Source organism: Haliotis rubra, unplaced genomic scaffold, assembly GCF_003918875.1.
Source record: "Haliotis rubra isolate DU_JTF1 unplaced genomic scaffold, ASM391887v1 Scf724, whole genome shotgun sequence".
Lineage (NCBI taxonomy): Eukaryota > Metazoa > Mollusca > Gastropoda > Lepetellida > Haliotidae > Haliotis > Haliotis rubra.
Genome location: NW_025767440.1, coordinates 260,490 through 548,847, shown reverse-complemented (window position 1 = coordinate 548,847; position 288,358 = coordinate 260,490). Strand labels below are relative to the sequence as shown.

General features: G+C 40.4%; 4 protein-coding genes and 3 long non-coding RNA genes across 10 annotated transcripts; 4 read left to right on the top strand and 3 right to left on the bottom strand.

Moving 5' to 3' along the window:
* Positions 1-51,713: 51,713 nt before the first annotated feature.
* On the bottom strand, positions 51,714-52,778 carry LOC124259494. Of its 2 annotated transcripts, none has more exons than XR_006893853.1 (2): positions 52,673-52,778; positions 51,714-52,592 (listed from the first exon to the last, which is right to left on the bottom strand). It is a non-coding gene; the product is annotated as an uncharacterized LOC124259494 (long non-coding RNA). The 2 variants fall into 2 exon arrangements; XR_006893852.1 differs by having other exon boundaries at positions 51,714-52,552.
* Positions 52,779-55,002: 2,224 nt separating this feature from the next.
* LOC124259493 (talin rod domain-containing protein 1-like) lies at positions 55,003-75,241 on the bottom strand. The gene is made up of 2 exons (XM_046693624.1): positions 73,832-75,241; positions 55,003-55,581 (listed from the first exon to the last, which is right to left on the bottom strand). Exons 1-2 carry the CDS (start codon positions 74,730-74,732, stop codon positions 55,358-55,360), a joined length of 1,125 nt encoding a protein of 374 aa, XP_046549580.1. The 5' UTR covers positions 74,733-75,241; the 3' UTR covers positions 55,003-55,357.
* Positions 75,242-81,222: 5,981 nt separating this feature from the next.
* Positions 81,223-122,377, top strand: LOC124259486 (GA-binding protein subunit beta-1-like). Its single transcript, XM_046693617.1, is given in 13 exon segments — positions 81,223-81,324; positions 88,217-88,392; positions 90,959-91,156; positions 93,049-93,147; positions 94,393-94,428; positions 94,430-94,468; positions 96,433-96,586; positions 101,877-101,963; positions 109,645-109,764; positions 111,226-111,347; positions 114,017-114,152; positions 118,597-118,739; positions 120,431-122,377. Coding segments are annotated over 12 exon segments (1,413 nt in total). The 5' UTR covers positions 81,223-81,324; positions 88,217-88,284; the 3' UTR covers positions 120,602-122,377.
* A 7,400-nt stretch (positions 122,378-129,777) lies between these two features.
* Positions 129,778-130,131, top strand: LOC124259491. Its single transcript, XR_006893851.1, has 2 exons — positions 129,778-129,867; positions 130,091-130,131. It is a non-coding gene; the product is annotated as an uncharacterized LOC124259491 (long non-coding RNA).
* A 3,478-nt stretch (positions 130,132-133,609) lies between these two features.
* On the bottom strand, positions 133,610-158,572 carry LOC124259487. 2 transcript variants are annotated; one of them, XM_046693618.1, is made up of 8 exons: positions 158,340-158,572; positions 148,280-148,452; positions 146,178-146,340; positions 142,409-142,497; positions 139,417-139,651; positions 137,879-138,154; positions 135,948-136,043; positions 133,610-134,186 (listed from the first exon to the last, which is right to left on the bottom strand). In XM_046693618.1, exons 1-8 carry the CDS (start codon positions 158,446-158,448, stop codon positions 134,035-134,037), a joined length of 1,293 nt encoding a protein of 430 aa, XP_046549574.1. In that variant the 5' UTR covers positions 158,449-158,572; the 3' UTR covers positions 133,610-134,034. The 2 variants fall into 2 exon arrangements, with proteins under 2 accessions (XP_046549574.1, XP_046549575.1); XM_046693619.1 differs by lacking the exon at positions 158,340-158,572 and adding an exon at positions 157,888-158,211.
* On the top strand, positions 136,050-136,655 carry LOC124259490. Its single transcript, XR_006893850.1, has 2 exons — positions 136,050-136,314; positions 136,510-136,655. It is a non-coding gene; the product is annotated as an uncharacterized LOC124259490 (long non-coding RNA).
* Positions 158,573-163,591: 5,019 nt separating the features above from the next.
* Positions 163,592-179,728, top strand: LOC124259489. Of its 2 annotated transcripts, XM_046693620.1 has the most exons (10): positions 163,592-163,782; positions 164,997-165,053; positions 165,300-165,402; positions 167,916-168,079; positions 170,815-170,926; positions 171,635-171,753; positions 175,321-175,359; positions 177,927-178,035; positions 178,504-178,622; positions 179,511-179,728. In XM_046693620.1, the coding sequence occupies exons 1-10, from the start codon at positions 163,746-163,748 to the stop codon at positions 179,588-179,590; spliced, it is 939 nt and encodes a 312-aa protein (XP_046549576.1). In that variant the 5' UTR covers positions 163,592-163,745; the 3' UTR covers positions 179,591-179,728. The 2 variants fall into 2 exon arrangements, with proteins under 2 accessions (XP_046549576.1, XP_046549577.1); XM_046693621.1 differs by lacking the exon at positions 164,997-165,053 and having other exon boundaries at positions 163,594-163,782.
* The last annotated feature ends 108,630 nt before the right edge of the window (positions 179,729-288,358 follow it).

Here is a 288,358-nt window from a genome sequence, read left to right as displayed (position 1 = left end):
TGACCCAGATATACACTGGTATTGCATCGTACTTCCTTCCCATCCCCCCGGAGCGCCGACTTTACCTGTGGGAGGACCTCGAGAAAGACCCTTTTATTGAACACGCCTTGAGCTCTATCAGCTGCGAGCTGTACCACAAATACGGTATGTTGTTAGCCCCGGTGACGGCGGCGATTATCACGGCAAAGCATTGCCAATTTAAGGAGGGGAAAAATAATAATAATAGTATAGATGGATGCTGCACAGGAGGAAACCCAAATCCCCAGGAAGAGACCCCAACAACAGTAACCAGGCTGTCGGTAAAAAAGGTGGTGTCACCAACATAAAAAGTATCACAGTGAACCTGACTTTTGACTCTTGTTGGTTGTAGGCGTAACTGCTGCCGTGGCTATCTCATGGTTATATACACGACACAGGGATCCCCCGGAGAAACCCCCGCAATTAGAGGTCAACCCACATATCATGTTATAAAATATATATTTTTATATCATATACATAATGTCTGAGGGGAAAACGTTCGTCAACGACGCATACCACACCACCATGGTCGCCAGTTCAGCCGTAGGGTACACACCTCGGTTGACCAAAATGGTGCTTAAAACAACCGACTATCAAGCTTACAGATTTCAACCTGCAGGATATGGGTATGCCTCATAATGAACCTTGGTATGGCGATGGCCACAAAGGACATCCTAGTAAAACAAGGGGATACTACCTGAAAATAATATGAAGTAAATATAGGATGGCTACGATTGCCATGATGGTTGGTGGGGCGTTAGTAAATGCCCTGGCATTTTCCGGGAGTAATTTCCTCTTCTTGAAACTACAAGAGTCACACGCTGAGATTCAGGCAGAGCGTAAGAGGCATGACCGACCTCGCTATTGAGAAATTACAAGCGGTACAATCCGATTACGCTAAAATACGTCTCCAGAGGATCGATTACATTAACGAACAACTCAGGCGGCGTGAGAGCCATGCCGTTAAAACATTCCATGATGTCGACGACGCAGCCAGAGAACACTACATACTAACAGGTAAACAACTGGAACCACTACATAAGCCCACACTCGCTCAGTACTACACACACCATCCAAGGAGCAAATGGACCGTGAACTGGTCTTCATCGCGCTGGGTATAGCAGTGACTGCGTTGGTTGCCAAACAATTAGACTAAATACTCATATAAGTATGCTAAAGATGAGACCTGCTCCGTACATATGCAAATACATACTTATGGGGAAGAAAGAAGCCTGTGGTAGGAGATGCAGGACTGAGGGGTACTGTTGTTTCCACATACGGGAAGCCCTAACTACACGTGTTCTGTGTGTGTGGTATAGGGTTAAAGGGCACTACTGCCTATGCAAAGCTCATGGAGCAAACGTAGTCAGACATCATCTCATCTACGAGAATAAAAAGGCTTACATAAAAGAACGTAGGCGACTTCTCAGGATAAATGCCCAATTAGAGACTGTGAACACTTAGGTATAACTATGTTTGTGGAAACTGAGCCCAGGGAAAGTTGTCTGAGAAGCTGGCAGATGTATGTTGGGGAAAGTATAGATATCAGTAGTCTCAAACCCATGATTGTTAGCGAACTATATGAGGGGTGCCTGTTTACAATCATGGTGAAAGTAGGGTTTGATGTGCCGTGGGCTGGGCGAACTTGGAATTACTTTGATGGGGGCGAGTAGATGGGCATGGGGAGATAGATATACTAGTTGACAACTCGTTGCAAGTAATACAAAACACCCTACTATGCTGCATATGTTCCGGGTGGGTCGAGGGAATAATCGATAAGGTGTATCTAGATATTTACTAAAACACCTGACTATATTTTTTATCAAGGTTGGAGGAGTTACCTCCCTTGCTGGCGGCCCAATTAGAGATTGATATACCTAGGTGTGTACGCAACTATGACTACTGTTAGTGAACTCAAGCAGATCGCGAGCCAGAGGGGTGTGATTGGTTACTCTAGGATGAGGAAATCAGCCTTGTTGCGGCTACTAGGCCTGCAAGTCCCTCCTACCGTAAAACAATTAAAAGTCCAAGCAAAACAGCTTGGGTTCACAGGTTATTCCCAATCTGGGGAGAGCTGGGTTAGTCACATTTGTTATCACATGACCCCGTAGCAAAACCTCCCACTGTAAAACAATTCAAAGCCGAGGTACGCAATTTGGGTTTAGGTGGTTATTCCCTGTGTATGAGGAAAGCACAGCTTGTAGAACTATTATGGCAGAATAGAGCTATTGACCTACAGTTCATGCGCACTGAGGCGCGCTGTAGGCAACTATTTGAGAGGCTGGTGCATGCATGTTGATAGGAACATAGATATCGCCGATATCAAGCCTCTAATCGCTGATAAAAGTCAATCAGGAACTAAACGATTTGGGAAGTATAAAGTTTCAAATCACAGTGAAAATGTCGCTCTATAAGCAGGCGGGGAATGGGGTCGCTGAGTACATTCAGCCTTACTTCCGAGGTAGGCAAGAGGTCGTCACACTCATACAGAGACCATAGACGCATCAATCGATACCAGTTTTCTGCAGATACGAGAATACCTAGAACGCTACACACACTTGGGGTCTGGGTGGGCTGTAGATAAAATCGATAGTGTCTATCTAGACATAGCTAACTACGTGCCGTTCAGAGGTGGATCATACCTAGACTTGCCCCCTACTTTAAGAAAAAACAGGCCATGGTCAACGTCAAGAATAGAGGAGACGATTGCCTGAGGTTAGCTATCAGGTCAGCCTTGTTTCCAGCTGACACTAATTCGAACAGGCCTTGTAGTTATCCCCAAGACGATGGGCTCAACTGGGATGGTATAGATGACCCCACCCCCATATCTCAGATCACTAAAATAGAAAAACAGAATAATATAGCTATAAACGTCTTTGGGCATGAAGGTAACACAACAATAGTGCACAGGGTCAGTCTAGTGTTGGGTCGCCGCGTTATCAATATATTCATGATCCAGCGAGGTGACAAGTACCACTACGCGCTGATAAAACACTTTAGCAGGCTGTTATATGACCAATCGGCAAACAGAGAAAAGAGCCACTTCTGCGAACGTTGCCTACTCTGGCTTCACACGAGCCGATTCATTAGAATCCCACCGGGAGGATTGCCAAGGTGTGGGGCAGACGGCCATACGAGTCGACATGCCTAAGGAAGGTGACAATATCCTAAAATTCGGCAACCACAAGAACCAAATGTCTGTGCCTTATGTCATATAATACGCCTACTTTGAAGCCTTGGTCAAACCTGTTGATATTGGGGGTACCCCAACCACGCAGAAAATACAGGAGCATGAGGCTTGTGGGTTTGGATACATTGTCTTCGATGTGATGGGGAAACGAAAGCTCCCATAGTGTATAGGGTCCCGACGCGGCTGAAAAGTTTCTAAAGTGTTTGCAGGAGGAAGAAAAAAATTATTAGGAATGCACTGTATACAGTCGCCCCATGCGTATGACCAAAGCCGACCAGCCAGCTCACGCCTGTAGCACTAATTGTCACGTGTGTGACTCACAACTTAATGGTGATTCGGTGAGAGATCACTGTCACGTCACCGAAAGTATAGAGGCGCCGCCACAGCGCTGCGTAACCTCAAGCTTAGAATCACCCCTAAGACAATAAACATCCCCGTGGTCTTTCACAACTTGAGAGGGTACGACTCTCACTTAATCTGACGACGGCAACCTGACGTGCATCCCCAACAACATGGAGAGATACATGTCCTTCAGCTTGAATGGCCTGAGGTTCATCGACTCGGTTCAGTTCCTCCTGTCGTCACTCGACAGTCTGGTCAAGGCCAACGATACCTTCCCTATTACCGATCGATACACAGACGCCGAGACTAGATGATGAGGAAGGGTGTGTACCCTATGAGAACATGGATGGTTGGGCCAAGTTCGCCGAGACCAGACTACCCCCCATCAGAGAATTTTACAGCAATCTGACCGACTCGGCAATATCCCAAGACGATTACTCACACGCTATTAACGTATGGAATAAACTGGGCTGTAAGAATCTGGGTGACTATCACGACCTGTACTTGAGGACAGATGTACTGCTGTTAGCCGACGTGTTTGAGACGTTTAGGCGGACGTGTTTCAAGCAGTATAAACTCGACCCCGCATGGTATTACACCAGCCCAGGTCTGTCGTGGGATGCCTTGCTGAAAAAGACCGGAGTTAAGTTGGAATTGCTCACAGATTACGACATGCACCGATTCATTGAGAAAGGCTTGCGAGGTGGGATTTCCATGGCAACCAAACAATACGCGAAAGCAAATAATCAATACGTGAAGGGCTACGACCCAAGCAAGCCAACCAATCATATTCTCTACCTCGATGCCAACAACCTGTACGGCTGGGCCATGAGCCAGTATCTACCCACAGGGGGATTCGAATGGGAATCGGACGAGGTCGATGTTATGAGCATCGCACCAGATTCGAACAAAGGTTATATCCTCGAGGTTGACTTGGAATACCCCAAGGCATTACACACATCACACAACAGCTACCCCCTGACCCCATGAAGAAAAGCCACATAAAATTCAACCGCCTTTTACGTGGGGATGAGCATCCTCGATTAATCCAAACACCTGATGTACGACTTTTACTACAAGGAGCTAAAGAAACAGTACGACGACAGGTGTGAAGTGCTGTACACTGACACGGATTCCCTGCTGATGGAGATTCGAACCGAGGATGTGTACGAGGACATGAAGAAACGCCTCGATTTGTACGACACCAGCGACTACCCCAAGGACCATGCCATACACAGCACGGTAAATAAAAAGGCCCTAGGTAAGATGAAGGACGAGTGTGCTGGCACGCCCATAGCCCATGGCACGCCCATGGCAAGAGTACATAGGTTTAAGGCCTAAGATGTACTTCATCCTGAAGGCCGACAATGGTGAGATCCGGAAGGCGAAAGGTGTTAAGAAGTACGTGGTGAAACAACACATCAAACACGCCAGATTCAAGGAAGCCATGTTCAAGACCCGTACCTTTAGACATAAAATGAACACACTTAGAAGTGATGGGCATAGGATATACGGACTGACTATAAACAAGACGTCCCTGTCGCCGATGGACACTAAGCGTTGGATAGCTATTGATGGGATAAACACGTACGCGTACGGGCATGAGAAAATTGAACCAAGTCACGGAACCAGAGAAAGTTTGAGGCTATTTACTACAGCCCGCGTGGGTACTGGAAAGGAGCTAGCGCTGTAGATAAGCTGGCTAAAATGGCGCGAGTACCCCCGGAGGAGGCCAAAGCGTGGCTTGAAAAACAAGCCCTGTGGCAGATCTATTTACCGGCACCACGCTACGTGCCTAGAAGGAAGTTTGGTATTAACATACCCAATAGCGTTCACCAGGCCGACCTCCTATTCCTACCCCACGACAAGAGGTACAAGTATGCCTTAACCGTAGTGGACGTAGCCAGTCGCTACAAGGAAGCCGAACCCTTGACCGCGAAAGATTCGGCCCAGGTAGCCGGCGGATTCGAACGCATATACAAACGCAGTCCGCTGACGTGGCCAACAGAGCTGCAAGTTGACCCCAGGCAGGAATTCATGGGTGTCGTGTCACACCTGTTAGACAAACACGATACAAAGGTCTGGCGTGGCACGGCAGGAGCCCATCGCAGCCAAGCCATAGTTGAGAGATTCAATAGAACTTTGGCTGAGCGCTTATTGGGGCATCAGTATGCGAGGGAGATGGCCAACCCGGGAAAACGATTGACTGAATGGGTAGTGCGGCTACCTAAGGTGGTGTCTGCCATAAACCATGAAATCACCCGGCTCACCGGTAAGAAGCCGGCAGACGCTATCAAACTAAAATCAATAGTGGCAGAGTCGGCTGCGCCATTGCGTGGGAAAGAGAAACAGATACCAGATAGGGCCCTAGTGAGGTATCTATACCAGCCGGGGGAACACGAGGGTGATAGCAGTAAGCGAGCCACTGACCCAGTATGGTCAGTCAAAACTTACAACATAGATAAAGTGGACATGAAAGCCGACGAGCCGAACTTGTACTACTTGAGAGATGGGCCAGGGAGAGGGTTTGTTAGAGAAGAATTATTGATCGTACCGTATGGCACAATATTACCTCCTGCCAACGTGGCATAGTGTCACGTGTGGCCGGGAAGTTAACAAAATAATCCCAGTGTCACACTGAACTGTTTCCTCGAGGTCAACACAACATATCACATGATCAGGAAAGTGCTACTTCACTATCTCACGATAGACCCGTTAAACCGAGATTATTCAGCTAAGTCCCCGGTAGCTCAATCAGTTGAGTGGTGCGGCCCATTATGTATAGTTTGCGCGAGATATACATGTGGGTTCGTATCCCGCCGTTGCCTCAGGAGATTCCTTGCAACTTTGTGTGATGTGAGGTGTTCCGGTAAGGAATCAAGACCATATCAGTTGGGTCGCTGAAAAGGACTTAGCTGAGTGGGGCACTCTCATGGCGAGAGAAAGGTAGCCGACGCAATTCCCCTTGGGAGAAGCGCAACATCATCTTTCGATTTCACCCTTGGGGAATTGTGGCTGCCGGGGAATTTTACTACTTTTAGAACCTTTTATCTTTCTATAGGTATATTCGAGGTCATGGCGGCAATGTAGTGCCACATGGAGCTATCCCAGGATAGACCAGTTAAACCGACATACTTCAGCTAAGTCCCAGGTAGCTCAGTTGGTTCAGTGGCGTGGCTGTGAGGTATACATGTGGAGTTCGTATCCCACTGGCGTCTCAAACATTTTTATATAGTAGGGGTAATGTGGCGAGATCTAGGTTCTGCAAAGCCTTATTTGGGAAATAAGGCTTTGCAGAGGCTTTTGTTGAAAGTGATTTCGTACCCCATTGTATATACTACTGGTGGTTGTCTGTATATAGTCGAGTCTGGACCAGACATTCCAGCATAAGCAGTCAATTGGGATACGATGACATTTGTAAACCAACTCAGCGAAATTGAGCACCCGATACCGTTAGACGTCTCTTACAACAATAACGGGTTGCTAACCCAGATGTGACCCGGATCTTCATCGGTTTGAGCCAAATGTAATCGTACTGGCAACACGAATGGTATGGAAGGAAAGACATTGGTTGCATGTGTGGCATTTTGTTCTGAGTGGCTGTAGATTGACTTTGTCCTGTTCCAGCTACATTACAACCGGTACACATTGTACTCATACAAAATCACATGAGAGTCTTTTTACTGTGCTTCGATGTTCTAAGTTTATTGATTTTAATAATGATATACTTTGTTCTCGTCACGATATGGCTGAAATATTGCCGATGTGGCGTTAAATATTAACTCACTCACTCACTCACTCACTCTTCGTCACGACGACCTATTGTCTCTTCAAGCGGAAAGTATGCTCAAGACTTGTATCCAAAGGGTTCTTAATTTATATCCAGCCCTTTACCAGGCAGGTAGTTGCGTTACCTGTCAGTTATCCCACACCTGGGAGGGCGTTTCTTTACCGGAACTACGGTATACCCTCCTACTTCGGTCCTGACGATAAGGGATGTGCGAGAGGTACCGTGTCAATACCTGAGGGCCCTTTGACCTTTACCGTAGTTCCTCCAGCAACCACAAGACGATGATCTTCGTTCCACAGTTTTATTAACACTGCGTTGCTGGTCCAACCCACTCTGTTTGTCACATAATTAGAAGACTTCAACTGGGAAGCTTCAGTCTCAAAATGCTGGTGCTTTGAGTTTGTTTCTTAGTACGAAAGTTAGTGACAATCAGATGAGAGCTGATGTGCCCTAGACCCCAGGCTTGGGGTTCCTAGGAGCACACACCTGTTCTCGGCTTCAGGTCTCGCACCACTCTCTCGTCTCTGAGCTTTGCTCCAGCTTAAACCTGGGTTCCTACGTCACAGCCAAGACCCTTTTATTTTTTTTTCTATTGGTCAATAACCCATAACCTGACTATCTATTACTCTCCCCAGCTCTATTTCGTACCCCCAATACCATATTTGTAAGACTGTGAGGTGGATTTCAGGAATCTCAGAGTCTCTCTCCCTAGCCATATATGACTCGTAGAGTATCAAGAACTGGTAGCAGGGTCCCTGGACACGCCGCTCCATCTTGATAGTGTAGCAGTTTTTCCCCTACCTAAGCTTATGAGTCACCTCGCCTTGCCCCATCAGCTCTAACGACCTACTTTCATGTTTATTACCTCCGCTACTAACTTCCTACCTTACAACGTTATTAATCACTTCAAATCTTAAATATATTATTAAATCCTCTCATAATTTGTATCTTATCACCTCTTAATCACCTGTTATTAATAATGTCAATTGTATATCTATTATTGCAGCAAGTACCATAATCTTATGCCTATAATACTTGTTCTCAAGACTAATCAAAGGCAATGCTCTCTCCTCAAGGAGATTGTTATAACCCAAGCAGCCACCATTCAAAACCTATCAGCATAAATTGGGTTACAACAATCCGAGCTTCATCAATCAAGATTATTTCGTAACAAGGCCTTAGGCCCACGTACAATACAGTGATTGAGTGTGTTCAAGTTTATAGTCACATCGGCAGTATTTCAGCCATATCGTGACTTAACACAGTTATAAATTCATGACAAAGGCACAATGTTTAAAACCTGTCGACGAAGGACAGTAAAACCAACTAGTATATCACAGTAATAGGAAATAAATCTAGCGTATATCTCTAAAATAGGATTTCAGATTAGGACAATACAATATATAATAAGGCTGAGGATCGCCAACAACTGAAGGTACACCACACTAGGGACCATAGGGACTTACAGTACTTTGGCTACCTGCATGGACCCTAGATGGATCCTTTCAGCCACACGTACAATACAAATAAACATGTGTAATTTTAAGATAGTGGCAATTGTCAATCAGATTCATATGTATATAGAACGCAATGACACTGCTTCCTTAATGTAAGAAGAACAATTAGTTAGTGTTGAAAACTTGGTACTGGATAATGTGTTCAGACAGTATTGTTGATCTATGTAATTTGGTAATGCTTTAAAATACTTACAGCGCAAATCATGATAAACTTCACATTCAAATAGGAAAATGAAATTAATTTTCTACAAAATTATCATTACAAATATTAAGTCTTTGGTGCCTCGGAACTCCATCAAAGCTACCAGTATTGTTATATATTGGAAGTGTACTGATTCGTAACATTGATATTGGACGCCTCGCATCTTTAGATTTCAATAAGGTTAAATGTGGTTCAATGCAAAATACATTTTGATACTGGAATAGACATCAAGCAATGGACATTTGTGCATTTCTGAAAATATGAATTGCTTTGACAATCACCAACTCTTACATGAAAATGTTTCGTTGCCAACTCCTTGAGCTTCTCACACTAACCCCAATCCATAATTGGACAAAGTATTTCGGACAAAATATACCCATGTTTTCCTACCAACTTTGTCTAAATTGTGCAACATAATATAGCACTGTTTTATATTTCTATAATTACATTTAATGGTTTAGTAACCAGGTGGAACCCTGTAGTTAAATACATTTAATGGTTTAGTAACCATTAACTTTCAGATATAAAATATTTTATGTAAAATGTCACAATAGTTTTACTTGTTGTATTGATATATGGACACACCATGCTGGCAGTGGCAGCCCTTCATGTAATTTCCTAATTACAGATACATTTATGGCACGGTCGTGTTTGACCAACCCCAAATGGCAGAATAAAGCGATTGAACACCAGCCCAGAGGTCGTGTTATAAAACCCTGCGACACTTTGGTAAGCGTAAAAGTTTGAACCAATACTTCATAACACGTAATAAACTATCAACATAAATATAATTTCTACCACATTCCGCCAAAACAGTTAGAGAGCATTTATATCGCACATACTTACAAAACCTGATGTGAAACTGTTCAATAACATGCCATTTCCGCAAACCTCTTGTTTCTGAAGTGTACAAAATTATCGGCTTTTATCTAAACGTCAAAGATTTTGAACAAAATATTTTAAGTCTACCAAAATCCGTATCTGAGCACAAGGCGTTATTCTCTTTATTTACAAAATTCTGAACCGATTTAGACCTTGAAAGTCTATTTGAAAACAATAAACCAGAATAATTATAATATGTAGAAACGTTTAACTTATGATCACCAAAGTACCATGATTCATAGCGCCTTAATTTACCATCATTTCTAAAGAATAGCACCTCTGTTTTCTCAAAATTTACAGACGACCCCATTTTTCACAAAACTGTAGTTTCAGCCACCGTGGCTTCAACACGGCTGAGCGGTCTAGGCGTCTGACTTTGTGTGCTGGTGATTAGGTGCCTGACTCTGAGGGTGTGGGTTCGAATTCCGGATGGGAAAAAGTACTAGAATCTCTACTTTACAAAGAAAGTGTAATCCCAAATATTACATATGTTACATTTGACCACTTTCTAAATGGCATTGTGTATTTCACAGTATGGTGGATAGGTTAATCCAGAGTTCACAGTTATCATATTTCCGGAGCAGAATGACTCACAGGCACATATGGATGATGTAATGGATTACGTGGAGAAAACTGACACCTTCCAAAGCGTTATCGGAGAACGAAAAACCGTGTCCACATATGTCATCGTACCCAGCTAAACAAATCATATGACATTCAGGTAACCTGTAACGCAGATGAAAAGAGTACCAGGCAAGGAAAAAGGAAAAGGAAATGAATTGATAGGTTCAGAGGAGTAGTGAGTGGAAACCGGGTAGATAGATTCTCTTGATTGGCGGGATAGACAAACGGTGTACTGAAAGTGCAATTAGGGACTTTCTTTAGGATAAAGGTGTCTGGGTTACACATCTCTGCTTTGATTTAACCCTAGCAAGAGATCAGCGTGGTAACAGTTGAATGTCGACTCTCTCGATAAGGTTCAGGATCCAAACTTCTGGCCAGACAATACTATTGTGAAGAAATGGATTCCATTGAGTCAGTACCAAAAGAAAATGCCAGAAGATAGATGGATGTACGAAGCCTAATGACATGGACTTGTAGAGGATCACGTCCTCAGCTGCATATCTCACTGACTGTCTGCAGACATTCTCGGTTGATATATGTGCTCTTACAGAACATCAGTGGCATCAACGCAACGCATTTCTACGGTCGCATTTACCACCTGACTATTCTTTCCTTGTAAAATGTTTTGGTGATCATGATGGTCTTCCTGAAAATAACTTCCCAGCACGAGGAGTTGCTTTAATACCGTCACAACGCGTGGCACAATACGCACACAACAGATTGATTTAGATTATGACTCTGTAATATGTGCAGAGATACATATACCAATTAGTCGACCATTGGTGATATTGTCGGTGTATTTACCAGCAATAACGCAACCCTTATATAACTTTATGTGGGCTGTTGACGTTCTAGAGACTTTGATGCGATCCTTCTGTGAAGAATATACAGATATTGTAAAGGGTGACTTCAACACCAAAGTAACAGGACCTAGATGTGACTTCCAGCCAGATTCCAGACGTAGACGACTTCTTCACCTGTTGTCATCCTTCAACATGGTATCCATAGTAACAAAGAGGGAGTGCGAAGGACCAACTGGGCCTTTTGTTCATATGATGGGGACCTAAGACACTCATTGATCACGTGTTAGTATCACAGAATGACCTAATGAACGTTACTCATGCCTGAGTACTTGATGATGATGGATGCAATGTCTCGGATCATCACCCTATTGTATGCGAATTTGCATTAGATACTGCGTTTCCACAGCATATTGACAACGGAGCGAATCACAGAGTTGCGTGAGAGAAAGCTCGTGACCGTGATATCATCCGTGATTATACATTTGCTGTATATCCTGTGGCCGTTGCCGGTAGTAGATGTTAATTGTGGTGAAGAGGGACTAAACTTATACTATGAGACAATTGTCGCCTGTTTGATCAATGCTGCTACTGATACACTTCCTCTGAAACGGTTACAGAAACATATAAAGCCCTATTGGAGAGATTGCGTAAAAGTCTCCCATGGGGACATGACAAGAGGGACGTCCCAGAGGCATGCAACACATATCTTTCAAGGAGTACAAGATGAAGAAAGGCAAATTTAGGAGACACATGAGACAGGCTGCTAATAATGTGATATCTCACTGGATGAGTGACTTTGAGAAATCATCTGAACTGAATCAAAACGCTTTCTGGCATCTGGTGAACCGAATGTTGAATGGGTCCGGTGACATGGTGATCACACCGATTCAAGTAGAAGGGGTCACATTAGCAACCCTGATGATGTGCTTGAAAAGTAGGCTTCTCACTTTGAAACGGTCTTCCAGTCATCAGATAAGCCTCATTTTGATGAAAGTTTTAAAAGCAGTATCGAAAATCAGGTTACTGAAAATGTGCAACGCCGACACATCTGATCCCTGTCATATCACATTTCATGAAGTTGAGACAGTGCGCAAGAAGCTGAAAAATGGAAAATCTGGTGGAATTGATGGATTAGTATGTAACCATCTTAAGTGGTGTATATATTACCTTTGCAACATGTTCTGTACTCTACGAACTTGGAGGATAAACAAAGAATATATATTGTACCCATTATTTAAATTACACGAGAGTCTTCGACACGACTATCAATCCTTTAAACCGTGTTTGCCATATCGCTAATGTGTTGTAAAACTGTGCTGAGGGTAGGTTTTTCGACAGACTGACATTATCATTTATCATTAATTCCTCAAGATAGTATTAAATAAGTCACAATAACATGAATGATGGCCATGGATGGCGAGAGTTTCAATGGCATGTTGCTTAATGGCACACTTACTGTTTCATGCTATCTCACACTGCTTGAACCATACCATTTTAGTGCCAGCCAGTTCTTACTATGTGGCAAATCCCTAAATGAAGCCAGAAGTTCCGATTTTCATCAGGTTTAGGTTCTGAATCTCCCAACTCACTTAACGCCCTTTTAATTCAAATAGAGTTCTCTGTTTCTATAAAGATTGATTATATTCACAGACTAAGCATTTGTCTAAATGCTGAATACTAATGTAAAATTTCGATAGCTAAGGCCTCAACATATTTCAATTTTTTTATTACATATTTATGGTGATATGTCGTTAATTAAGAGTGGAAATGCGTCCAACACCTCCAAAAGGTACTCACTGGTGAATCACAAAAAGGTCAGTGCTTCACCCCAAAAGTTACTCTATGGTAAATCAGTGAGTACGAAAGTTAAAGTTTAATGTCACTTTGGCAATATTTCAGCCCTACCGTGACTAAATCAAGTTATAGATTAATAATAATTTGAGAAGGTAATTTATAAATTTAAAAAAATCTGTCAACGAAGGGCAGTAAAACAACTAGAACTAAATCTAAAACAATTTAACTACAGAGGACAGCACAATATAAAAGTCGGCAATAGATTGCCATCAGCTGAAGGTAGACCCCCATACTAGGGACCATGGAATGGTAAATCAGAGTATTTTAGTGATGTTACAGAAAGAAACGTTCAGTAGCTTCTACTGATTTATTTATCATTGAAGACAGTCACCGCGACCTTGTTCAAAATAAACAAACAGGTATATTAACCCAAAATTACCTTTTCCGATCTAAAATGTGAAAATGACTTCCCAATACAGAAGGAGATTGGGCGTTGATCCGTGGATGTTCCGTTGCCTTTACAAGTAGTCGCAACGATTGCTTAAAAACGTTTGCATTTGCTTTATTGGCGCCACTATCTTCAGTAACTGAATCACCGTTTTTCAAACAGCCTGTCTGCAATGAATAAAAATGGATTATATTCGAGAAGGAGTTACAAACTATATCATACCGCTGTACTGTTAGTAGTAGTACTCCATCGTTTACTCCTTTGAATTTTGTATCATTGTTGGGATACAAAAGGCCAATCCCATTACAGTAAACACTGAAAAGAGTATCATGTGCATTCGATGACAAGTGTTCGTCCTTTTCAGTCCGCCTTTGGGAATTGTCCAGACAGAGTAATCTTCTGACTGTTTTTCTCCATCACTGCACGTCTTCTTGACAACACAAACTATGCACACAAGGGACACAGCAGACAATACGAGGTGCACACTGATGAACATACCAAATAATGGCATTGAGATCGAGTTAGAGGGGATACTATCAAAGATGTGGCTCAGTAAGACGGAGAGGAGAAACAAGCAGTGATGTAGCCAAGCCCATCTTTTCCCCACTTTCAGCCGGCAACAGGAACACCAAGGGGTTGAGACAGGACGCAACCAAGGAGGGCAAGACGATGCTGATCAAGTAGTACTCCCGTCTGCAGGCAAATATACAATGCTGTTTGGACAACATTATTTCGTCTGTAAAATCGATGAATGTCACCAGAAATTGAAAGCACTTCCCGATGCCCGTTCACCATCACCCACGGGTTTGCATTAACGTTAATGTCAACGGTCTCCATCTGGTATGCATCATATACCCATGACTCGACCATTATGAAGCATGTTTGATCATCAAAGGAAACCTTTTCATATCAACTGGGCACCTGCGTTTCACCAAAAAAGTCAGGATTCCAAAAAAGACAGTTCCATTAGAAGCAATCCTACAAGCTGATCTGCCCTCAGAAGATGACGAGTCGTTCTTAGGGCGTTTGTCATGGCCAGGTCTGGTGTCCAGATTGATCCAGCTGGTGCAAATGTCTCATCTATTCCAGAAACATTGGTATATTGCAGGACAAACCAGCATCAACCCATTTCACACCCATGTGCAAGTCAGACATTAACATTTGTCTCTCATCCAGACCAATGATAATGTTGAGATGAACATCTACTGTCACGTTGACAACTTCCTTTGAATTTCCAGGGATGACATTCTCACTGTAGTTTTGGAAAATATGTTGCTGCAGAGCCTGTTCCGCGACATCTCCTTTCACAGAGGCGAGCAAACAAAAGGCACTTAGTATGAACAACATCTTCTTCTGGAAGACGAGATGCTGTTGAATGTGTCTTTTCTTGTGATGTGAGGCCGAACTGAGATGTGTGGTAATACATCGCCACCATATCATCATTCTATGTTTGTTCAGGTGACACGATCAGAGTAAGTGCACACATGAGTTAAATACAGACTTAAAGCTATCTGGTGAAAGTTCGTGCAGAGTCATCAAATGTTACACCATTCACTCAGAAAAATAGAACATTCTAGTGAACTGTAAACATTATCATTAGTGCAACATACACATTTTGAGCATAACCTAAAAGTTGAAAACACAGGAAAACTATTAAAAGGAGTTTGTGATATTGATTATCTTGAGCCAGCAGTATTTGTGGTATTGGCCGTTTTAGAGTGAATGACCTTTGCAAGATATAAAACAGACCTGAAAGCATTATATAATCGACCATACCTTTCACGTAGTCAAGTGACGTCGATACACATGCTTTCAGTGGAGAGCTTCGCAATAAATCCAGTCCTCTTTGAAGTAGGAGGCTTTCAATTAATCTCAAGGAGAAACGAACACGAGCCAGAACTATGTTATGGTAGTTAAACTAAGAGACGTATTTCAAAACCGAATGTACAATAGTAATGGACAGATCAACACTGAAACCTTCCCCTATACACCTTCAACACAAAGTTTGTAAAATTAAGGTTTTGGTCCCCACAGAATCATTAAATGACATAGCATTTAACTGTGACATGTGACAACAGCTTGATTACAGTTGTATGGCGGTTGGGCATTCGAGGGAACGAGATTTAACCTTACACTTCATCGATTGTTAGTGGCAAACAATTGAAATTGTCTAAAATATTTATATATTTTAGGCCCTCAAACCTCGAAATTTAAATCACCCTCGAAAGCTCTGGGGTCTCAAACCTCGAAATTTTAGTACCTTGAAAATTTCCCGGTATACGGTATTCCTCCAGTGTCACGTTATGTTTCAACCCACAGTAAAACCTTCGCACACAGAGGCTGATTAGACGTTTTATTGGGTATATTAGCATCTTGCTTGTTTTTCTAATCGATGGAAAACGCTTGCATACCTCCAATTGCTCTGTTGACAGGACCTGGTTATATGAATACCAGTTTGTATAGCAGAGCTGCTCATTCTACAAACAGTCCTGTGGACTGCACGCCAATCTGAGAAACACCATGTATTATTTTTTGCTGACGACTGGACAGTTAATCTAATGGCTTCCACTGAAAATACGCTTCCATTATTTAGGTTGCGATGCACCCAGTCCCTTCATGTATATAAAATGGGTGTGTTTGTAGAGGACTTTAGACATATATCATTCTAACATGACACCATAAAAGCTATCGGGTTCTGACATATGACACATGTTATATTTGGGATGACACTTTCTTTAGTATAGTACAGATTCTAGAACCTTTGTTTGGTTGGGTCCCATGCGGGATTTGAACCCACACCCTCAGAGTCAGGTACCTAATCGCCAGAACATAAAGTCCGGATGGGGCCCAACCCAACAAAAGTAATACAATCTGTACTTTTAGTAAGAAAGTCCATATTCGTGGAATCCTTCACACCATGCAGTGTCATTGTTCCAAACCTTATTCATAGCCTAAAACTGTATCGTTCAACAGACATATTTCCAGAGCAATGACTGCAAATAATAATCATCACTGCAGAACGTGGTCACCATGTGTGAATTAGAATTAATACTGTTCGACAAAAACACAATTCCTGTATTTGCAAACGCCTAAAACAAAATAATTTCATTTTTTCCAGACGCCGTTAATCTGTGGTTTGTTCCCGTCCTCTGATACATCTGGATTGATTCGGCTCAGCTTCAGAATAACTACAGTTGAGGCGATTGATAGACCTGACCAAATAAGCTGTCCTCCAATGAAAATCCCAAATATGGGCATGGTAAGGTAATTCGCTGGGATGCTACCAAAGATGTGACTCAGCATGACGTAGTAGAACAGCAACAGAGTCATGGCCAATCCCACCTTCTCCCCACTCTCAGCTGGCAACAGGAACACAAAGGGGTTCAAACATGATGTTACAACAGAAGGTAGGATGAAGCTGACCAATTAATACCCTCTACTTCGGCGGATATTGAGAGTGATATCAATATCTTGCTGACCACCAAAGCGTATCACGAGGTTACTTTCTACGGATTTAAGTTCTCATTGTCCATTTTGTTCTACTGGAGGTCTAACATCAACTTTCGACTCAACTATTTGTACATGGTTACTTTCGAATACCCATATCGCAAAGTGAATAGGACATGTTTTACTGTCAAATGGGTATCTTGCTGTATCTATTGGGCACTGGATATTTCCAGAAAAGTCAGGAAGCCATGTCACCGTCCCATTTGATTTAGTGTTAGTAAAAGTAATTCTCAGGAATCTGTTTGTACTTAACACAGACGGCAAGGCGATTTTGGGAATCCATATTTGTGTATCTGGAACAAAAAGTCCACGATAGAGCTTCATCCGCCCACTTAACAATAAAATACATCGCTATTGACAGCATATGATTCTTCTCATCCAAACCAAGAAGGAGGACAACCTCACGTTCACAGATACATTTACAGGTTCGCCTCTTCCTCCAGGCAGGACGTGTTTGTTATAGGTGTTGAAAATATGCTGGTGTAATGATGCTTCCATGCTGCTTCCTTCAACACAGGCGAGACAACAGTAAAGTCCAATGATGACAGACACCATGTTGAAGTGTGTTGATCGACAGTGCCAGGAACAAATGTGAACAGAATAACGGCTGCTTAACACCAACCTTGAGGGGCATTAAACAATTTGTAATTTATGTGTAGATCTGGTAGAAACCAACCGTTTTAATATATATTCATTGATTTCCCACCACCACCATGTGATGATGTAGTGTCGCGCAAGAACAAATTAGGTGATGGGTAAAGTACATATAGCGTATTCGAATCGTGACCGTTTCCCATTATTTGGCGTGAGGAAAATCGCTGATTGCTTCTGATAACATCAGCAGTTTTCTAAATGTGGTATTTAATAGTTGTTAATCCTAATGGATGTCAGTCCAGTCAACATGTATTGCCACTTAGCTTACTTGCGGTTTTGGTTACATATTTATTCCTATCATAGCAGTGTAGTCCATTATTGAAATAAACAGACTATGATTGGGACTGTCGCATGATAGCGTACCCATGCTTTCACAGTATTATAAGAGAGTTGCGTTAAATGCCACTTTGAACAGTCTGTAGTGACATCACTTATGTATGTTTTCTCAAATCACATTGTCATTGATGTTATTTGGAAGTCCTGATATGACCATTCAACAGAATGAATACGTTTTTTATAGGTGTGCAAACTTTTTATTCATCAATCAAAACGTTTTGTGTGATCACATGAGTTGTATCCCTTCCTCTACTTAACTTTCCTATCTTTCCTAATATGTATATAATTGAAAATGTATGTTTGTAAATATTAGGAGCGGGTATTTTGCTTGGATTACTTGTCCCCAACCCTTTCACATTTGTGAATAAAATATGTTTAAATCAAATATGTTTTCTCATAGTCCGGGGTATGGTGCTGACAAAATCCAGGCACATACGGCGGGTACTAGATTCGATGTTGCTTTAATGACATGCCAACGAGACCATGCATGCTGTCCGACGGACCTGTATTCCTGTACTATTGATCACATCAGTGTCTATTCTGTTTGCCCTCGTGCTTTCGTAGCTATCAAAATAGTTCTGGTCTGAGAGGCCATACAATAGATATGCAAACTGTGTGATTTTCATTTGCCCAATACCTGATGTCATTTTCAGTGGTCCATTCATGTGAGTGGAGTGTGTTCAGTTTTACACCGCTTGTAGCAATATTCAAGCATTATGATGGCGGGGACACCAGAACTTGGCTTCATACATTGTACCCATGTTGAGTATCGAACCTGGGTCTTCGTTGTGACCAATAGGCTACATCACTGTCCCAGTCAACTCAGGTATTTTTCTAAGCTAATTTGTCCTTACTGACCAGTATGTTCTGCTTTGGCGGATCATCAAACCCAGTTATATCTTTTCATTGACGATTTGCGGTTCCATTGTCATCTTGCTTACTTAACGCCGCACTTAGCAATATTCCAGCTATATGTCTGTCTGTAAATACTCGAGTCCATACCATTGGTCAAAAGCATAAGAATCAATCTACCCAACTGGATAAGATGACGTGTCAACCAAGTCAGCGAGCCTGACCACGTGTATTTACGGGTTACCCAACGTTTAGGTACGGGGTGATCAAATTGATAAGGTACGTGTATTTACGGATTATTCAACGTTTGGGTAAGGTGTGATCAAGTTTGTAAGGTACGTGTATTTACGGATTATTCAACGTTTGGGTATGGTGTGATCAAGTTGATAAGGTACGTGTATTTACGGATTATTCAACGTTTGGGTAAGGTGTGATCAAGTTGATAAGGTACGTGTATTTACAGATTATCCAACGTTTGGGTATGGAGCGACTGTTGATAAGGTACGTGTATTGATGGTTATAAAACGTTTGGGTATGGGGCGATCAAGTTGATAAGGTACGTGTGTTTACGGATTATCCAACGTTTGGGTACGGGGTGATCACGTTGATAAGGTACGTGTGTTTACGGATTATCCAACCCATCGGTACGGGGTGATCAAGTTGATAAGGTACGTGTATTTACGGATTATCCAACGTTTGGGTACGGGGTGATCAAGTTGATAAGGTACGTGTGTTTTACGGATTATCCAACATTTGGGTACGGGGTGATCAAGTTGATAAGGTACGTGTATTTACAGGTTATCCAACGTTTGGGTATGGGGTCATCAAGTTGATTATGACGTGTATTTACGGATTTCCGGTATGAGTGTGCAACAAAAGTCAGGATAGAGATCTCGGTGGGTACGGATTGTCAAGTTCCATGCAATTCAGTGTATTGTATTTTTTTTACAGTAGTTCTCTGTATATAATTTTTGAGTTTTTTTCTTAATAACCAGTTAAACTGTAAACTCATAGCTACATTGCTATGCCTTCACTTATTTTGTTGGAAATGACTGGCCCGAGAAATCTGAATCTAAATCAATGACAAAAGCGAAAAAACATTTTGGTTTCTAAAATGTTAATTTCAAGTAGAACCGTGCGGAACGAGCCATTTTAACAACTAGATTTTAAAGGTATTTTGTTGTACATTTTCCAATTTAACAAGGGTTGAACTGGAAACTAAAATATTTGTAAACTGCACTGGTATAAACTGGAAGTTTGTCAAGCAATTTCTGTTTCTTTTAAAAGTATTTAAGTTAATTATAAAGATAAATAGTTGAAAGCATGTGATACCAGAAGTTACTGCAGAGATTAGCCGCATTGATTTATAAATATAACTTACTAAAACGTTGACAGCAACATATCAACCCTCTGCTTAAATGAGTGAGTTTAGTTTTACGCCGTTTTTAGCAATAATCCAGCAATATCACGGCGGTGGACACGAGAAATGGCCTTCACACATTGCACCAATGTGGGGAATCGAACCAGGGTCTTCATCGTGAAGAGCCAACGTTTTCAACACCAAGGTACCCCACTGCCCCCTTTCTAATATGGGTCCTTTTAGAATTCTCCATTTTGTAAAATATGATTGTTTCAAAGATTGGTTATTGTGTTCAAAATGTCGTTAAAATGTAACATCGTTCAAACTTCACTTTGAGGGCAAGGGGTAAGTGTTCGCGAAATGTCCATTGGTGTTCATGGGTAGGAGAATGGAAACGACATTCACTTGCATTCCACTCAAAGATATCTATAAGTGAGAGTGAGTGAGTTAACGTGAATTCAGTGGTATGAACAGAATACATTTACATCATGTTTAACAAGTGATTGGAAGGTTTTGCCGTTTTACCCATTCATTGTACCTATGTTGGGGGAATCGAACTCGGATCTTCTGCGTGACAAGCAGATGCTTTAACCACTAGACTACCTCGCCGCTCCTTCTATGAATTAAAGTTGAAACAAAACCCTTTCCACATCCATAAAGAAATCTCGGCTAATGCAAGTCGGTTGTACAGTTGTGACAACATCCATAAAACTATGAATCGCAGGTCTCCTATGAGACGATTTCTTGACAATTAGGAAAAGGTTCATTAATAATAATATCTTCACCTGCATCATAAACTGTTTGTATGGTCGGTGTACATTTTACTTGATGGCTCCGGCACCGCATGAAGGGCCACCTCCTCGTGGTGGGTGCTGGGTCACGCTAAGCGCCCTTCAACCCCGTTTGTGGACCCGGGGGTATCTTTGGTCCACCAATCCGTTTGCCGTGGGTTGCGCCCCTGTGTCGGTGGAGGACGGGAGGCTGGTGGTTGAGGGCACTGGTTCCAGGAACAGTGTTCCTTTGCCCAACACACCACTTCGCCCCTGACTTCACCTAGACGGGTGGTTGAATGGGCCCGGTTCAACCAATCGGCTGGTCATGCCAAGCCCTGTGCATGGTAAATATTTTGCACAAATTTTGATGTATTCCAAATTATACTGTATAGTCTTGGCGATAAATGTTTGTTGAAAACATAATTAGTGAATTGTTACTTTGCCTAGAGTCCTATGCCAGAAGGCGGTGGCTCATGGGCCAATCCGGTAGGATTTATCTTTCAAGATTTTTCCTGCTTGAGTATACCCTCCTAGTATCCTTGGTGTCGTCTGTTGGAGATCCACAGACATGAGACATCGTCCTTGTTGACACTCCACGGTGGGTGGGGAGCTAGGAGGGTGAATCGTATATATTTCAACCATGGCACCCCCACTTAAAAAACGTACACACGAATCTGACGATTCGTCGTCTTCAGAAGATGAAGTCAAAACAACTGTCACCAATCCTGATAATTGGCCTCGATTCCTGGTAATGTGTGCACCTGATGGTGGCCCTCTCAAAAGTTAAATCCTTTGCCGTATCAAAGGGCATAGAGGGTTTGGCTGGAGAAGTGAAAGAAATTAAAAAGTTGCGATCTGGTTCCTTGCTGATTGAATGCAGGAAAGAAATCCAATCTAAGATTCTTCAAAAAACCACAGTATTAGCTAATGTTCCTGTGGAGGTGTCCCCTCACAGGACATTAAATCATAGCAAAGGCATCGTCCGTGATATTGGACGTTGCCTTTCAGACATGAGTGAACATGACATTGTCACAGAACTACATTCTCAAGGCGTTACTCATGTCAAACGCTTCACTGCTAAAAGGAACAATGAACTATTCCAAACAAATACCTATCTCTTCACATTTTGTTTTTGCCGGTGCACCCACAATCACTAAAAGCAGAGTTATTGCAGGTTAAAGGTTGATACTTTTATCCCCAATCCATTAAGATGTTATTCTTGCCAGAAATATGGTCACGGCTCCAAGTCTTGCAACAATCCAGCAGCATGCCAACGATGTGCTGGAGCATGCGAAGACAGTAGCCTCTGTGACAAAACACCCGTTTGTGTCAACTGTTCTGGTTGCCATCCCTCTTCTTCAAAGGAATGTCCTTCCTGGAAGTTACAGTCAAAAATATCGCGAGTGAAACATGAGCGAAACGTGTCATTTTCGAAACAAAACAGCTTGTTCTGTCAGAAGAACAATCAGGTCCGACTTATGCTACCACTGTTTCTGCTTCGGTTCAGGCCTCTAAATCCAAACATGTTTCATGCTTCTGGTAGGTTGTCAAACGGACTATACCTGGGCTAGAACATCGGCTCTACCTTGCTCTCTGCTGAAACTCAAGCCAGAGACCTGCAAAGGTGTCTTCCAGTGCACAAACCATATCTTCCTGAAACATTCAGTCAGGCAAGTTCATCTACTGAGAAAAGATACATCTACATCTCAGAAACAACCATCTAAATCATCAGACACAAATGTGAAAGCAACTGCGAAAAGTAAATCCAAAGCCAAACTATATGAAACAAAGGAATCAGAAATTACCAGAGCCCCGAAGGGGTCAAATAACCAGGTCCAACTTTTTAACAAGTTTGGATCTCTTGAGGACATGGATGTGTCCGACCATACCCATGGTAGGGACATTATTATAGCTTGTCACCCTCAAGGAAGGTGAGAATTAGATCTCCCTGTCCATCCGCCACAGAAATAATGTCTTCACCCATAATACAATGGAACTGTAGAGGACTCCGGAATAATTTAAACGATTTACAGTTATTAAACCAAGATTTTAAACCGTCAGCGTTCTGCATCCAAGAAACCTACCTGAAAGAGACAGATAACTTTGACTTACGTCAGTTCAATGCATATCACAGTTTTTTTCTCTCCTCCAGGTGATAGAGCTTCAGGTGGATCATCAATCCTGGTGAGGAACAATATTATCCATAGCTTAGTTCCACTCACAACCAATCTCCCCAGGCCGTTGCAGTGCGACTTACATTGCACGTTGCATTCACTTTGTGCTCTTTATACCTTCCACCTTCATCAACTGTTCAACTAACCGATCTGCAAAGCTCTTTATGATCAACTACTCCTAACCTTGTATAATCATGGGTGATTTAAATGGCCACAACCCACTCTGGGGTGGCACTAATACGAACACCAAAGGTAAATTACTGGAGGATTTTATTTCAAACAACGATTTATGCATTTATAATGATGGTTCAAATACGTATCTTCATCCTGGCACAGGAACATATACAGCTCTTGATTTGTCAGTTACTGACTCCAACCTAGTGTGTGAATTTGAATGGTCAGTCCACGACGACCTTTGTTGAGTTGATCATTTCCCAACATTGCTAAAAACCTGTGAATCCATCTGATGTTCCTCCATCATCAAGATGGAATTTTAAAAAGGCTAACTGGCCTTTATATGAAACTCTCTGTCGTGACAAACTTAAGCCTGAACTTTTAATGATATTCCTGATGCCATAAAATGTTTTCAGATGAACTAAATAATATAGCTGACGAGTGTATTCCAAGTCCTCTACAATTCCTCATGTACGAAAACCATGGTTTACCAATGATTACAAACAGGCTAGGAAGGCCCGGAAGAAAGCCGAGCACTATTTCCGTCGCCATCCTATGGTTCTGAATTTGGACAAATATAAAATTTTAAACGCCAAAGCACGACGTACTTTCAAGCAAAGTAAACGCCTATATCTTGGCGAAATTATATATCAAAATTAATTCTCGCACACCTATATCCAAAGGTGTGGAATATGATCAGAAGATCAAGGGTAAAAGGCTCTAAGTCTAGCATTCACCATCTCAAAGATGGGAACGAATTACTTACTAATAAATCTGATATTGCTAATAAACTTGGTGAGACGTTGGCTAAGCATTCTTCCTCATCTAATTATGTACCTGAATTCCAAAATATCAAAAACAGCAAGAAAGACATCTCTTAATTTCAATTCAGATAATGGGAAGACTACAATGAAACCTTTTCGATACATGAGGCTACATAATGCTCTTGATCAGGCTCATGATACTGCTTCAGGGGCTGATAACATACATTATCAACTCCTGAAGCACTTACCTGAACCATGTTTAGAGACGCTCTTACACATTTTGATGACATTTGGACATCTGGAAATTTTCCTTCGTCATGGCGGGATGCTATTATTGTACCCATACCTAAACCTGGACGTGATCATACTGATCCCTCTAATTATAGACCAATTTCTCTGACTAGCTGCGTTTGCAAGACCATGGAACGCATGATCAACAATCGACTTGTTTGGTACTTGGAAACCAATAACCTTATAACTAATATACAATGTGGTTTCCGCAAAACCGTAGTACCATCGATCATTTAGTGCGTTTAGAATCTTTTGTAAAAAATGCCATAATTAATAAACAACATGCAGTGTCGATTTTTTTTGATTTAGAAAAAGCATACGACACGACATGGAAACATGGGATTTTAAGAGATTTACACGATTTTGGATTGAGAGGACGTTTGCCTCAATTTATATCCAAGTTTTTAGCTGACAGGCAATTTCAAGTCCGAGTGGGTTCTACCCTGTCTGACCATTATAATCAGGATCAGGGTGTCCCTCAAGGCAGTATTTTGTCTGTCACACTTTTTAGCATCAAGATTAACAGTTTATCCAAGGTTTTAAATGATTCAATAGATGGATCACTTTTTGTGGATGATTTTAATATTTCTTGTCGTGGTAAGAATATGCATACTATTGAACGGCAACTGCAGCTGTGTTTAAATAAAATACATAAATGGTGTCTTGAAAACGGCTTTAAATTTTCCAAGTCCAAAACTAATTGTCTACACTTTTGTAGAAAATATAAGCCGCATAAAGACCTGAACTATCTCTAAATGGCACTCCTATCAAAGTTGTGAAGGAGGCCAAGTTCTTGGGTATTATTTTTGACTCACACTTAACGTTTCTACCACATATTAAAGCACTTAAAACTAAATGCCTGAAGGCACTTGACCTGTTGAAAGTCGTTTCCAATTCTAAGTGGGGAGGGGATCAAGCTACCCTCCTACATCTATATCGATCACTGGTACGTTCCAAACTTGATTATGGTTCCATCGTTTATGGTGGAGCCTGCAAAAGCAACCTAAAACTATTAGATTCTGTCCACCACCAAGGTCTGAGACTTTGTCTTGGCTCTTTTAGAACTTCACCTGTTGACAGCCTCTACGTAGAGGCAGATGAGCCATCTCTTGCACAACGCCGTATCAAATTATCATTACAATATATTACCAAACTGTTCTCAAACAAATCTAACCCAGCATATAACTGTATCTTCAATCCCCTCTATGAGGATTTATACACCAAGAAACCTTCTCTTGTTCCGCCTCTTGGGCTCAGAATTAAACCTTTCATTTCTGCTGCTGGCATTGAGCTGGACAATATATCTCCTTCCCGTCTTCTTTCTTCTCCTCCCTGGCAGTTGGTGAGGCCAGAAGTTGACTTAACATTAACCACATTTAAAAAATCAGAAACTAATGATCTACAGTATAAACAAGAATTTAGTCAATTACGAAATAAATATACTACCTATAAATCCTTATATACAGATGGATCCAAGGATGGTGGCGCGGTTGCTTGTGCCACTGTCATTGGGTCCAAAACAATATCTTCCAGACTACCCAATGACAGTTCAATTTTTCACAGCAGAAGCAAAACGCAATACTAACAGCTCTTAAATATATTAATAAACACCGTAAATATAAACAATATATCATCTTTTCAGATTCTCTTTCGTGTCTTCAGGCTATTAAAAATCTTTCTTGCAAACATCCACTTTTTATTAGAAATTATTGAATTGTACAATGAACTTGCTACTGGCCAATGCGACATCGTCTTTTGTTGGTTACCCAGCCACGTTGGCATTTCTGGGAACACGATGGCTGATATTGCTGCTAAGGCAGCACTCAACAAATCTGTGACACCACTTCTGATCCCATACTCTGATTACAAAGCTGCTATAAGATCTTATATCCGTGATCTGATGCAAAGAAGTGGGACACCCAAGTAGGTATCAATAAATTACATGCAATAAAACCCTATATCGGTTACACTTACTTGGGTTGTCAGTCCAGATTTGAAGAGGTCATTATGCGACGATGTCGTATTGGCCACACTAGATATACTCATGAGAGTACCTATTAAAAGGTGAGGATCCTCCGTTTTGTATCCCTTTGTGATGAAGAATCACAGTCAAGCATGTCCTGCTTGACTGTGTTGAATATTCCATCACAAGGGATATTTATTTCAACGTGAAAACTATGAAGGATCTTTTTTAGTCATATAAGTTCTCATTTAATTATTGCCTTTTTAAAAAATTAGACTTGCTAACTGGATTTGTAGATAGATATATATTTTATTATTGGTAGTTTAAATTGGTATCTTACCCTCACCAAACTCAAAAGTCTGAAACAAATCCCTTGGTGTTCCAACAGGAATACAACCAGTTACGTTCTAAGTATAACACTCACAGATCCATTTTCACAGACGGATCCAAGGACGATGGCCAAGTTGCCAGCGCTACAGTCATTGGAGCCAAGACTGTCTCCTCTAGGATCCCCGACAACAGTGGCACCCATGAAGGCCACCTCCTCGTGGTGGGTGCTGGGTCACGCTAAGCGCCTTTCAACCCCCGTTGTGGACCCGGGGGCATATTTTGGTCCACCAACCCGTTTGCCGTGGGTTGCGCCCTGTGTCGGTGGAGGACGGGAGGCTGGTGGTTGAGGGCACTGGGAGCCTGGAACCGTGTTCCTCTTGCCCAACACACCACTTCGCCCCTTACTTCACCTAGACGGGTGGTAGAACTGGCCCGGTTCTATCAATCGGCTGGTCACGCCAAGCCCTGTGCATGGTGATTATTTTATGCACATTTTTGTTACTGGGTCTTGGACATTTCGATTTTCTATGTACGAATTACTCATATATTACAATGCCTAGAGTCCTATGCCAGAAGGCGGTGGCTCATGGGCCAATCTGGCATTTTTGACCTCCGGGTTCTGTTTGTCTTCAGGGATCTGTCTAGGGCAGAACCAGCCTGACTTATACCCTGTTTGGCAAAATCAGCTATCTGTGTCCATTTTGCTGGAGTATAGCATTCCTGTAGCCTTGGTGTTTGTAGTTGGCTTCCACTACATCACTGTCCTTGTTGACACTCGATGGCGGGTGAGGAGCAGGGATGTTGAATAATCTTTCTTACATTATGGCTACCTTACAATTGACTGGTTCTCGCTCCAAAACGAAAAGACGGCATATTGATCCAGATGTTTCACTATCTTCCGATGAGGAGTCTCATCCACATACTGATTCTTGGCCACGATTTCTGGTTGTAGAAGGAGCTGATGGTGGTCCACTAAAATCAATCCTTTTGTAGTTTCCAAATCCATTGAAGGAATATGTGGCACAGTGAAAAATGTCACTCGTCTCCGCTCTGGTTCCCTGCTTGTGGAATGTTCAAGGAGACAACAGTCTGAAAATCTCCTGAAAGCACATCAGTTTGCGAACACGGAGATTGTTGTGTCCGTGCATAAAACTTTGAATTCGTGTAGAGGCATTGTCCGAGATCGCGCGAAGTGCCTTTCAGACATGTCCGAAGAGGAAATTGCTGTAGAAATGACATCTCAAGGTGTAACGTCAGTTAAACGTTTTACCAGGAAGGATGGTGACAAGATTCTTAACACCAATACTTACCTGTTTACGTTTGGCCTATCAAAATCCCCCTTCATCTATCAAGGCTGGATATTTCAACATCGGTGTGGATGTTTACATTCCTCATCCACTCCGTTGTTTTAATTGTCAACGTTTTGGACATGGAGCGAAGTCTTGTCGCAACACGCAAGTTTGCTCCCGCTGTAGTAAACAACATGATAGCACGGACTGCACTGATGTAATCAAATGTGCAAACTGCAGTGGTAATCACATGTCCTCTTCTAAATCGTGTCCTTCTTTTCTTACGCAAACAAAAATTCTGAAAGTAAAATATACCAATGATATTTCTTTCACAGACGCAAAGAAATTAGTGGCACATACATCGGACAATCCTTCTTCTTTACAGACATATTCTACTGTAGTCTCCTCTTCTCCTCCTCCGCCTCTTAAAGTTGACAGTTGTTGTCAGACAGCCATAAGCTGGGTATCAACCCATCAGAAAACATTGTTTCAAATCAATGCTAAAGACACTGACACTTCCATTTCATCAGCTTCGCAAACTGAAACTGCACCAGAAATAGCAACTACTTCTGGACCAGTCACTGACCCTGACTGTCTTCCTGAACTGAAAATGAACAGAAAAATGAGTGCAAAAAGAAAGAAAACAGCGGAAACAGGAGGCACGGTCTCTTAAACATATTGAGGCATCTTCCCCCCATACTGACCCCTGTGCAGGTTCATAATACCTTTGAACCTCTCGATATGGAAGTCACTCCATCGCAGACATTGCAGCGTAGAGAACATTCCCCACACTCTCGATCACCAGTTAAGCCTCCATGAGTGGCCATGACCATATAATACAATGGAATTGTAGAGGACTTCGGAACAACTTTAATGATCTCCAAATTTTAATACAAGATTTCAAACCATCAGCAATTTGTTTGCAGGAAACGTTTCTCAAAGCCAGTGGTAAATTTGACTTAAGGCAGTATGCTTCATACCATTGCTTTTCACCCCAGGAAATAAGGCTACCGGAGGATCTTCTGTTATGGTGAGGCAGGGTATTCTTCATAGCCCTGTTCCTCTTAATACGCCTCTTCAGGCCGTTGCAGTGCGCATAACGTTAAGTGTAGCTTTTACATTATGTTCTTTGTATATTCCACCAACATCTTCACTTCAACAGTCCGATCTTCAGGCACTTTATGACCAGCTCCCAAAGCCATGTGTCATCATGGGAGATTTGAATGGCCATAACCCACTTTGGGGTAGTAACGACATAAATTCAAAGGAAAATTACTTGAGGAGTTTTTCTTAAATAATGATTTATGCATTTTCAATGATGGATCTACCACTTATTTACACCCTGCAACTGGTACTTATTCCTGTCTGGACCTATCAGTTGTAACTTCTAATTTACTAAGCGAATTTGAGTGGTCTGTGCATGACGACCTCTCAGGTAGTGATCATTTTCCTACCGTTTTGAAATCTGTGACACCATCTGATGTCCCTCCGTCAACAAGATGGAATTTCACTAAAGCTGACTGGGCTCACTATCAAACTCTTTGTTCTAAACATCTAACACCTGATGTTTTGTTGATGCTCCTGACTCTATACAACACTTCTCCGATGAGCTGCACAAAATTGCTGATGAATGCATTCCGAAGTCCTCTCCAAATCCTCACATACGTAAGCCATGGTTTACTGTTGATTGCAAACAGGCTAGGAAGGCACGGAAGAAGGCTGAACAATATTTCCGTCGCCATCCAATGGTCCATAACTTCAATAAATATAAAGTATTAAATGCTAAAGCCCGGCGTACCTTTAAACAAAATAAACGCCAGTCTTGGCAAGGTATGTTTCAAAGATAAATTCCCGTACGCCGATGTCAAAGGTGTGGAACATGATCCACAAAATTAAAGGTAAGGGTACCAAATCAAGCATACATCATCTCAAAACTGGAGATCAGTTGTTAACAGATACATCTGATATCGCAAACAAACTGGGTGAAACACTTCAAAACATTCTTCCTCGTCTAACTATGTTCCTCAATTTCAAAAATACCAGCAACGGCAGGAAAAGAACAAAATCAATTTTCATTCGGATAATGGGGAAGATTATAATGAAATCTTTTCTATTCATGAGCTTCATACTGCTCTTGACCAAGCGCATGATACTGCAACAGGAGCTGATAACATTCATTATCAGCTCCTGAAACACTTACCGGAATCCTGTTTAGAGACACTACTGAATATTTTTGATGACATTTGGACATCTCGCAACTTTCCTTCCTCCTGGCGTGATGCCATTGTTGTACCCATACCTAAACCTGGACGTGATCATACCGATCCCTCTAATTATAGGCCCATTTCTTTGACTAGCTGCGTTTGCAAAACCATGGAACGCATGGTCAATAACAGATTAACGTGGTACTTAGAATCAAATAATTTAATCACAAATATTCAATGTGGTTTTCGTAAAATCGCAGTACCATTGACCATTTAGTTCGATTGGAGTCATTCGTAAAGAATGCCATTATTCACAAGCAACATGCGGTGTCAGTATTTTTCGATTTAGAAAAGCTATGACACAACATGGAAGCACGGCATTTTAAAAGATTTACATGATTTTTGGTTTACGAGGCCGTTTGCCTCAGTTTATATCCGAGTTTTTAACTGACAGGCAATTTCAAGTCCGCGTGGGTTCTACCCTGTCTGACCATTATGAGCAGGATCAGGGTGTCCCACAAGGTAGTATTTTGTCTGTCACATTGTTTAGTGTTAAGATCAACAGTTTATCAAAGGTCTTAAGTGATTCAATCGATGGGTCACTTTTGTGGATGATTTTAATATTTCTTGTCGTGGTAAAAATATGCATACTATTGAACGGCAACTGCAGTTGTGTTTAAACAAAATAGATAAATGGTGTCTTGAAAACGGCTTTAAATTTTCTAAATCCAAAACTAATTGTATCCATTTTTGTAGAAAATATAAACCACATAAAGACCCTGAACTGTCTCTAAATGGCTCTCCCATCAAAGTCGTTAAGGAAGCCAAGTTCTTGGGTTTAATTTTTGACTCGCATCTAACTTTTCTTCCCCATATCAAGTCCCTCAAAACTAAATGCTTGAAGGCACTTGACTTGTTGAAAGTCGTTTCCAATTCTAAGTGGGGAGGGGATCAAGCTACCCTCCTACAATTATATCGATCATTGGTACGTTCCAAACTTGATTATGGCTCCATCGTGTATGGTGGAGCCTGCAACAGTAATCTAAAACTTTTAGATTCTGTCCACCACCAAGGTCTAAGACTATGTCTTGGTTCCTTTAGAACTTCACCTGTTGACAGCCTCTACGTCGAGGCTGATGAGCCATCTCTTACACAACGCCGTATAAAATTAACTTTACAGTATATTACAAAACTTTATTCCAATGAGTCAAACCCTGCATATAAATGTGTCTTTAATCCCTATATGAAGATCTGTATAACAAAAAGCCTTCTCTTGTACCGCCTCTTGGTATAAGAGTGAAACCTTTCCTTTCTGCTGCTGGCATTGAGCTAGAACATATTGCTCCTTCCCGTCTTCTTTCTTCTCCTCCTTGGCAGTTGGTTAACCCACAGGTTGACCTAACTCTGACAAAGTTTAAAAAATCAGAAACTAATGAATTACAATATAAACAAGAGTATAATCAATTAAAAAGTACATATAATACATATAAATCCTTATTTACAGATGGGTCCAAGGACGGTGGCGCAGTGGCATCTGCCACTGTCGTTGGATCCAGAACAATCTCTTCTAGATTACCAGATAACAGCTCTATATATTTACAGCAGAAGCAAACGCCATCTTAACAGCACTCGAATATATTCAAAGGCATCCTAAACATAAACAATATATAATCTTTTCTGACTCTCTATCTTGCCTTCAGGCTATTAAAAATCTATCTTGCAAACATCCACTTTTAATTGACATAATTGAATTGTATAATGATCTTGCTACTGGCCAATGCGACATCGTCTTTTGTTGGTTACCCAGCCACGTTGGCATTTCTGGCAACACAATGGCCGATCTAGCTGCCAAGGCAGCACTCAACAAATCTGTGACACCACTTCTGATCCCATACTCGGATTATAAAGCCAGCATTAGAACATACATCCGCGATCTGATGCAAAAAGAAGTGGGATGCCCAAGTAGGTATCAATAAATTACATGCAATCAAACCAACTATCGGTTACACCTACTTGGGTTGTCAGTCCAGATTTGAAGAGGTCATCATACGACGATGTCGTATTGGCCACACAAGATATACTCATGAGTACCTATTGAAAGGTGAGGATCCTCCGTTTTGTATCCCTTGTGATGAACGAATCACGGTCAAGCATGTCCTGCTTGACTGTGTTGAATATTCCATCACAAGGGATATCTATTTCAATGTCAAAACTTTGAAGGATCTTTTTTATAATGTTAATTATCATTTAATAGTTGAATTTTTAAAAGAATTAGATTTGCTTACTGATCTGTAAATAGTTAAATATTTTATTGTTGGTAGTTTAGATTAATAACTGAGATTGTTAGTGGCTGTGCCCTCAAAGGGGGGTTGAAGTACTGTAAAATTATTGTCCTCCTGAGAGGGTACGTAAGTCCCAAAGCATTCAAAGTAAATTTAAATCTACTGTTATTTTAATCGTAGAATATATGTTCTTTTAATTTGTGGCTTGAATATCTAAAATTGCTAATAGCTGAGGGATGGTGTAAATCCAGCTAGGGTCCATGCAGGAAGCAAAAGTACTGTAAGTCCCCATGGTCCCTAGTATGGTGATCTACCTTCAGTTGTTAGCAATCTATAGCCCGGTTTTATATTGTATTGTCAACTATAGTTAAACTGTTTTAGATATAATTACTAGTTTTTAAATTATTCTTTGTGATAATCTAGTTATTTTACTGTCCTTCGTAGGCAGGCTTTTATAATTTACTATTATTACTTACTATGTGTACCAATTAATTGTTCTCGTCACGATATGGCTGAAATATTGCCGATGTGACGATAAATTTTAACTCACTCACTCACTCACTCTTTCCCGTCTGTCACTACTGCCATGAGGGAATCGGTTATTTGCACCAGGGGAGTCATAGCCTTGATTAGCAAACCTTGCAGGTGTTGTGATTTTAAGTCCTTGGACTTGGTGTGGGCCTTTGCTTGATGCGTAATTTCCTCATTGATACGGGGAACAGTCAAACCTTCACAGTTTTCTGGCCGCTTGTATCGATCCATAACTGTTTTGATTTTTGCCATGGTTGGCTGTTTTGACACACCGTCATTCACTGTTTGGGCGAGGTCGGTCCGAATTTTTTCAGAGGTGTCTTCGTCATTACCGAAGAAATCCCTCAAGTCGCAGACAAGTTCATTGATGGCACTTATGTCATCCTCGTTGTTAGTGTCATTGTCAAACTTTTCCTGGTGACAACTATTGAGCAAGGAGTCAAACAAGTCGCTCTCATCGGCAGAAATATCACTCAGATCTTCCGTGTCCGCCATTGTTTGTTTACTTCCTGTGGAAGTTCTCAGCTGTTTCCGTGACTGGTTGGGAACTCCGAGCGGTGTCGAAGGCGAGTTGCTAAAGTTAGCAAATGCCGAGCCGAGTTGCCTCATCGTGTCAGTCTGAGACTTAATGAGGTCACGCATCATTGCTTCTAGCTGACCTTTGGTCATCCCGCTCGCCTCGCCTCCCGCCATTGATACGTCACTAGTTGACGATTTCTCACAATTTCCAACTGACACTTTGGAAAAGTTAGTAACAGTTTCGGGATGGTGACGATTCCGAGTGGGACTTGGGTCATCTGCAATGTCTTTTTTAATTAGGTTGTCCGCTAGGTCAAAGATGCTCTGCCTCTGTGAGGTGCTGGCTCTGTCAAGTTCTTGCACAGTATCTGACTCCTGTGGGGTAGCCATTGTGCTCACCACGACCCGTGGCCGTTTAGGTGATAACGATGAAGTCGAATTCCTTCTTCTTGAAGTGACAATTCCTCGAACCAACTAGCACAATGGATTCTCGGCAATATACAACGGCGATCAACACCATGAAAATCCAAAGTTCTTCTTAATCACTGTAAAATTCCAAAAAATTAGTAAGCTCGATTCTTCAAGTCAAATTCCAAAACTTAGCAAAAGCGCACTGATACTTACGCGCATGCGCACATCTCATGGGACTCCGAGGTACGGAATAGGGAAGTGGAATTATTGTCCTCCTGAGAAGATGTAAGTCCCAAAACATTTCAAGTCAGTTTAAGTTTACCAGGTTTTTAATTGTAGTATATTTGTTCATTTAAATTTTGGCTAAACTTGTCCTACAATCGCCAACTGCTGAGGGGATGGTGTAAATCCAACTAGGATCCATGCAGGTAGCGAAAGTAATGTAAGTCCCCATGGTTTCTAGTATGGTGATCTACCTTCAGTTGTTGGCGATCTATAGCCCAATTTTATATTGTGTTGTCTAAAATGTTTTAGACTCTATTACTAGTTTTATCTGTATATGTGATACTCTAGTTGTTTTACTGTCCTTCGTCGGCAGGTTTTGTAATATACATATATTTCATTTCAATATCAAATTTTCTCGTCACGATATGGCTGAAATATTGCCGATGTGACGTTAAATATTAACTCACTCACTCACTAATTGTAGTATTTTTGTGTTTTTAATGTATGGCTAAATCTCAGCATCAAACGCCAATGGCTGAAGGGATGGTGTAAATCCAGCTAGGGTCCATGCAGGTAGCAAAAGTAATGTAAGTCCCCATGGGCCTTAGTATGGTGATCTACCTTCAGTTGTTGGCGATCTATAGCCCGTATTTTATATTGTGTTGTCTTCTTTAATTGGAATATTTTAACTTTGCGCTAGTTTTATATTTATAACTGTGATTCTCTAGTCTTTTTACTGTCCATCGTCGACAGGTTTTAATCTTCAAAATGTTTCTACTTTTTATTGTATGGCTTGTTTTCGTCACGATATGGCTGCAATATTGCCGATGTGACGTTAAATATTAACTCTCTCACTCACTCACTTGATGCCAGCCATATCGCACAACTTCTTGATAACTTTTGATTCAAAGTCCCGTCCTTGATCCGACAGTATGTGTTGAGGGTAACCATAGTGACAGATGAGGTTTTCCCATAAAGCTTTGGCTACAGTGGTAGCTTTCTGATCCTTTGTTGGAATTGCCATTGCGTACTTTGTGAAGTGATTCGTGATCACCAATACGGTTTGCAAGCCACCTTTGTCTGGTTCGATGGACAGGTAGTCAATGCAGACCAGTTCAAGCGGGACAAATGGTAAGATGGCTTCCAGTGGTGCAGTTTCTTTCCTGGCTTTCCTCCTGATGCATCTTTCACAGTTTGAACAATAAGCTTGGATGGAGGTGGCCATGAAAGGCCAGAAGAATCTCTGGCGGGCAAGGGATAAAGTGCTGTTGCTGCAGGGATGTCCAACTTGATCATGAACTCCATGAATTGCCTCCTCGCGATATTGTTTGGGGATGACCAGCTGTTGTCGTTTTATACCCTTGGCATCAGTGACCATTTTGTAGAGGGTGTCATCTTTAATTACAAGCTTCTCCAGTTCTCGCAGGTAGACATGCATGTCGGGATGGCTTTTGGATGTCTCTGCTTTGCATGGTCCTTCCTTTGACTTGATTACTGACAAGATTTGGGAAATCTCCGGATCCAAGCCCTGCGCTGTTTTCAAATCCACTGATGACTCAGCTCTATCAAGGACTGTAGGTGGCTTCACCAAACTGTCAGGAACTGCTTTCTTGGAACAGGAAAGAGCTTCCACCAGAACAGGTTCTTCCGTGTTGGACATGACAGCGTTTTGAGAGCATGCCATGCACTTCTTTTCTTGCCTGCTTATTTCTTTGAGATTCCCTTGCTGCCTACCCTCTGAACTGCTGTGAATGCCATGACATTGAAGAATAGCCCGGATTGAGCATGAGGAACACTCCACCACTCCAGATTCTGGAGCATCGAGGGGTGTGCTCCGAGCAATTAGCCAGTCTATTCTTTCAGTGTCCTGTTTAAACTCTAGATCTTCTTCTTGAGCTTCCTATGGCAAGCGGCTTAAAGCATCTGCATCAGTCATCTGCAATCCTTGTCGATACCCATGGTCCCTAGTAAGGTGATGTACCTTCGGTTGTTGGCGATCTATAGCCCATTTTTATATTGTGTTTCCCCTGTGGTTAAAATGTTTTAGACTCTATTACTAGTTTTACATGTATATCTGTGATATTCTAGTTGTTTTACTGCCCTTCGTCGGCAGGTTTTTATAATATACATATGTTTCATTTCAAAATCAAATATGTTCTCGTCACGATATGGCTGAAATATTGCCGATGTGACGTTTAATTATAACTCACTCACTCACTCACTCCTATGGCAAGCGGCTTAAAGCATCTGCATCAGTCATCTGCAATCCTTGTCGATACCCATGGTCCCTAGTATGGTGATCTACCTTCGGTTGTTGGCGATCTATGGCCTATTTTTATATTGTGTTGTCCCCTATGGTTGAAATGTTTTAGATTTAATTGCTAGTTTTAAATTCGAATCTGTGATACTCCAGTTATTTTACTGTCCTTCGTTGACAGGTTTTTACAGTTTACCATTACTTACTATGTATAAAATTAATTGTTCTCGTCACGATATGGCTGAAATATTGCCGATGTGACGGTAAATATTAACTCACTCACTCACTCCTGGTCGATACTTGATGTTAAAGTTGTAGGGCTTCTAACCATCGGTATCCCATGGCATCAACTTTCGCTGACTTCAGGACATATATAAGGGGATTGTTGTCTGTTACGACTGTAACCATACAGGTAGTCATGGAATTGTCAGTAACAGCCCACTTCAATGCTAGAAATTCGCGCTTGTGTGCTGGATAATTTGCCTCACTTTCAGGCTACCACCTTGTTGTTGGTAAAGGACAGCTCCTAATCCAGTGCAACTGGCGTCAGTGTGGAGTTCAAAAGGTGCAGACAGGTCAGCATAGCCTAACACAGGAGGAGTGGTTAGTTTCTCCTTGATCTTCTCAAAAGCTGTTTGGCATTCCTCTGTCCACTTATCCCCAAAAGGCGTCGTCAGGGTGAGATTGTTCCTCCCAGGAGTTCTTCCGAGTTTTAGTATGGTCTTCCTTGGAATGTAGCCGGCTGTCAGTGCATTTAATGGTTTGCAGAGATGACTAAATCCTTCCACAAAGCGACGGTAGTACCCTGCAAACCCAAGGAAGCTTTTCAGTTCACTAATGTTGGCTGGGACAGACCATTCCTTTACAACGTTAATTTTGTTAGGGTCTGGTGATATTCCTTCTTTGGAACACACATGGCCAAGGTGGGTCACCGTTGTTTGGAAGTCCAGCTTGAGGCCAAAGGGCACCCGTGAAGAGCCACCTCCTCGTGGTGGGTGCTGGGTAACGCTAAGCGCTCTTCAATCCCCCGTTGTGGACCCGGGGGTATATTTGGTCCACCAACCCGTTTGCCGTGGGTTGCGCCCCTGTGTCGGTGGAGGACGGGAGTCTGGTGGTTGAGGGCACTGGTTGCAGGAACAGTGTTCCTTTGCCCAACACACCACTTCGCCCCTTACTTCACCTAGACGGGTGGTTGAATGGGCCCGGTTCAACCAATCGGCTGGTCATGCCAAGCTCTGTGTATTATTGTTTTACACAAAATACTTCAACTTTTTAACATGTTTTGACAAACGTCTTGGCCAAATAATCTATCACTTGCATTTCAAGTGTATCTTTACTAATTTTGTAATTTGCCTACAGTCATATACCCAGAAGGCGGTGGCTCATGGGCCAATCTGGCAGGACATATCTTTTCAAGATGTTCTCCTGCTTGAGTATACCCTCCTGCCGTCTGTTAGAGGCCCACAGACATAAGGCATCGTCCTTGTTGACACTCCATGGTGGGTGGGGAGCTAGGAGGGTGAATTATATTTCATACAAACATGGCACCCCAACTCAAAAAAAGATCGTATGAATCTGATGATTCAGTATCGTCTGAGGATGAGACTCATCCAATTGTGGTTAATCCTGATAATTGGTCTCGCTTTTTAGTCATGTCTTCACCGAATGATGGTCCACTGAAATTGGCCCTTTGCCATTGCAAAAGGCATAGAAGGTCTGGCCGGCGACGTGAAAGAAATTAAAAAGCTGCGTTCTGGCTGTCTACTGATTGAATGCAAAAAGCAGATTCAGTCACAAATCCTACTGTTAACAAAGTCATTAGCGAATGTTGCCGTGACGGTTTCACCTCACAGGACCCTCACGTTGGCAATCTATACAATGACTAGATATTACAGTCAAGTAATATATTCACTATAAGTATTAAGAAGATCGTGCGCTTCGTAATAAGTTTCAAAATGCATAAAAATATGACAATAAACTAATTAGGATTATAAAACAAAATATAAAGACGTACACTGACTTCGTTATTTTTCAGTCCTAACATTTTTACCACGGGCACATGGTTAAACGTCAAATGTTTTCATTTCTTAACATCATAATGAAGATGGAAATATTATCATGCTGTTAATCACTGGATTGCCTGGTCCAGACTCGATTATTTACAGACGACCGCCATATAGCTGGAATACTGCTGACTGCGGCGTAAAACTAAACTCACTCACTCCCAACTGCGTGGATCGATGCTGATACTGCTAATCACTGGATTGCCTGGCCCAGACTCGATTATATACAGACCGCCGCGATATAGCTTGAATACTGCTGACAATAGACAAACCAACCAACCAATCAACCTATCATTTCCGATAGAATAAACTCAAATAATACTGTAGATACAAAGCCGGCTTGAAAAATAAACACTGCTACGAGTTGTCGAAATTTTGAAAAAACAGTAAATGTCTTCATTGAATGTGTGTGGGAACAACATACTGTCTGGTTGTATCTTAACGCATAAGTACATATTACATCAAATGGATTATATGTGTTTATGATCAACATTATAATGACTTGACATAAATGGCACACGCATAGAAACGAGGGGGCATGCTTCCGCTATGCTTTACAAAATGTAATTGTAACTCACTCACTCACTTGGAGAAAATTCACTGCTGATAAGGACACTTTAATTTCGTGAGGTTTCGTTCACAATGAACTAGACTATTCCAATGCAAAGATGCGGATGTGTTGTAGTAGTATCACAAATTACATGAAATATTGAAATCATTGCAATTTATTGCCATGACATTTTCCGTTTTTATATAATAATGTAACGAATATTCATGTTTTTAAAATAAAACTCATTTGGATTTTGTATTGAACAGTTGTGTTGATGAGTCATGTCAGACTACGGCTCGATTGTTTATGGTGGAGCCTGCAAAAGCAATTTTGAAAAATTAGACTCTGTCCACCACCAAGGGCTGAGGCTCAGCCTGGGAGCTTTTAGGACCTCTCCGGTAGACAGTCTATATGCGGAGGCTAACGAACCTTCCCTTGAACAACGCCGCATTAAACTTTCACTGCAGTATATCACTAAATTACGTTCAAATGAGTCCAATCCAGCATACATTTGTGTTTTCAACCCGCTCTATGAAAACCTGTTTCCTAATCTACCAAGCCTGGTTCCACCACTTGGAATCAGAATACAACCACACATATCAGCAGCTAAAATTGATCTCAATATCATAGCACTTTACCGGCTTCTTTCTTCACCACCCTGGCAGATGGTGAAACCACAGGTCGATCTTACCCTCACTAAACTCAAAAAGTCTGAAACAAATCCCTTGGTGTTCCAGCAGGATACAACCAGTTACATTCCAAGTATGACACCCATAGATCCATTTTCACAGACGGGTCCAAGGATGATGGCCAAGTTGCCAGTGCTACAGTCATTGGATCCAAGACTGTCTGCACTAGAATTCCCGACAATAGTTCCATTGACTCTCTTTAAACAAGTAAATCTGACATTGCAAACCATTCCTCATGCTCAAAGTACAACCTGAGGTACCAAACCCAACAAGAAAAGAAACCAGTCAATTTCAACTCATTCTCTTCCCACAGATGTTACTTGTCATATCTTCCTACGAACCTTTGTTCTTATAACGGCCCTTTCATGGTGCGAGTGTTCAGGATCCGTGATTGGTTACAATCAGATTTAGTTGTGCAATCAGCAATGTTGTTTCAAAGTGAGCCTGCTGACAACGGGATGAGTGAGTGAGTTAAGTTTTCGCCGTACTCAGCAATATTTCAGCTATATGGCGGCTGTCTGTAAATAATCGAATCTGGACCAGACAATCCAGTGATCAACAGCATGAGCATCGACCTGCGCAACTGGGAACCCTTAGACATGTGTCAAACAAGCCAGCGAGCCTGACAACCCGATCCCGTTAGTCGCCTCTTACGACAAGCATGGGTTACTCAAGGTTCATTCTAGCCCAGACTGGTTCAGCGGGATGAGTTGAGTAGAGTTGGGCTTTACGTCACATCGGCATTATTCCAGCCATATAGTGACGAGAACAAGTCTGCATTAATATACATTGTAAGTACAAAGTGGTTTCGTTCCAAAGACATACATTCATTACATTATCATTTTAGAACAGAGAATGTCATAGCACTAAATTGAAAAGCAGGTAAATTCGTTAGTGACATCACACAGTTACAATTTATGATATAGATCAACTTCCCTCAGGTAGTTCAGTATCAGATGAGCGCTCACGCTGGAGAACAGATCTTTCAGATTGGTTGCGTGATAATGTGAGTCCCTTGCAGATGTAAAGTCCACACAGTCAAGCAGAATATGCTTGACGGTGAAAGCCTCATCGCAGGAGAGACATATGGGGGGTCCATCCCCATCCGTTTTCAGCAGATAGTCATGTGTAAATCGACTGTGGCCAATACGACATCATCGTAAAATTACTTCACCACGTCTTGACTGGCAACCCAAGTAGGTATAACCGATTGTTGGCTTCAATTCATGGAGTTTGTTTCTTCCTACTTGAGTGTCCCACCTTTTTTGCATCAAGTCCCGAGTATAGCTTCTGATAGTGGGTTTGAAATCACTGTACGGGATTAGCAGTGGAGATAGGGGCTTTTCAAGAGCTGCTTTTGCTGCATCGGCCTTAGTGTTACCTGCTATGCCGACGTGACCCGGCAACCGGCAGAGGATGATGTCATAATGGCCAGTAGAAAGGTCGTTGTACAGTTCTAATATGTCCAGGATGATTGGGTGACTTGAAGTCACGTTTAGAAGTGCTTGAAGGCAGGATAATGAATCTGTAAAAACGATGAAGTTTTTGGAATGATTTTGCTGTTGAATGTAGGTCAAAGCTGAGAAGATAGCTTTGGCTTCAGCGGTGAAAATGGAACTGTTGTCGGGGATCCTAGAGGAGACAGTCTTGGCTCCAATGACTGTAGCGCTGGCAACTTGGCCATCGTCCTTGGATCCGTCTGTGAAAATGGATCTGTGAGTGTTATACTTCGAACGTAACTGGTTGTATTCCTGTTGGAACACCAAGGGATCTGTTTCAGACTTTTTGAGTTTGGTGAGGGTAAGATCCACCTGTGGTTTCACCATTTGCCATGGTGGTGAGGACAGAAGTCGGTATGGTGCAATGATGTTGAGATCAATTTTAGCTGCAGATATGTGTGGTTTGATCCTGATTCCAAGTGGTGGAACCAGGCTTGGCAGTTTAGGAAATAAGTTTTCATAGAGCGGGTTGAAAACACAAATGTATGCTGGATTGGACTCATTTGAACGTAATTTAGTGATACACTGCAGTGAGAGTTTAATGCGGCGTTGTTCGAGGGAAGGTTCATTGGCCTCCGCATATAGACTGTCTACCGGAGAGGTCCTAAAAGCTCCCAGGCAGAGCCTCAGCCCTTGGCGGTGGATAGAGTCTAATTTTTCTAAATTGCTTTTGCAGGCTCCACCGTAGACAAAGGAGCCATAATCTAGTTTACTGCGAACTAATGATCTGTACAAATGAAGGAGGGTGGTCTGATCCCTTCCCCACTCTGTATTTGAAACTACTTTTAGCAAGTCTAGAGCCTTCAAGCACTTTGTTTTCAAATATTTTATGTGTGGTAAGAATGTCAGGTGGCGGTCGAATATGAGTCCAAGGAATTTGGCCTCTTCTACTACCTTGATGGGAGTAACACCTAAAGTTAGGTCTGGATCCTTGTGTGGTTTGTATTTACGACAAAAGTGAATACAATTTGTTTTGGATTTTGAAAACCAATGAAATTCAATAACCGCAAGCATAAGGTGCACACTATTTTTTCTTCAGGTGAGTTAAACTAAAAATCCTGTGACCTAAACTGTACATAAGGTGAGCTAAACTGTAGATCAGGTGAGCTTAACTGAACATCAGGTGAGCTAAACTTAGATTAGGTGAGCTAAACTGTAGATCAGGTGAGCTAAACTGTAGATCAGGTGAGCTAAACCTTAAATCAGGTGAGCTAAACTGTAGATCAGGTGAGCTAAACCTTCAATCAGGTGAGCTAAACTGTAGATCAGTTGAACATAAAAGTGACATATTTTCTGCTGTATTAAAGTTGCTTTATCATGCACTGAGAGCAGGGACAGATCACAAGCAGGCAAAAAATGATCATACAACAAGATAAGTCTAAATAGTTTTAAACAAATCAAGAACACCACATGTATACATCATATATATTGCTGTCAATACATATATGGAAACATATTTTGACATTTTTTTAACTTAAGGTGTATCAGTACATCCACACCATACACAAATACATAACATTAATGAATTCATAAATACACCTTGGGATACACAATGCATAAAGGCACAAATAGAAAACAAGGAAAGTTGGTTTCACAGTCAGCTCTCACCTTGGGTGGATTGAAAAGTAAAAGGTTTGATGACATTTGAACAGTGAGTGAGTGAGTGAGTGAGTTTGTTTTACATCGCACTCAGCAATATTCCAGCTATTTGGTGGGGTTCTATAAATAGAGTCTGGACCAGACAATCCAGAGATGAGCATCGATCTACACTTTTGGGATAAGATGACATGTGTCAACCAAGTCAGGGAGTCTGACCACCCAATCCTGTTAGCTGCCTCTTACCACAAGCATGGGTTACTGAAGATCAATTCTAACCCGAATCTTCCCGGGTGACATCTGAATTGGATTTCAGCTGAATATCAGCATGATGGGGAAAATCTGGGTCAGGTGATATTTTAGTGCTTTTCCAACATGTAACATTTTGGTGAAAAACCAACATGTGTATGTTTCTGCTTTGCTCAAGGCTGGAGCAGACAATCCACTGATGAACAGCATGAGTATCGATCTATGCAACTGGGATACGATGACTGTCAACCAAGTCAACGAGCCTGACCACCCAGGCCTCTTACGACAAGCATGGGTAGCTGACGACCAAGTCTAACTCGGATGTTCTTCAGTGAGTGAGCGAGCTTAGTTTTAACCATTTTTAGCAATATTCCAGCAATATCATGGTGGAAGACACCAGAAATAGGCTTCACACATTACCCATGAGGAGAATCAAACCTGGGCCTTTGGCGTGACAAGTGAACACTTCAACCACTTGGCTACTCCACCGTCTTTAGTGATCAATAGCATGAGTGAGTGAGTGAGCATAGGTTTACGCCACACTTAGCAATATTCCAGCAACATAACGGCGAAGGACACCAGAAATGAGCTTCACACATTGCACCCATGTGGGGAATCGAACCCGGGTCTTCGGCGTGACGTGCAAAGGCTTGAACCACTTGGCTACGCCACCGTCCCTAGTGATCAATAGCATGAGCATAGACTTACGGGATACAATGACATGCTAACTAAGTTGTCAAGTGTAAGTTTCTCTCAAACGTGGTGAATCAGTCATCCATATAAATACCAAAGGTTTGGACACACTGAAGGGACAGACAATCGCAGCCTCTTCGACATACAGCAGCAACCAAGACAATTAAGATCCGGGTTAGAATTGATCTTAGTAACCCATGTTTGTCGTAAGAGGTGACTAACGGGATCGGATGGTCAGGCTCGCTGACTTGGTCGACACATCATCGTATCCCAATAGCATAGATCGATGCTCATGCTGTTGATCACTGGATTGTCTGGTCAAGACTCAAATATTTACAGACAGACACCATATAGCTGGAATATTGCTGAGTGTGGCTAAAAACTAAACTCACTTACTCACTCTTAGACCACAGTGCCACACGTGTACTACCATTCATGACAGAGTCTTCTTGACAAGGACTTGCTGTTTTAGATGCCTTCCAGATCAGTTTTAAATCCAGGCAAGTGTAGTTCACTACACCTTAGGGGTGGTCAGGTAGTCTAATGGTTAAAGCGTCCGCTCATCTTGCGAAAGACCCAGGTTCGATTCCCCACATGGGTACAATGGTTGAAGACAATTTCTGTTGTTCCTTGCTGAAATATTGCTGGAATATTGCTAAAAGTAGCGTAGAAGCATACGCATGCACTCATGTCACCTTAGCATTGAGCTTGCTCGGACAGGCTCGACTGACTGAGTTTGGTTTTATGCCGCTTTTAGCAATATTCCAGCAACATCACGGCGGGGGACACCAGAAATGGGCTTCACACATAGTACCCATGTGGGGATTCGAACTCGGGTCTTCGAAGTTACGAACCAACGCTTTTACCACTAGGCTACCCCACCGCCCCGGACATGCTGGAGATGACGTGGCACACAAATGTCCTCTCATCCAGCCTTGTTGGTGAGAGCTGACTGTATATCACACATGGTAAAAGGGATTTGGCACTTTGTATGAACAGACTAGAACAGTAACATGGCAAAGAAACAAGGCAAACAAACAAAGGCTCAAAATAGGCTTGAAATACAGAAGACAAAAGCAGCCACACAAGTTCAGCATTGCTAATATATTACTCAACATTTGTCAGGGAGTACTTCTTGATGATCAATTTTGATCCTAAGCAAATGTTGAGTGGTATATGTGGGCATGAATAGTGATTCGAAAAGTGGAGAGGACTCAATTGACTGAGTGAATTGTTTGAAACTGTATCCTACAAAACCAGACCAGTGGTCCATGTTGTGAGCATCAACTGTCACTGGGTCAAGAGTCATTATCATCACAACACTGGTCTCTACTTTTGAGAAAAGTGATTTTCCTTCTAACCCAGGCTGGTGATGCCGATACCATTATAGCGAACAGGATCCGTTTCCATGGTAACCAGACATCATCTTTGAAAGCAGATCCTGCAGAACAATTCTATCATCAGCAGGTGTAAAGTAAGGATTAGATACAATATGGAATAAATTTTTATGGATAACAACTTCTTTATTTCGTGAGTGCGTGATACGATTCGATACAGATTCTTGTACCGTTGTCAAACAAGAGTCATCACTCTTGCTTGACAACGGTACAAGAATCTGTATCGAAAAGTCGCACTCACGAAATAAAGAAGTTGTTATCCATAAAAACTTGTTCCATATTGTACGTCTCAACTTCTAAAATGCCACTCAAACAAGGATTAGATATTATGGATGAAAAATGTTTTTCATTAGGAATGACAACTTGAGAAGATGAGGTCTTCACCACACATTCCATTCATTCAGAACAAATGATCCCTGATATTTATGTCTGGGTTCTATGACACACCTTAACTCTAGTCACCAAACATGACCACCTGATCCATGGCCTTAACAACAGCTTAAGATCGTAACTCCAATACTTTAACATAGACTTACGACAATCGTAGCGGTAAGATGATCGTAACTCCCATACTTTAACATAGACTTACGACAGTCGTAGCGCTAAGATGATCGTAACTCCCATACTTTAACATAGACTTACGACAGACGTAGCGCTAAGATGATCATAACTCCCATACTTTAACATAGACTTATGACAATCGTAGCGCTAGGATAGCGCTAGGATGATCATAACTCCCATACTTTAACATAGACTTACGACAATCGTAGCGCTAAAGTGATCGGAACTCCCATACCTTAACATAGACTCATGATAGTCGTAGTGCTACGATCGCTTTGAAGAACGAGGCCCTGGAAGGTTGGTTGGTTTGTTGTTGAATACAACTTGAAACATAACAATAATCATTCTGTTGCAACACCTACTTGTGTAAGTGTCTGCTTTGTTATATTTGTTGCTTAATGCTCCACTCAGCAATATTCCAGCTATGTGGACGCGGTCTGTAAATAATCAAGTCTGGAACAGACAATCCAGTGATCAACAACATGAGCATCAACCTATGCAAATAGGATACAATGACATGTGCGAACAAAGTCAGCAAGTCCAACCACCTGATCCCGTTAGTCGCCTCTTACAACAAGCATGGGTTGCTTCTAACTCCGATCTTCACCATTCTTCAACCTGGAAGAGGGCAGTGGGGTGACTTAGTGGTCAAAGCATTCACTTGCCATTCACTCCGAAGACCTGGGTCCCGTTCCTCAAAACAATCGTAGCGCTACGATGATCGTAACTCCCATACTTTAACATAGACTTACGACTGTCATAGCGCTACAATCGCTTTGAGGAACGGGGCCCTGGGTCTGGTATTGCACAAAGGTACAATGTGTGAAACCCACTTCTGGTCCCCCCATCCCCCCGATGTTGCTGCAATATTGCTTGAAGCAGTGTAAAACCAAACTCAGTCATTCACACATTCAGTCAACTTGAACAGGGAATGAGGTAAGGTAGCCCGCCCTATCATGCAGGGGACACGACAACAGACACTTCTCGACTAAACAAAACTCAAATGACTCAAACATCAACTCTGGTAACATGCTATATATGGGATTACAGTTTCTCAGTAAAGTACATCCTCGATAATCTCCAGGGTATAAGTTACGATAACTCTCCACTATACCCTGGATGCATCCACGGCTTGGGGCTATGCTTTTATTATCTCCCTTGGCTGGCTTTTTATCCAGTCAGGTGCCTACGCTGGGAAGTTGAGCGTACCAATCACAACTCACTTTCGCTTCTTAAATTATCTAACCGTTTAAACTTGGGAACACAATTGATGCAGAGGTACTCTGAAAGAAGTAGAAGGAATTCTGTCATATATTTTTTTAAAGTTTCAGATCTGTCAATTTGTCTTTATTATTTCCCAAAAAATCTGAGTGGCACTGCGAACAAACCTTCGCGACTGCGACCGCTATCCTTGATGACACTGGCAAGCTTGGTTGTAACGGCGGCTTAGCTGATTGGCTACTGTGAGAATGCCGAGCCAGCCAAGGGACGTAATAAAATCCTCGCCCCAAGCCGTCGATGCATCCATGGTATAGTGGAGAGTGATCATAACGTATACCGTGGAGATTATCGAGGATGAGTAAAGTACAGATCCTAAAACTTTTTTGGGGGTTGAGTCAATTCAGGATTTTAAAGCACACCCTCAGAGTCAGGCACGTAATCACCACCACACAAAGTCAACCGCCTAACCTCAGCCACCATGGCTTCCACGGATGGGACTCTACCCAACAAAGTTCTATAATCTGTACTTCACTAAGAAACTGTAATCCCAAATATAACATGTTACATCTGACCACTTACTAAATGGCATTGTCTATTCATAAACTCTGGTATGTTTGATAAGGAGATAACACGTTTTACGATTTACAAGTTCTACAGAGTATTCATCGCCTCAAAATTTCACTTGGAAATAAAAGCATTCTAACACTGTAAAAATAATCAGCCACACATGTCATCAACCTAAAGAACTATAACATCAAGTTTCCATGATTACATAACTAGCCTGGTTAAAAAATATGAAAATCAAATCATAATTTTTTCTGATAGATTTTGATCACATTTTGCTGACTTGAAAAGAATAATGGATGTTATTTCTGAAAGTTTGGATTGAGAGAAAAAAGAAACTTATCATAAACATTCCTGAGCATTGGAAAGCATGAAAGATTCCCTGGCCTCGAATCTCCATTTACAACATTTCGCTCCCGCACTGCACGATACACTCGCTCGCAGTCACTAAACAGTGCACACAAAATATGTCTTGATTATTATTAAGGGAGTCTGGAGGCTTTCGTAAGTTTATTGCTTTGATGAACCTCTCCAAACATTTGAGAACTAATACTGAGAATATGTTTAACATAATATACATGTGACACTTCAAGGCTACACATGCCCATGTGTTCCAGAAAATATTGTGGGGTCATATTAATAAATTACAAAACAAACAACCCAACTTTGGGGACTTTGGCATTTTATACTTTTTTGGAATAATGTCACATTTTGTGAAACATTACCCTGAAAACACATTTACATATTTCTTTCATTTTCAGTTCAGTGCGCCCAGGTATAGTTCAAAGTAAATGTTCAGGCACTGTACGTGATACTTTGGTAAATTGCCCCTGCAAGACCAAATGTACATGCTATCTTCCTGATAACTTCCTGATGTTTTGGTGTGGCATTGAATAAATATACATTTTTCCTGACAAATGATTAACATTATACAACAGGAAATCTTTGATAGCATCGGTGATCAAGATAAAGATTCACCTGCCAAAACAATAAAGACACAACATGTAGGAAAGAGAACAGGTTAAAATGTAAATAGATCCATATTGTTAGAAATACAAGGATTACAAACATATCTAGTTCTCATTCTTGAGATGTTCTTTATATAGTCTTGAAGAAAACCTTTCATGAAAGTATTTGGTCACTTTACTCAAAAACTACATGTACAATCGTTTTCTAATTTGGCATGACGCATTATAATTGTTCTACCATTGTGAATTTATAATTTCATGAATTATGATTTAATAATCAAACAGTTGTTTAACAAACAATCAATAAAATATTGACACAGTTCACTATTTGCTACGAAGGAGGAGTGCAGAGAGAGGAACTGCCAGGTCAGCGAAAAGGCCCAGCACAGGTAAATGAATCAATGGCACAGCTGGCTGTTCCTCTCTCTGCACTCCTCCCTCATAACAAATAGTGAACTGTGTAATGAAATCATGAAATTAATTATAGAACAATTACAATGCATCATGCCAAATAAGAAAACGATTGTACTTGTAGTTTTTAAGTAAAGTGAACAAACACGGTCACAAAAAGTTTTCTGCCAGACTTAACCATAAAACACAAACACAGTTAAGGACATCCTGTTTATCAGGATTGTTTGTGAACCAAACTAAGTCAGACAACAATTCCGAATACTCGATTTCAGTGATTTGACTGTTCTTGTGATACAAACATCAGTAGGGTTCCCTATAAGGCAAGGGAGGTAATAATGCATCAAAGGGAGATAACTCAAGCTTGATTTAAAGGGAAGTGATCAGTGTGACAAAAGGCAGCTGTCCAGCTCAACTGATATGAAGACTAAAAACAAAAGCATAGTGTCTATATATTATTCAATTATTGATAAGGATAACTTCATCTTCCCATGATACACAAAACAAATCCTTATGCCAAGCGTGTATCTGTATAAAATGACATAGTTCTCCGTTTGAAAAGTTGTGTAGTATATCAAACTAAAATATCATTACATTGGAAAACTGATGATGATGCTTAAACACAAATCTGAAGTAGAATTAGCGAAAGAGATTCCAGACAGTACACAGTATCCTCTATGATTTTCTTTTTTAAACTAAATTCTCCAGACGAGCAAGCAATAACAGGTCTTACTTCTCTCACTGAAAGGCATATGGCTTGGAACTCTTTGTAAGGAGATGATGAAATTGCTACATTTGGGATTACACTTTCTCAGTAAAGTACAGATAGTTGTACCTTTGTTGGGTTGAGTCCCATCTGGGACCCACACCCTGAGAGTCAGGCACCCAATTGCCAGCACACAAAGTCAGCCGTCTAGCCCACTCAGCCACCACAGCTGCCACTAAAATGGATGTCAGACAACTGGTGGTCTAGACCAGACTTTGAGTCCCCCTCTGATAACAGGGCTCCAGATAATTATTTGACTCTGGTTTATTTCATTCCTCAAACATAAAAGTGAGGAGTAAAATACCAAATGGAAATAAAAGTAGGAGTATTTCAGAGGTTGCATGGTTTTATTACTTCTCCTTGCTAAATAAAACAGTTTTCCTTTTGGTTAGTCATTGTTACTGCAGATGACAGGAAATAAATGACAATGTGTGTTGAGCTGATCTACAGCTGTATTAGTATGGATAAGGACCGGAAACGCTGTGATAGCGCTGTTTAACAAACTCGGACTCGTATTCTGAGAAAGTTATACATATCTATCTCTCATTGATTTGACTTTTTATGTATATATCTGAATTATCCATGCGTAATTTATGAGGATACGCATCTTATCTGGAGCCCTGTGATAAGTGTAAACATTGTGGAAACTTGTTTGTATGTTTGTGATAGTACCGCTGTTTAAGGGCTAGCTTTAAACAAATTGTGAACCGAACATGGATAAGAAATATTAATGGAGACCAAACGGAAAAACTCGACAATGTTCGCTTCAATACAGACAACCAACACTATTCGAGATCTTAAGAATCGGATGTGTAGGACTGAAACAATATTTCACAGGTTTGGTTCACGCATGTAAACAAAATCTGACTCGTATTCTGAGAAAGTTATACGTATCTATCACTCATTGATTTGACTTTTTATGCATATACATGTATCTGAATTATCCATGCGTAATTTACAAGGATACGCATCTTATCTGGAGCCCTGTGATAAGTGTAAACATTGTGGAAACTTGTTTGTATGTCAGCTGTCAGCTTTGTGAACTTGACACAATAAATATAAAGTCTCCTAATTTGTGTGATATATTTTCTTGGCGTCTGTCTGTGGAATACTGACATAGATGTGCAAAAAGCAAATGTTTACCATCTATTAAAGGTCTCAAACTCTAACACCCATCAATATAACTGCACATACTACAACAAATGTCTATACAGAGGAATAACCATCACTGACTAGATACAGGAAACCAAAACAACGCAAAAAACGGAGAAGCTTGACTTAGGCAATGTAATGCATGTTGATATTTCACTAGATACTCTGATCATCACGAACGGAGACATTGCAGAGCTGTCAATGTCAAAGCTAAGAAACTAGGGCTGGCTAAAAAATATTGATTATCGGAAATATCATTGATTGGGAAAATTATTAATAATTATCAATGTGAAAATTGTATCAACAATAATATGATAATAAACTATTGTGGTATAAATTTTCTCACAGAGGCTTCAGGTTTATCCATAGTATATCTCATCTTGATATCTACATGTGTCTATAAAAGTTTAAGCCAAGTAGCTCTAAATTTCAATAAGTATTGGCTTATTTAATTAGACAAAGGAGGATGAGATTCCATTTATCACCCAAAATTGTTGTCCCTTTCACAGTTTTAAATTGAAATAACCCCTGGCTATCTGGTAAAAAGTACAACTACTGGTCAGGGTAGAGAAAGAATGACTGACTGAGTTTGGTTTTACGCCGCTTTTAGCAATATTCCAGCAACATCATGGCGGGGGACACCAGAAATGGGCTTCACACAATGTACCCATGTGGGGATTCGAACCCGTGTCTTCGGCGTGACGAGCCAACGCTTTAACCACTAGACTACCCCACCGCCCCAGTCATGGTAGAGATTGAAGTGATAATACTCTGCAAGACAGTGAGATGGTTTTTCACTGCATCTCCAAAGAGAACTTGCTTGCAGTTTGACAAAATATCTCACCCATGCCTTAAATCCTGTGTACAACAATTTTAGACGATAAACTACATTCCCCCAACCCCCATTAATACACGAGTTCAATATGAGGTGTAGTGGATATAATTAATCAACAAATCAGGTACAGAAACCTCCCAGATTCAAATACTTATTTCAAATCCTCAATATCATGGCAATGAATTGTACAATTTAGCATTCTGAAGACTTCTCATTGTTAGCTAAATAGGCTCCTATATTGAAAATACATCTTGTGTTCAGTCTTGACTGATCGGGGAACAATTTTTGAGTATATTTATCGGTATCACAGCGAGGTAACAGCTCTAAGTATATAGTAACTTAGCTGTCAATAGACATACCTGCCTCAGTAACAACGTCCCTGTCTCTGGATCAGCACAACTGCCTCAGCAACAACACACAACATCAGCAACAGCACCTGCCTTTGCAACAGTATACCTGCCTCAGAAAAGAAAATTCCTGCCTCTGCAACGACATCCCTGCCTTCAACATCCCTGCCAACTATGTACCTGTTGTAACAACACTACTGCCTCAGGTAAAACACACCTGCCTTACCAAACTTCAAACAGAAACAACATACCTGCCTTAGCAACAACATACCTGCCTTAGCAACAACACACCTCCCTTAGCAACAATGTACCTGTGTCAGCAACAACATACCTGCCTTAGCAACAACTTACCTGTGTCAGCAACAACATACCTGCTTTAGCAACAACATACCTGCCTTAGCAACAACGTATCTGTGTCAGCAACATACCTGCCTTAGCAACAACGTACCTGTGTCAGCAACAACATACCTGCCTTAGCAACAACATACCTGTGTCAGCAACAAGATACCTGTGTCAGCAACAACATACCTGTGTCAGCAACAAGATACCTGTGTCAGCAACAACATACCTGCCTTAGCAACAACATACCTGTGTCAGCAACAAGATACCTGTGTCAGCAACAACAAGCCTGCCTTAGCAACAACATACCTGCACAACAACTAACAGCATGAGAGACTAGTTTTCAAGCATACATTGGTTGCAAAGATGTCAATATTTCAGCTCTATCGTTACAACCTTAACATGGACAGAGCAATATAAATATATTTGCCCTGGAGCAACAATGGATTAACCTGAGGGAAGGAGGCCGGCGGTAACTTCATGAAGATAAGATTGTTAATTTGTAGCAGAAAAATACAACATTGTGATGAAAGAGAAAGAGATGCAAAGAGAAGTAACGCTGATTGTTAACCTGGCGGAGAGACCAACTCTTGGTTCTGTTTTATGGGATTGAAGCAAGATGTTGTGAAATGTTGTATCAAGATAAGCATCCTGTAATAGACCAATCTGAATGAGAGTTTACAAACCAGACTCAATGTTTCGTTATTGACAATATGGCACCTAGTCCCACATAATACAAACTTGAAAATTCAGGACACACAAAAATATGCACTAAAAAATCTTTCGAGGGGAAGCATGGCTTAAAACTGGCAGCCCCGTTTCTTTTTTCCACATCTGAATGTTTGATTTGTCATTTAATCAGGGATTTACATGGACTCCTGCATTTGAGAGTCCCTAGGACTGATACCCTTAATTATCATGGTTCCTGGACAACAAAATGTGGGTCCCAGACACTTAAATATTATTATTAATACTGTTATTGTATTGTGCATCATGATCGTCACATTATTACAGTAATTAAATTGCAAATAATACCATAACCCAGCTAGTAGCAAACTCAGTGATAACTTATTGTCACTTGATTGGAATTTTAACAAAAAAGTATTTGGACTTTGTCTGAGTCCCTGTGGACACGCTAATAAATTTTGTTGCGTCCATTGTCCATTATTATGCGTGTATGACGCAGGAATTCGCGTCCTGTAAATCCCTGATTTAACGTTTCCAAAAATCAAGGACAGGTAATCTGAAATTGTGAGAAGCCTGGGAATGAATCCATAGGGTAAGTGTAGTTTCACAAGAGCCAAATAAAAGCAGTTAACTTGTTCAGGTTTTTTGCCCCAATAATATGTTCACTGGACATGATCAATGAAAATGTGCTGTTGAAAATAAATATACTTTATGAGAAAATAATGTGCATTTCAAGCTGAAACAAAGCTTTCATATTTCTATTACATTTGTTTTATCCAAAGCGTTTTAAGTTTCTCTATTCAAGCATGGCTTAAACCTCTGATCAGCCAAGGTGAGAATAAACTAAACAGAATTGCAGATCAGGCAAGAAAAATAGCCAGTACTCCCTTTAGGGCTGGCTATTGTTACATAGAGATTGATAATCTTTAACTACATATTGATCCATTATCGTTACATATCAGAGGTATAACTTTGCACAAAAATGCCAAAAATGTGAATATCATTTCACATCACTAGTGAGTGATGACATTTTTTCATGGATGATTAACAAAACAGCGTCCTTAACATAATTTAGAAGCACACCATGAATAAAATCTTACATGTGTATATTGTGTGATAAATTTTCTGTTTTCTGTCACAAAAGTGAATGTACGATATTATCAATAACACAATTTTCACACTGATAATCATAAAAAATGTTTCCTATGGACGATTTTTTTTCTGATTATCAATAATTTGAGCCAGCCCTAGGTCCCTTACAAACACTGGAGGAAGTTCACCAGGACAGGGTCCTCTCAGACGTTTCTAAAATAGCATCAGTGTTAAATGTTGTTTCTGACTGGCTGAGCGCTCTTCTATCATTTTCAGTGTACCCTGCTTACAAGCGAGTAACTATTTCTATGTACGCCGCTGGGAATGCCGAACTCATTTGGTACTTCGTAGTAGTAATTCTTTATCTCGAATAACATTTGAAACACGTATGGTGTACGGAAATTACCGATGTTTTGCGAATGCAAATCGATGGAAGGGAGATAACTCTAAATTTGTTTATCTTGTCGTCTTGTACTTCACACTATGATCCAATACCCATGCTTCAAAGAGTTAAAAAATTACCATTGAGGTGTTTGGTAAGATAAATTTGTTGTTCACTGGTCTCTCGGGGCCCATGGGTTGATGTACCCTTCGGGCTCAGAACATAAAGAAACATCGAGGGTACATCAGCCCATGTCCCCCTCGAGACCAGTGAACAACTTATAATATGTCCTTTGAAGACCTGGCCACGGTTATTGGGTGTCAATATTCACGACCAACCGTCCCGTTCTTATTTATCTGGTGCATCTTTTCACAAAGAAAAACCTAAAGATTTTAAAACAGTGACAGAAAAAAAGTATTCTCCTCCACAAGAAAAATTTATGGAACCCTCCTCCCCATCATGACTGATATTTAGCGATGACCCTAGGGTTCATTCCATTCTTAATCTTGCCTAGAATGACTGCAAGAGGTTCATGTATCTCATCTTTGATTAGATGGGACATCTTTGTTCAGTTACCAAATAACTCCTTCCCCCTTTGTTGTGGGACATTTTGTTGAACAAATTCATTGCTGACATTACAAATTCTCAATTAAAATCAAATATCAGAAGAACTCATAACATAGATTAAATGACTATTGTAGTTGTACAACTTTGAGATTATTGACTGACTTGGGTATCAACATCATGTTGTCATTGTCTTTGACTTAGAAGAAGAATGATTTCAACAAGTGATCTATCTAGAAGTCGTCGATGACACGGTTGATGACGTCGTGTCCGAGGAGGCATCGTCGATACTGTAGCTCATGATGATGTCCTGAAGCTGTGACGACGCCCGGTCCATCGACTCGGTACACAGAGCTATTCTCTCCCGGTGACGAGCATTCATCACATCGTAGGCCAGGTCCCGGACAGAACGACAGGTTTGGACGTTGGCGGACACGATGCTCATACAGGCACCTGGAACAGACGAGTACAGAAGATGAGTGGTCTGACACAGAAATATTACCTCTGGCAAACCCTGACATAAGAATTTTGAATTTTGTTTTATTTCATTGTTTTTATTGTCAGAAAGTCACCTCCTGGCTCCAGGAAAAGGTTGACTCACATTTGGACAGTATGAAGTCTTACTGGTAGAAATTCTGACATTTCTCAGGGGTTCAAAAATCCCATCGCCCGACGCCCGGGACAAGTCAGTTTTCATTTCAGGCAATCAAATAATGGTATCTTAATTGTCTGTGGGCTACTAGATAATTTCTGCTTATGGTTTCAAACTGCAAATAAACTTTGATTTAATTTCATATCGGCTCAAAATGTAGCTTTTAAATTTCGCAATGATAATAAAGTAGAGTTATCTTTCTTTGCTATTTATCACTTTTCAATAAATAGTCCAGTAAACATTAACATCAAATACAATGTTGATTTCTTCTTTCATAATTACATCATCATAATTATATATGTCATAAAATCAGGGCAAGTGGATAATTAGTCAGGACAAGTTACTTTCTTAGAGTCACTTGCCCTGTGGCAAGTGGCTTTTTAAAAACAAATTGAACCCCTGTTTCTAAAAAAAACCTCATTCACTCTCACATTCATACTAATACTGTTTTGAGTTTAAAATAATTTGCTAACTTTTCACTGTGTCTGCTTTTCACTTATACTCTGGCTGAATTCAGTGAAGAGTGGATGACAGAATGCAAACTTTGTGTAAACTTTATTGAGTTTATTTCTGCTTAAGAAACTAATTGTCTCAATAGAATACCTCTGTTCACCAACTTTCTTAAAACCATCAATGTGTGGTTTTACCCCCTGAGATACACAAAGAATATAGCCATTGATATTAAGAGGTCAAAAACAGTACCAGATGACAGTATTTGAGTCACACCCAAATATAAAAAGTTCAGCAGAGAACTTGAGATTGAATATTTGGTCACATTTCTGTGTCAACCATCCATGGAAGTTATTCCAAACTATGTCTACAAATGGACAGTGCCAAAACAAGTAAATTAAAGTTCATAATACCAATCACTATACAAAAACACATTTAATACAGACATGGAACTCAAAATCATACAATCCTTGCCTGTCAAGTCTGAAAGGAACTAGTTTTCCCTGACCAAAGGCAATTTTCCCTGACTTTTTCCAAAGGTAACAAAATTGATCTTGAAAAATAATTTCTTCCCTGACTTTTCCCTGACCTGTGGCATCACCTGTATAAATCACCTGTATAAAGAAGTTGTTCATCTTTTAAGTTTGGCCTTCTATCTCCAACTTTCTAAAAATGCCATTCAAAGAAGTCCCATCCATTAACACCTTTTGGTATGTGGCTTGAGTACTGAACCACGGATCTTCCTCCTTCCGAGCCGCCGTGATATTGTTGTAATATTGCTAAAAGCGGCGTAAAACTAAATTCACTCACTCCTCTCTCCGATAGGAAGATGCTCTTCATAGTCGGCCACAGAGGTGGTCAAGCAATTTTGTTTGTTTGTCTCATATGGAAATATTCAACCAATAAATTATCACAGAAAAATAATCAAATAACTAACAACATCCTTCTTATGTTTATTTCTTTAATATGCCAACGGCCAACATGACAAATACATCATACATACTTTCAAAAGCACATTGCCAACATTTGCCTCCCCCCTCCCAACCCAACCCACTTGCAAAGACCTTTCATGACAGAAGATAGCACTTAAAAGGAAACAACATTCATGGATAATTCAGATTATAGTTTTGCTTTACCTGAAATATATGATAAACAAATTTGGCTAAGTTGAAGGTTAATACTTCAACTTTGGTTTGAAAAAGACTTATAAACTTCATCATGTTTGGAGACTTGTATACGTCCAGAGGTAGGTAGCGACGTCTAAATGTCAAGTACTTAGGACAAACCATGATAACATGATATTCATCCTCTATGTCATTTTTGCAAAAAGGACATAATTGGTTTTCTAAAGCTAGTTTTGGTAGACCCCATCTTCCTTTCTCAATCATAAGTGAATGAGAAGATAATCGCAGTCGTGTCAAGGCTACCCTATAGTTTATAATATCAATTTGAGATAAATACTTTTATGATTAGAGATTGATTTATGTTTTTACAAATGGCTTATTACACACACAAACACATGACTCTCTATTTATGTTCACTTAGATAATACTTGTATTTGTATTGGATGTAATATGTATTAGTGGTGTTCCGATTAATTGAAATAATCGAAGATTGGTCGCAGTGACCAAACGACCAAGCAATCGATCACATTTTCTCCCAGTGTTTCCGCTGCCTTCATTATTTATCGGACACTGTGTCTGGTGACCTAAAATTTTACCGGTCATGAATGAAATTTGCCGGTCATATCCTATTACCATACTGTAAGTACTCATTTTAAAGTTATTTTTAGCCTGGGTATTTCCGAAACATAAGTTTTTGTGACCATGAAAGCACAGCCAAGACTGTCATTTAGCTTACCCATGATGATTTTATTTTAATCCATGATTATTTACCGGACACGGTGTCCTGCTGGCTTTCAATTTAACGGTCCCCAACAAATTTTACCGCCGATTTTCAGGTATATACCGGAGAACGGAAACACTGTCTCCTAATCGAACATAAACGATTATTGAACTACTTTTTTAGTCTTTGAAATACTTGACAATGGAACATCTCTTAGAAGTTGTCAGGTCCTGAAAACGTGTTTAATTCTTAGAAGACTCAGTTCACTAACTGAAAAGCCATGACTGAATATTTCTTGAAGACTCCAGAAAGTTTATGTTCATGATATATAAGTCATCACTTTAAAGTAGCAAGTTGCAATCATGTTATACATATCTGCAATAACAACCTGGATAGGAAAATCTGAAAAATGACGCTAACCAATTTTTTTCGATGATTGTTCGTTGGTAATGAAGCAATCATCAATTGTGAGATTTCAACCAATTCCCAACACTTATATGTATAAATTATTCCAGAACTCCAGATAAGCTTTTGGCCATGTGGGTATGATACCCATACTTTTGAAACTGAGTGGGTAATTCCAATTTCAAGTGGGTATCATACTTTTTGATACCCACTATATTTTTAAAATCCGGGTATTCATATCAAATAACCTTTGTCCGCCCATACTGTTGTCGAGTTTAGATTTGTCTTTTCTGCCTGACACAAACTACAACATAACCTCATAATGGGGAGCGGTGGGTGCGCTGGCTACTGATCCAGCGAGCTTGAGGTGCCGGGATCGAGCCCACCTGTGATCGGGTGTAAAAAACCTTGGAGTGCACTTTGTGTGCAGACTCTTTCAGTGTTGTCACAACCTCTAGTGTACAGTACACAACCCTGTGCACTTAAAAGAGCCCATGAATCCGTTGGTATATGACCAGATGGTGGCCACATGAATACATGCAAACACCTAGTTGCAGTGAACTTGGACAAAGTACTGTGACTATGTGTCCCAGTCCACCCAGCTGTGAATGGGTACCTCGTTAGGATGAGAAAGCCACAATAACTCTTTACGCCTAGTGGCAGCAAGAGTTGAATGCTCCCCAGGGAGTTGAGATTGATAATACGATGTGACGTTGAAATTGACATCCAATGATCGAGGGAAAAAATATCAGCGCCTTGAGCATGCACTAGTTGTGTGGATATGTGCGCTATATAAATATCCTATATAATAAAAAAAATTAACCATTTTCTTTTCCATGTAGCATGTTTTTCACTTCAACGCCATGAATAGCTAATGTAGCTAGTTCATTTAAGATATCACCGGCAATTGATTCTGATTGTGAAACACGGTACTTGCCTATTATATAATAGTCAACATCGATGACATCACATCCTTCATTTCATTTTGTGTTATTTGTTGTATCGGACCGGTGTTCACTAAAGCTGTAAAGCTTGTTCACCGATCCCAATTCATTTCATGAATAGAAATATGTTCTAACAACAATCAAGCCTTGGTTAAGTGGTTGACATCATGGTCGTCGATCTACAAAATAGGGATACGATCACACGTGTCAACCAATCAGCTAGCTTTACCACCAGATGAAGTAATCGACTCTTATGACAAGCATCAGTTACTCAACATTCAGTATGAGTGAGTGAGTGAGTGAGTGAGTGAGTGAGTGAGTGAGTGAGTGAGTGAGTGAGTGAGTGAGTGAGTGAGTGAGTGAGTGAGTGAGTGAGTGAGTGAGTGAGTGAGTGAGTGAGTGAGTGAGTGAGTGAGTGAGTGAGTGAGTGAGTGAGTGAGTTTGGTTTTTTCGCTGCTTTATGCAATTTTCCAGCAATATCACGGCAGGGGACACCAGAAATGGGTTTCACACATTGTACCCATGTGGGGACTCGAACTGGGCAATCGGCGTGAAAAGCAAACTGTTTAACCACTAGGCTGCCCCACCACCCCTTTGAGATTCAGATCTTCACAGCGAGACATGGACAACACTGACGAACAATTCTAAGCTGAGGAAGAGAGTTCTTCTGGATGTCAACTTCTTTATGATGCGTTGACATCCGTAAAAACTCTCTTCCTTATGGGGCGGTGGGGTAGCCTAGTGGTTGAAGCGTTGGCTCGTCACGCCGAAGACCCGGGTTCGATTCCCCACATGGGCACATTGTGTTAAGCCCATTTCTGGTGTCCCCCGCCGTGATATTGCTGGAATATTGCTAAAAGCGGCGTAAAACTAAACTCAGTCAGTCAGTCTCTTCCTTATGTGTATCGCGCCATTTAAGGACCTAATTCTAAGCTGGACCTTCAGATGTGAGTTTTCTTCATGGCAATAATTACTAGTTATACAGTTATATCTGTGATATTCTAGTTGTTTTACTGTCCTTCGTTGACAGGATTTTATACTCTATCTTTAATTATTGTTAATATATATGTTCTTTTAGTCACGATATGGCTGAAATATTGCCAAAGTGACTTTAAATTTAACTCACTCACTCTCTTCATGGCAAATTTAAAATCAGTTTCAGAAATAAAAGTGAGGAATTTTTTACTTATGTGTGTAGTGGTTGCTATTACCGAACAGTGTTTACAAATCTGCAGTTCACACATACTTGACATATCTCCCACTCCACAAACAGATTAGGGGCTAATCAAATCACCATCCTGCCCCTACCAAGCATTTCTAAGTGTTGACAGCTTCAAGGTACACCACTGTGGTGTAAGTAATGTACACTGTCTTATCAACAGTCTGGCTGAGCAGCGCCCTCTGTGTCAGGGTCAAGGGTCAATGCCCTTCTCATAGACACTCCAACACCTCAATGCTTATCAAGCAGTCATGCTTAAAACTGGACCATTTCTTTGAAACCATTTTTGATAACTTTATTCTTCTATACAAATCGTAGCTTAATAAGCCTTGTTAACTCAAAATAGATGTGGAAAAAGCAAAACTGAAAGGTATGAGTTTACACTTCAAACCTGATCAACCTTCAGTAAGAAGGTTTTAGAGGTGCCATAGCTGGGATCAAAAAGCAAAATTTCACAGCTTGATCAAAGATATAATAAAAACCTACTGACTGACTGACTGAGTTTTGGTTTTACGCCGCTTTTAGCAATATTCCAGCAACATCACGGCAGGGGACACCAGAAATGGGCTTCACACATTGTACCCATGTGGGGATTCGAACCCGGGTCCTTGGCGTGACGAGCCAACACTTTAACCACTAGACTACCCCACCGCCCCTAATAAAAACCTACAAAATGTATTCTTCATACTACACTCTTCTGTACATAACACTTTACAAGGATATATTAAGAAACGGTTGAGTAACTGGCACAAATGCAATTTCAATATGGTCGCTATGGGGGCCATGATTAAACAGAATCTGAATTGTGAGCCGGTTCTACAAATGCTTGTAATCCTTCATAAATAGTTTCAGCTTCAAATTTTTTGTTTCATAGATCAGTACAGAAGTAGAAAATAGCTGGCATCTTGCTCAGTATCAGCTTAATTGACGATGTTATTGATAAAACTAGACCAGTGCAAAGGCTGATAGTCCACAGAAGTAAACATAAACATTCCCGCATTGAAATTTTAATTCATGTTAATAGGTCCATATGACTACAGTGTTGGCCATAGGAAAAAAGCTTTGTGTTCCAAACACAGAGCCCTTGGAATTTTGCGTGCACATGCACCACAGAGCCACGGAGCGCTTGCGCGACGCCGATACAACTAAATTTGCGGCTATATAACCACCGGTATACGTCCTCAATTCGTCAAGCACAGTACAGTTATCCCCTAAATATAATGCTTCACTTTTGGTATTGGTTATTTAGAACATCATTAAAACAAAATTATTCCGGCTCTAACGAGACCAACTCACTTCAAAAAAATTCAGGACATAATTAGTAACAGTCATCACCCTTGAAGTTCCCTAGAATTGGTCTTCAGGTACAGATAAGCTGCGTATCTGCGTAAATTACGCAAACATTTATGTGAAAACTCAATTCTTACCAAGCCTGTTGCGTACAAGTACTCTTGATTTTTTGTAAATACTCAATATATTTTATCTTACATGCGTACACACAAAAATGTCAAATCTTTGTTTGCGTACAGGTGCATAGATAAAATAACTGAGGTACATTGAGAGGTTCTATTTCAACACATGAACTAGGCAACTTGCAGTCTTTCTTATAGTTTCTCATATTACAGATCCAATATAAATAACATTTAAGCATCATTATATTTTTACAGTTAATGGAAAATGACGAAATACCCAATTGAGTTTGAATGAGGTGGGTACAATTTATTTGATTACTCAAAGGAAAATTAGGATACCCAATTGAGATGAGCACAAGCGAGTACATAACTCAATGACCCAAAATGTTATCTGTAGCTCTGATTGGTCTTCAGTAAACCCATGCTTGTCCTGGTTAGACTCACGGAACTGGTTGACACATGTCATCGTATCCCAATTTTGTAGACAAACATATTTAAAACTGACACTGATTAATCAATCCGTGAAGATCCGGGTTAGAATTGATCTTCAGCAACCCATGCCTGTCGTAAGAGACGACTAACGGGATCGGGTGGTCAGGCTCTCCAACTTGGTTGACACATGGCATTGTATCCCAATTATGTAGATCGATGCTCATGCTGTTGATCACTGTCTGGTTGAGAATCGATTATTTACAGATCGCCACCATATAGCTGAAATATTGCTGAGTGTGGCAAAAGCAAACAAGAAAAAATTAATATATACTATTTCACTATCATCAGAGAGAAATTCAACAAAATATATCTAAGTTCAAATGTCTCTTTACATACAAAAAACTATAAAATACAAAAAACAAAATATGAGATGCACACTTTTAGAGTCTATAAAAGACATATGTAAGCTAAATGAGTTTTGTGCAGTGGTTTTTGAGGAGAAGTGGATAAAGTACACCCCCTGTTGTATGGGACAAACAGGATGAATACAACCAAATTCAACTAAGTTCAAACATCTGTAGAAGTGACAAAATTAAGAAATTGGATGAACAAGGTATGAGATGCACACCTTTAGAGTCCAAACGAAACACACGTAGAAGCTCAATCAATTCTGTTGAGCAGCTTTTGTGGAGAAGTGGATAGACTTCATCCCCTATAACACTATATTCAGAGAGAAATTCAACAAAATTTATGTAAGTTCAAATGTCTCTAAACTTACAAAAAAAACAATAAAATACAAAAACAAAATATGAGATGCACACCATTAGAGTCCCAAGAAAGCCCATGTATAAGTTAATTGAAATCCACAGAGTGTTTTTCGTGGTGAAGTGGATAAAGTACATTCCCTGTTTTGTACGGACGGATGGATGGACGTACTGACACGGAGGGTAACCCTATATGCCCAAACAATAACCTCCTAAGGTAACAGTCATCACTGTTGCTGTTGTCACTCACTGTTCCAACTTAGTTCCTCCTCATTCTCACAAGCTGAAGGGGCCGGTGGCGTAGCCTAGTGTTTCAAGCATTCGCTCGTCACGCCGAGGACCCGGGTTCGACTCCCCACATGGGTAACATTTTGCTGGAATACCGTTAAAGCGACGTAAAACTCAATTCACTCACTCACACAAGCTGAAGTGTTCATGAACAGCAAAATCTGAACATGCATTGAGTGCAAGTTGGCATAAATATAAGATCGCATTTTGCAGCACATTGCAAACATGAAAAGCTAAATTGAGCACTGTTATACAATGTAAAAATACCTCTGAAACTAATTCTTTTAATAAAATTTCAATTTTGAACAAGCATTTCTCACCAAGGTCACCAAGTTTAAACTGTTAGATAACTCCCTGGCTTTGCATTCAGACATTTCCTGTAAACTTTTTTCTGACCTGCAGTTCCCACCCGACAATCACAAACCCAAACAATACAACCCTCAAAGCTTTCCTTACCACACCTAAAGGTGTTATCAACACACAGAGTGTGCATTAAGTATAATCATATCTCCATAATCGTTAGATCTAGGTCACAGTGAAGAGTAGCGAGCGACCACACCCTTGTCCTTGACTGCGTTGTTGATCAGTATCTGACAACTGCTTCCCCTTGACTGGGAGAGGTTGCTAATGTCAACATTGCACAAATCAATCCCCACACTTGGAAAGTAAAGAGTCCCTAGTTGCTTGAGATTAGCTACTGCAGTATTTGAATTTGATGTCCCCATAAATTAAATATTTTTTATGGTTACTAGAGCTGTAAAGTATTATACAGTTGTACAGTAATACAGTGTGCAGTGTATTCTTTCAATTTTGGCTGTAATAGGACACACGACAAACTTTAACAGTTTAAAAATTGATAAATCAGTGGTTGGTTGGTTTGTTGTTTAATGCTGCACTCAACAATATCTAAGCTATATGGCGGCGGTCTGTAAATAATCGAGTCTGGACCAGACAATCCAGTGATCAACAGCATGCCGGGATACGATGCCGTGTGTCAACCAAGTCGGAGACCATGACCACCCGATCCCGTTAGTCGTTTCGTACGACAGGTATGGGTTGCTGAAGATCAGTTCTAACACGGACATTCACTAGTTGATTAATCAGTGTCTTTTCTAAATATGTTTGTCTATCGTTTAATGCCACACTCTTCAGTATTCCAGCTATCTATGACAGCTTTCTCTAAATAACGTGGTCTGGACCAAACGATCCAGTGACTAACATGACCAGACTCAAACACACCATGCTTTAATGAAAGGCTTAGGATCAAATGCGGATAATAACCGAGAAATGTTCAACTGAACACATGACATAGTTGTATACACTTTTCTTCAATTTCATAATTTACAGAGTTTTGCTTGGTTACTATCAATAAAAATTGTGTTGACCAAAAAAACATGTTTAACTGCAGCAGCTGATTCACTAACAATCAGTTTTATTTTTAAATTAACATTAAAATCAATATTTAAGAAGCTTCAAACCACCAAAAGCACAACCAATAAATTTGTGACAATTTGTTTTGTTGAGGAAAATTAAGAATTACTGAAGTGAGAAGACTGACTGAGTTTAGTTTTACGCCGCTTTTAGCAATATTCCAGCAACATCACGGCGGGGGACACCAGGAATGGGCTTAACACATTGTGCCCATGTGGGGAATCGAACCCGGGTCTTCGCCGTGACGAGCCAACGCTTTAACCACTAGGCTACCCCACTGCCCTGAAGTGAGAAGAAAGCAGTTTCTTCAACAATCATTGCTTGTTCCTTTAGTATTATTCATGAGTATACAAATACAGTTGCCATCGATAAAATCTGAATTTTCCAAACTAGACAGAGAGCCTGTTCCTTGAGTATTTTCTATGAGCATACAAATATAGTTGCTATCAATGATATAAAGTTGTACAAACTTGAAAACAGACACTTTCTTCAACAATAAGTGTTTGTCCCTTCAGTATTTTCCTTCAGTATACAAATAGTTGCCATCAACGAAATACGAGTTGTCCAAACTCGAAAGAAAGCATTTTCTTCAACAATCATTGCTCGTTCCTTTAGTATTATTCATGAGTATATAAATACAGTTGCCATCGATAAAATCTGAATTTTCCAAACTAGACAGAGAGCCTGTTCCTTGAGGATTTTCTATGAGCATACAAATATAGTTGCTATCAATGATATAACGTTGTACAAACTTGAAAACAGACACTTTCTTCAACAATAAGTGTTTGTCCCTTCAGTATTTTCCTTCAGTATACAAATAGTTGCCATCAACGAAATACGAGTTGTCCAAACTCGAAAGAAAGTAGTTTCCTCAACAATCATTGCCTGTTCCTTTAGTATTATCCTTGAGTATATAAATACAGTTGCATTCAATTACATACAAGTTGTACAAACTCGAAAGAAAGTAGTTTCTTCAACAATAAGTGTCTGTCCCTTTAGTATTATCCTTGAGTATATAAATACAATTGCATTCAATTGCATTCAATTACATACAAGTTGTACAAACTTGAAAGAAAGCAGTTTCTTCAACAATAAGTGCCTGGGTGCCGTTTCACGAAAGCCTCTCAGTGCTACATACAAGTTGTACAAACTTCCATCGCCACCACGTCCTAAACCACGTCCTAAACCACGTCGTTAAGTAAAGCTCTTAATTTTTTGTATCGTTCCACAAAGACCTCCCAACTTTACACCACATCATACACAACCTCCTAGCATACGGTAGGTAAGGGGCACTTGTAACTAGCTTAAGACATCATAAGTCAGCGTTTAATATGGCGACACTACTGAGAATACAGTTGCCATCGATGATATCTGAGTTGTTCAAACTTGCCTGTTCCTTTATTATTTTCCATGTGTATACCAACAGAATTGACATCAATGAGGTTCCAGTTTAACAAGAATAACTGTACAACATGTCTCCATCTGTTACAATTTACCGTTAGGTAACAGCTGCACATGACCTCTGAATCACCAGATTTAATACCTCGCTTGTCAGCTGACAATGTATCTACTTGCCTAATATCAAGGCAGCGAAACCTTCAACACCACCTACATTACAACCACCGGTGCATCCTTAGAAATTTGTTTTTTCAAAATTTGGCCAGTGAACAGGTGTTAACCTCTTTCCATATTTAAAAAAAACCCAATTCAAATCACAAAATACAGAATTTCACTCCACTCATTATAAACACATAGAAAATTGTCTTTTGATGATTTGGCCAAGAGACTAATGCAAATTTAGTTTCATAATAGAAAAAAATATATGCAAAAACAACACAGCATTTCACTTGTCCTTCGAGTTGTTGACAAAAAATGTTCAAAATGTTTATAGCTTTATTCAGATCTAATTTGAGGCAAAATTAAATCACTGAGATCTTATTCAGATTTTCCTTCCACATATGCATCTAGTCAAAGAGTATTTTACCATCATAGATGTTCACTTGACCAAATCACAATTCAGTAGTCAGGGCTCGATTTAAAGAAATAAAACCTACTTGCACCCGGTGCAACCTTAGGTAGAAACCTTGTTGCATCAGACAAAAACAGGTTGCACCAGCTGCTCAATATAAAATCTTGTATAAAATATGATGCTTGAGTTTTGGTAATGATAGTTTAGAACATTATAGCAAAAGAAATCTGGGACGGATAAGATTAGTTATCTTACTTCCTAAAATGTCATGAACAGTAAGTCCTTCAGTCACTGCTCATACAGTCATCAGAGCCACTCTTCCAAGTCAGTTCCTCATTCTGTTTTCCAGCTGCAGTCTCAAAAATTGACTTGCACCTGGTGCAAGTTAGACTAATAACTAGGTTGCACTTTGTAATATTGGGTTGTAATATTGCAAGTAACAAAGCACTAAATCGAGCCCTTGGTAGTCTTGGGCCAGCAGACCAGCATGAATTTCAAAGGCAGATGAGTGAGTGAGTGAGTTTGGTTTTACGCCTCTTTTAGCAATATTCCAGCAACATCACGGCGGGGAACACCAGAAATGGGCTTCACACAATGTACCCATGTGGGGATTCGAACCCGGTTCTTCGGCGTGATGAGCCAACGCTTTAACCACTAGGCTACCCCACCACCCCAAAGGCAGATGAGGATGAGCCAGTGTTTCATTCAGTGATAGAAACATGCCGGGATATAGCTAGGGTTTATCTGGAGACAGAATCTAGCATGAGTTGAGATTGGGAGGTGTGTTGTAAGCTGTTACACAGCTTAGTCAGCAGTATCATGATGATCTATAAATATTTAAATGTCTACCAGACAAACACAGGGATTCACATAGGATTCCAGACGAAGTGCCCTTGACAAGAATAGTGGGGCAAAATCATGACTATCTTAAAATTTGAGCACATTTATGTTCATATTTTCAAAAATTCTGACGAATTGTGAATGTCTCAGTCAGAGGGACACACAATATCATTCACTGTACCCACAACACATCCATGACTTGCTAAGTGACTGATAATGTTTCTTTCAGAGCAGTTACGTGCATCATTTCATCCATCACATGATCGATGATTCATTCCAGGCTCTCAAGAAATTATCAAAATGTACAGTTCTCTACACTGTTACTTCACAGGACCCTCATATTGTGTTTAGTTTAGTGATTTTAGTTTTCAGCCGCTTTCAGCAATATTGCAGCAATATCATGGCTGGGGAAATGGGCTTCACACATTGTACCCATGTGGGGAACAGAACCCGGGTCTTCGTCATGACAACCAGTGAACGCTTTAACTGCTAGGCTACTCCATCTCCCCATATTGTTCGTAAGAACCGTTAAACTAAGGCCTGGAAAAAATATTGTGGTTCCAATTACCCGACCGACTCTTGAATTCTGGTGCCGACCCTATTTTTTTAAACGGTATAAATAAAATAAGCGTTCAGTTACCATTGTTTTTTCCTGGGACCGACGGACATCAGTCATCCTGACAGAGCAAGTCGACATGATGGTGGCAAGCTTGATTAAATAAACAATTACACATTGATAAATGTGTCATAAGTTTGTATTTTACTTCTAAAAAAAAATGTAAAAATATTCCTACCTAACCTAAATTTTAAAGAACTGTAATAAGAACCACATGTTTCACATTTGGCCTAATAATTGTGGGTCATGAGGACCCTTGTGTTTGTTAGTTGAGGTAAAACCCTGGTTTCAGTGATATGTTTACCATCATTTGCTGCAGATTTGGCACCAAACATCAGCCCTTTGGGAGGTCAAGACATATTTGAGAAACATGTTAGCATGAGAAACATGTAATCCAAGACTAGGTACCAGTGCCTGTATCGGTTCAAGTTTTAACCAATCCATGCTTGTCGCAAAAGGTGACTAACGGGATCAGGTGGTCAGGCTCGTTCACTTGGTTGATAAATGTCATTGTATCCCAGTTGTGAAAATCGATGCTCATGATGTTGATCACTGGATTGTCTGATTCAGGCTCAATTACATATAGACTGCAGCCATATAGCTGGAATATTAGACCCTGTGAACAGGAGTGGAAATAACTTTAAAATTGCTAGTGTACTCCGGACAGAATTGATTTTTTAAAATAAACAACATAATTAACATTGGGAAGTCAGCTAGACACCGGTACAGTGTGATATACAAATTTGCTTGCCCAACAGAAAAAAACACTGGACTCGGACATCGGGCAATGGGTTATTTCCACCCCTGGTGAAGATCAGGGACAGAATTGATCTTCAACAGCTTGTGCTATTCATTCAAGGTTACTGTAATTGGGTTCAAGTGCAGCTGCTAAAACTTGGTTGCCACATGTCATCGCATCCAATTTGCGTAGATCAATGCTCATGTTGATCACTGGATTGTCTGGTCTAGACTGTGAACATATATATAGAATAGTGCTAGTGTGGTGTTAAGCAACAACCAAAACCCAGGGCTCGATTTAATTTTCTGTTACTTGCACTGGTGCAACCCAATACTACAAAGTGCAACCTAGTTATTAGCCTAAGTCAATTTTTGAGTGGGTAAACTTCTGAACAAATCATCTAAATAATTCAATAGCATATTTCTTAAATTACATACAGCAATAAAAGCAGTGCAACTAGGTTTTTATCTTAGGTTGCACCTGGTGCAAGCAGGTTAACATCTCTTTAATCGGGCCCAGAAAACAAAATCCTGTCTTAACAATGAACATGAATCTTCATTACCACTTGCTGCTTGACGGGGAGGTGGGGTAGCCCAGTGGTTAAACAGGGTTGCCACAGATGACGAAAGTTCAAATTCCCTGACTTTTCCCTGACCAATTTGATTTTTCACTGATCAAAATTAAAAGAAAACAAATAAAATTTCAGCCTCCAACCTCCCTATCCATTCAACCCATTTTATCTAAGGCAAAGTGAAATCTGAGGTGAGGTGAGTTGAAATTGGGTTTAATGTCGTGCTTGAGAATATTTCGCTCATATGACGACGTGCATGCATGTGTATGTGCGGCTGTTTGTACTAGCCCAGACTGAAGCTGGTTTTATAGTGCTAGCCCACTGAGATACCATACTGCAGCGAAGCATGAATACCCCACCAGGGCTACAGATAAGAGGCGTACAGGCGTAATGTACGCCTCAAAATCAATTAAGTACAACACAATATAAGATTTCAAGCGTATCGTGTACGCACATAAATACCTTCGTACGTCTAACATTTAATTTCCGTGCGTATCAAATGGAAATCTATTTCGGATAAATACTTGTTAAGTTTCTTTTGCAAAACACGATTTGACACATAAGGAAACCCTGACAGTAGGAATCCCTTGCGTTGCCATGCAACGATATGCGTCACTATTTTTCGATTGGCTAAAAACTACACTGTTCCTATTTATATCCAGTCGGACCTGACATTTCGCGCATCACACAGTCGCTCAGTTATTTCTCACGCGTCTTCAAATACAAATACATGGTTGGAAATAGTGATCGATGAATCGTCCAGACAAACCACATCAACTCGCTCACACAAAAACATGTCAGTACTCCTTCAAAATTCTCAGTACACCTCCACTTGCAATATGATGTGTAAGTACACTCACTACCCCCGAAAGTTATCTGGAGCCCTGCCCCACTCAGAACCGACCAGTCCTTGTTGTACCCATTAATGCCGGGCGCCAGGCAGGGACCAACAAGTACCATATTTTAACGTCTTATTGAATGACGCGGTCGCGAATCAAACCCGCGACCTTCCGCACTCCTGGCAGACGCTCTAACCACTGCACCACGGAGGCGGTCAGTGAAATCTGAAGACAAAGTAGTCAGATGTAATCAAACAAATACAGAGATCCATCTAACATCAAGATGAAGTATATGACACAGAAGTATTACCTCTGGCAAACTTGGACTTGCTCCCTGTCACAAGATTGAGGATCACCTTTAGGAAAATGGTGACTCATCTGGACAGTATGAAATCTTACTGGTAGAAATTCTGACATTTTCTAAAAAAAAATACAACTCATTCACCCTCACATTCATACTAATACCGTTGTGAGCTTAACATAAACTGCTAGCTTTTACTGTCTGCTTTTCACTTATGCTCTGGCTGTACTAATTGAAAAGTGGTTAATAGAATGTCCACTTTGTGTAAAATTTATTGAGTTTATTTCTGCTTAAGAAACTAATTTTCTCAATAGAATACCTCTGTTCACACACTTTTTTAAAACCATCAATGTGTGGTTTTACCCCCTGACATACACAAAGAATACAGCCATTGGTAGTAAGAGGTCAAAAACAGTATCTGTGTCACACCCAAATATTAAAAGTTCAGCAGAGAGCTTGAGATTGAATATTTGGTCACATTTCTGTGTCAACCATCCATGGAAGTTATTCCAAAATATGTCTACAAATGGAGTCTGCCAAAACAAGTAAATTAAAGTTCTTAGTACCAATCTCTATACAAAAACACATTTAATACAGACATGGAACTCAAAATCATACAATCCTTGCCTCTGTCAAGTCTGAAAGGAACTAGTATTCCCTGACCAAAGGCAATTTTGAAAACTTATCTAAGTCTAAAACATGATCTCCCTGAGAAGATCTGGGCCAAAACTGGTCTTAGCAAACCATGATTTCTCCTCTCCCCAGACCCTCCAAATAAAGATCATGTTTAAAAAATATTAGGGGTGTCGCGATGCATCGATACATTTTTACTGACGATACGATACGCGATACATGCTTGTGTGTATCGATTCCTATTTTAAAACTTTATCGATTCAAATTTTTATGCTATATCCATCTCCTTCAAAGTCTTGATAGTAAAATTATACGAGACCGCTCCGATAAATAGATGTAGCTACCTTTACTTAAAAAATAGGTTGGAAACTAACAGCTTTTGTGATTGGCTAGACTATTTTGATGGACCAATCAGCAAGCGTGTACGTTGCCGGTAAGGTAATGCTATGAAAAGGCGCGAAAATTATGTATCGCGATACGTATCGTATCGTGACCTTAAAATCGTGATACGTATCGTATCGTGAGATTGGTGTATCGTGACACCCCTAAAAAATATGGTCTTCAAGACAACATATCTCTCCCAGTAAAGATCAGGCTTAAATGGTCTTCTGTAGACAATGCTTCTTCAAGTTCTTGTAAGAGGCGACAAACACAATCAAGTGTCAGACGGACATATACGATGCATTTCGTATCCCGATGCTCATATTGCCAAACACTGGATAATTTTGCACACTCACATCACAGTGTAATATTGCTGAGTGCAGCGTTCAACAACAGACATACATTGCAAGGTTTGAGTATGTGTGAAGTGGCCTTGAAATCGGCAACCTGGGCATGTTAGCTTGAGAATTTGGGATGTTTTAGTCGCAGTGCAGTGATTTCCAAAAGTACAAGCCAGTGAATTTAGTTTTAAGCCACTTTTAGCAATATTCCAACAATATCACCAGGGGAACACCAGAAATCGACTTCGCACATTGCACCCATGTGGGGAATCGAACCCGGGGCTTCGCCGTGACGAGCAAACGCTTTACCACTAGGCTACCCCACCGTCCCAGATGAAAGATGAACTGGCAGTCTGACACTGCAGATCATATGCTCATACTTTACATTGGCACCTGTGAAGATCCTGGTTATAATTGATCTTCAACAACCCACACTTGTCGTAAGGTGCCACTAAGGGATTTGGTGGTCACGCTCACTGATTTAGTGGTCACGCTCACTGATTGGGTGGTCATGCTCGCTTATTGGGTGGTCACACTCGATGATTGGGTGGTCACACTCACTGATTGGGTGGTCACACTCACTGATTGGGTGGTCACGCTCGCTAATTTGGTGGTCACGCTCGCTAATTTGGTGGTCACACTCGATGATTGGGTGGTCACGCTCGCTAATTTGGCGGTCACGCTCACTAAATTGGGTGGACACACGTCATCAATTCCCAATATCGAAGAATGATGCTAATGATGTCAAGCACTGGATTATCTGGTCCAGACTTCATTATTTACAGACCACTGCCATATAACCAAAATCTTGCCGAATGCTGCCTGACACAACAAACTTTACCTTGGTCTCATCATTACTGGCTGAATCAATGCTCACATCAAACTTTAAATAAGCTGTGGCTTAGCTCAGCGGTTGAAGTGTTCGCTCGTCACGCCGAAGACCCGTGTTCAATTCCCCACATGGGTACAATATGTGAAGCCCATTTCTCGATTCCCCGCTGCTCTATTCCTGGAATAATGCTAAAAGTGACATAAAACTAAACTCACTCACTCATTAAATATTAACTCACTCACTCATTAAACAGGGCTACAGATAAGAGGCCCGTAATGTACGCCTCAAAATCAATTAAGTACAACACAATATAACATTTCAAGCGTATCGTGTACGCACATAAATACCTTTGTACGTCTAACATTTAATTTCCGTGCGTATCGTTCAAATGGAAATCTATTTTGGATAAATACCTGTTGACAAGAGTTTCTTTGCAAAACACGATTTGACACATAAGGAAACCCCGACAGTAGGAACCCCTTGCGTTGCCATGCAACGATATGCGTCACTATTTTTCGATTGGCTATAAACTACACTGTTCCTATTTATATCCAGTCGGACCTGACATTTCGCGCATCACACAGTCGCTCAGTTATTTCTCACGCATCTTCAAATACAAATACATGGTTGGAAATAGTGATCGATGAATCGTCCCGACAAACCACATCACCAACTCGCTCACACAAAAACATGTCAGTACTCCTTCAAACTTCTCAGTACATCTCCACTTGCAATATGATGTGTAAGTACACTCACTCCCCCAAAAGTTATCTGGAGCCCTGACTAAATATTAACTCACCTAAAATCGACTTCTGGCTTTCCTTGGCATCCGCAGTGAGGTGTGCAGGTTTCCCGATAAACCCATCTTCGGTAGTGAAAGTCACAAGGGCATTACTGGCAGTCATTACTGGATCACAGAACGCAACAATTCGACCAAGATGACGAGGATTGGGATGAGACTTAAAACACTTGATACTAGCAATCAGACAACTTGTACTTGAGGTCACACTTTTCACACATAGTTTAAACTGTTCTTGATCACTCGAGTCAGACGCATTTTCACCAGCTGTACGACAAACATCCGTCATGATTGATAAAGCTTGGGATATATTTGAGCATATATCGACTAGAAACTGTGAATGAAGGTCGTGAAGCCTGGATCTTTTGAGTCGAGTGCAGCTTATTTTGATGTCTAGATTTGCTCGACAGATTTTATACCTGTCAATAATCCCTGCTTGAGATGGCGAACAATCGGGGAAGTCGATTGCTGTGAGGTAGGCAAGGTGGCTGCAACACTCGACAAGTCTTACAACAAAATCACACATGTCTTGAATGCAGGTGCTTATATCATGCCAATGTACTGACGTCACACTGGTCACTTGAGAAGCAACATCTTTCATCAGGTTACTCAACCGCCGTAAAATATCCAGGATTTCATCACGGCACCGAGAGTAGGATTTCGTAAAAGGTGAAAGATCTTCACTTGAAACTGGCCGTGCGTCGCATGATATTAGCAAGAGTTCTGCAATGGATTGCATCCTTGAGTGACACCGGTCGCACGTCATGGCGACTCCTCTAGCGTTGTCCGAGGGCATCACCATTGGATGCTGATAATGCGATACACTCGCGTTATCTACCTCAAACACTCGTCCTCCACCAATATCTACCAGTAAATTACTGCATAGTGTCCACATTTCCATATGCGATATCCATCATGCAAAAATTAACCTTCCATTTGTCAAATATATTTTACTAAAGAGTATTCCGTGATCGTCTGCACGATTTGAATGTCGATACGTTTCCATCATTGCAACTCGAGGTACTATTATCCCTTTCCCGCCTGAAGCAAATTTGAAATAATAACTGCAGTGAAACATTGTTTGTGGCGGAGCGTTATCCTATGCAGCCGACGTGACAAATATCAAACATTTTGGCGTTCATCGTCAACACATCCCTCAACTGTCAAACCTTCCTCCGTTACTGTTCCCTGAAAGCACGTGTTGTATGCAAATGATCAAAACAATGACGCAGCGGTCCGGCTACCATAGCTGTGCCCCTTGTTTCAGCTATTTCGTCAACTTGCAAATAATTTACGCTCGTAATAACAGCTCCACCCAGCTGTTTAACACATACTCTTGTCCTGGCAAACAAATTCAGCTACTTCCCCGGGCTTGTATTTAGACTTTGGGTGTGGTCCACACATGGAAGAGTGCACTTCCGAACGCAATGTTCTCCTAACAACATACAACATGTCTCTTTGTAGATAATGGGTGTCTGTCGGACTTTTGACCTACAAACGAATTTGTTGATAGGTCATGGTCATATTGTATTCTGTCTAATGGTGAAAAGTTTTCAAGTGTGTAAAATAAACATTGGACATCTTCTCAGATAGATATGAAAGTTTGGGTAGAATGTAAGTGAGTAAGTGAGTTTGGTTTTACGCCGCACTCAGCAATATTCCAGCTACATGGCGGCGGTCTGTAATCGAGTCTGGACCAGACAATCCAGTGATCAACAGCATGAGCATAGATCTACGCAACTGGGATACGATGACATGTGTCAACCAAGTGAGCGACCCTGACCACCCGGTCCCGTTAGTCGCCTGTTACAACAAGCATGGGTTACTGAAGTGTATGAAATAAGGCCCGTCCGACCGCCCGAGACGGTCTAGATTTCCGGCGAACGGTCTGCATTTACAGCTAGCCAGCCCGATGGTCTGGTAAACATTTTAGATGTTCCATACATCTGAGTACATTTACCATATTTGGTCTGGTTAAATCCATTTTCGGCTGGTAACATTTTGAAGTTACCAGCCCTGATGTCTGGTTGGATGTTTGGCTTATTTCATACACTGGTTACTGAAGATCAATTCTAACCCTGATCTTCACGGGTATAGAGTAGAATGTCACGATCAAAACTAATGCATACAATATATGGTCTGTCCGTCCGTCGTCTCTCCGTCTGTACTACGTTTAAGTAGATTTTATGGTGCTAGACAACTGAAATACCATGCCTCTGTTAAATATGAATACCGCACCCAAAACTGTATTTTACAGACTCCAAGCCGACTCCAGACTTCGATCTATCAATCAATCTTTATTGACTTCAAAACCACCTACGGTGGTACAAGAGCAAAACACAAAACAGATATATTACACATAATACATGCGTCATAGTGACTGTTTCTTAACATGGTTTGTAAAATATTTATGAATCTAGACAAGCATTTCAGTTCTTTTGTATGGTATTGTATTTGTATTTTGGTGTCAATATTTTACAAAGGTTATATACATTTGGGTATTGATTATACAGTCTTGGAATATACAATAATCTGGTTCGGAGAAGAGCTTCACATCTACAGATGTAATGAAACACATGCATCTCCCATTACATTTTGGTCGCATAGTTTACATAAACGATCTTCCCTCGCAATGCCCTGTCACCGGCCAGTGTCTATGGGTAAGTTATGGTTTGAAGTGCGTGCGGAATCTTAGAATAGGGATAGAGACATATTTACGTAATAGTAAGTGTTGTTCAAATTGTATTGATTTTTTAAAATGTTTATAAAGAATGCCCTTAGAGCTAGATTCAATGTTTTCTCTACACTTTTGGTAGGACTTGTCATTTTCATCCCCTTATGGTCGAGCCCCAGGCAGGTAAACGACAAATAACATCTTCGTCTTTCTGTATAACCCGGCCAGTGATCGACTCACCAATATGATTAACCTTTTGCTCTTCGGGACCGCCTCAGTGGTGTAGTGGTTAGAGTGTCCGCCCGGAGAGCGGAAGGTCGCGGGTTCCATCCCCGACCGCGTCATACCAAAAGACGTTAAAATATGGTACTTGTTGGTCCCTGTCTGGCGCTCGGCATTAATTGGTACAACAAGGACTGGTCGGCTCGGAGTCAGTATAATGTGTCTGAGTGGAGTATTCATGCTTCACTGCGGCATGGTATCTCAGTGGGCTAGCACTATAAAACCAGCTTCAGTCTGGGCTAGTACAAGCAGCCGCACATACACACGCATGCATGCACGTCGTCATATGAGCGAAATATTCTCAAGTACGACGTTAAACCCAATTTCACATCACGTGACCTCTTCGCGGGCAGTGGCTCTATACATCCAGTGGGGGCTGGGTCCGATTCCCAACATAGGTACAATGTGTGAAGCCCACCTATGGTGTCGCCCGCCATGATGTTGATGGAATGTTCTAAAGGCGTCCAGTAAGCCAAGTGGCGGGATATTTAGGAGATAAACCTACCGTGCTTTCAAGCTAGAGGACGGTAATGAAGAATTGATCCCGCTAAATGTGTCCTTGTAACCGAAAGCGAAACCTGTTTCATAAATTTCATAAATTAACCTAATGAATGAGTGTGTTGAGTTTCACGATGCTTTGAATACACTGAGTAAATTGAATTGAGTTGAGTTGAGTTGGGTTTTGCGTCGCATCGGCATTATTCCAGCCATATAGTGACGAGAACAAGGTTTGCATTAATAAACATTGTAAGTACATACTCGGAATGAGTTTTATTTCAAAAACATATATTCATTACGTTGTCATTTAAAAGCAGAAAAAGTCATAGCACCAAATTTAAAGGTAGGCAATTTGTTAGTCACATTTCACAGTACAATTTATGATAGTCACATTTCACAGTTACAATTTATGATACAGATTAACTTCCCTCAGGTAGTTCACTATCAGATGGGCGCTCACGCGGGAGAACAGATCTTTTAGGTTTGTTGCATCATAATGTGAGTCCCTTGCAGACGACAAGTTCACGCATTCAAGCAGAATATGCTTGATGGTGAAAACCTCATCGCAAGAGACACACATTGGGGGTGCACCCCCATCCGTTTTCAGCAGATAGTCATGAGTAAACCGACTGTGGCCAATACGACATCGTCGTAAAATTACCTCATCACGTCTTGACTGACAACCCAAGTAGGTATAACCAATTGTTGGTTTCAATTCATAGTTTATTTCTTCCTACTTGGGTGTCCCATCTTTTTTGTATGAGGTCCCGAGTATAGCTTTTGATAGTGGGTTTGAAATCACTGTACGGGATCAGCAGTGGAGATAGGGGCTTGTCAAGAGCTGCTTTTGCTGCAGCATCGGCTTTTGTGTTACCTTCTATGCCGACGTGACCCGGCAACCAGCAGAGGACGATGTCACATTTGCCAGTAGAGAGGTCGTTGTAAAGTTCCAAAATTTCCAGTAGGAGATAATATACTGAGGGAAACAAATAAGGGAACACCACTTCATGGCAGTGTTCCTTTATTTATTCTCAGGTTTTCTCCCACAACGACTGACTGACTGAGTATGGTTTTACGCCGTTTTAGCAATATTCCAGCAATATCACCAGAAATGGGCTTCATAAATTGTACCCATGTAGAGAATCGTACTCGGACCTTCGGCGTGATGAGTGAACACTTTTACCACTAGCCTACCCCACCACCACCCCTCTCCCACAACGCTATTCAAAGCTGGTGATGAAAACTGAAAAATATTAAAGGAACACTTGAATGTCCTGTGTTCCTTTATTTGTTTCTCTCAGTATATAGGATAAACGGCCGTCTTACCAGTACACCTATGCCGATCCTCGTCAGAGTCTTAAGCGCGAGTGAGTGAGTGAGTTTAGTTGTACGCCACACTCAGCAATATTCCAGCTATATGGTGGCGGCCTGAAAATAATCTAGTCTGGACCAGACAGTCCAGTGATCAACAGCATGAGCATCGATCTACGCAATCTGGATACGATGACATGTGTCAACCAAGTCAGCGAGTCTGACCACCTGATCCCGTAAGTCGCCTCTTACGACAAGCATGAGTTACTGAAGATCATTTCTAAGCCGGCTCTTCACGGGTCCCACGCACCAGTGCACCTATGAAGATCCTGTTCAGAATTGATCTTCAGCAACCTATGCTATTTGTAAGAGGGGACCAACAGGACTAGTTGGTCAGGCTAACCTCCAGGACGTCTCGCTCCGTATCGAGATAATTGTTACTTTGACTTCCCACAGTGGAGCCCGTCTCAAAGAAATGTACTGATGTTTGACTTCCTTTTTTTTTAGAAATTGGACATTTTCGTAACTTAAACATTCTTGCATTTTCCCTTTGGTAGTATTCCTTTCAGATGTTCGGTTTCTCCAAACAGGACAGTGGATGCTTTTCACGTGGGTACAATGTGTGAAGCCCATTTCTAGTGACCCCCAACAGTCACATTGCTGGAATAATCAATATAGGGCGCAAAACCATGCTCACTCGCTTGGTTTCTCCAAATAGGACCAATGGGTACTTCTCAAACCTTAACCAAAGAAAAGCCTTATAATATAATATAATATTTCTGAGTAATAACTAGTCCTGCGCATTATAACCGGTTTACCGGTATTTGCCGGTTCAGACATGAAAACGATACGTATTGCGATACGCTGATCGAAAACCGGTATTTTGACTTGCATTCGGAAAACTTCCTAACACTCGGAGATGTTTGGATATGTCCTTGTTTCATTTGTGCCAAATATTATTGACATTTTTATTTTAAAATGATTAAAAGTTGTTATTAAAATTAATCAAGCCTAGTGATTTTGTGGTGTTTTTGCTCTATAAATCAAGAAGTAACTCGATTATAAGTAGTTTCTGTTTAAAAATACTTCATGCAATATATTGCAATACATATCGCAATACATGATTTCGCATCGCAATATATCGCAATATGGAAATTCTCTGCGATACCCACCCCTAGTAATAACAAAGGCCCACTGGTAACGCGATATATAAGCCAAATACTAAAAAAATATTTAGCTATCCCCCACCCGCTTTTAAAGGGGCCCACTGATAGAGCGACTCGTGTTTCACGCCAACAATTGTATTACGTGGTCTAGCTGCCAGTGCATGGGCAGCACGTGCTCCCTTGACCGTGACGGACACAAGGTTTGGCCAGTTGTCACCTTGGCAGAATTGGTGAGTGAGTTTAGTTTTACGCCGCACTCAGCAATATTCAGGCTATATGGCGGCGGTCTGTAAATAATCGGGTCTGGACCAGACAATCCAGTGATCAATAGCATGAGCATCTAAGGAATTCGGATACGATGATGTGTAAACCAAGCGAGACTTACCACCCGATCCCGTTAGTCGCCTCTCACGACAAGCATGAGTTACTGACGTTCAATTCTAACCCGGATCTTCGCGGGTACCTTAGCAGATATCCCCTGTAGTTCTAGTCTGAATGTAATATAACAGCCAAGCAGTGTAATCTTTTCTGATGCGTCTTTGGTATGATGACTGATCCAAATTTGATCCTAGTTTTGTGTTTTTTACCTGAATATTTAATCATGCACAATGTGTCTATTGACCTATTATATTAAAACCACACATTTCATTTATTCGAATACGTATACTAAATCAACCCAACTTTGCCATTGCTAAACAAATCTTTAAAAAATACTTAGGTAAATAGGAAAATACAGTTATTAACTTAAGTACACAGCAAATGCTATATTTCTTATGCAACAATGATTTTTTATCCGTTCATATCCTCAAAACAGCGTCGACCCCTAAGTTTTTTTAGGCAATTAAAATTGCATGCAATACAGCGGTTCCTACTCCCTTGCTTAACTTGTGTTTGGTGATATTAACCTACACCTGTTTATTTGTCATCGTTAACTTGATGGGCAGTTAATGAATTTAAATCCGTGAGAAATAGAATTATGTTTATTTTGTATAACCGGCATAATTTATAATTTATAATAATTTGTAACAGATGATCTTACAAATTCAGTTACAAACAGTCAGAGTTTGGAAAAAGGCGGTAGCAATTGAAACCAGTATATAATTAAGACAGTTCCACCACGTAAAGGAAAATATTCAGTCAATGAAAGATGACATATATTTCCATTTCAGGTATGTTAACAACACAAGGTTGGTTGTAGCGAATATAGTTTCACGCACTCAAAGTTGGTCAAGCTAATCAAAGCGCGCGCTGGGTCACATTCGGTCACAAAAAAATGAGAGAAGAAATATAGTGCCTAACATCCAAGGCATGTAATATAAAATAAATGCCTTAATGTATTTGAACAAGACATATAAAATGTATTTCTGGTTTACAATTTCCAGTGCGTTCACCGAGTTGTACATACTGACACTGCTGCTACGCGGACTAATTCACTATTTACGTCAGCAGCTTCCGGTTGTACGCATCAAGCAAGCTACTTCCGGCAAAATAGCCGTGGAAGAAAATTGCGAAGATTTAAGAGTTGCCCCTCGTTTCTGTTTCGGTAAAATATACATTTAAAGGTAGGATATACGTTGGTCTTATATGTCTGGACTTTTGTCTGTGTGACTGTAGCGGAAGTGAAGTAGATGAACGTCCTTTTCCGTTCTGTCCACATGCAACTTCCGCTCATCTGATTAAAAATGGCGGATGTTGTTTCTCGTGTACATTTTGCACGCTCATTTCATATTCTTCTCGTAAAGATCTATCTTGGAATATACTTTTTCCTGCAGCCAAATATCACTTGAACAATAAACGCTCATGCGAGGTTTGTACTGGCGTCCTCGGCGCCATCTCAGATATCGGAATACCGGATAATTTGTTTAGATTTAATTAAAAACTGACGCGATTCCCTGATTGCGCGCCATACCAGGATGGTGTCTTTTCTTTCCGGGATCAGTTCAGAGTGATATCATGACATATTGCGCCTTCTATTTTGTCATATTGTTTTCAAACGGTAGGCTGTTATATATTCATATTGACATGTCGGTTGTCGTTCGCTGACAAATTTTATAAAGTAGGGAGAGGCAAGTTTTTATTGAGAACTATCCCAATATTCCTTTCTTTTGAGGTTGATTTCATGCGGTCATGGAAAACACAAAATTAACAATAATGATCTGGGGCATCAACCTGTTCACCCCGAACAATGACATGTGTTAACGTCCTCATTTAACACAAAAGCATGCATTTTTACCTGTTACCAAAAGGGTCAGCAGGAAGTAACCTCACTCCATAGTATAGCAGCTGACAACCAAATTTCCGTGAACCACTTTAATCACAAATAGTAAAAAACTTACTGACCATATGCATAAACTTACTCTGTTGAAAAACGTCAGCAGAATTTATTAAGATAAAAAGATATTTACCACCATCAGCCCATGAAGGTGAATCTGAAAGAGAATGAATAAGTTTATTGGAAGCTTAAAATATTTTAACTTTTCTTTTTACTTGTCATTCTTCATCATTTAGTTAAGAATATGAATTCCTATTTGTCTGGATCACTGTTATTAAAGTTGCAAAATAAACAGTTTATCAATCAAAATTTCGTCATTATATTAAAGCGTCTTCTATTGGAAATTAGAATGAGGCTAACTAGTTATTTTTATTTGATGATATTTATTTGCATTGAAATATTCAAATATTCTTCAAATAATGTGCTAGGTCATATGTATAATCATTTATATGACTTAAGGCATTACCATAGATCCTTAGAATTTAATCTATTGAAATAGAATGATAATCCCGATTGTTGTGGTAGTACATCACATTATACATAATGTAATATCTTCTGCAAACAATTAGGGAGTGGTTAGGTAGCCTAGTGTTTAAACCCGCTTTTGCTCATTTGCCAAGGACCCGGGTTCGACTCCCCACATGGGTACAAATCCCCGTTATATCATATATGAGAGCTGTCTGTAAATAATTGAGTCTGGACCAGGCAATTCAGTGATTGACATCATGAACTTTGTCCAGGAGAAAATATGGCAATATATGAATGGTGGGATTATAACCAGGTAGGACAGTTGGAGCCCCTTTGGCTTCAAAGAAAACAAGTCATTACTTTGTTGATCATTTTTTATTTCTCAGTTACACAGCACATGTGTCCTCCTCTGTGGTGTGGTGGTTAGAGCATCCGCCCAGAGAGCGGAAGGCCGCGGGGTCGATTCCCGGCCACTTCATACCCAAAGACGATAAAATATGGTACTTGTTGGTACTGCCTGGCGCTCGGCATTAATGGGTATAACAAGGCTCGGAGTCAGTATAATGTGTCTGCGTGGGGTATTCATGTTTAACTGCGGCATGGTATCTCAGTGGGCTAGGACTATAAAACCAGCTTAAGTCTGGGCTGGTAAGAGCAGCCACACATACTATGATACACATGCATGCACTTCATCATATGAGCGAAATAATCTTAACTACGACGTTAAACCCAATTTCACTTCACGTACATAGTACATAAACACTCAAACATATATATATGCTAAATATATTTTGCTCTAATGAATGCACACATCATTCAAATGAAACTTTGCTCCACAATGGTTTAAAGAAATCTTTAACTGATGTCTGCCAGGGCTCGATTTAGTGCTTTTTTACTTGCACTGGTGCAACCCAATATTACAAAATATAACCTAGCTATGAGTCTATCTTGCACAAGGTGCAAGTGAATTGTTGAGAAATAAATCAACAATAAATCTAACATATGCATAAATATGCCAGCCCATTTTTCTTCTAAACTTTGAATAGCTATGGCAATGAAACATTGCTATTCATAAACACGTCTCGGCTATGACAGCTCTTGTAAACAGGGATCAGCTGTGTCTCAGTGTTGCTATGGTTTCATGGGCACTACATCACTGATTAAGGTTTATGTACACCAAAACATTTTAACACACTACGTTGCAACTGGAATTTGGCTGGTGCAACTAGGTCTTTATCTTAGGTTGCACCTGGTGCAAGCAGGTTAACATCTCTTAAATCGAGCCCTGTCTGATTACAATGACATTGACCTTGCAGGGCGTGCATAATTTCAGAATTTGTGGAGAGATTATTCATATCCAGCCTGCAGGGCTTCCCAGTACCTAAGGACTCCAATCATGTAATACTTAGCTTTTTCAAGAGAAGGTACTTGTGGTGGCATTATAACCAGGGTGCACTGTGTGATCAGGGAAGAATATTGGTTCAAAACTATTTCCCTTTTTGTCAGAAAGTGTGGTTCCAATGAGAGAGAAATTAAGGATCAGGTGGTTTGTTCATCATTCTTTCTAATAATAATAATAATAAGAGTACTTTTATAGCGCCTCATCCACATCACCCAGGGACATGCTCTAAGCGCATAACATATATACAGGTTCTATGCACAGGAAAGTTGACGTCATAGATATTTCTTTCTGGTAACATTTGGATGCTACTATTGTGTTTTTCGGGGTCTTAGAAGCGGAAATGTGGATGCCTATTTTGTGGTCATAATTGGGAGTTGCAGATAAGCCAAAGTAGAGTTACTTCCCTTTGTTTGCTATGTAAAATGTTTTTATTTGTGTTTCTTAATCGTGTAGACTTAATCCAAGAGCTCGCCTTAAGTGTAATAGGACATGCACTGAAAATTATGTTAAATGTTACATGTTGGTTTCTCAGAAATCAAGATTTATCTTATGAAATAATTCTGAAGTCTACAATGTCTGTACACTTAAATATAAGTTGTAGTGTTTTTGTGTGTTACGCTGAAGGCCTGGGTTCGATTCCCCACATGGGTATTATGTGTGAAGCCCATTTCTGGTGCCCCCCGCTATGATATTGCTGGAATATTGCTAAAAGCGGCGTAAAACCATACTCACTCACTGTAGTGTTTTTGTTGTAAAAGGACCCGTGAAGATCCGGGGTAGAATAGGTCTTCAGCAACCCATGTGCTTGCCATAAAAGGCGACTATGCTTGTCGTAAGAGGCGACTAACGGGATCAGGTGTTCAGTTTCGTTGACTTGGTTGACACATGTCATCGGTTCCCAATTGCGCAGATCGATGCTCATGCTGTTGATCTCTGGATTGTCTGGTCAGGACTCGATTATTTACAGACCGCCGCCATATAGCTGGGATATTGCTGAGTGCGGCGTAAAACTAAACTCACTCACTCACTCATTGTTGTAAAAGTCTCCTTGTATAAGTGGAGGTAGTTTTATCGTGATGTGTCGGTCACAAGAAGTGACCACATGGATTGGGTAGTGAGCCTGGCTGTCTAGGTTGAGTGCATGTCGTCTTAATTCGATGACAAGGATCATAGTTCACAACATACATTGTAATGATTGTATTGAATACTGGATTGTCTGGTCCAGACGTGTTTACTTGTTTACATCATACAGGTGAGACTTGTTTACATCATACAGGTGAGGTGAGGTGAAATTGGGTTTAACGTCGTGCTTGAGAATATTTCGCTCATATGACGACGTGCATGCGTGTGTATGTGTATGTGCGGCTGCTTGTACTAGCCCAGACTTAAGCTGGTTTTACAGTGCTAGCCCACTGAGATACCATGCCGCAGTGAAGCATGAATACCCCACTCAGATGCATTACACTGACTCCGAGGCGGCTAGTCCTTGTTGTACCCATTAATGCCGAACGCCAGGCAGGGACCAACAAGTACCATATTTTAACGTTTTTTGGTATGATGCGGCGGGGGAACGAACCCGTGACCTTCCGCTCTCCGGGCAGACGCTCTAACCACTACACCACAGAGGCGGTCACATCATACAGGAACATTTAGATTCCAGCTGTACTAATTACTAGTATTACACTAACACATGCTAGGGTATGTGAAGACCCGGGTTAGAATTGGTCTTAAAGATCACATATACTTTATGGGGGTACAAATACATAAATCACTAATTGGCATCGTTATATCATTATAACTGAAACCCCGTCATCAAAACTACTCATTTCGATCTTTAATTAACTTAAATCGACCTTTTTGACAACAGTGCACAATTCTCACCCACAAGCGAAATTTCAACCAATCAGAGGGGCGCGTCTCTGTGACGTAATGTTAGGAATAGATATGAGGGCCCATGTAGAATTCATGTACATTTCAGGGGGTAAATTATCTTGTTTACAGGCTTGTCTAAACCTGAAATCGTGACAATTGTGAAAAATGAAAGCTATATGTTCTCACAATCTACTGTCGTTTAATTTTGTCACCTGCTTTGCCTAGCTTTTGAGTTACAACTTGTTTTCATAGACAATTCTGTCAAAATTGCTACGACAAATGAATAAAAACAAAATGCAAACATTAAAATTAAAACAGATTAAAGTTATAGGAACAATGTCAGGCTATTGCCTTGTTCAAGGAATGTATCCATCAATATCCACCAAAACGAGTGATATGCCATTGATGTGTCTTTTAACAGTGTAATATGTGAAAAAGTGATATATCATTTCAGGTTTGTCACATTGGTGTATAGTCTCAGTGGTCACTCAAGATAACACACCTGGCAACTAATTGCATAATGTCCGCCATTCTTTAAAAAAACCTAATTCAGTTAGCCAATAATGAGCAATCAATCTATGTATTGGCGGTTAATCCTTTGAAAGAAGGACTTTTTTACACAGACACTATACGACAGAGTGTATTCAGTATAGATTAGTAAATCTACATACATAAACACTACCTTTTGACAAATCCGGTGTGCAAGATAAAAGTAATTAATCAATCAGTGTGTTATCGGTTAATCCTTTGATCGATGTTTATAATGTTGGGTATTTACTCCAGACACAAGATATGCCAAATGGGAATCTAAGTGGTGTTACCACTAATTATACCTGTTATAAATCATTAACTGACCATCAAGTGAATGATGACAAATAACGTGTAGGTTTTTACCACCTAACACGGGTTACAAAGGGCATCATTCCCCTAGCCCCGAGTCCCCTGTTGTTACAAGCCACTAATTAGTACCTCTAGCCCCTCGCCGGGCGGTGGGGTAGCCAAGTGGTTAAAGCGTTCGCTCGTCACGCCCAAGGCCCGGGTTCGATTCCCCACATGGGTACAATTTGTGAAGCCCATTTCTGGTGTCCCCCGCCATGATGTTGCTGGAATATTGCTAAAAACGGCGTAAAACCATACTCAGTCAGTCAGTCAGTCTAGCCCTTCGCCTGGCTGTTCTGTTAGCTGTACTCACTCCCCTGTAACTGGATTAACTGGTTCATTAAGGAGGAGGAGGAGGAGGTTGTTATTTTAACTATGTCGGGGGTGAGGTGTTAGTCATGTGTAGGTGACTACCAGTACTTACGGAGACAATAGAGAATGCAATATGTATGTATGACATGTGGCAATCAAGTTTTAGCAGCTGCACTTGAACCCAATTACATACCTCTAATGAATAGCACAAGCCGTTGAAGATCAATTCTGTCCCTGATTTTCACAGGGTCTAATATTCCAGCTATGTGGCTGCAGTCTATAAGTAATTGAGCCTTAATCAGACAAACCAGTGATCAACATCATGAGCATCGATCTTCACAACTGGGATACAATGACAATTATCAACCAAGTGAGCGAGCCTGACCACCTGACCCCGTTAGTAACCTTTTGCGACAAGCATGGATTTGGTAAAACTTGAACCGAATTCCTGTAATTGGAATAATTTTAAATCCAACATTTTAGTAGACTACACCATTTCTTTACTCTTCATTTTTCAGAGACGTCTGAAATTAGAAAAATGAGGGTCCTCTGATTTTAGGCCCCAAGTGTGCAGCATATCTGACAAAAACATCCCAAAGTGGATTGAAACATTTCCTATTTCATGCTGTTAAGTCGAAGCTAATGGAAGCTACACCAATCTGCATGGTTTGGAGGCTTTAATGCTTTGTTAATATTATTACATTTAATGCAGTTTTGAAATTCGATGTTCAAATGCCTCTGTTTAGGAAAATAAGACCGTTACTGACCGACTGACTGAGTTTGGTTTCAACCACTTTTAGCAATATTCCAGCAACATCACGGCGGAGGACACCAGATATGGGCTTCACTCATTGTACCCATGTGGGGATTCGAACCCGGGTCTTCGGCGTGACGAGCCAACGCTTTAACCACTAGGCTACCCCACTGCCCCAATAAGACTGTTAAAAACAAATCTGAATCCTATACAAGAAACTATGTCTTCTATGGGTCCAGGACAAATGAAGCAGAACTATTCTTGTATTCTTGACAGTGTTCAAGAAACCAAGCTCTTATAGTTTTAGGTTTGAATGACGTTTACTGACTAACTGAACAATGAATTGAAATAACATAATTGTGATGTTTTGAAAAGATATGGGCACTCCTATTTTCACAAAGGCATTTCTAAATTATCTGTCTGGTACCTTATGACACTCTCCGAAAAAACTGCATTTCTATCCTGCTCAATTATTTGTCTGTTTTCTGTTTGCAGTCAGCACCGTGGCTACCAAAATTGTAAGCGAAGTCCCTGTCCAGATTATAAGTTCAAGGTCAGGTGGCATGTCGCTCGTTGACCTCGGAAAGAAACTACTGGAGGCAGCCAAGCGTGGAGACACAGATGCTGTCCGGGCGTTGATGTCCAATGGTGCACCCTTCACAACAGACTGGGTGAGTCACAGGTCTATATCCACCCTCTAGTACACCCTTCACAACAGACGAGGTGAGTCACAGATCCACCCTCTAGTACACCCTTCACAACAGACTGGGTGAGTCACAGATCCATCTCCACCCTCTAGTACACCCTTCACCACAGACTGGGTGAGTCACAGACCCATCTCCACGCTCTAGTACACCCTTCACAACAGACTGGGTGAGTCACAGATCCATCTCCACGCTCTAGTACACCCTTCACAACAGACTGGGTGAGTCACAGACCCATATCCACCCTCTAGTACACCCTTCACAACAGACTGGGTGAGTCACAGATCCATATCCACCCACTAGTACACCCTTCACAACAGACTGGGTGAGTCACAGATCCATATCCACCCTCTAGTACACCCTTCACAACAGGCTGGGTGTGTCACAGATCCATATCCACCCACTAGTACACCCTTCACAACAGACTGGGTGTGTCACAGATCCACCCTCTAGTGCACCCTTCACAACAGACTGGGTGAGTCACAGATCCACCCTCTAGTACACCCTTCACAACAGACTGGGTGAGTCACAGATCCATATCCACCCTCTAGTACACCCTTCACAACATGCTGGGTGAGTCACAGATCCACCCTCTAGTACACCCTTCACAACAGACTGGGTGTGTCACAGGTCTATATCCACCCTCTAGTACACCCTTCACAACAGACTGGGTGAGTCACAGATCCATATCCACCCTCTAGTACACCCTTCACAACAGACTGGGTGAGTCACAGATCCATATCCACCCTCTAGTACACCCATCACAACAGACTGGGTGAGTCACAGATCCATCCTCTAGTACACCCTTCACAACAGACTGGGTGAGTCACAGATCCATCCTCTAGTACACCCTTCACAACAGACTGGGTGAGTCACAGATCCATCCTCTAGTACACCCATCACAACAGACTGGGTGAGTCACAGATCCATCCTCTAGTACACCCTTCACAACAGACTGGGTGAGTCACAGATCCATATCCACCCACTAGTACACCCTTCACAACAGACTGGGTGAGTCACAGATCCATATCCACCCTCTAGTACACCCTTCACAACAGACTGGGTGAGTCACAGATCCATATCCACCCTCTAGTACACCCTTCACAACAGACTGGGTGAGTCACAGATCCATATCCACCCACTAGTACACCCTTCACAATATGTAGTGGTAAGAGCGTCCGCCCGGAAAGCGGAAGGTCGCGGGTTCGATCCCCGACCGCGTCATACCAAAAGACGTTAAAATATGGTACTTGTTGGTCCCTGCCTGGCGCTCGGCATTAATGGGTACAACAAGGACTGGTCGGCTCGAAGTCCGTATAATGTGTCTGAGTGGGGTATTCATGTGGGCTAGCGCTATAAAATCAGATTCAGTCTGGGCTAGTACAAGCAGCCGCACATACACATACACATACACACTGCATGCACGTCGTCATATGAGCGAAATATTGAGCACGACTTTAAACCCAAAATTCACCTCACCCTTCACAACAGACGGGGTGAGTCACAGATCCATATCCAGACTGTAAAATACCCTTCACAAACATCAGTAACAATCCTTTAGGTGAGGTGAGGTGAAATTGGGTTTTACGTCGTGCTTGAGAATATTTCGCTCATATGACGACGTGCATGCGTGTGTATGTGTATGTGCGGCTGCTTGTACTAGCCCAGACTGAAGCTGATTTTATAGTGCTAGCCCACTGAGATACCATGCCGCAGTAGAGCATGAATACCCCACTCAGACACATTATACTGACTCCGAGCCGACCAGTCCTTGTTGTACCCATTAATGCAGAGCGCCAGGCAGGGACCAACAAGTACCATATTTTAACGTCTTTTGGTATGACATGGTCGGGGATCGAACCCGCGACCTTCCGCTCTCCGATGCTCTAACCACTACACCACGGAGGCGGTAACAATCCTTTAGACGACCTTGACACAACATGTGGCAACATTCAGAAAGAAGCATGTCCTCTTTTGCAAACCTACCTTCCAGGCATTTTTGTACTGAAATTTATAGGCTCCTACCCTGAGAAAACTTTGCCACCCATTTTTGACACATCGTGCAGTGTACATGGCCTGAATAATCAAGTAGTGGTTGCAGGGTTTTACATGACACGTGATTCCTGCGTATTTGACGCAACGATTCTGTAAACGACTCTCAAAATATTATCATACCACTCAAGCTTGACCCAGGTTTTTATGAGTGACCCTCACAACTCAGTTCAATAAAATCGATTTGATAAGCAAAAAATGATATTGTCAGATTGTTCCAGAGAACTCAGTGGAGACAGTAATCCTGGCTGTTTGAATTGAACAATGCTGTAGTTTCATTTGGTGGTGTGACATACACAGTTACATACTGAGAATGATTAACACAAAGAAATATTAAACTTTTCATGACTCCCAAATATTGAAAATGACTCCCAAAAATAAATATTGTGAGTCACCATGACTCCCATTTTTAAAAGTATGTGTAAAACCCTGGGTTGGGTGTGATATCTATGTTAATCTTTGCTCTTTTGAACCACTTCAGCTGGGAACATCCCCGCTTCACTTTGCCGCCCAATTTGGCCACCAGCAGACGGCGGAAGTGCTGCTCAGGGCAGGGATCAGCCGTGATGCTCGCACCAAAGTGGACCGCACGCCCCTCCACGTTGCCGCTCAGGAGGGCCATGTGGAGATAGTGGAGCTTCTCCTGGACAACTCAGCTGACATTGATGCTAAAGACATGGTGAGTGGAAACTAGTAAGGCTGTAACGATTCACTCGCATATTCGCTGAATCGAACCGTAGCCCTTCATGAATTCAATTCGTTATTCGTGGTCACCAGAACCCGAATATTTGCGATTTTTTTAAGGGAGCATGTTTTACTTGAACCTGTATGTCCTTTTCCAAAGGGAGATATGCAAGAATGGAACATATACTAGTATTGCAGTAGTGCAAGTCATGTTAGTTTGCCAAGACTGCACATGGTACTGTCGATTATAACTATGACATACCAAATTTGAGTGCCATGAGATCACTGGTTATTGCTGTGACAAATCAAAACTGTCAACATGGGCGTTCTATAAAGTGTATCAATGACTTAACTACAATATTGTATTCGTGAATAATTATTCGTATTCGCTACCCAAAATTCATGATACGTACCATATTCGCCAGATAGTGTATTCGTTGCAGCCCTAGAAACTAGTGGTGGGAACTGGTTTCAATCTCATAATTGATGATTGGTTCATTACAACCGATCAATCATCGAAAATAATTGGTTAGCGTCATTTATCAAATTTTCCTGCTTATGTTTGTTAATGCACAAAAGGTAAAGAAAAAAACATGTAGTTCTTTCATTTTCTTTGCAAATTGCACAAAATGCATTTGCAAATTTCACATCTTTAAAGGATGACTAGTGTGTTAGGAACATGAAGTTCATGGAGTCTTTAAAATAAATTCAATCATGAATTGGAAGAGCTTGTAGTGCTAATGAAATCTAACAGACAAAACCAACCTTGTGAAAAATATTGTTATTGCAAACAAGTGTTCCAAAATTGATTGTGTTAGATTATGAGAAAACATGATCGATTGCTTGGTCGTTTTGTCATTGCGACCAATCTTCGATTATTTCAATTAATCGGACCACCACTAGTGGAAACTGTAACCTACATCAGCACAGACTTCAGAAGTGTTTATGTTAGCATGCTACTGCTCACGGTATGTTGTCATGGCGCAGGGTGGTGGAGTAGCCGAGTGGTTAAAGCGTTAAAGACCCAGGTTCGATTCTTCACATGGGTACAATGTGTCACGCCCATTTCTGGTGTCCCCCGCCGTAATATTGCTGGAATATTGCTAAAAGCGGCGTAAAACTAAACTCACTTACTACATACAACTAGTTGCAGCCGTGTTGTAATACGTAGGACCTGTCCTAATTCCCACAAGTAGCATGCTCTCGACCAATTAAAGCACTTAGATCTGTGTCCATCTTTCATTCTGTTGAATTCAGGTCGGAGACACTGGACAGTGTTTCTCCTGATGATCCAGTTGCGGACCCACAACAATTTAGGCTTTCTTTAAATCTTGCTTATGATTGACGTTTGCGATGGGTGTCTTCTTCACTTGATTAGTCCATGTCGCCAAGTCATGGATGAGAATCTCAGTAGATAAGAGTTGTTTGCAATTTAAAAACTACTAAAAAATTAAAGTCTTTGTTGTTACACCCGTCAGAATGAGTTATGATGGGCGAATTTGGAAAGACGCATCTTTCTATTTTCAATTTGGAATAGTTTTAATGTCTCATTTCTTGAAATCTGCAGTAAATGCACCACTGTAAAACTAAGTGGAAAAATTATCATGTTATTAATGTCACATGCACAAAGGAATAATTCCAGCTGTATGTTGTCATTTGGGAATGTTCACTGAGCAGATGTAGATAAATCCTTAGTTTCACAAATGAAGCCCTTAATTCCGAAATTGAAAAGGGCATATTTGATCTTGGTGAGAAGATGTCAAACTTTCTATATTAGGTGGTTATTATCGAAGCTGAAGGATGACCTAAGTTATTATTTCCGTTCAAAGCGGCATTGAAGCAAAATGTAGAGTGCTGAAGGTGACTACTTTTTGTCTGTTATTGAAGCTGAAGATGACACCACTACATTGGGCCACAGAAAAAGGACACATTCCAGTCGTTGAGATTCTCCTGAAACACTCTGCGGACACCAACTTTGAAAACAAGGTGAGATAACTCTATTGTGGTGGTGCGTGGTCCTGTGCTCAAAGCTCAGGTCACAAATCAGTGAAGTTAAGCAGCGTCGAGCTCGGAGAGTCCTTGGATGGGTGACCGTGTTTGGCAGCTTGACTCCTGAGAGTTTCTAGGACTTGAGTCCTGCCCCACAACGAAGCACATGTGACACATGTGGTCTCACCTTAGGCAAGTGAGTTTGTTCAAAATGGTCTCTGTTCACCCGGCAGGAAAATGGGTACCCGATGGAAAAAGTCATATGACTATAACCTTCTAGTGCCTAACAGGCAGCTTGGGTTATCCGGGGTAATAATGTGCTGTGCCTTGATTGTTAGCGCTATGAGCATACCTAGTGTGGAGTTTGGCGCTATATAAATGGACACATTATTATTATTATTATTATTGTTATTGTTATTATTGTTATTATTAACTGTAGCGTCCTTTGAGCACCAGCTGTGACCTTGATGAGTAAATTCGCATTCCCAAAACGTTTGGTTTGTCTGTCTACGTAGGGGTGTATTTTGTTGTTACAGCTACACGCCACAATAATCCTGCTATATGATGGAAATCTGTAGATAATCGAACTTCAACAGGACAATCCAGTGATTAACATAATGAGCATCGATGTACACAGTTTGGATGTGATAATATGTATCAACCTAGTCAGCAGGTCTTAGCACTTGAACCAACGTAATTACCTCTTATGATTAGCACAATCGATTGTTAATTTTCCTTTGTTGTACCGTTAGTATAGGACTAGTGTTGTACTGTCAGTATAGGATGAGTGATTTTTTATGAAATCATTTCAATTATATTTAAGTTGGTTTTGATTAGGTATGACATAAGGCAATACATACCAGCTTAGTAAACTTACTCAACGACATAATACTTAGGTGAGTAAAATGACTGAAATACGCACATATCTGAAAGCAGTGGGTAACGGAAAATGAAATACCCACTCAATATTCATAATACCCACTCCCAAAAAATACAGTGGGTACAGTACCCACATGAGCTAAATCTTACCTGGAGCTCTGGCATTTATTGAGTATTTACAAAAATTCAAGCATACTTGTATGCAACAGACTTAATAGGAATTGAGTTTTCACATTAATATTTGCGTATTTTACGCAGATACGCAGATTATCTGTACCTCTGTCTATTCATGAGCAGCTGTATCATGTCCTCTCTATAAAAACATGGAAGCCTCGTCTCACTCGTGTCTGTCTTTGATTACAGTTTGACCGGACACCGCTGGACATTGCCATCGCCAACGGGGAGAACTGATATAGCACAACTTTTACAACTAGCACAGGTAGGAAGGAAGGAATGGCTCACATGGGGACTGTTGTCTGAGGAACAGACTAGCTCTGCAGTACTTTTCAAACTGAGATTCTGGAGTCCGGGGAGAAAGTTATTGTCTATTTATAATATTCAGACTTTGCATTCATACAAAGGAAATATGGATGTAAACTTCTATAACATGAGGAACACATTTCATTTCTTTAAATAGAGCTCAATATAGCCTTCAACAGCACAAAAAGGCTAAAATGATTAAATTTTTAATTTGTTTGAGTGGCATTCTAGAAGTTGGTCGCATAGAGATGACAAAACTTTATAGATGATCAACTTCTTGATTTTCACAATGGCAACGTTTTGGCATAGCTTTTTATACCGTTTTCAAGCATACCGTTTTCATATAAAATAATTAAAGGCCCTTTTTGGGGGAAAATGCCCTAAAAAGGCCCTACATTTAGCAAAACGTGTCGAGTTATGATTTTACAGGAAACTAATACATAATATGAATACCTTGCAATGATATTTGAAGTTAATTAATCTCCATCGCGAATCAAAACTTCCCCAGTGCAGCGATGTTGTTAAGAGTTATTTCCCTCTGATTGTCGGTCCCTGATTTGACCAGTCTTGTAGTGGTTATTATGATTGTGCTAATATTTGTATAGCACCAATTAGCGGTGCACCGATCGATCAAATAATCGGTTTATTGATCATTTGAAAATGAAATTTCAATTATCGATTTTAGAAAATTCCAATCGATAACACTGTATACTATCTTCAAGAATAACATAAACGATTGGTGTGTATGTGCAAGATTTGTAAATACCTCCTGGTAGGCTCGCCATCGCAGCCGTAATACAGGAAGTCAAGTCTATTTATAGCTTGCCAGGGGAGCAGTCTTTGTCTTCTTGTGCAGGTAGTGGCTTGCAGTGTAATAACAGCTTTAGCGTGGATGCATAAATTATTTAGACCAATGTTTAATTATTTATTAATTATTTAATTTGAATATGCAAGCATTGATGAAGGTTTCGTAAATATAGTATGTTATGAAAACGTGGCTTTAAAAACAACAGATACTCCTGGCAAATATAACGCATGATCGAAAAAAGTGGTTTGATTGGCTGGGCAGACTGTCACCAAATGCCTGCTTTCCCGCACATATGTTCGCTTCGAGAAAACATTTTGTATTTGCGAAAGGATTAATTCTTGTCGAATTCACGAACAAGGTTGGAAATGGATAGCTTTATTGATACTTGTCACATCTACTCTTAGATCTATACCCGTTCTATTCAGATTTCTGATCGAAGTCTACATGTAGATCTTGAGTTCAACTCTCTCAATTTTCACACACACAAATAATTGACGTACGTGTCGTTTAACTGTATTACAGTCTGTAAATAGTGTGATCTAAATTCTTATTTGTTGTCAAATACTCCCAAGATTTTCAGTATCCTTTCGTCAAAGTGTTTAATCCATTTCTAAGAAGAAAGGGTTACGATCTCATGTCATATGACAGATCTTAATTACAAGCGATCTTGTAGCAGTTGTCTCATTCAGCTGATCTTGTCTTCATAAATCCGTATTTGTAGCACCAATATCCAGCTCAGCTGCTCAAAGGCGCTTTGTTTTTCCCTTGATCATTGGATGTCAATCTCAAACGGCACATTGTATTATCAATTTCAACTCCCTGGGGTTCTATTAGCCACATGGGCACAATGTGTGAACAGGGATTGGGATACAGAACTTTGATAATGGGCCATTTTCAGGATTATTAGCCATTTTCTGAATTTAAAATGGGCCACTGCCCTTGTATCAATAGTAAACTTCAAAATTTTAATGGGCCATTTTTTATTCTAATGTGCAAAATGGCCCATGGCGCCTGCCTTTCCCAATCCCTGTGTGAAGCCCGTTTCTGGTGTCAACTCTGTGATGTTGCTGCAATATTGCTAAAAGCAGCGTAAAACCATGCTCATTTCTTTCCAGCACACGGAGATCACCTGTACGGAGGGGGAGACGGTGACGGTGGAGACGACGTCGGACATGATCAGCAACGTTCTCGGCGCGGGAGACAGGGACGGTGGGGCGGTGTTGCCTGTTGCTATTGTTCCTAACACTGCATCCACCTCCAAATCCAAAAGTGAGAAATTGGTGCCTTACGTAATGTGTAGAGCAAGGAGCTAGGGTTATCTCCCTTACTTAGCCGGCACGAAATGCATTTCACATTGAACACTGTTCTATGTTTGTCAGTCAATTACTTAATACCTACAAAAGAGGAGTATTGTGAAATATGCAGAATATTTTGACATTTATTATAATTGCTTGCCTAAAAATATCGGACAAATCTGAAAAAAACAGTAGTATCAGAGCCCAATGTGGCCTCATCTGTTTCCTTAGAGATATTTTTACTTGATAATGTAGGTGCCTGATACAGGAACTCTGCTACAGAGAATAATACTTATTTGAGACCTGTGATGATCCGGGTTAATAATACTTATTTGAGACCTGTGATGATCTGGGTTAGAATATTGATCTCCAGCAACCCATGCTTGCCCTAACGAGATCAGGTGGTCAGACTCACTGACTTGGTTGACACATGTCATTGTATCCCAATTCCGTAGATCGAGGCTCTGGATGTTTATCACTGGATTATCTGGTCCAGACTTGAATATTTACAGTCCACCGCTATGTAAATGGAATATTGCTGAGTGTGGCTTTAAACTACAAACAAACTTAATCGACCTTTATCATGTTTTACTTTTGTGAGCTTATGATAAAATAAATCTCTTAGGGGTACACATTAATGCAAAGTAATAACAGAGATAGAAATGCATAAGGACATCAGACAGATGAAGGTGCGCCTTTGGGAAAGTGTGCCAGGGCTGGAAATAACCCATTGCCCGACGTTCGAGTCCAGTGTTTTTTTCTGTCGGGCAAGCAAATTTGTATATCACACTGTACCGGTGTCCAGTTGACTTTCCAATGTTAATTATGTTGTTTATTTAAAAAATCAACAAGAAAACGGATGGTATAGTGGAAAATTTATCAGGGCAAGTGATTTTACATGTGCCACTGTACCGGAGTACACTAGCAATTTTAAAGTTATTTCCACCCCTGTGTGCCCATACCATCTTATGATCCAGTTAAAATCATAACATCACAACAATTACAATTCCCAAGAGCAATCAAATGTTCATCGCTTTCCACATGTGTTTCGAGTCTTGCCAGCGCCATTTTAATATATACCAGGGCTCGATTTAAAGAAATGAAACCTACTTGCACCGAGTGCAACCTTAGGTAGAAACCTTGTTGCATCAGACAAAAACAGGTTGCACCTGCTGCTCAATATAAAATCTTGTATAAAATATGATGCTTGAGTTTTGGTGATGATAGTTTAGAACATTATAACAAAAGAAATCTGGGACTGATAAGATTAGTTATCTTACTTCCTAAAATGTCCTGAACAGTAAGTCCTTCAGTCACTGCTCATACAATCATCAGAGTTATTCTTCCAAGTCAGTTCCTCATCATTCTGTTTCCAGCTTAAGTCGCAAAACTTGACTTGCACCTGGTGCAAGTTAGACTAATAACTAGGTTGCACTTTGTAATATTGGGTTGCACCAGTGCAAGTAACACAGCACTAAATCGAGCCCTGTATACAGTTCCATGGCACACAAATTCAGCACTATCTCGATCACACAGTAGAACTGTCACAGAAGCAGTCAAGTGTAAAATACCCAACACATAGGACCAAGGGAGGGAAATATCTTGAATACACACAGAAAAATGTATATGCCCAAATTAAATTATATGTTAGTGACAAATCATACCTTCCAACATGAAGATAGGAGACATGTTGGAAGACATGTGAAATGTGATGTTGTTGGGCATATTGCTTTATTAAACACAATGCTGGAATTTGAATTTGTTTTGCACTTTTAAAAAAATGCATCATTTAAAAAATTTTTTTACTAAATTAAAAATTGAATTTTGAACACTTTTATTGCACTAGCACCTGAGATAAAATTAAGGGTTGTTTGTTTGCACATGTTTTTAAACACTTTGGGCGTTTTTGAGGTTTTTGCACTCAAATTAAAGAAAACTTAATGTTTGTCTTAATTGTAAGCGTGATAAAATCATATACTGTCAGTCATAAGTTTCCCGCTAATTTGTTGGGTGGAATCCATTCAAGAATTCGAAACTATCGATTTTTAGGAAGGTCCATCTTTGTGATATGTGTCATCAGAATGTTTGAAGTATATGGACGATGTCAATCTTAATTTGATCAGTGTTCATCAGTCATATATTCATGTGACAGTGTTATTTCTCATTATGATAAAGGGGCGGTGGGTTAGCCTTGTTGTTAGAGTGTTCACTCATCCCACCAAAGACCGAGGTTTGATTCCCCACATGGTTACATGGTGTTTCCGTTATCCTGTATATACCAGACTTTGACCGGTACAATATCCGGTAATTTCAAAGGCTGTCGGTCATCATGTCCGGCAGATTTTAAAATCAAGTTTCTAATTACCTCTGTCAGAATTTTTTATATTTCTCCTCGAAATTGATTACGTTTTCACAATGACTTTGAGGTGTTGTCAAATAAAAAATAGCAGTTTTGGAAAACCCCAGGCTAAAAATAGCAGCATTGACATTGCCATACCCTCTACATTTCTGATTGGTAGTTAGGGTGCAAGCACTATCCTACCCAGAGTTCCATGCGGCAAGCCAGCATAGTATCTCTGCCACAGGCCAGAAAAATGTGACGATTCGTCACATCTTGCACCGTCCATTCAATATAATTTACATATTTCTCAACTCTTTTATTTTTGACGAGTCTACACAACTAATTAAACATCTTTGATAGAATGGTTTAGTTTCATTGAGAAAATATCCTAAAACATGTAACTCTATTTCGATTTGCGTAGCGATCCTTTGTTTACATAGGTTGTACGGCTCCATGTGCTGTCATCGAAGCCGACGGAGAGCAAACGATGCAGCCAGTTTGATATCTAAATATGTACTGTCATAAACGTTACTGTCGCAGTTGTGGAAGAATATATATGTAACAATGTAACACATTATGAAGAGCGCGCCGAAGAGCTTTCGTGAGTCCAGTCTCTTCTTATTATGAATATGCGCATTTGATTACAAGCAAGAGAAATGTCCGGTCACGTGATATGCAAATTAGCCTGTGGCAGTGATGTTATGTTATGTCATCGCTGTGCCGGAGTGTAGGGTGCAAGGTGACACTGTACAATGTCTGAAGCTCATTTCTGGTGTCCCCCATCATGATAGACCGCCTCCGTGGTGTAGTGGTTAGAGCGTCCGCCCGGAGAGCGGAAGGTCGCGGGTTCAATCCCCGACCGCGTCATACCAAAAGACGTTAAAATATGGTACTTGTTGGTCCCTGCCTGGCGCCCGGCATTAATGGGTACAACAAGGACTGGTCGGCTCGGAGTCGGTATAATGTGTCTGAGTGGGGTATTCCTGCTTCACTGCGCCATGGTATCTCAGTGGGCTAGCTCTATGAAACCAGCTTAAGTCTGGGCTAGTACAAGCAGCCGCACATACACATACACATGCATGCACGTCATCATATGAGCGAAATATTCTCAAGCACGACATAAAACCCAATTTCACCTCACCTCACCCATCATGATGATGCTGTTAAGTACATGATTGTCCAGGCGGTTGGGTAGCCAAGTGATCAGAGTCTTGGCCCGGCATGCCGAAAAAAACCTAGGATCGATACATGGGTACAATTTGTCAGTCCCATTTTTGATGTCTCCAGTCTTGATATTGCTGAAATATTGCTGAAGGCTGAGTAAAACCTAACTAACTCACTCATTCAGTGCCTAAATGGGGATTGCTTGGCCACAATGGCTGTTGGGTCATGGTCATGTTGTACTTGGAATACACATCAGATAGACCAACACCAGTCTCTGATCCGACTCATTGCCTGACAGTGCACCCTGTTGATGTGGATTGAATATTTTCTTGGTGTAAAGTAAAGTCCAATCACTCTTTCTCCTTGGTACTTGGGAGTATGAGTGAGCAGGGCTCCAGATAAAGGCCGTATCGGTGTATGTACGGCTAAAAGATATGCACGATACGATAGGAAATAATTTAGGAAACGTAGCAGATTCGCACCACAGCAATAGTGTACGGTCTTAGAATCATTTACAGACGTATTTATCTGAAAAAAGTATTTTTTTTATTGTTTATTGATCTGTGTTCACAAGAGTAGCAATGTTGTGGTGCATATATATGAAACGAAACACAAGATTACTGATATGCCGTTAAAGTCCGCCTGATGTTGAAAAATTATCTGGAGCCCTGGTGAGTGATTCAGTTTTATGCAGCTTTAAGCAGTATTCCAGCAATATCATGGTGGGGGACACCAGAAAAGGGTTTCACTCATTTCACACCCAAGTGGGGAATTGAACCCAGGCCTTCGGCGTGATGAGTGAACACTTTAACCACTAGGCTACCCCACCGCCCATACCTTTAGTATGATAATTCAGAGGTTTCTGATGATAAAATATTGACGGTATTGTAATGTTTGAAATTGTATGACTGTATGAAAATGTATGACAGTTTGATCCTTCAGTTTGTAGGCTTTGGTATGGAGTGTGAAATGATGACGAATCAAACACTGTATGACATACTGACATTTATTGAAATTTACTACATTGTTTATTAGAAGAAAAGTGTGATGATTGTAGTGAGTTTGTTCAAAATTGTACTCTGTTCACCCAGCAGAAAATGGGTACCCGATGGGATAAGTCATGTGGCTATAACCTTCAAGCGCGCCTCACAGGCAGCTTGGGTTATCCGGGGTAATAATGAACCGTGACATGACTTTGTGATGCGCCGTTTAACAGCTTCGAGTTGGATACCAAGCGCCATAGAAATCTGTTAGTCCTGTTATGTATATAAATGTGTCAAAATAGTCTCAATGCATTGACATGATTCCCAGGATAGGGTTCCTAGTGAGGTCCCCAGCAACTTATGGTGGTTGTATTACGTGACCAAATAAGATGGGTGGTCAGGCTCGGTCACTTGCTTGATGCTGTTTTCTCGGGATTCCGACGACAGTGTCAATCGGTGGATTTTTTGGTCCAGATTGGTTTCTTTACAGGCTACCATCACTAAGCTGAAATATTGCGGAGAGTTGAGTTAAATTAAAACAGACAAAGTTAGACTGGAATGGAAATACTTGTCAACAACATAGGGTCAGTACAATTGTGTTCATGAGATGCCCTTGAACAGGATGTGTGTATGACTGTCAGTTGGAAGTGCAACGTGCTTTGTATTCTACTTATTGTTACACGTTGTAATTCTCTATGGCTGTTGTGTTTGATATTGTGGATGGTGCCTCAATACAGGTATTCAGCAATGTTTTTATGTGTTGTTGTATCTAGGAGATGGGGAAATCTCGGACCAAAGCAGTACTTCCGTCCTGGCCACCCTGGCTGCCCTTGCTGAGGCCACGGCTCCCATCAACACGCAAAGTAAGCCTAGCAGAACACTCTAGTTCTTACCCAGTACCCCTTGCTTGTCTCCCCGAGGGTAACCAGGCAGAACAGGCCCCCAGTACCCCTTGCTTGTCTCCCCAAGGGTAAGCAGGCAGAATCGGCCCCCAGTACCCCTTGCTTGTCTCCCCAAGGGTAAGCAGGCAGAATCGGTCCCCAGTACCCCTTGCTTGTCTCCCCGAGGGTAACCAGGCAGAATAGGTCCCCAGTACCACTTGCTTGTCTCCCCGAGCGTAACCAGGCAGAATAGGTCCCCAGTACCACTTGCTTGTCTCCCCAAGGGTAACCAGGCAGAATAGGTCCCCAATACCCCTTGCTTGTCTCCCTGAGGGTAAGCAGGCAGAATAGGTCCCCAATACCCCTTGCTAGTCTCTCCGAGGGTAACCAGGCAGAATAGGTCCCCAGTACCCCTTGCTAGTCTCTCCGAGGGTAACCAGGCAGAATAGGTCCCCAGTACCCCTTGCTTGTCTCTCCGAGGGTAACCAGGCAGAATAGGTCCCCAGTACCCCTTGCTTGTCTCCCTGAGGATAACCAGACAGAATAGGCCCCCAGTACCCCTTGCTTGTCTCCCTGAGGATAACCAGACAGAATAGGCCCCCAGTACCCCTTGCTTGTCTCCCCAAGGGTAACCAGGCAGAATAGGTCCCCAGTACCACTTGCTTGTCTCCCCGAGCGTAACCAGGCAGAATAGGTCCCCAGTACCACTTGCTTGTCTCCCCAAGGGTAACCAGGCAGAATAGGTCCCCAGTATCCCTTGCTTGTCTCCCTGAGGGTAAGCAGGCAGAATAGGTCCCCAGTACCCCTTGCTTGTCTCCCTGAGGGTAAGCAGACAGAATAGGTCCCCAGTACCCCTTGCTTGTCTCCCTGAGGGTAAGCAGGCAGAATAGGTCCCAAGTATCCCTTGCTTGTCTCCCTGAGGGTAAGCAGACAGAATAGGTCCCCAGTACCCCTTGCTAGTCTCTCCGAGGGTTACCGGACAGAATAGGTCCCCAGTGCCCCTTGCTTGTCGCCCAAGGGTAACTAGACAGAATAGGTCCCCAGTACCTCTTGCTTGTCTCCCCGAGGGTATCCAGACAGAATAGGTCCCCAGTACCCCTTGCTTGTCTCCCCAAGGGTAACTAGACAGAATAGGTCCCTAGTATCCCTTGCTTGTCTCCCTGAGGGTAACCAGACTGAATAGGTCCCCAGTACCCCTTGCTTGTCTCCCCAAGGGTAACCAGGCAGAATAGGTCCCCAGTACCCCTTGCTTGTCTCCCTGAGGGTAACTAGACAGAATAGGTCCCCAGTACCCCTTGCTAGTCTCCCTCCGTTTGACTAAGCAGGCAGAATAGGTCCCCAGTACCCCTTGTAAGCAGGCAGAATAGGTCCCCAGTACCCCTTGCTTGTCTCCCCAAGGGTAACCAGGCAGAATAGGTCCCCAGTACCACTTGCTTGTCTCCCTGAGGGTAACTAGACAGAATAGGTCCCCAATACCCCTTGCTTGTCTCCCTGAGGATAACCAGACAGAATAGGTCCCCAATACCCCTTGCTTGTCTCCCCAAGGGTAACCAGGCAGAATAGGTCCCCAGTACCACTTGCTTGTCTCCCCGAGCGTAACCAGGCAGAATAGGTCCCCAGTACCACTTGCTTGTCTCCCCAAGGGTAACCAGGCAGAATAGGTCCCCAATACCCCTTGCTTGTCTCCCTGAGGGTAAGCAGACAGAATAGGTCCCCAGTACCCCTTCCTTGTCTCCCTGAGGGTAAGCAGGCAGAATAGGTCCCCAGTATCCCTTGCTTGTCTCCCTGAGGGTAAGCAGACAGAATAGGTCCCCAGTACCCCTTGCTAGTCTCTCCGAGGGTTACCGGACAGAATAGGTCCCCAGTGCCCCTTGCTTGTCTCCCCAAGGGTAACTAGACAGAATAGGTCCCCAGTACCTCTTGCTTGTCTCCCCGAGGGTATCCAGACAGAATGGGTCCCCAGTACCCCTTGCTTGTCTCCCCAAGGGTAACTAGACAGAATAGGTCCCCAGTATCCCTTGCTTGTCTCCCTGAGGGTAACCAGACAGAATAGGTCCCCAGTACCTCTTGCTTGTCTCCCCAAGGGTAACCAGGCAGAATAGGTCCCCAGTACCCCTTGCTTGTCTCCCCTGAGGGTAACTAGACAGAATAGGTCCCCAGTATCCCTTGCTTGTCTCCCTGAGGGTAACTAGACAGAATAGGTCCCCAGTATCCCTTGCTTGTCTCCCCGAGGGTAACCAGCTAGATTAGGTCCCCAGTACCACTTGCTTGTCTCCCCGAGGGTAACAGCTAGATTAGGTCCCCAGTACCCCTTGCTTGTCTCCCCGAGGGTAACCAGACAGAATAGGTCCCCAATACCCCTTGCTTGTCTCCCCGAGGGTAACCATGCAAAATAGGCCCTCAGTACCCCTTGCTTGTCTCCCTGAGGGTAACCAGACAGATTAGGTCCCCAGTACCCCTTGCTTGTCTCCCCAAGGGTAACCAGACAGAATAGGCCCTCAGTACCCCTTGCTTGTCTCCCTGAGGGTAACCAGACAGATTAGGTCCCCAATACCCCTTGCTTGTCTCCCCAAGGGTAACCAGACAGAATAGGTCCCCAGTATCCCTTGCTTGTCTCCCCGAGGGTAACTAGACAGAATAGGTCCCCAGTACCCCTTACTTGTCTCCCCAAGGGTAACCAGGCAGAATAGGTCCCCAATACCCCTTGCTTGTCTCCCTGAGGGTAAGCAGGCAGAATAGGTCCCCAGTACCCCTTGCTTGTCTCCCTGAGGGTAAGCAGACAGAATAGGTCCCCAGTACCCCTTGCTTGTCTCCCTGAGGGTAAGCAGGCAGAATAGGTCCCCAGTATCCCTTGCTTGTCTCCCTGAGGGTAAGCAGACAGAATAGGTCCCCAGTACCCCTTGCTAGTCTCTCCCCTGTTACCAGGACAGAATAGGTCCCCAGTGCCCTTGCTTGTCTCCCCAAGGGTAACTACACAGAATAGGTCCCCAGTACCTCTTGCTTGTCTCCCCGAGGGTATCCAGACAGAATAGGTCCCCAGTACCCCTTGCTTGTCTCCCCAAGGGTAACTAGACAGAATAGGTCCCCAGTATCCCTTGCTTGTCTCCCTGAGGGTAACCAGACTGAATAGGTCCCCAGTACCTCTTGCTTGTCTCCCCGAGGGTTACCAGGCAGAATAGGTCCCCAGTACCCCTTGCTTGTCTCCCCAAGGGTAACCAGGCAGAATAGGTCCCCAGTACCCCTTGCTTGTCTCCCTGAGGGTAACTAGACAGAATAGGTCCCCAGTACCCCTTGCTAGTCTCTCCGAGGGTAACCAGGCAGAATAGGTCCCCAGTACCCCTTGCTTGTCTCCCCAAGGGTAACCAGGCAGAATAGGTCCCCAGTACCCCTTGCTTGTCTCCCTGAGGGTAACTAGACAGAATAGGTCCCCAGTACCCCTTGCTAGTCTCTCCTAGGGTAACCAGGCAGAATAGGTCCCCAGTAGCCCTTGCTTGTCTCTCCGAGGTTAACCAGGCAGAATAGGTCCCCAATACCCCTTGCTTGTCTCCCTGAGGATAACCAGACAGAATAGGTCCCCAGTACCACTTGCTTGTCTCCCCAAGGGTAACCAGGCAGAATAGGTCCCCAATACCCCTTGCTTGTCTCCCTGAGGGTAAGCAGGCAGAATAGGTCCCCAGTACCCCTTGCTTGTCTCCCTGAGGGTAAGCAGACAGAATAGGTCCCCAGTACCCCTTGCTTGTCTCCCCAAGGGTAACTAGACAGAATAGGTCCCCAGTACCTCTTGCTTGTCTCCCCAAGGGTATCCAGACAGAATAGGTCCCCAGTATCCCTTGCTTGTCTCCCTGAGGGTAACTAGACAGAATAGGTCCCCAGTACCCCTTGCTTGTCTCCCCAAGGGTAACTAGACAGAATAGGTCCCCAGTACCCCTTGCTTGTCTCCCTGAGGGTAACCAGACAGAATAGGTCCCCAGTACCTCTTGCTTGTCTCCCCAAGGGTAACCAGGCAGAATAGGTCCCCAGTACCACTTGCTTGTCTCCCCAAGGGTAACCAGACAGAATAGGTCCCCAGTACCTCTTGCTTGTCTCCCCAAGGGTAACCAGGCAGAATAGGTCCCCAGTACCACTTGCTTGTCTCCCCAAGGGTAACTAGACAGAATAGGTCCCCAGTACCCCTTGCTTGTCTCCCTGAGGGTAACTAGACAAGAATAGGTCCCCAGTATCCCTTGCTTGTCTCCCTGAGGGTAACTAGACAGAATAGGTCCCCAGTATCCCTTGCTTGTCTCCCTGAGGATAACCAGACAGAATTGGTCCCCAATACCCCTTGCTTGTCTCCCCGAGGGTAACCAGATAGATTAGGTCCCCAGTACCACTTGCTTGTCTCCCCGAGGGTAACCAGCTAGATTAGGTCCCCAGTACCCCTTGCTTGTCTCCCCGAGGGTAACCAGACAGAATAGGTCCCCAGTACCCCTTGCTTGTCTCCCCGAGGGTAACCAGACAGAATAGGTCCCCAGTATCCCTTGCTTGTCTCCCTGAGGATAACCAGACAGAATAGGTCCCCAATACCCCTTGCTTGTCTCCCCAAGGGTAACCAGCTAGATTAGGTCCCCAGTACCACTTGCTTGTCTCCCCAAGGGTAACCAGGCAGAATAGGTCCCCAGTACCCCTTGCTTGTCTCCCCAAGGGTAACCAGACAGAATAGGCCCTCAGTACCCCTTGCTAGTCTCTCCGAGGGTTACCGGACAGAATAGGTCCCCAGTGCCCCTTGCTTGTCTCCCTGAGGGTAACCAGACAGAATAGGTCCCCAGTACCCCTTGCTTGTCTCCCTGAGGATAACTAGACAGAATAGGTCCCCAGTACCCCTTGCTTGTCTCCCCAAGGATAACTAGACAGAATAGGTCCCCAGTGCCCCTTGCTTGTCTCCCCAAGGGTAACCAGACAGAATAGGTCCCCAGTACCCCTTGCTTGTCTCCCTGAGGGTAACCAGACAGAATAGGTCCCCAGTATCCCTTGCTTGTCTCCCCAAGGGTAACCAGACAGAATAGGTCCCCAGTACCCCTTACTTGTCTCCCCGAGGGTTACCAGGCAGAATAGGTCCCGAGTACCCCTTGCTTGTCTCCCCAAGGGTTACCAGGCAGAATAGGTCCCCAATACCCCTTGCTTGTCTCCCTGAGGGTAACCAGACAGATTAGGTCCCCAGTACCCCTTGCTTGTCTCCCTGAGGGTAACCAGACAGATTAGGTCCCCAATACCCCTTGCTTGTCTCCCCAAGGGTAACCAGACAGAATAGGCCCCCAGTACCCCTTGCTTGTCTCCCCGAGGGTAACCAGCAGATTAGGTCCCTTGCACACTTAGGTAGCAAGGCAGAATAAATGCCCAGGTAAACAAACTACTGATGTTGTTTGACTTCCTTATATTCACATGTTACCCAGCAGTTACACTACCCATAATCAGCAAATCCTTGATTGAGTGGTGCCAGACAGCAGCTGTCTCGGGTTCGAGTTTTGTCCCTTGATAATGCCAGGATTCTCTGTGGGGACAGGTTGGGGTTGAGTAGTAAGGGAAAACCTAAATGTAATAAGCAGATGTTACCAACTGACTGAAGCAGGTTTGTACAATATAAACCAGAGACATCACAAAGAAATCAAGGCATTGTCAGGGCTTCAAAAATCCCATCGCCCAACGCCCGGGACAAGTCAGTTTTCTTTTCGGGCAATCAAATAATGGTATCTTACTTGTCCGTGGGCTACTAGATAATTTCCAATTATGGTTTCAAACTGCAAATAAACTTGGATTTAATTTCATATCTGCTCCAAGTGTAGCTATTAAATTTCGCAATGATAATAAGTAGAGTTATCTTTCTTTGCTATTTATCACTTTTCAATAAATAGTCCAGTAAACTTCAACATCAAATACCATGTCGAGTTATTCTTTCATAATTAAATCATCATGATTATTTCATAAAATCAGGGCCAGTGGATAATTAGTCAGGACAAGTTACTTTCTTAAAGTCACTTGTCCTGTGGCAAGTGACTTTAAAAAAAATAATTGAACCCCTGATTGTGGACATAGTATGTATGTTGAAAAAATTGTTTGATCAATGCGATCAGACCCTGATGGAACAAGTAAAACAATAATGACAAACCAACTCATCACTGACAATTGTCACTCTTGTAGCCATGTCAACACATGAACTTACTAGTAAATGAGTATAATCTCATAATTGATGATTGGTTCATAACCACCGATCAATCATCAAAAATAATTGGTTAGCATCATTTATGAAATTTGTTAATGCACAAAAATCCCGGAAAAAACCCCGTTATTTGGGGGGTTTTTTTGGCAAAATTTCACATCTTTAAAGGATGACTAGTATGTTAGGAACATAAATTTCTTGGTGTCTTTAAGATTAATTCAATCATGACTTGGAACGAGCTTGTAGTGCTAATGAAATGTAACAGACAAAACCAACCTTGTGAAAAATATTGTTGATGGAAACAAGTGTTCCAGAATTGTTGGTGTTCGATTATGAGAAAACATGATCGATTGCTTGGTCGTTTAGTCACTGCGACCAATCTTCTATTATTTCAATTAATCGGACCACCACTAGAACTTACCAGAGATTGCGTAACTATAACAACAGTTAGTATATTTCTGTAATGATTTCCGAGAGTAATCACTTGCTCTAGCCACTGAGAACTCATGCCTTTGCTGGGGCGGTGGGGTAGCCTAGTGGTTAAAGCGTTCGCTCGTCTCGCCGAACACCCAGGTTCGATTCCACACATGGGTACAATATGTGATGCCCATTTCTGGTGTCCCCTGCTGGGATATTGCTGGAATATTGCTAGAGATGTTCTTGAAGCATGTTTTTTGATCTGTGAAATTCATGAAGCTCCAGTAAGTTACAAAATCAGTGTCTGGTGGAATGGAATGTGAATTGATTGCCTTTTCTTAATCTGTTGAGTATGTGACTTGTCTGTCTTTAGAAATCTGCAAATAGTGAAAAGCCATGACTGACTGACTGAGTTTGGTTTTACGCCGCTTTTAGCAATATTCCAGCAACATCACGGCGGGGGACACCAGAAATGGGCTTCACACATTGTGCCCATGTGGGGATTCGAACCCGGGTCTTCGGCGTGATGAGCCAATGCTTTAACCACTAGGCTACCCGACCGCCTCGAAAAGCCATGAGGGGTGGGGGGTAGCCTAATGGTTAAAATGTCCGCTCGACACGCTGAAGACCTGGGTTCAATTCCCAACATGGGTAGAATATGTGAAGCCCATTTCGGGTGTCCCTCACCGTTATATTGCTGGAATATTGCTAAAAGCAGCATGGAACTAAACTCACTCACTCACTCATGCTTAGTTTCTGTTACTCTGCGGAATTGTGTCCCCTTATCATGCCAGGATCCATAACTCAAATACAGTATGCCAGTACCATACCTTTACTTACATGTATCAACAATGTGATCAAAAGTTCTAAGATCCAAAAGCTGAAATGAATTTATAAAGACCCCTGTAAGATTCTCAGAACCCTTATGTTCAATTCATCAACAGAAAATATTTTTTCTTTGGCTTGTTACCTTTCTCATTGCAAACATTTTCCTTTAAAATGTATGTTTAAGAAGTGAACACCAGTGTAATGATTTGAACCGTTGTGTTCCAGATGTCAGCTCATCGGAGGCGATGAACTGGTTGGAGAGTCAAGGCATCACAATGATCTCAACAGCAGACGGAGGCATCATCACTTCCGCAGTGGAGAGCGGCCAGACCATCTCGCTCACAGGTAGGGCCGGTGGGGTAGCCTAGTGGATGACCAGGCTTCAATTCCCCAATGTGTGAAGCCCATTTCTGGTGTCTCCCACGGTTATATTGCTGGAATATTGGTAAAAGCGGCATGAAACTCACTCACTCACAGGTGGGTAAGGGGTTGTGGGGTAGCCTATAGTCTGTTTGCAGTGAAACCGTACCGATGAATTTCACTTTCAACAAAAATGTAAATCAAATAAAGTGAAATTAATTTTGCGAATCCTCATAATTGTATCTTGCCATTTGAACATTTAAAACTCAGAATTTTATTCAACTTAGGATAAAAGTTGTTTAACAAATGATCATAGTTTCAAATCACTATTACTGGTTTGTATTACAAGGGGGTAAGCGCAGTAGTTGGAACAGAGAAACAAAATGCACGTGCAGTACGTGATGAGCGTTAACTTAGACCAACCCTACTTGTTCTCGGTGTTTCATTTAATGTGCATACCCCCTTGTAACAAACAAATAATAGCGATTTGAAACTATGATCATTTGTTAAATAACTTTTATCCTAAGTCAGGGTTATACATGACGCGTGATTCCTGCATATTTGACCTAGTTTTGTACACTTCCGGCACAACAACTCGGTCTTTGGCGATTTAATAAAACCCATCAAATGCATCCCCACGGAAAGCACATGTATATGCCTCCCACATACATCGGAGATATGGACAAAAGCTTTTGATACTTGTGAGACCTTTAAAATACGATATATTCATTGAAATGTGCGTAATTGTCCGGTTTTCGATCATGTCACCGTATTTCTGTGATGAACCTTTATGTATTATATAGTAGGGGGTGTTGATACTAAACCGGGGCCTAGTTTATCGATTTTCTGACCCGCAGTGGGGGCCTGCGTGGGCGCCTGCGTATTTGACGCAACAATTTTGTTAAAGACCCTCAAAATACTATCCTATGAGTCAAGCTTGATGCACGTTTTATGAGTAACCCTCATAATTCAGTTCAGTAAAATTCTTTTGATAAGCAAACAATGATAGTTTACCTGAGGCCTTCATTAATTTAGATATATCTTTTAGTTCATGTTAATAACTGTATGCTACAGTGAGTAAATCACAAGCATGGCTATTTGTTCAGTTTACTGGATTTTGTTGTGACTGAATTGAACAGTGAAATAAACTATTTATTAACTACCGGTAACATTTAAATGACAATGCAACATAATCTTTGCAAAACTCTTGCTTTTTGATACACACAAATAAATATTACACTACAATTTTCATGACTCCCAAATATTGAAAATAAATACTGTGAGTCACCATGACTCTCTTTTTTCAATGTCTGTGTAAAACCCTGCTAAGTTGAATGAAATTCTCAGATTTAAATGTGTCTCAAGATGGGGAGGTGGAGAGTGCTATAGAGAATGTGGTCTACTTCATGTCCTGATTGTAGCACTATGTTTGTGTTGGTGTTTCAGAGGCTGGCAAGATAGCACTGAATCTGATCAGGCAGCAGGGCCTAGCTCAGACAGTGTCTCAAGATGGGGAGGTGGAGAGTGCTATAGAGAATGTGGTGGGCGCTGAGGAGGAGGAAGAACAGGTGGGTACAAGGGGAGGAAGAACCGGTGTGTACAATGAATGTGTATAAAGGGAGGAGGGAGAACAGGTATGTATATGGGGAGGAAGGGAGGAAGAAGAACAGGTGTGTATAAGGGGAGGGTAGGGAGGAGGAAGAACAGGTGTGTAGGAAGAAGAACAGGTGTGTTCATAGGAGGAACAGGTGTGTACAATGAAGGGTAGGAGGAGAACGGGTGTGTAAAGAAGAACAGGTGTGTACAATGAAGGGTAGGGAGAAGGAAGGAAGAACAGGTGTGTACAATGGTGGGGAGGGAGGAAGAATGGGTGTGGGACAAGGGGAAGAAGGGAGGAGGAAGAACAGGTGTGTTCAAGGGTAGGAGGAGGGAAGGCAGTAGGGAAGGAGGAAGAACAGGTGTGTGTACAAGGGGAAGGGTAGGGAAGGAGGAAGAACGGGTGTGTACAAGGGGAAGAAGGGAGGAGGAAGAACAGGTGTGTACAATGAAGGGTAGGGAGGAGGAAGACCGGTGTGTACAAGGGGAAGAAGGGAGGAGGAAGAACAGGTGTGTACAATGAAGGAGGGAGGAGGAAGAACAGGTGTACAATGAAGGGTAGGGAGGAGGAAGAACAGACAAGGGAAGGAGGAGGAAGAACAGGTGTGTACAATGAAGGAGGGAGGAGGAAGAACAGGTGTGTGGAAAGAAGGAGGGAAGAAGGGGAGGAGGAAGAACAGGGAAAGTACAAGGGGAGGAGGAGGAAGAACAGGTGTGTACAAGGGGAAGAAGGGCAGGAGGAGGAGAACAGGTGTGTACAAGGAGGAAGGAGGAGAACAGGTGTGTACAAGGGAAGGAGGAAGGAGGAGGAAGAACAGGTGTGTACAAGGGAAGGAAGGGAGGAGGAAGAACAGGTGTGTACAAGGGGAAGAAGGGAGGAGGAAGAACAGGTGTGTACAAGGGAAGAAGGGAGGAGGAAGAACAGGTGTGTACAAGAAGAAGGGTGGAGGAAGAACAAATGGTAGGAGGAAGGAGGAGGAAGAACAGGTGTGTACAATGAAGGCAGGGGAGGAGGAAGAACAAAGGGGAGGAAGGAGGAGGAAGAACATGTGTACAAGGGGAAGAAGGGAGGAGGAAGAACAGGTGTGTACAATGGAGGGTAGGGAGAAGGAAGAGCAGGTGTGTATAAGGGTAGGAAGGGAGGAGGAAGAACAAGTGTGTACAAGGGGAGGAAGGGAGGAGGAAGAACAGGTGTGTACAATAAAGGGCAGGGAGGAGGAAAACAAGTGTGTACAATGAAGGGCAGTGAGGAGGAAGAACAGGTGTGTATAATGAAGTGCAGGGAGGAGGAAGAACAGGTGTGTACAAGGGGAAGAAGGGTAAGTGTGTGTACAGTGAAGGGCAAGGGACTGAGGGGAACCGCCAGTGACAACACAGGAATAAGAGGAAGGGGAACAGGTGGTTACAGCTCCGACCATGGGATGAAGAACATTATTGCCAGAAATTATTGAGAATTTTAGGAATATGTTTAATCGGATTTCTAGTCTAAACAACCTTGACCAGCTATCAAGTAGTTGGAGTCATTCAAGAGAGACAACTCCGTAAATCCTTTTTCATTAGTTTGTGAAGAGTTATCCCCCTTTGTTTAGCTAGCAGACGACATTTTCAGTGATCCTCGGTATGGATGATTTAGAGAAGAGGACGTTGATTTTAGAGTATTATAACAAGGACATCAGATCAGCTAAGTGATTTCAAGTAGAACAAGCATCCCTTTGTCCACTGTTTATCGTGTTTTGAAAAATATTGCAAATGGATATGGCATTGAGCACCAGGGAGGCGCAGGTAGGCCCAGAAAATGGACTGTCGGTGACAGGAGGCGGCTTGGTATTCTTGTTTCTAAAAACTAACGAAGGAGTTTAGAAAACTTAAGGCTGGAAAGGATTGATAGAGGAATTGTGGCTGTCTGTAAGGAGACAATTAGAACTGAGCTGCATGCAATGGGTTGGCAGAAAAGTCGAGGAATTCCATCATCGATCATGAAACCTGAATAAAAAGAGCGAAGGTTGAACTGGTGCTTACAGCATAGAAATTTTAACTGGGACAATGTGATTTTCTCAAATGAAAGTTCTGTGTGGCTATTTCCTAATACACTGAAATTCTGGACCAAACAAACTGAAAAACCTTTGTATCAGCGCCCAAAGTACAGTCCGAAATTTAACGTGTGGGGTGGCATATCTGTTAGGGGCAACGCCCGTCTGTGTATTTGAAGGGAATAAGTGAGCGGTACACAGATATTCTCGAGGGACATTTACTTCCATCTGCTCACGTGTTCAATGGAAATGTTTGGATTTTCCAGCAGGACAATGACCCAAAACATCGTTCAAAGCATTCACAGGCCTGGTTTCGGACACAAAATATGACATTATTAGATTGGCCAAGCTATAGCCCTGACCTAAATCCAACAGAAAATGTTTGAGGACTTACGAAGGAAAGTGTCAATAAGAAAAATCTGACAAATATTGCTGAAATGCAAGAAGAGGTGGTCCGATTATGGGACAATCTTAAATTCTCAATAATTTCTGGTTGTTCTGTATATATGTACCAACCACGTTGGAGGAGATGGGATCACTTTTCATACCTAATTCTTCAGCTACCATGTCTGCGCATTGAGAATGGAACATCTTGTTTGTTCCACTTTCAGAAAGTCATAACAATAGTGGCCAACCAGGGAGAGTCAGAGATCCCCAACAACAACGGCGGCACGGTGCTGGTGGCCGTCAACCCCGACGGCACAACCACAGAGATCCCCATGGAGGCGCAGATGGTGGAGGAGTCAGGTAAATCTGCAGTAATGTCAAGTCCTAAATAACTATAGTCCGTTTGGCTCAAAAGCGGACCGATGAATTGCAATCTAACTCTAAAACTAATAAACATAAAATACTCAATGAAACGCTGATCATAATCAAAACATCATACCCACTCTGTGAGGTTTTTTCAGAATTTTTGTCCTAAAAATAATAAAGTTGTTTAACAAACTATCATTAAAATATTGAAACAGTTCACTGTTTGTTACGAGGAAGGAGTGCAGAGAAAGGGACAGCCAGGTGTTCGAGAAGCCGTTCACAGACAAAGTTATTTATTCATTAACCTGTGCTGTGCCGTCTCCATCCGTTCTCGAACACCTGGCTGTCCCTTTCTCTGCACTCCTCCCTCGTAACAAATAGTGAACTGTGTCAATATTTTAATGACAGTTTGTTAAACAACTTTTTTATTTTTAGGACATAAATTCTGCAAAAGCTTCACAGAGTGGGTCTGACGTTTTGATTATGATCAGTGTTTCATTGAGTATTTTATGTTTATTAGTTTTAGAGTTAGATTGCAATTCATCGTTCCGCTTTTGAGCCAAACGGACTATAACTTTTGTGACAGAAACAAGGTATAATTTTCTCACACAATATTCAAATTTAGGACCCTATTCTGCTTCTTTTTCTGGTCCTATTTGAATATTTACCGTCAGAATGTACACAGAGTTTGTTTGCTTGTTGCTAATCAGTCACAATCAGCAATATTCCAGATATATAACAGTAGTCTGTAAATAATCCAGTGTGAACCAGATCATCCAGTGAGTGAGTATGGTTTTGCATGGCTTTTAGCAATATTCCAGCAATATCACAGCAGGGGACACCAGAAATGGGCTTCACACATTGTACCCATGTGGGGAATTGAACCCAGGTCTTTGGGAGTGAGTGAGTGAGTATGGTTTTACGCCGCTTTTTAGCAATATTCCAGCAATATCACAGCGGGGGACACCAGAAATGGGCTTCACACATTGTACCCATGTGGGGAATTGAACCCAAGTCTTTGGGAGTGAGTGAGTATGGATTTACGCTGCTTTTTAGCAATATTCCAGCAATATCACGGGGGGGGACACCAGAAATGGGCTTCACACATTGTACCCATGTGGGGAATCGAAACCGGGTCTTCGGCGTGACGAGCGAACGCTTTAACCACTAGGCTACCCCACCGCCCCTCCAGATCTTTGGCCTGGCCAGAGACCTCCTTATCCACTAGGCTACCCCACTGTCCCCAGATAATACAGTGAGTGACATCATGAGCATCGGTCTACGCGGGGCGGTGGGTAGCCTAGTGGTTAAAGCGTTGGCTCATCACACCGAAGACCCGGGTTCGAATCCCCGGATGGGTACAATGTGTGAATCCCAGTTCTGGTGTCCCCTGCTGTGATGTTGCTGGAATATTGCTAAAAGCGGCGTAAAACCAAACTCAGTCAGTCAGTCTATGCAATTGGGATACGATGACATGTGTCAACCAAGTCAGCGAGCCTGGCCACCCAAACTCGTTAGTCGCGTCTAACGACAAGCATGGGTTCCTGAATCCCAATTCTAACAGGCATCTTCACGGGTATAAGGACTTGCAATTATGATGTTAAATACACAGGTGTCCAGCATGATGTAGACAGTGCTCTTTCCAATTCATACAGGTTGCATACGTTTATATAATGCGAAAGGATCAGCAAACTCCTCTCACTCAAAAAAACGTTTGTTTTTTTTAAATATTTTTATTCATTTTTGTTTAGGTACAAAATCAGGACATCAAATAACAACAAAACATAAAACCATGCATTTGTATAAAGACTCACACAACATATTACATCCCTTTGTGTGACACACACAGTTATCAACGTCCTTGTGTTGATCATCAGGAACTTCGTTAACTTGCGCTTATATTATTTACCTCTGTCTGACTGTGTTTATATCACAAAAACTACAAACTAGGTTGAAATAATATCAATTAGAGACTTCATATTTGTGCACGTTGGGTCGGGATGGGAGATTGACCCTGGGTCATCTACATGATGAGCGAACGCTTTAACCACTTGGCTACCTAACCACCCATTAAATACTATTAGAATCTCTGACCTGATTTATACTAGCCACATAAAGAAACTGTGCATTGTCAAAATATTATCCCAGTTGATAAGTACGATGACAATGTCAAAGGTACAGATAAACTGAAATGCAGGGATCATGAGACCATAACAAGTCGGGAGAATTTCAATTGAAAAGTCAATCACAATGACGTCACGAGTCCACAAGCGGGACAGGGGTCAAACGACCATGTCACAAGCTCAATAACGGGTATGTCCACCATCGGCATTGAGAACAGCAGTGCATCGATGACGCATAGAGCCTATCAAACGTGCAAGGAAGGCTTGTGGGATGTTACGCCAGATTCTCTCCAGTTCTGTTGCAAGGTCAAGGACTTTATCTGGCGGATGAGGAAGAGGGCGTAGACGTCGATCCATCTCGTCCCAAACATGCTCTATCGGGGAGAGATCCGGTGAATTTGCAGGCCAAGGCAGTAAGTCAACGTTGTGGTGTTGCAAGAAATCCATAGCAACCCTTGCCGTATGAGGCCGGGCATTGTCCTGTTGGAATGTTAACCCAGGGCCATGACGTTGCAGAAAAGGACTGACTGAGTATTCCAGCAACATCACGGCGGGGGACACCAGAAATGGGCTTCACACAATGTACCCATGTGGGGATTCGAACCCGGGTCATCGGCGTGACGAGCCAACGCTTTAACCACTAGGCTACCCCACCCCCCCTGCAGAAAAGGAATTGCCACAGGTCGAAGAATCTGATCCCTGTAGCCCACACCAGTTAAGTTGCCCTGAACAATCACCAAAGGAGTTCTTTGGCGTGCTGTTATTCCACCCCAAATCATCACGGAACCACCACCAAAGCGATTCCTCTCCAAGACACAGGCCTGTGCATAACGTTCTCCCACGCGTCTATAGGCATGTTGACGTCCATCACTATGGGAAATGTTAAACCTTGACTCATCTGTAAAAACAACATTTCTCCACCAAAACAAGGGTCTGCGGACATTATTTCGGCACCACATTCGGCGAGCTTGTCGATGACTTTGTGTCAGGATAGGCCGTATGGCGGGATGTCGTGGTCTGATCCCATGATAACGTAAACGTTGTCGAACTGTGTTGAGGTGGATACGGCGAAGTCCTGTGATGGTTCGGGCAGTCATCACTGCAGTCTGAAACCTGTGGCGAAGATGGGTCACCCTTATCCATCTGTTCTGTCTTGGCGTTGTTCCACGTGGACGTCCAGAACGTGGCCGATCGATGACGTCATTTGTGTTCTGGAAGCGTCTCACCAGTACAGAAATGGTGTTCCGGTGGCAGTGGAAATGTGCAGCCACTTGTCGTTGAGACATTTCCCCACAGACCACCCCAATGGCCTCATGATGTTGTGCAGATGTGAGCCTTGGCATGCTATGCGTTTCAATAGCCGTTTAATTTTTTGAACGATCGCAAGGGCAGGGGTTGAGCTTTCCAAAGTGACAGTATTGTGTGGCATTCATTTGCTCTGTTTCTCTTTCCCGGAATGCACGTGCAACAACGTATTGCACATCTCAAGGACGAACCGAACCCACTGACGTCACGGAACGTGGCACGTGCATGCATGTTGGATACATGTCACTAATCTCTGAGTCTAAATCCTTATGTGTCTACACAGGTTTGATAAATTTAGATTATACATTTTTGTATGCACAGTTTCTTCATGTGCCTAGTATATATCAGGATACATTTCAGTTAAATGACCCCTGACTGCTTTAAGGCCAATAAATATTGTGCAATACTCCATAATGTATGTGTCCATGCGTTGTCTCGTCAAGCTGAAAAACTGGGTTTGATTCCCCACAGGACATCTTCTAGCTATGGGGCAGTGGGGTAGCCTAGTGGTTAAAGCATTCGCTCATCACGCTGAAGGCCTGGGTTCGATTCCCCATTTGACCCGTGAAGGTCCCGGGTTAGAATTGGTCTCCAGTAACCCATGCTTGTCGTAAAAGGCGACTATGCTTGTCGTAAGAGGCGACTAACGGGATCGGGTGGTCAGGCTCGCTGACTTGGTTGACACGTCATCGGTTCCCAATTGAGCAGATCGATGCTCATGCTGTTGATCACTGGATTGTCTAGTCCAGACTCGATTATTTACAGACCGCCGCCGTATAGCTGGAATATTGCTGAGTGCGGCGTAAAACTAAACTCACTCACTCACTCACTCGATTCCCCATTTGGGGTACAATGTGTGAAGACCATTTCTGGTGGGCCCCGCTGTGATGTTGCTGGAATATTGAGAAGAGCAGCGTAAAACAAAGCTCATTATGTGCCCATGCTTTGTACTGCTTCGACATGGGTTATAGTGATGTCTGCAGACAGTTACCTCCCTTGTTTCCTTTCAGTTGAGGAGACAGAAATAACAGAGCCGCTGCTGAAGAAAATCAAAACTGAAGATGGTCAAGGGGAGGTAATCCTGGAGGAGGTAGCTCTGGCAGAAGCAGATGGTCTACACACGGAGGAAACACCATTAGTTATGGCTGAGGATGTAAGAATGAGTATAGTACAGGGCTCCAGATAACTTTTGGGGGTGCGAGTTTACTTACACATCATATTACTGAGAATTTTGAAGGAGTACGGACATGTTTTTGTGTGAGCGAGTTGGTAATGTGGTTTGTCTGGACGATTCATCGATCACTATTTCCAACCATGTATTTGTATTTGAAGACACGTGAGAAATAACTGAGCGACTGTGTGATGCTCGAAATGTCAGGTCCGACTGGATATAAATATGAACAGTGTAGTTTTTAGCCAATCGAAAAATCGTGACGCATATCGTTGCATGACAACGCAAGTGATTCCTACTGTCGGGGTTTCCTCATGTGTCAAATCGTGTTTTGCAAAAGAAACTTGACGAGTATTTATCCGAAATAGATTTCCATTTGCACGATACGCACAGAAATTAAATGTTAGACGTACAAAGGTATTTATGTGCGTACATGATAAGCTTGAAATCTTATATTATGTCGTACTTAATTGATTTTGAGGCGTAAATTACGCCTGTACGCCCCATATCTGTAGCCCTGTAGTAATATAATTAGTTCAAGAACCCGCGAAAGCTTCATTTTATTAGATGATCAGAGTTTACTGAGGGTTCAACTCCGCTCTTAATGGAGAGTTTGTCAGATCTCCACACACATATGTATTGGAATAAGATCTGACTTTGACTGGATTGTTTATTTCCATGGTTACCTACTTTGTCTGTTTAATTGGCTATTTGAGAGGTTTATGAGTAATAAGAAAGGCAGGAATCTTGGTGGATGACAACTTCTTTATTATAGTGTGATGCTTTGTTTCGCTATCGATTCCAAATATACATATCTGATAAGATTATATTGGATAAGAAAATTTAGCAATGATAGCTGGCACGCTCTGTTGTTTTCAATTCAGTGTAGGCCATTATAATCCCACAGAGTGACACAGGTTCCCTTGGGTATGATTTGACAATTTAGGGGCTGGTGTTTGTGGCAATTCTAAGGATCTTTATGTTAGATAGTTCACATGAAGATCTGCCAGATAAACTTTCTAATGAACAATCAGCAAGACTTCCAAATTGTATGCCTAGTGGTTAAAGTGTTGGCTCGTCACGCCGTAGACCCGGGTTCAAATCCCCACATGGTTACAACGTGTGAAGCCCGTTTCTGGTGTCCCCCGCCGTCTTGTTGCTGGAATATTGCTAAAAGCGGTGTAAAAACCAAACTCACTCAGTCAGTCCAAATTGTATGCACTTGCGTGTGTCCGATTTGCACCCATCAAAGGAATATTTGTGTTCTGTGAGTGTGGGTTTTCTTTTCATAAAATTGAAATAAAGAATCAAGGTTGTAAGGAAATGAATTTTGATCATTTCAACTGACTGACTGAGTTTGGTTTTACGCCTCTTTTAGCAATATTCCAGCAACATCACGACAGGGGGGACACCAGAAATGGGCTTCACACATTGTACCCATGTGGGGATTCGAACCCGGGTCTTCGGCGTGACGAGCCAACGCTTTAACCACTAGGCTACCCCACCGCCCCTGATCATTTCAAAAGAATATCAGTATCCCCTGTATAGATTTGGCAATCAGACTTTACTCAGGGTTCGCCTGACATGATTGATTTGGTTGTCAGATGTTCACACAAAGAGGTATCATGTCAGAGTAAAATCAGATTTTGATGACATTGTTGCTATGGTTACAGGCTGATGAGAACGATCCCGGCCAGGACAGGCTCCGGAAGCAGCTGGAGGAAGTTCAGAAACAGGCCGATGAATACAAGCGCCAACTGCAGCAGAAACAGGAGGAGGCTGAGGGATACAAGAAGAAGCTCAATGAAATTGTCAAAACACCCGAGAAATCCTCAGGGGAATGAACATCGAAGAATTCCTCACCCATCATTGTTTCATCCTCTTTGAGGCTTTACCTGGTGTTACCTAGCAACCAGCATCCTCGGTCAAAACATTCTCCTTATTGCTCCTCTCAAGCATTTCATGTGTCGTCCACAGAAATTTGGCTGTGGAATCCAGTGATTAAAATTTTGCATGGACACAAGGGTTTAGGGCTGGGAGTCCATTTTACCTACCGGGTACCCAGCCCATGTTACCCCATCCTTCCAGGTACCAGCTGTAGTTCTCAAGGGTTGGGTACAGAACGTCCAGTGAGGAATTGTTTTGCTGGATTCATGGCAAGAGGTAGTTGGATGTATATATAAACAATTTGATCATTGATACACTGAATCTGACAGAAGCCTTATGTTTAGCTGAGCGTATAGAAGTCAGAAAGAATGTGTGTGTACTCAATAAGAAATAGGAACATTATTGACTTTCAGAGTCCCCATGTTATCCAGCCTAGAGGTTTCTTGCCAACAGACTTACTAACACCGAAATACTTGTGGGGTCAGAGTTCAAACACTACAGAAGCAGATCTCAAGGAATCCCTTTGTGTATGACACAGAGCTAGATTTACGTTGTTGCAGGGTTAGATAAGACCACACAACTGCTTCTTTGCCTCCCAAATTTAGTTATTGTGCTTAAACCATTTGTCCTGAAATAAGCTGTGGACTGGATGAATTTAACTTGTAGAAAATGTCAGAGTATCATTTAACTAATCGTAACTTCAGCACTCAAGATGGCTTTCAGGAACAGGAGCCATTTAATTTATGGTGTCTGTCTCTTCAAATGGTGGCATGTCGGGAGTAATTGAACTTTACTGGGCAACCAAACAGTAAGGATCATAAAGAGCTACCTATCCAAAGAGTTACCTATCCCTAAGGATCATAAAGAGTTACCTATCCCAAAGGATCATAAAGAGTTACCTATCCCAAAGGATCATAAAGAGTTACCTATCCCAAAGGATCATAAAGAACTACCTATCCCTAAGGATCATAAAGAGTTACCTATCCCTAAGGATCATAAAGGGCTACCTATCCCTAAGGATCATAAAGGGCTACCTATCCCTAAGGATCATAAAGAGTTACCTATCCCTAAGGATCATAAAGAGTTACCTATCCCTAAGGATCATAAAAAGTTACCTATCCCTAAGGATCATAAAGGGCTACCTAGCATTAATGATCATAAAGGAATCCCTAAGGCTGAGGAAATGTGAAGTGATGACAGAAGAAGGTATCTAGACTTATGGTCATGAACAGTGCTTTTACAGATAAAAGGCAAAGGAAAGTGTTTGGGGTAACCTAACCTAACACAACTAACCCTTGGGATTGGAGAAGCTGTTGTGATCAGTGGAAAGACTGAGACAACAACCAATGTAATCTGCATCCAGTAAACTGCAAACCTGCCAATCATTAAACTTTGATTACTAAGTTGCATCCATCATCTCCAGCAAATTATGTGGCATTAAGACATTTTTTCACCATTTTCATGGGATATCATGTATCTTGTTAAACATGTTTCAATATTTAACTCACTTTGTACATGAATCTGGTTTTATTCTCTGTACATCATGTCGACCTATTTATGCAATCTGTTTGAGTAAAGCCTCCAAGATGTTGTAACCATGACAACCGTCTCCAAGAGGGTGTTGTCATGGAAACATTTCATATTATCATCCTGTAATGGTTCATTGTTGAACCTGCACCCTGGTGTATATAGTTTTGTATAGGACATGGTAAAATAAATTTTACTATTTTCAAGTCTTGGTTTTGTTGTAACAAACAACAGTAACTTGTTATTGCTTAAATCTTTGTCTCACTTATACATCACTTCATGGTCAGTCTCCTCCTTACATATCTGAACTCATAACTCAGTATGTTCCAGCCTGTGAACTGCGCTTCACCTACAACAGGGCTCGATTTAAAAAAATATAACCTACTTGCACCCGGTGCAACCTTAGGTAGAAACCTTGTTGCATCAGACAAAAACAGGTTGCACCTGCTGCTCAATATAAAATCTTGTATAAAATATGATGCTTGAGTTTTGGTGATGATAGTTTAGAACATTATAACAAAAGAAATCTGGGACTGATAACATTAGTTATCTTACGTCCTAAAATGTCCTGAACAGTAAGTCCTTCAGTCACTGCTCATACAGTCATCAGAGTCACTCTTCCAAGTCAGTTCCTCATCATTCTGTTTTCCAGCTTAAGTCGCAAACTTGACTTGCACCTGGTGCAAGTTAGACTAATAACTAGGTTGCACTTTGTAATATTGGGTTGCACCAGTTAACAAAGCACTAAATCGAGCCCTGCTACAAGCTTAAGACCTTCGGTCACAGATCCTTCTCACACACTTCTGCGGTCTTGTGGAACTCTTTACCCTTTGACCTGAAGCTAGCACCAACTCCTGACTCCTTCGAAAGTTATCTCAAAACGCACCTTTTCATTCAGTTCTATGACTCATAAACAGCTCACTCTTACTGTACATATTGTTTTACAAGCGTGGTTGCAAACTATTATTATTAAATCTAGGATTTTGTTGGTTGTTTAGTGTCACACTCAGCCATGTTCCAGCAATATGGCGGCAGTCTGTAAACATTGGGATCAACAGCATGCGCATTGAATCCACGCAGTCGGGATACGATGACGTGTCAACCAAGTCTGCGAATCTTACTACCCGATCCCATTAGTCACAAGCAGATCTTCTAACCCAGATCTTCACGGGTCTTACATCTATATGATAATAGTAAGTGCGTTTAAAATGCACTAAACTCCATTCACTATGTGAATGCTCATTAAGCTAACAAAGTCCACTGGTATTATTACCCCGGATAACCCAAGCTGCCTGTGAGGTGCTAGAAGGTTAGGGCACATGACTTATTCCACCGGGTACCCATTTCCTGCTGGGTGAACAAATGTAACTTTGAACAAACTCACTTGCCTAAGGTGGGATCACATGTGCTTTGTTGTGGGGCAGGACTAAAGTCCTTTAAACTCTCAGGAGTCAAGCTGCCAAACACGGTTACACAACCATCATTTAATGCAGCTCATACTATCTCGATCACGTGTGATGTCTGATGAAATGGGTGTAACAGCTTCAGAACATTTCGCTCTTATGATGACGTGCATGCGTTAAATACCCCACTCAGACACATTAAACTGACTCCGAGCCGACCAGTCCTTGTTGTACCCATTAATGCCGAGGGCCAGGCAGGGACCAACAAGTACCATATTATAACATCTTTTGATATGACGCGGCTGGGGATCGAACCACGTCCTTCCACTGTCTGGGCAGACGCTCTAACCACTACACCATGGAGGTGGTTTAATAGAACTGAAGAATTAGACACAAAATGTCTCTAATGTGTCATGCATCCACACAATCTTTATACACTACACTTCAGTTATAGTTTGCTTGTTGTATAACGCCACACTCAGTGATATTCCAGCTATATGCCGGCGGTCTGTACAAAATCTACTCTGGACCAGACAATCCAGTGATCAACAGCATGGGCACCGACTTACTCAATTGGGATATGATGACATTTGTCAACCAACTCAGCGAGTCTTACCACCCAATCCCGATAAACAATGGTTGCTGAAGACCAATTCTAACACGAGCCTTTCACTGGTATCAGTTTTAGTAAGCTCAACGGTACGACTAAATTTAAGTTCATTATAATATACGGGTAATGCTGTTTTTCAGAGCATTATCATTTGCAGAAGCCGTAGGACCTCAGTTAACTGGACCGTGGGCTTCTGCAAGTGATAATGCCCTGCAAAACAGCGTTACCGCTATTGTAGCTAAAATGGATGGAATTTGTGTAAAAAAAAGACAAAACAGTATCATTAATTTAATTGTAAGTTTACTTCAAATGACTCGCAACGGACTGTTGACCAACACTGTTAGGTCATGGAACAAGATTTATGACGTCATTATGGATCGTGACATCACTAGCTGTGATATCATTTGACAACAGAACTGATAATGGTCCCTCGTTAAGAAATCAGCAGGCCATTATAATTTCTAAAAACTAGAGGGTTTCATGATAATTCATCCATTTTAGCTATAATCAAAGTTAACCTAGAATATAAAGCAAGTGGCTGAGACAAAGAAAGTCCGTGTAATGCATCCATCACTTCGTCAGAAGCTATTGTTAGTCAAAAACATTTACTGTACAAGTTAAGAATTGATGTTAAGCTAACGACACTAGTTTTTGTTGTAAGGCTTTATTTCTATAAAGGATACATGAGTGGTTTAATATAAAAAAGGAACAAGACAGATGCATGTTGATCAAACAAAACTCAAAAGTCTTCAACCAAGGATACCCAGGGTGCCTTAATATCGAACAGAAAAAACAGTAATATTAGTACACCAACATATCTGTTAAATAGTTCACAATATCAGGAGGGAAATCATGCCACCATGTTAGATGATTTGACCATTATGGCACTGTGTCTTAATACAGACTTCAGATTCAAACTCGGACCATATTTCAACCAAGCGGACACCGGTACCACCTGGCCAAGACTGCTAAAATCACCCTGGGTATCAAGGTATGAATATATGATGTGACTGGTGACAACTCGAAACTACAATAAAAAACAGAAACACTCTCTAAATAATATGCATAGATGAAACTTCAAAGAAAATATCTCTGGATGTATACATATGGAGAACTGTTTATACATGTAGTAAGCGATCTGTACACAACCTCATAAAGACATGTTCATTAACACACCTGTGTCGCATAATACCTGTGTCACAAAACACCTGTGTCGCACACCAAGCCAGATCAAAGCATTACAAATGACCAAGCACCTTTGATTGAGAATTAACATCTAACAATCCGGAGAAAGAAGCTGCAGTTCAAATTAATACAATTCTACTTTAAATAGGCATTTTAAAAATATGTTACATAAATGTGAATCTTTACAATATACATTTAATTTGGCTTATTAAGCAGAGTAACCAATACCAATCTCAGAACATAGCTACCACCTTAAATAAATCACCACAGATTGTCAAAGATGGTCTGCTAAAATAATAATAATAATAATAAAAATAAATGGATATTTCTTATGCGCCATAGTCCATCCAGACCATGCTCAAAGCGCGCTACATATAAAAAGAGTCACTAGAGTTCAAGAGGAAGATATGACAATTCGTCAAAATGACCATGAGAATATTTCGCAGTTATAGGTTGTAGACTTGGCAATACTCAATCGAAATGGAAAAGGATTAGAATTTCCCAGTGGTTCTCCAATTACTCTCTCACATTTCTAGCCAACCAGTGGAATACAAAAAATGCATATCTGAAAATTAAAAAATATATATAAATCTACAAACATCTGTTCTGAACAATTTCACAATTTTTATTCAAATTATAAAAATATTTAAGAGAAAATTGTGTAGGTGGAATCAAACCCGGGTCTTTGGCGTGACGAATGAACGCTTTAACCTCTAGGCAACCCAACTGCCCCTTTGTTCAAAGACTAAAAATTCATAGGTGGATGACCATTGTCACGGAACTGTCGGTCTGTTAAATGTTTACTGGTATCGATCCTTCAGACCAGCGTTTTTGTCAAACCATGATAAACTTTGAGATTGAATATTGTTTTGTGCCACAGTTAACAATATTCCAGCTATTGCAGAGTGAGTGAGTGAGTTTGGTTTTACGCCGATTTTAGCAATATTCCAGCAACATCACGGCGGGGGACACCAGAAATGGGCTTCACATATTGTAAGGAATCGAACCCAGGTCTTCCACATGAGCGAACGCCTTAACCACTAGGCTACCCTTCTGCCCCCACTGTCAATCTAATACTGTTTCTTTAAGTACTTCAAATGTAATTTGTTTTGAGTTGTAAACCTTGTCTGTTTGAATATATAAACTGTTAACTGTATAACACTTCTTATTAATTATTGGATAACACTGAATTGGGTGTACAGATTTCAATTTGAAAGTACCATGAGAAAAAACCATTTGGATATCATTTGAGAGTGATACAAGAAAGGTTTGGATTGACTGACTTTGGTTTTTACGCCGCTTTTAGCAATATTCCAGCAACATCACGGCGGGGGACACCAGAAATGGGCTTTGCACATTGTACCCATGTAGGGATTCGAACCAGGGTCTTGGGCATGACGAGCCAACGCTTTAACCACTAGGCTACCCCTAGCCCGAACAGTTTGGATACACAATGCCATTAAGAAAGTGGTCAAATGTAGCATCTGTTATATTTGGGAAATATATACTAAGAAAGTGTAATCCCAAATATAACATACGTTAAGAAAAGTTTGGTTTGTCTCAGTATTTTGTAGAATATAAATCCTGACTGGAAATGTCTCAATTTAAAGAAAAAGTATGTTGTTTTATTCCAGATCATTCAGTAGTTTGCATCATTGCTTAGGGATTCTAAGTGATAACATGGATTTGTTGGAGGTTTCAGCAGAAAATCAAACCCAGGTCTTCAGCATAACAAGGAGACCCTTCAGCCACCCAGGTCTTCAGCATAACAAGGAGACCCTTCAGCCACTTGGCTACCGCGGTGCACTGTGATTAGTTGTGGAGTAAGCAGTACAGTTTGTAAATATCAAAGATGATAACTGCAAAACTTTTCAGTTTAAAAGAAGCAGGTGGTGACATGTTTCAGTTCAGATCTCAAAATATAAATTCTATAACACAAAGTGAGTGGACAGCAATATAAAAGAAACCTGCTGGACAACAATTAATAAAAAACAAAAGCAACCTGCAGCAAAAAGACGACAGTATAAAGAACATGTTTACACATAAGAAAAACATGATACGGAGGTATACTGATGCAAATCATGGTGTCAAGGTCACAGTGTCAATACACTGAAGAGAATTGCAATCCACGTGACAATAAAACAATTATTTTTCTTACACTTAAAAATTAAACGATTTTTAAAAATTTATAGAATTTAAAGATCATCTCCACCCATCCCAAAAATTATTTCTATCATCTTCCATCACGTTTTAAAAATTTTCTATTTTCAATTTTTTAAATTACAAAATTATTATTCCAATTTGTAATTATGAAAACATTTACATCTTACTTAAGTGGCATTTAGAAGCTAGTATGATGAAGATGAACACGTTTTTAAGGATAGACCGCTTCTTTATGGTAACCATGGTAACCATGGTAACAGATGCTGTGTTTCGGTGTAGATCCTAACATCATTTGCTTGATAACGGTGTTAGGATGTACACCGGAACGTCGCATCTATTGCAGTACAGAAGTTATCTATTAATAAAAAAGTATTCCTCTTTAAACATTTACAGTTTAGTCCTTGTCAGAAAGAGAAAAACACATTATAAAAGACTTTCAGTGGTGATGTTTTTCAAGTTACCTGCTACAGGAGCAGCTAGGCTAATTTGCTCGTCTGAATATTCAACAAATATTGGACATGATGATGCTCCATCGCTTCATGTTGAGAGCAGTGAAGTGATATTGTCAGCATACAGTATTGATGTGACAGGCCAGCGAAACAGACCAATGCGAAACATGTCAAGAGTATGTACAAGAAAACAGATAATATACCACAATATATAGGGGACGTATTCACAAACAATCCTAACATCATAAGCACTTCTCAACAATCTCACATCACAGTCGTATAGTCCTATACGATACCTCTCTGCATGAATATCAGACAAACCTGGAGAAGGACATCTGAGCTCAGAAAACCCCTGCACAGAAATTCTCGACACTTTTCAGGATGTCAGAGCTCAGACAGACCCTTCACAGGACATTTGATCAGACTTTGGACAATTTAAATGAAAGAGTTATAATAACTTCACTTCAGCACCTTAATTAAACAATTCTCACCTATAAAAGAAAAGAGATTACAAATATATTTTCAATGATATTCAATTTTGGGTGCAGAAGCACGGCCCCTCAGAAACAACAGCATTTATACAATATCCACAACACAATTATGTGGCCTTTTTTATTTCCATTCAGAACTTTCCATTAATGATATGACTGAAATTTGATCTTCTGCTCTGAAACCTTGATACGAAAACCCGTGAATGAAAGAAAAATATAGGAAACCTTATGCTTGGAAGGGGTAAAAATAACTTTAAAATTGCTAGTGTACTCAGGTACAGTGGCACATGTAAAATCACTTGTCCTGATAATTTTTCCACTAAACTGTCTGTTTTCGTGTTCATTTTTCAAATAAACAACATAATTAACATTGCAATATCAACTGGACACCCGTACAGTGTGATATACAAGTTTCCTTGCCCGACAGAAAAAAACACTGGACACGGGCGTCGGGCAATGGGTTATTTCCACCCCTGGCTCGGGCTTGTGAATCTTCATGAAGAGTGGTACCAGTGGTTCTGAATAATATGAGATTGCTCAGATTGCTCATTGCCAACAGGTCAGTTTACCATTACCTGATATCTTCGGACATTGTCGTCCATTAACCAGCATGCTACACCTACTTGCTTCAGCTACCGTTACAACTAATTCTTCACCGACACAGCATTAACATTTTTGCTGACAACTGCCAACCTTCCATCATTTAGAGGAAATAAATTATATTATGCAAAGAAATCAATTTGTTTGTTATTGTATACCCGAAAACAGTCTGCACTTTTTGCAATTAAAAGTCAGTCTATGAAAATTGCATTAAACTGAAATCAAACCAGACATTAGTCACAAGCTGTATGTGCAATGCTTTCTCTAACATACCAAACAAATCAACAACAGGGCCAATATATTATATAAACAACATTGATAATACATTATAAACAATTCATTGCAGAAACATATACTGGTAAATTGTTGATAGGAATATCATAAGTTCTTGAAATGCATTTAGAAGTTAACAAACGTGAATACATGACACGTTTTTATAGATAACTTCTTTTATTCTTTACATAATCTGATGAAGTGCAAGAAATAGCTCTGAAACAAATCTCTGAAGTGCATTCAGAAGTGGAATGCATAAGAAAGGCAAGATTTATGGATGTCAACCTATTTATTGTGAATAACACGACACTTGCTCGTGATCACCTGATGAAGGAGCAAGGATACACTCCGAAACATTGTGCTATTCACAATAAAGAAGTTGACATTTATAAATGTTGATTTTCTTAGCTCTCAAACGTCATGTTTAGAATACACAGTGTTATCCATAAAAACTTGTCATGTATTCAGGAATATCTCAGTTCCTGATACAGATTATTTCTGTGTTAGCGTAGACAGTGTAAAGTGTGTTAGCGTAGACAGTGTAAAGTGTGTTAGCGTAGACAGTGTAAAGTGTAAAGTGTGTTAGCGTAGACAGTGTAAAGTGTGTTAGCGTAGACAGTGTAAAGTGTGTTAGCGTAGACAGTGTAAAGTGTGTTAGCGTAGACAGTGTAAAGTGTGTTAGCGTAGACAGTGTAAAGTGTGTTAGCGTAGACAGTGTAAAGTGTGTTAGCGTAGACAGTGTAAGGTGTCTCAGCATAGGCAACAGCTGAGCATCTATAGATCACACGGATTCAGATCTGTGGCAGGGTTTCAACAGTAGATTTATCTGCAGTAGATTAGGCTGCCTGTCTATACTGTTCACACTTTGCTAAGGATCAAATCATGGATTCAACAGAAAACTATGATGTGGGGTCAAATTTGGTTTAAATATCTAAGCTTATTTTTAAGCATGGATCCCAGGTTTCATCTTGTGGATCCCATACCTGTTCTTGACAGGTGTTGTGTACTTGTCAAAGACTCGTTCCTTGATATGCAAAATGGTTGATTGGTGCCAGGAAAACCATTTTTATGGTTACTCATGTATCAGGTGCATAAGGTTACATTCAAGTGACTGTTTGCCTAAAGACCACCATAAAGCTGGAATATTGCTGAGTGCGGCATAAAACTAAACTCACCCCGAAGAGGGGCGACCATATTATAATTAATCCAGTTTTAAATACATACAGTTTCAAATGATGAATCTACGTTTGAGTAAAGTTGTGATTTTTTTTATCCTTAGCAAAGTGTGAGTAGTATATATATATAGAAATGAAATTAATATAGATTTCGGAAATGTCACTTTGAACAAAAATGACAAAAATGTCTGAAAGAGAATATATTTCTCATCACCGTGAGTGATGCCATGTTTTTGCAAGACTATTAACAAAACAGCATCCTGACCATAAATTAGAAGCAGACCACTATTAAAGCCCTAAATTTGTGTATTGTGTGAGAATATTACATTATCGATAACATAATTTTCATATCTATAATAATTAATAATCTTTCCTATCGACGATATTTCCGATTATCAATCATTTTAGTCAGCCCCAGCAGTAGATCTGAGATTGACTATCAATATAAAAGGGACCTGTGAATTTCGTTAGCAAGAGGATATTTCTTCAGACACTGCTTCAAGACAAACAATTCTGTCCTCAGAAAAGAGGCTGTTTTTTCAGTTTTTCACTGTTGTTTCAGGAACTCAGCATAACAAGAATCTTATTTTCATAAAACCTGAAGAAAAGTTACATTTTCAACTTTTTCTGGAAGAAGTGAATTTCTTTGAAGTATCCCAGGTTTTGCTCACACTACATGATACACAATGGTTCAGCAGATCATAGAAAACTGGCACAAAGATTTGTGTAGACTATTTGCCAACTTTGGACAAAATATATATAAGGTAAAGTGATTATGAAGATAAGATAAATACATTGGCACTGATAAATAAAACCAACAGGTTGAGCAGACAATAGAAAACTGGCAAAGAGATTTGTGTTGAGTATGTGCCAACTTTGGACAAAATATATGCTGCTTTTACCAGCAATTTGACAGCGGGGTACACCAGAAATGGGCTTCACACATTGTACCCATGTGGGGAATCGAACCCTTGGCTTCGGTGTGACGAGCGAACGCTTTAACCACTAGGCTACCCCACCATTCCAAATAACTCTATGACATGCACATGTAAATACAGATGTCATGAAAACTTCCAGTAACAGTATCTGGCAATAAGATTACTTAAAGATTTGGGTGCTTAAAATAACAAATATGATTCTAACATCAAAATGGCTCCATCTATGTCAGCCATCATAGAGATATCATTGATATAGCCACTCAAGTGAGTGAGTGAGTTTAGTTTTACACGGCACCCAGTAATTTTCCAGCTATATGGCGCCTAGCAAACACTATATTACACAAAGTGGATCAGAATGAATACGGTATATGTACAATAGTTTTGCTGTTTCACAGCAGATTTTTCAGTTGAAAGGATCAATAGATCTCCTAAATCTTCCATTCAGACTTTTCTGAAATTACCTGCTTCAAATGCTCAAACTACAGCAGAATCATTGCCCGAAACCTGCTTCAGGAATTAATTACAATCAAATCATTGCCAGAAATTTGAAGCCTGTATTTTTTTAAGCCTTTATGGAGCAAATATCTGACAAATTTTATTTTTTCAGTACAATCACTGCAATACGAAACTTTAAAAAACTGGTCTGGGTGTTCAGCGGTATTTGACAAACCCCTGGAACATCAAAGCAAGTCCAGGAACATCTAGGAACATCCAGGAACACCATGGAATAAATCCCTGTATTTGAGGACACAGGGTGGTACAGAGCAGTAAGGCACTCGATTACATCGGCCAATTCATGGTGAATAGAGACTGTCTACTGATTCCATGAGAAGAGATTCACTTTGGCAGCCTATTGTGTTATGGAATTGCAACAATTTGTTGTCTGCAGAATGCCATCAATTTATGCAATGTTTGTTTTGGAATAGTCTGTGAACAGACATTTTAACTTGCCAATACTGACATATACCCGATGTTATCACGGAATACATTATGTCAATATTGATATGTATTTCGTCAACATGTAGGGGTGAAACGACACAGTGAGGTCAAGATACACGAGTGAGTGAGTGGGTGAGTTTAGTTTTACGCCACTTTTAGCAATATTCCAGCAATATCAATGCGGGGGACACCAGAAATGGTCTTCACATATTGTACCCATGTGGGGATTCGAACCCGGGTCTTTGGCATGTCGAGCAATGTTTAACCACTAGGCTACCCCACTGGCTCTCAAGATACAAGAAGTATTATTATATATAGATCACGATTAAGCAGAGGCCCAGATAAGCTGCGTATCCGGATAAAACACGCATAGAATTACGTATTGAAAAATAATTGTTGCGTACCAATTACGCATTTAAAATGTTAGATACGCAAAAAGTTTAAAACAAATGCGTATGGAATATATTTATAAAAATCGCTTGCATAATGGAAAAGACATCAATTGCTATCAAGTTGTACTGTTAGCATAGGACAAGTGTTATACTGTCAGTATAGGATGAGTGATTTTTTATGAAATCATTTCCATTATATTTAAGTTGGTTTTGATTAGGTATGACATAAGGCAGAACATACCTGCTTAGTAAACTTACCCAATGACTAATACTTAGGTGAGTAAAGTGACTGAAATACACACATATTTGAAACCAGTGGGTAACGGAAAATGAAATACCCACTCAACATTCATAATGCCCACTCCAAAAAAATACAGTGGGTACAGTACCCACATGAGCTAAATCTTATCTGGAGCTCTGCGATAAGCATGGCAATTTGCATATTTATGTCAAATAAACTTGAAACATCTTGACTAGATATATGGTAGTAGGTTTAGAAGGCAAGACCGGCTGTAGGGTGTGCAGCAGCTATTTTTAGAGCTTGTAGCACTACTTACATTACATGTTAAATATGTGACTGACAAAACCGCTAGCGTGTCAATAAATGAGTCCTTGAATGGGTGACCGTGTTGGGCAACTTGACTCCTAAGAATTTCTAGGACTTCAGTCCTGCCCCACTACGAAGCACATGTGATACATGTGGTCTCACCTTAAGCAAGTGAGTTTGTTCAAAATTGCCTCTGTTCACCCAGCAGAAAATGGGTACCCGGTGGGATCATCCATGTGACTATAACCTTCTAGTGCCTAACAGGCAGCTTGGGTTATCCGGGGTAATAATGTGCTGTGCTATTCATTGTTAGCGCTTTGAGCATACTTGGTGTGGAGTTTGGTGCTATAGAAATTGACATATTATTGTCAATATAGAAAAAAGGTATCGTGCATCGTTTCACCCCTATCGAAGTATGTCAACAATGAAACATAGCTGGGTTTAACACTAACAAATTGCAAATGTCCAAATTCAATGATGTCATTGTTAACCACAGACACCATGCTGATTCCAACATTGACATTTAACTTACATAAAATATAACGTGATTCCTGTCAATGTCGGCATTTTGTCAATATCAAACTGAACATGTAGTTGAGGTTGATATTAACTTAATGTCACCAGTGACACTGACATTAACAGAGACACCTGGAGTCGTGATTAATCTCAGATCTGTTTCCGTTGCTGCCGACGCCATGTTACATGATGACATCGGTGTCATCATTAGATAGGAGAATCTCGCGGTCCTGGTAGGGTCGTCGGACACGTTTGACGAGAAAGAAGATGACCAGACAGATGAGGCAGAGGACCACAATGCCGCTGACGACGGAGGCTGCGATGATGGCTGTGCCTGCAATAAAAAGCTGAACACTGACCAGGAACATGGAACAGGAACATGGAACAGGAACATTGTACATGAGGTGAGGTGAGGTGAAATTGGGTTTAACGTCGTGCTTGAGAATATTTCGCTCATATGACGACGTGCATGCGTGTGTATGTGTATGTGCGGCTGCTTGTACTAGCCCAGACTGAAGCTGGTTTTATAGTGCTAGCCCACTGAGATACCATGCTGCAGTGAAGCATGAATACCCCACTCAGACACATTATACTGACTCCCGAGCCGACCAGTCTTTGTTGTACCCATTAATGCCGAGCGCCAGGCAGGGACCAACAAGTACCATATTTTAACGTCTTTTGGTTTGACGCGGTCGGGGATCGAACCCGCTACCTTCCGCTCTCCAGGCGGACGCTCTAACCACTACACCACGGAGGCGGTACATTGTACATGAACATGGGGCAGGAACATGGAACAGGAACATTGTACACGAACACGGGACATGGTTAAGAACATTAGACATGAACATGGAACAGGAACATTGGACATGAACATGGAACAGGAACAGGAACATGGAACAGGAACATGGGACAGGAACATTGGACATGAACATGGGACAGGAACATTGGACATGAACATGGAACAGGAACATTGAACATAACGTTGAACAGGAACATGGGATAGGAACTTCACAACATGTGATGCGAATTTCACAACATTGGACAGGAACCTAACAACATGGGATGCAAACTTCACAACATTGGACAATGGTATGTTATTTCTGTAGTTTTAAGGTCAACTTGGGTAAAATGGCGTTAACCATTATTGCTGCAGAACAATCTCGTTTCCGAGTCAAAAATGTCGAGTGGTCCTCCCTACTGTTGGGTGAGTGAGTGAGGTAATATTTAACGTCACATCAGCAATATCTCAGCCACATTGTAACAAAAACAATTTATACAATAAAGATGAAAACATTTTGAAAAGTTAAACCTGTCAACGATGGACAGTAAAAATCCTAGAGTATCACAGATATGAATATAAAACTAGCATGTAAAACTAAAACATTTTAATTGAAGAAGACAATACAGTATATAACATGGGGTACGGACTGCCAGCAACTGAAGGTAGATCACCATACTAGGAACCATGGGGACTGACGTTACTTTTGCTACCTGCATGGACCCTAGTTGGATTTACACCATCCCTTCAGCCATGGCCGATTGTAGACATATTTTGCAATAACTCACAAAAATACTATGCTTAAAAATGGGTAAATTTTATATTTACTTTTAATATTTCAGGACTTACGTACCCTCACAGGAGGACAATAATTTTACAATACTTCAACCCACAATTTCAGTTTATGCTTGGGGTGAGGTGAGGTGAAATTGGGTTTAACGTCGTGCTTGAGAATATTTTGCTCATATGACGACATGCATGCATGTGTATGTGTATGTGCGGCTGCTTGTACTAGCCCAGACTTAAGCTGGTTTTATAGTGCTAGCCTACTGAGATACCATGCCGCAGTGAAGCATGAATACCCCACTCAGACACATTATACTGACTCCGAGCCGACCAGTCCTTGTTGTACCCATTTATGCCGAGCGCCAGGCAGGAACCAACCAGTACCATATTTTAACGTCTTTTGGTATGCCGCGGTCGGGGATCAAACCCGCGACCGTCCACTCTCCGGTCGGACGCTCTAACCACTACACCACGGAGGCGGTCTTGTGCTTGAGAGTTCACAAGATGCCAGTATAGTTAATCTCTACTCACTGTTGCTTGCTGAGGGTGGGGCAGTCTGTGGTTGCTGCTTGCTGGGAAGAGTGACCACCTGGGGTCTCTGGGTGACCGGGGGACTGACCGTTGAGACTGGAACACCAAGTGTGGGATGAGTGAGTTGAATCATGAAATATCAATAGCACAGAAAAATCAAATTAATATGACATCAATATTTCATATTGATATCACATCAATATATCAGTATTTAAAAAAAAAAAATTAATCTGAAGTACTTACATGAGCACATTATGTGGGATACATACAAATACTGTTCCTGTAATACGTGATAATATGATATATACTTATGTTGTACACATCTCATATGATATATACTTATGTTGTACACATCTCATATGATACCGTATATGACCGTCTATAAGCCGATCCCATGTATAAGCCGACCCCGAAACTTGACCCTCAAAATCAGTGTCAAAATCATATCTCTCATGGATAGGCCGACCCCCCGCGATGGGTCGCGGCCAACAGAGACCAAAGTACCCGGTAAATATGTTCCATCAACGACGAGACACCATTACGAGAATATTACATAATAAAGATTATCGGTGTTTGTACACATCTCATATGATATATACTTATGTTGTACACATCTCATATGATATATACTTACGTTGTACACATCTCATATGATATATACTTATGTTGTACACATCCATGTGTTAATACTTATGTTGTACAAAACATTAAAATCAAATCAATATGACACCAATATTTCATACTGATATCATATCAATATATCAGTAATATCGTACCAATATCACAGCAATTTGTCAGAAAGTTCATATTTGTAACAACACAATATGGCAACAATGTATTACAAACCCATTTAATATTATGATAGCAATACTGGGAGATTAGTTTTATGCCACTTTAGCAATATCCAGCAATATTACATCGGGGAACAACAAACATGGACTTCACACATTGTACCCACGTTGGGGAATCGAACACGAGTCTTCGGCATGACAAGTGAACACTTTAACCACTAGGCTATCCCACGGCCCCTATAGCAATACAGAAGTGCAATACACGGCAAATTTGATATTTCACTTCGATTCAGTGTACGAAATACCCACTGGCCCACTAGCACATGGCTAGTGAAAATCCAATCGGGCAATCCGCAACACCAGTGAATTTCCACGGGCTCATTTTGTAAATACATCTCACTCTTCGACTTTTAAGATACATATAATTACACTTTTTGACTGGCTAGCAAGATTGGGGAATCGAACCTGGGTCTTCAGTGTGATGAGCGAACGCTTTAACCACTAGGCTACCCCACCGCCCCTGAACCTAGAAGATGTTATAGTAGGAGATTACTAAACGTTTTCAACCAACAAGTTGTATCATAACTGACAAACACATGTACAGTAATCTGTTCCTACACACACAAATTCTGGATTTTCTATACATATTTCATCATTTCTCATTGTAGTGGCATTGCTACATAATATAACGGTATGAGTGGGTGAGTGAGTGACGTCACTCGGCTTACTGCTTTCTACACACGCTTAGTGTCACCCTCCACTAAAATGTCTGACTGACTGAGTTTAGTTTTACGCCGCTTTTAGCAATATTCCAGCAATTTCACAGCGGGGGACACCAGAAAAGGGCTTCACACATTATGCCCATCTGGGGAATCGAACCCGGGTCTTCGGCGTGATGCACCAACACTTTAACCAGTAGACTACCCCACAGCCCCCCACTAAAATGTAGGACGGTGGGGTAGCCTAGTGGTTAAAGCGTTCCTTCGTCACGATGTGTTCGATTCCCCACATGGATACAATGTGTGAAGCCCATTTCTGGTGTCCCCAGCCGTGATATTACTGGAATATTGCTAAAAGCGGCGTGAAAAACATATTGTTGCACACCCTGTAACGGCACTGGTAATAAGTAAAACAACTCACCTTTGGGACGTCCTGCGTAGCAGACTTCATAGAACATGGAGAAAGCATAGCCGACTTTGCAGTGGCACCTCCCCCGAATACAGGCCTCATTAGGGCCACACTGGGTGGAGGAGGAACATCTTATGCCGATACGGTTCCTAGACACGCATCTCTTCTGCTGGACGTCGTAAAGGAAGTTGGAACGACAGACACATTTTTTTGTTAGGAGGTCACACGCTTCTTCGGCACTGCAGATAAACGTGTCTTCGTAACAGGGGTGGTTGTAGGTGAGTGATGCTGGAAGATAGGACAGGAACTGTTAAAGATTGCACAGGGAAGAGGAATGAGTACACAGTGTCACTTAGAAAGTGCTCAAATGAAACATATGTTATGTTTGGGATTGTACTTTCTTAGTTAAGTACAGATTCTCGTATTTTTGTTGGGTCGACTCCCATCCGGGATTCAAACCCACACCCTCAGCATATAGAGTCAGCCACCTAACCCGCTCAGCCACTGCACATTCATTTTGGTGGCAGCAGCGGTAGCTGAGCAGGTTAGGCAGCTGACTTTATATGCTGAAGGTGTGGGTTCGAATCCCGGATGGGACTCAACCCAATAAAAGTACTAGAGAATCTTTACTTTACTAAGAAAGCGTAATCCCAAATTTAACATATGTTACAGCGAACAGGAACTTCTGAACATTGCACAGGAAATATGAACATTGCACAGGGACAGAAACTTCCGAACATGGCACAGGAAATATGGACTTTGCACAGGGACGGAAACTTCTGAACATGGCACAGGAAATATGGACTTTGCACAGGGACGGAAACTTCTGAACATGGCACAGGATATACCAACATCGCACAGGGACGTCTACATCTGCACCTGTGACAGGGCTTAAGAACACTGCACGGGGAATATAAAAGTTGTACTGGAACACACAGATGTCAACCCTGAATCAACTGAAAGCGGAGTCATGCCTTGCCAAAAGCAATTCCCGAGCCCTGAAGGTGCAAGTTGGGGGGTGAGCGTGAGAGGGGGTTCGGGTTCCTTTTGATGGTGAGGGTGTGGGGGCCTCCCCCATGAAAATCTTTAGATTTAGCCGGGAAATATGCAATTTCTGGGCATACTTAACCAGATAATACTTAACTCAAATGAACATATTTAAATTGCTATTTACTAAAATTCTTTCAAACATTCTAAATTTATCAGAGAGTGGATTTTGTATTTGAACATCAGAGTAGCTCCTCCAAAATCGGAGTGGTTGGCAAGCGTCATGAAGTTGGTTTGTTGCTGAAGGCTGTACTCAGCAATATTCCAGCTATATGGCGGGGACCTGCACAAAATTGGGAACTGATGACATGTGTCAACCAAGTCAGCGAGTCTGACCCCCCGATACCGTTAGTCGCCTCTTACGACAAGCATGGGTTACTGAAGATCAATTCTAACCCGGATGTTCAGTGGTTAAAAAAATCAAACTCAACGAAAGATATATTCAATTACCCACCAAAGCAGAGATTACTAGAAAAATTGACCATCACCACAAAAAAACATACCTTTCTTGCTGCTGTGTGGGGTGTATGGAGTTGAGGACACTCCTGGGGGATTGGTTGGAGCGATCCATCTCGGGGGGTGGCAGCTTCCCATTGGCAGTGTGGTGGGAGGGGCCGGGGTGGAACCATTCATGCAGGGGGGCACTGGGATACTCTCCATGGGGACAATCTCCTTCTGCAGTGATGGTGGCCACATGATGGTGTTCATGAACGACGTTATCCTGAATTTAGCTGTGATCTAAAACATGCAACGGCCATGATGGATGTCAATGTGTTGTCTCAGATCGGGTGATTGTCAACACTAATGATTGGTTGGTTTGTTCGTTAACATCACACTCAGCAATATTCCAGCTATATGGCGGCGGTCTGTAAATAATCCAGACTGGACCGGACAATCCAGTGTTCAACAGCATGAGAATCAATGCACGCAATTGGGATACGATGATGTGTTACGTAGATCACCACCCGATCCTGTTAGTCGCCTCTTACGACAAGCATGGGTTACCGGTTACTAAAGACCAATTCTAACCCAGATATTCATGGGTTCAACACTAATGAGAAGAGTCTCGTTGCAGAGTTAGGGATGTGTTAGGGAGTGGAGTTGTCTTTTCACAGTGCAATTTGGTTGGGTGGCTATTTTCACCATTGTGAGCGTGGTGGGGCAGCCTAATGGTTAAAGCCTTAGCTCGTCACGCCGAAGACCCAGGTTCAATTCCCCACATGGGTAAAATGTTTGAAGCCATTTCTGGTCATGATATTCCTGGAATATTGCTAACAGTGGCGTAAAACTAAACTCACTCACTACTGAGTGGCTGATAGACTGGTTTGGTTCAACACTACACTTAACAGTATCTCAGTCAAATCATGGAGAGCTGCTTGATTAAGGAGGAAAACCAAAGCAGGGCTTGATTTAAGAGGTTAACCGACTTGCACCAGGTGCAACCTAAGATAAAAACCTAGTTGCATCAGCCAAATTCCAGTTGCAACGTAGTGTATTCAAACAGAGGTTTCGGTGCACACAAACATATTTCCGTGATGTTGTACTCATGAAACCATAGCAACACAGAGACACAGCTGGTTTCAGTTTACTGGAACTGTCATAGCCAAGAGGTGTCTATAAATAGCAATGTTTTGGTGCCATTGCTATTCAAAGTTTAGAAGAAATATGAGCTGACATATTTATGCTTATGATGTTAGATTTATTGCGGATTTATTTCTCGAAACTTGACTTGCACCTGGTGCAAGTTAGACTAACAACTAGGCAGCACTTTGTAATATTGGTGAGTGAGTGTGAGAGTGAGAGAGTGAGTTAGTGAGTGAGTGAGTGAGTGAGTGAGTGAGTGAGTGAGTGAGTGAGTGAGTGAGTGAGAGTGAGTGAGTGAGTGAGAGTGGTTTTGCACGGCTAGCATTCTAGCAATATCACAGCAGGGGACACCAGAAATGGGGTTCACACATTGTACCCGTGTGGGGAATTCAACACTGGTCTTCAGCGCGACGAGCTGCAGTTTTAACCACTAGGCTACCCCAACACCCCATTTTCGATGTGAAAATAGTGCCGTCATTTATTGTAAATAAACTGTTGTAGTAATAGTGATACAGTTGTAATTTACTCACACAATACACAAAGTTAGGACTTTATTCTTTGGCAACTTCTAAATATATATATTCAGGACACCATTAGGTTTAAGGGTAAGGTTTAGGGTTAGGGTAAGCGTTAGGGTTAGGGTCACATGACACTAAACAATATGGCTGATAGGTATCCGGTATTCTGTAGGTGTACCCGGAGGGGGCACCAGAAAGGGGTATCACACATGTGGGGAATAGAACCCGGGTCTTCAGCATGACAAGTGGATGACTTAACCATTAGGCTACCCCACTACCCCTGTAAAGATTGTATCACATAGTTACCTACATTTGTGTCCATACTGTGTATTTGGGCTTAATGATGCACGCTGTGTTACGTACCGACATGTGGATGTGTCCATACTGTGTATTTGGGCTTAATGATGCACACTGTGTTACGTACCGACATGTGGATGTATCAATACTGTGTGTTTGGGCTTAATGATGCACGCTGTGTTACGTACCGACATGTGGATGTGTCCATACTGTGTGTTTGGGCTAAATGATGCACACTGTGTTACGTACCAACATGTGGATGTGTCCATACTGTGTGTTTGGGCTTAATGATGCACGCTGTGTTACGTAGCGACATGTGGATGTGTCCATACTGTGTGTTTGGGCTTAATGATGCACGCTGTGTTACGTAGCGACATGTGGATGTGTCCATACTGTGTGTTTGGGCTAAATGATGCCCACTGTGTTACGTACCGACATGTGGATGTGTCCATACTGTGTGTTTGGGCTTAATGATGCACACTGTTACGTACCGACATGTGGATGTGTCCATACTGTGTGTTTGGGCTAAATGATGCCCACTGTTACGTACCGACATGTGGATGTGTCCATACTGTGTGTTTGGGCTAAATGATGCCCACTGTGTTACGTACCGACATGTGGATCTGTCCATACTGTGTGTTTGGGCTTAATGATGCACACTGTTACGTAGCGACATGTGGATGTCTCCATACTGTGTGTTTGGGCTAAATGATGCCCACTGTGTTACGTACCGACATGTGGATGTGTCCATACTGTGTGTTTGGGCTTAATGATGCACGCTGTTACGTACCGACATGTGGATGTGTCCATACTGTGTGTTTGGGCTTAATGATGCACACTGTTACGTACACCCGACATGTGGATGTGTCCATACTGTGTGTTTGGGCTTAATGATGCACACTGTGTTACGTACCGACATGTGGATGTGTCCATACTGTGTGTTTGGGCTTAATGATGCACACTGTGTTACGTACCGACATGTGGATGTGTCCATACTGTGTGTTTGGGCTTAATGATGCACACTGTCTTACGTACCGACATGTGGATGTGTCCATACTGTGTGTTTGGGCTTAATGATGCACACTGTGTTACGTACCGACATGTGGATGTTGGAAGCGTTCCTCAACATGTAGAAGTACAGGAACACGTCCACGGTTCCAAGACTCTTCAGGTGGAACGACAACCCTGGAACACAATATTTACAACAGCATTTAAAACTCCCAAAATTCAAAGCCAGACAGCCGGACTGGTAACTTTAAAAAATTACCAGCCCGGATACAAACTTGCCTGTCCGGATTTCAACAATGAAAAAAACAACAGGTTTCTGAATACTTGACTGTTTGTAGGCATCGCGATGAACAACATAGCACTAACAGGCAATGCACCGAGTTTAGGTATACTGAAAATACATGTGTTGTGATTGGTTATTGTAACATGAACTGTCCAATCGTAAACAGTTTAGCATAATTATCATAATACCTTAAACACCTCAAACTGACGACCAGAGAACCTGTCTGATGTTATGAAATATTCCCGTTAGGGGTAAAAACATCTACCAGACCACCGGACAGGCTACTTTTGAAATTTGACCGTCCGAGATGAAAATAGACCGTTCCGGAGGGTTGGGCAGGCGGGAATTTTTAATCACATCTAAAATTCCATTCACACATTTACAGTCATGTTTGCAAGAATATTTACTATCAGATGTATACTCATGTTTGAAGTCATGGTGGGAGTCTGCATGAGAATATTAGGAGAAAATCATAAGATTTCAGATTTTATAAAATATTTATGCCCTATAAGTAGGTCATTGGAAATGACCTTGACATTAAGTCCAACCTCTTGTAGGTCACATGAAATGACTTAACATTAAATCTCAGCTCTGGTAGGTCACATGACATGACCTTGTCATTAAATCCAGCTCTGGTAGGTCACATCACATGACCTTGACATTAAATCTCAGCTCTGGTAGGTTACATGACATGACCTTGACATTAAATCCAGCTCTGGTAGGTCACATGACATGACCTTGTCATTAAATCCAGCTCTGGTAGGTCACATCACCAGACCTTGACATTAAATCTCAGCTCTGGTAGGTCACATGACATGACCTTGTCATTAAATCCAGCTCTGGTAGGTCACATGACATGACCTTGACATTAAATCCAGCTCTGGTAGGTCACATGAAATGACCTTGTCATTAAATCCAGCTCTGGTAGGTCACATCACAAGACCTTGACATTAAATCACAGCTCTGGTAGGTCACATGACATGACCTTGACATTAAATCCAGCTCTGGTAGGTCACATGACAAGACCTTGACATTAAATCTCAGCTCTGGTAAGTCACATCACAAGACCTTGTCATTAAATCTCAGCTCTGGTAGGTCACATCACAAGACCTTGACATTAAATCTCATCTCTGGTAGGTGACATGAAATGACTTGACTCTAATACAATGTGTTGTCTCACCAGGCATCTTGATCTGAGTGTTGACATGAAATGACTTGACTCTCATACAATGTGTTGTCTCACCAGGCATCTTGATCTGAGTGTTGACATGAAATGACTTGACTCTAATACAATGTGTTGTCTCACCAGGCATCTTGATCTGTGTGTTGACATGAAATGACTTGACTCTAATACAATGTGTTGTCTCACCAGGCATCTTGATCTGTGTGTTGACATGAAATGACTTGACTCTAATACAATGTGTTGTCTCACCAGGCATCTTGATCTGTGTGTTGACATGAAATGACTTGACTCTAATACAATGTGTTGTCTCACCAGGCATCTTGATCTGTGTGTTGACATGAAATGACTTGACTCTAATACAATGTGTTGTCTCACCAGGCATCTTGATCTGTGTGTTGACATGAAATGACTTGACTCTAATACAATGTGTTGTCTCACCAGGCATCTTGATCTGTGTGTTGACATGAAATGACTTGACTCTAATACAGTGTGTTGTCTCACCAGGCATCTTGATCTGTGTGTTGACATGAAATGACTTGACTCTAATACAATGTGTTGTCTCACCAGGCATCTTGATCTGTGTGTTGACATGAAATGACTTGACTCTAATACAATGTGTTGTCTCACCAGGCATCTTGATCTGTGTGTTGACATGAAATGACTTGACTCTAATACAATGTGTTGTCTCACCAGGCATCTTGATCTGTGTGTTGACATGAAATGACTTGACTCTAATACAATGTGTTGTCTCACCAGGCATCTTGATCTGTGTGTTGACATGAAATGACTTGACTCTAATACAGTGTGTTGTCTCACCAGGCATCTTGATCTGTGTGTTGACATGAAATGACTTGACTCTAATACAATGTGTTGTCTCACCAGGCATCTTGATCTGTGTGTTGACATGAAATGACTTGACTCTAATACAATGTGTTGTCTCACCAGGCATCTTGATCTGTGTGTTGACATGAAATGACTTGACTCTAATACAATGTGTTGTCTCACCAGGCATCTTGATCTGTGTGTTGACATGAAATGACTTGACTCTAATACAATGTGTTGTCTCACCAGGCATCTTGATCTGTGTGTTGACATGAAATGACTTGACTCTAATACAATGTGTTGTCTCACCAGGCATCTTGATCTGTGTGTTGACATGAAATGACTTGACTCTAATACAATGTGTTGTCTCACCAGGCATCTTGATCTGTGTGTTGACATGAAATGACTTGACTCTAATACAATGTGTTGTCTCACCAGGCATCTTGATCTGTGTGTTGACATGAAATGACTTGACTCTAATACAATGTGTTGTCTCACCAGGCATCTTGATCTGTGTGTTGACATGAAATGACTTGACTCTAATACAGTGTGTTGTCTCACCAGGCATCTTGATCTGTGTGTTGACATGAAATGACTTGACTCTAATACAATGTGTTGTCTCACCAGGCATCTTGATCTGTGTGTTGACATGAAATGACTTGACTCTAATACAATGTGTTGTCTCACCAGGCATCTTGATCTGTGTGTTGACATGAAATGACTTGACTCTAATACAATGTGTTGTCTCACCAGGCATCTTGATCTGTGTGTTGACATGAAATGACTTGACTCTAATACAATGTGTTGTCTCACCAGGCATCTTGATCTGTGTGTTGACATGAAATGACTTGACTCTAATACAATGTGTTGTCTCACCAGGCATCTTGATCTGTGTGTTGACATGAAATGACTTGACTCTAATACAATGTGTTGTCTCACCAGGCATCTTGATCTGTGTGTTGACATGAAATGACTTGACTCTAATACAATGTGTTGTCTCACCAGGCATCTTGATCTGTGTGTTGACATGAAATGACTTGACTCTAATACAATGTGTTGTCTCACCAGGCATCTTGATCTGTGTGTTGACATGAAATGACTTGACTCTAATACAATGTGTTGTCTCACCAGGCATCTTGATCTGAGTGTTGACATGAAATGACTTGACTCTAATACAATGTGTTGTCTCACCAGGCATCTTGATCTGTGTGTTGACATGAAATGACTTGACTCTAATACAATGTGTTGTCTCACCAGGCATCTTGATCTGTGTGTTGACATGAAATGACTTGACTCTAATACAATGTGTTGTCTCACCAGGCATCTTGATCTGTGTGTTGACATGAAATGACTTGACTCTAATACAATGTGTTGTCTCACCAGGCATCTTGATCTGTGTGTTGACATGAAATGACTTGACTCTAATACAATGTGTTGTCTCACCAGGCATCTTGATCTGTGTGTTGACATGAAATGACTTGACTCTAATACAATGTGTTGTCTCACCAGGCATCTTGATCTGTGTGTTGACATGAAATGACTTGACTCTAATACAATGTGTTGTCTCACCAGGCATCTTGATCTGAGTGTTGTGAGAAATCCTCTTGTTGTAGCTCATGTTCTTGTTGGGCACCACCAGGTAGATGTCCATGGAGACGGGGTTGTCGCAGTGGTTCAGCCTCATCCCGAAGCAGTAGTCAACCTCGATGTCTGCAGAGTCCGGCATGAACGACTACAACACACACATCCAGGACTATAATAGACATAGCAACATCCACTATAGATACTTCAGTGAGTGCAACAGACATGTCAATATCTACTACAGACACTTAGAATAGAGTCATAGTGACTTACAGTGTTGAGGTAACCTACAGTGTCATGGTAACTTAGAGCGTTGCTGTAACCTACAGTGTCATGGTAACCTACAGTGTCATGGTAACCTACAGTGTCATGGTAATCTACACTGCCATGGTAACTTAGAGAGTTGCTGTAACCTACAGTGTCATGGTAACCTACACTGTCATGGTAACTTACAGTGTTGTAGCAACCTACAGTGTCATGGTAACTTACAGTGTTGTAGCATCCTACAGTCTCTTGGTAACTTACAGCGTTGTAGTAACCCACAGTGTCATGGTAACTTACAGTGATGGTGTAACCTACAGTGTTATGGTAACTTACAGCATTGTAGTAACCTACAGTGTCATGGTAACTTAGTGTTGTAGTAACCTACAGTGTTGTACTAACCTACATTGTCATGGTAACCTACAGTGTCATGGTAACTTACAGCTTTGTTGCAACCTACAGTGTCATGGCAACTTACAGTGTTCAGGTAACTTACAGTGTCATGGTAACTTACAGTGTCATGGTAACTTACAGTGTTCAGGTAACTTACAATGTCATGGTAACTTACAGTGTTCAGGTAACTTACAATGTCATGGTAACTTATAGTGCTGAAGCAGCCTAGTGGCACGTTAACTTACATTGTCGTGGTAACTTACAGTGTTGTGGTTGCTTACAATGTCATGGTAACCTACAGTGTCGTGGTAACCTAGTGGCACAGTAACTTACAGTGTCATGGTAACTTACAATGTCATGGTAACCTACAGTGTCGTGGTAACCTAGTGGCACAGTAACTTACAGTGTCATGGTAACTTACAATGTCATGGTAACCTACAGTGTTGTGGTAACCTAGTGGCACAGTAACTTACAGTGTCATGGTAACTTGTTCGTCATAGTAACTTACACTGTACTTGTATTGCCCAGAGGATGTGTGTCATGGTAACTAACACTGTCATGGTAATTTGTCATCCTTACAGTGTCATAGTAACCTACAGAGTTGTGGCAACTTACAGTGTTGTGGTAACCTTCATAGTTGTGGCAACTTACAGTGTCGTAGTAACGTACAGAGTTGTGGCAACTTACAGTGTCGTAGTAACCTACAGAGTTGTGGCAACTTCAGTGTCGTAGTAACCTACAGAGTTGTGGCAACTTACAGTGTCGTAGTAACCTACAGGTTGTGGCAACTTACAGTGTCGTAGTAACCTACAGAGTTGTGGCAACTTCAGTGTCATAGTAACCTACAGAGTTGTGGCAACTTACAGTGTCGTAGTAACCTACAGAGTTGTGGCAACTTACAGTGTTGTAGTAACCTACAGAGTTGTGGCAACTTACAGTGTCGTAGTAACGTACAGAGTTGTGGCAACTTACAGTGTCGTAGTAACCTACAGAGTTGTGGCAACTTCAGTGTCGTAGTAACCTACAGAGTTGTGGCAACTTACAGTGTCGTAGTAACCTACAGGTTGTGGCAACTTACAGTGTCGTAGTAACCTACAGAGTTGTGGCAACTTCAGTGTCATAGTAACCTACAGAGTTGTGGCAACTTACAGTGTCGTAGTAACCTACAGAGTTGTGGCAACTTACAGTGTTGTAGTAACCTACAGAGTTGTGGCAACTTACAGTGTCGTAGTAACGTACAGAGTTGTGGCAACTTACAGTGTCGTAGTAACCTACAGAGTTGTGGCAACTTCAGTGTCGTAGTAACCTACAGAGTTGTGGCAACTTACAGTGTCGTAGTAACCTACAGAGTTGTGGCAACTTACAGTGTCGTAGTAACCTACAGAGTTGTGGCAACTTACAGTGTCGTAGTAACCTACAGAGTTGTGGCAACTTACAGTATACTTGTATGTCCCAGAGCATCGCAGACTGGTGCAAGGGTGTGTGTCGTTGGCGAAGCAAGTCATCTGTTTCCGGGGCTCGTTGGACAGCTGTTGCGCCATCTTCTTCCACAGCTGACATGTCGGATGCTGTTCTCCCACACAGCCAGCCACCAACACCACCAGCACCACTGCAACATGGGACACGGGCTACAGAATCACCTAATACCTTCAGGACATTAGAGAGTTCATGCGAATACTGGGGTAGTCTAGGGTTAAAGTGTTCGCTCGCCAGGCCAAAGATCCACGTTCAATTACCCACATGGGTACAATGTGTGAAGCCTATTTCTGCTGGCCGTGATTTTGCTGGAATATTGCTAAAAGCAGCATAAAACTAAACTCACTCACTCAGGTGAATGATTGAGTGAGTGAGTTAATATTTAGTGTCAATATTTCAGCAATATCATGACTAAAAACAAGTTATTTCATAATAAATCATGGCTAATACAAACACCTGTCGGCGAAAAACAGTAAAAATAGCTAGACTATCACAGATACAATTGTAAAACTAGTATGAAAATCTAGAATATGTGTATCTTAACTATGAAAAATACTATATAAAGAATGGACTCTAGATCACCAACAACTGAAGGTAGATCACCATGCTAGGGACCACGGGGACTTACAGTTAATGCTGGAGCGATTAATCATAGGATCGGTTAATCGTTCGATCTAAGTCAAAGTAAACGATTGTCGATTACAAATAAACTGCAGATCGATAAGCGGAAATAATCATTATTTGGATGCACATACATTAAAACGTTTTGTTCTACCTTGTCATGTCTTTTTTAACTGAACAATCTGATCGTCATTGCTTGTTTACTTCTAAAACGGAAGCTGTGTACTACACAAGTGCGCATGCCTTCCCAGTCAGCCAATGGCATTGCTAGATATATTTAGATTGGGGTGTCCAATTTCGTCATTGAAATATTACGGGTTGTAAAGTGGTTTATAAAAATTAAGTAACTTGCTAGCGTTAACAATTGACACGTGCTGACAACCCAGAAGTTAGTTCGCTAACATAGGTATTTGACTATGAAATGACCATCCAAACGATTATAATCGATCGATTATCGATCTGACACTAGCCATTATCTATCCGACAAAATGTAACGATAACCAGCTCTACTTACAGTACATTAGATTTCTGCATGGACCCTAGCTGGATTTACATCATCCCTTCAGCGATTGGCTTGAATGCTTGATAGCATTACAAAGATACATATCAAAATATCTGTTACAGTACACAGGGGCAGATACAGCTTTTTGAGAAAGGAGGTGCACAGTCCATTTTCACCCGTTTTCACGAGAGTTTCAATGGTCATTTAATAAACTTTCAGGACAAAAGGGAGGCTGCGATTGTTTGGCCGCTTCAAGCATGCATCATGCATGGAGCAATGTGCATGACAAATGGACTATTATTATTATTACTATTATTATTATATTTCAAGGGTGGAAATAACTTTAAAATTGCTAGCGTACTCCGGTACAGTGGCACATGTAAAATCACTTGCCCTGATAATTTTTCCACTATACTGGCCGTTTTCTTGTTGATTTTTTAAATAAACATAATTAACATTGGAAAGTCAACTGGACACCGTTACAGTGTGATATACAAATTTCTTTGCCCAACAGAAAAAACCACTGGACTCGGACGTCGGGCAATGGGTTATTTCCACCCCTGTATTTACATTTCATAAGCACAACGAGTTCGTTCCAAGCCATTATTGGATGTATCTTAAAGACTCCAGGTAGTTTATGTTCCTAACATACTACTACTACTATTACTAGTCCTCCTGTAAAGATGTGATATTTGTAAAGTATTTTGTGCAATTTTCAAAATATCCCCCAAAACGACATAATGTTTCTTTATTTTGTTTGCATTAACAAACATAAAAAGAAAATTTAAAAAAAATGACGCTTAGCAATTATTTTCGATGATTGATCAGTTTTCATGAACCAAACATCAATTATGAGAGTAAAAACAATTCCCAACTCTAATATCTGCACGTTTTAGCCATAAATATGGTGATAATACTGATATGCTCTTTAGCTGGAACACTGAGGTAAAGGTAAAACCCTAGTGTCAGGGCTACAGATAAGGGGCATACAGGCGTAATGTACGCCTCAAAATCAATAAAGTACGACATAATATAACATTTCAAGCGTATCGTGTACGCACATAAATATCTTTGTACGTCTAACATTTAGTTTCCGTGCGCATCGTGCAAATGGAAATCTATTTCGGATAAATACTTGTCAAGTTTCTTTTGCGAACACGATTTGACACATAAGGAAACCCCGACAGTAGGAATCACTTGCGTTGCCATGCAACGATATGCGTCACTATTTTTCGATTGGCTAAAAACTACACTGTTCCTTTTTTACATCCAGTCGGACCTGACATTTCGCGCATCACGCAGTCGCTCAGTTATTTCTCACGCGTCTTCAAATACAAATACATGGTTGGAAATAGTGATCGATGAATCGTCCAGACAAACCACATCACCAACTCACTCACACAAAAACATGTCAGTACTCCTTCAAAATTCTCAGTACACCTTCACTTGCAATATGATGTGTAAGTACACTCGCACCCCCAAAAGTTATCTGGAGCCCTGAGTGTTGCCATATTGTCTGTTTGCTTGACGTGACACTCATGTACGATATATGAGCTGACTTTGTACCTAAACCTTCGGACCAGGAACTAGATCAGGGCTGCAGATGTAAATTACACATGAATAATTCAAAATTACTCAAAAAAGTCAAATCAGTGAGTGATAAATATGTATAACTTTCTCAGAAAATGAGTCTGATTTTTGTTTCCATGTCCTTAACATCCGATCCTAAGACCTCGAATAGTGTTGGTGGTCTGTATAGAAGCGTTTTTCCAAATGATCTCCGTCAATATTTCTAATCCATGTTCGGGGCACAATTTGTTTAAAAGCTCGCCCTTAAAGTTGTAAACAGCATTTATATCATGTTTCCCTCCCGTATTAGTAATACAGCTTTAGGGCTACTGTAGATTACGTGATGGCCCTAAACCAGCATAGGAAAACATTTAATGCACAATAACTCAACTTGCATTGTCATTTATGTCCTGTCTGCAGTAAAAATGACTAACCATAAGAAACTTGTTGAGTTTTTTAAAGGAAACCCGTTTCAATCGGCAAGGAGAAGTAATAAAACCATGCAACCTGTGAAATACTCCTACTTTTATTTCCATTTGGTATTTTACTCGTTTTATTTTTGAGGAGTGAAATAAACCAGAGTCAAATAATTATCTGGAGCCCTGTTATCAGAAGGGTACTCAAAGTCTGGTCTAGACCACCAGTTGTCTGACATCCATTTTAGTGGCAGGAGCGGTGGCTGAGTGGGCTAGACGGCTGACTTTGTGTGCTGGCAATTGGGTGCCTGACTCTCAGGGTGTGGGTCCCAGATGGGACTCAACCCAACAAAGGTACAACTATCTGTACTTTACTGAGAAAGCGTTATCCCAAATGTAACATGTGTTTTAAAGGTTTCATGCAGGTTTGCAATTTCACCGTCAAAATAATTATCTAGAGCCCAGCTAGATAGAGAGCCATAAACTGACTGAGTGCTGCAGGGGTGGAAATAACTTTAAAATTGCTAGTGTACTCCGGTACAGAGGCACATGTAAAATCACTTGCCCTGTTATTTTTTCCACTATACCGTCCGTTTTCTTGTTGATTTTTTAAATAAACAACATAATTAATATTGGAAAGTCAACTGGACACCGGTACAGTGTGATATACAAATTTGCTTGCCCGACAGAAAAAAACACTGGACTGGTGCGTCATGGAATGGGTTATTTCCATCCCTGTGCTGTCATATTGTTGGTTGATTTATCATCCCACTCAACAATATTCCATCCACTGGGTAGTGACTGTTTGTTTGTTCCCTAATTGTCCCACTTGGCAACATTCCAACTATACGACTGCTATGAGAGTTGTCACATTTGACAAGGAGTTGTTAGAGGCCAGCGTGAGACCCAGGAACCGTCGACGACGATACAGGATACAATCAAACACACCAACACAATGACTCAATGAGTCCAAACAAGTAGCTCAAGTGGCACTTAACCTCCCGGAAGTAAACCTAAACATGAGGGGTGAAAGGGTACGCTCTTACCACAGTATGGTAGGTACTGCGGTACAAAGTCTTCGGTTCCGTTCGGTTCGGTTCGGTATATGATCATAATGCTGAATATTTAGAACTGGAGTGAGTGAGTGAGTTTAGTTTTACGCCGCACTCAGCAATATTCCAGCTATATGGCAGCGGTCTGTAAATAATCGAGTCTGGACCAGACAATCCAGTGATCAACAGCATGAGCATTGATCTGCGCAATTGGGAACCGATGACATGTGTCAACCAAGTCAGCGAGCCTGACCACCCGATCGCGTTAGTCGCCTCTTACGACAAGCATAGTCGCCTTTTGTGGCAAGCGTGGGTTGCTGAAGACCAATTCTACCCCGGATCTTCACGGGCTTTATTTAGAACTACAGAAATGCAGAGATTTTGACAAAATGATACCATTTCTAGACATTTTAGAAAAGGTTTTAATAAGTTAATAAAATGATGGTACGACCACCGAAAATACCGAATTTTTGGATTGCATTATGTATACCGAACCGAAGGAGAAAATACTGCGGTTCTACTAATACAGGGGTGGAAATAACTATTATTATTACTATCATTATTATTATATTTCAAGGGTGGAAATAACTTTAAAATTGCTAGCGTACTCCGGTACAGTGGCACATGTAAAATCACTTGCCCTGATAATTTTTCCACTATACCGGCTGTTTTCTTGTTGATTTTTTAAATAAACAACATAATTAACATTGGAAAGTCAACTGGACACTGGTACAGTGTGATATACAAATTTCCTTGCCCGACACAAAAACCACTGGACTCGGACGTCGAGCAATGGGTTATTTCCACCCCTGTAATACTGCAGTATACCGTTTCACCCCTACTAAACAAACTATTATCTAAAAATGAAATCAAAAGCCTATCAAAGCAACAACTCTTCCTAGAGTGGCAAAGTAAATACCAAAATTCAATTCTAAATAAAACTCAAACCTTCAAACTAAAGCATTAGGTGCATTTCTTATCAAACCCGGCATTCGAGGTCACATATAATCCCACAAAACCAACTGGTACTAACATAAAAAAGACATACAAAAACAAAAACAAAACAAACAAATACCATTCCATAGTGCCCCCTGCAACTTCTGGCAAATTTCAAAATTCAAACAAATTTAATCATGCAATCAATATTCCCTTCAGGTTGCCATATGTTTGGGTCAAATCACCCCTCGTTCGATGAAACACTAAATCAGTAAATGGCCTGGAAATAAGCATTATGTCGGAAAGCACATGTGAAATCTCCAAATCATCATCATCATCATCAGAAATGAGTCCAGTCTAGTGAGTGAGTGAGTGAGTTCAGTTTTACGCTGCTTTTAACCCTATTCCAGCTATATCACGGCGGGGGACACCAGAAATGGGCTTCACACATTGTACCCATGTGGGGAATCGAACCCTGGTCTTTGGCGTGCCGAGCGAACGCTTTAACCACTAGGCTACCCCACCGCCCCAGTTCAGTCTAGTAACAGTGACAGCAGGAAAGGAGGGGGAACCAGTGAATCAGTTTTACATCCCAGTATTTCAGCAACATGACTAAAAATACACAGTTACCATGGTAACCAAGGCTATGAACAAGTGGTGCATTGTGTTTTACTCTCAGGAGTCTCAAACAATGGGTCAGTGAATCATGAGAGTTATTTTGAGACACCATTGTATGACACAACACTGTTGCATACCGTGATAAGAACAGAACAATACTACGATTCTGCATGTGGCTCTTGCAAACTATTGGATGTATTTTTATATTACATTTTAGAAATATGAACATTCTTGCATAGCAGTGAGTGAGTAAGTTTAGTTTTACGCTGCTTTTAGCAGGGTATGAAACTCCCCAAAATTTCAGCCAGACCACAGGGCTGGTTAGATGTAAAACTTGCCAGCCGTGACCAAAACTTACTTGTCCACAAAAAATACTAACATACCTGTCAAAATTTTAACCTGACCGTCGGGCAGGTGAATTTGACTGACTGACTGAGTTTGGTTTTACGCCGCTTTTAGCAATATTCCAGCAATATCACGGTGGGGGACACCAGAAATGGGCTTCGCTCATTGTACCCATGTGGGGATTCGAACCTGTGTCTTCGGCGCGACGAGCCAACGCTTTAACCACTAGGTTACCCCACCGCCCCAGGTGAATTTGAGAATCTGGCAGTCCGTGTTGAAAATAACCCGTCCCAGGCGGTCGGGCAGGCAGGTATTTCAAATGCTGCTATTAGCAATGTTCCAGCAATATCAGCAGAGACACCAGAAATGAGCTTCATACAGTGTACCCTAGTCTGTCTCACAGTCCCTGAACCACATTAATTTCCCTACTGCCAAGCCCTCTCTGCAGTGCTAAAGCCCTAAATAAAGCAAGTCTAGATTTCCTCAGCTGTGGGTTGCTGAAGACCTATTCTACCCCGGATCTTCACGGGTCTTGTACCCAGGTGAGAAATGGAACTCTGGTCTTTGGTGTGATGAGGGGCTGCACTAACCACTATACTACCCCCACCCCACCACCTTGCAGGGCTCGATTTAAAGAAATGAAACTTACTTGCACCTTGTGCAACCTTAGGTAGAAACCTTGTTGCATCAGATAAAAACATGTTGCACTTGCTGCTCAATATAAAATCTTGTATAAAATATGATGCTTGAGTTTTGGTAATGATAGTTTAGTACATTATAACAAAAAAGAAATCTGGGACTGATAAGATTAGTTATCTTACTTCCTAAAATGTCATGAACAGTAAGTCCTTCAGTCACTGCTCATACAGTCATCAGAGTCACTCTTCCAAGTCAGTTCCTCATCATTCTGTTTTCCAGCTGAAGTCGCAAGAATTGACCTGCACCTGGTGCAAGTTACACTAATAACTAGGTTGCACTTTGTAGTACTGGGTTGCACCAGTGCAAGTAACAAAGCACTAAATCCTGCCCTGGCATTGGTCGGAAGGCTGGCTAAGGCGCCAGGCTAGTGATCCAGCGAGATTCAGCTGTCAGACTCGAGCCCACCCGTGACTGGGTGTAAAAACCTTGAAGTCAACTTTGTGTGCAGACCCTTTCAGTGTTGTCACAACCCCTAGTGTACAGTACACATCCGTGTGCACTTAAAAGAATCCACGACTCCGTTGGTATATGACCAAATGGTGGCCACATGAATACGTGCAAACACCTAGTTGTGGGTACAGCAACAACGTGCAGTAAACTTGGACAAAGTACAGCGACTATGTGTCCCAGTCCACCCAGATGTAAATGGGTACCTCGTACGGATGGGAAAGCCGCAATAACCGACAGACAGACAATACTTTATTACCTTAAAAGAAATTCATTTCCTAGTGTCAGCATGAGTTGTATGATCCCCAGGGAGTTGAGATTGATAATATGATGTGGCGTTGAGATTAACAATAACATCCAATGATCGGGGGAAAATACCAGCGTCTTAAGCATGTACTAGTTGTGTGGATATGTGCACTATATAAATTAGGACTGCAATGAATACACTATGTGGCGAATATGATACGTATCATGAATATTGGGTAACAAATACGAATAATTATTCACGAATACAATATTGTAGTTAAGTGATTGATGCACAATATGGAACAACCATGTTGACAGTGTTAAATTGTCATAGCAATAACCAGTTATCTCATGACACTCAAATTTGGTATGTTATAGTTTATAGTGGACAGTACCATGTGTGACCTTGGCAAACTAACATGACTTGCGCTACTGCAAGGCTAGTACATATTCCATAACTGCATATCTCACTTTGAAAAAAGAACAAAAGGGTTCAAGTAAAACACACTCCCTTAAAATTTTTTAAATATTCGTTAATATTCGGTTCTGGTGACCACGGTTCGATTCACCGAATATGTGAGTGAATCGTAACAGCCTTAATATAATATCCTATAACAATTACAGAATGAATGTCATGGCAATCAACCCAAATAGACAGCAAACTGCAGAGCTACAGATAACGTTTTGGGTCATTGAGTTATGTACTCGCTTGTGGTCATCTCAATTGGGTATCCTAATTTTCCTTGTAGTAACCAAATAAATTGTACCCACCTCACTCAAACACAATTGGGTATTTTGTCATTTTCCATTAATTGTTAAAATATAATAAAGTTTAAATGTTAGTGTTTGTTATATATATTTGATCTGTAATATGAGAAACGATAAGAGAGACTGCAAGTTGCCAAGTTCATGTCCTGAAATAGAACCTCTTAATATACCTCAGTTATTTTATCTATCCACCGGTACGCAAGCTAAGATTTGACACTTTTGTGTGTACGCGTGTAACATCACATCTATTGAGTATTTACAAAATTTCAAGCGTACTTGTACGCAATAGACTTAATAGGAATTGAGTTTTCGCATAAATATTTGCGTAATTTACGCAGATACGCAGCTTATCTGTACCTCTGAACTGACCTCATATATGCACAATGAACACTTATTACAATCCGCACTGAATCTGGCTAGTTTCCAACATGATTAGCCTGAGCACAACAGTGTTAATAGGCTACTTCGTTAATAGGCTATTTATTATCCTATTTCTGATGATGTGAAGATGTGTGATCGATGGGGAACTATGTCTTTTTTATGTGAGCCACAGATTATCCCCAGGTTTAACCGAAACTAAAACTTAACTCACTCACTCACAAAAGCAACAGTGAGTTTACCTGCAACATGGACACCAATTAAGATGTGGGTTTAGAAATGATCTTCAGCAACTCATGCTCGATGTATAAGAGGCATCTGACTGACTGACTGGCTGAATTTGGTTTTACGCCGTTTTTTAGCAATATTCCAGCAATATCACGGCGGGGGACACCAGAAATGGGCTTCACAAGTTGTACCCATGTGGGGAATCGAACCCGGGCCTTCGGCGTGAGGAACGAACGCTTTAACCACTAGGCTACCCCACCGCCCCGCATCTGAATGGAACTGTGTAGTCACAGTAGAGATGGTTCACAATTCATCATATCCCAATGCTCATTATATTGATCACTGGATTATATTTTCAAAACTTGATTATTATACATAATTATCAGGTAAGATTTTTCCGGCATTAACCCCCATATTTGTATAATCATTCTATGCCTAACAATACAGGCCTAAGGTTTTCATAGAAAAAAATAACCCTAAACCTAACCCTAAAACCAATCTCAACCCTAAACCTTAATCCTAACCCTTCGAAATAATCTTAATAAATAGAATACATTTCAAGCAGGGGTTACGGGGAAACTCTTACCAATAATCACATACCTTGAATATTGCTTAATTAATACAACTTTAAACAACAAACTTGTGGTGCTTCCATTAAAAATAGTCAAGTACCTTGATTTAAAATATTTCTCAAAACGCACTTATCTACAAACCCTAAACATACAGACACTCCCAACACAAACCTGGGTGTAAAACTCCTTTCCACATAATGCTGGCTCGAGTCTCCCTGCAGCGGTCACTTTGAGATGAACAGCTGTATGATAAGTCGAATGCTTCTGGTTGTAGTTTGTAATCTGCGCACTTACATAACTGGTCTTAGATCACAGTAAAACTTGTTCTTCTAAACACCTCGCCTCCCTTCTTAAACACGATTCTATCTGATCATTCGATACTCAAGTAACAATAGCGGACTTTGAGTCGGGATCTGATTAATTCATGTGAAACTTTCAACATTTGGCGTATTCAGATGAGATAATGCTGATCACATCCGTCATCGCTTCCCGTGTTCTGTCAGAAACGAAAACCGTATTTACCAAGCTAAAAATGAAAATTTAGAACAAACACAACAGCAGTTCAGTAACCATTGAGGGAATTTGACATGTTTACAGACAAGAGATCTCAGATTTTGTCCTACCTGACTGCAGGAGTCTTTTTGTTGACATTCTTATTTCCTCAATCGCCATTTTCCTTTGTTTACATGGACCGCAGAAAACAGTGAACTTTAAGCTAATTAAAATAGGCATACAAAATAACTAATGATTCTGTTATTTGTCGCATCCTTGATATATGGTAATCTATGAAAGGTACACTTATTAATTGATACGCGTGAAAAATATGTTCGGTGATCGAGATCCGCACTCTCCTACCCAGAGTTCCATAGCCAGCATGTTATGTAAGTCATCGCTGTGCCGGAGTGTGCGAGATCTGGCGAGTTACGTCCCCTGGGTTTTGCTGCGGCTGCATGTTTTCGCGGGAAATTTTATCTTTCTTCTTTCGTGACCCACTCGTGTTATTCCGGGACAAGCCGAATACCGAGGTTACGGAAAGGGGCGAGTGGTGACGAATGATCTTTCTTGTCAACTAACATGTTTACGAGATACAAAATGTTTATTTTATATTTTTATAAAACTGTTAGCTAATACTATATTCAAAATGTTTTATAGGCGTAATTTATACACGAACAAGTGTGTCATACGATTTATACGAAACGAGTGGGAAATTTTGCACGAGCTTCGTATAAGCAGAGACCATATAATATATTATTATATGGTCTCTGGTATAAGTTAGTCATGTGGCACATTTGCAAGTGTAATACTTTCTTTATTGTCCATTTTATTCATGTGCATTTGTGCAGTAAAACACGGTTAGCGAGTGTGACTGCCCAGTTCATTGACGTCACGTTCAATTGTTTAATGACGTCACATACGACAAACAGTAACAATGGTTGCTAGGCAATAGTAATATGTGCACATATGACATTTATGACAGTGGTTATGTTTCACCATATGGATAATAAATTTTATTACTTTACATTTTGTTTTAGTATGTTTTAAATGTATCATCTCTATATCCTATTAAATTGTATTCTTGCATTATATATATATATACACGTGTTTAAATTTTACGATGTTTTATATATTTACGCTCCATCTTAAACTGTCTCTATATATTTAAATATAACATTTTATATTGCATACCAGCAATAATTATCTTTTTTATAATGTACTTTTAATATACTTTTATAGTTTAGTGTCTCGTAAGACAATTCATGGCTGGATGTCAGTATTTTCTTTACCCATGAATGTTTACCAATAATATCTATGTTTATTTCTTATGTAACTGACCTGTCACACTTAATAAAATATTTCTGTCTGTCTGTTTATCCCCGGGGAGACATGTGTTACCTATCTTGTTCTTTTGCAATTTTTACACACCAAGACACTACCGTAAGAAAAAAATGGCAACATTTAACAGTAACTTATTGTTGCTTGATTGACAACGTTCGCATTATAATAATTAATAATTAGAATATTTATAATGCGCCTTTCCAGGCTTTATATCCTGCTCAAAGCGCACAATCTGATTATTATTACTCTGTATAACCAAAGCTGCCTGTGAGGCGCTAGAATGTTAAAAATCATACACACGTCTTATTCCACCGGGTACCCATTCCCTGCTGGGTGAACAGAGGCAATTTTGAACAAACTCACTTGCGTAAGGTGAGACCACATGTATCACATGTGCTTCGTTGTGGGGCAGGACTGAAGTCCTAGAAACTCTCAGGAGTCAAGCTGCCAACACATTCGCCCACCCAAGGGGGTCCATTTTGTTGACATAAACTAGAACTGTTGTCATTGATTTTGTACATGGCATGCAGAGGGGTCTCTCCCGCTCGCCAGTAACGAAAATGCCAGAAGTGTTTCCCAATGTGAACTTTGGCTTCAATGGTCGACAACTCAAAGTTGTCATGAAGGTAATTCTATATATCTCATCTTTCAGATATGTTTTGTTGTGGTAATTAAAATGCATCTATTATTGCAAATTTAACCAATGAATGCGTGTTTGCTGGTTCGATGCAAGCAGCACTATTTTGTTTGCGTGGTATTATATATTCATTTCTATATTCATATGCCATGTTCGAGTCTGGTCTAAACAAAGCAATGGTTGAAAAGAGGAGCACAAACCATGACTCCAAATCAGTCGTTGTCGATCGCGTCTAACATATATGTCGCGGGTCCTGGCCGCTGATAAATCGGACGAAATCACTTGGTAAAACTCACTGCACAGTCCTAGCACATGAGACATGACAAGTGTATATGATATATGATCATCAAATGTCAAATCGTGGCCTACCTATCGCTGAAACTGTAGCGGTAGCAATGTCGGTGCATGAGTGTGACGTTGACGTGACGGTGACGGTATGGACGATGATGACCTGGCTGACGGAGCGTCGATCGACCCGATGGCGGCGAAGACATCGATGACAAGGGATGATGTGACGTCAGCACTGTTGTCGTCGTGTCTCAACCCTCAGTCCCTGTTCGGGCGCCATTTTGTCGCAGGTCCTGGCCGCTGATAAATCGGACTGAGGCGTAGTTGATTAAAATCTGTTTATTCTGTAAAATACATATATGGACATCAATATAATATGATGTATGGCCGAGGGGTGTGTCAACTCACCTCGGCCGTGGCGTGACATGAAGTGGCAAATATGAAGATTGCACGAATTTTACCATTTATAAGATGGTCTTTACAGCATTTTATGTAATATTGCACTTTGAATATTATGAGCAAATTAAAGGAAGCAGACATCACTCACACTTACTTACGTGCTGGTGCCAGTGTTTTAATTAGTAATTTCGTGCAACGCGATGCCTTATAACAGAAATATAATAGATATTATAAATACTATGATATCGCGCACCTTTATGATAATACGTTTAGAGGATGGCAAAGAAAGTAGACAGAAAAGGTACATACCTGTAAAATACATATATGGACATCAATAGAATATGATGTATGGCCGAGGGGTGTATCAACTCACCTCGACCGTGGCGTGACATGAAGTGGCAAATATGAAGATGCCGTACGAGGGAGGAGTGCAGAGAAAGGGACAGCCGGGTCGGCACTTGTGCACGTGCTTCTCTAACACCTGGCTGTCCCTTTCTCTGCACTCCTCTCCTCGTAACAAATAGTGAACTGTGTCAATATTTTAATGATAGTTTGTTAAACAACTTTTTTAATTTTAGGACATAAATTCTGCAAACAAATCACAGAGTAGTTGGTCTGATATTTTAATTATGATCAGCGTTTCATTGAGTTTTATAAGTTTATTAGTTGTTTAGTTAGATTGCAATTCATCGGTCCGCTTTTGAGCCAAACGCACTATACATGGAGCCGAGAAAATCTACTGAGACTGTGCCAGATTTCAATCCTTCGCTTCGTTAATATTAGGGTAGTCCGTAAATATTCGTCAGTCTCTATGCGCTCTTTAAAAAAACCAACCCGCGAAGGTCCGGGTTAGAATTGGTCTTCAGCAACCCATGCTTGTCGTAAAAGGCGACTATCGGGATAGGGTGGTCAGGCTCGCTGACTTGGCTGACACATGTCATCGTACCCCAATTGCGTAGGTCAATGCTCATGCTATTGACCACTGGATTGTCTGGTCCAGACTCGATGGTTTACAGACCGTCGTTTACGCACGCGCGCGCGCACACACGCACACACACACGAAAATATGAACGGTCCTTTATGTGCTCCTCGTTTCTCATGGCACTGGAATGTTTACACACTAAATATCATAGTCATCAAAAAACATACTTTCTGATTTACTGACCAATTTGGAACGTTGTGTTAGTGAGATTTAACATATACTCATGCCAATAATGGTTGTCCCCGCCCCCCTCCCACACACACCTCACATCCCCACCCCACACGTCCTCTCCAATTAAACAAATTGAAGGGGGTGACAACCATTATTGGCATGAGTATATAAACATACTTATCGTGATAAAATATAGAATTGTTTTTAGGTTTTTTGAGGTAAGGTGAGGTGACGTTAGGTGAAATTGGGTTTAACGTCGTGCTTGAGAATATTTCGCTCATATGACGACGTGCATGCGTGTGTATGTATATGTGCGGCTGCTTGTACTAGCCCAGACGTAAGCTGGTTTTATAGTGCTAGCCCACTGAGATACCATGCCGCAGTGAAGCATGAATACCCCACTCAGACACATTATACTGACTCCGAGGCGACCAGTCCTTGTTGTACCCATTAATGCCGAGCGCCAGGCAGGAACCAACAAGTACCATATTTTAACGTCTTTTGGTATGTCGCGGTCGGGGATCAAACCCGCGACCTTCCGCTCTCCGGGCGGACGCTCTAACCACTACACCACGGAGGCGGTCCTAGGTTTTTGAGACGCTAAAGACTTAGTTTCAAGTGAATAGTTCCAGTTCTGATGTGCACAATCCTTTATATGTTGAATAGCTAAAATAATATATAAGATGTATAGTTCAGTACGACCAACATTCTGACTTCTCCATGCGAATCTATACATGTGCGGCCCAAAATATCTTGTTTATCTGACTCATATGTTATAAAGGTTGACATGTTCAGCCGTGTCTGAAACCAATACTTTTACCTACGGGTGATGCTCATGCTGTTGATCACTAGATTGTCTGGTCTGGACTCGATTATTTACAGACCGCCGCCATATAGTTGGAATATTGCGGAGTGCGGCGTAAAGCTAAACTCACTCAGGAAACAAAGAAGTTATCCATAACGTCTGTCTATATTGTACTTCCCAACTTCTCAAATGAATGCGTATGGTTTTACGCCGCTTTTAGCAATATTCCGGCAATATCACGGCTAGGGACACCAGAAATGGGCTTCACACATTGTGCCCATGTGGGGAATCGAACCCGGGTCTTCGGCATGACAAGCGAACGTCTTAACCACCAGGCTACCCACTTTGCGTAGAATGAAGGCAGAGCGTTAGTCTTCTTTGCAATAATTTCTTCAACTTTAAAAACACCTTTGACAGTTTTCCTAAAACCTTCTATTGTTAACATATTTTGTTTGATGCTTGTGAAAATGAAATAGAATTGTTGCAAGATGGAAAAAGAGGAAATTAACACTACAAGGGAAAATATCTTGTTGAATGGAAATAAACTTGGATTTTGAGTTGATGATTTAATTCGGCGTGACGAATGGACGCTTGTAACCACGAAGCCCATTTCTGGTGTTCCAGTAATATAGCTGGAATATTGCTAAAAGTGGCGTAAAACCATACTCACTCACTCAAAGGATAGTACAAGTACGCACACGCAAACGCACAATTATTTGACTTTACTCAACACCGGAACGTTCAATACGGCACACGTGTCACGCCAATCAAGCTGTCAAGCTCGGTGAGACGTATGCAATGTACATAGCACGCACTGTCCGTGATTCACGTGCTGAGGCGAGGCGTTGACGAGTCGGCTGCACATCTTCACCAGACGACATTCTAATAATTCTGGATACCGACATAACAAGATGCCAAAGCACCTGTTCGTTTTTGTTGTATTTTCAGGTAAGATTTGACCGCTTAATTTATGCAGAATGTCTGGCGCATTATTTTAAAGCTTCTCTTGATAATCCATGTCTTAATTCTTACTCCGTCAATGGACAGACGAGAAGTGTTGAATGTTTACATGCCGTCATTTCTCGATCATACTGGGACACCAGAATAGAATTCGTTCACCAGCTCCCATTTTGGCCATAAGAGGCGATATTGTGGATCGGTTGTCAGGCCTCGGCGAATTTGTTGATTGTATGGATTGTTGTTAAAAATTGGACACTGGATTGTCCGATACAGACTAGATTACAACAATAACAACAGATCTGTGGAGGTTAGTGTTGGGAATTGGTTAAAATCTCATAATTGATGATTGGTTCATTACAACCGATCAATCATCGAGTATGTGTTATATACTGTTATGTACTGAATCGTGAAACAACAACTAACAACAATTCCATTTATTTAAAATATTGGTTAGTTGGTATGTTGTATAACGCTGCACTCAGTAATATTCCAGCTATATGGCGGCGGTTTGTAAATAACCGAGTCTGGACCAGACAATCCAGTGACCAACATCTTGAACATCGATCTACGCAATTGGGGTACGATGACATGTGTCCAGGGGTGGAAATAACCCATTGCCTGACGTCCCAGTCCAGTGTATTTTTCTGTCAGGCAAGCAAATTCGAATATCACACTGTACCGGTGTCCAGTTGACTTTCCAATGTTAATTATGTTGTTTATTTAAAAAATCAACAAGAAAATCGGTCAGTATAGTGGACAAATTATCAGAGCAAGTGATTTTACATGTGCCACTGTACCAGAGTACACTAGCAATTTTGAAGTTATTTCCACCCCTGGTGTCAACCAAGTCAGCGAGTCTGACCACCCGATCCCGTTAGTCGCCTGTTACGACAAGCATGGGTTACTGAAGGCCAATTCTAATACTCTCCCTCCCAGGCTCTCTCTCTCGCTCTCTCTCACACTCACACTCACACACACTCACTCACACTCACACACACACACACACGCACACACAAACTCACTCTCACACACACTCTCTCACACACTCACACTCACACACACACACGATATAATATGTGATGATTAGGGCTGTAATTGTCAGTTGCAATTGAAAATCGTCCACCCTGATAGATTGTTTCGGCCTCCAACCCAAACTTCGAATCTCGTATACCATCAAATATTTCTCACTCTCACTATTTCAGTCTCCTTGGCATACCAACGCCACATGTCAGAAATCACTCTCCAAAAGCATGACAGAAGTAAGAGCATACTTTCCTAGGTCAAACGAGTGCATGGTTTGAAATAAAATGAATGAAAAACCCCTACAAACAATGTTGATATTTGATGTACACAACTATTTTTTGAACTGTTGAATCCGAACACTCCAATCCAAAACCAAATCCCAGGGCTGAGTGCCCAGTACCCTCAAATAGACGCCCGAATCCCGCATACCAAATGGGTGAGGCTACTAACTTGCTCTTCTCATTCCGAATGTTTCCTTACAGTTTTGATTAACGTGACACGGGGTGAATGCCCGATGTTGACGCCATGTTCACAAACACACGCAGTGGCTCTTTCTTCGTTGACCTCAGGACCACCTGACTGCAGGTACGTCAAGTCAGATCTCACTCCAGGTACGTCATGTCAGGTCTCTCCTGAAACGAGGTACGTCATGTCTGGTCTCTCCCTACCACAGATACGTCATGCCATATCCTTCCCTACCACAGGTACGTCATGTCGGGTCTCTCCCTACCACAGGTACGTCATGCCAAATCCTTCCTTACCACAGGTACGTCATGTCAGATCTCTCCCGGTCACAAGAACGTCATGTCAGGTCTCTCCCGACCACAGGTACGTCATGTCAGGTCTCTCCCGACCACAGGTATGTCATGCCAGATCTCTTCCTACCACAGGTGTGTCATTTTAGGTCTCTCCCGACCACAGGTCCGTCATGTCAGATCTCTCCCGGCCACAGGTACATCATGTCAGGTCTCTCCCGACCACAGGTACGTCATGTCAGATTATCTGTAGACCACAGGTACATCCTGTCAGATCTGTCCCGACCACAGGTACGTCAAGTCAGATATCTCCCGACAACAGGTACGTCATGTCAGGTCTCTCCCGACCACAGGTACGTCCAGTCACGTCTCTTTCGACCTTAGGTACATCATGTCAGATCTCTCCCGGTCACAGGTACGTCATCTCAGATCTCTACCGACCACAGGTACGTCATGTCAGGTCTCTCCCGACCACAGGTACGTCATGTCAGGTCTCTCCCGACCACAGGTACGTCAAGTCAGGTCTCTCCCGGTCACAGGTACGTCATGTCAGGTCTCTCCCGACCACAGGTACGTCAAGTCAGGTCTCTCCCGGTCACAGGTACGTCATGTCAGGTCTCTCCCGACCACAGGTACGTCAAGTCAGGTCTCTCTCGGTCACATGTACGTCAGGTTAGGTCTCCCATGACCACAGCTACATCGTGTCAGATCTCTCCCGATCACAGGAACGTCATGTCAGGTCTCTCCCGACCACAGGTACGTCATGTCAGGTCTCTCCCGACAACAGGTACGTCAAGTCAGATATCTCCCGACCACAGGTACGTCATGTCAGGTCTCTCCCGACCACAGGTACGTCAAGTCACGTCTCTTCCGACCACAGGTACATCATGTCAGATCTCTCCCGGTCACAGGTACGTCATCTCAGATCTCTCCCGACCACAGGTACGTCAAGTCAGGTCTCTCTCGGTCACATGTACGTCAGGTTAGGTCTCCCATGACCACAGCTACATCGTGTCAGATCTCTCCCGATCACAGGAACGTCATGTCAGGTCTCTCCCGACCACAGGTACGTCATGTCAGATATCTGTAGACCACAGGTACATCCTGTCAGATCCCTGGTCACAGGTAAGTCCTGTCAGATCTCTCCCGGTCACAGGTACGTCATGTCAGGTCTCTCGCGACCACAGGTACGTCATGTCAGATCTCTCCCGACCACAGGTACGTCATATCAGGTCTCTCCCTACCACAGGTACGTCAAATCAGGTCTCTCCCGACGACAGGTACGTCATGTCAGGTCTCTCCCGGTCAGAGCTACGTCATGTCAGGTCTCTCCCGGTCAGAGCTACGTCATGTCAGGTCTCTCCCGGTCAGAGCTACGTCATGTCAGGTCTCTCCCGGTCAGAGGTATGCAATGTCACGTCCCTACAGACATGGTATCAGATCTTTTGTGACTCTAAGTATGCAATGCAGATCAGCTGCAATTACATCTTTTCCGATCTCCAGTCGCAGTTTGTTTTGGATTCATGTTTCCATCGTAATAACTTTGACTGTTATGCCATCTGTAGAACCACTTGACGTATTTGCCATAAGTTAGTGAGTATGGTTTTACTCATCCTCGACAATCCCCAGGGTATACGGTCCGATATTCTCCTCTAGTAGATTATCTGGAGATTATTGAGAATGGGTTTTACTCATCCTCGACAATCCCCAGGGTATACGGTCCGATATTCTCCTCTAGTAGATTATCTGGAGATTATTGAGAATGGGTTTTACACTGTGTTCGCAATATTCCAGATATATCATGGCGGGGAACACCAGAAATGGGCTTCACACATTGTACCCATGTAAGGAATAGAACTTGGATTTGGGCATGACAGCGAACGCTTTAACCACTAGTCCACCCCACCACGCCATTCAACACACGTTTGAAGCATAATGGATATCTATGACTTTGTTCGCTTGTGCTTTCTTTGCCTGTGTGGGGCGGTGGGGGTTAAAGCGTCCGCTCTTCACGCTGAAGACCTGGGTTCGATTCCCTACATGGGTACAATGTGTGAAACCCATTTCTGGTGTCCCCCGCCGTGATGGTGCTGGAATATTGGCAAAAGCGGCGTAAAACTAAACTCACTCACTCACTCCTTTGCTTGTGTCGGGCGTTGAGGTAGCCTAATGGGTAAAGCGTTCGCTCGTCACGCTGAAGACCTGGGTTCGATTCTCGACATGGGGACAATATGTAAAGCCCATGTCCCCCGCCGTGATGTTGCTTGAATATTGCTAAAAGCGGCTTAAAACCATACTCACTAACTCACTCCTTTGTCTGTGGAAATACCGTTTACCTTCCAGTGCCTTACAGAGTTTCATCAATTGCGTCCGTTCCTGCCTCTCGTCAGACCAGACTGTCCTTAATTTGTCCCTCTGGATTAAGCACGTGTGTGACGGACAGCTTCCACAACGTACTCCAGACATGGAGCAGAGCCTTCAACACATCGTCAGTTGGTTCGCCAATGGTAAGTCAGCTCCATTTAAGTATTTAGTGGTTTCACTTTGGCAAAAGCAACCTCACATTTATGTCAACTTGCACCCAGTGTGTGTTAATATTTTGTTGTTCAGTTCTGAATTTTTTTTGTCAGCTTCCGTTATGTAGGAGAGTAGTGTTTGAAGGGAAACAGTAAGCAGTTGAGGACTGGTGGTCACACGAATATCTCAAGTAGGGTGTCAAGTGGTCAGCTTCCGTTATGTAGGAGAGTAGTGTTTGAAGGGAAACAGTAAGCAGTTGAGGACTGGTGGTCACTGAATATCTCAAGTAGGGTGTCAAGTGGTCAGCTTCCGTTATGTAGGGAGAGTAGTGTTTGAAGGGAAACAGTAAGCAGTTGAGGACTGGTGGTCACTGAATATCTCAAGTAGGGTGTCAAGTGGTCAGCTTCCGTTATGTAGGAGAGTAGTGTTTGAAGGGAAACAGTAAGCAGTTGAGGACTGGTGGTCAGTGAATATCTCAAGTAGGTGGTCACTGAATATCTCAAGTAAGGTGTCAAGTGGTCAGCTTCCGTTATGTAGGGAGAGTAGTGTTTGAAGGGAAACAGTAAGCAGTTGAGGACTGGTGGTCACTGAATATCTCAAGTAGGGTGTCAAGTGGTCAGCTTCCGTTATGTAGGAGAGTAGTGTTTGAAGGGAAACAGTAAGCAGTTGAGGACTGGTGGTCAGTGAATATCTCAAGTAGGGTGTCAAGTGGTCAGCTTCCGTTATGTAGGGAGAGTAGTGTTTGAAGGGAAACAGTAAGCAGTTGAGGACTGGTGGTCACTGAATATCTCAAGTAGGGTGTCAAGTGGTCAGCTTCCGTTATGTAGGGAGAGTAGTGTTTGAAGGGAAACAGTAAGCAGTTGAGGACTGGTGGTCAGTGAATATCTCAAGTAGGGTGTCAAGTGGTCAGCTTCCGTTATGTAGGGAGAGTAGTGTTTGAAGGGAAACAGTAAGCAGTTGAGGACTGGTGGTCACTGAATATCTCAAGTAGGGTGTCAAGTGGTCAGCTTCCGTTATGTAGGGAGAGTAGTGTTTGAAGGGAAACAGTAAGCAGTTGAGGACTGGTGGTCACTGAATATCTCAAGTAGGGTGTCAAGTGGTCAGCTTCCGTTATGTAGGGAGAGTAGTGTTTGAAGGGAAACAGTAAGCAGTTGAGGACTGGTGGTCACTGAATATCTCAAGTAGGGTGTCAAGTGGTCGGTCAGCTTCCGTTATGTAGGGAGAGTAGTGTTTGAAGGGAAACAGTAAGCAGTTGAGGACTGGTGGTCACTGAATATCTCAAGTAGGGTGTCAAGTGGTAATAGCCTCTTAATATTGATCAACAGGTGCAACCTGTTTTTGTCTGGTGCAACAAAGTTATATAATTTCTATTTCATCAAATCGAGCCATGTAAAGTCTACAGATACGACATATACGATGTAGACATTATATAGATTTTCAAACGTGACAGGACTTTCCCCACTTATAAACACCATGTAGGTGAAACAAAACGCACGTGTATGTGTTCACCGAATCACTTTTCTTGACAATTTTAAATACCCATGTCTCATCCTGGAAGATCTTCAACAAGATTGTTCGCATTCATTTCATTCGTTCCACACCGGTTTGTTTCTTGTTATAGTTAAACTTACTACTTAGTTTTACATAGTTATAGTTTATAGTTTGTTATATTAATGCATTGGGTTGTATGCCACTTTTAGCAAAATACGTGGAGGTTGATACTTTTTGTTATCTTGCGCTTAAGGGGCGGTGGGGTAGCCAAATGGTTAAAGTGTCCGCTCGTCACGCTGAAGACCCGGGTTCTATTCCCCACATGGGTAGAATGTGTGAAGCCCATTTCTGGTGTCCCCCGCCGTGATATTGCTGGAATATTGCTAAAAGTGGCGCCAATCCATACTCACTCACTCACTCACCTTGCGCTCAAAATCAAGGGTATAAATAAAGACTGCCTGGCTGAGAGTGTTTTGTGTTTGAGTTGGATATCCAGATTAAACTGTGCTATGGTAGTTTAGTGGGCAGCACCATGAAACACACTTCGAAGCAGCCGCACGCACGCACGCACGCAAGCACGCATTCACGTCACTAAACGCAAGGGAAATACTATTAAACGAAGCGTTAAACCCAATTTCACCCAGCATCACCTCACTTCGCCTCGTCGCCTCGCCTCGCCTCACCTCAAATGACTCGTTACACGATTTATGCATGTTACATGTTTTATGCATGTTACATGTTTTGCATCTCAGGAACCATTGATTGCGTACGATTGTTTGTTCGGCATTCTAGAAAGTGATGAGGAAATAATGAACCATCAACCTTGTAGATATCATCTTATTGTTTATGGTATAGAGCGGCGTTTCGATGTAGATTCTTACACTATTATCAAGCTAAAGAAATTACTTGACCTGATAAGAATTCAAACCGAAACCTCGCTGCATGCAAAAAAACCCCAATAACTTGTTATGGATAAAGTTTATTATTTGCTTGCTTACGGATAATATCTCGTCATTTGCATCTGTGGTTTCAGCTGTTATAGCCTTGCTGTTTGTGCTATTTTGTGGTTGTGTTGTGTTTGTGCTATTTTGTGTTTGTGCTTGTGTTGTGTTGTGTTGTGTTTGTGCTATTTTGTGGTTGTGTTTGTATTGCATATAAAATCTCCTCACGATTGGAAGCCGGCCATTCAAAACTTGACACACATGAGTTTTAAAAAATTGGTATTATTCATCAGGTACATCCCTTCACCTGAACGCGGAAGATTTGCGGTTACTACTCAACTGCTCGGCTGTTTCAGCTTGTGTGCCACAAAACATGTCTTCACTCAGTGGAGAAGACACGTGCAAGTAGGTCAATAATTGTTTGTTGTTGTTGTTTTTGTTTGTTTGTTTGTTGTTAAACGCCCCATTCAGCAATATTCCAGCTTTATGACGGCGGTCTGTAAATAACCGAGGAAGACCAGACAATCCAGTGATTAACATCATGAGCATCGATCTACGCAATTGGGATATGATGACATGTGTCACCCAGGTCATCGAGCCTGACCACCCGATCCCGATAGTCGCCTCTTACGACAAGCATATGGGTAGTGACACAGTTCACTATTTGTTACGAGGGAGGAGTGCAGAGAAAGGGACAGCCAGGTGTGCGAGAAAGGATGGAGACGGCACAGCACAGGCTAATGAATCAATAACTTGGTGGGCGCATGTGCACGTGCTTCTCTAACACCTGGCTGTCCCTTTCTCTGGCCTCCTCCCTCGTAACAAATAGTGAACTGCGTCAAAATTTTACTGATAGTTTCTTTAAGAACTTTTTTGGTGGAGTCCGGAAAATTTTCAAATATAAGAAAGCTGTTGAGTGTTAGTAAATGATAAACATGTGTACTATTTATATCTATGTGGCAATTTTGTACAGTGATAAAATTTGCAATTCATCGGTCCGTTTCTGACTCAAACGGACTGTAATACATTTTAACTTTGGGATTAGTCTGTTTGTTGTTTAATGCGATTAGAGCAACGTATCCTGACATTATAACAAGATGCTGTATATTGTAGTGTTGCAGGTTCTCTGTACAAGTGTGTCCACGCTGCGTTAACGTCGTGCGCCGCCCCAGACGCAGTTCGAACTTTCTTGGCCTCTGAAAAACAAGAAATCGACCATCTCTGTAATTCCGGTGAGTTCCGTGATGACCACTGTTTTTGTTTTCATACTTTATAGAGATCCGTCGATGTTGCGTGACTTTGACTTATAGAGATGGCCCCATGTTAAACTAAACTACGTCTTGTTATTAGCGAGATCAATTTGAGAGTGATATTGTTGAAAGGTTAAATTCCACATCTGTCCATGTTGTCTCTAACAATGTTTTATAGGTTTTGATTAATCAGTTCTACTTTGTTGTGAGCTCAGAAAAATCACATTATTGCTTAAATAATGTTTCACCAAATTGCTTGAAAATTATTGGAATTGGGTAAAGGTTAGTGTTGATGGAATGATTGTAACGTTCTTCTCATCTCGACACATTATTAAGATCTAAGGAGTCATTATATTGCATCTACATGTACATCATGATCATCAGTTATGGGCGGCTAGGTAGCCTAGTAGTTAAAGGGTTCGTTCGTCACGCGGTAGGCTGCGTTGGATTCCCCAAATGGGTACAATGTGTGTCCCCGCCGTGATATTGCTGGAATATCGCCAAACACTCACTCACTCACTCATTCACTCACTCACTCACTCATTCACTCACTCAGCATGTATTCACTCAATGCCACAGGGGCGTGCCACGCTTAGAAACAGCGTTAGAAAGACATATAGGTATATAGACCCTATCCTAGTACTATATAAAAGGAAAGGGATGTAACGACGGAACCACCCCCTACTCTATCCAAGTTAGATTTCACCACATCTACAAATCATTTCCTCGACAGTATGCAGGCATTTTCTCCAAAACCATCGGCAATCATACTCACTTGTCGGCCATAGATGGCCTTGACATCCAAGTGATCTGCGCGGATCTGCAGAAACTGAACTGGGCCATCCGATTGGTGGAAAATATAATATACTGTAAGATTTTGACTGTTTGCAAATGAGCGCGAAATATGAACTTTGCAATATTCCTTCCATTTTGGATGATGTACGGAACAGTAAATTGTTAAGAATAATTTTAGAGGTTGTACAAATGCATTCGATATTGATTAATTTTAGGAAATTATATTTATAAATATTTAACCTCCAAAATTATTCTTACCAATTTACTGCTCAGGTCACTTGAATGTCAAGGCCATCTATGGCCGACAAGTGAGTATGATTGCCGATGGTTTTGGAGAAAATGCCTGCTTACTGTCGAGGAAATGATTTGTGGATGTTGCAATAAGTTTTTAGACCCGTGGAATGCCGCTGCCGATCGAATCTAGCCCTACATAGGTGCTGTCAACGTGGCTGGAATTAATAAACGAATTTAACAGGTGAGTTTTCGCTGTCTTGGGTGATCCATGATTTTGGCTTGGAATTGCGGAGGTAGCTGTTTTCGGTGAGTCGTGGCGTATAACTTTTGACATAATGATCCGATTGTGGCCATTTATAGCTCATTTTGTTGGAAAATTATCTCCCTAGCAATCCATAGGCCTCGACGGGGCCTTAAAAATAGTTTACGTGGTGAAATCTAACTTAGATTGAGTAGGGGGTGGTTCCGTCGTTACATCATTTTCCTTTTATATAGTTCTAGGATAGGGTCTGTATACCTATATGTCTTTCTAATGCTGTTTCAAAGCGTGACACGCCCCTGTGCTCAATGCACACTAATGTTGACAGAAAATGACTGAATATGACTACGCTGATACACCATGTTCCATCAAAACGTAACCCACCTCGGCCTAACTGGGCGTAATAGGATATCTAGAAAAGCATGTATACTCGTAAAATCGGGCAAAAACTTAGAAAAAGAACCACCTGAAAGATATTTTATGCTTTTTCATTTGTGTTGAATATGTCTCATCTATTGATTAACATCTTACGTGTTTTCCTTTCATAAAGTTTATGTTGAGATATGTAAAAGAGTATGATACCCATAGAAAAGCTTAACTCAGACATCGTATTAAATGTGTCAAAATATATAGGTGGCATGACCACCCGCAGATCGGCAGAACTGGATATTATTTGTAAACTGTTATGACATGCCGTTTACTCACCACGTTTAATTCCCCGAAATAATTATATCTGATATCTCTATCCCCCAGCCCGACCCCAACCATCGTCTGCGACACCCGTTCTAGTTTTGCTTTTGATACGACCCCCTACTACCTGTTTGTTTTTCTGTGATAGTGAGACTCCATGGTAGCTACATCCTTAAAAGTTTCAGTAGTATATTTATATTTTTTACGTCAGCTGTCGTTTATAATGAAGCTAAGTCTAATTTCAAAATGGTCATGTATAAAGTATCCTTTGTAATACAATATCATCGCACATTAATTTACATAAAGCCATGGTCTGTTCCAAATAAGTCGTTTTGGACTTTTCAAAAATCCGCATTGCTTATTTCTTCACTAATCTCTCCTCAGTAAAGTCCTTTTATACATTTTCTATCTCCCTACCACGGAGAATGTAGTTAGGCCGAACCTAGATTCACAGATATTTTACAGTTTTGCATATTAACTGCATAAATAATGTAAATATATATGTAAAAAAGCAGGATTTTTTCTAATTCCGATAGTACTTTGAGATGAAATAACTCACTATTCAGTTTTGCATTGTTTAGCCATGCCAGAATCCGCTGATCATGACTTGGTATCCTAGATTGTTAAACACACATTTACTTCCCCTAAGTAGAAATGGGACGTGGTGGGCGAGCTGTCTAAGGCGCCAGGCTAGTGATCCAGCGAGCTTGAGGTGCCGGGTGAGCACCTGTGATCGGGTGTAAACAACTTGAAGTCAACTTAGCGTGTAGACTCTTCAGTGTTGTCACAACCACTCTTGTACAGTACACAACGCTGTGCACTCGAAAGAACCCACGAATCCGTTGGTAGATGACCAGATGGTGGCCACATGAATACGTGCAAACACCTAGTTGCGGGTACAGCAACGTGCAGTAAACTAGGACAAAATACTGTGACTATGTGTCCCAGTCCACCCAGCTGTGAATGGGTACCTCGTACGGATGGGGAAGCTACATTAACTTGGCTGCACGAGTTGTATGATCCCCAGGTAGTTGAGAATGAAAATACGATGTGCCGCTGAGATTGACGTCCAATGATCGAGGGAAAAAACACAAAGCGCTTTGAGCATGCATGTAGACGGGATGGACTATTGCGCTATATAAATACCCATCTTTTATAATAACGGTTTGTCATAATTTCATGCTATTCAATTAACTTTAACTTTCGTTTTATTGATCTAATGTGTGGTTTGTTTTCATCATTTCAACTTGACAAAAACCCATGATGTAATCGGATTCATACAAAAGATTCTGCATTAAGCCAATATTCCTTGCGGTCAGTCATATTTATTAAAGCCCGAACGGTTTGTCAAAAGTAGATGCTATTCAATATCAACTTTCGTTATCTTGATGTACCGTCAGGCGCGTAGCAAGCGATTTTATTCTTCTTGTAAGCCCGATAGGTTGCAAAGCTTTATATCTAGAGAGTATTGAGGGCTTGCCCAATCTTCGAGCAACAACCATGTGTAAGCCCGGTGTTTTTTTATAGTGGTAGCTCCGCCCCTGACCGTGTGATGTCCTTCATTATTTCAGGTTACAGAACCGTGCTGCCATCTTTGTTTCTAAGTCTTGGTAAGTACTCAACAAATCTTGGAACAAATATGATAATGTTAGTACTGCCTACACGTGACATTTTATTATCCAAAACTGTGTTCCACTGGGGATATTGCTTGTGTGAGAGCAATCGATATCTCCTTGGAGATATCGTTTAGACAGTAGCTTTTGTACAATACTTTGACATCATCAATTACATGATTCACAATGCTATGCCATAAACTGGATGACGTCACAATGCTATGACATCGCTGCACTGTAAGTCTACAGTGGCAGTACCTAAGCTGGTTCCCGGCTCCCTTTGCGCGCGCTTACGTTCGACAAAGCGTATATTGCGATATGCGAGACGGGGCCCAGCTTATGGCAGTACCGTGTTCAGAGATGTACAAGTTTAATAAAGAGTGATTTTTGATGAAAATTGGAATCTCACCCTCACCCTTGGGAATCTAGACGAATACACTTGGTTGCTACAGGTAGATTGGCGATTAAGGACGCGCAATACATGCTGACCGTAAATGTTTTAATGTTTGCAGATTTTAATTAGTTTAACATGGTCAAGTTAGGGAAGCATGGGCAAATTGTTCATTCTCACGCAAGGGAGTTAGCCTACATGTTATTATTTATATGAAAAAGACGTGTGCAACCAAAGTAGACGCTATTTCAGTAGCCTTGCTACTGGTCTTTCCAAGGCAAATTTGTCCGCCTCCGTGGTGTAGTGGTTAGAGCGTCCGCCCGGAGAGCGGAAGGTCGCGGGTTCGATCCCCGACCGCGTCATACTTAAAGACGTTAAAATATGGTACTTGTTGGTTCCTGCCTGGCGCTCGGCATTAATGGGTACAACAAGGACTGGTCGGCTCGGAGTCTGAATAATGTGTCTGAGTGGGGTATTCATGCTTCACTGCGACATGGTATCTTAGTGGGCTAACACTATAAAACCAGCTTCAGTCTGGGCTAGTACAAGCAGCCGCACATACACATACACACGCATGCACGTCGTCATATGAGCGAAATATTCTCGAGTACGACGATAAACCCAATTTCACCTCACATCATGGTAATCCCTCTCATCTCATTTATGTTAATTTAGCTCATCATCATGTTCTCGTAGCTCATCGTGTAACTTCTCTTTGATGCTTTGTTGTCTCTCGCTTGTTATTGTTACCTCATTATCATATTTACATGTATCCTGTATATAAACTGGTGTACCCCAACGTTCCCCCATATGCTTGAAAACGGTATAAGAAGCTATACCAAAACGTCGCTATTGTGAATATAAAGAAGTTGATCATCCATAAACTTTGTTTGTCATCTCTGTAACTAACGGCGACTAACAGGATCGGGTAGTCAGCCTCGCTGACTTAATTGACACGTCATCGTATCCCAATTGTGTAGATTGATGCTCATGCATCACTAGATTGTCTGTTACAGACTCGATTATTTACAGACCGCTGCCATTTAGCGGAATTATTGCTGAGTGCGGCTTTAAACAACAAACACACATATTTATGTACGATCTTGCCAATAGTAAGGCGTAAGTAAAGTGGCTTTTTGTTTATTTGCGTTTTTCATTACGTGTTAGTAGGGAAATACAGGTTATTTTGTCAGAGCAGGTAGAAATACAGTACAGTGAACTACTGTTATGAGTAACACTAGGGACCAGGCTAGCTATTCTCCAAACGTTCGTAGCCCTACGAACTTCGTAAGCCCATTGCTAACACATTGGCTCCGGTCAAAGTTAAGAATTCTTAGTGTTACGAACGTTTCAAGAATAAGGGCCCAGCTTATTCTCCTAGCACTAAGAATTCTTAAAGTTGATCGTAGCCAATGTGTTAAGAATGGGCTTAAGAAGTTCGTAAGGCTACGAACGTTTCGAGAATAGCTAGCCAGCTATTTTAGTTCCTTATGACCGTAGTTCGTTACTGCAGTTCGACTAAAGTGGGCAGAACCAAGATAGTATAAGTTGTTCACTGGTCCCTCGGGGGACATGGGCTGATGTACCCTCGATGTTTCTTTATGTTCCCTGAGCCCGAGGCATCGAGGGTACATCAGCCCATGGGCCCCGAGGGACCAGCGAACAACGTATTTATCTTACCGAACACCTCAATGGTAATTTTGAACTGTTGAAGCACGGGTATCGGATCATAGTATGAAGTACCAGACGACAAGTCGACAAATTTAGAGTTATCTCCCTTCCATCGATTTGCATTCGCAAAACATCGGTAATTTCCGTACATCATACGTGTGATTCAATGTTATTCGAGATAAAGAACTACTACCACGAAGTACTAAATGAGTCCGGCATTCCCAGCGGGGTACATAGAAAATGTTACTCGCTTGTAAGCGGGGTACATTGAAAATAATAGAAGAGCGCTCAGCCAATCAGAAAACGACATTATGTGTGAGGCAAGATATATTCGTCACTTCATTATAGGCATGTTCGTTACAAGCGATGTTTACTGTACTACACAGATGTTTTTGCCTTTATAGTTGATGTGCTGAAATGTCCTGTTAATTAATGAGTAATACGAGAGATATGATACGTCTTATTTTTGTTTCTTTCACATTTGCTTTTCTCTAAATTCAAGACGATGGGTTGACGGCGCTGTCGTCCCCTGGGTGCGTGGAGCTGATGAGGTGTACAGTGGAAGGTCAGTCACTGGGGCCCCCTCCAAAGGACAAGGAGGCATTCTGCACGTATGTACATCAGTCATGGGTCTCACATGGGTCTCAAATTTTTAGCTATTGGGAGAGTCGTGTTAAATCGTTCGCCAGTCAGGCGAAAAACCGGGTTCCTTTCCCCACGTGGGTACAATGTGTGAAGCCTGCCTTGATATTGCTTGTATACTGCATAAACCATACTCGCTTTAAAGCTTTAATTCCACCCTACTGGAGAATATGTTGATTCTGTACGCCTTGCCACACGTGGTTGCTTAGTTGTGTCACGCGTTATTACGAACACGTAATTGTGTAGCAGTGTCCCCCCTGTGTAGCAGAGTCAAACGTAATTGTGTAGAAGAGTCACACGTAATTGTGTAGCATTGTCACACGTGATTGCGTATCTGTGTCGCATGTCACACTGTGTTGATGAATTCCCTGCTATATGTGCGCAGAGAAAAGCAAACCAACTTGCAAATATTACCATTTGTAATATAATTTCTTCAGTAACATAAAGATTGTGAACACATGCATCGACGAGAGCAAGGATAAATGCGCCGTGTCCAGCCAGTTCCGATCATTCATTAACCGCTACAGACACGAGGAGAGCAAGCATTGTCATTCAGGTACTGTTATCCATGAAGTCAACCCATGTCACAAGCATTGTAGCTGTCCTATCAGCGTGGAAAGTTGTCATGGACATCGTCGGTCAACGGGCTCCAAAGTTGGTCGGGGCGGTGGGGTAGTCTAGTGGTTAAAGCGTTGGCTCGTCACGCCGAAGACTCGGGTTCGAATCCCCACATGGGTGCAATGTGTGAAGCCCATTTCTGGTGTTCCCCGCCGTGATGTTGCTGGAATATTGCTAAAATCAAACTCAGTCAGTCAGTCAGTCCAAAGTTGGTCGGTTGGTCGGTCGCTGGCTCTCTACCTCCCTCCCTCCCTCCCTCACGCACGCACGTCCCTATATCTCTGGACAGGCCATGCAGCATAAAACACTCAATCAATCCTCACTCATTCAATCCTTGTAGATTGTAAAGAATCCCCAAAGAAAGAATTCCCAACCACCAAACCTAATTTTGAGATTGCTGTTGTAGGAACCACAGGATATATTTTGTGACCTTAGTCGGCACACAATAGGATCTGCAGTTTTCAATCAGCGTAATTCACTGTCAAATAATTAAGCTCCCAAAATGTTGCAATACGTATGACAATAGAGATATGTGTATGCAACATATTGTAATTCAATGTAATTGCCAATACACAGATCTCCTTGTTCTCTAAAACAAGAATGTAAGCATGCTGCATAATAATCTTCAATATTCTACAAGGAATTGGTAATAGCATGTCGAAGTGGAAGAGAAATACTTCCAGTTACCCAAGGTTCGGCTCTAAATGATTACTAATTACGATATACGCAGATACGGAACCTTTACTTCGAGACAACAGAGAGTTCAACACAACCATGTATGACTGTGCTGTGTTATTATATATTACGTATTCTCTTCTGTTTGCAGGTGTCGGGCTACAGTCGATAACTCCCACCCTGTTATTTCTCACTGCAACGGTTACCATGGCCACCAGACATTTCTTGTGAATACCCTCGTGGGCACTGAAAGGCAGTACAGAATTGCGTCAAACCCAGAAAACAGTGTATTGTTAGAGAAAAAAATGGAATACTAGCAGAAGCTGTGCGGAACCATCTAACACTTGTCAATACACAAATTTTCGAAAATTGTAGTTAAAATTGTATGTTCTTCCTGCAGTTGGCTGTGAGTGTTGAGTGAGTGAGTTGAAAATGTACGTCGCATCGGTATTGTTTCAGCCATATAGCGACGAGACCAAGTCTGCACATATTCACAAGTCCATTTTAAAGGCACAATGTCAGACATTTCAGATAATATTTCGTTATATATATATTGGGGCATATGCACTCACTTTAGCTTCCTATTGATTCAATTGAAGACTTATTATCCCTTTCGACTTGCCTGAAATCGATAATTGAAACTTGGAGGCGAATAGCTTCAAAACACTTGCCACGTATGGAATGTAAAGAATTACAAAAAACTAATTAAAAAAATGTCGCACGCGGTGTTGTCAGTGTTTGCCGAACTGTATTTCATCACAAGTTGTGCGTAGGCCATTCGTAAAGAGCGCTCCAAGGACATAACACTATGGGGTTCTCTTGAAATAATGTTCTGCCGGTAGAGAGGCGCGAGACTCGATTTATTGCAACGTTGCAATAATTCATTCGAACTTTTTAAATCAAATAAATATAATATGGTAGCTTTCCTGGAGGCTGATAGTTTTATTGAGATAAATGCATTAATTGTTTAGAGAAGTGCGGTGTGATATAGTGCCTTTAACGTTTCTTGAAATAGTTCTTCATTACAGCGTTATTTACTATCAAAAAAACTCAAAATACCACACTTAAGAACAGGAATTTGTCACACACATTACATAGTTTCAGTTTATTTCTCTCAACTGTTGAATCAGATATGCCACTACGACACATCTTCGTTATACACAGGTACAGTTAAGGGCAGAGACACATCTTCGTTATACACAGGTACAGTTTAGGGCAGAGACACATCTTCATTATACACAGGTACAGTTTAGGGCAGAGACACATCTTCATTATACACAGGTAAAGTTTAGGGCAGAGACACATCTTCGTTATACGCAGGTACAGTTAAGGGCAGAGACACATCTTCATTATACACAGGTACAGTTTAGGGCAGAGACACATCTTCATTATACACAGGTACAGTTTAGGGCAGAGACACATCTTCATTATACACAGGTACAGTTTAGGGCAGAGACACATCTTCATTATACACAGGTACAGTTTAGGGCAGAGACACATCTTCATTATACACAGGTAAAGTTTAGGGCAGAGACACATCTTCGTTATACGCAGGTACAGTTAAGGGCAGAGACACATCTTCATTATACACAGGTACAGTTTAGGGCAGAGACACATCTTCATTATACACAGGTACAGTTTAGGGCAGAGACACATCTTCATTATACACAGGTACAGTTTAGGGCAGAGACACATCTTCATTATACACAGGTACAGTTTAGGGCAGAGACCAGTTTCTCTTAAGTATTGGTCGATTCATGGAAATGGCTTCTCATGATCCGTGAAAATCCAGTCGATGTCAATATATATGTTCTTCCGGCACAGTTCATGCCTCTTCAAAGGGCGGGATAGTCTAGTGGTTAAAGCGTTTGCTAGTCACGCAGAAGACCCTGATTCAATTCCCCACACCTGTACAATCTGTGAAGCCAGTTTCTGGCGTGACCCACCCCGATATTACTAGAATATTGCCGAAGGTAGCGTACACCTCACTCACTCGTGCCTCTTCAGTTATTGGTTGTGGATCAAGCATTTATCATAGTGGCCTCATTATGTGCTTTCAGTACCGCAGCAATGCAATGTGTTCATTTTCTGGAGGGTGATTTTTAAGTGGTCACATAGACGATGTCATATCGAATCTACACGTTCTGATTTCACGATTACAAACAGGGAAACACTAGGGGAACTTTTGTAGAGTAAGTGACAATTGTCTAAAGGCGTAACAAGAAAGGTGCAACATTTACTGATCGTATGTGATACAGTACAACCAGAAATTATTGAGAATTTAAAGATTGTATTTTTTAAATATTTTTGTCACTCATTACTCACGTACTAAATAGGAATATTAGTAGAACATAACTCCAGATTCAAAGACAGGTGAACAGTTCGTATTTTGTCAAGTCACCATGGGCAGCAATGCAGGCTTCAATGCGGCAGGGCATACTACTGATCAAAGAAGTTAGAAAGTCGTGGTCCATGCTGTCCCAATATCAGACCACATTTTCTTTCATTTTCAGCAATATTTGTCAGATTTTTCTTATTGACACTTTCCTTCATAAGTCCCCAAACATTTTCTATTGGATTTAGGTCAGGGCTATAACTTGGGCAATCTAATAATGTCATATTTTGGGTCCGAAACCAGGCCTGTGAATGCTTTGAACGAGGTTTTGGGTCGTTGTCCTGCTGGAAATTCCAAAAATGTCCATAGAACACGTGAGCAGATGGAAGTAAATGTCCCTCGAGAATATCTGTGTACCGCTCACTGTTCATATTCCCTTCAAATACACAGAGGGGCGTTGCCCCTATCACAGATATGCCACCCCACGAGTTAAATTTCGGACTGTACTTTGGGTGCTGATACAAAGGTTTTTCAGTCTGTTTGGTCCAGAATTTCAGTGTATTAGGAAACAGCCACACAGAACTTTCATTTAAGAAAATCACATTGTCCCAGTTATAATTTCTATGCTGTAAGCACCAGTTCAACCTTCGCTCCTTTTGTTCAGGTAACAAGAAAAGTGCAACATTTACTGGAATGTGAGTGCCAATTGTCTAAAGGTGTAACAAGAAAAGTGGAACGTAAAGTGGATGCAACACAATTTCACAAGCAGTTTAGGCAGATTCTAGTTTTAGCCCACTACGCTTAAGGCGTAACAAGAAAGGTGTAACAAGAAAGGTACTCACGTAACTCGTGTTTTACGTCACATTGGCATTATTCCATATTGCGACGAGATCAGGTCTGCAGTCATACACATTTTAAGAACAAAGTCTAAATGAGTATATGTGACAACTGTCAGTGGGAGTAGTATAGGTGATGGGCATACAGGACCAACCCACACAAATTTATGCTGAGATGGTTGAAATTTGCTAGGAAGATATTGCTTATCGGATGCAAGACAATTTCATAAACAGTTTGGTTAGATTCTAGTATTAGCCTAGTGTACTTAGCAAAATGTCACATCTGCATAGCAACCTAAACCACCATCATCCTGCATCATGATATAAATTTGTGTAGACTGATCCCGTACCCCATAGCCTATACTACTCCAACAGACACCTGTCAGGTACTATCCGATTTTGCAAGAAGATTGACCAGAAAATACGAGTACAGGAATACATTTCAATATTTTCAAAATATGAGCAAAATGTTCTTCAGAGGCATTTAAAGAAGAGACATGAATAATTTTTACAATTCAATATTTTTTATAAAATGTGAGCAAAACAAAGATTCTGGAAAACTCAACGCCTACATTTACCAATCCATAATTTGTCTAAGGTTTGTGTACTTTCTTGAAACAAAAACGGCACCAAATCGATGGAAATATCGAGCTGAACCCCATTTGTCCTATCTTAATGTTGTATCTTTGTATTATCACTGATGCAGAGAATGCTTACCTTTTAGTGAAACAAAGCAACAGCTTGGATGTAGAATAAATAACTTGTTAAGGACTGGAAATTCACACAGAGGAACAAACTACGAGGGGGAACACTTCTTCGAGAATCGTAGGTATTTTGTAAAATGAGAAATGAATGCTGCAAACATTTTGAAGTTGAATAAGTGACTTACCTCCCCCCATGATTTATAAATTTTACTTTTTATTTTCATACTGCAGTGTAATTGGATTGAAGGTGGTGTAATTCTGAAGAATACTTTGGAATATAAATAGATATTCTCAAATATCTTTCACCTCTGTCACTTGTGTTTCAATCATTTCAATAAGCTTTATTACACATAGGCTTGCATACACGTATGGGGCCATTTAGCAGATAGAGATTTGTGACTGGAGAGACATTGTGACTTACGCAACCAGTTATCATATGCTTGTTAACTGATTAAGGATATCGATTTGCAAAGGGAGAATTTTGTATTTATAGATTGAATCAAATGGGTAGAGAATTCGTAGATTAACAAACCATTAAGGTGAAACGTGGCCAGTGATTCTGGTACATACTAAACCTCCTTGAGTGAAAATACTACCCTCTGCCATTTACACATTGTGACTACTATGAATCCGTAGCAACATATTTTTCAAACATAAGAGTTGTATTTACCTCTTACACCAGATGATAAAAATATTCAAATAACTCCTGAAATTGCAACATTGGTGAAAAGATACCATGCATGACGGTATTTCATTTCAATGCAGTTACTATATCTTTTTTAGGTAGTTTTTCACATGCATGTTGATCATTGGCCAAACGCCTTAAAGAATCAATGAGCTTAGTAATGTGTAACTCTTTGCTTGCAGCAACATCAGCGTAGAGAACGATGGTTCCTTACAGAGGATGTCGCTTCACACTTCTAATGGTTTGCACAGTTTTCATCATGACAGTCACTGCATCATTTGACCAAGGACCTGAAATGTGCAAACATTACTGTGGTCAATTCAGCGAGTGCACATTTTGCATATATCAGATAAAGAAACTTGCCTGCACTGCTACAACAGCAAAATATCCGCCACAGACACACCAAGAACAGGCTGTCTTTCTAAACTTCACCAAGGTATGAGAAAGTTGCTGTTAAGAAACGTATGGGTTATGGTGGCAGAACTAGCGTCTGTGATCACGTACTGTGTCAATCAAGGTATATTGTGTTTAAACTGGCAAACAAACATTGCTATCATTACTTTTCATCCACATTTAAAAGGAGCTGACACTTGGATTTTGGTATTTAACATATGGGCATATTTACAGATTGTGCTTGCATTCAAAGCTGAACGAGTTACATTTGAAATAGTCCTACATGGTGTAGTGGTTAGAGCGTCCGCCCGAAGAACAGAAGGTCACGGGTTCGATCACCGGCAGCATAATACCAAAAGACGTTAAAATATTGTACTTGTTGGTCCATGCCTGGCGCTCGGCATTAATGGGTACAACAAGGACTGGTTGGCTCGGAGTCAGTATAATGTGTCTGAATGGGGTATTCATGCTTAACTGCCGCATGGTATCTCAGTGAGCTAGCACTATAAAACCAGCTCAAGTCTGGGCTAGTACGAGCAGCCACACATACACACACATGCAAGTACGACGTTAAACCCCATTTCATCTCACCTCAACTCAGACCCGTGAAGGTCCGGGTTAGAATTGGCCTTCAGTAACCAATGCCTGTCGTAAGAGGCAACTAACGGGATCGGGTGGTCAGGCTCGCTGACTTGGTTGACACATGTCATCGGTTCCCAATTGCGCAGATCGATGCTCATGCTGTTGATCGCTGGATTGTCTGGTCCAGACTCGCTTTATTTACAGACCGCCGCCATATAGCTGGAATATTGCTGGATGCGGCGTAAAACTAAACTCACTCACTCACTCACCTCACCTCACATTTGAAATCTCTTAGCTTTTATCAGAAGACACTGTCAACACCAGGTGCAATTCGATAGCTATTTGGACACCATAAACTCAAGATGTAATAACAGTTATGACAGCAGATCACTGTTACAGGAAACAATTGCACCCAGCTTTCTCTTTTCCGTAGGACATGTACTGCCATTAAGCAAGCCAACAGGATCATGAGTTTTCTCTGTAACGTTAAAAGCAATATGTATAAAACTAAGAATTCATTTCTAATCTAACATTTATGTATATGTCCAAAGGAAAGACTTGGATCGATGTCACAAAGGAAGGAGCTATGCAAAGATAGACAATCAAGGATTATTCTCACCAGATCAAGTGGCTTTCGATGCATAAAACGTAAGTGTTCATTCTTTGTTTTCGTGAAGAAAATGTATCTTGTAATTGTGCGATGTCTACTGGGCTCAGGTTAATGCACTTTTTTATAGGAATATAGGTGAATCGAAATACCGCCATTTACATCAACTTGGGTGATCCTGAACAGTATTGAACAGTTTCCCTCTATTTAGGTCTATCATCTTATGCAGCATAAGGTGAGGTGAGGTGAAATTGGGTTTAACGTCGTGCTTGAGAATATTTCGCTCATATGACGACGTGCATGCGTGTGTATGTGTATGTGCGGCTGCTTGTACTAGCCCAGACTTAAGCTGGTTTTATAGTATTAGCCCACTGAGATACCATGCCACAGTGAAGCATGAATACCCCACTCAGACACATTATACTAACTCCGAGCCGACCAGTCCTTGTTGTACCCATTAATGCCGAGTGCCAGACAGGGACCAACAAGTACCATATTTTAATATCTTTTGGTATGACGTGGTCGGGGATCGAACCCGCGACCTTCCGCTCTCCGGGCGGACGCTCTAACCACTACACCACGGAGGCGGTCCTTATGCAGCATAAATTTGACTCAAATCAAAATCTGGCACAACGGCTTAAGTGTCAGAGGAATACATTGATTAATTTGTTATATGTTACATTACGGGCAAACTATACTTACACTTGTGTATAGTGACATGGTTACTAAGTTAGATACTTGATTTGTAGTTTAGAAGATGCTATTTTCATGAATATAAAGAATTTTCTAGATTTCATCTGCTTTTTATTCTTTGATACAACGTTTGGGGGCCAGTTGCGGCCCCAACATCAGGTGAAACTAATGAACCTAACAATTACTGTTCATTAATTTTACCTGATGATGGGCCCCGAAACTTTAAATCAAAGAATAAAAAGAAGATAAAATCCAGAAAATGTTTTCTTTTCATAGATACTAAGGTGATTCTACATAGTACACTCTTCAAACAGAAACACATGATAGTAAGCCATTTTTAGAAAAATTCACTGTGTTAGTTTACGAGCAATTATTTCATGTAATATCAATGGTAATAAAGTGAAAATTCACTCGTCTATAGACAAAGAGTTTACCAACACAACAGCTGCCTTTATTGTTGTGTTTCCGTTTAATTAAGACCACAAGATGGCGTCAAAATCAGTACTTTGCAATGTCATAGCCAGATGTGGAAGTGACTGCGGGGTGTTTTGACGTTGACATACACGTCGATCGAGTTCATCCCATAGGTGTTCTATCGGGTTTAGATCTAGCGATCGAGAAGCCCATGGCAAGACACTGACGTTAGAATTGGCAAGGCGGCAACCGCGACGCGTGCTGTATGTGAAGTAGCGTTGCAACAACTCCCTCTGTCGGTCCATCATCTGAAGCATGTGACATGCAAAGGACTTCGTTTATGTACAGATTTGCTGTCAAATTTCCCCGAACCACAACTAAATCAGATCTTTGTGTGCTGGATATCGAACCCCACAGCATGACACTTTTTCCACCGAATCTGTCGACCTGTGGAATGCAATAAGGGGCGAAACGTTCATTTCTCTGACGGTAAACACGCTGTCTTCCATCTCGCCGGTGAAGAAGAAATCGTCATTCCTTACTGAACCAGACTCGCCTCCAGTTTTTAACGTCCAAGTTCCCGTCTCTCTCTACGACACCACTGCAGGACATCTGTCCTTCTTGGTCGAATCCCCACTTCAAGCCATCGATTCCTGCCAGTTTGGTCGGAAATTCGTCTCAAACCAGGGATGCGTTGTGCAGTCTCCACGGTTGCGGCAAGATGATTACGCAAGTGAACAGCCTGGATGTAGCGGTCCTGGGCTTGGCTGGCAAGTCGTGGACGGCCACTTCTCGGGCGATCTTGGGCGGAATTGGTCTGCAGAAAACGATCCCAAAGGCGAGAGATGAACATTGAAATGTCGTACAACTGTGGACTGCGACTCCCCAGCTTCAAGGCAGCCTATGGCGATGTTTTAATTGGCGGCACTCTGTCGTTGCATGATGATTTCCTCTTTTCCAGACAATAGCGAATGGCCAACTTAAACACGTTTGCCTATTTATAGTGGTCGATACCACATGCTTTGCCTCTTACTCGCACGTTCATTTTGCTTTGCATATTTTATTGGTGATGTTTTGGTGAATATTTATTCAAACGCTTCTTAAACAAAGGGAAAAGTTGAAAAATGGCCGCGTTTGGTGCTGAAGCTGTTTACAGTCACACAAAGATGACGTTTTGGAAAGAAATAGTATATTTGTATTGATTTTGCCGCAGCAACATGAGTCCAATGTTCTGAAAATCAACGGTGCTTTTTTTTAAAGAGTGTATTATTTGCATTATTTATAAAGGTGATTCTGAACAGTTTTGAATAGTTTCACGCTCTATAGGTTACCTCAGTAATCGGGCTTGAGTGCTAGAAGGAGTTACCCCTATTAAACAAAGTCCAGAGACTGACGTATGTGTCATTAAAGATTCATCAAAAGAAGCAGCTGCAGAATGTCCCTGTCATTTACTCGAGTTTGTCCTGTGTTAGGACTTGCATAAAATATAGTTGTCTGTAAGTCGATCAACCAGTATCTATGTATTAAGGTTAACAGATACATCTTGTAATTATTGCAGTGAGAACAGATGAAAACACTCAGCTGTTGGTTGTACCCAGCCAAAAAAGTTTGAAGAAACCATTACGTGCGTTCAACCTTCTGAACAGCTCTGTTACAACGTATCACCACATCAAACCACCATTTGTCACTGCCATGGCGTATGTAGCAACATTGCGACAAGTTTTGGTGGCTACTTTCAGACCAAAGAGCATCCAAGCCTTCTCATTACATACGAATTTCAGCATAACTGTAAGGAGAAAGAATTATGCTTTGTCAATTGCAGTTGACGATGCTCAGCAGCTGGTGTTCCTGGGTTCGAAATATCCACATCTTTGCGTCACTCGAATGACACCTGATGGGAGATATTTCAAGAACATCACCTGTCGGATTAGAGCATACAGTATTTGTCTTGATACAAGGCGAGAAATCGTGTATGTCTCTGTCCCTGGTTCTATCTACTCGTTCAAATACGATGGACAGGGTAGACAGTTGATAACCACATCACACAGTGTCCTCGGTCTGACTCTGGGTGAAAGAGGAGACGTGATGTATTACAACGACAACTCCAATATCATGGAATTCGAGTTGTTCAAAAACGGAACGGGAAGGAAGATAACCGGATCACAATTTAATGTTTATCGTATTCTCTATAATAAAGGCTATTTATATATCAGTTCTATGAACGAGTACATCCACGTATATCATGAGTCAAACTTAAAACGTTTAAAGGGTTGTAATCAAACTGGTGTAGCTAGACAATTTATAGCTTTGATGCAAGAAGGAACCATGATTTTTCGTTTTGTTGCATTAACTTGACCAGGTTTACGTGACACAAATGAATTATAAAGTACCATAAATATGCGCAAATAATTTTGTTGATGAGGACGGTCATTTTCAATATCTATAGAGGAACAACGTCCCCACCTTACAGAAAAGAAAATACCTTCTCACATGTTTGTGAATGGAACTCATGGTATTATAAAAACTTTCTGTGACATCATATCATATTAGACCATTCAAGTTGTTTAAACCAGCTTACTTCATATTTGCACTGTTGAGATATTGTGTGTAGAGGAGAGGTATGATAAGTGTCCTAGTGCTAGTGATAGTGCTGTTGCCCTGATTCTGTCGTGGGTAAAAATATATGTTATAGAAGTGTCACGATGACTACATCACATATTTATTTAAATTATTTGAAGTACACCAGCATTCATTTCTCAATAAAGATTTTGAAACGTGAACGAATGAACATATTTTGTTGTTGTTTATTATGTGTAAACCGCATTTAACTGGCAAGATGTCTGCATTACATGAAGAAACAGAAACAGACTTCTCATCGCCGCCATGTTTTGAATGTCCTCAAACTGTCCTACAAGAAACATGTTTGAGTTGACCTCATCGGGTACAAACACTATGGCATCACAATAATATATCTGTTTTACGCTTCATAATTTGCTCCCAGTCACGCTAGAAGTTGCTTACATCACCTTGGGAATTTATGACAATCACAAGCCAGTATGTGCACCTTGAAACCTAAACATTTGCATGTTCCTAACAAACAGGTACTGTTTTGTTAAAAACTCATATAAAATATCGTTTTGTAGCGTGGTGCACTAGCTGCAACAGTTAGAACCCGGTACTTAGCAATATTCCTGCAACATCACGGCGGGGGACACCAGAAATGGGCATCACATATTGTACCCATGTGGGGATTCGAACCCCGGGTCTTGGGCATGATGAGCCAACGCTTTAACCACTAGGCTACCCCACCGCCCCCATGTCTAGTTAGAAGTTACTTACGTCACCTTGTGATTGTTTGACAATTACAAGTCATATGCAATGCACCTTAAGACTTAAAAATAAACAGGTTCCGTTTTGTTAAAAACACATATGCAATATCGTCTTGTAGTGTTGTGCACTAGCTGCCACAATAAGAACTTCGGTTTGACGAGCGATAAAGTTAACTACTACGTATCCCACTGAAGTATACACAAAGGTAAAAGTTACTGTGATCAACACATTTGTTTTGTAAATGAGAATTATTTTATTACACATTTTTCTATTCTTTTTCATACACTTAATCCATCATCCAAACAGCTCCCTGTGGGTAGTTTTTGTTTTGCATGCGTTTATCGTGCTGTCAAGAAGTCCGTGGAATATAGTCATACACTTATGGCTCAACATATCAACAGCTAAATTCTACTGGGTAAAGGTTAAAACAGTTATTAACAAAATGCTATGATAGTTGCAGTTATTTACAACATTTTCATTCAAAACATCATTGCATTTCATGAGATGTCAAATGCCACTTATTAATTTAATTGTTTTAAAATGAAAAACACCTTGCTTGCAACACAGCCAGGGAGCTAAAGTAGACAGCCGACCGCCTCCGTGGTGCAGTGGTTAGAGCGTCCGCCCGGAGAGCGGAAGGTCGCGGGTTCGATCCCCGACCGCGTCACACCAAAAGACGTTAAAATATGGTACTTGTTGTCCCAGCCTGGCGCTCGGCATTAATGGGTACAACAAGGACTGGTCAGCTCGGAGTCAGTATACTGTGTCTGAATGGGGTATTCATGCTTCACTGCGGCATGGTATCTCAGTGGGCTAACACTATAAAACCAGCTTCAGTCTAGGCTAGTACAAGCAGCCGCACATACACATATACATGCATGCACGTCGTCATATGAGCGAAATATTCTCAAGCACGACGTTAAACCCAATTTCACTTTACCTCACCTCCATTCAATTCAAGTTTTTCAGACTTTGCATCAGTGTACGGATTTGAACACAATACTAGCTCTCCAGGATATGCCCAATCCAATGGCAACGCTGTAAGTACAGTCACGATCTCAAAAACAATGCTGCAGGAATCGCATGAGGCTAAGACGGATTCATTTGTAGCTCTCCTTGAGTTACGAAATAGTGCAAATGAGAAAATGGGTTCATCACCAGTACAGTCTCTTCAGTAGACGGACCAGAACTCAGTTATCAATGTCCATATGGCGGCTGTTGCAGACCGTCCCCGATGTGTCCGTCCCCCTGTAACCACGCCACGCAACGATCGTTGGATTCGAGCCACCCATCAGCGCCAAAGATTCCAAACAGCCACACTGATAGCCCGAACAGTTCCCGGTGCCAACAGGATATCGTCAAGGACGTCCGGCCAGGCCGCAAATTTGACATTGCGTCACCAACGTCTACGACTGGAGTGGTACAGACAACATCTGCGGTGGAGAGCACGTGAGTGGAGACATGTTCTCTTCATTGACAAGTCCAGACTTCTCTTGCACCGCGCTGATGGCCGAACCCATTTCTGTCCCCTATCGAACACGTCTCGGGCGAATTGAAGAGGAGATTGAGACGTTGGCCAAATCCCCCTTCAGAAACTCCGCCAGGCGCTTCCACAGATATGGAATAACATTCAACAAGACTTCTTGCGATGTTTGAGGCTCTGGTGACAAGCCTGCATCAATGCTCATGGTGGACATACACGTTATTGACTGTGAGTTTCATTTTGACCGTTCTCTCATTGTGACCTCATTAGTATGTTCGCCAGAAAAGTAAACAATCTGTTATTTGCAACCCTATTGCGGAATGATTTTCTTGCGATATTAAAAGGTCCCATCATAAAAATATCAGTTGTTAATTCACATATCTAACGTCCAGTCAATCACAATAACTTTTACCTTTGAGTATCTATTGGGATGGCTAATGGTGGTTCAACAGGTGATCGGCGAATTTATCACTGCTGGTATGTTGTGAAGATGGAGTCACATCCATCTCTGGAGGTACTTGTAAGTATTTGTTGGGACACTGAGCTCTCCTTCTCTTGTGTTTCACTGAAGTAACAACCACTTTTTTTTAAATCCTACGATTTGAATTTAATGTGAGACAGCAGCGTCAGTGTGTGCAAAAGTGGCACAATTAAAACGATCGATAGCTTTGTGTGAAGCAATTTTCACCTCTTCTCAAATACCTTGTATTCTTTAATGTACACGACCCGTGAAGATCCGGGGTAGAATAGGTCTTCAGCAACCCATGTTCTTGCCATAAAAGGCGACTATGCTTGTCGTAAGAGGCGACTAACGGGATCGGGTGGTCAGTTTCGCTGACTTGGTTTACACATGTCATCGGTTCCCAGCTGCGCAGATCGATGCTCATGCTGTTGATCACTGGATTATCTGGTCCAGACTCGATTATTTACAGACCGCCGCAATATAGCTGGGGTATGGCTGAGTGTGGCGTAAAACTAAACTCACTCACTCACTCATTTAATGTACACAAGCCAGTGGTTGTAGAAGTATTAGAGCCAGGAGTGTTGCAGCATAGTTATAGCAAGCAGTGGAAAATGTTGAGTCGAGCTTATTATTATTCCAGCCATATAGTAAATGAGTTTTAGTTTCAAAACATATATTTCCATTACATTATTATTTTAAAAAACACCCAAAAACAAACAAACATGTCAAAGCACTAAATTCAAAACCGAGCGATTCCTTATTCACATTACATAGTTACAAGTTATGATACAGATCAACTTCCCTCAGGTCGTCGATGAATTGCCCGTTCACATCTCTCGCATCATAATGTGAATCCCTTGCAGTCGGAAAGTCCACACAGTCAAGCAGAATATGCTTGATGGTGAACACTTCATTGCAAGAGACACACATGAGAGGTCCATCCCCATCCGTTTTCAACAGTTAGTCACGAGTATAGTAATAAACACCCCAATTACATACAATATATAGTTATTTCGGACGCACTTTCGTTGCCTCAAAGTTATTAAAACTTGGCTCTTGTAAACATCAACAATCATAATAATTAAATTCTCATATTAATTATAGAATGATCTTGCTACTGGCCAATGCAACATCATCCTCTAGTGGTTTCCCAGACACAAAACCAAGAATACGTCAAACATAAGCTCCGCCATATAGCTGGAATATTGCTGAGTGCTAAACTCACTCACTAACTCAATCAAACATAAGCTTGTCAGTTGTCTTATCAACCTACTTTACATTTTATCTTTGTAAAGGCAATGATCTGAAACCAAGTGTTCTAAAAATTAATATTCAGAAGATTTTTTTAATGCAAACCTTTTAGAGCAGTGACGCGTTGACATTGTCGTGGGTTAAACAGATTGTTCCCTTTCTCTAGTTCCATTTTCACTGCTGAGGCCAAAGTTCTCTTCACAGCTTTGACCTATACTAAACAACAGAACCATTCCAAAATCTTCATCGTTTCTACAGATTCATTATCTTGCCTTCAAGAACTTCAAAATGTTACTTCAAGTTACCCTGTCATCCTAGACATTTTAGAACTCTACAACGATCTTTCTAATGGCCAATTTGACATCGTCCTCTGCTGGTAGCCGGGTCACGTCGGCATAGCGGGTAACACAAAGGCCGATGCTGAAGCTAAAGCAGCTCTTGACAAACCCTTATCTCCACTGCTGATCCCTAGCAGTGATTTCCATCCCACTGTCAAAAGTTATACTCGGGACCTCATGCAAAACTGGTGAGACACCCAAGTAGGAATAAATAAACTTCATGAATTGAAGCCAACAATTGGTTATACCTATTTGGTTCGCAGTCAAGACGTGATGAGTTAATTTTACGACGATGCCGTATTGGGCACAGTCGGTTTACTCATGACTATCTGCTGATTGATGGACCTCCCATGTGTGTCTCTTGCGACGAAGTGTTCACCATCAAGCATATACTGCTTGACTGTATGGGCTTTTTTGACTGCAAGGGATTCACATTATGATGCGACAAATCTGAAAGATATGTTTTCCCGCGTGAGCGGGCTTCTGTTCGTGAACTACCTGAAGGAAGTTGATATGTATCATAAATTGTAACTGTGTAATGTGAATAACAAATTCACCAATAGATGTTCTGTTTTTAAATGACAATGTAATGAAGATATATATATTTTTGAAGAAAACTCCTTTGGACTTTATACTGTTTAAATGTTTAAATTTACTTTGTAAATGCTTATTAATGCAGACTTGTTCTCGTCACTATTTGGCTGGGAAAATGTTGATGTGATGTATAGCCCAACTCAACTCAACTAGAAATATGACAGCTAGTAAGTATCATTAAATAACATGAAATAAGACCAGCCATCGGTTTTATCTACCTTGGTTGTCCACATTTGAAGAGATGCACCGATGCTGCTTTGGCTACACATAAATACGTTTAGAAAGAACTCGTTGTAAGATGAATGGTATCTCACAGACACTCCTTAGTGATCTATATATACATAATATACTCCTGAATATTTGTTAAAATGTGACTATCCTCCATTCTGTATTCAAACTCAAATAATATAACCAATAATATATTCTTTGGTATGCTCTCAGATGAGTTTTAAATATAATCTACATGGATGAAATACTGTCGATGTGACGATATTTTTCAACTCACTCACCCACTCACTCACTCACTCAATGAGTTTCTGGAAGTATTTCATACACAGTGACATGAACAACTGAACTCGTGATATAAACCTGTACACAAGAGATAGTGATCCATCTCGATGTCAAAAATTTAAGATTAGCCCTGAAATACATCTGCTCAACAATATGAGCTTCGTGTTTCCAATGTTTATTTCTTGGCATGGGTTCATGTGCACTTATCATATAGTGTTTTTTAAAAACAAAGCTAGCACTGGTTTGGGGAAAATATATTGAAAGCCAAGAATACGTCAAACGTAAATTGTCAGTTGCCTTATCAACCTACTCTATCTGTGTAAAATGATCTGAAACCAAATGTTCTAAAAATGAATATTCAGAAGATTCTTTTACTGCAAACCTTTTAGTGCAGTGAAGCGTCGACATTGTCGTGGGTTAAATAGATTGTTCTCATATCGTCTCAGAAATACGTTCGTGGGAACCAACTGGGGAGAAAGATCGCCAAGCGGAACAAGGTATGTATGTTCGTTTCAAGTTGTGCACATTGAAGGTGTAAATGCTGCAGATCTTCTGTAATTTTGATTGAAATGGAATTAGAATTCCGCTGAGTAAATAGACTACAGAAATTTTGTTTCGTTCAAGACAAACTTCATGAGAAATAAATAGTTAGCTTCCTTGAGTGCTCATGACCTACGGCAATTTCAAGTTCAGGTATTTCATCCTGTCCTCGCAATACTTTCTAAATTGGGGGTGCAGTGGTTTTGTTTTCATAACCTTATATCGTCTCTGCAATCCGTTCGTTGGAACCAACTGAGGACTTCACACTTATACTCGTTTGCGAAGTTTTCATCATGGTGGCCATTGCAACATTTGACTAACACAGGCAGCCACTCGGACCTGAAATGTGCAAACATCACTGTGGTCAATTCGGTGCATGCACATTTCTCATAGCGAGGCTTGCCTGCATTGGTACAACGGCAAAATATCCGCCAGTGACAAATCGTGAAAAAGCAGTCTTTCTCAACTTTACAAAGGCATCAACTTTTGCTGTTAGGAAGTGTTTCGCACATGTGAAGAATTATGTTTAAATCACAGGGGGAAAATGTTATTATCGCTTATGATAATCAGTTGATTGGAGTGGCCACTTCCCAATATGTCTCACAACTATAAATCCCACTGATGAACCACCATCGAAAGGTGGAATTGTACTAAGGCCAATTGACAATTATTCCAAACCCAATGTTCTAAAAACATTCAATTTCAGGATTGTTCCTGATCTGATGGAGGTATTTTCAGACTTACTATTAGAGATGAAACCATTGCTAAATCCTATGCAAAGCATGGTTTGATGCAAATTGGGAACAATTTAGAAAAAAATAGGAAGAAAGCCGAAAAATATTTTAGCCAACTTCCTACCGTACTAATGTGAGTAATGTCAAGGCAAGGCGTACCTTCAGATAATGGAGAAAAGATGCAGTCCATGTGCCCTTTAGGGTAATGTTTCACATTCATGTTGATTATTGACCACTCGCCCGATAAGAAGCAATGAGCTTAGCAATATGAAACTATTTGCTTGCAGCAACATCAAGGTAGAGAAAGATGGTACCTCACCGAGGATGTCACGTCACACTTATAATGGTTTGCACAGTTTTCATCATGACAGTCACTGCTTCATATGACCAAGGACCTGAAATGTGCAAACATCAGTGTGGTCAGTTCAGTGAATGCACATTTTGCATATTTCTGATAAAGGGACTTAACTGCATTCCTACAACAGCAAAATATCCACCACAGACACACGGAGAAGAGGTAGTCTATCTCAACTTTACAAAGGTATCAGGTTTTGTTGTGAGAACGTTGCTGTTAAGAAACGTATGGTTTGTGGTAGCAGCACTAGCGTGTCTGGACATATAATGAGCCCAACAAACAAACTTGTGTTTAAACTGGAAAGAAACATTGCTATTATCACATTGGATCCACAGTTAAAAGGAGCTGCTACTTGGATCTATGTGTCAAGCAAGGGTATATTTACATAATATTTTGCTAGCATTCAAGTTTAAGTTCTGTGAAACATTCTTATCATTCATCAGAAGACAGCAGGAAAACTTAGTCAGCTATTTTGACACCATAACCTTAAGATGTACTAATAATTATGACAGCAGATCACTGTTACAGAAACCAATTGCACACAACCTTCTCTTGTCCGTATGACACAAACTGCCATTTACCAAACCACCAGGATTATGACCTTTCTGTGTAACATTAAAAGCAACAGGGTATGAAACTAAGAATTCACTTCTAATATTTATGTGTCTGTCCACAGGAAATACTTGGAATTATTTCACATAGACTGGATCTATGCAAAGATAGACAATCAAAGTTTATTCTTACCAGATCAAATGGATTTCGATGCATTAAACGTAAGTGTTCATTCTTTGTTTTCGTGAAGAAAATGCATCTTTTTAATTGTGCAGTGTCTAGTGGGTTTAGGTTTATGCCCTTTTTTATAGCAACAAATGTGAATCTAGATGCTGCCATTTATATCAACACGGGTGATTCTGAACAGTATTGAACAGTTTCCCTTTATTTAGGTCTAGCAGTTTATGGACCATAAATTTGACTGAATAAATCATGTCCTTCTCTTCCAAATGTGATACTTTGATAGCTTTGATACATGCTATATGTTACATAATGGACAAAATACACTTTGCACTTGTCTATACTAAAATAGCTACTAAGGTGATTGTACATAGTACACCCTTTACAAAATTAAAGGTATAGGCTATTTTAGAAGAATTAATTGCGTTAGTATAAGAGCATTTATTTCATGTAATTTCATTGGTAAAGGGTAAAAATTCACTTGTCTAGGGACAAATAGTTCGCCAACATTACACCCGTCTTTATTGGTGTGTTTCTGTTTAGTTGAGTCCACAAGCTGGCGTCAAAGTCAGTTCTTTGTATGGCCAACATTGGCAGCAATTACTGCTCGGCACCGTCTCGGCACCGCGTGGGTAGGTCGACAAAGGCGCTCTTTCGGAATTCTTCCCCACTCTTTCTGCAATGTGATGACCAGTTGTGGAAGTGTCTGAGGGGTGTTTTAACGTTGACGTTCACGTCGATCAAGTTCATTCCATAGGTGTTATATGGGCTTAGATCTGGTGATCGAGAAGGTCATGGCAAGACATTGACGTTAGAATTGGAAAGGCAGTGGGCCGTGACGCGTGTTGTATGAGAGAGAGAGAGAGAGAGAGAGAGAGAGAGAGAGAGAGAGAGAGAGAGAGAGTGTCTTTATTTCCTCCAGACGATCATCCGAAGATCAAACATATTATATACATGTAGATACAACAAACAGGCAAATAGAAAAGAGAGCATGTCGAGTTCATCCTGTGATTCAAAGGCAACATAGGTGTCCACATCAAGATTGTCAATCATAAACACAAAAAAATCGTTTCTCTCAGTGTGAAGTTGTTCACAGTGTAGGAGTATATGAAAATCATAAGTATATTTGTTGCATAGGTTACATTCTTTAGAAATTTTGCCACGTGATGAGATTTTAATACATATTTGGAGGGCAGATTTATAATTGGGATGCAAGTATGCCAATTGCCAGAGGATATGATAGTTTAACTTGGAATGGACCCGTGCATAAAGCGTCATGTTTGTATTAATTGAGGTTTGCATAACCCATCTGTGTTCTTCATAGCTATGTACAGATGTATTTACAATTTTTCGCCATTCGTACTTTGGAGGGAATACACCTTCTTTAATATATCTATCTATGTGTACATGTAAATTATATTTGTAGAGTACTGATAGTGGATCATCACAGATTGAAGGGGATTTTGTAGATGTGGTTATTGCTGCACAAAATATGTTTTTGGCAAAATTATTACAAGAGATTTTACATAGACGTCCAAGAAAAATGAGTTTACATTTGTCGATGTAACCAATGAGTGTCCACAATCCCAGATTTGCAATAGTAGAGTCTGTTGGTGATATTTTATCGAGCCCCTGCACAATACGAGCAAAATATCATTGTGTAACTTCAAGTGCATCAGCTTGTTGACCTCTAATGTTAGGTAATATTTCACAGCTTGTTGTAAGTATCATTCTCAGCCAGATTTTGACGCATGTGAATGGGTGGAGTTGAGAGTGATGAAGTCCCACAGATCTTAGGGAATTTATGTTTTGTCTTGCTTTCTGGCAATACCTAACGATTCTTGTTTTTGTTGAGAGATTATCAGTTAGGAGAACACCTCCATAGGTAGTTGATTCAGACTGGGAGATAGGCGTATCACCAAGGCGGTACTGGAAGTTAGAACAAGTGGATTTTTGTTTGCTGAAGACAACTATAGTACTTTTAGCTGGGTTGTAGGTCAAACGCCATTTGGAGGCATATGACGACACGATGTCTAATGATGATTGTAAACCTTTAGGTGATGCACTAATAAGCGTGGTATCGTCAGCAAAGCAAGACTGCAGGAACATGCATACCGTATACACAAATACCACAACTGGCTTCTCTGAGAAAGTGATAAGGTCATTTATAAAAATAAGGAAGAACCAAGCTGAAATAACTCTTCCTTGGCCAACACCTTGCTTGACACAATATGTATCTGATCTCTCGCCCTGGTAACAAACAAAGGATTCGCTATGAGTATAACAGTGATATAAAAGATTCCAGGTATTGCCGCTTATACCAATTTCATGCAATTTATAAAACAATCCATCGTGCCAGATTCTGTCAAAGGCTTTTTCGTTGTCAAGAAAGGCAGAGAAAACAGCAGAATCTCTATGCTTATAAAATTGAATACTTTCCATGAGCGTGAATACAGACATAATAGCTCCATGTTGGCGTCGAAAGCCAAATTGTAACATATCCGGAAAATCTGGCCTTGATTTTGTTAATTTATGTTCGATTCTTTTAAGAAGGAGTTTTCAAAAGCTTACCGAGACAAGATGTTAAGGTGATACCTCTGTAATTTCGTGGGTCACTTTTGTCTTTTTTGCCTTTATATATTGGTATAACCATACCGAGTCTATATTCCTTTGGGACATATTGAGAGGTAGTGATAGCATTGAATAGTTTGCATAGATGGGTGGTGATAAAGTCACCTGCAAAGATGATGTGTTCATTTGTCATTCTATCAGGGCCAGGTGATTTGTTTTTACTCAGAGATTTAATGGCATCCTTAACTTCACTGAAGGAGAAATCCTTTTCAAGTTCTTCATCATAGTCGTGATGGGAGATTTTTATATCAGTAACCTTTTTAGATACATGATCTTTAAAGTCAGAGTCAAATTTATCTGACTCGTGTGGTTGAGCTAAATCTGAGAAATATTTCCCCCAAATTCTACAAATGTCAAGGGGTGTTGATCCACTCGCTTCCCCGTATGTAAGAACAGGGACATTAGTAACAGTTGCTCTCTGTTTTCGAATGTTTTTATGAAAAGAGTTTACATCCATTTCAGCTGAAGCTTCGATTTCTCTCAGCATTTCATTTCTATTATGCCTTTTGGATTGTCGGAAAAGTCGCCGAAAGTTACGCATTTCATCTTTATAGGCTGAGCGTAATTGAGATGTTGGATCACGAGGTTTATCATTGTTTACCCATTCGCGTCGAGCAACGCAGCATCATGGTAGTGAGCATCATTTAACCCGTCCGATTTCCAATATGGTTTTAAGTATGGCTTATAACTGCTATGTGGTATGGTGTTGACACCTGCATGTAATAAGGCAGTGGTAATCATATCATTATACGTATCAATGGTGTTTTCCTTGTGTTCGTCTACAAGGGAAGGATAATGATATTGTATGTAATATTCAACTGAATATTGATTGGAGCCTATATCATTTTCATTGGCTCTTTCCCATTTGGGAATACCGTAGTAATCTCCACTGCTGTACTGTTTAACTACTGGCAAGTCGATGGATATTAGGCAGGGTAGATGGTCTGAAACACTGTAAGGACATGCATCAATGATTTGAACATCACTAACATAATGACTTATACATGAGGAAACTAGTATGTAGTCAATCATGCTTTGATGTAAGTTGGCTTTTGACCTATAGGTATATGTTGGTATGTTAAAACTGGTTGTGCTTAAAGCGTTTTGAGACTTCTCTCCGATAAGCACTTTTAAAATCGCATCTCTTTGCGATAGAAGAGATTTACATACATCAGAGTTAAGATCACCAAGTATAATTGTTGTACTTATCTCAGATAAGTAATCATACACATCAAGTATTTCATTAAGAGCGTTGCTGTAGGCTGCATGTAATACATTGGTTGAAGGTAAACGGCAAGCAATTACATAAACATCACAGTAGCCTTGTCTGATAAGTTTAGCCGCTATTGCGTAATCCGAGTGGACTGTTAGAGATTTCGCCCTCCACGGAGAGTGGATATTTACTAAGATAGCAAGTCCCCGAGATCCACGAGAACACTTTGAGTTAGCTTTCATACAGTTATACGTTACCAGATTGACGTTACTAAGAGAGTGTAGATGATGTAACTTGTCTAGGGGAAGCCAGTGTTCCTGTAACGCCACTACATCTACATTCTGAGATATTATCTGATTGATGTATTCAGTACCATACAGAACACCGCGCACATTCCATGTTAATAACGAGAGAGTCATGATAACAGCTGTAATGTTCATAACTAGTTGATTCTTGCTGTTGGGGAGTTTGAACATGGAAGTTAATAGCTGTTGTGGTTGTCACCACTGTCGCTGTATGTCCTATTCCTGGGAATATAGTCTCTGGCACGGATTCCTGGGGGCCAGAAATCTCTAACACCTGACACATAATCTTCATAGTCATCAAGGTCAAGATTCACTTGCACTGTATAGGTATCAGGATAGTTATTACGAACGTTTTTCTTCATCAGTCTCACAAACGTTACTCGAACATTCTGATCACGGGTATAGTCACAGATTAAATCTTTAACAGAGTCAAACGATTCTTCCGCACTGACATTATATAACACAAGACGTTTCGTTTTCACTCTAGGAACACCTTGTAGTGCGTGATACTGTTTAGAGAGGGATCTGATAGGATGAGAGATATCATTCTTTACCTTGTCAGTGTTGTTCGATCTCCGTGAAGAGGGGTGAGTGACTTTCTGCCAAGAGTTGGAGTCGTCTACTTGCTGAGATCGCAGGGAAGGAAAGTCGTTGTCGAAGTCGTCGTAGCTGGGGTCGATGTCAGCGTATTTGGCTGCAGGGTCTGTGCTGGTGGCGGATTTATCGTTGGTCTCACCATGTTGTCCTGTTACCACTGTGATGGGGCGTGGTTCGCTGGATTCTGTCAACGTCGTCTCTCTCTCCGGCGTTGTTGTCTGTGACGTTGACGTTGACATATCGTGCGTTTTCTTTGTTTGCTGTGGTGGGGCTTTGGGTTTGTCATTAGATTTGTTCATATCCTTAGAAAGTACTGTAAGCTTAGTTTCAATTGTCTTTAGTTTCGTATCAACTGAGAAGTTTGTTTTCAGAAGCTCATTTTCCAAGTGTAGGATATGATCACGATATGTCTTGTTTTGCTAATTTGACAGCTTTAATTCTCACCTTAACTCTGACCTTCTTTCTTCTGATTCGGTTAGTTTCTTATCCTTTTCTTGAATAGTTTCATGCAGGCGTCTTATATCTTCTTTAAGTTTCTTTTCAAGTTTCTCAAATCTTTGCTCTAAAAGATCTTGCCCATCATTTACAACTTGTTTGAGTTGAACAATATGGCTGAGCACCAATGATATAGGGTCATTTTGCTCACCTTGGGTAGTTGACGTAGTAGATGTGGTAGATGACGACGTGGTGTCGGTGGTCTCGGACGTGGTTGCATGCTTGTTGACGTTGGCAGTTGATGGTGTTGATGGCGTAGATGGTGGCGGTGGAGTTGAGATCGAAAGATGTCGAACACTAGTTCTGCTGAGTACTTTGTTCTGGAGTACATAGTCAGTAATAGAGCCTTCAATAAAGTGAAAGAGATAATACACATCCTGTGCGCATTTGTAGATCACTGAAGGTGTTGCTCCCTGTGTGTTCCTGCGCCTAACAAGCGAGCCTTGAGGTACGTTGACACGCGTGTACTTCCCATAATCATATAAACTTTCTCTTATGTCGTTTATCTCTTTGATGTTGTAATTATAGATGTCTTGGATACTTTGTCTTTTGATCCAATTTTTCTTTTGATTTCTAAATAGATTGACTCGTCTATGTCAGCACACGGCTGTGTGTTATACACCTCGTCATTGTGTTCATCGTCAACTCCTGGGCTAACTTGGTCATCTATTGTTGTACTTTCATTGTCATGAGTGCCCAAAGCGTCGGTCATTGTTTAGTCCTAATTGGTAGCTTGGGTGTTCACATTGCCAGGGATTTTGTAAGTGTATTTTTGAAGATGAAGATATCAACAAATTGTGGCTTTATGGTAAGTTCAGTTTTCAAGGTTCATATGCACATATTCCCGCAACATTATATCAAATATGTATAAAAGCATATCACCTTGATACGTTGAGTAGCTGTACGAAGAAGATCTCAGATCTCAGCGGAGCGCAGCAAAACACGTCCTCACCCGTGGACGCCTGTGCTTTGTTTTCAGAACTGGCCGCTTCTCGTCGCGATCTTAAACGCGTTCCGCAGAAAACGATCCCATAGGCGAGATATGGTGCTCTGATGAACGTTGCAATATCGGGCAAATGCAGACTGTGACTTCCCAACTCCAAGGCAGCCCATTACGATGTTTTGATTGGCGGCACTCTGTCATGGCATGATGATATCCTCTTTTACACGCAAAAACGAATGACAAAAATTAAACACGTTTGCCTTTTTATAATGATCGATGCGCATGTCTTTCCGCTTATTTGTACGTGCATTTGGCTTTGCATGTTTTGTTAGTGATGTTTTGGGGAATATGTATTCAAACGCTTCGTAAACAAGGGGAAAAGTTGAAATTGCCACGTTTTGGCACTGAAGCTGTTTCCAATCACACAAACATGGGCTTTTGGAAAGAAATAGTATAGTTGTAGTGGTTTTGCCGCATAAACTGTGCGTTTTCGTTTTTGAAAAGTGTATTATTTGTCTTTTTTGTAAAGGTAATTCTTAACAGTTTTAAATAGTCGAATAGGCGGGCTTGAGTGTTTGAAAGTGACAATGTCCCGACATTCACTTGTGTGTCCTAAGATTAAGATGTGTGTCCTAAGATTAATACGTGTGTCCTAAGATTAAGATGTGTGTCATAAGATTAAGATGTGTGTCCTAAGATTAAGATGTGTGTCATAAGATTAAGATGTGTGTCATAAGATTAAGATGTGTGTCATAAGATTAAGATGTGTGTCCTAAGATTAAGATGTGTGTCATAAGATTAAGATGTGTGTCCTAAGATTAAGATGTGTGTCATAAGATTAAGATGTGTGTCCTGAGATTAAGCAAAAGAAGCAGACGCAGGCTGTCCCTGTCAATTACTCGATTTTGTTCTGTGCTAGGACGCGTTCAAAATATAGTTGTCTGTAAGTTTATATCAACACTGACAACAGTGAATATATTTTGTAATTGTTACAGTGAGAACAGAGGAAAACACACGACTACTGGTTGCACCCGGCAGAAACAGTTCGAGGACACCATTACATGCGTACAACCTTCTGAACAGCTCTATTACAACATATCACCATATAAAACTACGACTTATCACAGCCGTGGCATATGGAGCGACATTGCAACAAGTTGTGGTGGCTACTTACAGACCGACGAACGTCCACGCCTTCTCATTAAATACTAATTTCAGCGTTACTGTAAGGAGAAAGAATTATGTTTTGTCAATTGCAGTGGACGATGCTCAGCAGCTGGTGTTCCTAGCTACGAGATCTCCATATATTTGCGTCACTCGTACGACACCTGATGGGAGGTATTTCAAGAACATCACCTGTCAGATTATACCATACATTCTTTGTCTTGATACAAGGCGAGAAATCGTGTATGTCGGTGGCCCCGGATCTATCTACTCGTTCAAATATGATGGGCAGAATAACCACTTGATAACCACATCTGACAGAGTGCTCGGTCTGACTCTTGATGAAAGTGGAGACGTGATGTATTACAACGACAACAACAATATCATGGAATTCGAGTTGTTTAGACACGGAACGGGAAGGAAGATAACCGGATCACATTTTGGGGTTTATCGTATTCTCTATAATAAAGGTTACTTGTATATCAGTTCTGTGGACAACGAACCCATCCACGTATGGCATGAGTTAAACTATTCCTGTTTGAGGGGAGCTAATCCAACTAGTCAGAGTAAACTATTGATAGCTTTGATGCCAGAAAGTGCCTGACTTAGTTTTTTTGTTTCCTGCAACTTTTTAGGCTCACATTAGCTTTTCAGTCTAACTTATTCTAAATCCATACATAATCTATTAATCAGGGCGTTGATATGAACTGTGTTTAGATTAACAATGCTAGCACCTCACGGAAGTGAAAATACCTTCTAGTGTATTTGTGAATGGACTGTATGATTCTTAAACCCTTCTGTAGCATCAAGTTCTTCATTACATAAAACCATAACGATTGTTTAAGAGGGAAGAAAGATAACCGAATTCTATTTTCATGTTTTACGTACCCTCTACAATTGTAGGACATCAAACAAGCTTCCCCTTTCATATCAAGTCTAAGTCCCGAGTGAAATAATTCTGCTTTGTCACGAGAAGTATTCTCGTTTTACATGCTCTCAGAAGGTGTGAAAACTTCTGAATGAAAATCATGAATGGAATGAGTGATGAAAGTAGTACCGTTAATGTCAAAGTTCACGTATTAGTCAATCAAATCACTCGAATGTGTTATGACACATATGTGTCATAACACTTTGTTATGAAACCCCTTTACGAACTCCCACGTAGGTAATAATAAAGGTTATTATATATCTTGTTCAAGACGGAGTTCCTTTGAAAAGTGCATACAGGAACAATGTCTGAAGGGGAAATACACATTTGTGAATGGAATGCACGGTATTGTAAAAACCTTCAGTGGTATCATATTCCTCACTATATTAGGCTATTCCAGTTGTTTAAACAAACCTGCTTAATCCTTACACTGTCGATATATTTTCAGTAGAGTGGAGGGGCGTGCCCCAAGTGTTCTTGTGGCTGTTTGATATTGCCATTTCCCTGAATCTGTCGTGGGAGAAACGATGTTGTAAACGTGTCACAATTCCCAGGCAACATCTCATGTATATCACAAGTATCTGAGTATTCATGTGGCAATAAATATAATGAAACGTGAAGGAATATACTAAGTTCGTTTTTGTAAATTATGTGTATAACAACATTTACGAAGCGAAATGTCTGCATTACAAGAAAGAACAGAAACTTGCTCACCATCCCCAACACACACACACACAGAAACATCCCTATACAAAGTCTAATCCTAACTTAATCAGTCAATACACACAACACCACCTGTGTTTATTTCTTTATCGCCGGATGAATATTTAAGTTCCGCTAGTGCATGCCTCAAGTCATGGAGTCTGGGACATCCAGTGATTAATAGTGTGAGAAGTGACCCACACCTTCAGGGTACACAATAAAGCAAGTCACTTGGTCAGTCATATTGGCGCAGATAACGAGCACAGGTTGCTGGGTAGTTATGCTGTCGTTGTAAAGTTACCAAGTAATACATATTGCGTGTACCCTTCCTGGAGTATCGTGTTAAATAATTCAACATAAATTGTTGTTGCTCTTCTTCTTCTCCAGGCGTGTTTACATTGTGATATTCCACTGTGATAACGCTGGAAGTGCCAACGAAGTTATTGTTTTGTATACCTGTGCTGTGTCGTCTCCATCCTTTCCCGCACACCTGGCTGTCACTCTCTTTGCATTCCCCCCTCGTATAAAATAGTAAAAGATTGCTAAAAGTGGTGAAAACCAAACGCACATACACATGGAAAGAACTGCGTTTCCACAAATGCACACGCATACACCCAAAAGCACAAGCAGCCACAATATCATGTATCACCCACGTTCCCAGTTTGGAGCACGAGCTTTCAGCAATATCACGTAGGGAGACACCTCACATGGGGAACATACAGTATCCATGTTGGGAATCGAACCGTGGATCTCTGACGTGGCCTACACGCACAGAGACACAGACACAGGCACAGACATAAACACAGACTGAGTCACAGGCACAGACACAAACTAGCATACGTATACACACATTCTTACTTAGTCCTCATATCTGACCACAATGCAGCTGGGAAGCCCAACGTCTATAACATAATCAGACTCAGTGACACCCTTGTTTCAGTAGCTTTAGATGTGATTCGGCTCAATAGAGAGACGAAGTTGCAGCTTACCACCATTTTTTGTAATTTGCACGGACAGGAAAATACTTCATAATGCCCATAAGCTTACATCAGAGGGGTGTGCCTGCCTGTTTTGAGAGTTGGTGATGCAAGCTGAAGACATGAAGATTTTGTAACCCAGGCGAGTGAGGAAAAAAGAGAGCGGGTCTTCAGGACCTGAGTGTTCCAAGTATACATTTGGGTTTTATCCCATTTAATGTCAGTCCTAGAGAGGCGACCAGAATATGCATCAATGGCTTCCAAATTCCTATAAATAAGATACAGTAAGCAGAAAGTAGTCACCTCCAGTGATGAACCGTGTCCATTCCTATTCATTTGTACTTTTTTTGGAAAAATTATGCAAAAACACGTGACAAGTTTACATCACTTTCCTCACACTTGCAATATTTCAAACATACAGTCACATGAGCAGTTAACCATGTCATGAAAATCTCCGAAACATCAACAAGAAAATACGGGAATATATTTCATTATTTTCAAAAAGTTTTCACACATATGTTTACTGTTTCATATTTTTCACAGGGTCATGTATTTTTTTCAAAACCAAAAAGGCACCAAAAGGTCAGGCGAAAATAGAAGTCCATTTTAAAAAATGAACGGTATCATATCTTAATACTGTATCTTTGTATTGTCAGTGATGTGGAGAATATGTTTAAAAGGAACCTTTTAGTTCAACGAAGCAGTCACTTGGCTGTAAAAGAAATAAGCGAGAAAGTCATTCAGAAGAACAAACTGGGAAAGGAAAACACTTGTTCGAGAATCGTAGGTAGTTTGTACAACATAATATTTGAATGCTGCAGGCAATTTTAAGTTAAGGTATCAAGATATTTTTTTTATTTAAACCAATGTGTTGCCAGGTCTTTAGGACTAGCATGTGCATGTATTCATATTGCAGATGGTGACAGGAATCTAAAGCAGATACTCGTAATTATAAAAAAACTTAGGAGTGCAAATAGTTTCTCAGAAGTATTTCGTCTCTGTGACACATGTTGATTATTGGTCAAAGACCTCGGTCTGACTCTTGATGAAAGTGGAGACGTGATGTTTTACAACCACAACTCCAATATCATGGAATTCGAGTTGTTCAAAAACGGAACGGGAAAGAAGATAACCGGATCATATTTTAAGGTTTCACGTATTCTCTATAATAATGGTTACTTGTATATCAGTTCTGTGGACAACGAGTACATCCACGTATGGCATGACTTACATTATTCCCGTTTGAGGGGAGCCAATCCAACTGGTCTGAGTAAGCAATTGATAGCTTTGATGTCAGAAAGTGCCTGATTTAGTTTTTTGTCTCCTGCAACTTTTTAGGCTCACATTAAAATTTTAAATTTAACTTATTCTAAATCCATACATATACATGCGTATGGAGGAACAGTATTAGCACCACACCGAAGTGAAAATACCTTCTAATTTATTGATGAATAGAATTTATGATTCTTAAACGTTTCTGTAGCATCATATTCTTCATTACATAAAACCATAACGATTGTTTAAGAGGATTAAATATATTTCCTATATATATAATCCTATTTCCATGGTTTACGTATTCTCTAAAATTATAGGATATCAAACAAGCTTCCCCTTTTATATCAAGTTTCTCTCCGATCTGTTTCATTGGCATTTAGAAGTTGGTGACTAATGAGAAAGTAGGAAAGTTTATGGATAAGAACTTCTTTATTATATATGATGCGACGTTTCGGTATGGATTCTTATACCGTTGTCAAGCAAGAGTGACTACGGTATAAGAATCCATTACGAAACGTCGCGTCATATATAATAAAGAAGTTATTATCCATAAACTTTCTTACTTTCTCACAAGTTTCTGTCCCTCGTCAAATAATTTTACTTTGTCACTCGCTAAAGCTCATGCCAAAGCAACATTATTTCACTTGATATGAAAGGGGAACGAGTTTTGCATCCTATTTCTTATCCACGTTTTAAAAAATGAAAATATCGTTAAAATGAAGTAATATTTTCTTTTCCTAAATAGAACCACAAAACACGGATTAATACATCACATTGGTGATTGGAATGTCAATCGCTTCACTACTTGAAAATGTATGCTGTATCCAATGATTAATAGTGTGAGAAGCGACCCACACCTTCAGGGTACACAATAAAGCAGGCCACTTGGTCATTCATATCGGCGCAGATAACGAGCACAGGTTGCTGGGTAGTTATGCTGTTGTTGTAAAGTTACCATGTAATACATATTGCGTGTACCCTTCCTGGAGTATCGTGTTAAATAATTCAACATAAACTGTTGTTGCTCTTCTTCTTCTCCAGGCGTTTTTACATTGTGATATTCCACTGTGATAACGCTGGAATTGTCGACGAAGTTATTGTTCTGTATACCTATGCTGTGTCGTCTCCATCCTTTCTCGCACACTTGGCTGTCACTCTCTTTGCATTCCTCCCTCGTATAAAATAGTAAAAGATTGCTAAAAGTGGTGAAAACCAAACGCACATACACATGGAAAGAACTGCGTTTCCACAAGTACACACGCATACACCCAAAAGCACAAGCAGCCACAATATCATGTATCACCCACGTTCCCAGTTTGGAGTCCGAGCTTTCAGCAATATCACGTTGGGAGACACCTCACATGGGAAACACACAGTATCCATGTTGGGAATCGAACCGTGGATCTCTGACGTGGCCTACACGCACAGAGACACAGACACAGGCACAGACATAAACACAGACTCAGTCACAGGCACAGACACAAACTAGCATACGTATACACACATTCTTACAAATTGTCAAGTATTGAACAGACAAGCATTTGAATGACATTGAACTCGGTATTTTAAGAGATTTCACAATATAACCTTATTGTCTGTGCATTTGTAAATGTGTGTATTTAGTGTTTTGGGTGTTTATAAAAGTACAATCACCATTGTGTCGAATTTTGATGTGACGACCTTTTGGGTATCTTGGCATAAAAGCGGGATCCCTGCAGGCTCCTTACATTGTCCTCATTTTGTTGCTGAGTCGAACTATGAATAACTCGAAGTATTTACGTAGGTCGCTACAACTTCCACACAATGGGTTTCACTGTATGTGCGCGGATGTTTGTAAATGTTTCTACATGTGTGTGTCAGTTTGAGACTTCGTCTGTGTCTGTATGAGTTACTGCGTGTCTGTTCCTGTGTGTCTGTGTCTGTTTCCTTTCATGTATACTGCTGACTTACTTAGTCCTCATATCTGACCACAATACAGCTGGAAAGCCCAACGTCTATAACATAATCAGACTCAGTGACACCCTTGTTTCAGTAGCTTTAGATGTGATTCGGCTCAATAGAGAGACGAAGTTGCAGCTTACCACCATTTTTTGTAATTTGCACGGACAGGAAAATACTTCATAATGCCCTTAAGCTTACATCAAAGGGGTGTGTCTGCCTGTTTTGAGAGTTGGTGATGCAGCCTGAAGACATGAAGATTTTGTAACCCAGGCGAGTGAGGAAAAAGAGAGCGGGTCTTCAGGACCTGAGTGTTCCAAGTATACATTTGGGTTTTATCCCATTTAATGTCAGTCCTAGAGAGGGGACCAGAATATGCATCAATGGCGTCCAAATGCCTATAGATAAGATACAGTAAGCAGAAAGTAGTCACCTCCAGTGATGAACCGTGTCCATTCCTTTCATTTGTACTTTTTTGGAAAAATATGCAAAAACACGTGACAAGTTTACATCACTTTCCTCACACTTGCAATATTTCAAACATACAGGCACATGAACAGTTAACCATGTCATGGAAATCTCCGAAACATCAACAAGAAAATACGGGAATATATTTCATTATTTTCAAAAAGTTTTCACACATATGTTTACTGTTTCATATTTTTCACAGGGTCATGTATATTTTTCAAAACCAAAAAGGCACCAAAAGGTCAGGCAAAAATAGAAGTCCATCTTAAAAATGAACGGTATCATATCTTAATACTGTATCTTTGTATTGTCAGTGATGTGGAGAATATGTTTAAAAGGAACCTTTTAGTTCAACGAAGCAGTCACTTGGCTGTAAAAGAAATAAGACAGGAAAGTCATTCAGAGGAACAAACTGGGAAAGGAAAACACTTGTTCGAGAATCGTTGGTAGTTTGTACAACATAATATTTGATTGCTGCAGGCAATTTTAAGTTAAGGTATCAAGATATGTTTTTATTTAAACCAATGCGTTGCCAGGTCTTTAGGACTAGCATGGGTATGTATTCATGTTGCAGATGGTGACAGGAATCTAAAGCAGATACTCGTAATTATAAAAAACTCAGGAGTGCAAATAGTTTCTCAGAAGTATTTCGTCTCTGTGACTCATGTTGATTATTGGTCAAAGACCTCGGTCTGACTCTTGATGAAAGTGGAGACGTGATGTATTACAACCACAACTCCAATATCATGGAATTCGAGTTGTTCAAAAACGGAACGGGAAGGAAGATAACCGGATCATATTTTAAGGTTTCACGTATTCTCTATAATAATGGTGACTTGTATATCAGTTCTGTGGACAGTGAGTACATCCACGTATGGCATGAGTTACATTATTCCTTTTTAAGGGGAGCTAATCCAACTGGTCTGAGTCAGCAATTGATAGCTTTGATGCCAGAAAGTGCCTGATTATATTTTTGTTTCCTGGACCTTTTTAGACTCAACTTTGCAAACTTAATTGTCGAACTGATTCTAAATCCATACATAGTTTCTGTTAATGAGGAAGTTGAATTGTGTATGGAGGAACAATGTTAGCACCTCACCGAAGTGAAAGTACCTTCTAGTTTATTTATGAATAGAATGTATGATTTTTAAACCTTTCTGAAGCATCATATTCTTCATTACATAAAGCCATAACAATTGCTTAAAAGGGAAGAAAGATAATCGAATCCTAGTTTCATGTTTTACGCATTTTCTACAATATAGGTTACTCATATATACAACGAGAATATATTTCTTTTAAAATTTACATATCCGTCTGTAACACATCCTTTTCAAGAGGGAGTTCCTTTTAATTTTAATTGTTTATACAAACCTGCTGATTCATTACATAGAGACATAGGCAGTTAACTTTCTGCCTCGGTTTTGTTTTGATTTGCACATTCAGTTATCATATGCGTGTTAACTGATGAATTTTGTATTTCTAGATTGGACCAAAGGGGTTCGGAGTTCGTAGGTTAACACCATGTTAAAACCATGAACGTGAAACATGGCCAGTGATTGTGGTACATATTAAACCTGTCTTTATTGGAAATAGTACGTCATGTTCACATTTGCACAGGTGAGACTGTGCTTCAGATTGTAACATTGTTTAAGACATACGATGCATGACGTTATATTATTGGAATTCACTCACAATGTATATATCTTAGGTAATGTTTCACATCCATGTTGATTATTGGCCACACGTTTTTCCAGAATCAACGAGCTTAGCAATATGTAACTTTTTGCTTGCAGCAACATCAATATAGTGAGACATGGTTCCTCACAGAGAATGTCACTTCCTACTTATAATAGTTTGCACAGTTTTCACCGTGGTCGTTACTGCGTCGCATGATCAAGGACCTGAAATTTGCAAACATCACTGTCGTCAATTCAACGAGTGCACATTTTGCATATTTCTGATAAAGAGACTTAACTGCATTGCCACAACGGTAAAATATCCTCCACAGACACACGTAGAAGTGGCTTTCTTTCTCAACTTCACCAAGGTATCAGGTTTTGTTGTGTGTAAGTTGCTGTTAAGAAACGTACGATTTGTGGTGGCAGAACTAGCGTGTCTGACCATATAATGAGCCCAGCAATCAAACTTGTGTTTAAACTGGGAAACAAACATCATTATTATCACATTGGATCCACAATTAAAAGGAGTGTATATTTACATAATATGTTGCTTGCATTCAATTTTAAGTTGTGTGAAATGTAAATGAGTTACAACTTCACCAAGGTAACAAGTTTTGTTGTGAGTTAGTTGTTGTTAAGAAACGTACGAATTGTGGTGGCAGAACTAGCGTGTCTGACCATATAATGAGCCCAGCAATCCAACTTGTGTTTAAACTGGGAAACAAACATTGTTATTATCACAATGGATCCACAATTAAAAGGAGCTGCCTCTTGGATCTAGGTGACAAGCACGGGTATATTTACATAATATGTTGCTTGTATTCAATTTCATCTCCTATGAAAGGTAAATGAGTTACATTTGAAACATTCTTAGCTTCCATCAAAAAACACCGAGGACAGCAGGAACATTTTGTCAGGTATTTGGACACCATAGGTTGAGTTGAGTTGAGTTGAGTTGGGCTTTACGTCACATCGGCATTATATCGGCCATACAGTGTCGAGATCAAGTCTGAATTAATACACATTTTAAGTCCAAAGTCAAAATGAGTGTTATGTTAAAAACATATATATTCATAAGTTTCTATTTTAAAAAGGAATATGCTATAGCGCCAAATTAAAAGCAAGCAATTGATTGTTCACCTTACATAGTTACAGTTTATGATACAGGTCAGCTTACCCCGGACACCATAACCTCAAGATGTGAATAATTATGACACCAGATCACAGTAACAGAAAACAATTGTACACAACCTTCTCTTGTCTGTATGACATACACTGCCATTTAGCAAACCACAGGATCATGACTTTCCTCTGTAACATTAAAAGCGATAGGTATGAAACTAAGAATTCATTTCTTATGTTTATGTGTCTGTTCACAGGAAAGACTTAGAACGATTTCACACAGAGAGGAGCTATGCAAAGATGTACAATCAAGGGTTATTCTTACCAGATCAAATGGCTTTCGATGTATAAAGCGTAAGTGTCAATTCTTTGTTTTCGTGAAGAGAATCCACTTTTCAATTGTGTAATGTCAACGGAACTCAGGTTTATGCACTTGTTTATAGCAACATAGCTCCTAAAGTGAATCTTAATACTATCATGTACATCAGCACAGGTGATTCTAAACAGTATTGCCTCAATAATCGGGGTTGAATGTTAGAGGGAGTTACCGTTGTTAAAAAAGTCCAGACACTGATTTCTATGTCATCAAGGATTCAGCAAAAGAAGTAGGTGCAGACTGTCCTTGTCATTTACTCGTTTATGTCTGTGCTAGAACGCGTAGAAAATATAGTTGTCTGTAGGTCGATCAACCAACATCTGTGTATCAACAGTCAACAGACACATTTTGTAATTATTACAGTGAGAACAGAGGAAAAGAAACGACTACTGATTGTCCCCAGCAGAAACAGTTCGAGGACACCATTACATGCGTTCAACCTTCTGAACAGCTCTATTACAACGTATCACCATATAAAACTACGACTTGTCACTGCCTTGGCGTATGTAGCAACATTGCGACAAGTTGTGGTGGCTACTTTCAGACCGAAGGACATCCAAGCCTTCTCATTAAATACTAACTTCAGCCTTACTGTAAGGAAAAAGATTTATGCACTGTCAATTGCAGTGGACGATGCTCAGCAGCTGGTGTTCCTAGCTACGAGATCTCCATATATTTGCATCACTCGTATGACACCTGATGGGAGGTATTTCCAGAACATCACCTGTCGGATTATACCATACGTTCTTTGTCTTGATACAAGGCGAGAAATCGTGTATGCAGGTGGCCCTAGATCTATCTACTCATTCAAATATGATGGGCAAAATAACCACTTGATAACAACATCACACAGAGTCGGCGGTCTGACTCTTGATGAAAGTGGAGACGTGATGTATTACAACGACAACAACAATATCATGGAATTCGAGTTGTTCCAAAACGGAACGGAAAGGAAGATAACCGGATCATATTTTGGGGTTTATCGTATTCTCTATAATAATGGTTACTTGTATATCAGTTCTGTGGACAACGAGTACATCCACGTATGGCACGAATTACATTATTCCCGTTTAAGGGGAGCTAATCCAAATAGTCTGAGTAAACTATTGATAGCTTTGATGCCAGAAAGTGCCTGATTATATTTTTGTTTCCACAAACTTTTTAGGCTCACATTTCCTTTAACTTATAAACACATACATAAATTCTTTTTGTAAGGGCGTTGCAATGAATTGTATATGGAGGAACAACGTAAGAACCTCACCAAATGAAAATACCTCCTGACCTTTTTCAATGGAATTTCTCTTATTCTTACGCCTTTCTTTAGCATCATATTTTTCATTATATAAAGTCATTATGATTGATTAAAAGGGACAAAAAGATACCTGGATCCTATTTTCAGATTTCATATACTCTCTACAATAAAGGTTATATATATATATTAGTTCTATGGCCAACGAATATATGCTTTAAATGTGCAGATCCTTATGTTACATATATTTCTGTTCATCAGAAAGTTTTACTGAAAACTGTATAAAGGAATAGTAGCCACACCTTCCAAAGAGAAAGTACCTTCTCACTTATCTGTGAATGGAACTCATGGTATTTCCAGCACAGTGGAGGGGCAGGTGACAAGTTTCTTTGTCAGTGTGGTTGTGCCGTTTCCCTGAATCTGTCGTGGGTGAAACGATATTGTAAAAGTGTCACAATTTCCTGGCAACATCACATGTATATTTAATGTATTTCAAATACTGCAGTATTCAGGTGTCAATAAATATATTTAGGGGATAATTGTACTTTGTTTGACGAATTGGGGATGTATACCGGTGGTTATATAGCAGCAAATTTAACGTTATATCTTGGACTTGGACAAAAGAAGCAAAAATATACTGACATGCAAAAGACACTTTCTCTCAACAAAATTGACACTTTTGTGACATACTAGGAAAATGATCAGGTGCGTGTTTACTAATCGGCACCTTATGAAACAGGAGTTTATATTTTGGAACCGGTACTACCATATGCACCAAAATCAACTTTTGTAGGGAGATTTGCGAAAATTACGTGTTGTGCAATAAGCGCAAAATGCACGTGCATGCGACAGGTGGGTGCGTGACATTACAGAAAACCACAAAAGAAATGCCAAGTTTATGTTCAGCAGAACGAGAGAGGGTTATAGCAACGCTACAGTTTGGGCTACAACTGGTCAGGTTGCTGCAACGTTCGGTTGCTCCGTAGTTACTGTCAGGAACCTTCGCCAACGTTTCAATAAGACTGGTCAGACATCAGACAGGCCACGAACAGGCACACCCCGGGTAACAACATCAGAGCAGGACCGACATCTGAGAACGTTGCATTTGTGGAACCGCTTGCTGGCGGTGACGGCATCTGCGGCAACGGCACTCGGTTACCCCATCAGTCGATGGACAGTAAAAAGAAAACGTCAGATGTTATCGACCATACCGGGGTGCACTCCTAACGGATAGACGTCGCCAGTTGAGACTACTCTGGGCCAGACAGGTCAGACGTTGGTAGCTACGTGACTGGCGTAGGGTACTGACGTAAGCAGATTCTGTCTATGGACTGTGTGACTTATCGCCTGCAAGGGACTCACATTATCATGCAACAAATCTGAAAGATCTGTTCTCCCACGTGAGCGCTCATCTGATAGTGAACTACCTGAGGGAAGTTGATCTATATCATAAATTGTAACTGTGTAATGTGACTAACGAATTGCCTGCTTTTAAATTTAGTGCTATGGCATTCTCTGTTTTTAAATGACGATGTAATGAATATATGTCTTTGAAATAAACTAATATTGACTTTGTACTTACAATGTGTATTAATGCAGACTCGTTCTCGTCACTATATGGCTGGAATAATGCCGATGTGACGTAAGCCCAACTCAACAACTCAGCTCTCTATGGAGGCCCGACGGCAGACTTAGAGTATACAGGAGGAGAGGTGAAGGAACAGCTCATTGTTGTGTACAGGAGTCGGAGCCGTATGGTCGCAGTAGCGTCACGGTCTGGTCATGTAATCTGTATATATTTATATATATTTAAAATATTATATTTATGCAGTGGACAATATCGATGACGTCAAATCCTCCATTTCAAGTTGTATTATACGTTGCATGGGAGCGGTGTTAACATAAGCAGTAATGCTCGTTCACCAATCCCAATTCACCATCATGAATAAACATATGTTTAAACCATATATGCCCACATATTATACATCACATTTTCTTATCGTATTTATCACGATATGGCTGCAATATTGCCGATGTGACGTTACATTTTAACTCATTCTTATCGTATTTCATCATGGCTGAGAATGGTACAAATTTAGATGGTAGGAGACCAGGTGGAGAATTGTTGTTGGATGGATATAGGTATCTGAGATGAACTGCCAACAGGAATGGTACCATTATATGGAGATGTCAGTGTCTGAAAACAGCCTCAGTCACTACACATCAGATGGGACTGTTCTAAGAAGAGGGGACAAACAGTAATGCATGTAACGCTTAACGTTCAATTTTTAAGTCCAAGGTTTCAAGTACCACTGTCATCAGAAGTGTGTGCCTTCAAGGATTCCTGATCATTATTTGGTTTTCACTGCTAAAGCCAAATAAGATTGAAATTCATTCAGAACCAACCTAAACAATTTTCTCTGATTCCCTTTCCTGTCTTCAAGCTCTAAATATTTCATCTCCGACACTTCCTTTCACACTCGCTATTTTAAAACAGGCAACTCTCTACTGACCAGTTCGACATCGTCTTTTGTCTGTTGCCAGGTCATGTTGGCATTTCTTAAAAGGTGCGGATCCTCCATTTTGTGTCTCTTGTGATGAAACAGTCATGCACATTTTGCTTGACTGCATAGACTTTTCTCTTATTAGGGATCATTTTTATCAATCTTTTTCTTCAAAGGACCTTTTATAATGTCGTTTCTCACTTAAATCTTCTTTTTTTAACGAAATAGAATTATTTGAAATTTGTTTGGATTAAATAAATAAACTTGATAAATAAAGCAAAATTTTTTGAGTTTTAGTTAGTTTGATGTTATCACGAACGGAAATCATTGAACAGATAGATAAAGTCAAGTCTAATAGAAAGCTGTGAACACCAAATGAGACAAAGCAACTGAACAAGAAAAACTGCCTTGAATCAAGAGCACTCACAAGGAAGCTCACTATATATTTCTCATAAAGTTTGTCTTGAATGAAACTAAGTTTCTGTAGTTTAATTATTCAGCAGATTTCTTATTCCAAGTAAGGCACTACGCCATTCACAATTACAAAAGATCTGCAGCATTCACACCTTCAATGAGCACAAATTGAAACGAACATACACACCTTGTTTCACGCTGTGATCCTTCTACCCAGTTGGTTCCAACAAACGGATTTCTGAGAGGACATTAGAACAATCTATTTAACCCACGACGCTTCACTGCACTAAAAGGTTTACATTAAAAGAATCTTCTGAATATTCATTTTTAGAACATTTGGTTTCAGATCATGGTCTTTACACAGATAAAATGTAAAGTAGGCTGATAAGACAACTGGCAAGCTTATCTTTGATGTATTCTTGGCTTTAGATATCTATTCACAAAACCTGTGCAAGCCGAGAAACAAAAATGAAAAACTTGGAACATCATTTGCCGAGCAGAGCTATTTAAGGGTTAATCTTCAATCTTTCAGTGAGGGAGTGAGTTAATATTGATCGTCCCATCGGCAATATTTCACCCATGTCGTGACAAGAAAAAGTAAAGATTATATTATAGATAAATAAAATTAAAAAATAAATGCCTGTCGAGGAAGAACAGTAAAACTGCTTGTGCATCACAGATATCCATTTTAAAACTATACTGAGTCAAAAAAGAAACTTCACAAAATGTAATTTGAAAAATAATGAATAATTTTTCTCTGATGATACATCTATGAATCCGAAATGGGATTCCTATCTATCGACTCTAGAAAAACGTTAGCAAAACCCATTCAAACCCATCCATTCGTTGTGCAAATGACGTTAGTGTCAAATCAGGTTTTGCACGTGCAGTCGATCACGTGATCTTCGCATCGAAGTTTTCTTCATATGCACGTGTTTGCATTGGCCTCAAGAATTGAAAAAACACTTTGAAACCACAGTTCTAACGGTACTTGAAATGCCAAGATTGTCAAATGTGCAACGTGAACGTGCCGTTTGCATGTTGCAAGCGGGAAGATCAGTCATTGACGTCGCAAGAGCAATGGGATGCAGCCGTCGTACTGTGTATGACTTGCGAGGTCGTCTACAACAAACTGGCACCACTTCTGATTGCACAAGGTCGGGCCGACCACGTGTGACGTCACGAGGAGAAGACCGTCAAATCGTCCTATGTCACCTATTTGACAGATTTCTGCCGGCTACACGAACCAGGGCTGAGATGTTTAGAGGTCGACTGTCCTCACAGACCATTCGAAATCGGTTGTGGGCTGCCAATCTCCATTCTCGACGTCCATATCGTGGGCCAATATTGACGCCGTTTCATCAACGTCAACGTCTGCTGTGGGCCCAACGTCACCTCCGATGGACCCAGAGAGACTGGAATCGAGTCGTCTTTAGCGATGAATCCAGGTTTACCCTCAGATTCGCGGACGACGTCGTGAACGGTATGCCCAATGTTGTGTACAGGAAGTCGACAGATTCGGGGGCGGTAGTTGCATGGTGTGGGGTGCTTTCTGTGGGAACAACCGTTCCCGACTTCTGGTCATCCGTGGAAACCTCACAGCTGCTGCTTACCGCGACCAGGTGGTCACCCCTGAACTCGTTCCTTTCATGGCGGCTCATGGCCCAGGTCTACAGTTCCAGCATGATAATGCTCGTCCGCATACCGCGATGTTGACACGAAATTTCCTTCAAAACGATGGAATCAACGTCATGGACAGGCCATCGAGGTCCCCTGACCTGTATTCTTGTGACTTGACATTCTGTATACCCATGTTTTGGAACGGCGGTGTAGCCCCGTTGAACTGATTATGGCACTGTCAGTGTATCGAGTACATCACACAGATCTCAGCAATGAAATAATAACAATTTAACCATCTTACCATCTCTTTTTTTTTTGTGCCCTGAAGAAAGAATGTGAAGTTTCTTTTTTGACTCAGTATAGTAATTAAATTTCAAACAGTTCAACTACATATGACAAGATATTGTAAAAACAGGCTAAAGATTGACAACAACTGAAGGGCCCATGGGTACCTACAGTACATTTGCGTCCTGCATGGACCCCAACTGGATTTACATCATCCCTTCAGCCGTTAGCAACTTAGACAAATCTAGCCATATATTTAAAAAGACACATATTCTACGATTAAAAATAGTGGAGAATTTTAATTTACTTTGAATGTTTTTGGACTTACGTACCATCTCAGGAGGACAATAGGTTTACAGTACTTTAACCCCCTTTGATGATGCAGCCACTAGCAATCTGAGTTACTAAATTGAACTTCCAATCATAAAATAAACTTAAGTACAAAAGAAACGCTACAAACAAAAAATTTATAAAATATGAATTACTAAAAAAAATTTTTAGTTTCCAGGTACAGGAACTATATCACCCGAACACATCTTAGGTGTTGACAAACAAAAATTGGAACAGAATCCTTGCTTTGTACACTTCCAAACAAAAACATGAAATGCACGTTTTTAGTCATTAAAATACAATTTTCGTTCGACTGGGGTATAAATTCGATGCAGAAGGCAAGCACAGCATCATTGTCTCAAAACGACACCAGAAGAATGCCGAGATTGACAGCGCAGCAGCGAGAAAGAGCATTGGGAATGTTGGAGATGGGCGCCACTCTCGACCACGTCGCTCAAACCCTCGGATGTCACCGCGTAACAGTGTCCAGACTCGTCCAACGATATCGACAGACTGGCCAGACTACTGATAGACCCAGAACTGGCCGACCCAGGGTTACAACACCACGCGAGGACCGGTACCTGCGCACATTGCACTTGCGCAACCGTTTCCTGACGGTGACGTCATCGGCGGCGTTGGCGTTAGGTCGTCGTGTCAGTCGACACACAGTGACCAGGCGGCTTAGAGCTTTTGGCATCAGGGCTTACAGACCGTTCCGGGGACAGCGGCTGACCCAGGCACATCGACAGAGACGACTGGAGTGGGTACGGCGAGTACGACGATGGCAGCGACGTCAATGGCAGCGAGTGCTCTTTAGCGACGAGAGCAGATTTCTCTTGTACCGAAACGATGGCAGGGCACGGGTTTATCGTCGTACTGGAGAACGACAGGCCGCCTGTTGCGTTCAGGAGGTCGTTCCCTATGGAATGGGAAGTGTGATGGTGTGGGGAGGCATTTGTGGAGAACAAAAGACGCCACTGGTCATCGTCAATGGCAACCTGACGGCCATACGGTATATCGATGACATTCTTCGCCCCACAGTACTGCCATTTATGCGCAATCGCCAACAGGGCATCCTGCTTCAGCATGACAATGCAAGACCCCATGTGGCAAGAATTACACAGAACTTCCTTCAAGCAAACAACGTTAATGTTCTTCCGTGGCCAGCATGCTCCCCTGACATGTCACCAATCGAGCACTTGTGGGACGCTCTTGATCGTCGTGTTCGGCGCCGTCAACATCCCCAACAAACCGTCAAGAACTCGCTGACACCCTCCAAGAAGAATGGCGGAACATTCCACCTGCTGACGTCAGACGACTGACGTCATCAATGCGTAGAAGGGTCTATGCATGTCTTGAGGCGCGAGGAGGCCATACTCGCTACTAGAGTTCACCATAGTCATTGCTATAGACTTTTCTTTAGCAGAAGTTTATGTGTAAAAAAATGAAAATGAAATTGCTGAAGTGTCGTTAAAAGAATCCTCTGTAACATTGGTACCATATCGTTATTTATAATTGTTGACAATCATCAAAAAACTTTTTATGTCAGTCGTCTCAATAAACTTTATTGCATGTTTCTAGTGTTTGTGGTTTCTTCACAGGGTAATTTTGAAAAGTTGGTAGCGTTTCTTTTGTACTTGAGTTTATGTATCTATTTACAAATCATTTAACAAATCTATTTCTTTTAAAAATGCTATAACTAAATGGGAACTGATATAATTAAAAAGATCCTTCATAGTTCGTGATTTGAAATAGTTATCCCTTGTTGTGGAATATTCAATACAGTCAAGCAAAACATGCTTGACCGTGGTTGTTCCATCACAAGGGATGCAAAACTGAGGATCCTCACCTTTCAATTCATGAAAGGTATTTATGAGCATGTCTTATGTGTCCAATACATCTTATGTGTCCAATACATCTTCTTATCTGACAACCCAAGTAGGTATAACCAATATAAGGTTTTATTGCATGTAATTTATTTATACCTACTTGGGTGTCCCACTTCTGCATCAGGTCAGATTCAAAGATTCAATCTTTGAGATTGATATGTATCGCTACCTTTTGTAAACAGGTTTATAACCCGAGTCCAGTTGTTCATGTCACTGTGTTTCAAATACTGTCCAACCTTTAAATAAATATTCATGAGTGTGTATTGTAAAGCCAAGGCAGCACCGATGCACCTTTTCAAATCTGGGCTGACAGCCCAAGTATGTGTAACCGATGGCTGGCTATATTTTATATAATTTACTGGTGCATATATGGGTGTCAAGCTTTTAGATCATATATGTAAAATCTAATCACGATTTAGTAATGAGACAATAGGATGAAAAGTGCTTTCACAACACTGGCCGTAGTATTCCCAGAAATTCCATGACAATTCAAATCACTATGAAACTTTCAACAGCTTGAACAAACATGCTTGAAATACGTTTGTATGTTTTACATGTAATAAGTTATGATATTACCTCTGTCTTTGTCTAAGAATTTTTTGAATTACCAATTGAGTTTGTAACAAACGTAGTAAAAGTTTTCAGTGTTGTAATAACACTGACGTGTATATATATTCGATGCAAAGGCGCGAGTTATCACTTTATATTCGATTAGGTAACATTATCAACTCTAGATTATTAAAAATAAATAGTTACAATTCAGTAAACTAGTAAACTAGTAAATTAGTAACGTGTTTCCATTCTAATCTAATTTAGCTTGGATGTATAACTATATGTGTTTACGACTCATTATATACTCCTCATCAAAGTTTAGACTCACTAGTGTAAGTATAGCCACTTACTTCAGGCAACTGTTCTAAAACTAAATTTAGCAAAATATGCCATTCTGTTTAAAGGTGCTGTTTACAGATGAACTGATGTATTTATTGTAAAGCAAATTCGAAACGTTGAAAAGATTATTGTCATGAGTTCAGTAAATGATTAAAATCAGTGAACACATGCACGATATTTGCAAATGCGTTTCAGCAATGCATGACCCTCGTGCATTTCAGCTGCATAAAGTTTGCAGTTGGTTCCCCAAAGTTAATGGAGAAATCAATCTTCGATGCTACCATATATATATGCATTACATAAGTGAGTGTTGTAAGTGAGTCTAACCTCTTTGAGTGAGTGAGTTTAAAGGTATCGTCACATCGGCAATATTTCAACCATATCGTGACGAGAACAATTAAGTGTTATACATAGTAAATTATGAAACCTGACAACGAAGGACAGTAAAATAACTAGATTATCACATATATGAATTTAAAACTAGTAATACTCTCTAAAAGAGTTTAATTATGGATGGCAATACAATATAAAACAGGCTATAGATTGCCAACAACTGTTTAAAGAGAAGTATATGAAAACAAGAGATTAAGGACCCCAAAACAAGTGCGCAGCAGGAAAGGAAATAAAATTTAAAATACTCCTTTTCTATAAAATGAATACTGCTGACGCCATGCAGCGTAAAGCTAAAGAAAACTTTTTCTTTAAAGAATTGTGTCCATCATTAAATAGGTAACGCAATGTGTTTGAATTATACTTGTTTTCATTGTGCTACTAGTACTGTCAATTAAAAGCCGCCAATGTGACGTCATGGCAACGCCGCGTCACAACATCTGTTTACAGTTGCATTGTGACGTCATGACAAAGTGACGTCATAACATAACCTGTTTAACTGTAATCACTTCTCCCTGAAGATAAAAGTGAAACATGTTGGAGAATATCCGTGTCATGTGATTATTTCAGAAACTTCTTCGTATATATATATATATATATATATATATATATACACACACACACATGTACAAGTATATTCGAAGTCAAATTAATTTCCTCTATGATCATTTTATTCAAGTTCTCATTAATGGAAAAAAAAAGTTGCTTTAAGTAATGGAAACTACCAATGATACTTAACTGTAACTTTCCATTTCTGGAAACTACCTTTGTTGGTTTCCGGCAGTTTAAAGTCACTGAAACAAACATTGTTTAGTTTCAGCAACAGGACACGACCGGAAACCAACAATCATAGTTTCGGTGAGCGGAAACCTACATGATTCTAGCGTTACCGTAAATATGGAAACCTTGTTTTTTTTTGCAGTGTTTTAATCGTATTTTGTCATAAAACGAAGGAATAGTTGTTACGATGTGTAAAATTATCAAGGCGATAACCTATGGATGTTAGTTTTTTTTGACAAACTCGAAAGTTTGGAGTAACATCTTACTCCATCATCAGGTGAATGTAAAAAAAACAACCTAGGACACAGATAGCTATATAAACATGTGAAACAACAACAGTGATAAGACAACAACTCGAGAATCCAGTGCTTACGTTGCGCGAACTTGGTAAGGGGGATTGCCAGATGGAAGCTATTGATTATGAGGCTAATGGCGATTGATGAAATACCAATGGTGGCATTTCACAAGGGAAGCCTGTGGTTAAGGATGCTGATGACAAATGACAATAAACTAAACAAAAAAACAAGAATTATCCCAGGCATAGTTGGTAATAAGCACAATAGCATAGGAACAAGCAGTATATACTTGAGGACACCAAGGTTCAAACTACAAACTGTGACCAACATACAGATGGCCTTCATTGCTGATGCTTGAAGATGCCTCTTCCGTGTGAGAGAGCCTATTCAATTCAACACAACATTCGTCACTGTCTACTCTAGCTATGCTGCAACACTCCTGGCTCTAATGCCTCTCCTATCACTGGATATTGTTCAAAACTGGAATATTTGTATGTATGTGTATGTCTGTCTGTGTCTGTCTCGGTGTCGGTGTTGGTGTCGGTGTCGGTGTCGGTGTCTGTGTGCATTCTTTCTGCCTGGGTTTGTGTGCGTACATATACGTTATGATTGACTGAGTGGATAGTTGCGCATTTGTTCATGATCAAGCGTTCGCTGGGCACGCTAAACATCCAGTGTTCGATTCCCAGCATGGATAGTGTGTGTGTATCTCATCTGTGGTGTCTACCGTCGTGATGTTTCTGTAAGTTCATACTCAAAACTTTGAACGTGTGTGAATTTGTGGGTGCTTGTGCTTTTGGGTTGCGTACGTGTGTATTTTGTGGAAACGCAAGATTTTAGCTATATTCCAGATGTATCACGGCGGGATAGCACTAGGCTATCCGCAAACCTGTAAACTTTTGACGAAGAACACAAAAGAACAGTTTGTGATGAATTATTTAACAGGATACTTTAGGAAGGGTAGTAACAGGATGGATCACTGAGTAACTTCACAACGACAGCACAACTACCCAGCAATCTGCGCTCGTCGTCTTGGGAAGATATGATTCACCAAGTGACTTGTTTTATTTTGTACCCTGAAGGTGTGGATAATTGCTCACAATAACAACCATTGGATGTTCACATAATACACGAAAACAAAATATGTCAATTCCTTTACGTTTCAATACATTTATTGCCACATGAATACTACAGTATTTCAAATACATTTAACATACATGTGCTGTTGCCAGGAAATTTTACAATATCGTTTCACCCACGACGGAATCAGGGAAGCGGCAACACCACACAGGCAAAGAAACTTGTCACCTGCCCCTCCACTGTGCTGAACATAAATCGACAGTGCAAGAATCAAGCAGTTTTGTTATAACAATTGTAATGACCTAATATGTTCACAATACTATGAGTTCCATTCACAGATAAGTAAGAAGGTATTAATCTTCTGTAAGGTGCGGATACTATTCCTTTATACAGTTTTCAATAAAACTCTCTGATGAACAGAAGGATATGTAACATAAGGATCTGCACATATTCGTTGGCCATAGAACTAATATATAAATAAAGTTTATTGTAGAGAGTTTTTGAAACCTGAAAATAGGATCCACGTATATTTTTGTCCATTTTAAACAATCGTAATGACTTTATATAATGAAAAATATGATGCTACAGAAAGGCGTAAGAATAAGAGAAATTCCATTGAAAAAAGTCAGGAGGTATTTTCACTTGGTGAGGTGCTTACATTGTTCCTCCATATACAATTCATTGCAACGCCCTAACAAACGGGGTTTATGTATTTATTTATAAGTTAAAGCAAATGTGAGCCTAAAACGTTTATGGAAACAAAAATATAATCAAGCACTTTCTGGCATCAAAGCTATCAATTGTTTACGCAGACTATTTGGATTAGCTCCCCTTAAACGTGAATAATGTAACTCATGCCATACGTGGATGTACTCGTTGCCCACAGAACTGATATACAAGTAACCTTTATTATATAGAATACGATAAACCCTAAAATGTGATCCGGTTATCTTCCTTCCCGTTCCGTTTCTGAACAACTCGAATTCCATGATATCTGAATTGTTGCTGTAATACATCACGTCTCCATTTTCACACAGTGTGAGACCGCCGACTCTGTGTGAGGAGGTTATCCTCTGCCTACCCTGCCCATCGTATTTGAACGAGTAAATAGACACAGGGCCACCGACATACACGATTTCTCGTCTTGTATCAAGACAAATAACGAATAAGGTCATCTGACAGGTGATGTTCCTGAAATATCTTCCATCAGGTGTCATACGATTGACACAAGGATGTGGAGATCTCGTAGCTAGGAAAACCAGCTGCTGAGCATCGTCCACTGCAATTGCCAAAGCATAATGCTTTCTCCTTACAGTAACACTGACATTAGTATGTAATGAAAAGGCTTGGATCTTCCCCCGGTCTGAATAGAGTCATCAAAACTTGACGCAATGTTGCTACATACGCCATGGCAGTGACAAGTCGTAGTTTTATATGGTGATACGTTGTAACAGAGCTGTCCAGAGGATGGAACGCATGTAATGGTGTCTTGGATCTGTTTTTGAAGGGTGCAACTAAGAGCCTTGTGTTTTCATCTGTTCTCACTGTAATAATGCAAATGTGTTTGTTGACTGTTGATATATAGATGCTGGTTGATCACACTGTAGACAACTATCTTGTGTGAGTCGTAACACAGGAAAAAACGAGTTATTCTGCAAATACTTCTCCTGAATCTTTAGTGACACGCAAATAAGTGTCAGAACTATCAGTCAGGCTACAACGTGAGTTTGTGGAGACAGTGGAACCAAACAATACTTCAAAACTGTTCAGAATCACCTTTTCTTCTACAAATAATATTATCTAAAATCTAATTGTCTATGTTACAACATAAAATGCAAATACAACCTTAAGGCAGTGGACAGTTCACAAATATGTAATAGTTGTAAAACTAATTGGTCCATTATGTAACATAGCATGTATAAAATCTAACAGAATATTACTTGCGGAAGAGAAATTCAGAATAGCATTACAAATTGTTCTTCGGAATATTGCACATACGTTTTCTTCAAATTCTTACAATAGCTAAGAATTGATACTTACGTTTTTTACATTTGAAGCCACTGGATCTGGTAAGAGTAATTCTTGATTGTCTGCCTTTGCATAAATCCTTTCTTTGTGATATGGACGCAAGCCTTTCCTTTGGACGGAAACACAATCATTTGAAAACAATTATTCGTTTCATACCTTTTCCTTACAATGTTGCAAAGGAATTAAAGAAAAGTCAAGATCATGTTAGTTTGCTAAATAGCATTTCATCTCATACATACAAGAGAAAGTAATTGGCTTCTTGTACAGTGGTCTGCTTTTATAAACGTCATAACATCTTCAGACCATGATGTCCAGTAGCTTTTGAACTCAACCTGGTGCTGACAGTGTCTTCTGATAATAGCTAAGAATATTCAAGTTCAACTATTTTTTACACAACTTAAAACTGCATGCAGTAAAACATATATATAAATATGCACATATGCATATGTGATTGACGCCCAAATCGAAGTGGCAAGTGATAATAGCAATATTTTTTTCACCATGATTAAGCGTACATTTTTCAAGTGGTTGAATTAATGTCAAGATGCCTTGTGGTATTCAGTATATGTTCAAACACGCTAGTTCTTCGACTATAACTAGAGACTGTTTCACAACAGCAAGTTTGTAACTTTTAAATCAGATACCTTGGTGAAGTTGAGAAACATTGCCTCTTCTCCATTTGTCTGTGGTGGATATTTTGCCCTGCTAGCAATGCAAGCAAGTCTCTCTATCAGATATATGCAAAATGTGCATTCACCGAATTGACCACAATGATGTTTGCACATTTCAGGTCCGAGTGGCTGCCTCTGTTGGTCAAATGCTGCAATGGTCACAGTGATGAAAACTGTGCAAACTATTGTAAGTGTGAAGTGACATCCTCTGTATGTAACCATCTTTATCTCCCTGCTGCAAGGAAATAGTTACATATTGCTGAGCTCATTCATTCTGGCAGGCGTGTGTCTAATAAGCATAATGCATGTGAAAACTTGCCTTAAAAGAACATTGAGACGGTTTTCACTTAGATTTTTAAATGATTCATTGACATGCATTGTTCTCTTTTATGTTGCAATCAGAAGCGCCATGGTCATTGTCACTTGATTAAATTCCTCACCTGGTGAGGTAAATGCAACTCATAGTGCAATATTTAGATATGTCGCCAGGGAATTTTATAGAAACGACAATGAGCAAATGTGCAAGTAGAAATGAAGGTACGTTCAGTATGTACAGAATGATTTACTGTGTTTCACCTTCATGGTTTGAACATGCTGTTAATCTACGAATTCCCCACCTCTTTGCTATCTATAAATAAGAGTGTGATATCTTTCTCTAAGGTGCGTCTCAGGTGCGACACCATATTTTTCCAATGAACAATTCAGCTATAATACAAACGTTAAACCTTTGCAAATGGCTATCTGTAATGAGTGCATAAATCAGAAACACAATTAATAAAAATTGAGGGTGGAAGTTCACTACTTGTGTCTCTCTACTCGTAAATTTTTATCTCCTAAATTGCCTTATGCGTGTATATTAACGTATATGTAATAAAGCCATTTACGAGCGGTCTAGGCGTCTGACTTTGTGAGCTGGCGATTAGGTGCCTGACTGTGAGGGTGTGGGTTCGAATTCCCAATGGGACTCAACCCAAAAAGCACTCGAATCTGTACTTTAGTGAGAAAGTGTAATCCCAAATATAACATATCGTCGCCTGAAAACCAGAGTGTACTAAGTCACAAAAACCTATTTTCGAGAAATTCGATCTTGAAGCTTATGACAAAAATATCTTCTAAACTTTTCAATTAAATTCTTTCAACTTTTGCACATGCATGTGACATGTTGAACAGTATCAGAAAATATCAAATTATGCTCAATCTATTGAAATAAATAAGAAATTCACGAAAAATGATTGGAGATAAAACACTTGACCAAAGAAAATCGTGGTTTTTCTCAAAACCAAAGTGTTCTAAGTGTGAAAAAACACACTAAAACTCGGCTTTATTATTATCATATCGATAATCTGATTGTTATTTCTTTTTCCCAGGTTGTATTTTGGTCGTTTAAGCCTGTTTTACTTTCATAAGGACTGTATTTAATTTAATAAAGCAGAAATAAGAACAGAGTAAAAATGTTCCATATCCATGATGACAATCACTTCAAAATTGGTAAATCTCAATGTCACGTGATCAAATTGTGCTTGCTCATTGGTCAATTGATAACTTAGAACACTCGAAAATTAACAACATGTGAATTTTCATGGAGATAGAACAAAGTTTGTGTTTGAAAAACCACTTTTAAAGCTAGATAGCACTGTAAAAAGTTGCTAGAGTAATAGATTATGCTCTAAAACCTATCCCGAGCATACCAACTCTAATTGTGTCAAAAGGGGACTTAGAACACTCTGGTTTTCAGGCAACAATATGTTACATTTGACCACTTTCTAAAATGGCATTGTGTATTTCACAGTAAATGCCTAAATACTTATTTAACTAAACATAAATCATCCGTTTTACAAATTACCTACGATTTTCGAAGAAGTGTCCACCCTTGCCAGTTTGTTCCTCTGAGAGAATATCCTGTCCTAAACAAGACAAGTGGATGCTTCGTTGCACTAAAAGGTTTGTATGAACCATATTCTCAAAATCACTGACAATACAAAGATATAGTATTAAGATAGGGCAGCTGGCATGAGAAAACCATTCATGTTTAAACAATAGATGAACTTCAGTTCTATTTTCGTCTGACTTTTGGGTGACATTTTGGTTGTACCAAAGCAAACGACCCTGTGAAAAATAAGTAAATCGGCAAATATATGTTTCACCGAAAGCTCACATTTTGAAAATATTGGAATTTATTCCCATATTTTATGGTCTATCGTTTAGAGATTTTCACGACATTGTTAACTGTTCATGTGACTCTATGATTGAAATACTGGTCACGTGTTATTGCCTTCATTTTCCATTAAACGGAAAATCCTTCGAATCAATCGCTTGGCCTCACACCGGGGACAGGCGACAAGTTTAGTAGCTAGGGGCGTGGCAGTGACCAGACACACACAGGACAATATCGGATTTACACATCAACACGGCTATGTAAATGTGTGCAGATGGAACATTATCAATTCGTTATGTGAGGATACCTCGTTCAATCATTAATTAAATCATTTTGACATTGAAGGTCTATCAGAAACAATGCATAATGATAATTCATTGGAAAACAATCTTCTTCAAGATTATACATGTTTTGGAACAGCATCCAGGCGTTTTAAGAATGTTGGGCGTTTCTCAGGTGGAGTTGATGTTTACATTCGTAATTCCATTTCCCACATTTTCAACAGGATTCATGAAAATTGGATTAACTGTGTGTTTTCTATGTAAACCTATGAGAGGGGTGCTTTTATATTAGGATCTGTTTACATTTTGCCTGAAAATTCGCCTCTGTAAGGTCTTAATGATAATAGTATTAGACCAGACCATTTCAACTCTTAAACTTAAATATGGAAGTTATACTGATTTCATGTTCTATGGAGAATGTAATGCCCGAAATGGGAAGAATGATGCCTTAATTATTGATGACGAGTCCGATGTTGATATTCTACAGCTTGATGACATCTATGAAATCGACACATTTAATGCACCGCAAGGGGCGTTGACGAACCGCTTTGGCCTGGAATTATTAGATATCTGTCATGAATGGGGAATACACATTGTAAATGGACTCAAGCCAAGAGGTATGAGAGGCGCGGTCACGTGTATTTCTAATAACGGAACTTGTTTTGTTGATTATGCGTTAGTGTCAACAAATTTATTTGAGAACATGTGATTGTTTCTAGGACTGAATCCAATCACCTTCCTGTTACTTGTATGGTTGATCTATCATTTGGAAATAGGCCGACTTTCAATAAAGTTAGTATTAAGATCTGTGCCAATTCCATCATCAAGTTTAGATGGAAAGAAGGAGGAGAGAACCTGTATTGACTTGAATCGTCAGTAGTCAGTGAAATGTTGGACGATTTCTTACATGTAGTTTATGATGACGTCAACTATGCTGTAGAAAAGTTAGCAGAGAACTTTTTGATTTAGCTGGTGATCAGTTTACAGTAGTATCATCTGGTGTTAAAGGTAGATACTGTAAACAACCTGTTTGATCGTGAATGTGCTGCTGTGAAACAAAAGAAATGTGCATGTTTACATTTTTTCAAGGTGTAAATAGTAACTTGAAAGTAACTTGAAAGCCTATAGAACTACAGAAAGAAGTTTCGAAATGTTTGTCTTGGTGAGCAGTAGGTGTACAAAGAGCATCTGGTTGATGATATTAAATCGGTCAGTGCAGAAAAGGATTGTAAACCCGTTTGGCGTAAACTTAAGTCTTTGTTTAGTGTTAAGGATAAGGAATCATACATTGCGCTTGATATTTGATTTGATTATTTTAAGAATTTGTTGAATTGTAATACTTAAGGTAAACTCTCTGCTTGATGAATCTGTTGTAAACTTCATACTCAATCATGATATTAAGAACTGCAGTAGTTGTGATAATTCCTTTTTATTGTCTGATCCAATTTCACAAGTCGAGATCATGAAAGTTTTATCTTAAAATTAAAAATGGCAGATCTGCCGGCGTAGATGGCATCCCCTTGAGTTGTCAAAAAGCAGTAGACTCTGTGCCATATTTTGAAATTTTATTCAATTCAGTTTTGGTCTTATGTGGTGTTTTTTCAGACAGTTGATATGGTAGTCACTGTATTTAAAAAGAGCGCGGCTTTGGATCCTAATAATTATCGTTTGATATCTCTTTTACACATTTTAGGTAAAGGTTTTACTTCAGTTCTGGAATATTGAATCAGGAAGTGGATTGACATCAATGGTATTATTTATAAATCGCAAGCTGCCTTTATTCGATAGTTGATAACATAATTACCTTGCAGGCACTATGTCATAAATATTTCAGGAAAGCAAAATATCATGTTTATGTAGCCTTCATTGAGATCCGCCAAGCCTTTGATTTAGTAAATCGACAAAAGATTTTGTATGTTCTTCATGAAAGGGGTAAATTATCTAAGGTTCTTAATGATGTGTTTTCACAGGTCAAAGCCGGAAGAAGGTAGAAGAGATATTTTAGTATTTTTGCTGGTGTTCGACAGGGATGCATGTTAAGCCAAGTTCTCTTTATCCTCTTTATCAATGAGCTAGTGTCAGAATTTGAACAAAGTAACGTGAGGGAGATATGTGTTCAGGAAAACTGGAAGGAAATGTTATTACTTTTATTTGCCGATGATCTTGCTTTGATCGATGATACAGTTATACGATTGCAGAGGTAATTAGAATTTCTTGTGAAAGCTTGTATTAAATGGGGATTTGAAGAAAACTTTGATAAGTCAACTGTAGTTATATTTAGAAATGGTGGCTCATTGAAAAGGACAGAACGGTGGTTTTATGCTGGTACAGAATTGATTTGTGTTTGGTATTATACATATTTAGGACTCATATTTTCCTCAAGATTGATTTGGTCCAGGCTTTGTGAAGCTCTGTCTATTCAGGCGTCATACATTCAGACAGTCAATAGGAAAGGTTCAAACTTTTTAAATAGGTGTCTCGGGGTCTCCAGAAGAAAACCAGGCAATAGTTTCTTAGTGATACAGGCAGAAGTTATTTGTGTGTCAATCATTATAGTCGTTGTAGTAGATACAGGTGCAGACTTATTCGAATGAATAGATCAAGGTATCCCAGGGCTAGTAATGAAATGATAAAACATTTTGATGGACAGGATAAAGTATGTTGGTTTTCTTGTATTCGAATATTATTGTTTGAAACTGGCTTTTCGTATGTGTGGTTAGCTCAAGAGTGTGGTAGTATTAACGTTTGCATGAATCTGTTTTCACAAAGTGTGAGGGACATACAATTTCAAAACTGGCATTGTAAGATCTTAGGGTCATCATGCTTCTAACAATATAGTGGTTTTAAATCTGTTTTAGATGTTAGATTCTTGAATTGTTTCCCGAAAAGGACCTGCTGAGGGTATGTTGTAAGTTTGGCTGTGCATGTCATAAACCTTAAACAGTTTTATTTATTTGTCCTTCTTTTAAAACAAGCAGACAACTGTCTTACCTGAGTATTATCATAATAATCCGTCTGCTTCAAAAATGTATCGACTGCTAGCATCCACTGACACAAAACTTATTAAATCTTTGTCGTTATATTTAGAAACTTGCCAATTTGATGTCTTTGGGAATGATATAGATATGTATGTGCACTGTATGCAGTTGTCTCTGTATTACTAATATGGGTCACGTGACCCCAAATACTAATAAACTTGTCACTTTTCACCAGTGTCTGAAATAGTTTTCCCAATTTTGCTGGCACCCGTGAAGAGCCACCTCCTCGTGGTGGGTGCTCGGTAAAGCTAAGAGCTCTTCAAGCCCCGTGTGGACCCGGGGGTATATTTGGTCCACCAACCCGTTTGCCGTGGGTTGCGCCCCTGTGTCGGTGGAGGACGGGAGTCTGGTGGTTGAGGGCACTGGTTCCAGGAATATCGTTCCTTTGCCCAACACACCACTTCGCCCTTTACTTCACCTAGACGGGTGGTTGAACTGGCCCGGTTCAATCAATCGGCTGGTCATGCCGAGCCCTGTGGTATGCATTTTTGCTATGTCTTGACTCGGTACACTAATTTGTTGGTATTCCCGTTACAGTCTATGCACACCAAACACTAAATACCAGCAAAGGTATTGTGAGAGATCGGGATCGATTGTTTACTGACATGGCAGAAATTGATATTGTCTCAGAAATGAAAGAACAAGGTGTCACATTTGTAAAAAGATTTACCACTCGTAAAAACTCTGAAACCCATCAGACAAACACATATCTTTTTCATCTCCTTTTGCTCCTAAATCTATAAAGGCTGGTTACTGCAATATCAAGGTTGACACATATATTCCAAACCCACTCAGATGTTTTAAGTGTCAGAAGTTCGGCCACGGTATGAATACCTGCTCATAGTCTGTTACATGCGCTCACTGCAGTGAGAAGATGCATGTGACAGAAGATTGTTACAGTAACTACAAAAAGTGCACAAACTGCTCTTGAGCACATTCATCTTCCTCTAAGGACTGCCCAATAGGGAAACAACAAATGGGATAGACAAATAAATTTCAGTAGAAACATCAGCTTTGCAGATGTACAAACTCCAGAATTGACGGAAACGTATCCGTCAATTACCAGAACCCTTTCTGATACAGGCACCCGTGAAGAGCCACCTCCTCGTGGTGGGTGCTGGGTAACGCTAAGCGCTCTGCGACCCCCCCGTTGTGGATCCGGGGGTATATTTGGTCCACCAACCTGTTGGCCGTGGGTTGCGCCCCTGTGTCGGTGGAGGACGGGAGGCTGGTGGTTGAGGGCACTGGTTCCAGGAACAGTGTTCCTTTGCCCAACACACCACTTCGTCCCTTACTTCACCTAGACGGGTGGTTGAACTGGCCCGGTTCAATCAATCGGCTGGTCATGCCGATCCCTGTGGTATGCATTTGTGCTATGTCTTGACTCTGTACACTAATTTTGAATACTCCTGTGTTCATGAAGTTATTTAATATTCCTGCCTAGAGCTTATACCAAGAAGGCGGTTTATCCTCTTGATTAACTGGAGTATATCATTTCTGTAACCCTTTAGTGTCAGTTTGCTGGAACATGGTGGGCAGGGAACAGATTTGATGAACCAATATACAATTCACTATGGGTAAGCAAAATAAAAACAAAACAAAACGGCAACTTTTCGAATGTGATTCTGAGCTTGACTCTGATGAAGATGATGTTGTTACTAAACTTCTATATTCTGAAAGGGATACTTGGCCACGCTTTCTTGTTTTGGAAGCAAAGGGCGAACGAACACTTGCTTCCTATTCACCATTTCTGTTAGAAAAGGGACTACAAGGTAAAGCCGGTGAGTTGAAAACCGTTACCAAATTACGGTCTGGAGGTCTTTTGGTTGAATGTGTCAGGAAATCGCAGACCATTAACCTTATGACGTCAACCAAATTAGCTGACATCCCAATTACATGTTCAGCACACAAGACCCTTAACTTTTCCAAAGGTCTCATCCGTGACAGAGACCGAAGTCTCGCCGATGAATCTGTTGAAGACATTGTATCTCAGCTTAGAAGTCAAGGTGTCATTGAGGCCAAACGATTTACATATCGTAAGGATGATCGTGTACACCCGTCCAACAGATATTTTTTGACATTTGACACCCCGGTTCTGCCAACTTCTATTAAGGTTGGATGTTTTTCGATGACTATGGATCTCTTTATCCCACGCCCTACTCGTTGTTTTAACTGTCAGAAGTTCGGGCAAAATAGGCAAAATTCTTGTAGGAACAAGTTAGCTTGCTTCAGATGTGGAGAACCTGCTCATGATGGCAAAACATGTACAAACACTATCAAGTGCTAACATTGCAAAGGTGACCACATGGCATCTTCAAAAGACTGTCCTGTGTGGAAATATGAGGCCACTGTGCAGAAACTAAAAAGTGAGAAACGACTCAGTTACTCCGATGCCAGGAAACAAGCCAGACTACTTGCACCTGATTCAACACGTCCATCATATGCTTCAGCAGCCAAAAAGGTAACTGCATCTATTCTCTGTCAGACGGACCTTACTTGGGTAAAATCTGAACATCCAAAATCCCTCTCAGAAACTGAACTAAACACAGTAAGTTCCAAACCGGCCACAGATTCACATCAGTCGCCAATAAAGCAAAGAGGAACATCTTCTACACAAACAGAGTAAAATCAAATCAAATCGTCAAAATCTACCAAAGTGGATATAAAGAAAAAACAGATTCAAACTGACGGATTGCCAAAGGCATTAAAAGACACAGTGCAATTCCATAATACATATGGATTGCTTGAAGATATGGATACTGAAGTATCCACCCGTGTGAGCGCTGGTGGCCATACAAGTGGTCACTCACCAAAAAGAAAGGTAGAGCAGTATCCTTGGACCCATCTTTAAATATGGTTTTATATATATTATATTTACTTTTTAATTGATTATATTCTTGTTTATATTGTAAGTCATTTGTGTCCGATTTTTTAAATGTTGTAAGTGTTAAGTCAACTTCTGGTGTAATTAACTGCCAAGGAGGAGAAGAAAGAAGACGGGAAGGAGCTATATTTTCCAGCTCAATGCCGGCAGCAGCAATAAATGGCTTAATTCTGAGCCCAAGAGGCGGAACAAGAAAATATTTTCTGTTGTACAAATCCTCATAAAGAGGATTAAAGACACAGTAAAATGCAGGATTAGGCTCGTTAAAATATAATTTTGTAATATATTGTAAAGATAATTTTATATGGCGTTGGTTAAGAGGAGGTTCATCTGCCTCGACGTAAAGACTGTCAACGGGAGAAGTTCTAAAAGATCCAAGACAAAGTCTTAGACCTTGGTGATGGACAGAATCAAGTAGTTTTAGATTGCTTTTGCAGGCTCCACCATAGATGATAGAGACATAATCAAGCTTCGAGCGGACAAGTGATCTGTAAAGGTGTAGGAGCGTAGCTTGATCCCCTCCCCACCTTGAATTAGACACGACTTTCAATAAATCGAGTGCCTTCAGGCATTTAGTTTTGAGAGATTTGATATGCGGAAGAAAAGTTAAATGGGAGTCGAAAATGAGACCTAAGAACTTGGCCTCTTTTACAACCTTGATGGGAGTGCCATTTAAAAACAGTTCTGGGTCTGTATGCGGTTTATATTCACGGCAGAAATGTATGCAATTAGTTTTTGATTTAGAAAATTTAAAGCCGTTTTCAAGACACCATTTATTGATCTTGTTTAAATGTTAAAATCATCCACAAAAAGTGATCCATCAATGTAATCGTTTAAAACCTTGGATAAGCTGTTGATCTTAATGCTAAATAAAGTGACAGACAAAATACTGCCTTGGGGGACAGCCTGATCCTGATTGTAATGATCAGACAGGGTTGAACCCACTCGGACTTGAAATTGCCTGTCTTTAAAAACTGTGATATAAAAAGAGGCAAACATAAATCCTTCAAAATGCCATGCTTCCAGGTTGTATCATAAGCTTTCTCAGATCAAAGAACATTGATACAGCATGTTGTTTATTTACTATAGCATTTTTAAGAAAGGATTCTAAACGTACCAAATGATCAATGGTACTACGATTTTTCCTGAAACCACATTGAATATTTGTTATACGGTTATTGGTTTCAAGATACCAAGGTAATCTATTATTCACCATACGTTCCATGTTTTACAGCACAGCTAGTTAGAGATATCGGTCTGTAATTCGACGGATCTGTATGATCATTGCCAGGTTTTGGTATTGGGACTACAATGGCATTACGCCATGAAGGAGGAAATTCTCCAGACGTCCATATTTTGTCAACTATATCTAAAAGTGTCATCAGACATGGTTCAGGTAAGTGTTTCAGTAGCTGGTAATGTATATTATCATCACCTGCTGCAGTGTCATGAGCTTGCTCAAGAGCAGTATGTAGCTCGTGTAATGAAAACACTTCATTATAATCTTCACCGTTATGTGATTCGAAATTTTTGTTTTGTCTTTTCCTGTTGCTTCTGATATCTCTGAAACTCAGGGACATAATTTGCTGATGATGAATTTTTGGCAAGAGTTTCGCCAATTTTATCTGCAATTTTAGATTTGTCAGTTAATAAATTATCGCCATCTTTAAGATGGTGAACAGCAGATTTTGAACCTTTGCCTTTAATTCTTTGAACCATGTTCCAAACTCTGGACTTTGGCGTACGTGAATTAATTTTGGAGACATAATTTCTCCAAGATTGTCGTTTGTTTTGTTTAAAGGTACGACCCGTCTTTGCATTGATTATTTTAAATTTATTTAAGATATGGACAGTTTGATGATGGCGGAAATAACGCTCTGCCTTTTCCCTCGCTTTTCTGGCTTGTCTACAATCTGTATTAAACCATGGTTTTCGTACGTGTGGAGTCGTAGTGGACTTTGGTATACACTCATCAGCTATTTCATTTAAAACATCAGCAAAAGTTTAAATGGGATCAGTTATATCACTGAAACATTCAGGTCGCAGTTTCGATTTATATATAGTTTGATATAAAGACCAGTTAGCCTTCGAAAAGTTCCATCTTGTATACGATGGGGAATCAGATGGAGTTATTTCTGAAAGGATAGTTGGGAAATGGTCACTTCCACAAAGGTCATTATGAACAGACCAATCAAATTAATTCAGGAGGTTAGAATCTGCAAGAGACAAATCCAGAGAAGAATAAGTGCCAGTTGCAGGATGCAGATAGGTGCTTGAATCATCATTCAATATGCACAGGTCATTATTGGAAATGAAATCTTCAATTATTTTGCCTTTAGTATTAGTGTTAGTACTGTCCCAGAGTGGGTTGTGACCGTTTAGGTCACCCGTAAGAACACATGGCTTTGGGAGTTGATCATAGAGTGATTGAAGATCAGTCAGCTGAAAGGTTCGATGAAGGTGGAATATACAGAGAGCATAACGTAAATGCTACACCCAGAGTAAGTCGCACTGCAACAGCTTGGAGATTAGTGTTAAGTGTAACAGGGCTGTGAATAACATTCTGTCGTATAAGGATAGTAGAACCTCGAGTGGCTCTATCACCTGGAGGGAAAAATAATGATACGGTACAAACTGACGTAAGTTAAAATTATCTGTCTGTTTCAGATACGTCTCTTGCAGACAGAACGCTGATGGTGTTAAATCCTGAATTAATAGCTGTATTGTATTAAAATTTGTCCGGAGTCCTCTACAGTTCCACTTCACGATATTGGTAGATAGACCTATCTTTTAGGCGGATTAATGGGGGATCTACCCCGCACCGTTTTCGAGGGCGACAAGCTATGTGCCCTAGAATGGACGTTTTCAGACACGTCCATGTCCTCAAGTGATCCATATTTGTTATATAATTTGACTTTATCATCGGAACCTTTTGGGGCTCTGCCACGTTGTTTTTTCCAAGAATCTTGCTTCGGTTTTGACGATATGGTTGAACGTTACCGGTAGACTGAGACATTTGAGACGCCTGAGAAGATGTATCACGATCATAAGTTGCTTCTGAGTGTGTTTGGGGCGTGCGAGGAAGTGGTTCCACAGTTTGTGTAAACATACGTGATTCCGAAGTATGAGTAGAACGCACGGGTGTGACAATTTCTGGCTTGTTCGTTTTGACCCAAGTCAAATCTGTTTGGCAGGTTACCGAAGATGTGGATACTGGCGATGTATTTACCTTTTGCCTGATTTCAGAGGGTGTCTTAGTGACAGATGCATACGTATCATTTGGCAATGTAGATTCAACCAGTTTTTTTGCATCAGCAAAGCTAATGTTTTGTGTGAATTTAATTCTGTTAATGTCCATTTGTTTTTTCCACATTTTGCAGTCTTTTGAAAAAGAAGAATGGCTACCTGAACAGTTTGTGCACTCTTTAAAGTCACTGTCACAGTCTTCCGTGACATTAGTCGTCTCGCTACAATGTCCACATGTTACTGGCTTTGTGCAAGTGTTTGCGCCATGACCAAATTTTTGGCATCTATAACACCTTAATGGATTTGGAATATAGATATCTACTGCAATATTACAATATCCTGCCTTTATTGACAGTGGTTGAGAATGAAAACAGATAGGTGTTAGTTGGAATAGTCTCATTGTTTTTGCGGGTAGTGAACCTTTTCACATGGGTAACTCCTTGGTCCTTCATTTCAGACACAATATCCAGCTCCATCATGTCAGTCAACACGCGTTCCCTGTTCGAAATTATTGAATTGTATAATGAACTTGCTACTTGCCAATGCGACATCGTCTTTTGTTGGTTACCCAGCCATGTTGGCATTTCTGGGAACACAATGGCTGATCTTGCTGCCAAGGCAGCACTCAACAAATCTGTGACACCACTTATCATTCCTCACTCTGATTGCAAAGCTGTCATTAGAACCTACATCCGTGATCTAATGCAAAAGAAGTGGGACACCCAGGTAGGTATAAATAAATTACATGAAATAAAACCCTATATCGGTTACACCTACTTGGGTTGTCAGTCCAGATTTGAAGAGGTCATCATGCGACGATGTCGTATTGGCCACACAAGATATACTCATGCATACCTATTGAAATGTAAGGATCCTCCGTTTTGTATCCCTTGTGATGAAAGAACCACGGTCAAGCATGTCCTGCTTGACTGTGCTGAATTCTCCATCATGAGGGATAAATATTTCAGTATCAAAACAGTCAAGGACCTTTTTAATAAAGTTAATCATTGACTTTTTAAAAGAGATAGACTTGTTAAATGAATTTTGATATATACAGATCTGATTTTATAATTGGTAGTTCAGATTTCAACTTTGTGTTATTTTAACTGTTGGCCAAATTTTCCTACAATCGCCAGCGGCTGAAGGGACGGTGTAAATCCAGCTAGGATCCATGCAGGTAGCAAAAGTAACGTAGGCCCCCATGGTTCCTAGTATGGTCATCTACCTTCAGTTGTTGGCGATCTATAGCCCGTGTTTTATACTGTATTGTCTCCTCTATTTGGATTTTTTTAGCTTTGCTCGCTAGTTTTATATTCATATCTGTGATTCTCTAGTATTTTTACTGTCCATCATTGGCAGGTTTTAATCTTCCAAATGTTTTCACCTTTTATTGTCTGGATTGTTCTCGTCACGATATGGCTGAGATATTGCCGATGTGACGTTAAATATTAACTCGCTCACTCACTCACTCATTCACTCAAACCCACTGTCAAAAGTTATACTTGGGACCTCATGCAAAAAATGGTGGGACACCCAAGTAGGAAGAAATAAACTTCATCACTTGAAGCCAAGAATTGTTTATACCTATTTGGGTTGTCAGTCAAGACGTGATGAGTTAATTTTACGACCAAACCGTATTGGGCACAGTCGGTTTACTCATGACTATCTGCTGATGGATGGACCTCCCATGTGTGTCTCTTGCGACGAAGTGTTCATCATCAAGCATGTTCTGCTTGACTTTATCGGCTTTTTGACTGCAAGGGATTCACATTATGATGCGACAAATCTGAAAGATATGTTTTCCCGCGTGAGCGGGCTTCTGATTGTGAACTACCTGAAGGAAGTTGATATGTATCATAAATTGTAACTGTCTAATGTGAATAACAAATTCACTGCTTTTGAATTTAGTGCTAATAGATTTTCTGTTTTTAAATGACAATGTAAGGAATATATATATATTTTTTAAAGAAAACTCATTTGGACTTTATACTGTTTAAATGTTTAAATTTACTTTGTAAATGCTTATTAATGCAGACTTGTTCTCGTCACTATTTGGCTGGCAAAATGCTGATGTGATGCATAGCCTAACTGAACTCAACTAGGAATATGACCGCTAGTATGTATCATTAAATAACATTAAATATGACCAGCCATCGGTTCTACCTACCTTGGTTGTCCACATTTGAAGAGATGCAACGATGCTCCTTTGGCTACACATACATACGTTTAGAAACAACTCGTTGTAAGATGAATGGTATCTCACAGACACTCCTTAGTAATCTATATTCTCCATTCTGTATTCAAACTCAAATAATATAACCAGTAATATATTCTTTGGTATGCTCTCAGATTAGTTTGAAATATAATCTACAAGGATGAAGAACTGTCGATGTTGCGATATATTTCAACTCACTCACTCACCCACACACTCACTCATTCTTTCCATGAGTTTCTGGAAGTATTTCATACACAGTAACATGAACAACTGAACTCGTGATATAAACCTGTACACAAGAGATAGTGATCCATCTCGATGTCAAAAATTTAAGATTAGCCCTGAAATACGTCTGCTCAACAATATGAGCTTCGTGTTTCCGATGTTATATTTCTTTGCATGGGTTCATGTGCACTTATCATATAGTGTTTTTTAAAAACAAAGCTAGCACTGGTTTAGGGAAAATATATCGAAAGCCAAGAATACGTCAAACATAAATTGCCAGTTGCCTTATCAACCTACTCTATCTGTGTAAAGGCAATGATCTGAAACCAAATGTTCTAAAAATGAATATTCAGAAGATTCTTTTACTGCAAACCTTTTAGTGCAGTGACGTGTCGACATTGTCGTGGGTTAAATAGATTGTTCTCATATCGTCTCAGAAATCCATTCGTGGGAAGCAACTGGGGAGAAAGATCGCCAAGCGGAACAACGTATGTATGTTCTTTTCATGTTGTGCACATTGAAGGTGTGAATGCTGCAGATCTTCTGTAATTTGATTGACATGGAATTAGAAATCTGCTGAGTATATAGACTACAGAAATTTTGTTTCGATCAAGACAAACTTTATGAGAAATAGATAGTGAGCTTCCTTGAGCGCTCATCACCTACGGCAATTTCAAGTTCAGGTATTTCATCCTGTCTTTGCAATACTTTCTAAATTGGGGGTGCAGTGGTTTTGTTCTCATAACCTTATATCGTCTCTGCAATCCGTTCGGGGGAACCAACTGAGGACTTCACACTTATACTCGTTTGCACAGTTTTCATCATGGTGGCTATTGCAACATTTGACTAAAAGAGGCAACCACTCGGACCTGAAATGTGAAAACATCACTGTGGTCAATTCGGTGCATGCACATTTCTCATAGCGAGGCTTGCCTGCATTGGTACAATGGCAAAATATCCGCCTCAGACAAATCGAGAAAAAGCAGTCTTTCTCAACTTTACAAAGGCATCAAGTTTTGCTGTTAGGAAGTGTTTCACACACGCGAAGAATTATGTTTAAATCACAAGGGGAAAATGTTATTATCGCTTATGATAATCAGTTGATTGGAGTGGCCACTTCGATTTAGGAGTCAAGCACGGTCATATTTATATATTTTACTGCATTCAATTCTATGTTGTGTAAAAACGAGTTCAGTTTGAATATTCTTAGCTGTAATCAGAAGAAACTGTTATCTCCAGGGTGAGTTCAAGATAGTTCAATAGAGGTATTGGAACGTGAATAATTGACATATTTTGGTGTTGTATATCAAGTATAGAAACATTGAACCAGCATCATCGCCGTCATGGTTTGGATGCCCTCAAAATGTTCCAGTTGATCAGTAGTGTCAGTTAACAACATCTTGATCTGTCACTGACAAATTCTAATATTTAGAACGATTTTGAATGTTCTGTCCATGATGGACTTTGTTGGAGTGACCACTTCCCAATACTTCTCACTACTATAAATCCCACTAATGAACCAACATCGAAAGGTGGAATTGTACTAAGACCAATTGACAATTATGCCAAACCCAATGTTCTAAACAAATTCAATTTCAGGATTGTTCCTGATCTGATGCAGCTATTTTCAGACTTACTATTAGAGATGAAACCATTACTAAATCCTATGCAAAGCATGGTTTGATGCAAATTGGGAACAATTTAGAAAAAAAATAGGAAGTAAGCCGAAAAATATTTCAGCCAGCTTCCTACCGTACTAATCTGAGTAATGTCAGGGCAAGGCGAAACTTCAGATAATGGAGAAAATACGCATTCAAAATACATTCGGTCAAAACGTGATGAGATCATCGTACTACGATGTCGCCACTGTCAGTTTATTGACGACTATCTGCTGAAAACGTATGAACATGGGCCGCCTAAGTGTCTCTTGTGATGAAGTGTTCACCATCAAGCATATTCTGCTTGACTGTGGATTTTTTCAACTGCGAGGGCCTCACGTTATGAAGTAATAAATAATCTGAAAGATCTGCTTTCCTGCGTGAGCGGGCATAACATTGTGAGCTTCAGATTGGTCTGTACCATAAAACTGTAACTGTGTGCTGTTTGAGACAAGCTGCTTGTTTCAACATATGTATCATAAATTGTAACTGTGTAATGTGAAAAACAAATACACTGCTTTTGAATTTAGTGCTATGAGATTTTCTGTTTTTAAAGGACAATGTAATGAATATATATTTTTGAAAGAAAACTCATTTGGACTTTATACTGTTTAAATTTACTTTGTAAATCCTTATTAATGTAGACTTGTTCTCGACACTATATGGCTGGGAAAATGCTGATGTGATGTGTAGTCCAACTCCGTCATCATTAAATATTGTGAATATGTGAATTGACCCTGTAAGTATTCATCTTGGCCGGTCTGGTCTGAGATTAGATTAACGGCTTCTTTAGACTATGTATGTGGGACATGTTCAATCAGTATGGTACGTATTAAACCTGCATTTATTGGACAAAACTACCTCCACCATTCATGTATTTGCTGATCAATAGCATGTTCAAACCATGACGGTGAAACATGGTCAGTGATTCAGGTACATACTAAACCTACCTTTGTTGGAAATACCATACTCTTCCATTTACATATTGGAGCATTGTCTACAAAAATTTCAACTATCATTGCGCTTGATATTGTAACAATGTGGAAAAGATGCAGTCCATGTGCCCTTTAGGATAATGTTTCACATTCATGTTGATTATTGACCACTCGCCCGATAAGAAGTAATGAGCTTAGCAATATGAAACTATTTGCATGCAGCAACATCAAGGTAGAGAAAGATGGTACCTTACCGAGGATGTCACTTCACACTTATAATGGTTTGCACAGTTTTCATCATGAGAGTCACTGCTTCATATCACCAAGGACCTGAAATGTGCAAACATCAGTGTGGTCAGTTCAGTGAATGCACATTTTGCATATTTCTGATAAAGGGACTTAACTGCATTCCTACAACAGCAAAATATCCACCAAAGACACACGGAAAAGAGGTAGTCTATCTCAACTTTACAAAGGTATCAGGTTTTGTTGTGAGAACGTTGCTGTTAAGAAACGTATGGTTTGTGGTAGCAGCACTAGAGTGTCTGGACATATAATGAGCCCAACAAACAAACTTGTGTTTAAACTGGAAAGAAACATTGCTATTATCACATTGGATCCACAGTTAAAAGGAGCTGCTACTTGGATCTAGGTGTCAAGCAAGGGTATATTTACATAATATGTTGCTAGCATTCAAGTTTAAGTTCTGTGAAACATTCTTATCATTCATCAGAAGACAGCAGGAAAACTTAGTCAGCTATTTGGACACCATAACCTTAAGATGTACTAATAATTATGACAGCAGATCACTGTTACAGAAACCAATTGCACACAACCTTTTCTTGTCCGTATGACACAAACTGCCATTTACCAAACCACCAGGATCATGACCTTTCTGTGTAACATTAAAAGCAACAGGGTATGAAACTAAGAATTCACTTCTAATATTTATGTGTCTGTCCACAGGAAATACTTGGAATTATTTTACATAGACTGGATCTATGCAAAGATCGACAATCAAAGTTTATTCTTACCAGATCAAATGGCTTTCGATGCATAAAACGTAAGTGTTCATTCTTTGTTTTCGTGAAGAAAATGCATCTTTTTAATTGTGCAGTGTCTAGTGAGTTTAGGTTGATGCACTTTTTTATAGCAACAAAGGTGAATCTAGATGCTGCCATTTACATCAACACGGGTGATTCTGAACAGTATTGAACAGTTTCCCTTTATTTAGGTCTAGCAGTTTATGGACCATAAATTTGACTCAATAAATCATGTCCTTCTCTTCCAAATGTGATACTTTGATCGCTTTGATACATGCTATATGTTACATAATGGACAAAATATACTTTGCACTTGTCTATACTAAAATGGCTACTAAGATGATTGTACATAGTACACCCTTTACAAAACTAAACGTATAGGCCATTTTAGAAGAATTAATTGCGTTAGTATAAGAGCATTTATTCCATGTTATTTCAATGGTAAAGGGTAAAAATTCACTTGTCTAGGGACAAATAGTTCGCCAACACAACACCCGTCTTTATTGGTGTGTTTCTGTTTAGTAGAGTCCACAAGATGGCGTCAAAGTCAGTCCTTTGTATGGCCAACATTGGCAGCAATTACTGCTCGGCACCGTCTCGGCACCGCGTGGGTAGGTCGACAAAGGCGCTCTTTCGGAATTCTTCCCCACTCTTTCTGCAATGTGATGGGCAGTTATGGAAGTGTCTGAGGGGTGTTTTAACGTTGACGTTCACGTCGATCAAGTTCATTCCATAGGTGTTATATGGGCTTAGATCTGGTGATCGAGAAGGTCATGGCAAGACATTGACGTTAGAATTGGAAAGGCAGTGGGCCGTGACGCGTGTTGTATGTGAAGTAGCGTTGTCATGCTGCAGCAACTCCTTCTGTCGGTCCATAAATGGAAGCATGTGACATGTTGATGTACATATTTGCTGTCAATTCCTCCGAACCACCACTAAATCAGATCTTTGCATGCTGGACATCTCACCCCACACCATGACTTTTCCTTCACAGAACTGGCCGCTTCTCGTGCGATTTAAGCTCGTTCCGCAGAAAACGATCCCATAGGCGAGATGAACGTTGCAATATCGGGCAAATGCAGACTGTGACTTCCCAACTCCAAGGCAGCCCATGACGATGTTTTGATTGGCGGCACTCTGTCATGGAATGATGATTTCCTCTTTTACACGCAAAAACGAATGACAAAAATTAAACACGTTTGCCTTTTTATAATGATCGATGTGCATGCCTTTACGCTTATTTGCACGTGCATTTTGCTTTGCATGTTTTGTTAGTGATGTTTTGGGGAATATGTATTCAAACGCTTCGTAAACAAGGGGAAAAGTTGAAATTGCCACGTTTTGGCACTGAAGCTGTTTACAATCACACAAACATGACGTTTTGGAAAGAAATAGTGTAGTTGTTGTGGTTTTGCCGCAGCTGCATGAGTACAATATTCTCAGACATAAACTGTGCGTTTTCGTTTTTGAAAAGTGTATTATTTGTCTTTTTTATAAAGGTGATTCTTAACAGGTTTGAATAGTTTCGTGCTGTGTAGGCAGGCTCAAAAAGCGAGCTTGAGTGTTTGTAGGTGACAACCTTATTAAACAAAGTCCCAACATAAGATTAAGATGTGTGTCCTTAGATTAAGCAAAAGAAGCAGGCGCAGGCTGTCCCTGTCAGTTACTCGATTTTGTCCTGTGCTAGGACGCGTACAAAATATTGTTTATATCAACACTGACAACAGTGAATATATTTTGTAATTATTACAGTGAGAACAGAGGAAAACACACGACTACTGGTTGCACCCGGCAGAAACAGTTCGAGGACACCACTACATGCGTTCAACCTTCTGAACAGCTCTATTACAACATATCACCATATAAAGCTACAATTTGTCACTGCCATGGCATATGTAGCGACATTGGTACAAGTTTTGGTGGCTACTTACAGAACGACGAACGTCCACGCCTTCTCAGTACATACTAATTTCAGCGTTACTGTAAGGACAAAGATTTATGCTTTGTCAATTGGAGTGGACGATGCTCAGCAGCTGGTGTTCCTAGCTACGAGATATCCATATCTTTGCATCACTAGTATGACACCTGATGGGAGATATTTCAAGAACATCACCTGTCAGATGACCTCACTTGTTCTTTGTCTTGATACAAGGCGAGAAATCGTATATGTCGGTGGTCATAGTTCTATCTACTCGTTCAAATATGATGGGCAAAATAAGCACTTGATAACCACAGCACACAGAGTCCTCGGTCTGACTCTTGATGAAAGTGGAGACGTAATGTATTACAACGACAACTCCAATATCATGGAATTCGAGTTGTTTAGAAACGGAACGGGAAGGAAGATAACCAGATCCCATTTTAGGGTATATCGTATTCTCTATGATAATGGTTACTTGTATATCGGTTCTCGAGGCAACGAATCCATCCACGTATGGCATGAGTTACATTATTCACGTTTAACGGGAGCTAATCCAACTGGTCTGAGTAAACAATTGATAGCTTTGATGCCAGAAAGTGCCTGACGGACATTTTTCAGGTTCACGTGAAACAATTGTTATTTTTTTAAATCGAAATTATTCTAAAAACATATATCAACTATGCTTGTCAATGCGTTGCTATGGAGTATGGAGTATGGAGGAAAAATGTTAGCACCTCACCGAAGTGACACTACCTTCTTACTTTTGTGTCAGTGGAATTTATCTTACCCTTAAATCTTTCTGCAGCATCATCTTTTCACTATATGGGGCCATTACGATTGTATAAAAGGGAACATATATAACCAGATCCTATTTTCAGGTTTCACATACTCTCTGCAGTAAAGGTTATTGATATATCAGTTCCATGGACAACAAGTATATATTTTAAATGTGCATATCCTTATGTTACATATGCTTCTGATCATCAGGGAGTATTTTTGAAAAGTGTATTCAAGAACAGTTTCCGCCCTTTACAGAAGACAAAAATGTCTTCACACCTATCTGTGAATGGTATTGTAAAATGCCTCTCCGTCCAGAAGAGAAAATAACTTCACACCTATTTGTGAATGGTACTCACCTTCTGTGTATCATATTCCTCACCATATTAGGCCATTGCAATTGTTTAAACAAACCTGCTTAATCCTTACACTGTCGATTTATTTGAGTAGAGTGGAGGGGCAGGCCACAAGTGTCATAGTCTGTGTGATATTGCCGTTTACCTGAATCTGTCGTGGGTGAAACGATGTTTTAATAGTGTCACAATTCCCTGCAACATCACATGTATATTAAATGTATTTGAAATACTACAGTATTCATGTGACAATAAATATATTGAAACGTAAAGGAATTGACACATTTTGTTTTTGTTTATTAAGTTTATGATGCCTTGAGTCATAGGGTCTGGGACATCCAATGATTGATCCTGTGAGCAATCACCTACACCTTCGGAGTACACTGCAACACCACATGTATATTAAATGTATTTGAAATACTGCAATAAAGGTATTGAAACGTAGAGGAATTTATTGATGTTGTTTTTGTTTATGATGTGTACAACAACATTTAACATGCAAAATGTCGGTGTTGCAAATGACCAAACAACTTTGAAACGTAATGAGCTGAATGAACTGAGAGAGGAAAACCTTGAGAGTATTACAAGGGAAATGAAATAATGGAAAGTGTGAGAGGTGAGGGTAGAAGTGAGAGTTCAAGACAGGACAGGAATAGACAGAGTGGTGTGAGATCTACAAACGTGAGCCAGGGGACAAGGCGTGCTACAGGACGAGACCACGGACACCTTGGCCAAACAGCAGGAAGGACAGGGAGGTCAGTTCCCTACTATTCAGTTGAGTGATGCGTGGTAGGAACACTGACAGAGCTTCTCATTCTGACTGGAGTGGAGATCAGAACGATGTTGACCAGAGGGTATCTGGTAGGAAGCGGTCATCTCAGACTGACCGAAAGCTCCGGGAGACGCAACAAGAAAGTGAGATAACAACAAACACCAACAAAAGCCACCTCTCCCTTTGAGGTCTCCGTAAAGGTTAACCAAAAAGTTCATGTATTCACGTGTTGAGACAAAATGATCACCCGTGAAGATCTGTGTGACGTCAAAGAACAATGACAAAATACCGTTTGACAATACAACATCCTACTCTCATGGTTTCTCAGACACGTTGGAATTTCTGGTACACAATGGCAGTTCCTGTGACACCACTTCTCACCCCATTATCTGATTATATCTTAAATACGTGATCTTGAAGTATGACAGTATAAATTACATGAAATAAAACCAGCCATCGGTTACACCTACCTTGACTGTCAGTGCAGATTTGAATAGGTCATCATAGAACGACGCTGCCTTGGCTATACAAGATATACTCATCAATATTCATTAAAAGATGAGGATCCTCCATTCCGTATTCGAAGTCAAGTTCCATAATGTATTCTTTGGTATGCTCTGAGACTAGTATTAAATATAATCTGCTTCAATATCTTCAATGTAGAGTCCTCTGAAGACAGGAGTTTATACTGTCTAAATATATATGTATATGATACAAAACTTTTGTCGTATCTCAAGATGGATGAAATACTGTCATGCTTTGTTACATTTCAACTCACTCACTATTTGTGTTTCTGGAAGTATTTGATACGCAGTGACATGAACAAGTGAACTCGTGATATAAACATGTACACAAGAGATAGTGATACATCTCGATGTCAAAGATTGAAGATTAGCCTTGAAATAGCTCTACTCAGCAATATCAGATTCATGTTTTCGATTTTTATTTCCCGGCGTGAGAGCATGTGCACTATAGTTTCACCAAAACAAAGCTAGCACTCTTTTGACGGAAAGATATCGAAAGCCAAGAATACGTCAAACATAAACTTTCCAGTTGTTTTATCAACCTACTCTATCTTTGTAAAGGCAATGATCTTAAACCAAATGTTCTAAAAATGAATTTTCCAAAGTCTGTTTTAATTAAAACCTTTTAGTGCAGTGAATCATTTACATTGTCATGGGTGATATTCGTTGTTCTCATATAGTCTCAGAAATCCGTTTGTGGGAACCAACTGGGGACAAGGATCACAACGCGGAACGGCGTCAAATTGTGCACATTGAAGGTATGAATGCTGCAGATCTTTTGTAATTAAATGATAACGAGTGGAGTAGTTAAACTACTCACTTTTTGTTTTGTTCAGGGTTATATTTCTAGATAATTTCCCTAAATAGTGGGCTTTCTTGTGAGCGCTTTGTTTAAGGCATCAAGTTGTTAGATGAAGATAGTGGTAGTCCGATATATAATCCAATGCGTCTTGAACTCTGTGACTGAAAAGTAAAACACATTGTTATTCTGCATGGGTTTACACATACCTGCTCACATGAGGCACCCCGTAGTTCGAATCCAATCGATGGATCTATTACACGTACATCTGACACACCGTTATTGTGACCTCGTGGATATATGTGAGGTGAGGTGAGGTGAAATAGGGTTTAATGTCGTGCTTGAGAATATTTCGCTCGTATGACGACGTGCATGCGTATGTATGTGTATGTGCGGCTGCTTGTACTAGCCCAGACTGAAGCTGGTTTTATAGTGCTAGCCCACTGAGATACCATGCCGCAGTTAAGCATGAATACCCCACTCAGACACATTATACTGACTCCGAGCCAACCAGTCATTGTTGCACCCATAAAAAGCCGAGCGCCAGGCAGGGACCAACAAGTACCATATTTTAACGTCTTTTGGTATGAAGCGGTCGGGAATCGAACCCGCGACCTTCCGCTCTCCAGGCGGAAGCTCTAACCACTACACCACGGAGGACATATGTAGAAATAAGAAGTTGCACTTATGTTTACTGAACAGATGAGTTCTTGAGTCGGAATTTTGCAGAAGTTCGGGGTTGAAACAATACATTTTAAGCATATAATGGAATGCGTAACACATTTAGTTCCACAGGTTCAACAATCTCTTGGGTTTATGAACATGTTTTTAATGTGACCTGTATTGATTTGAAATTATGAAGTTAATGTTGAAAAGTTTCAAATGCATCAAGATGTGACTTCCATGGTCATTCGTTCTGTCGTTTAGTCCGTGATCATTAAATATTGAAATATATGTAATTTGAACCCTCAAGGAATGATACCATTTTTCATGTATAGATTGGCGCGTCGGATCTGAAATTAGACTAACGACATGTTTAAACCATGTACATGAAACATGTTCAACCAGTATGGAACAGATTAAACCTGCATTTATTGGAGAAAACTACCCGCCACCATTCATGTATTTGCTCACTGTCGTTGCTGGGTCTTCGTCGAACGATGTGACGTATATTCTTAACTCACTCACTGACTCACTTGAAAAAATTGTGTTGTTTGTTGTCTAACGCCACGCTCAGCAATATTCCCGCTAAAAGGCGGCTGTCTTTAATAATCAACTCTGGACCAGAAAATCCAGTGATCAAAACATGAACATCGATCTACGCAATTTGGAATATCAATACATTTGTCAACCAAGTCATCGAGCCTGACCCCCGATCCCTTTAGTCGCCTCTTAACCATTCGAAAAACTTCACCGTTTTTACAGATTCATTATCTTGCCTTCAAGCACTTAAAAATGTTACTTCAAGTCACACTCTCGTCCTGGACATATTAGAACTTCACAACGATCTTTCTACTGGGCAATGTGGCATTGTCCTCTGCTGGTTGCCGGGTCACGTCGGCATAGCAGGTAACACAAAAGCCGATGCTGCAGCCAAAGCAGCTCTTGACAAGCCCTTATCTCCACTGCTAATCCCGTACAGTGATTTCAAACCCACTATCAAAAGCCATACAGGTGACCTTATGCAAAAAAGGTGGGACACCCAAGAAGGAAGAAATAAACTTCATGAATTTAAGCCAACAATTGGTTATACCTACTTGGGTTGTCAGTCAAGACGTGAAGAGGTAGTTTTACGGCGATGTCGTATTGGTCACAGTCGCTTTACACATGACTATCTGCTGAAAACGGATGTGGATGGATCCCCTATGTGTGTCTCTTGCGATGAGGTGTTCACCATCAAGCATATACTGATTGACTGCGTGGACTTTTCGACTGCAAGGGACTTGCATTATGAAGTGACAATGTGAAAGACCTGTTTTCCCCGTGAGCTGGCATCTCATTGTTAGCTACCTAAGGGAAGCTGACCTGTACCATAAATTGTAGCTGCGTAATGTGAATAATGGATTGCCTGCTTTTGAATTTGTTTTTTTCTGGGGTTTTTAACAATAATGTAATGAATATATATGTTTTCAAAATAAAACTCATTTGTATTTTGTACTTAAAATGTTAATGAAATCAGACTTGATCTGGTCACTATACGGCTGAAATAATGCCGATAAGACATAAAGCCCAACTAAACCAACTCAACTCAACTCTTCCTACAAGCATGGCTTACTGAAGATCAATTCTAACCCGGATCTTCACGGATTGAAAAGTATGAATGCTGCAAACGTTCCCCAGTTAAATAAATGTGAGTGGCACCATTTCATTGGTCGGGAATTTAGAATCCACTTGGGTTTTCTTTCTAAAAATGTGTTTGGACGGCAAGAAATTTATTTATTTCCATGATCACCATACCATTTGGAATACTGCCTCATTTACCATTCTTAGTACAGGGCACTCCCATATTCAGAGCATGTTATTTAAGCTATTTCTTTGGCAGACTTTGGACCAGCTGTCTAATATTACCTCCAGACAACATGACAGTTTTAACATATCAGAATTTTCTGTCCAGTCAGTATGGCACTGACTATTATTGAAAATGCTGTGCAATTTACATATTTGCTCATTGTCGTTGCTGTTAAGTCCCCCAGTGATATACTTAAAGATAGTTCGTTGCACATAATCAATTCAGATCAGAAGAAACTAATTGACTGTAAGCTGTATTTACCCCCTTTTACGCCAGATTAGGATTATTACTATTTCAAGATTGGATCAAAGGGGTCGGGAATTCGTAGATGAACAGCATGTTCAAACCATGATGGTGAAGCATGGCCAATGATTCTGGCACATACTAAACATACCTTAAGTGGAAATACCGCCATTTACACATTCGCGCATTGTCGTTTAAAACAAAATCCTAACGAAATATGTATATATTTATGTTGTATTGTAGCTTAGCAATATGGAACTATTTGCTTGCAGGAACATCGACGTAGAGAACGATGGTTCCTTACAGAGGATGTCGTTTCACATTTATGATAGTTTGCACATTCTTCACCATGACAGTCACTGCATCGCATGACCAAGGACCTGAAATGTGCAAACATCACTGTGGTCAATTCAACGAGTGCACATTTTGCATATTTCTGATACGGAGACTTGCCTGTATTGCTACAACAGCGAAATATCCGCCACAGACACACGGAGAAGAGGCAGCCTTTCTGAACTTCACCAAGGTTTGAAATTTTACTGTGAGAAAGTTGCTGTTAAGAAACGTGTGGGTTATGGTGGCAGAACTAGCGTTTGTTATCATATACTGTGTCCAACATGGCATCCTATTTTTAAATTGGTAAAGAAACATTACCACTTTTCACTTTTCATTCACAGTTAAACGGAGCTTAACATGGGCATATTTACATATTTTGCACGCATTTAATTTTAAGTTCTGTAAAAGGTAAACGAGTTACATTCGAAATATATTGAGCTTTTATTAGAAGACACTGTAAACATAAGGTGTAATTCAATAGCTATTCGGACACCATAATCTCAAGATGTAATAACAGCAGATCAATTGTTACAGAAAACAATTGTACACAGCTTTCTCTTGGCTGTATGACATGAACTGCCATTTAGCAAACCACAGGATCATGACTTTTCTCTGTAAAAATAAAAACAATATGTATGCAAGTAAAAACTCATTTCTAATATTTATGTGTATGTCCAAAGCAAAGACTTGGGTGGATGTCACAAAGAAAGGAGCTATGTCAAGACAGACAGTCAAGGATTATTCTTACCAGATCAAATGGCTTTCGATGTATAAAGCGTGAGTGTTCATTCTTTGTTTTCGTGAAGAAAGTGTACCGTTTTAATTGTGTAATGTCTACTGGGTTCAGGTTTATTCACTTTTTTATAGCGACATAGCTATTAAATTTTATCGAAATGCTATCATTCATATCAACACATGTGATTCTGAACAGTATTGAACAGATTTCCATTATTCTGTTCTATCAGTTAATGCATCACAAATGTGACTCATTAAAAAATACCCTCTCTTTAAACTTGTAGCCTGAATGAACGGGCTTGTGTTACAAAGTAATACATTGATAGGTTTGATACATGCTATATGCTAAATGATGGACAGGCTACATTTTGCACTTTTGTATAGTAAAATAGCTACTAAGGTGATTCTGCTAAGGTGATTCTAAATGCTAACATTTATATCAACAAGGGTGATTCTGAACAGTATTGAACACTTTCCCATTATTCTGTTCTATCAGTTTATGAATCATAAATTTGACTCATTAAAGATAACCTATCTGTAAACTCGTAGACTGAATGAACGGGCTTGAGTGTCAAGGTAATACATTGATAGCTTTAATACATGCTATATGTTACATGATGGACAAACTATACTTTGCACTTTTGTATAGTAAAATAGCTATTAAGGTTAAAATAGTATTATCTATATCATTTATACAGGTGATTCTGAACAGCTTTGAATAGTTTCACTCTCTATAGGTTGCCTCAGTAAGCTTGTTTGAACGTTAGAGTGAGTAATCCATGTTAAACTAAGTACCAACACTGACTTGTGTGTTAGGACACGCACAAATTATAGTTGCATGTAAGTCGACCAACCAACATCAACAGTTAACAGACACCTATTGTAAATTTTACAGGGAGAACAGAGGAAAACACACGACTACTGGTTGTCCCCGCCAGAAATGGTTTGAAGACACCATTACATGCGTTCAACCTTCTGAACAGCTCTATTACAACATATCACCGTATCAAAATACGGTTTGTCACCGCCGTGGCATATGTAGCAACATTGCAACAAGTTTTGGTGGCTACTTTCAGACCGACGAACGTTCACGCCTTCTTATTACATACTAATTTCAGCGTTACTGTAAGGAGAAAGAATTATGCTTTGTCAATTGCAGTGGACGATGCTCAGAAGCTGGTGTTCCTAGGTATAAGATATCCATATATTTGCGTCACTAGTATGACACCTGATGGGAGATATTTCAAGAACGTCACCTGTCAGATTTGCGCATACGTCCTCTGTCTTGATACAATTCGAGAAATGTTGTATGTCGGTGGGCATAGTTCTATCTACTCGTTCAAATATGATGGGCATGGTAGGCAGTTGATAACCACATCACACAAAGTCCACGGTCTCACTCTGGGTGAAAGAGGAGACGTGATATATTACAACGACAACTCCAATATCATGGAATTCGAGTTGTTCAAAAACGGAACGGGAAGGAAGATAACCTGGTCAAAGTTTAAGGTTTTTTGTATTCTCTATAATAATGGTGACTTGTATATTAGCTTTATGGGGAACAAATATATCCACTTGTGGCATGAGTTACATTATTCCCGTTTAATGGGAGCTAATCCTACTGGTCGAACTAAACAATTAATAGCTTTGCTGCCAGAAAGTGCCTGACTGACATCTTTGTTTCATCAAACTTATCAGGTTCACATGAAATAATTGCCTTTTTAAAAATTAAATTATTCTAAATACATATAGCAACTATGCTTGTCAGGGCGTTGCTATGAAATGAGCATTGAGGAAAAATGTTAGCACATCTCCAAAGTGACAATACCGTCTTACTTATTTGTGAATGTAATTTATCTTCCCCTTAAACCTTTCTGTTGCATCATATTCCTCATTATATGAAGCCAATTACTATCGTTTAAAAGGGAAGAAAGACAACCGGATAATATTTTCTGGCTTCACACATTTACTACAATAAAGGTTATTGATGTGTGGGTTCTGTGGACAACGAGTAGATATTTTAAATGTGCATATCCTTATGTTATATATCCTTCTGTTCATCAGGGAGTTGTTTTTTCAGGAGTGTATACAAGAACAGTATCCGCACCTTCCAGGTGACTAATAAAACATTCTTCTCATTTATTGGTTAATGGAAGTCCTAGTATTGTAAAACCCTTCTGTTGTATGATATTCCTCATCATATTAGGCCATTTCCATTGTTTAAACAAACCTGCTTAAGCTTTACACTGCAAATTTATTTTGAGTAGAGTGGAGGGGGCATGCCACAAGTGTTTTCGTTTGTGTGATAGTTTCTCTTAATCTGTCGTAGGTGAAACAATGTTGTAAAAGTGTTTGTTAAATTTATTTGAAATGTTGCAGTATTTATCTCGCAATAAATATATTGAAACGTAAAAGAATTTCGTTTTTCTTATTATGTGTATCATGCATCAAGTCATGGAGTCCAATACGCAACTAACCACTCAGTCAATCATAACATACATGTGTGCACACAACCAAAGACACAAGCATGCACAGAGACAGTTGTTTTGTTGTGTTGAGTTGGGCTTTACGTCACATCGGCATTATTCCAGCCATATAGTGACGAGAACGAGTCTGCATTACTATATATTGTAAGTACAAAGTCAAAATTAGTTTTGTTTCAAAGACACACATTCATTACACAGTCAAGCAGAATATGCTTGACGATGAAAACCTCATCGCAAGAGAGACATATGGGGGGGGTCCATCCCCATCCGTTTTTAGCAGTGTAAACCGACTGTGACCGATACGACATCGTCGTAAAATTACCTCATCACGCAAAGAGACAGACACATAAACGTACCAAAACAGGCATACACACATACTTGTCCCTAGTAGGGTGTTCTGCCTTCAGTTGTTGGCAATCTAGAGCCTGTTTATATATTGTCTTGTCATGTATAATTAAAATGTCTTAATATTAATTAGTAGTTTTAAATTTATATCTGTGACCAACTAGTTGTTTTACTGTCCTTGGTTGACAGGTGTTTTATAATGTACCTATAAGTATTATTAAATTATAACTTGTTATAATCTCGATATTGCTGAAATACTGACAATGTGACTTAAAATTTTAACTCACTCTCTCACACACATACTTTATACAGTCGAGTTTTTGAACAGACAAACCTGTCATTGACACTGAACTCGTTATTTTAAAGAACTTCAGAATTTGATAAATCGTGTACAGGAAGGAAACTGTATTGTCTGTGTATTTGAACGCGTGTGTTTAGTGGTTTGTTTTTGTTTTTAAGTACAAACACCATTGTGTCGAATTTTGATGTGACGACCTTTTGACGATGTAACAGCTGCAGATGCCTTACATGGTCCTCAGTTTACTTTGGTCGCCCCAACTTCCACACAGTGGTGTTTCGCTGCTTGCCTGTATCTGTTACTGCTAGTCTGTATCTGTTACTGTATGTTTGTGTCAGCGTGTCTGTATCTGTAACTGCTAGTCTGTATCTGTTACTGTATGTTTGTGTCAGCGTGTCTGTATCTGTGTCTGCATGTCTGTATCTGTATATGTTACTGCTAGTCTGTATCTGTTACTGTGTGTGTATCTGTTACTGCTAGTCTGTATCTGTTACTGTATGTTTGTGTCAGCGTGTCTATCTGTAACTGCTAGTCTCTATCTGTTACTGTATGTTTGTGTCAGCGTGTCTGTATCTGTGTCTGCGTGTCTGTATCTGTTACTGTGTCTGTTACTGCTAGTCTGTATATGTTACTGTGTGTGTATCTGTTACTGCTAGTCTGTATCTGTTACTGTATGTTTGTGTCAGCGTGTCTATCTGTAACTGCTAGTCTCTATCTGTTACTGTATGTTTGTGTCAGCGTGTCTGTATCTGTGTCTGCGTGTCTGTATCTGTTACTGTGTCTGTTACTGCTAGTCTGTATATGTTACTGTGTGTGTATCTGTTACTGCTAGTCTGTATCTGTTACTGTGTCTGTATCTGTTACTTCTAGTCTGCATCTGTTACTGTGTGTGTATCTGTTACTGTGTCTGTATCTGTCACTGCGTGTCTGTATCTGGGTCCGCGTGTCTGTATCTGTTACTGTGTTTGTATCTGTTACTGCTAGTCTGTATCTGTTACTGTGTGTATGTTACTTCGTGTCTCTATCTGTTACTGCGTATCTGTTACTGCGTGTCTGTGTCTGCTTGTCTCTGTCTGCATATATGTATCTGTCACTGCGTGCCCGTATCTGTTACTGCGTGTCTGTATCTGTTACTGTGTGTGTATCTGTCACTGTGTGTATCTGTCACTGCGTGTCTGTATCTGTCACTGCGTGTCTGTATCTGTTACTGCGTTGTTGTGTCTGTATCTGTTACTGCGTGTTTGTGTCTGCGTGTCCTCCGACATCAATCACAGATGACATTAATGGATTAACGAACATTCCAACCTGACCACAATGCAGCTGGCACGCCCAGTGTCTTTAACAGAATCAGACACAGTAACACCCTTGTGTCAGTTGGCTGTGCTGTGATTCGGGTCCGTAGAGAGGCTTAGATGTTGTTTATAACCAGTATTTCAATTTGCATGGACAGAAAAATACGTGATAATGCCTACGTGGGTGTGGGTGTGTCTGATTTGCGAGCTAGTAATGCCACCTCAAGACATGAAGATTTTATAAGAGAGAGGAAGAAGGGAGCGGTTTTCAGGTCTTCAATGTATCAAGAATATTTTTGTCTTTCCGGCCTATTCAGGGTCAATCCTCGAAGGGTGATCCAGTGAGTGAGTGAGTGAGTTAAAATTTAACGTCACATCGGCAATATTGCAGCCATATCGTGGCGATGATTTGAATAATAAATAAAGTCGGACCACTCTTAACAATTCAACTTGCCCACAATGCAACTGAGACGCCAAACGTCTATAACAGAATCAGGCACAGTGACACCCTGTTTCAGTTGGTTGAGCTGTGATTCGGGTAAGTGGAGAGACTCGGTTGTTGCTTATCACCAGTATTTTATTTGCATGGACGGGAAAATACTTTATAACGTCCATGTTCATACTATAACGGGGTGTGTCTGCCTGGTTTGCGAGTTGGTAGTGAAACCATAAGACATGGAGATTTTGTAACCCAGGCGAGGGAGGAAAAGGGAGGGAGTCTTCAGGCCCTGAATGTACCAAGTCTTTTTTTCTCCTTTTCATCCCATTCAGGGTCAATCCTCGAAGGGTGATCCAGAATATGCATCAATGTCGCCGAAGTCCCTATGATTGTGATACAGGTAAGCAGAAAGTGAATTCCCTCAACTTGAGTTATGATTCTCCTCCAGTGATGCACGTGCCCATTCTTGGGCGTGGATTATTTGTTTACCTTTATTGGGAAATGAATGCGATGACACGTGACCAGTTGACATCATTTTCCTCACACTGGCGATATTTCAAACAAACAGTCACATGAACAGTTAACCATGTCACGGAGATCTTTGAAAGATAGACAATTAAATATGGGAATAAATTTCAATACTAATACATTGTGAGCAAATCGTAGCGTTTCAGAGAAACATACATTTACCTATCCATATTTTCACAGGGTCAAAAGGGCACGAAAAAGCCAGGCGAAATAAAACCGCTGAAATCCATGTTTTGTTTAAACATGAATGGTTTTCTTATGTCAGTTGTCCTATCTTAACGCCGTATCTTAGTGTTGCCGGTGCTGTGGAGAATACTTTAAATACAAACCTTTTAGTGCAATGAAGCATTCTCTTGGCTGAGGAATAAATTTCTTGTTGAGGACAGGAAATTCACACAGAGGAACAAACTACCAAGGGAGAAGAATTGTAGGTATTTTGTAAAACGGAAGATATGAATGCAGCAGCCATATTTTTTAGATTAATAAGTGATGTACTTTCCTTTTGTTTTGAAAATCTCTTATTTCGTTTTGATCTTGCATTGTAAATGGAAATAAAACAAACTATTTCTTGTTTGGCGGAACCCTGGGAGAATCGAAAATTAACCTATACAATGTAATACTGGTCTTCCTTTTTTGTATTGTGGATGTATTTTTGTATTTGAATCAATATATTGATTTTATTTGCTTTTTGCTTTTTTTTACACCGTAAAAGGACTCCAAAGGCAATTTGATATTTTACAGAATTGCTGTAAAACATAGAGCCTTGAAAATTGAAACAAAACACGTTTGTTGCTGAGTTTACGCATGGGGGCAGACTTTCTAGAACGAAAAAGGGGATCTACACTCTTACTCCAATTAAAGTTTCACCTTCGTTCAACTACTTGGTATGCTATTTTCTAGCAATCTCACTTGGCAGGCAGCTATAAACCATCTGACTCTTTTAGCTAAGAAGGCTCTCATAACTGTTCAGTCGTAGTTTGTTTCAGTTTGAAAATCTCTCACATCAACTATATCTTAATATCGTTGATACTAAAATCCTGCTAATTCTATTGTCTGGTTCTGAGGTAAAGGGTAGTCAAAAGTTTAAAAACGCGTGAAGATACGGGTTAGATGTTTGTGTTAAGAGGCTACTAAAGGGATCATCTGGTCAGGTTCGCTGACTTGGCTGACATATGTTTTCGTATCCCAATTGCGATGAGTGAGTTAATATTTAGCGTCACATAGGCAATATTGCTGTCATATCTTGACAAGAACAATTTAATTGATATCAATATTAATATCAATAAATGTCGAACATAAAAACCTGTCATCAAAGGACAGCAAAAATACTAGTGTGTCACAGGTATAAATTTAAAACTAGTACGCTATTATAAAATTAAATCACTATAGACAGTAAAAATTAAAAACGGCTATTGATCGCCATCAACTGAAGGTAGATCACCATACTAATGTCCATGGGGACTTACATTACTTTTGCTACATGGACCCCAGCTGGATTTACACCATCCTTTCAGCTGCTAGCAATTGTGCTGATTTTTAAGTCATTATTAAACATTATTCTACGATAAAGTTTGATAGAGCTAAATTGACCTTGAAGTTTTGCAATGCTCATGATGCTGATAACTGGATTGTCTGGTCCATACCCTATTATTTCTAGACGGCCGCCATATAGATGCAATATTGTTGAATACGGCGTTAAACAATCATTCAAAGGTTCAAATGCATTAAAAAATACAGTTGCAAGCATGTAAAAGTTTTCTGGGCACCTGCAGATCAACAGCTTGTGACATTGTACTTGTGGAACGCAGACGGTTCCATCTTATATTGGTTGAAACTCATCTCAATGCGTCTTCACCGCGTTCCATCAAACTCCTATAAAATGAGATTGTATTTGGTTGAAAATGCAAGTGATGCTAGAAACAGACATAACTTGGTTATGTTAATTAAAAATACACTGTTTCAACTGGGACGCAAATATACAATGATTTGGTAGGGAGTTGGGGAGATTACAGCTTTTTAATTCATTGTTGAGCAAAGACTGCTTTCAGCAAGGATCGGCCAGGGATATTCAAACTGGAAACTGTTCATATTCGTATTCTCTGTTTAAACATTTCGTGTATGAAAAATACTCGATAGTTGTAAATGTAAGAAAATGAAGAGTATCGTTATCGCAGTGGATGTGGTTATTATGATTTAATATAGTTTTAAAAAAGTGTGTCATACTACTGAGGGCACCCCTGAACAGCAACTTAACGAACTGCCTGCTTTTAAATTTAGTGCTATGACATTCTCTGTTTTTAAATGGCAATGTAATGAATATATGTTTTTGAAAGAAAACTAATTTGACTTACAATGTGTATTAATGCAGAGTCGTTCTCGTCACTATGTGGCTGGAATAATGCCGATGTGACGTAAAGCCCAACTCAACTCAACTCAACTCAACTCATACTACTGAGAACCAGTCCTGAAAAATGTGTGACAGGGATAATATTGAAGATGAATATCACATCTGTCCACAATATGACGATCTTAGGAGCCATTATATCCCATCTGAGTAAAATAGGTCGTGTCCCACATGTTACAAATTCTGTATACTTATGTCAGCTAAGGTACAGATTCTACAGGATAATGCTACGTTACACAACATCCACTGTTAAAACGCAAACGCACTTGTACCACTCACCCAATATAACCGTATTTACTTGCACTACGGGCCTTTCACCTACGGTTCAGAAATAAAGAATCGAATTGCAATATATTGATCGGTCTTTAGGAATAGCATTGGATTCATGTCCCAGTCCGTGACAGGTATCTAACGCATTTGTTTGTAATTCTTAAGAAAATAGTGAAAAAATGTTTTCGAGAATATTTCACCTCTGTGACAACCATTTCAAAGAGCCTCGGTACATGTAGGTTCACTTCGACGTACAATGCCTTTAAAATGATATAATTTATGAGTAGAGAGACACAGGCAGTAAGGTCCACCATCTGCAGTTTACAGGTGTTTCTGATTTGCGCACTTATTACAGAATGCCATTTGCAGCGATGTAATGTTGGTATTTTAGCTGAATAGTTCATTCTAGAAATGTGGTCTCGCAGGTTAGTCGCGCCTTAGAGAAAGAGATCACCTTCTCTCAATTATAGATCAAAGCAAGGGGGGTAGGAATTTCGTTCATTAACAGCATAATGAAACCATGAAGGTGAAACAGGGTCAATTATTTTCTTCATACTGAACGTGCCCTTATTGCCATTTGCACATTTGCTCATTGTCGTTTCTTTAAAATCCCCCAGCAACACATTTAGATATTGCACTACGAGTTGCATTAACCTCACTCAGTGAGGAATTTAATGAAGTGACAATGACCATAGAGCCTCTGGTTGCAGCAAACACAAAAGAAACCGATGCGTGACGTTATAGTATTTAAGGTCTAAGTAGAATGCAGTCTCAATTTTCATTTCAGGCAAAGTTTCACATTCAAGTAAATTATTGGTCACACGTCTCTGCCAAAACCACTTTTGGTTGCAACAAAAAAGATAACGAAGCGTGACGTTATATCATTGAGTGAGTGAGTGAGTCTTAAAGCCACATCGGCAATATTTCAGCCATATCGCGACTCGAAACACTTTTTGAATTCATCATAAATACTTGTAAACTAGAAAAAACATGTCGACGATGGCCAGCAAAATCAGCTAGGATATCACAGTGTCAAGAAATAAAACTAGCATCTCTCTCTAAAACTTAGGACAACACAGTATAAAAATGGGCTATAGATCGTCAACAACTGAAGGTAGATCGCCATACTAGGGACTTATGTCACTGAGAAATCTAAGTTGAATACAGTTTCAACTTTTCTTTCAAGCAATGTTTCACATGCATGTTGCTTACAGCCACATATCTGCCAGAATGAATGAACTCAGTAATATGTAACTGTTTGCTTGCAGCAGGGAGATAAAGAAAGATGGTTACATACAGAGGATGTCACTTCACACTTCACACCACCATAGTATGCACAGTTTACATCACGGTCATCACTGCAACGTTTGACCAACTGGGGCAGCCACTCGGACCTGAAATGTGCAAACATCACTGCGGTCAACTCAATGAATGCACATTTTGCATATTTCTGAAAGAGCGATTTGCCTGCATTGCTACAAGTGCAAAATATCCACCACAGATAAATGGAGAAGAGGCAGTCTTTCTCAACGTCACCAAGGTATCCGATTGTACTGTGAGTGAGTTGCTGTTAATAAACATTGTCCGGTTATAGTCGCAGAACTGGCGTGTATGAACATATACCAGAAGGCATCTTGACATAATCATCTCACAAATTATTATTCCCTACATATCAATGGACTTGTTATTTCACTAGCTTGAAGAATGGAGAAAACATTACCATATAACTTATGGTCCATAGATGAGTGGAGATGACGCTTCCATTTGACGTCAAGCATGCACATATTTATATATATATTTTATTGCACTAAAATTTCAAGTTGTGTAAAAACGAGATCAATTTGAAAATTCTTAGCTTTTATCAGAGTCCAATGTCAGCACCAGGTTGAGTTCAAGAGTTTCTGGACGCCGTCGCCTCCTGATGTAATGATGAGTATAAAACACACCATAAAAACATGTATAAGATGAAATGTCATTTAGCAAACAAACAGGATAATGACTTTTCTTTAATTCATTTCCAACACTGCAATTAATTGGTATATTTTCAGATATTTATGTTTATGTTCAAAGGAAAGGCCCTGGTCCCCATCACAAAGAAAGGATCTTTGCAAAGATAGACAATCAAGGTGTATTCTTACCAGATCCAGTGGCTTTCGATGTACCAAACGTAAGTATTAATTCTTTGCTTTTGTAAGTACTTGAGTAGAATGTATGTGCAAGATGATGAGTAACGATTTGTGAAACTAATCTACCGTGAATTTCTCTTCCTCAAGTGATATTGTGATAGATTTTATAGATGCTATGTTACATAAAGGACAAATTACTTCACATTTGTGTAATGTCTACTGCCTTTAGGTTGTGTTTGAATTTTATATAGCAACAAGGCTACCAAGATTTTAAACACTATTATTTATAGCACAAAAGATGATTCTGAACAGTACTGTTGCCTTTAGATCTAGCAATACGTTCACTCTATAAATCATATCCTCACCATAACACCATGTTTGAGGGAGTGGGTTTGAGGGTTAGAGTAAGTTACCCTCAAACAAAGTGCCAACACTGAATTGTGTGTCATTAAAGATTCAGCAAAAAAAAAATTTGCTCAATGTCTTTGTCATTCCTTCCTTTTCGACCTGTGTTAGGACGCGCACAACAGTTCTGTAAGCCGATCAACCAACATCTGTATAACAACAGTCAACAGACACATTTCTGTCATTACAGTGAGAGCAGAGGAAAACACACGACTGCTGGTTGTACCCTGGAAAGATGGTTGGAAAACGTCATTATCTGCGCTCAATCTTCTGAACGGCTCCATTACAACATATCCCCATATAAAACCAACATATGTCACTGCCATGACATATGTACCATCATTCCGACAAGTTTTGATGGGTTTGTACCTTACGGAAACGATCCAAGCCTTCTCATTACACACTAATGTCAGTGTTACCGTAAAGCGACAGATTTATGATCTGGCAATTGCAGTGGACGATGCTCAGCAGCTGGTGTTCCTAGCTACCATATATCCATATACTTGCGTCACAAGTATGACACCTGATGGGAGATATTTCAGTAACATCACCTGTCAGAGTATTTCATACGTGCTTTGTCTTGATACAAGGCGAGAAATCGTGTATGTCGGTGGCCTTAGATCAATCTACTGGTTCAAATATGATGGGCAAGATATGCACTTGATAACCACATCTGACAAAGTCCTTGGTCTGACTCTGGGCGAAAGTGGAGACGTGATGTATTACAACGACAACTCCAATATCATGGAATTCGATTTGTTAAAAAACGGAACGGGAAGGAAGATAACCGGATCACATTTTAATGTGTTACGTATGCTCTATGAAAAGGGTTACTTATACATCAGTAACATGGACAACGATTACATCAACGTATATCATGAGTCAAATTTTTCACGTTTACAGGGTGGTATTCGAACTGGTATGATTAGACAATTGATAGCTCTGATGCAGGAAGGGACCTGATTTTTCGGTTTGTTGCATGGACTTGATAAGGTTGACATGAAACAAAAGCATTTAGGAAATATCATAAATATACACATATAATTCTGCTAATGGGGGCGCTCATTTTCAATGTCTATAGAGGAACAACGTCATTACCTTACAGAAAAGAAAATACCTTCTCACTTATTTCTTAATTAAACTCATGGTATGATAGAACCCTTCTGTGACATCATATCCCTCATCCTATTAGACCATTCCAGTTGTTTAAACAAACTTTCTTCATCATTGCACTGTTTAGATATTTTGTGTTGAGGGTCCTTGCCTTTGTGATAGTGCTGTTTCACTGACTGTTGTTGGAGAGGAAAACGTTTTAAAGTGTTACGATTTTATGTGTACATCACATATTTATGAAATTATTTGTAGTACAGCAGTATGCATTTTTTAGTAAAGATTTTGAAACGTGAAGGAATAAATATATTTTGTTGTTTATTATTCGCAATACATGAAGAAACAGAAACAGACTCCTCATCACCGCCATGTTTAGAATGCTCTCAAACTGTCCCGCAAGAAACATGTTTGAGTTTACCACATCAGGTAAGAACAATCTGAAATCACAACAATATATCTGTTTCACGTCATTGAACCCTAACAGTGCTGAATATGGTATAGCTTCATAATTCGTCCCCAGAAACCTTAATGTCAAATTAGAGTGAGTGAGTTATTTTTTAACGTCACATCGGCAATATTGCAGCCATATCGTGACGAGAACATATTTGATATTAAAATGGAATATTTATATGATAAAAACCTGTCAACGAAGGACAGTAAAACAACTAGAATATCACGATTAGAATTAAAACTAGCGTGGAAAGTTAAAACTAATAGCACTATTTGGACAATGCAATATAAAAACAGGCTATAGATCGCCAACAACTGAAGGTAGATCACCATACTAGGAACCATTGGGACTTACATTACTTTTGCTACCTGCACGGAGAATAGCTTGATTTTACACCATCCCTTCAGCCGCTGGCGATTGTAGGATAATATCTATTTACAGAACATATATCAAAATTCATTTAACAAGTCTATATCTTTTAAAAAAACAATGATTAAAGGATAATTAACATTATTAAAAAGGTCCTTTACTGTTTTGATATTGAAATATTGATCCCTTATGATGGACAATTCAACACAGTCAAGCAGGACATGCTTGACCGTGGTTCATTCATCACAAGGGATACAAAACGGAGGATCCTCACCTTTCAATGGGTATGAATGAGTATATCGTGTGTAGCCAATACATCGTCGTATGATGACCTCTTCATGACAACCCAAGTAAGTGTAACCGATATAGGGCTTTATTTCATGTAAGTTGTTAAAACCTATTTGGGTGTCCCACTTCTTTTGCATCAGATCACGGATGTAGGTTCTAATGCTAGCTTTGCAATCAGAGCATGGAATAAGAAGTGGTGTCACAGATTTGTTGAGTCCTGCCTTGGCAGCAAGATCAGCCATTGTATTCCAAGAAATGCCAACATGGCTTGGTAACCAACAAAAACCGATGTCGCATTGGCCAGTTGCAAGATCATTATACAGTTCAATAATTTCTATTAAAAGAGGATGTTTACAAGAAAGTTTTTTAATAGCCTGAAGACACGAAAGAAAATCGGTAAAGATTATGTATTGTTTATATGTACGGTGTTTATTAATATATTTAAGAGCTGTTAATATAGCGTTAGCTTCTGCTGTGAAAATGGAGCTGTTATTTGGTAGTCGAGAAGATATTGTTCTGGATCCAATGACAGTGGCACATGCCACCGCGCCACCATCCTTGGACCCATCTGTAAATAAGGATTTGTATGTATTATATTTTGTTTTTAATGGATTATATTATAGTTTATATTGTATTTAATTAGTTTCAGACTTCTTAAACTTTGTCAGAGTCAACTTTAGGCCTCACCAGTTGCCACGGAGGAGTAGCAAATAGACGGGGGAAGGAGATATATTTTCCAGCTCAATTCCGGCAGCAGAAATGATTGGTTTAATTCTTAAACCAAGAGGCAGAACAGGGAAGACTTTTTGTTGTATAAATCCCCATAAAGAGGATTGAAAACACAGTTAAATGCAGGATTAGGCTTGTTATAGTAGAGTTTTGTTATACACTGTAATGATAATTTTTATACAACGTTAGTTAAGTTATGGCTCATTGGTCTCAACATAGAGACTGTCAACAGGGGAAGTTCTAAAAGACCCAAAACAAAGTCTTAGGCCTTGGTGGTGGACAGAATCAAGTAGTTTTAGGTTGCTATTGCAGGCTCCACCATAAACGATGGAGCTATAATTGAGTCTAGATCGCACCAATGATCTATATGAGTGAAGGAGGGTAGTTTGGTCCCCTCCCCACTTAGAATTGGAAACAACCTTTAACAAATCAAGTGCCTTCAGGCATTTAGCTTTAAGGGATTTAATATGTGGTAGGAATGTTAAATGGGAATCAAAAATAAGACCCAAGAATTTGGCCTCCTTGACAACCTTGATGGGGCGGCCATTTAAAGATAGTTCAGGGTCCTTATGCGGTTTGTATTTACGGCAGAAATGTACACAATTAGTTTTGGATTTAGAAAATTTGAAGCCGTTTTCAAGACACCATTTATTTATTTTGTTTAAACATAACTGCAGTTGCCGTTCAATAGTATGCATATTTGTACCACGACAATAAATATTAAAATCATCAACAAAAAATGATCTGTCGACTGAATCATTTAAAACCTTTGCTAAACTATTGATCTTGATGCTAAACAGTGTGACAGACAAAATACTGCCTTGAGGGACATCCTGATCCTGATTGTAATACTCAGACAGGGTTGAACCCACTCGGACTTGAAATTGCCTGTCTTTTAAAAACTGTGATATAAAAAGAGGCAATCGGCAAACACGGAATATGGAGAAATGGAAGTTGCAAGGTACAGACTGAAAGTGTTGCCGGAAACAATCTGGAGCGTGTCGGCTTCTCACCAAAGTCCCGACCTGCCTCAGAGTGTCATAAATGACTTGCTACAAGATGATTTTTTAACCCCCAAATAGAAAACAAAACTTTTGACAGGTTTGTTCCTGTTGTTGACCATGACCTTGATAACTTCTTGGCTGCGAACGAAAACGAAAACACAATAAAAAAAGACAAAATTGGACATGAATCTTGTTTATAGATTTCTTCGCGAGAGTCTTAATGATCCAGGACAGCTTGAAGACATTGCCCCCCATGAACTGAACACTATCCTATGTAAATTTTTCATATCGGCAAGAAAATATGATGGTTCGGAGTATGAACCGTCTTCCCTCCGGGGAATAAAGGGTAGCGTTTAGTGTTGAGGGTACTCACATGTGTTAGCAGAGTCAATGCATTTCATGAAAATGAGGGAGGTTTTCAAATCAAACCTCAAGTCATTAAAAAATCTACGTAAAGGAAACCTACCATTCCGTGCTGATCCTGTATCCGACACTAAATTACAGAAATTCCGTGAGGTGGCAAACTTAGCATTAGCACGCCAGATTCCATTTTAAACACATTATAGTGGAACAACACGGCTTATGTTGCCTTGAAATCGGCGACCCTGCATAAGCGTATGCAATGGGGTGATGTAACACTAAAAGTTGATTAAGAGAACCGAGAATATCTCCAGTATATTGAATTGCAGTCAAATACCCGTCAGGGTGACCAGTCTCGCGATCCTGCTCCTAAATCATGGGCACAACCCAGGGATCCGTGTTGTCCAGTCGCTGTTTACAAGTCGTACGTTGACTTGAGATCACTAAACTTCTCGAACCATGATCATCCATTCTATTTGACAACAAACACCCAGTTTGGGGTACGAACCGGGAATACTTGGGTTAAACGTCAACCAGTTGGCAGAAATAAACTGGGATCACTGATGAAAACAATGGCAAGTAAAGCAGGGCTTTCTAATGACAAACGGTTGACAAACCATAGCGCCAGGAAACGCATGATTCACACTTTGTCTGACAAAGGTGTTCCAGCTCACCAGATCAAAGTTAGAGTTATCGTTCCTGACAAGGACACTGACGCGAGCCAAAACTAGGTCACGGTCAAAATGTTGACAAACGTTAATAATTGAGAACCGTCTTCTTAGAAAAAAGTTCACCATTCCTGCGTTTTATTGTTGTCCTGCAGATTTCACTGCTAAAGCTCGGGACAGTGAACATTAATTTCACTCGGAACATGCTTCCCGTAATCACTCGTACCTCGTGGGTTATTCTGTAATTAGCAACACATGCTTGTTGCAAGAAAAGCCTAATAGGATCGGGTGGCCAGACTCGCTGACTTGGTTGACACATGTCATCGTTGCCCATTCGCGGAGATCGATGTTTATGCTATTAATCACGGGATTTCCAGGGTCCCTTTTCGCAAAAATGACATTTAGAAAGTGGTCAAACGTAACATATGCTACATTTGAGATTACACTTTCTTAGGAAGGTATTCTTGTACTTTTGTTGGGTTGAGCTCCATCCGGAATTCGAAACCACACCCTCCGAGTCAGGCACCTAATCGCCAGCAAAAAAACGCCAGCCGCCTAACCTGCTCAGCCATCGCAGCGTCCACAAAAATGGAATTCGGACAATTAGGTGTAGGCTCGACCCCCGGATTCTGTACTTCACTAAGAAAGTGTAATACTAAATTTAAGCTGTTACAACGCTAGTTAGTCATCCTTTGACAGAATAATTTATACATGGATTAATCCACTTCTGGCACTACAACTTGTCACACGTTCAAAGTGTTCTTGCATGGGATGTTCGTATCCGTGTTCTACAACTTGGTTTTCAACATAATTTTATGTTTCATGTTTATATTAAACCTATTGTTGCACTGAGACCCGTGGTTTAGAATTGGTCTTCAGTAACTCATGTGGTAAGAGACGACTAACAGGATCGGTCGGTCTTGGTCGCTGACCTCTTTACATAGGTCATCGTATTCTAACTGACCAATGATCATGCTCTTGAGTACTGGATTGTCTGGGCAAGACTCGATAATTTACAGGCCAGAGCCATATAGCTGGAATTCTGCTGTATGTGGCATTAAACAACGAAAACAAAACACCCAAAGCAACATGATATAAACCTCGCTATGCGTGAACAGGGATTAGCAAAACATAACAAACCATAGTCAGCTACTGCTTGTTAAGGAGGAATCAGCGTATCTCTAACTGGAATATCTGCCGCTTTCAAGAGGGACACCATATTTATTATATTCTTTAAGGTGAAATACTGTAAATATTGGTGAAAAAAATGGTATTTTCACTGAGTAGAATATCACTTTTGCCTGGAACTACAACTGAGTTGCGTAATCACTTGCTCGATATCTCGATCATTTATAAACAATGATCAAGATATAATAAATAGAATATTTTGTTAATGTTGTCAAATAAGATGCACATTTCATCTCGTAGTCTGACAAAGTTGATATTTTCACAGGTGGCGCAACGTACTATATATTAAGATGCAGTACCATTCTAGTCCCATATTTCTTGATGACCATATTAATTCTATAATTTATCAAATACTGACTCACAAACTGGTAACTCAATATATTAGGAATGCTATGGTGAAATACAATTCATCCCAAATTACCTCACTACACGACTTAACTTAAACTGATTATACAAGTCTGTTAACGGACTACAGGTAAACAAACTACAGAGTGAAGATTCAACACCCTAAACATTGCCCTGCGAGACAGTCTCAGTAAATCCAACGAAAATTAACGGATCCATGTATACATAGTTTGACCCCGTGGGAAAATACACACTTCGGGATATTCAGGAAGTTTTATCTGACAAATTTATCTTTCTGGTGTCACTGGCCTGCAGCCAAGTGTGTTCAAAAACTGAATATTTAGAAGCGTAGATTGCTAGAAACCTTTTAGTGCAAGGGAGCATATATTTGGATGTGGAATAAGTTCATTTGTCAGATCAAGGAGTTTCATTCAGGGAGGTAAACTCTAGAGAAGGAACACAAGGTAGGGCAAAGCACATTTTCCTTTCAATTGAGTACGTATTTTCCTTCGAAATTAAGTAAGATGGGAAGCAAGAATGTCGCCAATATTTTGTAGTAATAAAAGGGTGATTGGCATCTTTTGAAATTGTTTCTTTCCATGATCACCCTACCAGTTGGAATACTGTCTCTCTAAAAAAAATGCATATGCACCATACTTAGAGCGTGTTGTGTAAAGGGCAAGTTTACACGAAAATCAACCTTTTTATCCTGCTCATTTCCATCTTAAAAATGTTTGTCAAATAGTTTTACAGCCAAAACCGTACAGACATCAGCAGTAACTAAATTATTCTTGGCGTTATATCCATTCACATTTTCCACATTAACCGAGAGTTCTATGTCCACAATAAACACACCGTGGCTTATGTCCTTTGGAAATGATGTCATTGGTGCCCGATTCATAAACGAATGACGTTCTTAGACCTTATTAGACCCATTTCATGTGGTGCAGATGTCTTGTGTATCGATGCGCAGGCTACTGTTTTAATCCAGCTGCCTGATCATAAGGTGGCTATGTGGTTCCACACTGTGATGACGTTGCAGTTTGAAGAAAAACCATATACATTTTACAAAAAGTGTTACAAATTGTATAACCTTACACCAAAGTCCGTCTTCTTTCCAAAAATATCTTTTTTCACCAAAACTAAAGCGTATGTATGCACTACATCTTTAGCTAGCCATCGGTGAATGTGTTCACATTCTTCATTTGATGCTTGTAAATAAACAACCAGCTAGGTCAATCTTTTTGGATTTCGAGAAAGCACACGATACTACCTGGAAGCATGGTATTTTGAAGGATTCACATGACTTTGGTTTGAGGGGCCGTTTACCTCTTTTTATATCACAGTTTTTAACAGACGGGCAATTTAAAGTCCGAGTGGGTTCAAACCTGTCTGATCATTACAATCAGGATCAAGGTGTCCCACAAGGAAGTATTTTATTTGTCACATTAATTTATATTAAGATAAACAGTTTATCCAAGGTTTTAATTGATAAACGTCAATGGATCATTATTTGTGGGTGATTTAAATATTTCTTGTTGTTTCAAACCTGTCTGATCATTACAATCAGGATCAGGGTGTCCCACAAAGAAGTATTTTGTTTGTCACATTAATTAGTATTAAGATCAACAGTTTATCCAAGGTTTTAACTGATACAAAACATCTACTTTTATTAGAAATTATTGAATTGTATAATGATCTTGCTACTGGCCAATGCGACTTTGTCCTTTGTTGGTTACCCAGCCACGTTGCCAATTCTGGTAACACAATGGCCGATCTGGCTGCTAAGGCAGCACTCAACAAATCTGTGACTTGTTATCCCCTACTCTGATTATAAATCTAACATTCGAACCTACATCCGTGATCTGATGCAGAAGAAGTGGGACACCCAAGTAGGTATCAATAAATTACAGGAAATAAAACCTTATAGCCATTACACTTGCTTGGGTTGTCCGTCCAAATTTGAGGCGGTCATCATACGACGATGTCGCATTGGCGACACAAGATATACTCATGCATACCTATTGTAAGGTGAGGATCCTCTGTTTTGTATCCGTTGTGATGAGAGAATCACGGTCAAGCATGTCCTGCTTGACTGTTGATTTTTCATTTTACGTATTATATAAATTGTTTTCGTCACGATATGGCCGAGATATTGCCGATGTGACGTTAAATGTTAACTCACTCACTCACTTTAACTGATACAATCGATGGAGCATTATTTGTGGATGATTTTAATATCTCTTGTCGTGGTACAAATATGCATACTAAATTCTAGCCCTGCAATTAACTCTGTCTTCAATGCTCTTTATGAGGATTTGTACAACTAAAAGTCTTCTCTTGGGCTTTTGTAAAAATTAAACCATTCATTTCTGCTACCGGCATTGAGGTGGAAAATATAGCTCCTTCCCGTCTTCTTTCTTCTCCTCCTTGGCAATTGGTTACGCCACAAGTTTACTTAACACTGACAAAGTATAAGAAAAAAATAATGAATTACAATATAAACAAGAATATATTCAATTAAAAAGTAAATATAATACATAGAAATCCATATTTAAAGATGGGTACAGGGAAGGTGGCACTGTTGCTTGTGCCTCTGTCATTGGATCCAGAACACTATCCCCCAGATTACCTGATGACAGCTCAACATTCACAGCAGAAGCTAATGCAATATTAACATCCCTTAAATATATTAATAGACATCCTATATATAAACAATATATCATATTTTCAGACTCTCTTTCTTGCCTTCAGGCTATAAAAACTTATCTTGTAAACATCCACTATTAACTGAAATTATTGAACTGTATAATGATCTTGCAACTGGCCCATGCAATCCGTTTTGCATCCCTAGTGATAAAAGAATCACGGTCAAGCATGTCCTGCTTGACTTTATTGATTTTTCCACCACAAGGGGATAAATATTTCAATGTTAAAACATTGAAGGATCTTTTTTATAATGTTGATTATCATTTAATAATTGAATCTTTAAATGATAAATTTTGAAGAATACGTTTTGTAAATAGATAAATGGTATTTGAAACATGGTAGTATGAATTAGCAACTGCGATTGTTAGTGGCTGTACCCTCAAAAGGGGGTTAAAGTATTGTCCTCCTGAGAGGGTACGACAGTCCTTAATTTTTCAAAGTTCAATTTAAGCTCACCAGATTTGTAATCGTAGTATTTTTGTTCTTTTCAAAATTTTAAAACTTTTCCGTACCATCACCAGTGGCTAAAGTATGTTGTAAATCCAAATAATGTCCGTGCAGGTAGCATAGGCACTGTAAGTCCCCATGGACCTTAGTATGGTGATCTACCTTCAGTTGTTGGCGATCAATAGCCTGTTTTTATATTGTATCGTCCTCTATAGTTAAAGTATTTTAGATTTAATTACTAGTTTTAAATATACCTATCTGTGTTAGTCTAGTTGGTTTATCTGTCCTTTGTCGACAGCTATTTAAATTGATAACCTTGTTTTCATCGCTATATGGCTGTAATATTGCCCACCACCTCCGTGGTGTAGTGGTTAGAGCGTCCCACCGGAGAGCGGAAGGTCGCAGGGTTCGATCCCCGACCGCATCATACCAAAATACGTTAAAATATGGTACTTGTTGGTCCCTGCCTGGCGCTCGGCATTAATGGACACAACAAGGACTGGTCGGCTCGGAGTCAGTATAATGTGTCTGAATGGGGTATTCATGCGTCACTGCGGCATGGTATCTCAGTGGGCTAGCACTATAAAACCAGCTTAAGTCTGGGCTAGTACAAGCAGCTGCACATACACATACACACGCATGCACGTCGTCATATGAGCGAAATATTCTCAAGCACGACGTTAAACCCAATTTCACCTCACCTCACCTCACTTCTCATTGGAAGCGTATCGTAGCAAGAGATACTTAATCAAAACAGGTGTATTCCAATTATTTCCTAGATTCAAAACAATAGATCTGTATTATATTTTCTGTTGAGTTGGGTTTTGCGTCACAACGGCATTATTCAAGCCATATAGTGACGAGAACAAGTTTGCATTAATAGACATTGTAAGTACATACTCGGTATGAGTTTTATTTCAAAAGCATATATTCATTACATTGTCATTTAAAAGCAGAAAAAGTAACAGCATCAAATTTAAAGGCATGCAATTTGTTAGTGACATTTCACAGTTACAATTTATGATAGTGACATTTCACAGTTACAATTTATGATACAGTTCAACTTCCCTCAGGTAGTTCACTATCACATGAGCGCTCACGCGGGAGAACAGATCTTTTAGGTTTGTTGCATCATAATGTGAGTTCCTTGCAGACGATAAGTCCACGCATTCAAGCAGAATATGCTTGATGGTGAAAACCTCATCGCAAGAGACACACATGGGTGGTCCATCCCCATCCGTTTTCAGCAGATAGTCATGAGTAAATCGGCTGTGGCCAATACGACATCGTCGTAAAATTACCTCATCATGTCTTGACTGACAACCCAAGTAGGCATAACCAATTGTTGGTTTCAATTCATACAGTTGATTTCTTCCTACTTGAGTGTCCCATCGTTTTTGCATGAGGTCCCGAGTATAGCTTTTGATAGTGGGTTTGAAATCACTGTACGGGATCAGCAGTGGAGATAAGGGCTTGTCAAGAGCTGCTTTTGCTGCAGCATCGGCCTAAGTGTTACCTGCTATGCCGACGTGACCCGGCAACCAGCAGAGGACGATGTCGCATTTGGCAGTAGAGAGGTCGTTGTAAAGTTCCAAAATGTCCAGAATGATGGGTTAACTTGAAGTAACATTTTGAAGTGCTTGAAGGCAAGATAATGAATCTGTGAAAACGATGAAGTTTTTGGAATGATTCTGCTGTTTAATATAGGTCAGAGCTGAAAAGATAGCTTTGGCCTCGGCAGTGAAAATAGAACTGTTGTCGGGAATCCTAGAGGACACAGTCTTAGATCCAATGACTGTAGCACTGGCGACTTGGCCCTCATCCTTGGATCTGTCTGTGAAAATAGATCTATGGGTGTCAAACTTGGAACTTAACTTGATGTATTCCTGCTGGAACACCAAGGGATTTGTTTCAGACTTTTTGAATTTAGCGAGGGTAAGATCGATCTGTGGTTTCACCATCTGCCAGGGTGGTGGAGTCGGTAAGGTGCTATGCTATTGAGATCAATCTTAGTTGCTGATATGTGTGGTTGAATTGGTCCCTAAAAATATCCTGCTTACTTGTGAACACTCCGTTTTGAGAAAGTTGCTTTCTGATAGTGATGTCATACGTACGTCAACATTGTTATACATACATTGTATTTATTATTTTCTTTTTGATGAGATTATTAATAAAACTACACACGATCACACTATCTTGCTGTTTACATTTTCATCTCAAATGCTTCGTCCGTATTTTCACAAACGAGTATCATATCAGAATGTGTATCGTTTGCTTTAGGACAGGAGACCAATCGAATGAATTGGCATCAATTATGCCATAGTCATTTGACGGTAACTCTGGCATGTTAGCTCGGCTCATACTGGCATACCACTTCAGCACTTATATTGAGGATTATGCTTCCATTGGAAGACAAATAAGTGTGTATTTTTAAACATTGATATTAAGATATTACAAAATTCAATTTTGCTTCACATAAGAATAAACTTGATATATTCGTGTACACTTCCCCTTTAAGGTATGTGTGTCAGCCACTTTCTTATACTACCGCGTAGCACTAGACATGTCAGAAGTTTCATATTTCTACAATCCCCCTATTTTGCTTTTGATCTTACTCATTGAATTCTGAAATGGCAGTTTGTCGCCATGACATTGACAAATGTAACGTGGAACATTCAAATTGATTAGTTTACATATTATTATTATTATTAACCTGTCCAGCGAGCTCAGCAATACATCACCATTTACTTGCAGCAATATCGAGGTGCAGTAAGATGCTTCCTTCCAGAAGATGTGACGTCACACTTCTATCACTCTGCACAGTCTTTATCACGACCGTCACTGGAACAATTGTGATAGACTCCGTTGGGCCTGAAATGTGCAAACATCATTGCGCTCAAATCCATGAGTGCACCTTTTGCATATTTCTGACAAAAAGTCTCACCTGCATTGCTACATGGTCCAGATACCCGCCACAGATAAACGGACAGGAGGCCGTCTATCTTGATATCACCAAGGTAATAGTTTTTACAAGGTAATAGTTTTTACTGTGACTCGTCAGAGACTACCGACAGACATATTTATGCCTCTCATTTTAATCTTACCGTTTTGAAAACACACTTGAGTTTTATTCCAACACCAGTGTGTATGCACAATACTGAGTTCAGCACCTTGACATTAATCAACACAGCAGTATCTGAATGTCATTACTTACTATTTGGGAATGTATTTTCGGATTTTCGTATCTACATGAATCAATTGTGTTGAGACATGTGGCTAATATTACTTATCATCAACGTTAATCAAGATATTTCCTGCTGAGCTAAATGCAGCTGTTGAATATATATTATGGTCAATGTTAAAGATCTCCGAGACAGAAATGCAATTCAGCTATTACTTGTATATATACATATTTTATATATTTTTATGAGTGTCCCTGTGCTTGGGTTCTTAAATGGGTAGAAGTTTCAGATGTCTCTTGTCTGTAAGACACAAAACTTCCTTTGGTGAACGATCGTTGCATTTCTGTGGTTCCTGTAGAGTAGTTACCTGATCTTATGACTACGGACGTGAACTTTCTGTTCTAGGAAACACTCGGATCCGTTTCACAAAGAAAAGTGGCATGTGCAGTGAGACAATCAAGGATTCTTCTTACCAGATCCAGTGGCTTTCGTTGTGTAAAACGTAAGGGTTCAATATTGTCTTTTGTAATTACTTAAAGAAAAGCTATATAGAAAAGAGATATAACAGTTTTTACCATAGTCTACTGCCAGTTTCCTTGTAAAATATCATTTCTCATGTTTAACACGGTGATATAGTGGCTTTAATAATCGGTTATCAGCCATGTGTGTGAAAAAGGGCTATGGCTGTTAGTTTCTTACTAGTGTGTCAATTACAATTTGACAAACCAAGCATTTAAGATGTTTCCTTTCATCAACACCTTTTCTGCTAAAATGTACATGCATTGGTATATTACCTCACTCACTCTCATGCATTGGTATCCCCATGACGGATAACAAGGTTTTGCTGTGATTTTGTTATGATCATGTTTAATACAGTGTATGACCATCGAATAATAGTTTTCGTCGATATGTGAAAACGGTTGGCTCATATGACACTTACTTACAGATTATATACTTGTCTTTACATTCTTGTCTTGATCACCTGAACAATATGTACATATATGAAAAATGTTATCTTCTTACAGCGACGACCGAGGAAGAGACACGAATCTTGGTAGCACCCAGAAATAAGAGGTCGAAAACGCCATTACGTGCCTTCCGCATTCTGAACAACTCCATTAGAACATATCATCATATAATACCACAGTATGTCACTGCCATGGCGTATGTACCAACATTCAGACAAGTGCTAATGGCGACTTTTAAACCCATGGCCATCAAAGCCTTCTCAGTGCATACTAACGTCACAGTTGTCGTAAGGAGGAAATTGCACGTCCTGTCAATTGCAGTGGATGATGCCAAACAGCTGGTGTTCCTAGCTACTCTTCGGCCATTTGGCTGTGTATCTAGTATGACACCTGATGGGAGATATTTCAGGAACATCGCCTGTCAAATAGAACTCCGGGTACTTTGCCTTGATACAAGGCGGGAGATCTTGTATGCTGCCAACTATTCATCTATCTACTCGTTGTCATACTCTGGGCGGGTACGGCAGTGTATAACAAATTCACGTAAAGGGTTTGGTCTCGCTTTAGGTCATAATGGTCACGTACTTTATTATGACGACGTCAAAAATATCATGAAATCGAAGTTGTTCAAAAATGGAAAAGAAAGAAAAATTCTTAAATTGAATTTTTTGGTTAAAGACATTATATACAGTAATGGTTATTTGTGCTTAAGTTCTCTGAACAACAGGCATATCTACGTGCTGCATCTATCGAAGTATTCTCGTGTAAGGACAGCTAATTACATTGGTCCAACTAAATCATTGATATCCCTGATACCGTGAATTATCATATATAATTATAAGTTTGACATGAAACGATTGTATCCATTCAGTCAAAAATATTTGTGAAATATCTTTCTTCGATTAAACATGGCGTCGTCCTGAAATATGGTTGCTGGATGTTGATGAGTAACTTAAATAAAGGTGAGTGAGTATGTTATAGCCATTAAAGCAACTGAAGATGAAGGTTTACGTTGATCTTCGCCCAGCAATATCATAGAACAGAAATGAGCTCCATGCTTTCTGCTCATGTGGGGAATCGAACCCGAATCTTCCGCATGACGAGCGAATGCTCTAACCACCGTTCTTCCCCACAGCCCCCATCTATTCAGGACAATACAATACATTTGTACCAAGTTGTTGTTATGATATTTCTATTTGAAAATAAAATTGTAATGAAGAAATGTGTATTTTGAGAAATTTCCGTTGTACTTTGTAATCAAAATATGTGTGTGTGCATACTTATTCTCGTCACTAAATGGCTGAAACATTGCCAAGACGACGTAAAACTGTAAACTATCCCACCCACCCATACATTAAAAGAATGCATATTCTACATTTAAAATCACAAATTTTCTCTAGCCCGTGTTTTATACTGTATTGTCTTCTTTAATCGGAAGTTTTAGCTTTGTTGTCTAGTTTTATAGTCATATCTGTGATTCTCTAGTATTTCTACTGTCCATCGTCGACAGGTTTTAATCTTCAAAATGTTTTCACTGTTTTTTGTATAAATTGTTTTCGTCCCGATATGGCTGAGCTATTGCCGATGTGACGTTAAATAATAACTCACTCACTCACTTGACTGTGATTATTTCAACACAAGGGGAAAACCGGCATGGATATGACACTGTTTAGGAAATGTATGTCTACCTTTTAATAATTATCCATGAGTGGCCAATACGGCATCGTCTTTAAATGACTTCTTCAAATCTGGAGTGACAGCCCAAGTAAGCGGAACAAATAGTTGTTGTTTTTTGCATGTTATACCTTCTTGAGGGCCCCACTTCACTTGCACAAACATATATTCCATTTCAATGTCAAATATGTTCTCGTCACGATATGGCTGCAATATTGCCGATGTGACATTAACTAATAACGCACTCACTCACTCATTTGCACAAGATCCCAGTATGTGATGAAAAGTGTTGTCACAGATTTAATGAGAGCTGCTTTAGCTGTAGCATCAGCCATTGGGAAAATACCTGTTCACTTGCCTGATTGAATGTATTCTTGTTGTCCGGAGTTCTTTTTTGCTCTGTTCTATTCCTCATCACATCTATAAAAATCCCGATAATAACCTTTAGTTTTGTGTGCCGATTACGTGATTTCAGGATCTCAGGTGAACATATGTGATACCTGGCTACCTTTTAAATGATTAGGCATGTTCACCTGAGATGCTGAATGAAATATCTGAATGGTCAACGTGTGTGTTGAGTATGCAATCTATGATTGACCATTCATCTGATTAAGGTGCAACAATTCGCTCTGAAGCGTGGTATAAAGAATAAAAAGAGGTTGCTATACATAAAACGTGTTATGTATTTATGTTCATGCATTTCAAAAACTACATTTTAAAAGTTTGGTTGCAAAGATATTATTTATGTCATTCAGTCAGTGAGTGAGTTAATAGTTATCGTCACATCGTCAATATTTCAGCCATATCGTGACGAGAACATTTTATTATAGTGAGTGAGTGAGTTAATATTTAACGTCACATCGGCAATATTTCAGCCATATCTTGACGAGAACATTTGATATTGAAATGAAATAAATGTATATTATAAAACACCTGCCGACGAAGGACAGTAAAGCAACTAGAGTATATCACAGATATACATGTAAAACTAGTAATTAAATCTAAAACATTTCAACTATAGGGGACAGCACAATATAAAAATAGGCTATAGTGAGTGAGGTAATATTTAACGTCACATCGGCAATATTTCAGCCATATCGTGACGAGAACAGTTTATTATAGATCAATAAAGTAGGACATTAAAAAACCTGTTGACGAAGAACAGTAAAACTACTAGTGTATCACGGATTTTCATTTAAAACTAGCAATTAAATCTAAAATATTGGAACTATAAATGACAATTCAATATAAAAACAGGCTATAGATTGCCAACAACTGAAGGTAGGTACATTTGCTTCCTGCATAGCTGGATTTACATCATCCCCCCAGCTGTTAGCAATTGAGATATATCTAGCCATACATTAAAATTACACATATTTTACGATTAAAAGACGGAAAGTTGAAATTTACTTCGAATGTTTTGGGACTTACCTACCTCATTCAGTCAGCGTATCAGAGGCGGTAAAACACAACTAGACTCCTGGGCTAGTTATACTGGTCAGGCATATATAACATTGAGATATCAGATCGTAAAGGGATAAAGCCGAACTGCAACGACTTGAAGATTTGTTTTAAGTGGAACTGAGCTATTGATGACAGTGTTCCTCACCAGGATGGATGATCCACCAGACGCTCTTTCACCCGGAGAAGAAAAACAGTGATATGCATTAAACTGACGGAAGTCAAAGTTATCTGTCTGTTTCAGATAAGATTCTTGGATGCAGAACGCTGAAGGTGTAAAATCTTGGTTTAATAGCTGTAAATCGTTTAAATTATTCCGGAGTCCTCTACAATTCCACTGAATTATAGGTGAAGACATTACTTCTTCGGCGGATGAACAGGAGATCTACCCCTCATATTCCTTGAGGGTGACAAGCTATGAGTCTCACCAAGGCTATGATCGGACACATCATGTCCTCAAGGGATCCAAACTTATTATAAATTTGGACCTGGTTATTCGACCCCTTTGGGGGTCTGTTGCTTTGATTCTTTTTGTTTTCATAGTTAGGTTTGGATGGATTTTTCACAGTCACTTTCGCACTTGTGTCAGATGATTTAGATGGTTGGTTCTGAGATGAGGATTTGTCTTTCTCAGAAGATGCCTTGGACTGAATGATGGTTTGTGCACTGGAAGTCACCTTTGGAGGTCTCGCTTGAATTTCAGGAGTTATCAAGGTTGGGGCAGAAGTCCTAGCCCACTTATAGTCGGGTTGGCAACCAACTGAAGTACATGAGACATGTTTTGATGTAGAAGCCTGAACAGAAGCAGAAACAGTGGCAGCATAACTCGGACCTGATTATTCTTGTGTAAGAACAATCTGTTTTGCTTCAAAGAATGACACGATTCGCTCATGCTTTACTCGCGAAATTCTTGATTGCAACTTTCAGGAAGGACATTCCTTGGATGAAGAAGGATGGCAACCTGCGCAGTTGACACAAACAGGTGTTTTGTCGCAAAGGTTACTGTCTTCGCATGTTCCAGCACATCGATGACATGTAGCTGGATTGTTGCAAGACTTGGCTCCGTGACCATACTTCCGACAAGTGTAACACCTTTAGGGATTGGGGATAAAAGTCTCCACCCTCAAGTTGCAATACCCTGCTTTCAGAGATTGTGGAAGTACTGGTAGACAAAATGTGAATAGATACGTGTTAGTTTTGATAACTTCGTTATTCTTTTTAACTGTAAAGCGTTTGACCTGATTTACTCCTAGGGAGTGCAGTTCAGTCATGATATCAATTTCGCTCACGTCTGAAAGGCAACGTCCAGTATCCCGGACGATGCCCTTGCTGCTATTTAGGGTCTTGTGAGGGGACACCTACACAGGAACATTTGCTAAAGACTTTGTTTTGAGCAGAATATTTGACTGTATTTGTTTCCTGCACTCGATTAGCAGGGAACCAGATCTCAACTTTTTGATTTCCTTCACGTCTCCGGCCAAACCTTCAATTTCCTTTGATACAGCAAAGGGATTCAAATTTAAAGAGCCACCGTCAGGAGCACACATAACTAGAAAACGAGGCCAATTATCAGGATTGTTAAAGATTGCTTGACCTTCATCTTCTGAAGACAACGAATCATCAGATTCGTGTGAGCGTTTTTTGAGTGGGGGTGCCATGATAGAAATATATTTGATTCACCCTCTTAGCTCCCCACCCACCATGCAGTGTCAACAAGGACGATGCCTCATGTATGTGGATCTCCAGCAGACGGCACCAAAGATACTAGGAGGGTATACTCAAGCAGAAAAAATCTTGAAACGATAAACCCCACCAGATTGGCCCATGAGCCACCGCCTTCTTGGCTTTAAGACTCTAGGCAAAGTTCATGATAAACGTATTACAAAATCAATTAGTGTAAAAGAACAAAGGGTGCCAAGACCAAAATTTCAACAATTCCAAATCAAATGTTGTGCAATTACATATAATCAATGCGCAGGGCTTGGCGTGACCAGCCGATGTATGTATGTATGTATGTTAAATCTGAACGTGATGCTTTGCACTAGGTACAGTGACAGACTATGTAAACAACCAGTGTCGCAAAATAGATGCTTCCTACATTAGGGGTTACAGATTATCGAGAATATAACTTTCTCGAAAATTGCTACATTTTCGCATTAATCGAACAAAACATGTCTTTATAAATGCAATAACGTTGAGATGATAATCCCAGACAAGAACGTAAGTATAATGCACATATAAAAACGCAAATATCACTCAAATACACAACACCCCTACATGCAAAATAGACTCGTTTTAAGAAAACTGACATGGCATTTCCATCAAATTTTGAGTAATTTTAAACGCTTGCAATATAAAACACATATATCATCAAAACCTGCACATAAAAATATAGTATTCACCTGAAGAGTGGATCTCTTCGAGCTGAATATCAATTAATAGCAACGAAAACATCTCTGCGTCAAGTTGCGCCATCATCACCGGAAGCAAGTACCCGGGATCCTTCAGTAATTTCAAACGAAAGGAAGTAATCATTAAAATTTGAAAATATACAAATGAAGTTGAATCTGTTCAAAGCAAATAGCGCTTAGCGTTACCCAGCACCCACAGCAAGGAGGTGGCTCTTCACGGGTACCCCGATGAGATCGAATCATCAGATTCGTGAGATCGTTTTTTAAGTGGGGGTGCCATGGTAGAAATATATGTGATTCACCCTCCTAGCTCCCCACCCACCATGGAGTGTCAACAAGGACGATGCCCCATGTCAGTGGGTCTCCTGCAGACGGCACCAACGATACTAGGAGGGTATACTCAAGCAGGATAATATCTTACAGATAGATCCTAAAAGATTGGCCCATGAGCCATCGCCTTCTGGACATTTAGACTCTAGGCAATATAAATAACACACGTCAAATCAAGTTTGTTTGATAAACAAAAGAAGCCGAGACCTAAAGTCAACAATAGAGTTCAAAATAGAATGTGTGCCACTGCAAGTAATGCACCGGGCGCGACATAACCAGCCGATTGATAGAATCGGGCCCATTCTACCTCACGTCTAGGTGAAGTTAGGGCCGAAGTGGTGTGTTGGGCAATAGGAACACTGTTCCTGGCTCCTATGCCCTCAACCACCAGAATCCCTTCTTCCACCGACACAGGGGCGCAACCCACGGCAAACGGGTTAGTGGACCAAATATACCCCCGGGTCCACAACGGGGGGTTGAGAGGTCTTAGCGTTACCCAGCACCAACCACGAGGAGGTGGCTTATCACGGGTGCCTCCTGTTTTAGAACTGTTCAGGGAACTCTCCTCCAGTTCGACATCGTCTTTTGTTGGTTGCCAAGTCATGTTAACAGTTATGGTAATACAAAATCTGATGCTGCAGCGATAGCAGCTCTTGAGAATTCTGTCCGATCAGTTCAAATGATTTACAATCACTTCAAACACTCTATGAAACGGTACATCAGGCAACAGATACAAACAAATCGAAACACCCAAGTTGCAAACGTCATAAAGATAAACAGTCTTTAGGTTAGTGTGATGTTATCACGAGCAGACATGATTGGCGTCAGTGCCACTGAGGAGGTTATAGTAGCGTCAAATTAGTGTCCTCCTGACAGTGTCCTCCTGACAGTGGCACCTGAGTCCATCCTGATTGAAGCATATAACATCAACTAGTGTATTAATTGCTCGATTACAGTGAAGTTTTTAAATATTCGCCTGCTTTAGATACAGCCACTGATGGACAAGTGATCTCATGGTAATCATGTTGGAAGTAAAGGTCATTTTGATCACCAGGAAGGTGGTCTAAGTTTGGATGCTAATGGACTATAGCCTACTTTTAATTTATACTAGAAAATAGTCTGAGAATGTAATAATAATTTTCATAAAAAATGTTTATTTTATATCTAAACTGTGATAATAAACATACTATTTTACTGCCTTTTGTAGACAGACTTTTAATATTATTCAAATTGTTCTCATCGCTATATTGCCAATTGCACTCCCTCTCAGTAACATATACATGTATTTGCAGATTAAACCCGAACAACAAGTAAAAGGCGCTGTGCCACATTCATGGCAGTCCAGCAAACACTCATAGAAACGAATAAGGGAACACATGTTCCTTTACATATTTTCAGAATTTCACTCACAGTGCAAAACATACCTTGTGAAGAAACCTGGAAAAGAACAAAGGAACACTTTCATGTACTTTCATGTACTTAATCGTTTCTATAAGTATATACTGAACAGATGCAGAAAGATGCCAGAACATGTCTTGAAGATAGTAGTTTTATAGAGTCAAGTCTGACTGAAAGTTGTGAACGCCAAATGAAATTAAGAAAGTGTTGCAAGGAAAGATGAAATACATGAACAAGAAATTGCCTTAAATCAAGAGTGATCACAAGGAAGCTCACTATTAATTTATTATAACTTTTGTCTTGAAAGGAACAAGATTTCTGAAGCTTAATTACAATGCGGGTTTCTAATTCGACGTAAGGTGCTACGCCATTCACAAGTACAAAAGATCAGCAGCATTCACACCCTCAATGTGCACAATTTGAAACGAACATACATACGTTGTTCCACTTTGTGATATTTCTGCCCAGTTGGTTCCCACGAACGGATTTCTGAGACGATCAAAGAATAACCTATTTAACCCACGACAGTGTAAACGCTTCACTGCTCTAAAAGGTTTGCATCAAAAGGATCTTCTAAATATTCATTTTTAGAACATTTGGTTTCAGACCATTGCCTTTATACAGGTAAAATGTAAAGTAGGTTGATAAGACAACTGACTAGCTGCTTTTAACGGATTCTTGGTTTTAGATATATATTTCCCAAACCTGTAATAGCTTTGTTTTCATAAAACTATGCGTTAAGTGCACATGCTCTCCCTCCGAGAAACACACATCAAAACCATGGAACTTATTTTGCTGAGCAGAGCTATTTCAGGGATTGTCTTCAATCTTGGACATTGATATGTATTACTGTCTTTTGTAAACAGGTTTATATCCTGAGTCCAGTTGTTCATGTCACTTTCACTTTCAAATACTGCCAGAAAACAGTGAGTGTGTTTGTGGATCCCAACCTGTAGATCTATAATCATGAGTATATCTTGTATAGTGAAGGCAGCATCGTTGCATGATGACCTCTAAAATCTGTACTGACAGCACAAGTAGGTGTAACCGATGGCTGGTTATTTCATATAATCTACTGCTGTTTATGTGGGCCTCATACTTCCAGATCCAATATGTAAGATGTAATCGCGGTTTTGTGTTTGGTTTTGTTATCAGACAATGGAATGAGAAGTGTTTTTACAAAACCGGCCATAGTGTTACCAGCAATTCCAACGTGTCTGGGAAACCACTTGATGATGATGTTGTATTGGCCAGTTGCAAGACCATTTTATAATTTAATGTTGATGTGTACAAGACCAAGTCTGAAAATATTATATATTTCTTATATTGGGTGTTTTTCATATTCAGAACTGTTAATATGGCGGTTACTCGGGCTGTGAAAATATAATTTTATCTGTAAAGGAGAAGGTATTGCTCTGGATCCAGTCACACTATCACAGGCAACTGCATCAACATCCATGGATGCTACCCACTGGAATCAATCTGTTTCTAAGTCTTGAACGTGGTCAGTGTTTGGTGGCCTAACCAATTGCCAAGGAGGAAAAGAGAGAAGGGAGGAAGTAGATATATTTTCGAGCTCAATTTTTTGCAGCTGACATGAAAACGTCTAGAAGGTAAAAGGTTTTACTGCTGTAACAGCTTGTTCCTTTAGCTCTGTGGCAATTTGAGACAGACAAGGAAATGTCAGGAACGATGGTTTTTTTGTCAGATACAGCAGTCTGATTAGAGATTGCTGTTCCCTTACACGCTCTTTTCTTTATGGCTTCCTCAACCCATCCAGGAGAAGTCAGGATGAAAGTGGCGTGTCAGGGAAAGGGGTAAATGGTTCCTGGCTTCTGTGCCATAA

Bases quoted from the DNA above. Each gene is read 5' to 3' on its own strand.
- LOC124259493 (XM_046693624.1), bottom strand. From the start codon at position 74,732: ATGGAAATGTGGACACTATGCAGTAATTTACTGGTAGATATTGGTGGA. The intron at 55,582-73,831 runs GTGAGTTAATAT...CGTCTGTTCCAG, and splicing joins AAGCCAGAAGTCGATTTTAG to GTGCCTGTATGAGCATCGTG.
- LOC124259487 (XM_046693618.1), bottom strand. From the start codon at position 158,448: ATGCCTATTTTAATTAGCTTAAAGTTCACTGTTTTCTGCGGTCCATGT. The intron at 146,341-148,279 runs GTAAGTTGCCAC...TGTGTGTTGTAG, and splicing joins CTGGGACATACAAGTATACT to TCGTTCATGCCGGACTCTGC. The intron at 134,187-135,947 runs GTGAGTAGAGAT...TTTTTATTGCAG, and splicing joins CCCACCCTCAGCAAGCAACA to GCACAGCCATCATCGCAGCC.
- LOC124259489 (XM_046693620.1), top strand. From the start codon at position 163,746: ATGCCAAAGCACCTGTTCGTTTTTGTTGTATTTTCAG. The intron at 163,783-164,996 runs GTAAGATTTGAC...TCACTATTTCAG, and splicing joins CGTTTTTGTTGTATTTTCAG to TCTCCTTGGCATACCAACGC. The intron at 178,036-178,503 runs GTATGTACATCA...TAATTTCTTCAG, and splicing joins GACAAGGAGGCATTCTGCAC to TAACATAAAGATTGTGAACA.